Source organism: Furipterus horrens, unplaced genomic scaffold, assembly GCF_987537825.1.
Source record: "Furipterus horrens unplaced genomic scaffold, mFurHor1.1.pri manual_scaffold_5, whole genome shotgun sequence".
Lineage (NCBI taxonomy): Eukaryota > Metazoa > Chordata > Mammalia > Chiroptera > Furipteridae > Furipterus > Furipterus horrens.
Window position 1 is genome coordinate 83,358,685 of NW_028327175.1, and position 232,576 is coordinate 83,591,260.

At 35.8% G+C, this 232,576-nt stretch overlaps 1 protein-coding gene and 1 pseudogene across 3 annotated transcripts; one reads left to right on the forward strand and one right to left on the reverse strand.

The window, feature by feature from the left end:
* Window positions 1–63,285: 63,285 nt before the first annotated feature.
* Window positions 63,286–63,675, reverse strand: LOC150008866 (prefoldin subunit 4 pseudogene; annotated as a pseudogene).
* A 7,525-nt stretch (window positions 63,676–71,200) lies between these two features.
* DMXL1 (Dmx like 1) lies at window positions 71,201–232,086 on the forward strand. Of its 3 annotated transcripts, XM_090276612.1 has the most exons (45): window positions 71,201–71,752; window positions 85,360–85,485; window positions 89,191–89,262; window positions 92,008–92,086; window positions 98,298–98,430; window positions 102,199–102,265; window positions 103,515–103,693; window positions 109,967–110,156; window positions 111,326–111,494; window positions 114,116–114,328; window positions 117,063–117,316; window positions 117,422–118,100; window positions 118,187–118,308; window positions 120,740–120,829; window positions 120,910–121,012; window positions 123,154–123,273; window positions 123,560–123,778; window positions 127,635–129,320; window positions 130,561–130,668; window positions 142,756–142,929; window positions 143,387–143,480; window positions 144,432–144,597; window positions 145,745–146,006; window positions 147,870–148,963; window positions 149,431–149,622; window positions 152,893–152,969; window positions 155,337–155,464; window positions 155,922–156,170; window positions 156,519–156,632; window positions 167,907–168,082; window positions 176,026–176,156; window positions 178,518–178,603; window positions 179,935–180,136; window positions 181,121–181,238; window positions 184,612–184,674; window positions 193,507–193,593; window positions 196,791–196,912; window positions 197,523–197,664; window positions 201,234–201,294; window positions 204,105–204,232; window positions 212,277–212,369; window positions 213,977–214,068; window positions 217,690–217,742; window positions 227,804–228,021; window positions 229,775–232,086. In XM_090276612.1, exons 1-45 carry the CDS (start codon window positions 71,666–71,668, stop codon window positions 229,997–229,999), a joined length of 9,243 nt encoding a protein of 3,080 aa, XP_090132738.1. In that variant the 5' UTR covers window positions 71,201–71,665; the 3' UTR covers window positions 230,000–232,086. The 3 variants fall into 3 exon arrangements, with proteins under 3 accessions (XP_090132738.1, XP_090132740.1, XP_090132741.1); XM_090276614.1 differs by lacking the exon at window positions 156,519–156,632; XM_090276615.1 differs by lacking the exons at window positions 156,519–156,632; window positions 184,612–184,674.
* The last annotated feature ends 490 nt before the right edge of the window (window positions 232,087–232,576 follow it).

Genomic DNA, 232,576 nt, shown 5'->3' on the forward strand with positions numbered 1-232,576 from the left:
CTGTTACACAGTAGACACCAGATATTGGTTAAGTGAGGTTTTAAATTTCCCGAGGCCGCTAAGATTAGGAGGGCTGAGATTTTATGGATTTTAAGAAAAAAAGTCATAGAAAGAAAACTACCTTTCCCAAGTTTTTATAGATCCTGGATAACAGCAGTATAGCCCGGGTTTTTTTTTGTTTTTTTTTTGTTTTTTAAGCCAGAAGGAAGTCCACCTTAGAGTGAAAGCAGAAATTATACTTTCCCAAAGTTGCTTCTTTTCAGTTATTAATACTTTATGTCACTGATACCAATAAAGTAGATTTACCACTAACTGTAACAGAGCAGTACTGTATTTCTTAAAGTGTTTGTTTCACAATTAGGTTTGCGGTTATCTTAAAATCAAGCCTGTGAATAGAATACAGAGCTACTGTTTTCAACTATCTTGCATTCATTTCCCTTGCAAAAGCACCCACCATTTCTTTTGGACTACTGTAACAGAGGGATAGGAAAAGGCTGAACATCCACAGGTGATGGATGTAGGATGGGAGAAAGAATTGGCATTTATGCCAGCTGGAAAAAAACAGAGATTGTAGAAAGGGAGATGAATCAGAAGATAAAGAAATCTTGGCTGCAGATTTAGGTTGAAGAACCAACTCTAACCACCAGAATTTAATTCTCATGTGACAACTTTTATACTCTTGTTTCTGGTTTCAAGATGTGAAATGTTCTCTTGTGTCATTTATGGTCCCTCTGGACTCCCAACTAAGCCCCCTTATATTTGACTTGAACACCCCATGTCAGATCACTGGCTCTACCCTTGAAAGTATTCAAAATCCAACCATTTACCACTTCTACTACTTCCCTGGTTCAAGCCCCATCATCTCTTGCGTAGGATTTTACCACAGGCACATAAGTGGTCTCCTGCTCCATCCTTGTTTCTGTATATCCCATTTTCCCAGAGGTTGACCAGAATCAAAGGAAACTCCCATGCAGGAGGGATACAGCTAAGATTGGGGAGGGGGGCATTTTCTTGTGGAAAGCAACAAATTCGCTCAATGTCTAGGTTTATCAACCCTGATCTTAAAAGCCTGAAATGTATTCCCCATCCAGCCAGCTGCTACTTTATGTGAGGTTACCAGCCTGAGACAGAGCATGATATAAGAATAAAGACCCATCAGTGACCTAACCTCTGGGAAGTGCCAAGAAGTGGGCAAAAGATCCTGGAAGGGATACAACCAACTTATCAGTGCAGAAATGTTGCAAAACAGTCTATTGAGATGTTGATCTATGTTTTGTTTATCTCCCAAACCCTAGGAGGTAACCAAATCATTATGATTCTTTATCTCAGGAGAGTTTGAGTGATAAAAACTGATTAGAATATTAAGCTTGTGTGTGTTGAGGGGTGGGGAGCACTGGTTGTTAGGGGAAGAGATGGTCAAGAGGGCAGTGCAGACAAATGCAATACTTGCATCCTCCCACAACCACATCAAAATTACACATAAACTACAAAACAACCATCATTCAGAACCACATAACTAAACAGAAGCCCTACAACTAAGGATACAAAGAGGAAGTCACATTAAGACTGGTAGGAGGGGCAGATACTGGAAATGAGCTGATGTGATGGATAAAAATCTGGAGGGATATCTCACCTGCAGAGGTCCCCCCTGAGGAGTGAGAGGTCAAAGCCACGCCCAGCCCAGGGCTCCAGAGCCAGGAACAGAAGACCCCATAAATTACGGCTGTAAAAACTAGTAGGGATTGAGGCTGAGTGGCAAGAAGGGCTTCTGGTGTCCCAGACATTCTTCTTAAAGGACCCATGCATGGATTTCCTTTAACTTGCTCCCTCTGAGTTCCAGCGTTGGGGCAGAAGCTGGAAAGGCACCAAGGATATTTGGGGATCTGCTGAATTACCTGGTGTCAGGGAGAGAGCTAGAGGGACAGCTTTCTCCCAGGCAGAAGTGCTGGCAGAGGCCATGTTCCTCTTCTGGGTGACATGTTTGAGCCTCCATCAACCTGGCTATTATTGTTTGCCCCACCATGGTGACTCCCTGAGACCCCAGCCCACCCAACTTGAGGGCCTACCCAATCAGTTTCCGATTGCTTATCCAGATAAATGATCTGACTTGCCTCAGGCTTCAGACTTACATAAAATCTCTCAAACAAGAAGCATCTGGCCTTAGTGTGCCCTGTACCTCTTGTTAAGTGGGCCCAGTCCCAGCTTTAGCAACAGCTGGCCTTGGTTTGTAGCTTGGCCTCTCCTGGACACATCCAAGTCCAGCACTAGTAGTAGCCATCTGAAGATCACTTTGTAGCTATGTTGGGTAGCCCCAGGCAGAATACAGGCAGTGGCTGACCTTGGCCTATAGTACCCAGGAGGCCCCAGAGACAGCACAGCCAGTGAACTGCCTCTGACCAGCTCAAAGCCCCATCCAACCACCTCCAGAAGCAACACACTCAATAGGTAGACTCAGCGAGAATCAGAGTCCTGATGAAGTAAGTCATGCTCCATGGGGTGGGCCCCTGAACAGCCAAGCTTCCATGGTGGTTGCAGCCAAACATTGCAGCTGATCAGACCGGAAATAAGTCCCTCCAACTGACATGCCAACAGCAATGAAAGTTCAACTACCACAAGACGGTATACAGGGCCCACACAGGGAAAGAGGGGGCATACCTGGAGTGCCCAGCTTGGGTGAAAGGGAAGATTGTGACAGTGGACGATATAGGACACCTACTACACTAGGCCACACTACCAAGGCTGGGAAATTTAATAGTTCTGCCTAATACATAGAAACAAAAAGTGGGGGCTGCCAAAATGAGGAGACAGAGAAACATGTCCCAAGTGAAAGGACAGAACAAAACTCCAGGAAAAAAGAAAAAATGGATACGAGAAATATACTAGATGTAGAGTTTAAAACACTTATTATAAGGATGTTCAATAAACTTAGAGTGTCAACAGCATGAAAAAGGATATGTAAACCATAAAAAATAACTAGTTAGAAATAAAGAATACACTAACTGAAATGAAGAATAATTTACAGGGAATCAACAGTAAGGTAAATGCAGCTGAATATCAAATTATCAATTTGGAAAAGAAAAAGAGACCTTTGGGAACAGCAAAAATAAAAAAAATAAAAAAAATGAGTATAGTGTAAGGAGCCTCTGGGACTTGAAGCATATCAATAGTCACATAATGAAGGAGCCAGAGGAAGAAGAAAGAGAGCAAGACCTTGAAAATCTATTTGAAAAAAGAATAACAAAAAACTTCCCTAACCTGGTGAAGGAAAAGACACACAAGTCCAGAAAACACAGAGTCCCAAACAAAACGAACTTAGAGAGGTTCACACCAAGATACAACATAATTAAAATAGCAACAGTTAAAGACAAAGAAATAACCTTAAAAACAGCAAGAGAAGAGCAATTAGTTATGTACAATGGAACTCCCACAAGACTGTCAGCTGATTTCTTAGCAGAAACTTTGCAGGCCAGAAGGGATTGGCAAGAACTATTCAAAGTGATGAAAATGAAGGAACAACAACAAAGATTCTGCCACACAGCAAAGTTATCATTTAGAATGAGATCAATAAAAATTTTCCAAGGCAAAAAAAAAGCTAAAGGAGTTCATCACCACAAAACTAGTACTATATGATATGTTAAAGGGTCTTCTTTAGGAAGAAGAGAAACTAAAAATATAACAATAAAATGGCAGTAAATACATATCTAACAGCTCTGGCTGGCATGGCTCAGTGGATTCAGTGCTGGCCTGCAAACCAATTCCAAGTCAGGGCACATGCCTGGTCTGCAGGCTAGGTCCCCAATTGGGGATGTGCAAGAGGTAACCATATATTGATGTTTTTCTCCCTCTCTTTTTCCCTCCCTTCCTCTCTAAAAATAAATAAAATCTTTTTTAAAAATACATATTTAACAATTGAATCTAAAAATCAAAATAAGCAAGCAGAACAGAAAGAGACTCATAGACACAGAGAAAATTTTGACCATTGCCAGTGGGAGTGAAGTTTGGAGGATGGGTGAAAAAGGTGAAGGGATTAAGTACAAATTGGTTGTTACAGAATAGTCATGTGGATGTACAGTATAGCATAGGAAATATAGTCAATAATATTATATCTGTATATGATGTCTGATGGGTACTAAATTTATCAGAATGATCAATTTGTAAGTATTATAATGTCATTACTGGGGTGTACAACTTAAACTAATATAATATACATCAACTGTAATTGAAAAACAAAAATTATTTAAAAAAATAAAGTGCCATTGAGACATAAGGAGCAAAGAGAGGCAGTTTGAGGAAAGTAGGATTGTGGGACGGGAAAACATTAAGATTTGCTATGGAGCAGTGTTGGCAGACTTTTTCTTAAATGAATCTTTAGTAGGTATTTTAGGCTGGCAAGCAATAAATTCTTTGTATTCTTGAACTCTGCTATTATAATGGAAAAGTCATCATAGTAAACAAGAAATGAATGGAGTAGCTGTGTTCGAATACCACTTTATTTATAAAACAGGTGTCTAGGCTATAATTTGTCAATGCCCTATTCTGGAACAGTGTTTCTCAAAACTTTAATGTGTGTACATATCATCAGAATATTTGGTTAAAATACAGATGGTGATTCAGTAGGTCTGAACTAGAGTCAATAATCTGCATTTCTAAGAAGTTCCAAGATGGTTCTTGCTATCTGGCAGTTGACAATACTTTGAGTAGTTTCCAGAGGATAAACAAAGTGTTTAATCAAATATGTGCAATATAAGGCGGTCCTATCATCATTTGGCCCCTAACTATCATTTAAGTGAACTTTAATACACTTATATGCAATGTCTTTTTATAAGGAAGCAAACCAATTTAAGTGTTCTTGGAGAGTAGTTTTTAAAAAATGTATATAGATTAATGCTTTACCATTAGCTCAATGAGCTGTTCTCTTCACAAATTCAAACTTGTACTATTTATAAACCTCCAATATCATCAAACCAGTTTGTTATTTGCATTTTTATATACAACCTTATTTCCCTGGTAGTTAAGTCTTATTATTGTAACTTTTAAAAATATTTTTTATTTATCAATTTTAGGGAGAGAAAGAGAGGAAGAGAGACATTGCTTTGTTGTTCCACTTATTTATACATTCTTTGGCTATTTCTTGTATGTGCCTTGAATGAAAAGCTAACTTGCAACTTTGACTAACTGAGCTCCCCAGCCAGGGCATTCTTGTAACTCTTGAATTGCTTCCAGATGGAAAGCAGGTTATCTGTTGAGAATGGCCCCATTCAAGTATTCTGACACTTCCAGCTTGAACTCCTGTCACATATGCATTATAAGAGGGAAAAATTTGCATATGTATTTCAGGAATCTTAGTAAAATTATTTTTTAATCTAATATGAAAATCTTTATTAAAAAAACACCCAAGAAATGAATCATAGTCAATGTGTGTGAATTTACCTTTGTATGCAATTTCACTTGAAAAATCTTACTCTTAAAATCAGGTAGTTATATGGACTTCTAACCAAGATGAAGGCATAGGTAGACACACTTCGCCTCCTCGCACAACCATAAGAAGAATCATAACTAATATCAGAACAAAAGACAACCAGAACTGCTGGAAAACCAAACTGTGTGAAAGTCCGACAACCAAGGATTTAAAGAAGAAATATTCATCTAGACAAATAGGAGGGGAGGTCATGAGGAGCTGGGGAGGAGAGGACACGTGCTGTGGAGGAAGCAAAGCAGTGGCAGCAAGGCAGCAGTGGTGGCTGGCAGAACAGATGGTCCCACATTCACCTGTGGCAGATAAAAGCCACGAAGGACACCTGGGGAATGATCCCAGCTCCAGGCCACACCATGCAGTCCAGGATTCCAGTGCTGGGAAAATAAAACCTTATAGCTTCTGGTTGTGAAGATCAGTAGGGTTTGAGGTGGCAGAAGAACTGCCCATCTCTCAGTAAAGTTCATTTAGAGGGCTCCCATGGTCCTAAAACATACTCAAGCCCACCCACTCTGGGAAACATGATCAGGGCAGCAGCCAAAGGAGTACACATAGCATGCAGGAAGTGCAGGAAATGACTGAAAAAAGGGCAAGTGCAAAGCAAGCAGCAGTATGCCCTCTCTGACCCCTCCCCTATATACAGCGCCATGAAGCAGTGAAATGGGTTGCCTGCACTGACAAATACCTAAGACTCCGCCCCTTCCAACATAACAGATGCACTCAGAAAGGGAGTCAAAGAAACTCTAGTTAATAGATAGAAACAAATGAAAACAGGGAGGCTGTCAAATTGAGGAAACAAAGAAATATGGTCCAAATGAAAGAACAGACCAAAACTCCAGAAAAAGAACTAAGGGAAACAGAGATAGCCAAACTATCAAGTGCAGAGTTCAAAACATTGGTGTTAAAGATGCTGAGAGAAATGATTGAGTGTGGGAAATGCATAAGGGAAATTAAGGCTACAATGAGTGAAATAAAAAATCCACAGGGAACCAATAGTGAAGGGAAGGAAGTCAGGGTTCAAATCAATGAGTTGGAAAATAAGGAAGAAATTAACAGTCAACCAATACAGAATGAAGAAACAAGAATTCAAAAAAAAATGAGGAGGGAATAAGGAGACTCTGGGTCATATCTAAAAGTGCCAATATCTGAATCATAAGGATGTCAGAAGGAGAAGAGAAAGAGCAAGAAATTGAAAAAAATATATCCCTCAGGTATATTTAAGGATGAAGAGCAAAATATAGATGCTAGATTCTTTCAAGCAAACTTCATATTTTCCCTTATGTAGTACTTAAATTCAAAATACAGAACAATTTAAAAGGAGAGTCAGAGTGAGAGCATATGACTTTCTGTTGTTAACTCAAATGAGGAATTGCCAATAGATGTCATGTTAGACCAGCAATTTTCAACCAGTGTGCTGCAAGAATTTTTAAAACATGCAATACCTGACTACTTAGGGGCACTGACCTCTTTTCCATTAGATTGCCAAATAAAAAATTTTAAAAATGACAATAGCCAACACAATAGCTGTCCAGTGTGAATGAGTCAAAATCATGGCTATTTTTTTGTCAGATCTACAAAAATATATTTTTGATGTGCCCCAGAATTTTAGTTATTAGTTTATGTGTACCCTGAAATGAAAAAGATTGAAAACTGCTGTGTTAGACCAAAATGCTCCCTAGGGCTCGAAGCTGTCATGTGGGAGGTGTTTAGTCCTCAAAGAATTTCAAGGCTGAGATTTTTATCCCCTTAGATAGTTTATCATATAAAATGAAATCCATAAGCCTACACCATAGTCACCCAGTTCTATGTCCATATCAAATAAATGTTCACTTCTGTATTCCATGTGGCATATTAGAAATTTTTGAGATTTGGAAAAGCATTTCATATCAATTTGGGGAATAATTGGAGGTGACACAAACCAGGATAGGAGAAACAAAGAAGAAGTCAGGAGGAAGGCCTAAGAAGCAAGCAAAGAAGCATGAGTGGGAATAAGGAGGAAGAAAGAGAGGCAGGAAGCAAGAAGGCAAATTAACAATGTATTGAATGTGTTAGGTTCCAAGCATGTACTCAATCCTTTTATAGACATCATCTCATGTAATATCCACACCCTGTACTCAAGGTCACAGGGGCACAAAGCAACAAAGTTGAAATCTAAAGTCAAATCTGTGGCTCAGAAGTCCATGAACTTTTTAGGACACCACACTTTTCAAAGGTGATTTTTATTCTGTGCAGCAAATGTGCACATGAGAGCTGACTCAATAGTCTTTCCTCCATGCATTGAATGAATAGATAAATTTAACTTTCAAAACAATCCTGTGAGATAAGTATTGTTTTTTCCTTTTTCACAGATAAGGGAACAAAAGGTCAAAAAAGTTAAATATCACACTGAAAGCCAAGGGCTTTTGCAAACATTAGTATTGTGTCTTGGTGTATGCCACAAGCAAAAGGGTTCTTCATTTTCTAGGCGTCTTACAAAGAGGTGAGCTTGTAGAACCAGGGTGCACCTGGATGCATAAGAGGGCTGTGCTTCAAGAGAGGGATCCAATGCCCTCTTGCTCTCTCTTTTATCGGGAAAGATGAGAGTGGGCTTGTAAATAAGGGACATAAAGTCTTGGCTTGAGCAGTGAATGCTCTGAGTTTAGGAGCCAGTTATCTGTAAACAATAGTCATTAGTTCCTGTGGGAGGTTGGTTTGGGGTACAACTCTTCCCATTGGGGATAAAGAAAACCATTGGTGCCACATGTTGTTTTATATACAGCCCTTCCACTGGTGAGGGGAGAGTGGTCCCCTGCAGCTAGTTCATCCAGACAACCCAGAGAGAACTTCTAGTATCATTTATTAGACAACCCAGCTTCTCTTTACTCATTCACTAAAAATAGGGGCCATCGAGAACTTGAATCAACATCTTTTGATTTCAAAACTCAGAAGTTGGAAAGCTAGCTCCTGTGAGTGGAGACAACAGCCAAATTCAATGGCTATGGTAAATTCAGGTTTGTTTCACATGACTCAGTTGGGATTTCAGGTGTTTAAATGGCAGGTTATAGTCAAATATGTAAAATGCCAGCATCCTGGTTCCGGGTGATGAATCTACTCATAGCATCTCAGACACAGCTAAGGACTTGAGGAGGGAGTTGTCTTCAACTAGGAGTGGAAGGGTACCTCAGAAATTGACAAAGAGGTTCACAGGAAGCCTTTTCCATTAAACTCTTTAGTTAAATTAAAGGACAACCCCATAAATAACTCTACTCTTTGTTCTTCACCAAAAAGTCTCTTTGTGAAGACATCATCTGCACAAACAAATACAGAAAGACAAAGGGAATTTCTACTTTAAGATGTTTGTATCTTTCTTACTAATTAACAATATCATTTTTTTGTTTCTAAAATGAAGTAGACTATACGTAAGGCATCCTACTGTGAATACTTTTGTGAAGAAATACCTCAGGATCTCAAAACTTTTCCAGTTAACTTTTTAGCTGTAACTATTTTACAATATATGTAAATACATGTTTCCTTATACTAAGTTTACAATTTTCTCTACTATTTTTTTCTTACCTCTATAGCAGATTTAAAGTAAAGACTTGCATTTTTCTTTATTCTTTAAAAGCTTGAAAGATGTTTCATCATGTCCTGTGAAAAACTGTTATTATTAAAATGGTCCTGATCTAAGAATGCTACTGTTTTTATTTCTTTCTATCCTGCAACTGAACCAGAGATGACAAATGAACAATAACAGGCTTCTTTTCCTAAACCAAACATCAAACAACTCCTCCTCCTCCTCCTCCTCCTCCTCCTCCTCCTCCTCCTCCTCCTCTTCTTCCACTTCTTCTTTTACAAATACCTCATTTGATGAACTAATACTATCTCCTTTTGGACTGAAATCAAAGTGAGGACTGCAGTGTTTATTCTTACATTTGATCCTTTGAAGCATGGATCTGTGGGTCAAATGACACTTTGATGATGTACATGATTCACAAAGATCATCTGTATCTAGAACATTTACCTGTAAATAGATTTATTTTTTTCTATGTTTTCCTGTTTTATTTCCTTCCACCTTCCTTCTTTATTTTCCCTCCCTTTCCCCCTTCTTCCCTTTAGCTGTACAGCCTATAATTTAACTCATAAATAAACCTAATGTTAATAGCAAGCTTCTATTTTATGATAAAAGTGGGAGAACTGAATGTTAAAATATAAATATGAGAAAGTAAATTTTTACTGAATTCGTACTATGTTTTACATTCTACATACAGCTTACTATACTGTTAATATAATGTGATTTGAGCCTGTATACAGCTAGTTTTCACAAACCAGCTCTTGGTATGTGGAATCAATGGATAGGTAGGTGGAGTGTGTCTTAGATTGGGTTCCCCCAGAAGCATATCCTGAGATAGGAATTTGAGTGCAGATAGTTTACTTGGAAGGTGAATCTCAGCAGAGGAATGGGGAAGTAAGACAAGAAAGAAAAGTAGAATATAGGTGCGAGCAATGGAGACAATACCTGCTGAATAACCCTAGCAGATTGGTAGAATTTGCTTTTGAGTCATCCCACTGAGAACCAGGGTTCTCCCTGAGGGAGAAGGGAGACATAAATAAAAAGCAAATATACATCTGTGTTTATGCATATGAGGGGGACTCAAGAAAACCCAGAATTACCTTCTGGAGGGTGGGTCCCTTGTGGTACAGGCATCCCCATCTAGCGAGTGTTCTAGGAACACATCTGTACCAGTATACCAGCTGCTCTTGTTGTGAGAGCCTGGGTTTGGCTTCAGTAAAGTTTTTTTTGAAGACTCTTTCCATGTGTTTGCCCACTTCATGATGGGCGATTTGTGAGCACACCTGCCCATACCATACTGAATGTCCAGCAGTTTTTGAAGAGTCTTACATGACCCCTATGTGCCATCCTCCCTATTCACCCATCTCACCCGTGGTAACTTTTTTTTTTGTTTGTTTCCCCAAAGGAGAAAAATCCTCAAAGGGCAATATTTTGCCAATGTGTAAGAGGTGAAACAAAAAACAGCAGGAGCACTAAAAGTCATCAAAATCGATGAGTTCAAAAGCTGTTTTGAGCAATGGAAACAACGTCTTGATAGGTGTATTGCATCAAATGGAGAATATGTTCAAGGTGACTGAAGTTTAAACATATAAGAATAAGTACACAGTTTTTTACAAATAAGTTCCGTTTGGGGGGGTTCTTCCCTCATATGCATGTATGTATATACACACACAGGGTGACAGCATATCTAGTGGGAAGTTGGGGCTTTTTGTACATTGGGTGGAATAAACTTTCTAAAAGCAAGAGTCTATATCTAAGAGGGCTAAGATAGGTGGTAGTGGTCCAAAACAATATGAAAATTTTTCCCAAGAGAAAAAGAGTTTCTTCTTCCTTTTTGGATAATATCCTTTTAGAGCTATTAACTGCCTAACCTTAACATATTTCACATTTTTATTTAACAAAGAGGTTGCCTGACAAGTTACTTTTCCCTTAATCAGTTCAAGAAAGCAAGATAAAATAGCACTTTCTTCATTTATATAAAATAAACATGAGACTAAGTATGAAAACTCAATATTGAACAAAAAAGAGGGCTGTGGTAGTAATAGAAGCAGTAAGTAAAAAAATTTAATTTCTTGTTTACAAAGCTGAGTGAGGTCATCTGTCAAATAGTGGCAGATAATTCAAATGGGCATTTTCACTGAGGACAACTACAACTCTGCAAGAAATATAAAATATCTGGTCATGAGCATCAGCAAACTACAAGTTAATGAAGAAGCACTTGGTCAAGATGTAGGCTAAGACAGAACTCCAGAAAATGAACCTCAAATTTGGGAACACTTCTGTTCTGGGTATATTTAACTGTTCCTGAAGAGGTAGCAGAGAGGCTGGTTGTTTTGATATTCATAAATATATACTTACTATCATTTCTATAGCTTCTTTAAAGGTATAAAATTAAATAACATAATAATTATAGCACTGTGTCATTGCATTTATAACATCTGTAGATGTTCTAGATATAATATGTATAGCAATAATACCACAAAGGAGGGGGAATAAATCTATATCTCGCTGAAATTTGGTTATAGTAAATTAACTTAATTTAGTAAGTTAACAGAGTAAATCTAAAGCTGATGCTAATAACTTAAGATATATATGGTAGGCCATAGAAAAAAACAATGAAATAGTAGAAATCAGTATTAGTAAAAAATAAATGATACACAAGAAAATATTTACTTAATGAAATAAAAGGAGTAAGGAAAATAGAGATATATAGAAAACAAAAATAAAATGGCATATATAAACCCAGTTATATCAATAATGACATTAAATGTGAAAGGATTGCAGATGACAGGATACTATATACAGACAACCCTAAAGATTCCATTAAAAACCTACTAGAACTGATAAATAACTTCAATAAAGTAGCAGGATATAAAATAAATATCCAGAAATCATCTGCATCTTTATACAGATAATACATTTCTGATAATGAACTACCAGAAAGGGAAACAAATAAAACAACCCAATTTAAATTCATCAGAAAAATACCTAGGAATAAATTTAACTGAGGATGTAAAAGACTTGTACTCAAAAATTATAGAACACTGCAGAAAGAAAATGAAGAAATTACAAATAAGTGGAAGCTTATACCCTGTTCATGAAGGAATAATTAACATAATTAAAATGCCTGTACTACCCAAAGCAATCTATAGATTCAATGCAATTCTTGTGAAGGTTCTAACAGTGTGTTTTACAGAACTAAAACAAATATTTCAAAAATTGATGTGGAACCACAAAACAGCCCAAATTAACACAGTATCCTTGAGAAAAAAGAACAAAATTGGAGAAATCACACTAACTTACATCAAACTATATTACAATGCCAGGAGAGGGGCCCATACAGGAAAGCTGCAGCGGAACTGCAGACTCAATAGGGACCCCAGGCAGGCAAGAGGCACATGCAAGTGCACAGGCAGGGATGCAGGCCAGTGCTACAGCTTGGAGGCAACACAGAGACTTTTTTTGAGAAAAAGAGATAGGACTTGAGGCTGGGCAGAGAATACTGGCCTGCACACCCCGGCCCATCAGCAGAACAGTGTTGCTAGACAAGCCTGAGGAGGGCTGAGGGTGCCGCAGGACCAGGGGGAAGGGGACTCAACTAAGTGCGGCTCACAGCAGAGTGGCGGCAGGCCCACAAGTGAGAGACTAGCAACCCCAGAATCAAGCTGGATCTCCTCACAGTCAGCAAGCCAGAAAGATTTGAAACCCATCAAATTTTGACCAGAGGCGGATCCAGAAAAAGAAGACAGTGCACAAAGGTTGGGAAAACTCTTCCTTTAATCTGCTTCATACCTTCTCTCCCTCCTATATTTCTTCTTTAATTTTTTTTGTTTGTCTGTTTTGTTTATCTTCCCTCTCACACTAAACATAGCATATAACTGCTATATAAACCTAATACTATACACTTTCACTTTCTCACTTCATTCTGCATTCTCCCCTCCCTTTTTCAACATACAATGTAAATATTACTTACTGTCTCACATAGCCTTGACCCTACTTGCTACTATTATTATTCTATCATATTTCCTCTCAAAAATCATCTTTTTTTCTTTAAAACAACTCTTATCTGTTTCTCCTATAGTATAATAGTCTTAACCTCTTTACGTTTATATTAATACTGGCTCATTTGCTGCTGATAGTGTGATTGTGGGTGGGGGATATTTTGGTGGGTGTGGGTTTCTAGCCTGGGTTGTGTGTTTATGTTTAAACAGCATCTCCACAAAAGAACTCAAGACAAGGTGGGCAGAGTGACTCTCAATCAAATAGCCAGAGGGAAGGATCCACCAAAGAGTAACTGAAATACATCCAGACAGTTTAAACAAAGGGCATAAAGGGCAGTCCAAGAGCATCAGGCTCAAGAGATCAAAGAGAGTGCACCACTGACTTCCCCAGGTCTCCTATACAGAATCTCATACCATGAAGGCGGGAAATCAAAGCAGACAAATCTAAGAGACAAAAACAAACAAGAAACATCCACCATGGGGAGACAAAGAAGCAACCTTGCAATAAAAGGAAAAGAGGAATCCCCAGAAAGAGAGATAGATGGAACAGATGAAAGCCAACTATCAGACATGGAATTCAAAAGAATGGTTATAAGGAAGCTCAATGAACTTGACAAACTCAAAGTAAACTACAACAAACTCCAGGGGAATTACAAAGAACTTCAGGGAAACTACAAAGAACTTCAGGGAAGCTACAAGGAACTTACAGAGAACTACACCAGCATAATAAAGGAGATAGAAACTATCAATAAGAACCAGGAATAAATGAAGATTACAATTTCTGAACTGAAGAACACAGTAGAATCAATCAAAAGCAGGCTTAACGAAGCAGAGGATTGGATCAGTGAGATAGAGGACAACATAGAAAAAAATTCCCAGACAATACAACAAAATGAAAAAAAAACACTTAAAAAGAATGAAGAGGGTGTAAGAGAACTGCAGGACAGCATGAAATGAAAAAATATTCGAATCATAGGGATACAAGAAGGTGAAGAAGAGGAGCATGGAATAGAAAACCTGATTGAAAAAGTAATGATAGAATATTTTCCTAACTTGATAAGAGAAAAAGTCATAGAAGTCCAGGAAGCACAGAGGGTCCCAATAAAGATGAATCCAGAAAGGCCCACTCCAAGGCACATCATAATTAAAATGGCAACATTCAAAAACAAAGAGAGAGTCCAAAAGCAGCAAGAAAAAAACAGCAAATAAAATACAAAGGAGCTCTGATAGGGCTATCAACTGATTTCTCAACAGAAACACTACAAGCCAGAGGGAATGGCAAAAAATACTTCAAGCAATGAAAAACAAATGCCTACAACCAAGACTACTCTACCTAGCAAGGCTCTCTTTCTAAATGGAAGGTGAAATAAGGAGTTTCCCAGACAAAGCAAGATTAAAGGAATACATCTCCACCAAACCAGCACTGCAAGAGATGCTAAAGGGAATGCTCTAAGAAAAAGAAGAAGAAAAGAGAAGGATAGGAACTCAAGCAAAAAGGGAAATGAATAATTACCTGTCAATAATAATCTTAAATGTAAATGGATTAAATTCACCAATCAAAAGACATAGGGTAGTGGAATGCATATGAAAACAGGACCCACATATATTCTGTCTACAAGAGACACACCTGGAAACAAAAGATTTACACAGACTGAAAGTGAAGAGATGGAAAAAAGTATTCCAAGCAAGCGGACATGGAACAAAAGCTGAGGTAATAATACTTATATCAGACAAAAAGGATTTCACAGTAAAGGCCATAAAAAGAGACAAAGAAAGGCATTTCATAATACTGAAGGACACAATCCATCAAGAAGATATAACCCTGGTAAACTTATATGCACCTAACATAGGAGCACCCAAATATATAAGGAAAATACTAGAAGGCTACAAGAAGTACATCAACAGCAACACACTCATAATAGGGGACTTTAACACCCTATTATCAACAATAGACAGATCTTGGAAGCAAAGAGACACCAAGGATATTGAGGCATTGAACAACACACTAGACCAAAAGGACTTAACTGATATATATATATAGAACTTTTCACCCCAAAGAAGCAAAATATACATTCTTTTCAAATGCACATGGGACATTTTCAAAGATAGACCACATAGTAGGACACAAAACAAGCCTCAACAAATTTAAGAAAATTGAAATTATACCAAGCATCTTCTCAGACCACAATGTCTTCAAACTAAAAATCAACTTCAAGGAATAAAAACAAAGTCATTCAAACTCATGGAGAATGAATAACATGATATTAAATAATGAATGGGTTAACAATGACATCAAGGAAGAAATCAAGAATTTTCTGGAAACTAATTATTATGAACACACAACAGCCCAGAACTATGGGACACAGTGAAAGTAGTCTTGAGAGAAAAGTTCACAGCAATACAGCATTACCTGAAAAGGATAGAAGAATCTCTAATAAAAAAATCTAACCCTACAGCTACAAGAACTAGAAAAAAACAAACAAACGAAGCCCAGGGCAAGTAGAAGAAAGAAAATCATCAAGATCAGAGCAGAATTAAATGACATAGAGACTAAACAAACAATTCAAAAGATCAACAAAAGTAGTAGCTGCTTCTTTGAAAAGATAAACAAAATTGACAAGCCTTTAGCTAGGTTCATAAAAAAAAAAAAAAAAAAAAAAAAGAGAGGACCCAAATAAACAAAATCAGAAAAAAAAAAGAGGAGAAATCACGACCGATATCACAGAAATACAAAAAATTGTAAGAAATTACTACAAACAACAGTATGGCAAGATACTTGACAACGTAAATAAAATGAAAAAATTTCTAGAAACATATAGTCTTCCAAAACTAAATCAAAAAAAAGTAGAAAGCCTGAACAGACCAATAACAAAGAGTGAAATTGAAACACTAATAAAAAAAAACTCACAGCACACAAAAGCCCTAGACCACATGACCTCACATGTGAATTATACAAAACATTTAGGGAAGAACAAACACCTACACTTCTCAAACTAATCCAAAAAATCCAAGAAGAGGGAAGACTCCCAAACTCCTTCTATGAAGCCAGTATTAGCCTAATTCCAAATCCAGGTCAAGACACAACAAAGAAAGAAATCTACAGGCCAATATTGCTGATGAACATGGATGCTAAAATCCTCAATAAAATTTTGGCAAACAGGATCCAGCAACACATTAAAAAGATTATACACCACGATCAAGTGGGATTCATCTCAGGGATGCAAGGATGGTTTAATATCTGCAAATCAATAAATATAATACACCACCTAAACAAAATGAAAGACAAAAATCACATGATCATATCAATATGATATGCTTTTTCTGCAAAAAGCATTTGATAAAGTACAACATCCCTTTATGATGAAAATACTAAGCAAAATGGGAATAGAAGGGGCATACCTCAACAAAATTAAAGCTATATATGAGAAACCTGAAGCCAACATCTTACTCAATGGACAAAACCTAAAAGAATTCCCCCTGAAATTAGGAACAAGACAAGGATGCCCACTCTCTCCAGTTCTATTCAACATTGTGTTAGAAGTTCTAGCCACAGCTAGAAAAAAGAAATAAAAGGCATCCAAATTGGAAAGAGGAAGTAAAACTATCATTGCTTGCAGACAACATGATAGTGTACATAGAAAACCCTATAGACTCACTCCACTAAACAAATACTTGATGTAATAAGTAATTTGGCAAAATAGCAGGGTACAAAGTCAATAGACAAAAATCGAAGGCATTTCTGTACACCAGCAATAAAATATCAGTGATAGAAACAAAAAAAATCCCATTTACTGTAGCAACAAGAAAAATAAAGTACTTAGGAATAAACTTAACCAAAGAGATAAAAGACTGTACTTGGAAAACTACATAACACTGAGGAAAGAAAATAAGGAAGATACAAATAAATATAAGCATATACCATGTTCATGGATGGAAAGAATCAACATCATCAAAATGTCCATACTACCCAAAGCAATTTACAGATTCAACCCAATCCCTATTAAAATACCAATGACATATTTCACAGACCTAGAACAAATACTTAAAAAATTTATATGGAACCAAAAAAGACCCAGAATAGCCAAAGCAATCTTGAGGCAGGAGAACACAGCAGGAGGAATCACAATACCAAACATCAAACTATAATACAAATCCACTGTGATAATAACAGTCTGGTACTAGCATAAGAACAGAAATATAGATCAATGGAACAGAATAGAGAGCCCAGAAATAAACCCATGTCTCTATGGTCAACTAATATTTGACAAAGGAGGAAGGAACATAAAATGGAGTGAGAAGAGCCTCTTAAACAAGTGGTGCTGGGAGAACTGGACGGGGATGTGCAAAAAAATGAAACTAGACCACCAACTTACACCACACACCAGAATAAACTCAAAATGGATCAAAGACTTAAATGTAACTCGTGACACCAGAAAAGTCCTAGAGGAAAACATAGGCAGGAAAATTTCAGATATCCCATGTAGCAATATTTTCACCAATACATCCCCTAAGGCAAGGGAAATAAAGGAAAGAATAAACAAATGGGACTACATCAAACTAAAGAGTTTCTGCTCAGCAAAAGAAAACATTAGCAAGATGAAAAGGAAACCAACTACATGCTAAAACATTTGCCAATGATACCTCAGACAAGGGATTGATCTCCAAAATATATAAAGAACTTACCCATCTCAACACCAAGAAGACAGGCAGCCCAATTAAAAAATAGGCAAAAGACCTGAACAAACACTTCTCCAAGGAGGATACACAGAGGGTCCATAGACACATGAAAGAATGCTCAACATCACTAACCATCAGAGAGGTGCAAATAAAAACCACAATGAGATACCATTTTACACCAGTAAGAATGGCCATCATCAACAAATCAACAAACAAGTGCTAGTGAGGATGTGGAGAAATGGGAACCCTACTGCACTGTTGATGGGAATGCAGACTGGTGCAGCCACTATGGAAAACAGTATGGAATTACCTCAAAAAAAAAACTAAAAATAAAACTGCCTTTTGAACCAGTGATTACACTGCTAGGATTATACCCAAAGAATCCTGAAACCCCAATTCAACAGAACTTATGCACCCCTGTGTTCATAGCAGCACTGTTTACAATAGCTAAGTACTGGGAACAGCCTAAGTGCCCATCTGTAGATGAGTGGATTAAAAAACTTTCGTACATTTACACAATGGAGTACTAAGCTGCAGAAAGAAAGAAGGAACTCCTGCCATTTGCGACAACATGGATGGAACTAGAGAGAATTATGCTTAGTGAAATAAGCCAGGAAATGAAAGAAAAATACCATATGATATCACCTGATACAGGAGACTAATGAACAACACAAACAAATTAATAAAATTGAACAAGGAACAGAGTAACAGTTATCAGGGGGGAGGGGAGAAGGAGAGAAGGGGAATAAGTAGGGGAAGGGTCTAGTCTAAGAACATGTATAAATGACAGGTGAACATGGTCAATGGGGTGGGGAATAACTGTGGGAGTAGGGGTGGACTGGATTGGGGGGAGCAATGGGAGAAAAATGGAACAAATGTAATTGAAAAACAATAAAAAAGAAAAAAGGAAAAAACATATTAAGGGAGTGAATTAATATAGGGAAAAAAGTTGTAGTAATTTACAAATGGAATACCATGCAGCTGTAAAAAAGGAACTCTTACATTTTGCAACAGCATGGATGGTTGGAGAGTATTATGCTAAGTGAAATAAGCCAATCAGGTAAGGACAATTACCATATGATTTCATTTATATATGGAATGCTATTAACAAAATAAAGAAGCAAACAAAATAGAAAGAGACTCACAGCTGTCTGAGGGGAAAGAGGTTAGGGCACTGGATGAATTAGGTGAAGGTATTAAGTAAAAAAAGCCTCCCAACACTCAAAGACAACAGTATACAGACAACAGTATTGTGATTATCAGAGGGGGGTGGAGGTAAGTAGAACAGGATTGGGGGGATAAATGGTGATGAAATTAGACTGGACTCTTAGATGTAAATACACAAAGAGGATTGAAAGTTAAGAGGTAGAAAAAGCTGTATCATACAAACCCACCACAGGAATCTTGAGTGCCTATACTAATATCAGACAAAATAGACCTTAAAACAAACAAAAATGCAATAAAATGTACCTAGATTATTAAAACAGTTTCACCTATGTTTAAACTGACTCTCAAAACCCACCCCCATTCCCTAAAAAAAAAGGAAAAAAAAGAATAAATTCCTGTTGTCTATAGAAATTCTGGCCATTTTTCAAAGTTTAGTTTAAGTTGAATGTCCTCTGTAAAGACTTCCCTGATCATTCCCAAAACTTTCTCCCTTGCTTCTGAGTATCTTCAACCAACATTGTGAATAATATTTTTAGTAAAAAGACCATTTCCAATCCATAAATTAGGTTCTAAAAACAAAAAAAATTAACTTCCTTTTATTATTCTGGTGCTCTTCTCAGGTCTCCTCTGATCATACTTCACTTTTTCTATGCATCAGCCCCCTTTCCCATTCCATAATGCCTTCTGCAGCAACTTTACATCAATTTCTAATGTTGTGCCTTAAGTGACTTCTTTTTGTACAGGAACTGAAAAAGTATTTCCTCTGGAACACATAACAGATCTACTAAACTTTATAAATACCATAGTAGGTTATTCTCAGAATAGTTCACTACCTGAATTTATTTTATTTTATTTTTTCCCCAACTTTTCTTTATTGATTATATTGTTACAATAGTTCCAGTTTTCTCCCCTTTACTCCCCTCCACCCAGCATCTCCCTACCCCAGCAATCCCCATATCCATGGTTTGTAAAAAATAACTATCCCTCCCTCTCAGATATTAAGACCTTTTGTAATCTTGTAAAGGACAATGGGCGAAGGTCTCAAGCTCCTCTAGCTGCTTCAAGCTGAACATGGTCGTCGTCCTACCTACCCTTGGGTCCAGAAATCCCTAATAAGAGTGGGGGTGTGGAGGGGAGGGTGGCCTTCCCACATGGGGAAGGATTGTGCTGACTCCAGGTCGGTTGGCTGTCCCCGGACAACGGCGTGCTTGGTTTAACAGGCTGGCATCATTGTTGTGTTCTGGGGGCAACAGATTTGGCGAAAAGGGTTAAGAGATCATTCAATCCATAACTACTAGATGACAAAAGGCAGGGATTAATTTTTCAATGTTCCACATAAGGGGAGAAAAAAAAAAAGGGGGCTTCTTTGGAGGAAGGTGTGCTAGGCACATCTCGCCTGTCCAAAACCCTTTTGCCCATTATATTTAGTTTGGGCTGAGGGAAATAGTTTATGTTTCCCCCCTCTCAGACCTCTGGGCCCTTTCTGTCCAAGCCATTAGGATAGAAAATAGAAATCAGTTTTAAAGTGAAGCCCACAGACCACGCCATTCTTCCCCAACCCAGCCATTTAGTTCAGCCAAACCATTGAGTCTCAGGAGGCAGCGCTGCAGAGAGGATTAAGTGAGGCTTATGCGTACAGACAATCACTCAGGTAATGCGGTCATAGGCTTATGCCCTTTGAAAACAGAAAACACATGTTAATTTATGTAACTACCTGAATTTATTTTAAATAGTTAAGGTAAACTTAGTAATAATTTTATGATTATGTATATGTGGCTTGAGATTATTTTACTTTGGCAAGAAAAAAATGATCAAATAATGCAATAGATGCATTCTGGCTTTCAGGGACTCATCCCCTCCAACTGCCAGGTGTGTGAGCTACTGATGGCTCACAGCTGACATTGTCCTCTGCTGAAGAGTTTTTCCTTGCCTGAGATTAGATATCCTTCCCAGAGATAATAGCTTCCAATGACCAGTCCATGTGGGTATGCAAATGCCCAACCCCTAACCTCAATTTAGTACAACTCAGAAGAACCAGAGCAGACCCTGTCTTCCATAAATTCTGTAGGAGACCTCTGTTGTAAGTATGTTGAAGTTCACCTTTTCCCATTGACCGGTTCTGTTCCTCATACTCTTACCAATGTTCCCAAGAGCATTTCTGATAAAAATTTATATAAAACATATAAGCTTATTCTCATCAGCCTGGAACTAAAAGAGTTGTAGTTGAACAACCATATTTATCTGATTTTGGCTCTGATAGCTTTGCAATAACTCCAGTTCCTCAAGGTGTTCCCAGATTGTTTTGGGGGTCCTCAAGGGGTGACTCTTTTGCACTCTATGAACTACTCTTGATATGTTGTATTCACAATAGTGTCCATCAGTTTTTCATACTGCTGCTTCATCTGACTGAGACAATGTAATCTGCCCTGGCTGAAACCAAAGCCCCTACCCCTTCTCCTCAAAGTTTTATCACTGCTAGTGAATTCATTTCTTTTATTCTCTCTCTCTCTCTCTCTCTTTTTCACCATTAGGCAATTGCAGCATAGTTCCCATATATTGCTATTGTGTTCCAGTGTTATATTTATTTATCCAATTCTACATGATCTCAATAAATATAGCTGTATAATAAGTCTTATATGATCGGACAAGTGCTTCCACTACCACCTACTTTCTTTTCACCCTTCTCTCTCAGGAATGTCTTGGCTTATCCTGAACCTTTGCTCTTCTACATTATATACTTGTTAGAATCAGCTTGTCAGTTACAAGAGATAGATTGTATTGGGGTTCTGATTGAAATGTCATTGAATCCATTAACTTTTTCATAAATTGAATCTTCCTGCCATGTGAGAAATTACCTTGATCAATGGTAGCGTCTAGTACCAGGAAAGTTATTCCAGACATTGTGGAACAGAAAAACTGAAGGTTAAGTTAAGATGTTCAAGTCACTTTTAGAAACACAGTGAAAACAACAGGACTAAGAGAGGAGTAAATTGACACACTTGAAATAGGATCCAAGTGGGGTTAGCTTTCCTCACTGATGGTGTGGTTATGAGGACCAGATTTGAGTTCTGACAAAAGAGCCCAGACATCAGGTGCCCTAGACCAATGATACATAATTGCCCAGCTGTAGCTTTTCAATTAACCTGTTGAACATTTTTGAGTTTTATTTGTATTTATTGGGTAGAGATCATGTGAGGCCAGTATAGATGTCAAAAATGAGTGATTGAATTAAGGTCTCGTGAATATTGAATGCTTTCATATACTATATATAATAGTGTATCATGAATATTAAGTGTATCTTGCATACTTAGTATGCTATGAATATTTCTGTGTTTACTGCCTCATGAATATTAAGTATCTCCATTCTCCTTCCCAAATTTTTTTCTTTTTTTAAGTATATTTTATTATGTTGTTACAGTAGGTTCAATTTTTCCCCCTTTGTGCCCCTCTGTACATCACCCCCCTTCACTCCAGCAATCCCACCCCACTTAGTTTATGTCCATAGGTCATTCATGTAAGTTTTTTGGCTTCACCCTTTCCTATATTATTCTTAACTTTCTTTTGTACTAACCAATTATGCTTCTTAGTCCCTGCACCATTTCCCCATTTCTCCCCCTCCCCACTCCCAGCTGATAACCCTCCAAATGATCCCCATAGCTATGATTCTGTTCCTATTCTGGTTTGCTTAGTTGGATTTTGTTTTTATTTTTTAGATTCAGTTGTTGATAGTTGTGAGTTTGTTGTCATTTTAGTGTTCATGGTTTTGATCTTTTTTTTCTTAAGTAAGTCCCTTTGACGTTTCATATAGTAATAGCTTGGCAATGATGAACTCTTTTAGCTTTACCTTGTCTAGGAAGCACTTCATTTGCCCTTCCATTCCAAATGATAGGTTTGCTGGATAGAGTAATCTTGGTTGTAGGTCCTTGCTTTTCCTCACATTAAATACTGCTTGCCAGTCCCTTCTTGCTTGCAAAGCAACTCTCTGCTTCTCTTTTGCTGCTTTTAGGATTCTCTCTTTATCTTTCACCTTGGCATTTTAATCATGATGTGTCTTGGTGTGATCTCCTCTGGGTCAAGCTCTCCTGGGACTCTCTGTGCTTCCTGGACTTGTATGGCTATTTCCTTCGCAAAATTTGGGAAGTTTTCCTTTATTATTTTTTCACATAAGTTTTTAATTTTTTGCTCTTCTTCTTCTCCTTCTGACACACCCATGATTTGAATGATGGCACATTTAAAGTTGTTCCTGAGGTTCCTAAGCCTCTCCTCAATTTTTTCAATCCTTGTTTCCTCATTCTATACTGGTTGACTGTTTTTTTCTTCCTTATGTTTCATATCATTGATTTGAACCTCAGTTTTCTTCCCTTCACCATTTATTTTGTGTGGATTTTCCTTTGTTTCACTTACCATAGCCTTCACATCTTTTCTTATGCATTTGCCATACTCATGCATATTTGTCAAGCCTCTGAACATCTTTATCACCAGTGTTTGGAATTCTGCATCTGTTAGGTTGGCTATCTCCTTATCACTTAGTTCTCCCACTGGAACATTGATCTGTTCCCTCTTTTGGGCCATACTTCTCTGTCTCCTCATCTTGACAGGCTCCTGTGTTTGTTAGGTAGAGCTGTCACCCCTGTTACCTTGTAAGGGGCAGAGCCTTAGTTATTCATCTGTACTGGGTGACCTATTTCACCACGTTGTGGCACTGTATGTGGGGGAGGGGTCTGAGAGGGAACAATGCTGCTTGCCTAGAACTCGCCCCTTTTCCAGGTACTTCTCCCACTTCCGTATGAGACTGGCAGCCCTCTAGCTGTTGCCCTGGCCATCGTTCCCAGAGTGGGTGAGTCTGTGGATGTTCTAGGACTGTGGGGGACCTTTAAACAGGTAAACTCTGCTGAGAGACTGGCAGTTTCTTCCTTTGCCCAGTCCCCACTGGTTTTCACACTCAGAAGCAATGAGGCTTGAATTTCCCTGGCGCTTGTACCGTGAGTTGCGCGGTCTGGTCTGGTGCTGGGAACGCTCCTTAGGTGTCCCTCCTGACTTTTTAAAACATGTAACTGTGCTTTCCACTGGCCTGCCACTGCCGCCACCGCTGCCACAACCACACCGCATCCTCTCCACCCTGGCTCCACCCCTCATACCTGTCTGATGAGTATTTCTTCTTTATATCCTTTTTTGCTGGACTTCCATGCAGTTTGATTTTCTGGAACTTCTGGTTGTTTCTAGTTTTGAGGTAGTTGTTTTCCTCCTTAGTTGTGGAGGGAAATGCAGCATGTCTGTCTACACCTCCATCATGTCCGGAAGTCTCAACTCAGATCACTTTCTATTTAGCACACACATGTGTTATATACTAACTCTTTATCTGTACTTAACACACTTAAAGAGTTTCATTGATCTCATTTTTTTATAGAAGCATCAAGTATTCTCAATCAATACATTATACTAACTATCCAAGAACATTATATATTTCATTTGGTTTAATTTATTTAAATCTCCTCTAATATCTACCAATAGTTTTCTCTTTTCTTAAAGAACTGACACAACATTTTAAAAAGACATTCCCAACTACCTTATACAAAGTAAATTTACAGTTGTTTGTATGGAAAATAATCTGATAATTATAATACAAGAATAAACTTTGTTTCACATACTCATAACTGTAAACCTATTTTACCTCACCCTGTGTCTTTTTTAGATATTGTAAATGGATTTTATAAATCTTTAGTAATACTTTTACTGACATACTCTCAGGCAATGAAATACAGTTGAAAGAGCAGGATCTTTTAAATCAGATAAATTAGGTACCCTACTTACTAACTATGTGACCTTGGTCTTCTAAACCTCTTAGGAGGTCAATATTCTTATTTATAAAATAAGGGTAATAATACCAACCCATAGCATTATTGTAAAATGTGAGATAGTTTGTTGTGTGGAGCTGTGCTGTACATTGCAGCATGTTTAGCAACATCCCTAACATTTATCTGCTGATACTAGCAGCACACTCCCACTCCCAGTTTAAAAAAGTGCATGAGAAAATGTATATAATGTACATAGAATAGTAAGTTCTCAAATATTGGCAGTTATTATTGTTAATGAGCCATTCTGGGTATCTAAATAACTAAGTTTTTCTATTTTTATGAACCTAGAATCTCTTAAATTCATCAGATTTAATGCATATTAAATGTTTTAATGCATATTAAATATCTGCTTCTAAACAGAAAATACAGAATAAAATTTAACATTTTATTGATGACTTGGAATCATCATTATGAAAATTGTTAAGTTCAACAAATGGGAAAAGAAATATACACTCAATTACCTGTAGTGTTGTACACAATTTATGTACATCATAGGAGTTAATCCTCACATAGCTCTTAGAAGTAGGCACTGTTATCCATATCCTATAAAAGAAACTGAATTGCAGAGAACTTAATTTTTCTAATGTTAAGTCACTGCTAAGTGACAAGGCCTATCTGATTTGAAAGTCCCTGTTCTACTTCTCACATCAGGCAGTTACATGATAAATCTCTCAGAATGAATCATATATGTGGGGCTATTTGCCCTTACATTACATGGCTCAGACCACTGTACTTCTTATGTTTGTGAGTTTTGTTTTGCTCTCCTGTAAACTTGTGCAACAGACACTATTGAGTCCCTAGCCTACTTTTTCTATAGCCATCTTTCTCTACAACCCATCCTCCAGATTTCTTCCTTACTAAGAAAACCCCTGCTTGCTCAGGTCTAGGGTAGCCCTGTGATTTAAGGGAGATTACCCCAGTGATCTTGATTGGTGCCAATTACTGCCATTTCATTCCCCACGTCAATGACTGGTTTAGCATGGGTGTGTGAAGCTGTTTTAGCCAGACTACAAGGGATTTTCCAGCAGAAATTTCTCCTGGCTGATAATAATACACCCATGGAAGAAAATGACTCCTCTGCTTCAACTTGATGACATACCATCTTTTGTCATCTTGTGGTCATAAAGAACAGGCCTCAGAACAAGAACCAACATGTCAAAGATGACAGAGTGAAAAATAGAAAAACCTCAAAATCAATACATTGTACATTTTTAGAGGGTATAGACTGGTCACACAGCTGGTGTTCTTGCTTTGAGTCTTTTGATCTCCTGTATGCTATGCAATGTGCTGAACATGTAACTGGTGAAAAACATCTGAAAAATAAAATCAAAGTTAAGGTAACAAAATGTTTAGAAGAACTCTCCTTTTCTTTGTTTTTGTTGTGTAGCCCTATCTCAGACTATTCTATGCTTTAAACAAAAATGTTAGGGCTGACTGCTCAATTACTGTAAAAAAAAAAGCATCAAGGAATAAGATAAGATGCCAAGCATGTGTTCATTCTTGTGCCAATATTGTAGAACACTGAGAAATCATTCCTTGTTCATGGAAGGGTGTCACACAGGTGGCAGGTGGTAGAAATTTTCATCATAGCTCTGAATCTCCCCTGCAGGTCTGCCTGTGTGGTACACCAGAGATACCACTATGGTCAAATCTGGTTGGCCAAGCTATCTTAAGCATTTTAGGTGCAGGATAACTCTTTACCACTTCTGGTTATATTATTTTTGCTTTTTCCTCTTTTTCCACTCTTCTTGGAGGTTTAAAATGTTTGTTGTTGTTGTTGTTAAAAGTATATTCATATGAAACATCGTGAGAGCTTTTTCCCTAGCTATAATATTTTGGGATGTACCCATGGGTGAAGTAGAAGGACCTAACCACTCTTATAATCTATTTACCTGTGCCTCTCTTACAAATTGGCATAGTACTCAATAAATTATGGTATGAGTGAATAAATGTAAATAAGTTTGACTAATGTATTCATTCATTCATTCTCCTCACTGTTGAAAAGCTTATTATATAGTCATGACAAAGTAAATAGGTAATTACAATAAGGAATTATAGGTATTATGCTAGAAGTATACACAGGGTATTGTGGGAGAACAGAAGAGTGACTTTTTAAAGCCATGTATTTCAAGCAAAGGGAACAACATGTTCAAAGGGACAGGGAATGGTACATTTTCTATTGTGACTGGAGTGAAGACCTAATTAAGAGCTAATCTTCACACCTATCCTCTCATTCCAACATTATGCCCAGAACCACTGTCCTGGTTATGTCAATCTTTGTGCCTTTCAGTTTAGCTCTGGGAGCAAAATCAGAAAGATCATAAGGTAGAAAGAGGACAGGCAGGCAAATAATGAGCCATGAATAAGATGAAATGTTGACTTAATACATGGTGTAAAGAAAATATGGGGGCATAAAAGAGTAAAGAGTATGTGAACCAGTTGGCAATTGTAGGAGAAGCAATTAGAAACCCTGAAACAGTTGCAAAGAAAGTAAGGAGTATTATGAGAGAGCCCATAATAGTTCTAAACTTGAATTCCTATGGCATCACAATTTCCCCTCTTGATAATTACCATCTTAAGAAAGTTGTTTTGAGTGACTTTCTGTTCTTTACAATTCCAAGACCCTAAATAAAACCATACCTCCACTTTGCAGTCTCTCTATTCTTGTTGTATAAGATTCTTCTTTATTTTCCCACAAACATGTCATTTTCATTTCTGTCTGTCTTTCATCTTTTATGTCATTTACCTTAGATGAAATTCCTTCTCTTCTCTCCAGTTAATTACTCAGCAGACATCTTGAGCCTGACAAAGGTGTCCAACACTTTGCTAGATGCTGGTGCTGCAGAGATCACTCACACATGATCCTTCCCTTCAAAGTTGGAAGCATCCTAAATGTACAAAGAGACATGATTAAGGTAATTACGGTGTTCTGGACAAAACAGACAACTTTACATTTCTTAAAATCATTTTTTGAAGAGTATTTAATGATATGGAGAAATTCACATGTTCTAATGGCAAATGGCAAAAGCAGGCCAGGGTAATGGCAGAGTTTGTAGGCCTTAGTCTTTGTAGTCAGATCAGCCTACATTCTAGAGTTGGCTCAAACACTTTCTAAATGTATAACCTTGAGCAAGTTACTAAACCTTTCTGAGCCTCTGTCTCTGTATACATAAAACGGTAATAATAATAGCACCTACTTTTATAAAGTCCTGGTGATGATTAAATTAAGTAATGTACGTAAAGTACTTAATGTGGTGCCAGCTCATAATAAGTGGTCAATAAATGCCATGTATTATTAATATATCCTAGTATACTGACAAAATTAAAATATACATTAAATGTATGCATGAAAACTAAAGGGAAATATTGTGAAGTGTAAATAGTGATAATATATCTGAGTGATATAAATACAGGTGATTTTTATTTTCTTTTTACTTTCATGAGTTTTCTATATTTTCTACAATGGCAATATTTTACCTTATAATAAGAGAAAAAGTTATTTGAAACAATAATTAAAGCTCTTTAAAACAAGCTAAATATTTTTCAATTTGATATTTCTTAAAACAAGCCAAATATCACAAATTTTTAATTAGTGATATTAGAATTAAGTTGTGTTGTAGTTTAAATTGTGATAATTTTCTAAACAACATGCTTAAGTACTTTAATTTTATTTCACAATTTAACAAATACTAGAAGATTATGAAGGACACTGAACTTTCATTAGAAAATAAAGTATACCAATTTCAGCCCAATAAATTTAATTTAAAAAAGAAAGAGAGATAAAATAAAATATACCAGTTGTGTGCTTAGAAAGCCCTGCTTTAAATAAACAGTTTTAGATTGCAAAGATACGGTGGGTGGGTATTTATCACCACAGCAGCAGAATCTGACTTAGCACAAAATAAAATCAATATTGTGAAGACTGTATTTCAGGAGTAAAGCACTACTAAGGCTCTTGGGCAGAATACCTTTACTGAGGAATCATATTCTACCTATCCAAAATTGAAGCTAGACTCAAAGATAAAAAGATACTGCCTCATAAAAATTTAGAATTCTCAAAATGTTCATGAATCTGAAGGCATCACATTTTCTGATTTCAAGCTATAGTAATCAAAACAGTATGGTACTGGCATAAAAACACACATAGACCAAGAATACAATAAGTGGTATTGGGAAAACTGGACAGCCACAAGCAGAAAAATAAAATTGGACCCCTATGTTACACCATATACAAAAATCAACTCAAAATGAATTAAAGACTTGAATGTAAGACCAGAAACCATAAAACTCCTAGGAGAAGACATAAGTGATAATCTCCTTTACATCAGTCTTGGCAATGATATTTTGCATTTGACACCAAAAACAAGGGCAACAAAAAATAAAATAAATGAATGGGACTATGACTACATCAAAATAAAAAGCTTCTGCACAGCAAAGAAAACCATCAGCATAAAGAAAAGGGAACCTACAGAATAGAAGCAAATATTTGCAAATTATATATATGATCAGGGATTAATATCCAAAAAATATATGTATGTTTTTAATATTTACTGAATTTATTGCGGTTACTTTGGTTGATAAAATTATATAGGGTTTAAGTGTATATCTCTATAATACAGCATCTGTATATTGTATTGTGTGTTCACCAACCAAAGTCAAGTCACCTTCTGTCATCATTTATCCCTTTAGCCTTTTCTAACCTCCCCCACTTTCCCTCTGCTGATCACCATACTGTTGTCTGTGTCCATGAGTTGTGGGGTTTTTTCACTCAATCCCTTCACCTTTTTCACCCAGCCTCCCAGCCCCCTACCATTCTGACAGTTGTCATTCTGTTCTCTGTATCTGAGTCTGTTTCTATTTTGTTTGTTTATTTTGTTCATTAGATTCCACATGTGAGTGAAATCATGTGGTATTTTTCTTTCTCTGACTGGCTTATTCCACTTAACATAATCCTCTCCAGGTCCATCCATGCTGTTGCATAAGGTAAGATTTCCTTCTTTTTTATGGCTAAGTATCATTCCATTGTGTAACTGTACCACAACTTTCTTATTTACTCATTTACTGATGGGCACTTGGGCTGCTTCCAAATCTTGGTTATCATAAATAGTGCTGCAATAAACATAAGGGTGCATATCTTCTTTCAAATCAATGTTTTGGGTTTCCTTTGGTTATATTCCCATAAGTGGAATCACTGGGTCATAAGGCAATTCCATTTTCAATTTTTTAAGAAAACTCCAGAGAGAAATGGGGGGAAAATGGGACAACTGTAATTGAAAAACCAAAAAAAAAAGAAAGAAAGAAAAGAAAACTTCATATTGTTTTCTAAAGTGGCTGCACCAATTTGCATTTTCACTAATAGCGCATGAGGGTTCCCTCTTCTCCCCATCCTTGCCAACATTTGTTGTTTGTTAATTTATTGATAATAGCCATTCTGACAAGTGTGAGGTGATATCTCATTGTGGTTGTAATTTGCTTTTCTCTGATGATTAGTGACATTGAACACTCTTTCATTTGTCTATTGGCCATCTGTATGTCCTCTGTAGAGAAGTGTCTTTTCAGGTTCTTTACTCACTTTTTAATGGGATTATTTGTTTTTTTGGTGTTCAGTTATATAAGTATTTTTTATAAATGTTGGATATTAACACCTATCAGATGTATCATTAGCAAATATATTCTATTTAATGAGTTGTCTTTTCATTTTGTTAAATATTTTTTGCTATGCAAAATATTTTTAGTTTTATACAGTCCCATTTGTTTCTATTTTCTTGTATTTTCCTTGCCCAAGGAAATATATCAGAAAAGATTATGCTATAAGAATTGCTTGAGAATTTTACTGCCTATGTTTTCTTCTTGGATCTTTATGGTTTCAAGTCTTACATTTAAGGCTTTATCCCATTTTGAGTTCATTTTCTTATATTGTGTAATAAGGTGGACTAGTTTCATTTATTTGTATATGTATGTCCAATTTTTCTAACACCATTTATTGAATAAACTATCTTTACTCCATTGTATGTTTTTGCCTCCTTTGTCAAATACTGACCAACCATAAAGCCATGGGTTTTTTATGGGCTCTCTACTCTGTTCCAATGATCTATATGTCTGTTTTTATGCCAGTACCATGCTGTTTTTATTACTATGGCATTATAGTATAGTTTGATATCAGGTCATGTGATTTCTCCAACTTTGTCTTCTTTTTTCTCAATAATGCTGTGGCTATTCTTTTGTGGTTCCTATACATTTTTGGAATATTTATTCTAGTTATGTGAAATATGTCATTGTATTTTAATGGAATTGCATTGAATCTATAAATTATTTTGGGTAGTGTGGACATTTTAATTATGTTAATTCTTTCTTTCCATGAATATGATATATGCTTCCATTTATTTGTAACTTCTTCATTTTCTTTCTGCTGTGTCTTATAATTTTTTTAATACAAGTCTTTTACATCCTTGGTTAAATTTATTCATAGGTATTTTTCTAATGCATTTATATGAGGTTGTTTTCTTTGTTTCCCATTTCTGGTAGTTCATTATCAGAAGTGGATTATCTGTATGAAAATGCAGAAGACTTCTGGATATTTATTTTGTATCTTGCTACTTACTGAACTCCTTTATTAGTTCTAGCAGGGTTTTTTGGTGGAATCTTTAGAATTCTCTATATACAGTATCATATCACCTGCAAAGAATGACAGTTTTACTTCTTTCTTTCCAATCTGGATGCCTTTTATTTCTTCTTCTTTCTGATTGTTATGGCTAGGATTTCAATACTTTGTTGAATAAGATTACTGGATATCCTATTTTGTCCCTGATTTTAAAGGAAATACTTTCAGTTTTTTTCCACTGAGTATGATGCTAGTTGTGGGTTTGTCATATATGGCCTTAATTATGTTGAAGTATGTTCTCTCTATTTTCACTTTGCTGAGAGTTTTTATCATAAATGGATGCTGGGTTTTATCAAATACTTTTTCTACATCTATTTATATGATCATGTGATTTTTATTTTTCACTTTTATGTGGTGTATCACATTTATTGATTTGTGGATACTGTACCAACTTTGCATCCCCAGAATAAATCCCTCTTAATCATGGAGTATAACCCTTTTAATGTATTAAAAATATTTTTTAAACCCTCAAACAACTCAACAACAACAAAAATTTTTTTAAATGGGGAGAGGAACTGGATAGACATCTTTCCAAAGAGGACATACAAATGGCCATTAGGTACATTAAAAGGTGCTCAACATTACTAATCATCAGGGAATACAAGTCAAACACTGAAATATCACCTCGTTCCTGGTAGAATGACTATCATCAAAAAGACAAGAAGTAAGAGGTATTGAGGAGGATGTAGAGAAAAGGGAAACCTCTCTGACCTCTTGGCAGGAATGTAATTGGTACAGCCACTATGGAAACACTATGGAGCCATTTCTGGGGATATACCCAGAGGAAATAAAAACAGGATATTGAAGAGATATCTGCAGTCCATGTTCACTGGAGCATTATTCACAATAGCCAAGATATAGAAACAATCTAAGTGCACATCAATGAATAAATGAAAAGATAAAAATATGTGATATATCGTCGTCGTCGGCAGCCGTCCGTCTCGAGAGACGATGGCGTAGCTTCCTGAGAGTCTATCTGCACCGCCGAGAATGACTGTGCAGTCCGATTCGGGAGTGACAATCCCTGCCGCACTTGGTACAGGTGAAGGCAGATGGCCGTTGTTGCTGCTGTTGACGCTGCTTCCGCCTCGATCTTTTCTGGACCGCCTCCTCGTTGCGCGCAGCCTCCGCGCGTGACGTACCTTGCCTGACCGCGAGCCTCCAGGCTAGGCGGTCGTCTGCTTGAACTTCCCATGTGTTGAGATTGATGGAGCATTGTGTCATGTCCTTTTTGCAGATGTCTTTGAACCGCAGTTTTGGGCGCCCTGTCATCCTCTTGCCTTCTGCTAGCTCGCCGTAGAGGAGGTCTTTGGGGATACGGCCTGCATCCATTCTTTTGACATGGCCGAGCCACCTGAGGCGTCTCTCGCTAAGAACTGCATGCAAACTGCTCATATTGGCTCGCTTCAGCACCTCGGTGTTGGGGACCTTATCCTGCCAGGCGACATGCAGGACACGTCGCAGGCACCTCATGTGGAAGCTGTTGAGTTTCCTTTCGTGCCTTGCGTAGGTGGTCCACGTCTCGCTGCCATAGAGGAGAGTGCTGAGTACGCAGGCTTGGTAGATGCGCAGTCTGGTTTTCTCAGTGAGGCTGGAATTGTTCCACGCTCGCCGGTTCAGTCTGGCCATAACTGTGGCTGCCCTGGCGATTCTCCGGTTGACCTCCAAGTCGACTGACAGAGAGCTCGAGATGGTGGACCCGAGGTAAGTGAAGTCGTTGACAACCTCCAGGGTGTACGCGTCGATGGTGATGCATGGGGGAGTCCCCGTGCCTTGAGCCATAACATTCGTCTTCGTCAGGCTGATGGCTAGTCCGAACTCCTTGCATGCATGGGAAATGCAAGTGACTAGCTGCTGGAGTCCCTCTTCGGAGTGTGATGTCAAAGCTGCGTCGTCGGTGAAGAGCATCTCACGGATGAGCACCTCTTTGACTTTGGTCTTGGCTCGTAGACGGGCCAGGTTGTAGAGCTTGCCATCGGATCTGGTGTGAATGAAGACACCCTCGCTGCAGTCCTTAAAGGCGTATTGGAGGAGCATGGAGAAGAAGATTCCGAACAGCGTAGGCGCGAGGACGCAGCCCTGCTTTACTCCGCTGCTGACTGGGAAGGCCTCAGAGGTTGCGCCGTTGTAGGACACCGTGCTGTGCATGTTGTCGTGAAAGGACATGACCACAGCAAGCAGATGTGGTGGACAGCCAATCTTCCGTAGCAAGCTGAAGAGTCCGCTTCGACTGACCAGATCAAACGCCTTCGTGAGGTCAATAAAGGCGAGGTAGAGTGGTTTATGCTGCTCGTGACACTTCTCCTGCAGCTGGCGTAGGGAGAAGATCATGTCCACTGTTGATCGGCCAGCTCTGAAGCCACACTGGGACTCTGGGTAGACGCGGGAAGCAAGGGTCTGCAGGCGGGCAAGATCGACCCGGGCGAATACTTTGCCGACGACGCTGAGGAGAGAGATGCCCCGGTAGTTGTTGCAGTCGCTGCGGTCTCCTTTGTTCTTGTACATGGTGATAATGTTGGCATCTCTCATATCCTGGGGGATGTAACCCTCCTTCCAGCAGAGACAGAGTAGATGGTGGAGCGGCTGTAGCAGGACTGGTTTCCCACTCTTTAGGATTTCTGGAGGGATTCCGTCGCTTCCTGGTGCTTTCCCGCAAGCGAGGCGGTTGATGGCTTTGCCGAGCTCTGCAGCAGTAGGTGGGGTGTCTAGCTCCTCCATGACTGGTAGGTCTGGGATGGCTTTAAGAGCAGTGTCTGTTACTGTGTTCTTCGTTGCGTACAGCTCGAGGTAGTGCTCGGTCCACCGCCGCATATGTTTATATGTGATATATAAACATATATATATATATAATATTCTCATGTGCGTGCATATATATGTTATCCAGCCACGTTGAAAAGGGATATCCTGCCATTTGGAACAACATTGATGAAACTGGAGGGCATTATGCTAAGTGGAATAAGCCAGACAAATACAGCATGATATCATTTCTTCATGGAATCAAAAAAATAATAATAAAAAAATAAGTCAAATGGTAGATATGGTAATTAACAAGATGGGGAATTACTTTCAGAATGTATATGTATATCAAGCCACCACAATATATACCTTAAATAAGATATTAAATATGAATTTTAAAATTCACTGACTTTTCCTATTATTATGACATAATAAAGGAGGCTTCCTTAAATATATATGTGTATATACATATATGACCTCCGCTGCCTTGCGGCATACTTCTTCAGGGGAAAGGCTAAGGGAGTAAACCCCAACAGAAAATCTGGAGCCGGAGTCCCTAAGGCGGTTTGACGTTGTAGTCAACACCGGCAACTCCTGCGGCGCACCTGAAGCCAAGCTGTATTGACTCCGTCTTTCCCTTGGACCCTTCAGCTGCGAAGAGAGGGGGGGTCTGCTGCATGGGCAACAGCAGACCCTCCATATCACCCTGCCCAGGCTCTGTAGCTTCAGCTCCACTGGAGAGGACACTCCAGCGTCATCGCAAGATGTCGATTCAACACGGGAGGAGACAGATACCGTGTCACTCCCGAGTCGGACTGCACAGCCATTCTCGGCGGTGCAGATAGACTCTTAAGAAGCTACACCATCGTCTCTCGAGACGGACGGCTGCCGACGATACATATATGACATATATAACTATTATGTGCTATTTTTTCAGTAAAGCAATTGTTATAGGAAATGGATTATAAAAAAATAAGAAACAGAAAGTGGGGGTGGTATTTGTCATGGGTTCAGTTTTACTTGACACAGACAGAAACACCTGCAGACAGCTTGAAAAATTATACATGTGCTAACGATTCTCAACGTAACCACCTCTGAAAAATTCTCTTCTCTTCATTCCAAACCTCTTCTTGCTTGTTCCTCAGATCTCAGCCTAAATGTCTATTCCCAGAGTTGCTTTTCATGGGACCCATGACTGGATCAGTTTCCTCTAAGAGAGAAAATCAGTCCACACTAGCTTATGATATGAAACATGTTTTCATATCATAATTTGTTGCACATATAGGTAAATATTCATTTTTGAATAAGTAATGATTTCTATGAGTCAGTCACTGTTATAAAACTGTAGGGATACAAAGTCAGAAACAATGAAAAACTCTTGCCCTGATGGAGCTTATGCTCTGGTGTTCCTGCTTCTGCCTTTTCCTCTCTGAAAACTATTCTCAATCAGGCAGCCAGTGTGATCCTACTAAAACACAAGTCAAATCATGTTACTCAGCTGGTCAACACTGTCCAATGGCTTCCCATCTCACTCACAGTCAAAACAAAAGTTCCTACTAAAAACCAAAAGGTCTTACATGATAAAGAACCTACCTTGGCCCTCTTTTCTCACTTGCTGCTATACTTCCCATTCACTCCTCTCCAGTCACATCGGCCTTGCTTTCCTTCAAACTCATACAGACCAGGCACACTTAGAGCCCTTGATTTGGCTATTCCTCTTCCTGAAATGTTCCACCAAATATTTGTATGGCTCACTCCCTCTGTTCATTGAGATCTTTACCCAAAAGGCACCTACTGTCTCTAAAATGTCAACCCCTACCTCTGACATTTTATATACTCCTCCTTGCTTTTTGTTTTTTCAGTTCCATCACCTTCTAATATATTCTCTAGTTCACTAATTTTTCTTGTTTATTATCTATTTTTCTTCTAAGAGCTGGATGTTTATCTGTTTATTCACTGATAATATAAACTGAAATAAATGTTTCATGAAACAATGCTTTCCCTTACTAAGTGTGCTTTGCTCTGATATTTTCTGTTGTTATTGAAAATACTGGTCTTAAGCCATTACACTGATTTCATGACTTACTTACTCATGAGTCATGATCCAGTTTATATTACACTGACTTAATGTATGTTCTCATCGTATCTTGTATGTTTCACAGCATATTCTCTCTCCCTCCCTTTCTCTCTTCTCCTCCTCCTCCCTCTCCTTCTACTTCTCCTCCTTCTTTTCTCTCTCTCTCTCTCTCTCTCCCTCTCTCTCTGTCTGTCTCTTTCTCCCCCTGTCTCTCTCCTGTCATGCAACAAGTTCTGTGAGGAATCAGGGCCATTTTGTTCACTGCTATATTTCCAGCACCTAGATTAATAGCAAAACAGGTGCAAGTCATGTGCAAGCAGAAGTAAAAGGGGAGCAGAAACTGTAAGCAGAAGTTAGCCACCAGGCAGGCAAAGGGAAGTAGAAACTATGACCCATGATAGTTCATAAGTATCTTTTTTAAAAGATCATATCTATTTATTTCTAGAGAGAGGGGAAGGGAGGGAGAAAGAGAAGAAGAGGGACATTGATCAGTTGCCTCTTCAATGTTCCCTGACCAGGGACCAAACACACATCCCAGGCATGTGCCCTGATTGGGAATTGAAATAGTGACCTTTCGCTTTGAAGGATAATGCCCAACCAACTGAGCTGCATGGGTCAGAGCAGTTTATAAGTATCTTTATAGTAATCTTCTTTACCCTTTCTCTTAATTAGGGTGAGGGGGGTTTTTTTGTTTGTTTTTTTAAAATTAATGTTACATAAATAGCAGATGAATGAAATACCTTGATCAATCAGAGCAATAATTCAAATACTATAGTAAAAAAATATTAATAGTTTCTAAATTTAAGATGGGTTTTATGCACAAATTGAAGAATTACTTTAATACCTGGATATGGGGAAATCAGGAGAGTATATTTCCTCCAGTCAGCCCTCATGTCCTTTTACCACCTGGCCAACTTCCTTCTTCATTCTGCTGCATGGCTCTGCCACATAGGAAGGGCTCCTGAGTGACCCCTTGCCCAGTAAAAGGAAAGACCTAGATTGTATTAGGAAGATTTTTTTAAAGCTATATAGAATTTGTGGGAGTAATCTCTCTTTGTGTCCTCTCTTCCAGGACGTTTAGGTGAAACAAGCATGGTCCTCACCAAGGAAAGTTTTTAGGTTGGTAGTTCAGGCCTGCTTCAAATGTAGGTATTGTGGAGAGCAGGACCAATAAAACAGCATTGGTCCAATCAAGATAGCTTAAAGTATATAAAACAAAGCAGAGTCACTCATGTCAACTAAAATGGCTTTAGTAAGCCATGACACTTTGGGTCAAGAGGAAAACTGATTAAGCTACTCTAAGACACATCTGACAAGAAAACAAAGCTAAGATACCTGTCCATGTGATCAGAATGGCCATGTCTGCAGAGCAGGACGACCCACAGATAGGCTCCTGGGGAAATTCCACTCTTGCTAGCAGGGGTGTCAAGCAAAACAGCCATGTACCACCCATTGGTGCTGGGACAAATTCCAAACTTGTCATCAGGGGTGCCAAGATATTTATGAAAAGGACCCAGAAGGGTGGTGTACACCTGAGGCAGGTTTCAGACCACTGCAGAGACAGCCGAGCTCCACATACCAGAGTGCTGCTCCATGTCACACTGATCTCCTTTGGCATCAGCCACTGGAGGCTCTGCCCTGCTGGACTGAAGACTTCACCTACCCTGCTGCCCACCTGGCTCTCGATGTCCTTCCTTGCAAGATGCTGACAATTCCTCTGCCCACTGTGCTGTCTCCCAGCCCTGCAGACTGGGACTCTGGGACTTGGGTTTGTTACCCCCCATTGATTGCTGTGTGTTTGTGTGTTACCAATCTCTTAGACTGTTAGAGTGTGAGTAGGATATTAATGCATGTTGATGTTCTTCTTTGAGTGAACCTGCATTCAATAAAAGCTGAGTGAACAGACTAGTTACTGTGTATGACTCTTGTCTGTTCCTTGGTGCTGGGCTGCTCAGCAGGCAGCTAGCCGAGCAGCTGCCCTGCTGACTTATAGGAAAGACTGTATCACAAACTGATGACAGTACTCTACTTTGTTCTTTTGCATTCTGTCACATTTCAATGCCTCAGACCTCATTTTATGTAAATGCTATGCAATCTGAGATTTAAGTTTGACCATTTAGATGGTCCAATCTAACTCACTAGATTCTAGATTGGACAGAGCAGACAAAATCCCAGATAGAAATTAAGTATTCTCATGCTGCTCTTGGTCTTAAACACACACACACACACACACACACACACACACACACACACAGAGTTGATTAAGGGTAGAGTTGTGTGTTTCAGGAACTCAGATCTGCCTAGTAGCCCTGGCTTTCAGGAATCCTGACAGTTGTGTTGCAAGCCGAGGAGCCGAGGAAATGCTGCTAGGACAAGTATTGGTTTCTTCCTAGCCACCGAGGTGGATAAACCAGAGCTCGCAGAAAAGAATAAAGGGAGCTGAGGGACTATGGCTTAGCAAATGAGTATAGAAGGAAGTGCCAATAAATAGTCCAACTAAATTCTGAATAAAAAATATATTTTATATCTTTATTTGACTGGTAATTCATACAGGTCTTTAGTGAAGCTTGGATAGAAATATTAGGGATAAACTGGAGATCTGAACTGAAAGATATAAGATAATACTGGATATTCACAGTTTCCAAGATCATTGTTATTAAAGATAACATAAAAAACATTTTCTCAAACAAAGGTGAATCTGGAAAGAGCAGGAAAATATCTGTCATAACTTTTTCCCTTTTAACCATGAGGTAAAGGGAATATCCCCAATGGATTTGAGGCCTACATAAGAGAATTGCTGAAGAAAGGGCCCATTCTAATATGCCCTCATGAATCAAATATGACTGACACTTGAAATTCATTATTTTTGAAAACTGCTTTATAAGATGGAAAATTGATTAAAATGAACTTTTGACTCAGAGAATTATAACTAAAAGGACTCTTAGAAACCTTAATCCTTTTTATTACATAAAGATTTTTTTTAAAAAAGGTCATTTGCCTCAAGTCACATAGCTAGGTAGTCACAAAACTAAACTAACCCCCAAGAGAGTAAATCCTTGACCCACTGCATTTTGTGGGGCATTTTTTTCCTTCTCTATTTCAGAAAATCAAAACCCATGTCTATTAATTCTACATGCCTGAAGCTTTTTACTTCCCAAATTAGAAATCAACTTCCCTTGCCTGAGGGAAAACATATCTTACTTCTTATTAGAAGTGTTAAATTTGGCTAGTTGATGCTTTTATATTACATCTGATTTAGTTATAATAAAAATGTAAAGAAAAATATAAATTATTACTACATATAAAATTACCAAAAATTCCACAAGAGAGATAAAATATTTTAAAATCTTTAGCACATACATAAACATTTTTACAATTATTATATAACACATCCAATTTATGTGGTCAAGCAAATACAAACTACCATGTTTCTTCAAATCATTATAAAAGTTAACCTGCTTTCTTTTTTTTTGGTGTTTTGTTTTGTTTTTAGTGTCTGGCTTGATTTCTTTTAGGGATGACCCAATCACTTTTAGGACTTAGGCAGAATATAGTTTAGTTATTCACACTCATGATTTCTTCCATATTCACATATCACGCATTTCAGTACTCAGTTGATACTTTTATTTATATTGACTCACTTTCATATTCAATACCTAGTTTACTCTCATCCTAAAATAATATATCCATGATATCACAAACCTAATGTGCTAATTATATTTTTCATATTTAACTATTCATAAAATGCAAATCTGTTTACTAACTAAAATTACCTTAGTGTGGAAACCACTGGTATAGTTTACAGAGAGCACTGAATGTAGAACAAAAAACAGGGTTTCAAAGTCCAGTTATGACATTTTCCTCTGTGAAAATTATTACCAGTCTGAGCCTCTCTGGCTTTTTTTCTGTAAAATGAAAGAAGGTACCCATTCTGCTTCCCTTCATGGTATATTGTGAAGTTTAAATTGCATAATGTCTATAATATTTCATAACTGTAGAAAAGATGTGGGGGGGAGAATATTATACAAGATAGAAAATAATAATAATAATAATAATAGACAATAATAAGAAGTCTACTAATTTCATGCTTCCTATATTTAAATATATAGCCAGCTTTTTATCTAAAAGACTGTATTTATGAAAGTGAAAATTGGATATAATATAGGATTCCTATTTATTGCATGAACAGGAAATACTTGGAGGGACCAAAGAAAATCCTTGCCATTCTCAGAAACAGAACCATTCTTTTCATTAGTCACTTCAACCCAGTAGCTTTCGAATGCCATCTGCAGGGAGCAGCCCAGAAGGCTGAGTGAGCAGTGGGTGAGACTCCAGCCACAGGTGTAAATTGACTTGAATGATAATTACAGAGTCATTAAAAGCTTTGGGGTTTTTGCTTTTTTTGCCAGTCTTTAAAGCTTAAGCATTGAATCCTCACATTCTCTTGCTACCAGGGTACAGCAGGAGAATTGCTCTCAGCTTCATCCAGAGTCACCCTGGAACCCAGCAGTCTCATGTAATCATTCACATCAGAACAACAAAGGGAACTTTCTAGTCTATACTCAGTCTTCAAATACATCTAGGCTAGCATGTGTCACAAGGATTTATCTATCTCTGGCCCTCTTTAGCCTGAATATTAAAGTTCAAACAAATGTGTCAGGTACTTTGCTGTATATTTTTGCTTATATTAATACATTTAATATCGATCTTGCCATTTGTGAAAACCCTAATGTTATCTGGTTCTAAGTTATGAATGTGCCTTATATCCAAACAAACCTTCAAATTTACCCACATTCAATTAAATCATTCAATTTCCTCTGGTAAAATTCCAATTATCTCTGATGGTAGGACATTCGAGTGCTTTATATATGACATTTGAATTGCTAATTTTATAAAAAAGTAGAATATGTACAGTATTAAAATTATACTCAATGGTTAAATCTTTATTTGATTTAGAAAACCCTTTAAGTTCTTACCCTGTTAACCATCACTATAAATTCTAATTGCAATATATTGCAGCTATAAAAATTAGAAAAAACAAAATAGAATTCTTACTAATCTCATGATTATCACTTATAATAGCAAATTCAGGGGGGGAAAAAGTTAGATTCTTTAACAGTTTGCCTGAGAGATAAATAAAAGTTTATTATAACTGTCAATTCTTATAGCTAGCAAGAAATTATAATTTTTAAAAAGTTGTCAGCTGTGCCTTGATGACCCTGAAGCATCTTGTAGTGCCAAAAACTAAGGAAATGCTATAACAAACAAACAAATAAAAAACAATGGTGTGGCATATTAAAGTAACATAGGAGTCAACTGAAAGAACTCCCAATGGCCATAGCTAGAACAATTTAAGCCACAAAATAAATTGGTATAAGATTATAAACCAACATATAAAGTAAAAATTCATGAGTCCATACTGATATAAACAAATGATTGAGTAAGTAAATAAGTGAGGGAGAAGAGACAAATCTCCCATGCAAAAGAATTAACAAATAACTTTTATAGATACTCTGCCCCCGAGGAGAGGAAGCATAATTCCCGACTTCAGGAGTCATGGGAACTCTTGAAGTGTGGCCTATGCATAGTGACTTACCTCCCATGACTACAATATGGGAAAGGAGTAAAAATAACTTTCCAGTAGAGAAACCTGACAAATACTACATCAGCCAGAAGATCAAGGTCAACATTAATATATCAAGTAGATGTAAGTAGCCTTAATATGATGTGATGAAAATGGCACTTTAGCTCTGTGTTCTTGTCCCAAAAACCCACAAACTCAGTCTAATCATGAAAAAAAAATCATACAAAGTCCCGCAGAGCAACATCTTACAAACTACTTGACTAGGAGGACTCACCAAAACTGTCAAAGTCATCAAAAATAATGAAATGTCTCAGAAAAGTGTCAGAGCCAAGAGGACATATAATAACTAAATGTAATATGGTATTTTAATGGGATTCCAGAACAGAAACAAGACAGTCAGTAAAACTAAGAAGTCTGAGTAAACCATGGGCTTTAGTTAATAATAAGTTATCACAATTAGTAATAATGTATCCATATTGGTTAAATAATTTCAACAAATGCACTATAACAATGTGAGATATTAATAATAGGGGAAAATAGACGTGGGGTAATGAAAACTCTGAGTTATTGTCTCAATTTTTCTGAAAATCAAAAACTGTTCTACTTCCAGCCAAGATGGAGGTGTAGAAAGACACACTCCATCTCCCTCCACAAGTAAGAAGGAATACAACTACCTCAAAACTAGAAACAACCAGAAGTTCCAGAAAATCAAACTACATGGAAGTCCAGCAAACAAAGATATAAAGAAGAAATACTCACCCAGACAGGTAGGAGGAGCAGAGCCAGGATGGAGAGGACATGGTGTAGTGGCAGTAGCAGCAGCAGCCGCAGCAGCAGCAGTGGCAGGTCAGCGGAAAGCATAGTCACATGTTTTAAAAAGTCAGGAGGGACACCTGCTCCTCAATGGACATCCCATCTCAGGGTCCCAGCACCAGGGAAAATCAAGGATCATTGCTTCTGACTGTGCAGACCAGTGGGGGTTGAGGTGGAGGCAGAAACTGCCAGTCTCACCAGAGTCCGCTTGTTTGAAGGGCCCCCATGGTCCTAGAACATCCACAGACCCACCCACTCTGGGAATGACGGGAAGGGCAGCAGCTAGAGGGGCGCCAGTCCAGTGTGGAAGTGGGAGAGCTGCCTGGAAAAGGGGCGAGTGCTGGGCAGGTGGAATTGTTCCCTTTAAGACCCCTCTCCCACATACAGCACCACAACGTGGTGAAACAGGCCGCCCTGTACTGACAAGTCCCTAAGGCTCTGCCCCTTACAACATAACAGGAGCGACAGCTTTACCTGGGACACAGAGGCAAACAAACACAGGAGCCTGTTAGAATGAGGAGACAGAGAAGTATGGCCCAAAAGAGGGAACGGATCAAGATTCCAGTGAGAGAACTAAGCAATGAGGAGATAGCCAACCTAACAGATGCAGAATTCAAAACACTGGTGATAAACATGCTCACAGACTTGACAGATATGCTTGAGTATGGCAAACGCATAAGAGAAGAAATGAAGCCTATGCCAAGTGAAATGAAGGAAAATCCACACAAAACCAATGGTGAAGGGAAGGAAACAAGAGTTCAAATCAATGGTTTGGAACATAAGGAAGAAAAAAACAGTCAACCAGTGCAGAATAAGGAAGCAAGAATTGGAAAAAATGAGGAAAACTTCCCAAATTTTGTGAAGGACATGGATATACAGGTCTGGGAAGCACGGAGGGTCCTGGGCAAGCTGGACCCAGAGGGGACCACACCAGGACGCATCATGATTGAAATGCCAAAGGTGAAAGATAAAGACAGAGTCCTGGGGGCAGCAAGAGAGAGGCAGAGAGTTGCCTACAGGGTGGTGCCTATAGGACTATCAGCTGATTTCTCAGAGGACATTTTGTAAGCAGGAAGGGCTGGCAGGCAGTATTCAGTGTGATGAAAAGCAACCTACAACCAAGATTATTCTATCCAGCAAACTATCATTTGGAATGGAAGGGCAGATGAAGTGCTTTCCAGACAAGGTGAAGCTAAAGGAGTTCATCATCACCAAGCCATTATTATATGAAATGTCAAAGGGACTTACTTAAGAAAAAGAAGATCAAAACTATGAACACTAAAATGACAACAAACTCACAACTATCAACAACTGAATCTAAAAATAAAAACAAAATCCAACTAAGCAAACCAGAATAAGAGCAGAATCATAGGTATGGGGATCATTTGGAGGGTTATCAGCTGGGAGGGAGGAGGGGAAGAAATGGGGAAATAGTGCAGGGACTAAGAAGCATAATCGATTGGTACAAAATAAACAGGGGAGTGTTAAGAATAATATAGGAAAGGGTGAAGCCAAAGAACTTATATGCACAGCCCATGGACATGAACTAAGGGATGTGGGATTGCTGGAGTGAAAGGCTGTACTGGGCAGAGGGGAGCAAAGGGAAAAAATTGGACCTACTGTAACAACATAATCAATAAAATATACTTAAAAACTGTTCTAAAAAACAAAGTCTACTATTTAAAGAGTTGTCAGTTATTCTAATAAAAGCATATTATTTACATAACACATCGTACTTCCTGTTTAATAGAAGTAATTTTAGAAGACTGATGCTTGTTAATCTTAAAAATATTATGCTGCAGACAGATTTAATTCTACTTAACCAAAGTGGAATAAGCAACTAATTTAATTAATTTAATTTATAGTAGGATCTGGATATTGTGTGGATTTTTAAACTTAATTAGGAAAAATTTTTAAATTAAATCCAGGACTGAATGTTTGTTTCATTTGATTATTTTATGTATCCTAATGACCAGAAGCATACGGAAGCTATAAAACTTTTTAATGAGATATTTCACTTGGAGAGGAGACAGGTTTCCCCCACAGACACATAAATTGGTTATCCCAAATTGATCTACTAGTGAAACTAAAATATCTGCTTGAAGTTTTATAAAACTTATTTTAAAATAAGACTTTCTAACTGTGTAATTTTCTAGCACCTTTTATATGAACATTCAAACATTTCACAAGCACCTTATGGTACATTCATAATGACATTTCCTAAATCAGAGAACCAGATTCTCCATGAGTCAGAGGTGGAACTGTTCCATTGACTCATCAGCTGTCAGTCCTAAAGTAATTTTCAGAATAATTATTTAAACAAAGATCATTTGAAATCATAATAAGAAAATACAAGAACCATTTTCTTATTTGTTTTCAACACTAGATTATTTGAGATGAAATTTGGGCGGAATTCAAATACCAAAATACACTGCTAAACTGAATACAAAGATTTTTTTCCTCATTTAAAAAAATATATATATTAATATATGTTTCATGTATCCTAATCTTAGGGACAAATAGTAGCCTAAGCTACTTAGAGCTTAAATCCTATTCCAAGGCTCTTTCTTTCTATTATTGTGCCTATACAGGAAGTATATTAAACAAGTCATAGCTCTCTATTAATTCTGTCATTATTATCTCATCCTAGCTTCTAACATAAGCACCTTTTAAGTAATGTAACAAATAACATTATAGCACAAAGCATAATTATGAAATTTTTGAATGTCATGAACTAAGAATTTCTGACTACAGAGTTTTCACTATCCTTTCCTATAGTAATAAAATGTCTTACAAAAATAGATGTCAAAAATAAAACACCAATATTTTTTATACATTTCTGAATTTTTATTAAAATTAGTTCTCATTTATACCCAAAGATAGGTTGGGCCCAGATAAGCTTGTTTTCAACCTACAATGTACAAGCCTGTGCTAGTAAAAGACTGTATTTCAGGTAACCCATTTAAAACAATATGGTTTTTAAAAATGAATAATAAGTAAAAAATACTTGATCTGAGGCACACTGGGAAAAATATATTAGCACAGATGATCCAGTAATTCTTGAACTACTTGACATTGTCACAGGACTCTCTAACCTTGTTGGTGAAGGCCTGAGGGTAACGAGAATTGTTGTGTCAAGCAAACAGCAGATTCTAATCAAATTCCTTGTTGCCTGGTTACATACAGTACTTGATAATGAAAATATAAAAACACCATTTTTATGAGTTAGTACATGTTTTGTTAGTCTAAATTTATAAAACTATTAAAATAAACTAATATACTAATAAAACCCTGTGACCTTGTCCTAAGTGTGTAATGTAGTTCAGCATAAGGTAAGAACTTATAGAATCCCAAAATAGGGGTAATGCTAAGAAATATCCAAGAGCCCTCATTAGAAAGTCATATTATCATGGGCCCATAGCATGTTCTCTGAAGAGACTATCTTCATTATAACACCCTTCACAGGACCCTAAATAGAGGACTCCTTAGCAGTGGGACCACACACCTTCCTTCATGATCACCTCATAAATAATTTTTTCTAGAGAAGACTAACACAGTCTTGCATCATCAAGGAAAGTCTAATTTCACTAAATACTTGTTTAACTTAAGTTTCTGTTTAATGAACCAATTCTCATAGCCAAGCGAATGACCCATTAAAATAGTAAGGCAGGTAATCTAATTCAATAACTTGCATTGAGTGGAAAGCCCCACAGAGAAATGCTGTTCCCAAGTGTGGGTATATCCAACCATGACAATTTTAGAATTGATTCTGTATGTTGTAACTGTGCTTATATGCTGGGCTGCAGACCAGAGAAGGACAGGAAGTGAGGCAAACATGGATAGACCCAGTGGGCAGCTCAAGTGTTGGCAGGAGAGAGGAGCTGGGCTCAGGACAAGGTCAAAATCCTTAGAGATTGAGACATGAGGGTCACAGAGGAAAGGAAAATTTTCAATGTACTCACATAGGCATTCATCTAACAGTATTTATATAAGTGCCTACTACGGCCCAGGCATAGGATTGTTTTAGATTATTTATGTGTATCTAAGTCTACAATGGGAAGCCCCAATTTTGACCACACTTATATTGTGATAATGATAGTTAAAACTAGGAATATGAGAGGGGCTTATTTGCCTTGTTATTTTATTTAAAATAGCGATAATAAATACTAACATTTATTATTAATAACATAATATTCTACTTGTCAGAAACTTGCTATTCACTTTACTTGCATTATCTCATCTAAACCCCACAACAATTCAGAAGAAAGTACTATTTTTAACCATTTTACAGAAGGGGAAACCACAGCAAAGACATACAGCAACTGTCATGACTGACATAAAAGCCCATCTACTTATCCTCTGTGCTATAATAACTTTTGGAATTTTAGCAGCAAGAAGAGAACTGGTGTTATTTGCGTGACTATGACATGATTCACTTAGGTATCTTGATGGTGACAGTTCATATAAACTACTTCAATTTAAGCCAACTTCATCTTCCAATTTTACCCTTCAGGTGAACCACATTCAATTAGGCATACAGTTTTAGCTATAGAACTAATAGTTAATATTAATTTAGCCTTTAGTATGGTCCAAGTACTGGTCTAATTCATGAGGTAGGTGCTATTTTGGTCATCCCTAATAAAACCCTGAGGGGTTCAGTTTCCACTGCTAGAGAGCACCAGGGCCAGGATTCCATCCTAGAGACACACAGTATTAACTCCCACTGAAGATCTGGTCATTAGCACCACCCACTTTCTAATGGAGAAGTTAGTTGTTCACTAAGGGCTTACTATTTGCTGTTTAGGAATAAACATAAAATTCTTCAGAGAAGATAAATTTCTTCTTTAATTCCCTGTCAGTTATAGAATACCTGTTCATCCTGTCTTACTGAATCTATAACCTTGCATAGGTTCAATGCTCTATTTTTGTTCATCTTTGAAATATCTTATTAATGCCTGAATGGAAAGCACATTATTCATGCAAAATATTAATTATGCTTATCTTCGGGATTATAAATGTAGCTACAGATTTTAATAAATGACATAGATTAACATTTATTTAGTGCTCTAAAATCTTATTTACAAACAATTGCAATGTCATTTTCATTCCTTAGTTACAGAAACAGAGTAAAAATTTGACTAAGTGACTTACTTAAAGTTATGTAGCATTTTGATAGTAGGTATTCCAAGCTTGGATCAGTCTTTGTCAAAATTCAAAGCTCTTATACCATTGATAGTCTAATAATAGCAGCAAAAGTGTATTGAGCACACACCATGTACCAGACTCTGTGCTAAGCACTCTAGGTGCATAATCCAATTCCCTCAACAAACCTGTGAGGCAATTATTATTCCCATTTTACAGGTGAGAAAATGGAGTCTCATAGAGGTTAAATCATTTACCCAGACTGTATGCTCATTAAATGGCAAAAAATTAGGATCCAAACCCTGATCTCTATTACTTCTAGAACTTTGTTTTAATCTAAACTCTGGGGGATGAGAGTATACATATAAAATAATCAACTTACCTAAAAGTTTTAAAAGCGAGGGGATGTGGGAAAAGGGTGCACAAATGATGGTAATGTGCCATGAACAAGGACATGTGATTATTTGCTTAACTCTCTAAACCTGAGGTCACAAAAAAGAAAAACAAAACAAAGTTACGACATGTTTCTGTGTCTATCATTAGGGTCTACACTGCTTATGTTTTAAATAAAAACCTCCTGGGTAAGGGCACTGAATTGTGCTTCAGCTGGTTTACTGTATTACTTCTCTCCATGAACAAAGTTTACTAACAACAATGTTGCTTAACAATAATAATTGGAAAACCAATAGGTGAAAGCATGAAATGTTGGGTTTAGGTTATAAATGGATCCTACAAAAATAGGTATGATACTTGTGGATACACATATACAGATATATAAATGTACATTTGTTATTCAGGTATAAGAATATTGTCCATGCCCTGCCCTGGCCACATGGCTCGGTTGGTAGGAGCATTGTTCCATGCACTGAAAGGTTGCCAGTTCTATGCCTGGTCAGGGCACATGCCTAGGCTGCAGGTCCACCCTCACTTGGGTCAGCTTCTGGAGGCAGCCCATTGATGTTATTCTCTCACATCAATGTTTCTCTTTCTCTCTCCTCTTCTTTCTTTCTCTCTAAAAATCAATGGAAACATGTCCTCGGGTAAGGATTTTTAAAAATATTGTCCATGTCCATAAATTGCTTTGTGTGCTTGAATATCAGAACATAACTGCCTTACCAATCAAATAACATCTGGTTAAAAGTAGATGCAGTTGCGGAAATTTATGCTTATCCTGAATGAGATTTCAAAAATTTGTGGCAATTGGATTATGGTGGGAGAAAGTATATCAGTACGATTGAACATGTGGCATAATTCTTTTCTTAAAGCTAAGTCTCACGGCAGTTAAAAAAAAAAGTAAGACTATTGAACAGAATCAAGAATTTTATAATAGTAAAAATAGAAGATTTTCAGGTACAATATTCAATTAAACAAGAATTATACTTTTAGCAAATTACCTTCTTTCCTCTAACTTGCTTTATTTGAGGCAGTGAACAAGGTACACACATTTCTACAACAGATGTATCATTTCTCATTTATCACCCACTGCTCTAGCGACCCAAAATGTTTGCAAGTCCCTGGACTGGCCAAGCTCTTTCATAACCTTTGCTTGGGCTTCTCACTTTGTTTGGGAAACACTCCCTTTTCTCTTCTCACCCTCATTTTCCAAAGAAGGGGTACCTTCTTCCAAGAAACTGTTCCGTATACATCACTACTCTCCACCCCTGTTTAAACTGACCGTTTCCTGCATGTTGTGCCTCTCTAAGCAATGCCCCATAGGCAACTTCTGTCACAGTGCTTAGACCCCATATTGTCAGTTACTAACTGACAGGCTTCTCTCACCTGGCTAGATTGTAATCTCTGTTGAATGCTGGCATTCTGTAAGAGACTCTTAGAAGTTCTTCAAAGGTGTATTTTTTGAGGTATTGTGAAGGCTAGGATCTTAGTTGACTACCAGAGCATTTCCTTTGCCTTTTGTTATGAGCTCCTACCTTGATGATAGCTACCCGCCTTAGAAAACAAAACATTCAGATTTTTTAATTTGCTGACCATTCTTATTTGGGTTCCTCCTGAGGTCAAGAACGCTTTTTGTCTCCAGAGCATTTCAACTTCATGGACTATTACAAAGGCACCGCTACTATCCCTATAAATGTTAATGCTGTTATCTGGTAATGAACTCTAGTGAGCACAGTGAACAGATTTTTCCTTCTGGCAAAGGGTTATACTCTAGGGGTAAAATGAGTGCTTGTTATTGTTTTCCAGTGTTATTTTACCTGGCATTTTTCTGTTTTGGTTTTAAAATATGACCCATCAAAAGCAAGGTTAAGGGTGCTCTTCCTGCTGGGAGCGTACCCACACTCCCCCCCCACACTTTCCTCTGCCTTACCCCCAAATTATCTTTGCCTTTCTCTCTTCTAAGCTCCAAGGGTCCCTTCTTTTGCATCTGTAGCTTGTTTCCTGAGCCCATTTCTTCTACTGATCACTTCTACCTCTATGACTTTCTAAATAAACTTCCTCCTAACTAAACAAAGAGAGAGAAAGAGTGCATTTTCTAAAGGAATTTATAATAAATTTACCCAGAACATAGATTCAAAAACAGAGGTTAGACAATTATAAGTTTCCTCTTCTTTAGGTAATAGAAGGATAGTAGCAGGATTTAAAGTATAACAATAATCAGAAATATGTAACAGAGAAGGTGATAAGATTTCATAGGAATTAAGCTTATTTACAGTGAAATGTGTGTGTGTTCAGTGAAAATCAAAGATTGTACAGCATGAAGGAACTATTTTTTTTTTAATGATCACCTGAGGACTATTTTTTTCCACTGTATTTAGAGAGAGAAAGGAACGTTGACTAGTTGCCTCCCATACATATCGAGACTGGGGATCATTTCCACCTGGACTAGGGATCAAACCAAAACTTAGGTATGAGCCCTGGCTGGGAATTGAACCCACAGCCTTTTGATTATGAGAAAATGCTGCAACCAATGGAGCTAAACTGGCCACTCAGAAACATCAGATTTAAAGGGGGCTCCCAAAACAAGTTGCTGATGTCTCTGCTGGGTTAGCAACTATGACTACTGTTGTCAGACAAACCACAGTGAGAGGTTGTTAAAGAGTTCATTTTAACTTTCAAAAGGCCTGTTCATGGTTAGGTTTCCAAAGAAGAGGTTTCATTACCAAGGCCTTAGTTCAGTCACATGGCTGCTTCTCATAAACACTGTTCAAAGACACTGTTATTTCAAAAGAGTTGGCAATTCATGGCCTGAAAAAGCCAGTGACACCAGGAATCTTAACTGTGTTTTAGTTTCTGGCCTGGCAAAATTTTGAATAGCCTATAAGCCTGTAGTCTGTTAGAAGTAAAGGATTTATAAAACCTGTCCTAACTAATGAACTTTCCTTTGATAAAATTATAAATTCTTTTGGGAAACTTATAACCTATCTAGACTAAAACAGTAAATAGAAAGATAGAATCAGTCTTTGAAGTTAGGTCATCTTCCAAACACAACAAAATGTGTGCTTCACTGAACTTCTGGGCATAACTGTCCAGGATAACTGTTGATTTTCCCAGGACAAGACAACCATGAATTAACTGTTTTGATCTAAAGGAAAATGTCAAACAGTGGAATTTCCTGGGAGAACTATCAACTCTTCAATAGAAGGTATCAAACAGCAGTTTACATCCTAGAACTTGCCACAAATTCTCACCTTACTGTGTCCACCAGTTCTAAACTATAACATCCATGGAATCCATATAATGATCCATACTCAATTCTATTTAACATCACATCTCTCCTCCAGAGTTAAAAGATTTTCTTTAAATCAAACTTCAAAATCTCAATAAATACCCCAGCTTTTCCCTTCCCTGTCTGAGACACTGTTACCACTGCTGTCACAGTGCTCTCTCTTACTGTAGTAAACTCAGCTTTGTCTTACCAACAGGTTTAGGTGATTTGAGGGAGCCAGCATTCAACATTACCTGGAGATCAGGGATTATGTCTTACTTAGTTTGGTGATTTACAACATCTAGTTAAGCATAAGATACTTACTAAACACTTTAAATATTACAAATCAGTATTTTCCGAATGAATAAATGACTGCCATATTTTGAACTCAAGAACGTTCAGCTAGTTGGCAATGCTCTTTCTGAGAAGAGGTAGTTCCCACGAGGGGTGGGGTGGTATCTCCTCTTTAGGGAGCTTTTGGGTTGGGGTTGCCAGATTTCGCATATAAGGCTGGAGCACAGAGGGTTTTTAGGACAATGAAACTACTCTGTATGATACTGTAATAGTTGATGCATATCACTACATATTTGTCTAAACCCATAAAATGCACAACACCAAGAGTGAACCCAATGTAAACTCTGGTCTTGGAGTGATAAATATGTGTCAGTGTAGATGTATCAATTGCACCCTGGCTGGTTTAGCTCAGTGGATTGAGCGTCGGCCTGCGAGCTAAGTGTCGCTGGTTCGATCTTCCAGTCAGGGTACATCAGAGAAGGAAAACTCTGACTCCAAAAAACCTCCGCTGCCTTGCGGCATACCTCTTCAGGGGAAAGGCTAAGGGAGTAAACCCCGACAGAAAATCCTGAGCCGGAGTCCCTAAGGCGGTTTGACGTTGTAGTCAACACCGGCAACTCCTGCGGCGCACCTGAAGCCAAGCTGTATTGACTCCGTCTTTCCCTTGGATCCTTCAGCTGCGAAGAGAGGGGGGGTCTGCTGCATGGGCAACAGCAGACCCTCCATATCACCCTGCCCAGGCTCTGTAGCTTCAGCATCATCGCAAGATGTCGATTCAACACGGGAGGAGACAGATACCATGTCACTCCCGAGTCGGACTGCACAGCCATTCTCGGCGGTGCAGATAGACTCTTAAGAAGCTACACCATCGTCTCTCGAGACGGACGGCTGCCGACGACGAGATGTATCAATTGCAAGGAATGTACCTTTCTAGTAAGGGATATTGATAAAGGTGGAAGCTATGTCTGTGTGGCAGAAGGAAGTATATGGGAAATCTCTACCTTCCTCTTAATTTTGTTGCCATCTAAAATTACTCAAAAAGAATAAAGTCCATTAAAAATAAGGAAGCCCTGTTAAATCTGAATTTCAGATAAACAACAAATAATTTATTAGTATAAGTATGTCCCATGTAATATTTGGAACATACTTATAAAAATTATTCTGAAATAATCTGAAGTATTAATTGAACTGGTCTTTCTGTATCTGACAACCTTATGCAGGATACATGTAGGATATTTTCGATTAACACATTGCCAAATGGCATGAGAGTGGGATCTGTGAGCACTACTGGCTGGGGCCAGGGACACTTACTGTCCTGAAATTATGAGATAGTCTGATCCAATGAAAATCTGTCCCCCACAAAATGCCAATAGCAACACTTGTGGAAACTGGCAGACTTGTGGGGAAGGAAAAGACTTTTTCTTTACCCTCTTGTCTATAGCAATTGGAAGCCTGCAAATTAAATTGACAAAAGACAGATTAAAAGATGAAAAATGGTTTATTTGTATGCATAAGGAAATTAACAAAAGAAGTAGGTAGCTCATTACACAGTTAAAGTTAGAGGTTTATATACCTAACTTAGCAAGAGAAAAGGAGAGGGGAGAAAAGTTTTCTATGGGAAGAATAAATTATTTTTTCTGTTTTATTTTTTTAATTTTTAAGTATATTTTATTCATTATATTGTCACAATAGTTTCATTTTTTCTCCTTTGCTCCCCTCTGCCCAACACTCCACTCCCCCAGCAGTCCACCCCCAGTCCTAAATATATTTTTTTAAGAGAGACAAATGTGTTTTAGAAGAACAAAGGGGAGAGAAAATGTTTGTGATGTTTGTCTGTGCAGGTACTGGTGGTCTTTCTTCTTCAAGGCGATAAAACTCCCCAGACAAGGGGGATTTATGGTAGTTTTACTCTTGGCTTCCTTTCTGGGAGTAAGAGCTGCCAGAAGAGGAAATTTATGTAAATTTCTTTTCCCCAAAGTTTCTGCTTTTAATAAGGAAAGTTCCAAGGCAGCTGCTTTCTGCATCTGTTGAATCTCAAATGTCCTCAGCTTAAAATAATATTCATACCAACCCTGAGGTTAAGTGGGTCCCTATAGACTCTTAATCATGAATCTGCTTTCTTCTTTAATGTCTTTTGTGTATAATCTTTGGAAAGAATGTTCTTAATTATAAGCAAAATTTGGTAATAATTTTTCTGTTTATCCTTAGAGAGAGCCAACCAATATACAATGGAAGGAACACAGAAATTGAAGTCTAAATTTTGATTGTGTCTAATAATTTGTTTCTATACTATAGACTCTCCTCATAGTGCATAAAGTGCTCTTTTTAATCAGTTCTAGTTACCTTCTTTAAAAATAAAAACCTAAAGGTCAAAGTTATTAAAACTAGAATATATGAACAACATTTTCATTTATTAATGACATTGAAAAATAAACCAGTGTAGTGTGAGCCCTGGCCAGGTGGCTCAGTTAGTTGGTGTGTCATTTCACAAACCAAAGGGTCACGGGTTCAATTCCAGGTCCAGGCACATACCTAGGTTGCCACCCAACTCCCAGTGTGGGCACATGAAAGAAGCAACCAATTGATGTTTCTCTCTCACATTAATATTTCCCTCCATCCCTTGCCCTCTCTCTAAAATCAATAAGCATGTTCTCTGGTGAGGATTAAACAAAAGAAATTTAAAAAATAAACCAGTGTGGTTCCTTTTATCATTTTGTACAATTTTAAAAAATGCAAAAGATATTCTTTAAGTTTAGAAGCTACTAATTATGAGTACATCTTCAAAATGTGACTTGGTCGCAGTGTGAATGAAAGATAGTTGTTTTGACATTATGATGATTCCCCGAGGGAAGGAGGTGTGGGGGGAGGCATAAGAAGATACAGGGGGCATAAATGGTGATGGAAAGAGACTTGACTTGGTGTGGTGAGCACATAATACAATATACAGATGATGTATTGCAGAACTGTATACCTGAAACCTTGTATAATTTTATTAACCAATCTTACCCCGATAAATTTGATAGAAAATAAAGGCAAACAAAAAAAACAGTTTTGGTTTTCTGAGATTTTTGTTTTGTTTTGTTTTACTTTTATAGGGATCCAAGGTCTAAGAACTAGGTAACATTTCTCCAAATAGCAGCACTTTTCTTCATCCTCTAGTATCATATTTAGGATCTGTAATGTTTTACTTAAAACTTCTTTGAGAAATATACAGATGATAAATGTGACCCATTTAAAATTCAGATGGAAAGAAAAATAAATACTAATATTATGAGTGGTTGTTAAAAACACTCACTTAACTTGTTTGAGATGGAAACATCCAGGCTTTTGGCTGCTAGGTGTTCGCTCTGGAGGTGATACAGGAGAATTCCAGAAACAGCTAGTACTACAAGAAATCTATAGTCCTCCCAAACTCAGTGGAATTCAAAACACAATGCTATCTTAATCAGATTTATTTTCACAACATATTTTCATATGCTTATGTTTTGGCTTTTGAAGTTTTGTATGCCATTCAAGTATGCTATATTTTTTCTCAAATTTTACTCCTCAGTTTTTAAGCCTTACCTTAGTTTAAATGAAATCTGCTCATATCAGAAGTTCCTCAAGTAAATATTTTTTGGTTTTATTATCCTTTTCCACAGAGAATTATGTATCAAACAGTTACATAATTTCCAGTTCCCTCTTTTCTTGTCCTTGTTTCTCTAAGGCTTTGTAAAGCCAGTTATTCATTTCCCCAGCCTCCCATGAAGCTGGGGGTCTGAGATGGGATGCATTTTTGGCCACTAAAATATAATAGGGAGTTGTTTGGTATCATCCTAGAAAGACTTCCCTCCTTGGTTAAAAAAGAAAAGTAGAAAGTGAGGAGAACTACTTTTCCTTCCTTACCCTTCCTGTATGTTTTCTGGTGAGGAAAATAGGGGGCTATTATGTGTGTGCACATGGGTGCCTATCAGGAGCAAGTCCATATTCTGTTGCTGCACCATTCTGAAACTAACTTTGGTGTATGACAAAATTATATGTCTCCATTATTTAAACCACCGTTGGTTGTATAGTTTGTATATACAGAGAGCATAAAATCTTATATAAATATTATTTATGCATTAAAATATTTTGTATGTACATCATGTTTGCATTTATTGATTTGGAAACATGATTATGTTCCATTTGCTTCTTCCCTGGAAGGACCACTAGAGAGTTGAACAGGTTCTGTGGAAAGTTTGGAGAAATCTAACATTCCAATGAAAAAGGAAGAGAATAACAGACAATTGCAATCACCTAATATAGAAATATCATTAAAAGGACCCATAACCAGGAACTGCTATGCTAATATAAATGTAACCTTTAAAGTCAGTACTTTTCCAATTTTATCCCATCTCCTATATTAGCCCCCTTTTAAAAACTGCTTTTTTGAAACATAACTCACATACTATAAAATTTACACTGTTTCTCTGAAAAGGATTTATAACCTACTTTTAAGAAAGGATAGACTATCAAGTTTACCTCTTCTTATTTCACCTACACCCTCTCTTTATTTCCAAGTTTAAACCCTCCACTTTTGATTCTTTATTCTTTGGTCTTTACTCCATCAAGAATCTTCCATGTCTTTCCATTTAGGTAGGGAGCCAGCTCTTAGATAGGCCCTTCCAAAGGAGGAATAAGTAATAGGGTGTGACACAGATGGGGTTAGCAAAGCAGTGTGGTCAGACGGCAAGAGGTGTGACGGCAGGGCAAGATTGCTGACTAGACCGAGAAAGCAGGGCTTGGCAGGTTTAGGAGACAAGAAGCTTTAAAGTCTCTTTTAAAGGTAGCAATCAAGGTCAGAGAAGCAAACTAATTAGACTCTTCGGGCAGGTGGTCCAGAGACAGTGCTAGAAAGAACTTGTTCTTTGATGCCTAGGGAAACATTGTCCTTTTTAACTATTGTAGCCTATGTTTTCTCTTGTCGGCCCCTCTTCTTGTCAGACCCTTATAGATATCAGGGAAATTTTAAAACTTCTTAATCCTTAAAACACAAACAAACAAGCAAACAAAAATTTTATTTAAATCATGGAAGTCAGTGGCTGGGTAGCTCATTTGGTTAAAGCATCCTCTCAATACCCCAAAATTATGGGTTCAATCCTAGGTCAGGGCCCATAAAAAAAATCAACCAATGAATGCATAAATAAGTGGAACAAATCAATGTTTCTCTCTTTTTCTCTCTGCCTTTCTCTCTCTTTCTCTAAAATCAATAAATAAAAATTAAAAACAGAGTTATGGAAGGAAAGAAAGGACAGTAAGAAAAAGGAAGCAGTCTGTTTTTATTTTTATTCAAAACTCTCAGTATCTAAGTCACATTCAAGGTTTGGCTGGAGAACTGAATCCCTCATGATGGGGCTAAGTCTCCAGAGCCTTGTATTTTTCTTCATAGTTTTTTTTTTTTTCAGGACCTGGCTTGAGAAAATGGTGATGAATAAGTACAAAGGCAAAGACATTGCCTTCTAATGCCTCCTTGTGTCATTCTCATACATTTGAGAAGGTCACCAATGACCTCCTGAACCCTTCTTGGACTCAAATTCTTTTTATATGTTGAGTAGCATAGTTTTTTTTTTTCTTTTTTTCCCAAGAAACTTACTTTTTGAAGCTTCTCTATGGTTCCCCTTTTAATCAGCAGCCTGTCTCCATTCCTACTTTTCATGAGAAACTTTGAAAATTATCCCTATCTTTTACAGGATAAAAACTTTCTAGAAAAAAATATTAAGCAAACAAGCACACCATGTTAGACACCAAAACCTCATTACCTGTAATAAAAAGTTAGAAACATGTAAAAATATTAGCCTATACATTTTAATTTCATTTTTGAAAAACACAAATGGAAATAAGATTTATTTTTTTCAGAAATGCATACAACAGAAGTGACTTTTTCATATGCAACAAAAAAAGATTTTTTTGGTATTGCTTTTTAAAACTACCTCTAGTTCTGATGATTCAGAAAGTAAAATACCCTGTTTATTGAAAATCCATTACTGGTTCAGTTAGATGGGCTTTAATAAAAGCACTGTTTATAATCTGGAGTTCTCTCTACGGATGCTTTTGATGCAGGAACTACAATCAAAAGCTTCTGAACTGAGAGACTATGGCAGTGTTCTTCCAGAACACAGAGAAAGGTATTGTGGCTATTTGAATTTCTAGCAATTTCAGCTACAGAAATAAGTGGTTTTAGAAAGCTGCTTACTGAATTTCCTTCTTTAAAATCTTCTCCTTTTCTTTCCTCTGCTATGTAGAAAATGAAAAATCAGCAGCTGAAACCAGATTCATCCATTCCTCAACTCTGCTCTCTTCTCTTTGTTCAGACCCCTGTTAGATGTTTTTCTGTGAAATTAGTTTTCTACTCGATGTCTCTACTTTTATTTTTTTAATAATCCTACTGGCAGCAATTGAGCCTAGTTATGTCAAGTTATGCATAAAGTATTTGTCTTGCTTTTCTCCCATATCTGATGCTTTTCTTTCTGTTAATTCCTGTGTTTATATTTTCCAGAGACAGAAAAATTGGAACTCTCATGCTGGTTGGAGTGTAAGTTATCATGTATTAATCTTATGATCCAGTATCAGAAAAAAAAAACTCAAACCAAATTTAGCAAAAAAGAAGGAGAAAGAAAAAGAGGAGGAGAAGAAGGAGAAGAAGGGAGGAATGCAAAACAAAATAAAAGCAGATGGGGAAGGTTTGGGCTCACATAATTGGGCATGATGGGCATTACACAGAACTGGACCAAGGGTTCAAGTGAGGTTGTCACGGTGTCCTCCCACGCCCTATCAAAAATAAACTTAGCTCTACTTGACTCTTCATTCTTCCCTAAAATACTCGGGCATCATCTGTATTCAGAGATGATGGCCCTTTCTTTTAAAAATGCAAACGTTCTCTGCTAGCTGCAGCAGAAAAATCCCAGAGAAGAATTCTGATTGACTCAGCCGGAATTCACCCCTGAATCAACTGCTATGACTAAGGAACCTAAAGTGAGGCACTGAGGTCTAGCGGTCAAGGGTCTGGTGGGATTTTGTAAATTTATGTCATCTAAGAGTAGACTAGCCAGGCTGGTAATTCCATTCTCATGGGAACTACCACCGTCATTGCCCCAATTCAGGGGATAGCCCTGGAGCCTGAAAATTTTCTAGTGACGGCAGCCCAGGTTATCGCTGTTCATCTCTCTTTCATCTACCATTCTCTAGCAGCCACTTCCATTTTTCTAAGCAAAGAGAAAAACATAAGGATATATTCTCAATCTACTTCTTCCTAAATCTGGGACTATTGTGAGAATTCTTATGGTTTGTTTTTAACTTTCAAGGATTGCTTCTGGGAAAGGCCAGTAGAGCCACAGTAAGCCTCAGCAGAACCTTCTACTTGTGTAGTTGGCCATTACTTCCTCTGGTTTACCTAACAAGGTTGTGTGTCTTTCCTAATGGGGTTGTTACTGACAAAATTTGCTGTTTTTTGAATATATATCTATTTTGTTATTTAGTTATATGGTGAACAGAATGTGTGACCCATTTCATTCTCCCATCTTTATGCCAAAATAGCCTCAGCTTATATTGCATAATTAAAGGAGCCATTGAAGCAACTCTTACATAGACACAGATTGCTTCAAGGACACTTGATATGGTGTTTTAGGCAAGAAAAGGAGTCCAGCAGTTTCTTCCTCATCAGCTTATGAGAGAGTGCAACAATAATTTTTGATAATCTTTGTTTAAAATCTAATTAGGTAAAAAATGTTTTTCCATGCACATACCTTTTGTTTTATTTGCTTTTAGAATATATCAGCCTTTTAAAATTATTCCCCATGCTTGAGAAACACTCCCAGAATTTCTGTAAATTAATTTACCTATCTTTTCTCACCTTTTCACTAGAGCAGTGATTTACAACCAGTGTGCCTGGCAAGTTTTTAAAACATGCAATACCTATTTAGTCAGGGACACTGACCTCTTTTCCCTTAGATTGTCAAATTTTAAAAAAATGACAATAGCCAACACAACAATAGTTTTCTGGTGTGAATAAATCAAAATCATACCTTTTTTTGTCAGATCAACAAAAAAAAATTTTTTTGTTGTGTCACAGAATTTTAGTAATTAGTTTATGTCTCATGAAATGGAAAAGGTTGAAAATTGCTGAGCTAGAGGGAAGTGGTAGGTTCTGATGATTTCCCAAATCATACTTCCCTCCCACTTTTTTAAGACTTCATTTTTTTGAAAAATTTTAGGTTCACAACAAAATTAAGAGGAAGGAACACAGATTACCCAAATACCTCTGCCCTGACACATGCGTAGGCTCCGCATTATCAACATTCCCCACCAAAATGATACATTGGTTACAATAGATGAACCTATTGGGTTAGCCAAAAAGTTCGTTTAGTTTTTTTCTAAAAAACCATTTTTCTAAAAGACACATTTTTTATTTTCACCAATTTGGATATTTTGAGTATTGGCTATCTCTTGCTATTGGCTTATAGTACATAGAGGACAGGGGCATTGCTAAACATCCAATGCATAAGACAACCCCACAGCAAAGAATTGTTTGGCCATAATGTCAGGAGTACCAAGAAACTTTGCAAACCACTTTTGACACGTGCGATCAGTCACAGCACCATACACTGCACAAATCTTTTTTTTTGCATTTTAGTTGTGTTTTTAGCTTTCTTGAAGTAATAAAGCATAATGTGCTAAAAATGTTGCATATTTTCTTCCATCTTCAATATTAAAATAACTGCACAAAAATTCACCAATTTTGATTTTTTTAAAATGTATGTTACTATGAGAGTTGTCACAATACAATCTCACAAAATAGTTTCAAATGAAGCTAAAGGCAACTAAGCACTACGAGATCCATCTTTCCAAAAAAGAAATGTAATTGACTTTTTGGCCAACCTGATAGATACATTGACACACCCCAATCACCCAAAGTCTACAGTTTATCTTAGGGTTTACTCTTAGTGTTTTACATTCTATAGGTTTGGACAAGTGTATGATAACAGGTATCCATTTTGGTAGTATCACACAGAGTATATTCATTGCCCTCTTAACTAGGCACTCTGCTACACCTATTTATCTGCCACCCCGAATCCCTGACAATCAGTGATCTTTTTTTCTGTCTCCATAATTTTGTTTTCTGAATATCATATAGTTAAAATCATACCATGTGTAGCCTTTTAAGATTGGTTTCTTTCACTTAGTAATATGCATTTAAGTCTTCCATGACTCATCATGGCTTAATAGCTCATTTCTTTTTAGCCTTGAATAATATTTCATTGTCTGGGTGTATCAGTTTATTTACCAATTCTCCCATTAAAGGACATCTTGGTTGTTTCCAAGTTTTGGCAATTATAATAAAGCTGTTGTAAACACCCATGTGCAAGTTTTTGTGTGGATATAAGTTTTCAACTCCTCTAGGTCAATATTGAGGAACATGATTGCTAGATCATATGATAAAAGTAAGTTTAGTGTTGTAAGAAATTGCCCAAATGTCTTCAAATGTGACTGTACCATTTTGCATTTTCACCAGCAATAAATGAGATTTCCTGTTGCTCCTCACTCTCATCAGCATTTGGTATTGTCAGTGTTCCAGATTTTGGCCATTCTGATAAATGTGTGGTGGTATCTTATCGTTGTTTTAATTTGCATTTCCTGGATAACATATGATGTGGAGCATCTTCTCATATGCTTATTTGCCATCTGTATATCTTCTTTGGTAATGTATCTATTAAAGTCTTTAGCCCATTTCCTAACCAGTTGGTTGTTTTCATATTGTTTTAAGAGTTACTTGTATATTTTGTATAACAGTCCTTTATCAGATGTGACTTTTACAAATATTTTCTCCTAGTCTGTGGTTTGTCTTCTCATTCCCTTGACATTGTTTTTCACAGAGCAGAAGTTTTTTATTTAAACGAAGTCCAGCTTATCCATTTTTTTTTCATGAATCATGTCGTTGGTGTTATATTTCAGAAGTCATCTTTAAACCCAATGTCACCTAATTTCTCCTCCATTATCCTTTAGGAGTGTTATAGTTTTGTATTTTATTTAGGTCTGTGTTTTATTTTGAGATAGTTTTGTGAAGGATGTAAAGTCTGTGTCTAGATTATTTTTTGATCTGTGGTTGCCCAGTTTTTCCAGCACCGTTTGTTAAAAAGACTATCTTAGCTCCACTGTATTGCCTTTGCTTCCTTTGTCTAGTATCAGTTGACTGTATTTATGTCGGTTTACTTCTAGGCTCTGTATTCTGTTCCATTGATCTATCTGCCTATTCTTTCACCAATATCATACTGTCTGATAACTGTGTCCTTATAATAAGTCTTGAAATTGGGTAGTGTCAGTCCTCCAACTTTGTTCTCCTTAAATATTGTGTTGGCTATTTTGGGTCTTTTGCCTTCTTCATAAAACTTTAGAATCAAGTTGTCAACAACCACAAAACAACTCTTTGGGATATTGATCAAGATATTCTCTCTTCTTCATTCCCATCCCAGAGTCCATTGATCACAAGTTGCAGCTGACTAAACAAAACTCCCTACTGTTGTCTTCCATGTGACCTCAACTTTCCCTTTCAAAATTACTTCTTTTTTGCAAATGAAAGTTCTCACATATTTATTACTAAACCAACCTACTGGTGCAGAAGCGTAGAAACAGAGAGAAACATCACTTTCCCAATTAAACAAGTTCAACTATCCAGATAGTAGTAATATTTTTAGAGTGATATGGTAAGATGCAGGTGACCTTGAAACAGCATATACATATCTGTCCCATCTCATGTGTAAGATTCCTTATAGACCCAGCTTGTTCTCCAATGTCTCCGTTTGGAACTGCATCTTATTTTATTATTGGATTTCATCTGAATCCACTTGGGAATGGGAAGATTCTGCTTTTGCTTCTTGGACAGTAGTTACTTTTTTTTCTTAACTGATATTAATAACATGACTTAAAACCCTACACTTGATATAATTGTTATGCAAAACACATGAGTGAATATTGTCTTCTTTTTTAAAAATATTTTTTAACTTATTTTTAAAGAGGGAAGGGAAGGAGAAAGAGAGGGAGAGAAATATTGATGTGCAAGAGAGAACTCGATCAGTTGGGGTTGCCTCTCAAATGTTCCCAACTGGGGACCTGGCCTGAAACCCAGGCATGTGCCCTGACTGGAAATTGAACCTCAACCTTTCAGTTCACAGGCTGATACTCAATACCCTGAGCCACACCAGCCAGAGCAAAACAGTCTTCTTTTAAAATATAAGTTTCCATTAAACAAAGAAAACTTTTTAAAAAGAAATTTTTGCTTTCTGTATAATTTTTAAATTTTTAAAAATATTTTATTTATTATTAGAGAGTGGAGAAGGAGGGAGAAAAAGAAGAAGAGAAACATCAATGTGTGGTTGCCTCTCACGCCCCCAACTGGGGACCTGACCTGCAACCCAGACATGTGCCCTGGCTGGGAATTGAACCAGCAACCTTTTGATTTGCAGGCTGACACTCAATCCACTAAGCCACAGCAGCCAGGGGTCTATATCATTTGAAGACAAAAAAATTATCATTTAAAAAATATTCAAGTTTATAAAACACATTTTTTAAGTATTATAACATGTTTAACTTTCATCAGCATTGAGGTTTATATTGCTCCCAAATTTTGCATGTACCTGAAATTTTAAATCTGCTAAATTGATTCCAATCTGGATTCAAAGGTGTCAACTTATTTCTGCAAATTTTTCTTTTCTTATCCTACCCTTTCTTATGTTTCTTCTTGATAATGGCTAATGAAAACATCACCAATTTGATAAGGTATCGTTAGAGAGTCAAAATTTGTAATCATGATATCATCACAAGCATCTTCTAAATTTTGGAGTTGTTTCTTCTTTATATTCTATATCTTCCTTCAGCTCTGTGATTCTACTTGTATTCCATGGAAACTTGTTTATTATTTATTGATCTTCAAAAGTAACATTGACATCTTCTGCAGCTGCCTTCTTCATGGTGGCTGCCAATTTCATGGCCAGTAATTACTTGATTCTGATATTTTGAAAGGAACAGAGTCACCTGCACACACCACAATGGTGCAGAAAAGGAGAAAGAGTAAAATTACATCTCTTGACTTCTGCTTCCTCCTAATTAAAACTCCAATAGACACAAAAAGAGCCACATCTGTTAAAAGACAAAACTGATTGGCGTGACTTACTGGTAGTTCAAAACTTTCCTAGAAGTATTTGCCTTTAACGAAATGAATATTTACCTAATTAGCTAAGTCTCAGGGAGCTTTTTGGTTGGAGATGTTTACTTCTCCTTTGAAAAAAAAGGCTGGCCCATATAGGCTTAGAGTGGCTCAAAGTAAGTAGGTGAACTTTCCTTCCATTGTGAAGAAGGAGAAAAGTGCTGTAAAGATAGTTTTGTTTTTTTCTCTACCAGAGAATCACTGAAGACTCAATTTTTTTAATTTAAAAATATTTTAAGTATATTTTATTGATTTTGTTGTTACAGTAGTTCCAATTTTTTGCCCTTTGCTCCCCTCCACCCAGTACCCCCCTTCCCTCCAGTAATCCCACCTCCCTTAGTTCATGTCCATGGGTCGTGCATATAAGTTCTTTGGCTTCACCCTTTCCTATATTATTCTGAACTTCCCTCTGTCTATTTTGTACCAATCAATTATGCTTCTTAATCCCTGAACCATATTCCCATTTCTCCCCCTCCCTCCTCCCAGCTGATAACCCTCCAAATGATCCCCATACCTATGATTCTGTTCCTATTCTGGTTTGCTTAGTTGGATTTTGTTTTTATTTTTAAGATTCAGTTGTTGATAGTTGTGAGTTTGTTGTCATTTTAGTGTTCATAGTTTTGATCTTCTTTTTCTTAAGTAAGTCTCTTTAACATTTCATATAATAATGGCTTGGTGATGATGAACTCCTTTAGCTTCACCTTGTCTGGGAAGCACTTCATGTGCCCTTTCTTTCTAAATGATAGTCTTGCTGGATAGAGTATTCCTGGTTGCAGGTTGCCTTTCATCACATTGAATACTGCTTGCCAGTCCCTTCCTGCCTGCAAAGTGTCCTTTGAGAAATCAGCTGATAGTCCTATAGGCACCACCCTGTAGGCAACTCTCTGCCTATCTCTTGCTGCCCCCAGGACTCTGTCTTTACCTTTCACCTTTGGTATATCAGTCATGATGCATCCTGGTGTGGTCCCCTCTGGGTCCAGCTTGCCACGGACCCTCTGTGCTTCCCAGACCTGTATGTCCAACTCCTTCGCAAAATTTGGGAAGTTTTCCTCATTTTTTCCAATTCTTGCTTCCTCATTCTGCACTGGTTGACTGTTTTTTTCTTCCTTATGTTCCAAATCATTGATTTGAACCCTGATTTCCTTCCCTTCACCATTGCTTTTGTGTGGATTTTCCTTTGTTTCAAGTAGCATAGACTTCACTTTTTCTCTTATGTGTTTGCCATACTAAGCATACTATCAAGCCTATGAGCATGTTTATCACCAGTGTTTTGAATTCTGCATCTGTTAGGTTGGCTATCTCCTCTTCGCTTAGTTCTCCCACTGGAACCTTGATCTGTACCCCCTTTTGGGCCATACTTCTTTGTCTCCTCATTCTGATAGGCTCCAGTGTTTGTTTGCCTCTGTGTCCCAGGTAGAGTTGTCTCTTCTGTTATGTTGTAAGGTGCGGAGACTTGGGGATTCATCAGTACAGGGCCACCTGTTTCACCATGCTGTGGTGCTGTCTGTGGGGGAGGGGTCTGAGAGGGAACAATGCCACCTGCCCAGCACTCACCACTTTTCCAGGCACCTCTCCCAGTTCTGTATGGGACTGGCACCCCTCTAGCTGCTGCCCTGGCTGTCGTTCCCAGAGTGGATGGGTCTGGGACCATGAGGGGCCTTCAAACAAGTGGACTCTGCTGAGAGACTGGAAGTTTTTGCCTCCGCCCCAACCCCCACTGGTCTGCACAGTTAGAAGCAATGAGGCTTGATTTTCCCCAGTGCTGGGACTGTGAGCTGCGATGTCCAGTGAGGAGCTGGGAATGCTCCCCAGGTGTCCCTCCTGACTTTTTAAAACATGTGACTGCGCTTTCTGCTGGCCTGCCACTGCCACCGCTGCCGCCACCACCACACTGCATCCTCTTTTCCCTGGCTCTGTCTCTCCTACCTGTCTGGATGAGTATTTCTTCTTTATATCTTTGTTTGCTGGACTTCCATGCAGTTTGATTTTCTAGAACTTCTGTTTGTTTCTAGTTTTGAGGTAGTTGTATTCCTTCTTAGTTGTGGAGGGAGATGCAGCGCATCTGTCTAACCCTCCATCTTGACCAGAAGTCTGAAGACTCAATTTTAAGAAGTCAACTCACCTTTCCTTTCACCTCTTATCTTGCCAGGTAGAGGATAAGTGGTTGGCTCTGGTTGTAGTCACCTTGGGTTTCAGGGGGTTTTGGAGAACACTTAGAGCAGTGGGTCTCAACGTGTGGGTCGCGACCCCTTTGTGGGTCAAACGACCCTTTCACAGGGGTCGCCTAAGTTCATAAGAAAACACATGTAATTATATATTGTTTTTGTGATTAATCACTATGCTTTAGTTATGGTTGGGGGTCACCACAACATGAGAAACTGTATTAAAGTGTCACATTAGGGAGGTTGAGAACCACTGACTTAGAAGGTCTATGCAGCCCAAAGATTTACTATATTCTTTTTTAAAAAAAAATTTGTTTGTTTGTTTATTTTATTTTTAGAGAGAGGGCAAAGGAGAAAGAGAGGGAGAGAAACACCACTGTGTGGTTGCCTCTCACTCACGCCCCCAACTGGGACCTGATGTGAAATCTAGTAATGTGCCCTGACTGGGAATCGAACCAGCAACACTAGCTCACAGGCCGATGCTATGCAGCTCAAGAGATTTGAGTTCAAATCCTTGAATGGTTATTTGACACAAATCTAATGTGACCCTGGGCAAGTTATTTGATCTCTTTGAGTTTAGGTTTCTGTATTTGTAAAACAGAGATATTGCCCTTATAGGGTTTTGATAGTTTAATAAGATAAAGAAATACCTATTACACTGTAGAGTTGGTGATTAAGAAACAGTAGCTTTTATAAATAACTGCCCTTTACATGCTTAAGGGTGGAGAACCTTCTAGCTGAGCAAGTGAATGTGAGTGAAGAGTATTTAATGGCAATCTCCAAATTTTAGAGGTATCTGAATTAATTTTTCTATAGTAACATTATGAATGATGGCTAGGGTCCTGTATTATTGCTCAAACACCTATATGACCTATAATATTCCTGATTAATGTTACTATAGCAAGATTGCTGTTGGCAGAATAGGCGGGGTCCTGGGGCAGTCAATGCCTTAGTTGCAGAGAGACCCTCTTGTTTTTATGGGATAGTTTGAAATGTTTATGTGAAATTCAGCAGCACAGCTCCTCTGATTCAGCCTTAGTTATGGGATTAGAAACTCCCTTTATTTCTAACCTCCATCATTTATTGGTTGTTGACCACGGGGACTGAAGCTTCTATTGGTGGCTCCAGTGGCAGGGCCCTGGGAGAATACGAATTTATAACTGATGAGTTCATGGTGACGGGGGCAGAGAAGTGGGTAATACAAAGAAACTGGAGAACGAGAAAGAGGTATGATTACTTCTCAATCTCAGCCGGCTTCCTATATGCTTCCTTTTCCCCACAAGAATCTCAGAGTTTAGCCTGTTGGCTTTCTTTACACTGTCACCACCGTTATCTTTAATAAAAGTCTCCCTTCCCCTTTAAGACTAGCACTGAAGAAAGCCTAATTTCTCTTTGGCCTGCCAGTCCCAGAAACTGCAGTACTTTGTTTTCTAAGAGACTTTGCTGCTAGGAATAATGGAAAATATTCAGAAGCTTACTTTTTAAAAAAGACTTCCTTTTTTACAGTCACCCTTCCTCTTTTATTTCTCAGAAATAAAGCTAAAGAAACTAAAAAAAAAAAAAAAAAAAAAAAAAAGCCTAAAGAAAAGAAACAAAAACACACAACCCTTGAGCATTCAAAGGAAATAATGATAAATTCAATTACAGTTCAGGAATAGATTCAATAATTCCTTGAGATTATGCACGCGTACGCGTATGTACATGTGTACGTGTGTGTGTGTGTGTGTGTGTGTGTGTGTGTTAGGAGTTAGATTTCTGTTGCTAGGCAGGTTACAGAGAGAGGATGATGAAAAGCAGGGACCTGTATAATTTACCTTCTCCTCCATTTTTTTTTCTTACTAATTTTGCTACAAGGTTAGAATGACACTCAAGTTGCAAAAGAAGTCAGGACTGGATTTAGAATTGGGTAGACACTTGTTAAGAAGAGGTTAGTGACATTAGGAGGTTGAGGAGCAGCAGCTTAAAGCAGAGATTATCTATGGTCACCTCTCTCAGATCTTTCAAGGAAACTTTTATATATATGTGAGTCAGGTCCTGTCTATATCCATCTTTGCATTCAGCTATTAGTAAGTACCTACTCTGTACTATAATAAATATTGGGGAATCAGGGATACATACATTAGATATATTAAAGATGCTTATATAATCATTAATATTAAATCTTTTGCTAATTAAGCTGCCATACAGTACAATAGCAGTTCTGCATAGCAAAAACTACTTCATAGCTCATAGAGCAGTAGAGGATTTTCCAATAGGACAGGAGTTAGCAAACTTTTTCTCTCAAGGGCCAAACAGTAAATGCTTCTGACTCTGCAGGCTATATGATCTCTATTGAAACTACTCAGTCATGCAATTGTAGTGTGAAAGCCGCCACAGATGCTATGCCTGTGTTCCAATAAAATTATATTAACATATGAATTTTATATAGTTTTCATGTATCATTAAATATTATTCTTCTATTGATTTTTCAGCCATTTAAAAATGTAACCCCTGGCCAGTGTGGCTCAGCTGGCTGGAGCACAAAAATGTGCAGGTTCCATTCCGGCCAGCGTGCATACAGGAGGCAACCAATCAATGTTTTTCTCTCACATCGATGCTTCTCTCTCTCTTTCTTTCTCTCTCTCTCTCTCTCAAAGCAATGAAAAAATATCCTTGGGTGAGGATAAAAAAATTTTTTTAAGGTAAAAACCAGTCTCATCTCAAAGGCTGTATAAAACCATACAGCAGGCCAGAGTTTCAGTGGAAGTAATAAATTACAAGTATTTAGTTGTTTCGTTGAAATAGTTCATTCTGCTGTATATCAAAGATAGATGCATTAATGGGCAATTTAATAAGTAAAGTATTCCTCATAAGTAAGAGGTGTCAATTTATGACAGACACCTTAAGCAAGACAGGAATCAGGAAGGCTGGTGGGAAGAGTTTTCACAGCCTTCATCCCTATGGAAAGCCCTGTGGGAAGAACTCAATTTTTACAAGAAAGCTCTATGGTCGCAACACCCCCCTCTCCTAAACTTCCTTTATCCCTTTAATAAGAACTTCCTTCTTGCTCTCCGTATGTCCGATCACCATGGCTGTATGCATTGGATTGCAATCCTTTCTTTTACCTGAATTTTTTTTTTTTTTTTTGCTGATGAAATACTGTTAACTATTTGTTGACAGTAGACAGAGGCAAAAGAATGTTTTTGCTTTTCATTAGCTTTTGTAGTCCCGTAGTTTTGGATACAGACTTAGATGACCTCAAGAGCATCTGAGGCAATCTTAAACATCCCTGGAAAGTCTGATTTGGACTGAAATTTGACACTATTTGGAAAACCTTAGAAAGAGGAAGTACATGTCAAAACATTTGGTTTATTTAAGGATAATAAGATACCTAACATCCACTGAATTCTGATAATGTTTTCATTTATTCCTCATAAGAATTATGAAAAAAATCTACTCTCCTCACTTTATAGACGAGAAAAGTAAAGCACAAGAGATTAAGTGATTTGTCTGGCCAGGACTCAAACTCAGGGAGTCTATTTCAAGGCTAAAGGAATTAAATAAAAGTTAACAGATGTACAGAGTTGCAGGAATGACAAAGCCAAGCAAACTTGTTGATAATCCGGTTAAATTTGCTAATTTTACAGATAAGGAAAATGAGTGCTAAATTAACAAGACTTTCCAAGGTCATACAGCAAGATCAGAAGTAGATCTCAGATTTCCTAATTAGTAGGTCATGTAGTTTTATTTTTTTAATTTTGCTATACTGTATGCCCTTCGAAATAAAAAACTGGGCAGAATGGAATGAGTAAACATGTTAAGCTTTAGAGCCAGACATAAAATTTATATAAGACATAGAAAAATCTTGATTTAGGGTCTAAAATGTAAAATTTACTTAAAGCCACTTTAAATAAAATTTAAATTAATACTTAAAATACAAATTAAACTGTAAGTATATTAGAACCCAATAAAATAGTTTTTTAATGACAAATTAAGTTTTAAGTCCCTCATTTTTTATAGACTGGAATTAACAATGACATTCATTTACACCTTTCAAATTAGAAAAAGGGAGATGGCTCTTGTTTTTTACTAAGTTTTTTCTTCAAAACAAAGTAAATGTATATTGCAAAGAACTTAAGGAAAGCAAAATAAAATAAAATAACTAGTACTCCTTCCATCCAGTATTAATATGTAGGTATTCTTTTTATTTATTTATTTATTTTAACACAACAAAAGTATATAAAGTAAATTGAGTAAATTTCAAAAACTACTTTTTTTGTTTTTCTTTTTGGTGGAGAGTTCCTGTTTACGTTCGTTCATTTAACATTTACTGAACTGAAATTTATAAATTGGAACTGGCACTGTGCTGGATACTTGGGGATACGGAGATGAGTAGGGTACAGTCTGTCCCTAAGAGACTTACAGTATATAGGAGGAGACATATAAACAAATTTTATCAATAATAATACAAAACTTGTGTCAAAATACAAGGAGAGTTGGAATCTCAGTTGTAACTGTGACGCTAATCATTTTCAAATCTTTTGGTTTTCCAAAACACTCAATGCAGTGCTGAGGCAGGATTATTACAGCATGACTTCACAACGCATGTTTACGGTAAACTAGGTGAAAATATTTTAGTACTTGTCAAATGTTTCAACCTTTCAAAATTATCCTGTTTAGCGAGTTGGAAACGCAGATACTATTACGCCAGGAGAGATACGCTGCCAGAGTCGCCTTTACTTGGAGTACTCCTGAGCCGCCCAGGAGAGCGGAGCTTCTTGGGACTTGTAGTTTCTATTAGGACCAAGGACACCAAAATTCTATTTCTAATATACTTCAGCCTTTTAAATATTCTGGCGTTAACAGTCAGACTAAGCCCTAACCTAAAGTATGACTTGAAAACTGTGAACTTATTCTAGGATCGCTATGTTTCTACTAGGCTCCTTAAGTTCCACAACCAAATATAGTCACTCTCAAGTCTCCAAGACGGCAGCCCGTCCTCAGTATGGGCGGAGCCCCAGGTGGAATAGAGCTCGGGATTGGCCAGTATCTGACTAGAAGAGGCGTTTTAGTATCCACTTGCTGAACGGTATGCTGTGTTCCACTTTGCCACAGGAAATCTCGCGATATTTTGGCCGAAAGGCCCTAGCGAAGAGTAGTGAGCAGCCAAGGCCTGTAGGGGTGGCGACCGCCGAGCTGGGAAGGAACAGGTTAGGCGAGGAGGGCGAGTGGGTGCTGCCTAGATACACGGCCTTGGTCAGAGTCAGCCACCTAGACCCGAGAAGTGTGTGGACAGCGCGGCCTTCAGACTTCAGTCGACCCGGGTCGTGGTTTCAGAGTCGACCCCCAAGCTTCACCTGAGCCTGCGCGGGTTGTGACAGGTGCGCAGAGGAGCACGGCGCTCCGCCCGCTCGCGGGTCCGCCCCCTCCAGGCCTCGCCTGCCAGGGCTCGGGATGAGCTGGGGGCCCTAGCAGAGGCGCTCTGCTTCTTGGAGCTGGTCGCTGTCGCGGTTGCCGACCCAGAGCGGCCGCCACCCCTGAGGGAAGGAGGGTGGGAAGCCGCCGCTGATCTGGAGCATGAGCCGGCCTCCGTGTCCGTTGCTGGACTAAGGCGCCAACATGAACCTGCACCAGGTGCTGACCGGGGCTGTGAACCCCGGCGACCACTGCTTCTCTGTGGGCAGCGTCGGAGACCAGCACTTCACGGTGAGTAAGGAAGGTTCTCGCGTCGCTTGTGGTGTGTCCGCGTTCCTGAATCAGCTAGGCTCGGCCCAGAATGACGGGCCGAAGCCAAGCACTCGTCGTCACCACCTCGGGGGTCCCCAGGTCCTCCCAGAGGTCCCCGTCCCCAAGGGCTGGGCGCTCCTGGCCTTTGAGACGGAAGGAGGCAAAAACCTTTTGGTCTTTCAGGTATTTACTGAACAGAGCCTGAACTCGGAAGTTAGAATGCTTTGTGGGCTATTTGTAGTGCTTAGTCTGCCGTCCTTGGGCTGGGATGGCTTACGGAAGTCGTTTATACGAAAATAGTTGTTGTTTAGTGTGTGTGTGTGTGTGTGTGTGTGTGTGTGTGTTTTGGCGGGGATGGGGGTACCTTTTATTACCCCACTGCATAGGCTAAGATAGTTAAGTTTAGAAATAGTTGGGATTGATTTCATTTCTTATTCTAAATTAAGGTCTGGTATCCTTGTAGTTGGAAAGTGGGTGTCTTCAGTTACTGCTAACAACTAGTGCTGGTTTAAAATATAGTGAAACAGAACTTTTCATTTATTTTTCTTCAAATTTGCTGAGGAATAACTTTAGAAAGAAAAACTATTTTTCATAAATAATTTACTCCTGCCGCCCATTGACTTCCACATGTAAGTTTAGTATCCTGGGAAACTTACTTGTTTTAGATTGCTTACATTAATTACTAAAAGTTGTATTAGTGTTTTGAGCAAAATTCCTTTTTACTGTGTAGTGGTAATTCAAGGTTAAGGTTTACTGAAAGTGATTTGCTTTTTCATTAGTTTTACCCAGATATTGGAAGGAAGGAAGAAAGCCCCAAATTTCTGCCGACTTACTACTCTAGTGGAAATGTCTGCCTTAATTATAGTTTTTATAATAACTTTAAACTATAAGTTAGTACTCACGATACCCTATATCTAAACAATATATTTATAATGCTGATGCTACAACTTGTGTAGCTATCACTTAGTTGTGATTAAAAGTAAAACAAAAGTTTATATAAATAAGTGAAACAAAGTAAACTGACAGATATCCTGATTTTCTTTTTTGCCTACTTTTGACTTTTGTGTGTGTCGTCTTTGTCAGTCAGAATAAATAATAGTTATTATTTAACATGGTGCAGGCATTTAATTCCTGAATTGTGCTTTTAAATCTATGCCAACCAAATACTGTTTTAAAATTGTCTATACCTCCCCTGTAGAGTAACACATGCACACCTTAGCTCACACTTGACCCTCGCAGTTTTAGCGATTCTAATTCTAAATGTTAACCTAGCAGAATACTCAAGAGGAGTGAACTCAGAGGGTTTCAGTGAGCAACTGCACCTGGCACTCACCATTTAGAGGGAAAGAATAGACAGCATTTACTCAAGGAGGTTTTCCTAGTGGAGATAATAAGGTGGTAAAATCTCTAAAGTTCTATGAGTGCTTTCTCCTATGTAAATTCTAAGAACTTGAAGGATCTGTGTAAGCAGTGGTGTGAACTTCAAAGCATATGCTGTCCTATTTATATATGTAGATGACCCATCTAAAGTGTATATAAAACCTTGATGCATGCCTCCATGTTATTTTAAAGGAGAGGTGAGTTAATGTGCCAAAGTATATATAGTCTTCTACACCATCACGCAGCTTGTTGCTCACTCCTGCTGAATTTTAAAGTCCATTTCCATAGACCAGACTTTAATCTTCTCACACCAAGCCTGCTGAAGATTTCTTCCAGATCTCCAGAAGCATTCCAGTGCATAGAGCAAAAATAATTTTTGGTTGCTGTTGTTTAGTGTAAAGAGATCCAGTTCTCTGTAGTTTTGGTGGTAGTTTAAGGATTAAGAATCATCTTTTTCCTTTGCAGCCGATTCATCCCTGACATTAGTTGATAGTGCTGTTATGAACTACATTTTTTGCCCTCAGTTTCCTGGACTCTCTCTATATATCTTAAATTTACCTCTTGAAATTGCCCATTTTTCTTTCATGTTAAAAGCAGAACCTATTGTTTATGCCTTGAATTTTATTTTTTAACCTTTGATTTTGAATTATTTTTCTTTGGTAGAAAAATAGTACACATCAGTGGTACATGGTAAGTGCAGACTAAAAAAATATCTAAGTTCCAGTTTTACTTGAGGTAAAGGACATGAGATCTTCGCACAGCCCCCCATGAAGAATTCTTTTATTCCTCCTGGTACCTTATACCTTCTTTGAAGACAGTCCTGTGTTTGTAATTCCTCCCTTTGCATGTTGCAGATAACTTGCCTGTTTTTGTTTTGAAAGATTACAAGAGGTGAAATCCTGTTTTCCCAATAAAGTATGACAAGTTTTAAGTTAAAATGAAATTGGATGCCAGTTTTCCTGTAGTCTGGAGTTTAAAACATGGAATTACTAATATAGTTAGTATATTCAAGAATTAGATACTTTTTTACTATCTAAACTGGCATCAAACTATTTTGACTTTGCTCTAACTATGAAAGCTTCTAGTAGGCAGTGACCGGATCTCATACTTTCAGAGCACTTTATTTGCACTTTCATTATATCATTAACCAGTCTTGCCTTGTGTACGTCTTGCACAGTTTCATTGTGAGCATCTAGAACAGCGATTGACGTACTGATGAGACCTAATACTGAAGTCACTACCCGGATTTGATTTCCAGCCTAGTCCCTTATAGTTAGTTGTAAATCCCGGGCACGTAAAAGTGTAAACTTTTTGAATTTCTTTTTTTCCTTTTTATTTTGTAGTTTATCCATACTTAGTGTGAAACTGTTTAGAATGAAATGGAAAGGGAGGTAATTTCTAAGAAACAAATAGATTGTTTTACTCTTTCCCTTCCTGGGTCTAATATGGGATTTAAAACATCTTTGCTATAGGAGGGAAAGTAAACATGTTATAAATCCAGTTTCCCTTTTGGATTAGAAAACCCAGAGTTCCCAGCCAAAGGAACCCAGATTAGAAGTGGAGACTGGCAGCAGCATCTGGCTGTTTTTAGAAAACTGAGGCTTAATTATTAATTAGCATTCTCCTTCCTCTACTTTCTGTCTTACTAAGCATCCTTTAGTTTAACGTTTTCTTTTGTTCACTTTAGAGCAGTGATTTTCAATATTTTTCATCTCATGGCACAAATAAACTAATTACTAAAATTTGATGGCACACCAAAAAGCATATTTTTTTTTGCACAAGCTGACAAAAAATAGGTGTAATTTTGATTGATTTACAGTAATAGTAGTAGTAATAATAGTAGTGATTTCCTACCCTTTTTGCTCCAAAGTGACTTTTTAAAAAATAAGGTGTCTATGCTTGTATATAAGGATTTCTGGTACCAAAAATTAAGTAATCAGATGCAACCTTATGCGACGTGACCAATAAGATGCAGCTCTATTATATGACCGATATATTTATGGTTCAAGACAGAGCATTCACACTGGATGGCTGTTGTGTGGGCTGTTGTCATTTCTTTATTTGATAATCTAAAGGAAAAGAGGTCAGTGCCCCTGACTAAATAGTCAGGTATTGCATGTTTTAAAAAATTATTGCGGCACACTGGTTGAAAATCGCTGCTCTAGAGAATCCTTTCTAGGTGGGAGGATGGTAAGGTTCTCTTTTTTGCGGGGGGAATGTGGATCTTTGTGTGTGATGAGAATACAGGAGGGTGAAGTTTAATAATGTTCGCACCTGGAGAAGGAGATTTTTGGGGTATTCATATGCCATTATGAGTATTAAATTAGGCTTTGTTTTAAACATTTGGCCTGTTTTAAAAATACTATGTTTAAAATAAAATTAAATTCCCTTAAAATTATTGAAGTAATACTAATTCTTAACATTGATTTTTAAATCGAGAATAATCTTAATTACGACGTACCAAATATAAGTCATTTAACAGGAAATATACCAGGAAGAAATTCTTAGGTATATTTACCTGGCATGGTTGGTACAAACAGGAAATCTAAGTGTTTTACAGAAATCTCAGGACTTCCAAATTAGAATACTGACTGTTCCAGTCTTGGATAATTTTTGAAATTTAGAATATTTCAGATAGTTGTCTTCCAAAATTTAAAGTTAAAAATCATGTTTTTATTATATGCTTGATAGCACACATAGGAACTGAGTTCTTCTTGTGCATCTCATTTAGTCTCCAAGTTGGTAAACATAATGTTACATGTGCCTAATAGTAAAATTTTTATTTATCAATTTACTTTCCATTGGTTAGTCATAGATTGTTCTGATTACAAACAGCTAGTGTACCAATTGTAATATATGCATATTAATTTTGAAGAGGAAGTAGCATGACAGATTATTTGATAAAGCAGTGCTGCTCTTATGGTTTTGATAACCTTCCACAATATAGCCAAGGCACCTTGAAATGCGTTTTTGAGAATAATTTATTTTAGAAAAATCTGTAAAACTAGTTTTAGATTTTGTTCTAGAAATTGTATTTATTATGTTACATCTTAGGTTTTTATTTAAAATCAGGTAGATGGATTATTTTTATTAAAGAATTTAGTGGCAAATTATTTTAAATTTATGTGCAGCCCATTTTAAATTAAAGGTAGTTTTTCCTTTTTTTTCCTTTTCTTTGTGTGTGCATGTGTGAGTGTGTACTTCCTTATTACCTCATCATGTTGTAAAACTGTAGGGACATGAATTAATTTTGATAATTATTAGAGCTATCTGTAACAAAATATGTCTATTTCAAGTGATTTTGGATGATACCCAGTTTGGATCATCTGTACAGATTTATCTTTTTTCCCAGTTTTATTGATATATAATTAACATAAATCATTGTATAAGTTTAAAATATACAATGTGATGATTATATATATATATGTAGTGAAATGTTTACCACAGTAAGGTTACTTAACACATCCTTTACCTCACACAATTACCATTGTATTGTTGCGGTGAAAATATTAAAGCTTTACTCTTGCAGCAACTTTCAAGTATACAATACAGTATTACTAACTATAGTCACCATGTTCTATATAAGATCCCTGGAACTTACTCATCTTATAACTGAAAGTTTGTACCCTTTGACCAGCATGTCCTATTTCCCCACCCCTCACCCCCTGGCAACCACCATTCTGCTCTCTATTCCTAACAGTACAATGTGTTTAGATTCTACATGTAAGTGGAATGTATACATACAGCATTAGTCTTTCTCTATCTGACTTACTTCGCTTAGCGCAGTGACCTCAAGATAGTCACAAATGACAGGATTTCCTTTTTATGGCTGAATAATATTTCATTGTATATATCCATTCATCTGCTGAAGGACAGTCAGATTGTTTCTATGTCTTGGCTATTGGCAGTAATTATGCAATTAATATGGGAGTGCAGATATCTCTTCTAAATAGTGATTTCATCATCTTTGGATATATACCCAGAAGCAGGATTGCTGGATCATATGATAATTTTATTTTTTATTTTTTGAAGAACTGTGTTCCATATTGGCTATTCCAATTTGTATTTCCACCAGGAGGGCACTGGAGTTCCCTTTTCTCTACATTTTCACCAAAACTTGTTTTCTCGTGTCTTTTTGATGATAATCATTTGAACAGGTATGAGGTCAGCTCTTTGTGGTTTTGATTTATGTTTCCCTTATAATTAGTGATGCTTATATACCTATTGGCCATTTGTATGTCTTCTTTGGAACAATTTCTATTGAAGTCCTTAGCCCATTTTTAAATTGGATTGTTTGTTTTTGTTTTTTGCCGTTGAGTTGTATGAATTCCATAGCTATTTTGGATATTAACTCTTTTTCAGGTATGATCATTTCTTTTGCTATGTGGAAGATTTTTAGTTTGATGTAGTCCTACTTGTTTGTTTTTACTTTTGCTTTCCTTTTGATATCAAATAGAAAAAAAAATCATCCCTAAGACAAATGTCAGGGAACTTGTTCTCATGTTTTCTTCTAGTTTTATGGTTATAGTTATTACATTCATGTATTTTTTTTCAGTTGATTTTTATGTATGATGAAAGATAAAGGTCCAATTTCATTCTTTTGGATGTGGCTACCCAGTTTTCCCAACACCATTTATTGAAGAAACTCCTTTCTCCATTATGCATTCTTGGTGACTTTGTTAAAGATTAGTTGGTCATATATGCTTGGGTTTATGTATGGGCTCATGATTCTGTTTCTTTATTCTTTGTGTCTGTTTTTATGCCAGTACTGTACTGTTTTGATTATTATAGTTTTATAATATATAATAATTTGAAATCAACTAGTGTGATGACCCCAACTTAGTTCTTCTTGCTCAAGATTGTTCTGGCTGTTTGGGATCTTTTGTGGTTCGAGATGAATTTTAGGATTTTCCTTTTTTGAAAAATGCCATTGGAAATTTGCTAGGGATTGCATTCAATCTAGATTGCTTCGGGTAACAAACATTTTAACAATATTCTTCCAATCCGTCAGCACAAAATACCTTTCCATTTATTTGTGTCATCTTTAATTTCTGTAATCAATGTCTTATAGTTTTCAGTGTATAAGATCTTTTACCTTAGTTAAATGTATTAAGTATTTTATTCCTTTGATGCTGTAACGAACTGGATTGTTTGAAAAACTTTTTTGAATAGTTTGTTGTTAGTGTATTTGTATTTTGCAACTTTGCTGAATTCACTTAATTCTAACAGTTTTTTGGTGGAGTCTAGAGTTTTGTTTATATAATAGCTTGTTATCTGCATACAGGCACAATTTTACATCTTTTCAATTTGAATGTCTTATTTCTTTTTCTTGCCTAATTTCTTTGAACTAGGATTTCTAGTAACATGTTGAATAGAAGTGGTGAGAGCAGGCACACGTGTCTTGCTTCTGATCTTTGAAGAAAAGTTTCACAGTCTTAATTGTGAAAGCTTGTTATATATGGTCTGTCATTTATAGCCTTTATTAAACCATCCTTGTATTCCAGGGATTAATCCCACTTGATTTTGGGATGTGATATTTTTAATATGCTGTTGAAATCAGTTTGTTAGTATCTGGAAGATTTTTGTTTCTTTGTTCATCAGGATTATTGGTCTGTAATTTTCTTGTATTATCCTTGTCTAGCTTTGGTATCAGGATAATGTTGACCTTGTAAAACAAACTTGGAAGTATTCCCCCTTCTTCAATATTTGGGAAGAGTTTGAAGAAGGTTGGCATTAATTCTTTAAATGTTTAGTAGAATTCACTGATGAAGTCATTTAGTTCTGGGCTTTTCTTTGTTGGGAGCTTTAGATTAGCTTATGTTTTCTTTTTAATTTCTAAAAGAGTAAATATTAATAGTGATAACCCACATAAACTAAAGCTTTTAGGTAGGGGAAAGGGAGCATTGTTATCCTCAATACCTTCTTAAGAGTGCAAAGGATTCCTGAAACAAGAAAATTTGAGAACCATTGCTAGTATTCCATTGTATAATTATACTACAATTTATTTATACATTGTAGGCCCTGGCTGGTTTGGCTCAGTGGATTGAGCGTCGGCCTGCGAGCTAAGTGTCGCTTGTTCGATCTTCCAGTCAGGGCACATCAGAGAAGGAAAACTCTGACTCCAAAAAACCTCCGCTGCCTTGCGGCATACCTCTTCAGGGGAAAGGCTAAGGGAGTAAACCCCGACAGAAAATCCGGAGCCGGAGTCCCTAAGGCGGTTTGACGTTGTAGTCAACACCGGCAACTCCTGCGGCGCACCTGAAGCCAAGCTGTATTGACTCCGTCTTTCCCTTGGATCCTTCAGCTGCGAAGAGAGGGGGGGTCTGCTGCTTGGGCAACAGCAGACCCTCCATATCACCCTGCCCAGGCTCTGTAGCTTCAGCTTCACTGGAGAGGACACTCCAGCGTCATCGCAAGATGTCGATTCAACACGGGAGGAGACAGATATCATGTCACTCCCGAGTCGGACTGCACAGCCATTCTCGGTGGTGCAGATAGACTCTTGGGAAGCTACACCATCGTCTCTCGAGACGGACGGCTGCCGACGACGACGACGATTTATACATTGCATAATTTATGGATATTTGAGCTGGTTTTACTTTGGGGCTTTTATGAATAGGTATGAACATTCTTGTACATGTCTCTTAGTGTGCACTTGGATACATTTCTGTTGAGTATAAACTTAGGATCTGTTGTGAGGGTTAAATGAGAACGAGTGAAAAGCATTGGTCTTGAAGCATAATGCCAAAGAGAAAAAAATAGGTTCAAATGACTGTGGTTTGTGGAAGATAGAAGTATGTATTAATTTTTTTGGAAATAATTATTTAGGTTTTAGATGTTTCCATTACTACATGGAAAATAACTATTTTGAAATAATTTCTTACCTAGAAATAAAATTAAATTAAAATAGTACAAAGGATACCATGTTCTCAATACCTAGATTGTCTATTGATAATAATTTAACTCTTATTTTCTTCATAATTTGTGGACATTGTAAGTGTGTTTGTTCCTACAAAAACATTTTTATGAATCATTTGTGGGTAAGTTACATATGTCATGACTCTTTCCCCTAAATAATTTAGTTTGTATTTCATAATAACAGGTATTATTCTGTATAACCACAGTACAGTTATCAACTTCATAAATTTATTGTGATATACTACTTTTATTTAATATATTATTCATGTTCTAGTTTTGTTAGTTGATATAACTGTTCTCTACAGCATTTTTACCTCTTCCAGTTCAGGATGTAGTCCATGGGCAGGTATTACATTTAGTTATCATGTCTCTTTAGCATCGTTTTTCTATTCCTTTTTAAAAATTCACTTTGACATTGACATTTGAAGAATATTGTACATGTGTTTCCCTTTTAAAAAACAAACCTTTTCTCATTTTGCATTTGTGTGATGTTTCCTCTTAATTAGAATGAGATTGTGCATTTTTACCCAAAATTATGTGTAAATGGTGTTGTGTCCTTCTCTAGGTATCATATTTGGAGGCAGATGATATCTATCAGTAGTGATATTAATTTTGATGACCCATCAAGGTGTTGCCTAATGTTTCCACTGTAAAGCTGGTTTAGTTTCTGCCCACTAATAATAAGCAGTATGTGAAAGATACTTTATGACCATACAGAAGGTAACCTCATCCTCATCAAAATTTTCCCCTGGATTGAGCATCCATTGATGGTGATTTTTGCCTGGTCTTTTTTTTTTTTTCTTTAACACTTACTATATTTCTGGCATAACAAGGGGTGTTCTGGGCTCTCATTATAGCTTCCCTATCCCACCTCTGTAATTAGCCTTTTTTCTTTTTTTTTGAGAATCCCTGGTTTCTTTTAGTGGGAATGATATTAGAAACCAAGATCAAGACGCTTGATCTCATTGCTCTTGGAATGTCTGCTTCTTGGGCCTTTCATTGGACAAAACTAACAAATATATACATGTATATGCATACAGCATACACATATAATATATACATGTATAAACATATATTTACATGTGTACATGAAGATACAGCAGGTCCTTGAATAACATCATTTCATTCAATGTCATTTATTTATGATGTTGATGAAATGCCATTGGACTATAACTCTTGTTCATGTTAATTAACCTGTGACAAAATTGGTTTTGTTTTATGTAGTTTCATGTAAAGTCGCAGAGCCTATCAGTGACATTAAGTAAGAACTTACTGTGCGTACATTTTGGAAACCATCATTTTGTATCAATATTTCCAGTCCTACTCCTGCCTTACATGGGTGTATTGTTTATTCTCCCATTTCATATCTTAGTTCTTATACAGTGAGAATTGTGGCTCATTTTTATAACACATCTAAAAAAGTTTTAAAATTACATAGTCTGTACCACTACAATTAAACTCACAAAAGGAGTTCGGAATTTATATTTTTTCACCCCACCCTGCCTGAGAGATCATAGAAAATGTATTTATCGGGTCTCTGTGCCACTGCCACCCTGTCTCCCTCCTGTTCCTGGCACAGAGCTTCTGAAGCCCTTATAAATTAGGTGATAAGAACACTGAAATATCTCTTGTTCTAATGAGGCAACTGGGTGGGATCCTGGATGGTTCCTGGATGGCGGTTGGTCATCAGAAGGACCAAACCATGATTAGAGGCTTGCAATTTTCAACCCCATCCCCCACTTTCCAGACTAGAGAGAGGGGCTGGAAATGGAGTTAATAATTGATCATGCCTACATGAGGAAACCTCCATAAAATTCCAGCAGTATGGGGTTCAGGGAACTTTCAGTTTGGTGAACACATTTATGTACCAGGAGGCTGACATACCCCAACTCCACAGGGATTGAGGAACTCCTATGCTAGGGACCCTCCCAGACCATGCCCTATTTATCTCTTCATTTGGCTGTTTATCTGTATCTTTTATTGTTGAATGTACCAGTTAGTGTAACTGTTTCTCTGAGTTCTGTGAACTGTTTTAACAAATAGTTGAGTCCAAGAAGGAGAAGGTCATAAGAACCTCTGATTTATAGCCAAGTTGGACAGAAATGTGGATAATCTGGGGTCCTAGTACTCGTGATAAGCATCTGAAGTGGAGGGCATTCTCTGTTAAGACAGAGTTCTTCTTAACCTGTGGGATCTGACACTACTTCTAGGTAATGTCAGAATTGAGTTCAATTGTTGGACACCCAGTTGGTGTCAGAGAATTGCTTGATGTGGTTAAAACCTTGACACAACTCTCAGAAGTTTGTGAATTTGGTAGTAGTGTTAAGTAAGAGTAAAGAAAAAACACAGGAGGAAGACTAGTTTTTTCCTTCTGGCTACCCAAGACAAAATATATGGTCAAGTTCTGTTGTTCATAAGTTACTTTGATTGTTCCTGCCTTCTTTCTTTAGGTGTGGCTATGGTATTCATTTGAATGTAGTTAGTTCATTGTTTCACTTGCCCCCTCATTCCGATTGATTTAATTTAATTTTTTGAATATGTATGATGGTATGTTTTTGAAAGTCATAACTATATTCAGAAATGTTGTTCTTTCCTATATCCCTTCCACTCCCTCCTTCCCCACTTATCTTTGTTGGTAACAATTGTTTCCTAGTTTCCTAGTTTTATCCTTCCTGTGTTTCTTTTTGTAATAATCAGAAACATGTACTCAAATGTTTTCTTATTTAACTTGTTCTTCACACACAAAAATAAATACTGTATATGCCCTTTTGTACTTTCTGGTTCTTTTCCCCATTTATTATCTCCTAGAAAACACCATTGTCACTTCATAGATCCCTTCCTTGTTCTTTTTACAACTGTATAATATTGCATTGTGGTTCTATACCATAGTTTATTCAACCGGTATTAGTTGCACAGCAGGATTTTTTAGAAGACAGTTACAAATTTTTGACAGTGATTAAGAGATGGAACAAAATGCAAATATGGTTTGAGTTTTTCATGCATCCCACATCTACTTAAACAATCAACTTTCCAAATGTTTAATACTTGCTGTATTAAACAGTAATTTTGTGAGGTACTTCAGGATCAATGTAGACGTAATTCTGGAAAATTTGGGGTTGTGACTGTTGACAAAAATAATTACAACACAATACTGAAAGTAGGTAGCTAATTTCAGGTATAACGAAAAGGAAGCAAAATTATGAAGACTTAATATATAATGAGGAGGAAATCTAAGTTGTAAACATTCAAAGTTTAAAACAATATTTTGGGAAAACAGTGACATTCAGTATGTTATCAAAATTTAATATTGAAAAAATCAGTTTCTAAAATATTAAGGTATTTAGAGTATCATGAATGAAAAACCTTCTTGAAATAAATTAGTTTTTTGGAGCTTATTCTTGCTAATAGTCTTGTGACAAGCCTTATGATCCTATGTGGACATTTGTATAGGTGAGCAAGCCATCATGAGATTTTTTTGTTTGTTTGTTTACTGAGCCAGATTTTTCCACTATGTGACACTATTGGAACCAGACTTGATTATCCCTAATTTCTTTTAGGAACATTCCAGGCAAGCATGATTAACTATGGAAGTCTTCGTGGTATCATGGAAATAACACTGGCTCAGGAATCAAGAGATCAGGATTTTCAAGCTTACTCTGCCACTAAGAAATTATGGCAACTTATTCAGGCATCATTTTTTCTTTTTATAAATATGATTTTAAGATTATATATTTATTTTTAGAGAGAGGGAAAGGGAGGGAGAAAAACATCAGTGTGTGGTTGAATCTTGCGTTCCCTCAACTGGGTACCTGGCCTGCAACCCAGGTGTGTGCTCTGACTGGGAATCAAACTGGCAACCCTTTGATTTGCAGGCTGGCGCTCAATCCACTGAGCCACATCAGCCAGGGCTAGGCATCAGTTTCTTGTCTGTAATGTGAACAGATTTATTTTATGCTCTCCCAAGTCCCTTTTCTAATATTTTTTGGTAGCTTACGTTCAGGATCGTTTTGGGTTTGGTATGAGTTAAAGTCAGTGTGTATATATTAAGTATAATATTTTTTACATTAAGTAAGGTATATGTGCGTGTGCAAAAATGACAAGAAAATAAAAAATTAATGGAACTTAAGAAGTTATGAGAATGGAAAATAGTTTGTGATAGATATTTTATCATCAGTGTTACCCTGTATGCTGGCCTATAGTATGTGAATTTTAGGACAGCCTTGTTCCCTGTAATGGAAGAAATTCCTGTGATCTAGGAACTTGTGGAAAAGAACACAAAAACAATTGGAAGAATTATGCTCATTGTAAAATTAAAAAAGAGCTATAAAATACTTGGCAACAGACCTTGAACTATATATCCTTTTACTTTGTTGGTTATGGTGGCTGTCTTTGTAAAATTAAATACTTCATTTATTCCATAGGTATTTATAAAGCAGGCCCTTAAGTTAGAATTGGGTGCTAGAGCAAAGAACAATATAAACTCAAACCCTACCTTTTTGTCTAGGAACTTAATGTCTAGTAATAAAACTGGACAATAAGAAATATATTTACAAATTATGATATATGCTACAAAGAAAAATAAATAGTAATGTGATGAAAAGGAATGAGAGAGAGAGAAAGAGAGAGGGGTGGGTGAAAGAGGTCGTGAGGGGGAGGTAGGTCAAGAGCTGAGACCTGAATATGGGAAAGAAACTAGCTAGACAAAGATCAGGCAGATAAAAGGTAGATAAACCACCTTAAGGTGGAAAATATTGATAGACCTAAGGAACAGAAAAAGGGGCAATATAGGGCCAGGAGCCACCTGAGGGAAGGAAAGAACCTTGAGATGGTTTTGGAGAACTAGGACAGTAACCATGGTGTGGAGCTGGGATTTCAATCCAAGAAACTATTGAAGAGGTTTGAGCAGGAAAAATCATTTGATGTAATAAACATTTTTAAAAGATCACTTTTGTCTTTGCATGGAAAAAAAATTAGAGGAAAGCAAGAATGGAAGCAGACTATTAACAGTAGTGCAGGAAAGCGATGAGCTTCGACAGGGGCAGTGGCATTCAGTGGAGAAGGAAGAGGTGAACAGAATTGACATATTTTTTGCAGATAGGATTGGTTGAATTTGCTGATGGGACTGTATATGAAGGGTAAAGGAAATATTCTCAAATAATACACGTTTTTAAAAAGAATTCAAAATTAATCTTTTAAAATGTAATATTTAATGCCAGTATTTTACATGGTAAATATTTTCTTGACAATTGTATCATTTTTATTTTATTTTGTTCCTTTTTTTTTTTCAGGCTTATGCATCTGGATGTGACATTGTTATACTGGGAAGTGATTTTGAAAGATTACAAATAATCCCAGGAGCTAAACATGGAAATATTCAAGTAGGATGTGTAGACTGTTCAATGCAACAGGGCAAGGTTTGTAATCTTACGATGAGATTTGTTTTGAATATGGTTTATGCCAGGATGGTCTCTGAAGTATATTTCTATTGAATTAGAGACTTGCTTTGTTTCAAGGACAATGTGGATACAAATTTCTTTAGCTCCCTGTGATGCACCATAGAGAACAAAATCCCTGATTCTCTCAAATGCATCTTTGAGATTTTTAGGAATTCTATTCTTACATAATTTTGAAATAAAGTATAATACTCCTTATGAGTTGACAAAAAACTTTAATACTCATTATCTGTATAACAAGTATAAAGCTTACCTATTTAAAAATTGACTGGATCAAAGAACAGGAATAACAATAGTCTTTCATCTATTTACAAATAACCTACTGTTACCCAGCAAAAGGGGGACTCATTCACTTGGCATCTTGGTGTAAGACCCAACAAATAGTGTTGAGAAAAACAGGTCTTTATTTACAATATTCCTGCTCAGAGCCCTGTTTTCCCCCTAGATCCAGCACTTACCTTGCTCCCCAAAAGGCTATAAGCCAAAGCCAGTAGTTCCCCATTTCTCTCCTTCAGGATCTGGGGTATGATGTCATCAGCCTCCATATAATAGTCCATAAAAGCATGTGCCATGTTATACTGGATCATGGTGGAGTCCAGGAAAGGCACAAGTCCTAAGAGAATGTCCTCTCCATCAGTGTTCCAGGTAGCTCCCAACCATCTGTGCCTGGTTGGTGAGGTACTGCCCAAGTTGCAGTGTTCTCCATGCTCTTAATCCAGAATCACATGGCACCTCCTTAACGCCTGATCTCATGGCTGGCTGGTGGGGGACTTCTGCAGTCCTTCAAACCATGTGGCCCAGAGCACCAAATAGCATCTGCCATTCCTTTAAATCCTAACCACGACCTGTAACACAGTCCTGGCTACCTGCAGAAATCTCTTGCAGGCCCTGTGAGTTCTCCGGCCCCACTCTATGGTCAAAGCTCCTCCCATCTCCCTGACACCAGGCAGTGGCCACAACTATCTACATAACTAAGAAACTAGGTACCAGCCATAAATATGCAAAGTACCTTAAAAGTTTTATTATCTCCTTCCCCCATTCCCAGACCATGGGCTGTGGGCTGTGGGGACTTTGTGGACCCCAGTCTGTAACACCACTGAAGAGAAGTAATTTGTTAGAGTCATTTATTTTCTGCAAGCAGGTAGTTATCTCCTTATAACTTCTGGATAAACTTTGTACTAAATGAAGATTAACTCTTCATTATTTGTTAATTTATTGCAAATCTATAAGAAAAATGAAAATGTTTATCTGGACTTCTATTTGCATATGAAAAGTAATCTTGAAAGCAAAACAGCAACAATGAAAGAAATGGCATGTGATGCTATATCAGGTTAAATCCAATTCTGTATAGTACCAGAATTGGGAGAGTCATAACTAATAGGCAGCATACTATATAGCTTACAATAGGTGGCCAGACCTAGGTATGGTTCTATAGGGACTAAACTGGGATGAACTTTACAAATCTATTTAATTTTTTGCTAGATACTTCAGTACTTAGTTTGACTATATGATTCCACCAGAACATTTTGTGTGAGGAACCAGAGTAGACCCAATGCTTTTTTAAAAATCTAATAATTTCTAATAGACCTGCCAGTCTGAGAAGTTTCTTCTTGGGACCTGATTTAAGGATACTCGTGGTAAAATGAGTTTTGACTCTGCAATATTTACCTATTTGTTGACCACTCTTTGTTATTCCTGTGTCCCCTTTCCTTTAATACAGTCACAAGTGTCTCTCATCTGTCTTTCTTTCGTTCACTCCTTTCCTTCTCACTGTACTACAAACACGATCTTTATTATGGAATGGTAAAAATTATTGACATGTTTTTTTCTTCAAGTTTGTCTGATCTACTCTGTAGTTCTGTAATCTTCATTACTGTATAAAAACTCACTTGTATTAATACCATCTAGACATACATAGGGCTGGGTTAATACTGGAAATCTAATTTTATTCATTTCCAATATGAGTTAGCTTTTTGTGCCTAGATTATATGATAGTTCAAGTTAGAATGAAGAAGTCATTTGGTTTTATAATCATTCTAATAAAAGACAGTTTTTTTTTTTACTAGTATCAGTATACTCAAATAATTCCTAAGGTATCAGGAAGAAAATTTTATAGGTTTGAATACATGGGGACTTCTGTTTGCCTTTAAGAAGGAAATGCTGCTTGATACCATAGGCATCAGTATGTTATCATTATTGTTTTTCTTTGTAGTACTACCAGATTAATTTTCCTGAGAAAGTTCATCTGAATTTATCTTGTATTCATCTGCTTAAAAAACATCTTAGCTTACCATTACCTTGGGAAAGTTCTAACTGTTCACCTTGGTCATGGGGCCACGTACGACCAGCTCAAACCGGCCTTTTGGGCTCATATTCTTTATTCTATTGTAAAGAACATTCTCCTCTAGCTTGGTTGGTGGTCAGTCACCTCCAGACATAAAATGCATCTTTTAGTCTTCACACTTGTGTTCGTATTATACCTTATTTCTAAAATCAAATATTTACTGTCCTTTGAAGAAATACTACCTACACTTTAAAGACCCAAACTAAATGCTCCCTCCCAGACCCACTCAGTGCAGATGATCTTATATCGTAAGAACTCCTCAGAACACTGAAAGGTTTTTTCCATTGAAAGGTTTTTCTATATGTATGTTACATCTTCATTCTTTATCCCTCTTCTTATTTTTATCCCTGATTCATTCATTCATTCATTTTATGTCTTCTGATATTTCAATGTTTTTCATTTGTGACACACTCAAACTTTAGTAATAGTTACCTTATAAAACAGACCCAGAAAGGGTTGTGCTCCATTGATTTAAAGAGTAAATTTTAAACATACTCAAATAAAATGGAATATTAAACACACTCCTTAGAGAGTTCACAAAGGAACATATCTAAGTTTTATTTTTTAAAAGTTAAGTATGTACTCACAGAATTGTAAACTTTGAGGACTAATAACCTAAAAGGTGATATATTTTTAATCCTCTCCCTAGGACAGGTGTATTGATTTTAGAGAGGGAGGAAGGAGGTGTGTGTGGGGTGGGGAACAGAGAGAGAGAGAGAGAGAGAGAGAGAGAGAGAGAGAGAGAGAGAGAGAGAGAGAAACAGCAATTGGTTGCTTCCTGTATGTGCCCTGACCTGGTATCAAACCTGCATCTGAGGTATGTTCCCTGACTAGGGATCTAACATGCAGCCTTTTGGTGCATGGGACGATGCTCCAACTGAGTCACTCCTCCAGGGCCTAAACCTGATTTTTAAGTCAGGTCAAATATTACACTTGACAAGGAATACATCAATACATATTCTTTTGTGAGGATGGGAATTAACATTTACTATCCATCTTAAATAATATACTAGATGTTTTACAAATGTTATTTCAATCTTCAAAATAATTCTATTAGGAAGATAGTATATACATATTATAAATATAGATAGAGAAACTAAGGTTCAGAAAGATTAGCTTGCTAGTTGCACAGTTAGTGAGTGACAGTATGTACTGGGATTCTGATCCAGATATGGTGGTCTGTAAACTGACATTCTCAAGTATTGGTGCATGAAATTTCACATGTGGGTATATTTTAAGTGATACTGTTCATTTTTTATTTTTTTGCTCTTTAGATTCATAAATATGTTAACATCCATAATTTTTCTTTTCTTTTTTTAAAGATTGCAGCATCCTATGGAAATATTGTCTCTGTTTTTGAGCCAATTAAACTACTGAAGCAAAAGAAAAATTTGGTCAGTAATTTATTATTTTCTTTTTAGGAACTGAAATGTGTTGAGTATTAAAAGATGGGTTTTCTTTTTTCAGTACAAAAATCAGAGTGATCATTAAATAAATCAGTATAAATTATATACTATAATTAAAATAAACGTTAAATGCCACTTTCATGCTAAAAATATGTTTAAATCTTTCATTGAAATTGAATTAAACTGAATTGTGCCAATGAACTATCTGGAAATTATTTTTTTCTGACATTTTTTCTTTTGTATTTGAAGAGTCAACAACTTTAAGTTTGGCAGTTATATTAAAGTCATTGCTAGTGCAAACACCATTGTCTGGTCATATGTGGCACTTCATTCTTTACTTTTATGATCTACTTTTATATAGTTTTTCTGCCTTCTGTATTTGGTTCTGAAAGTTACATGTTTTAATTGCAGAGTCTTAACATACCTCCAGGACTTATTTTCTTGTACTTATTATATCATGTAATATAATTGTTAACAGGCCAGTGAATTATTTAAAATAGACATTTTATTCAGAAATAGTTCTGAAAGCTGGTAAAACAGTAGTTTATAAACATTGAGGTTATGGAGTAGATTTCTCAGGTGCTTTAATGCTTTTAAATATGACAGACAAGCCAGGTTATTTTATGCATCTCCACTGAGGATTAAATTAGGGATTTAAACCATATGAAAGATCGTATAGTGTGGTCTGAAGAGCATTTATTAGGAGTCAGAGGACTGGGGTTGCTCCTATGCATTTTAGCTAGTTAATTCTAAGCAAGGAGCTTTTATGAGACTGCTCAATTCTGAATTTGGTTACTATTCATTCATTCATCATGGGCTATTGCAAGGATAACATGATGTTGGAGATTATGTAGAAATCTGTTAAATGTAAAGAATTAAACAGTGTTTTAATAATAGACATGCCTTTAAATATCCTTTAATAGTTTTCAGTTTTCACTTCACTCATTAACATCTTACATACTTCATCTGACTTAGTTTTGTAGCTGTTATTTCTTTCTTTATGGATAAGTCAGTAGAGGCCCAAAAAGAAATGTGACTGGACCAACAAAACAACTATTGAGCCATAGAACTAAGAGTAAAACCAGTTTTATTGATTCCTAGGTATGAGCATTCTTTCTTCTGCCTTGTGTTAATAAAAAATAGTTTCTCTGGATTTATATTCATTTTTAAATTTTATGGAAGGAGAGTCCACAAATCTCCCCTGATTTTTGTGTTTATACATTACTTAATGAATCTATTATTAGAAGCTCTTGTAGCCTTATGAATTAGTAACTGACAGTACTAAAAATAAATTTTACGGGCAATTGCTCCACTCAGAACAATATATTTAAAATAATACACAATATATTTGTTAAATGAAATAACTAAATTTTAACAAGCCTGCATGTTTTGTTAAAATGCCTATTTTAGTAAGGGTAGAATTGATATTTTTTTTAGACGTTGCCTATTTCCTCTTGTTATATGATTTTTTGATATAACAGTGTTAGAAACTCAATAAGAAGCTTATTTATTGGTAGGTAGACTTTGGAGAGAGGGTAAAAAAGAGCTTGATAAATAAGGGGAAAACTGGATTAGATGGCAAAATAGTAGACTTGGAAGGCACCTAAAATCTGTTATTCCAGGAGATAGCCTTAGAGAATCTTGAGATCCTCATATAAAAGATACTATTTTCATTTTTTTTTTGTACATTCTGGATTATTCTTTTTTAAGATAGTGGTTCTTCATAAGAGGTACTGTTCACAATCAGTAATCGATACATGTACCCAGTTCCTGCCCTGGGGATTTCTAAATCTGTAGGTGTATGGTTGTGTCTAGGCACTTGTATGTCTCCTTCTAGAGAGGGTTCTTATGTGCACTGTGATGAGAGCCATTCCTGCAAGGCAGTGATTTATAAAAGCATATTCTGCATGCCATCTGTGTCAAAATCATCCAGGGTGTTGATTTAAAGCAGAGCTTTCTCTGCCCCTCTTGGCCTTTTGAGGCTGAATCTTTGGACATGGGTCTTGAAGATTTGAATTTTTAATACATATCCAGGCTATTCTTATACTAAGGTATGAGAATCACTACATTAAGAGAGTATTTATGGGTCTCAGTCTATTAGAGGTTAGTGAAATCAGATTAGTAGCCAACAACCTGAATGTAAAAGAAAATGAAATAGAATAGAAAATGTTAAGAGTACATTATAATAAAGGTAGAATACTTATAATTGCATTTATGTGTATGTTATATGTATTCTGGGTCATAGTGCAACATACTTTTCTTACTGGTTTGCAAGTAAAATTGAAAACTATTCCTTTAAGGAATGAAAAAACTTAAATTACACATTATAACAGAAGTGTTACATCTCTTACTCTGATTTTTCACACATACCATATCATTTCAGGTGAGGATAAAGCATGAAAAGAGAAGAAAGCCTCAAGTAGCAGAGACACAGACATGCTTAAAATTAAATCTTTGTAACAATAACAATATTGTCCAAGGCGGCATATACTTATTGGTTGTTTAAATATACCAGGACCTCGAGGAATGGATATTCTCCATCACATATTCCTTTTTTTATGGACAGAGTTGAATGTTTTCTCCTTAAAAATGACTGCATGCTCAATTATACCTAAAAAAAAAAAAAATGACTGCATGTATTATTAACAGTAATAATAATGCATATATACATTTGTCAGAGAAAAGATACCAATGATAATTTGAATAAAGGCCTTTTTTTTTTTTTAATTTTAGGACTTATACAGTCAATGGCAGAAAAGTGGTCAGTTTTTTCTGGAATCAATAGCACACAATATAACTTGGGATCCCGCAGGTAAGAACACAAGCAGGATTGACTGAAATGAAATATCCCTTGCCTAGGCTATTGTTTTTATTACTTTTATGTATTTCAGTCCAGCATTGTGAGAGATTGTGGGGAACACAAAAGTCATAAAACAGATTGTACTCTTTTGGAGTGTATGATGAAATGAAGATGCATGTAATAGCATCCAGCTGTAGGAGGAATACCTGTTGTTTCGGGAAGGTGACATTAATTCCCTCTGGGGAATCAGAAGTTTGATCAAAGAGGAGCCCTTTGACTTGAGAGTAGACAGATTTAACAATGAGGGTGGGGATAGATGCAGGAGGGAAAAAGAAGGGTATTCTAAGAAATTGTTAATGGGTGTATGTACTAGTTACCTACTTCTGCATTTAAAAACCATCTCAAAGCCATTTTTATCAATCTACCACAATGAGGAAAAGCACAAAGAAAGTATAGGTATTTCCCATATAACATGATACTTCTATAACATGGTTTCACTCTAACATGATATGACTGTAGAAGATATCCAAGAATTGCTGGTAGAAGAAGAAACTGATGGAGCAATTTTGGTGGAAATGAGATCTGGAATGTGCTAACATAACTTAGGGGATGAAAGCACTGATGAAAACAAAGTTAAATAGTTTACTCTAAGAAAGCCTAAAGAAAGGCCTAAACTTAGCCGAACAGTTTGAGTCATATTTCTTAAATGAAGATGCTTGTACTGAAAGGAGCACAAGTTTGAGAGAGAACTTCAAAAGTGCTTAGCACCGTATAACGAAATTTATAAAGATCTCTCAGCTAAAAGCAAGCAATGTAAGATAACAGATTTTTTGCAAAAAGTAGAGCCTAGAAATCAAGATAATGCTGAAGAAAGTTCAGAGGATGAGGATATCTTGTCAAAAAGAAAACGCATTCGGTTAATGGAGTTTAGTAGCGATGACGAAGAAAACATTACTTAATTCATGTTAATATGTAATGATAAAAATTGCTTTAATAAAGGTATTTCTCTTAATTATAAAAATATAATAGTATGTCTTTAATTTTTGGAACCTAACCCCCCTTTTTGTACTAGCTCTTTGTTTCGTATAACATGGATTTGCATAACATGGCATTTGTTAGGAACCTAACAACTGTATTATGTGGGGCTTACCTGTATAAGATAGATTCTAATAGTAGTTAGTACTTCATTGAGGCTGGAGTGAATCTGGTGATGAGTAAATAATATTTCAGCATGTTATAGAAGGCCTTTAAAGTTATGGTGAGGGATTTGAACTTAATTATTTTTAATTGTCTAAAAAATACAGGCTTTTGAAAGTGGCTTGTGACAAGTGGTTTGCAAGATTGTTCTGGTAGCAGAGATTTAGAAGGATTAGAGACAAGAAGAACAAGATGATAAATATTATATTATTTATAAATATACTTATTTTCAGAAAGTATGCCTTTGCAAGTAGTCTAAATGAGAAATAACTTGTCTTGGTGCCTTTAACATATAATAGGTATTAATTAATATTGAATGAGTAATGAAAGGAGTACATATTGAAATGCATTAAGGCAATAAAATTTACATTACTTGACAACCAGATTTCACATGACTTTGCATGTATCTATGACCACAAGAAGAAGAGTAATATGCAAGAGTTAGAGTAGAACATAGGTTTTGTTTGGATGTGTGGAATCTAAGATGCTTGCATATCACATAGTAATATCCAGTAAATAGTTAGAAATATGAATCTAGAACCCTGATTTTCAACCTCTTTCATTTCATGGCACACATAAACTAATTATTAAATTTCTGTGGCCCACCAAAAAAATACTATATATTTTGACTATCTGACCAAAAAAAAAAAAAAAAAATAGGTATAATTTTGATTCATTCACACTGGACAGCCGTTGTCTTGGCTGTTGTCATTCTTTAATTTGATAATCTAAGGAAAAGAGGTCAGTGCCCCTGACTAAATTGTCAGACATTGCATGTTTTAAAAATCTTGTGGCACACCAGTTGAAAATTGCTGATCTAAAATGTAAGAAGTTATCTTTGGAACATTGAACCAGAAGTCTATCAGTTTAGTTAGATAAAATAGTTTAAATTTTAATATACTAGATGAAATGGTTAGAAAAAAAAACGTTATTTTAGAAAACAAATTACAGAACCATTGGAAATTATGTTATAAGAGATTATCTTGGAGATGTTTTTTCAAGCAAACAAGTTCATTTTATTTATTTACTTTTTAATAAGTTTAAATCCTTGAGGGGTACAGCATTACACAGATTCTGTCCCCACTGGTCTTAGCAGGATGGTTGCTTTGGAAGCTTGCACTAACCATGCCACCATTTCCCTGAGCATGAGTTACCTTCCCCCAGATTACTCTGGTGGTGTTCAGTTTGCTACGAGAAGTCACTGTGTTGTTCTTTGCTTTGTACACACAAAAGCATACCCCTTGCCTAGACTTAGTTGTCTTTAACTTCATTTGAAACATATTTGTTACATTGTATTGTGACAACTGTCCTATCAGCATGCATTTAAAAAAAGACTTGTCAATATTGGTGAATTTTTGTGTAGCCATTTTAATATTGAAGATGGAAGAAAATAAGCAATGTTTTTGGAATATGCTTTATTATTTCAAGAAATGTAAAAATGGAACTGAAATGCAAAAAAGGATTTGTACAGTATATGAAGAAGGTGCTGTGACTGATCCAATGTGTCAAAATGGTTTGTCAAGTTTTGTGCTGGAGATTTCTTGTTGGACGATGCTCCCTGGTCAGGTAGACAGGTTGAAGTTGATAGTGATCAAATTGAGACATTTATTGAGAACAGTCAAGAGACTTTCTGGCCAAGATGGAAGCATAGGTAGACATGGTTACCTCCTTCCACAACCATAAGAAGGATTACATCTACCTCAAAACAAAAACAACCAGAACTACCAGAAAATCAAATTGCATGGAAGTCCAACAGACAAAGATATAAAGAAGTAATACTCATCCAGATGGGAAGTAGGGGTGACGATGGGGAGCCAGGGCTGAGAGGATGTGCTGTGGCAGCAGTGACAACAGAAAGAGCAGTCACACGATATAAAAGCCGAGAGGGACACCTGGGGTGCAATCCCAGTTCCAGACTAGACTGCGCAGCTCATGGTTCCAGTGCCAGAAAAATAAAGCTTCATTATTTCTGGCTTTGAAAACCAGTGGAGGTTGGGGTGGTGGAAGAAACTGCTGCTGGTCTTTCATCAGAGTCCGTATATTTAGAGGCCCCCTACAGTTCAAGAATGTACGCAAACCCACCTACTCTGGGAAACATCACCAGGACAACAACTAGAGAGGTGCCAGTCACATTCAGGAAGTGGGTGAAGTGACTGGAAAAGGGATGAGTGCCAAACAAGCAGCATTGTTCCCTCTCTGACCCTTCCCCACATACAGCACCACAAGGCAGTGAAACCAGTCACCCAGCACTGACAAATACATAAGGCTCCACCCCTTGCACCATAACAGGTGCAACAGTTCTATCTAAGACACAGGTAAACACAGGAGGTCGTCAAGTTGAGAAGAGAAGTATGGCCCAAAAGAAGGAGCAGATCAAAGCTCAGGGGGAGAACTAAGCGTTGAGGAGATAGCCAACCTAACAGATGCAGAGTTCAAAACACTAGTGATAATGATGCTCACAGAAGTGACTGAGTACAGCAAACACATAAGGAAAGAAGTGAAGGCTATACGAAGTGGAATGAAGAAAAATCCACACAAAATCAATGGTGAAAGGAAGGAAGTCAGGTTCAAATCAATGGTTTGGAACATAAGGAAGAAATAAAGAGTCAACCAGTACAGAATGAAGAAACAATTGAAAAAAGCGAGGAGAAGCTTAAGAACCTCTGGGACAACTTTAAACATACCAACATCTGGATCATTGGGGTGCCAGAAGGAGAAGGAGAAGAGCAAGAAATTCAAAACTTATGTGAAAAAATAATGAAGGAAAGCTTTCCTAATTTGGCAAAGGAAATAGACAAACAAATCCAGGAAGCAGAGTCCCAAACAAGATGGACCCAAAGAGGACCACACCGAGACACATCATAATTAAAATGCTAATGGTTAAAGATAAATAGACTCTTAAGCAGCAAGAGAAAAGAAGAAATTTACCTGCAAAGGAGTTCCCAGAAGACTATTAGCTGATTTCTCAAAAGAAATTTTGCAGGCAAGAAGTAATCGAAGTGATGAAAAGCAAGAACCTACAACTGAGATTACTCTATCCAGCAAAGCTATCATTTAGAATGGAAGGGCAGGTAAAGTGCTTCCCAGACAAGGTAAAGCTAAAGGAGTTTATCATCACCCCGCTATTAGTATATGAAATGTTAAAGACACATTTAAGAAAAAGAAGACCAAAACTATGAACATTAAAATTACAACAAACTCACAACTATCCACAAATGAATCTAAAAAAGCAAACAAACAAACTAAGCAAACAACTAGAACAGGAACAGAACCACAGATTTGGAGATCACATGGAGAGTTATCAGTGGGGAGGTGGGAGGGGGAGAATGGGGGGAAAGGTGCAGGGATCAAGAAGCATAATGGGTAGGTACAAAATAAACAATGGGATGTTAAACATCATAAAGTAATTGGAGAATCCAAAGAACTTACATGCATGACCCATGGACATGAACTAAGGGGGGGAGGTGTGGAGGGAAGGGAGTTACCCGGCAGAGGGTGGTAAAGGGGGAAAAAATTGGGACAATTGATTAATAGCATACTCAATAAAATTTTTAAAAACTAATTGAGAACCACCAATGTTGTACTTCACGAGAGATAGCCAACATACTTAGAATATCCAAATCATTGATGTTATTGGTGAAAATGAAAAATGTGTCTTTTATTTTTGGAAAAAGCCATATGGACTTTGTGGCCAACACAATATATTATACATAGTATAGGTAATCCTTACCACAACTCTGTATAAATTTTTAATTTTATAGATGAGAAAATTGAGGCTCAAAAACTGCCCAAATAGATCAAATTCACATGGCTAATTAGGTGACTTACTTGGGAATTAAATACAGGGATTTCTTATCTGAAGTCTATATTTTGCCTCAGACCCCCTTTCCTTTGAAATAAAAGGATGTTTTCAGAAAGACACCAGTCCATACTCTTTAATTGCCAAGGTGAGTGCTTTATTGGCCAAAATTGCATCTCCTCTTTTATCTTCTTTGTTTGGATGATAGCACAATCTTCTTCTATTCAGTTACTCAAGTCATAAAGTTGAAAAATCTATCATGAAACCTATGGTATGTTTCTGTTTTCTAGTTGGTGTTAAGCCGTGAAAATTTTGCTTTTCAAATGGCTTTCAAATCATTGCTTCTTTAATATTTGATTCAGATCCTCATGATTTCCCATCAGTATTATTACAGTCAGTTAACCAAGTTTCACTGTCTTGTGTTTTTTCTAATTTTCTCCATCGATGGAGTTATTTTCTAGAATGGATCTTTACCTTTCTTTGACTACTGGACTCTTTGAAAGTACTCGTCATACGGTGAAAATTATGGATTATCTCTCTAGAAAAATGCACATACTATACATACAACTTTTGCATATCTCAGTGAATGGAGTTTCACAGGGCAGGTCAAGACTCTCTACTGATACTCCTCCCCCAAGTTGAGACCCCTTGTTCTAAAATACATATCCACTTATGTAAACTCTCTTGCCTCACTTAAAAACCTTTACCTCCCAAGTACCTATTATAAACTCCAAACTCCTTATGAACATCAAAAATGTTTCATAACCTGACCTCAGATTTTTTTCCAATGTTATTTATTTTTCCAGGTCTGCTTGGCACCTTATTTCTTATCCATCCCAGATTACAAGCCATTCTTGGGAGTAATTTGAACTCACATGTCTTCATGCCTCTGTTCATAATCTTTCTCCACTGGAATATAAACTCATTATGAAAAAGGACAATGTTATAGTTTTCATTGTATCCTCCATGCCTAGCACAGAGTCTTTTACAAAGAAGATGCTTATTAAATGTTTGCTGAATGAGAGATTTTAAGACCTCTTTTCTTTTCTCCCAAACTGCTTCAACAAAATTAAAATACAACCTCACTCCCTCTCCCCCCAATCATTTTGCTGTTTGACTTTTTTAGAGGCTGTTTTATTTTTATAGTATATGAAATTATTGAGTGTGTAACTTAATTTGCTAGTTAAATACCTAAATAATAAATGGTGAATAATATATATTTTTTAGGCAATCGTCTTTTAACTGGTTCTAGCTGTTTGCAACTCTGGTCCCATGCTAACTTGGAAAAGCCGACTGAAGATGAAAATCCAGATAAAGCAAATCTTAACTTTGGGGATTGGAAATGCATTTGGCATTGCAAGTAAGAGGATTAAATTGACAAACCTATTCCATGTGGTTCATTTTAAAGTATTGATTTTTTGAATTCTGTTACATGCATTTTCCTATATACAAAGGATTCACCATTTTCCATGTTTTACATATTCATTTTTTTAACTTGTTGAATAAAACAACTACAAAGAAACCTAAGAAATGTGTAAGGCCTACATGAAGATCATTAAGTAGAACTTGCTAAAATTGTCCAAAAGGAAAAAGACAGAAACACCTTTCACACTTTTGAATGAAAGCTTTTCTGTTGTGAAGAGGTGTATTTTTTCCAAACTAACCTATATTTTGAACATAATTATTTTAAAAATCCCATTGGAATTTCTACTTTAGAGCATAGTTCTAAACTTCATTTAACAGAATAAATGTGGGAAAATTCTGAAAGGAAAAAAGAACAAAGACATCTAGTATAGTGAAATGAATTCTAAAGCTACAGCTGATCAAGCAATTTGTTGTTGATATAAGAACAGACCAATTAGGGTTCAGGAGTAGGCCTAATTATACATGGAGATTCAATATATAAGGTGACATTTTCATCAGTGGGGCAAACTTGCTGGCTCTGGGGGAGAAAATGAAGTCAGAGTCTGTTCCATACTGGCACCAGAATGAATGTCAAAGGGAGAAAAAATTGAATTTCTATACAATGAAACAAATATTAGAAGGAAATGAAGGTGGATTTTCATATTTTAGAGCTACAATGTCCAGTATGGTAGCAACTAGCCACATATCACTGTTGAGCACTTCATAGGCAGCTAGTCCGAATTGAGATGTGCTGTAAGCATGAAATACACACTGGATTTCAGAAACTTAGCACAAAGAAAAGAATGTAAAATATCCTATATTTTTTATTGTTTACATATTGAAATAATAGTATTTTGAATATTAGTTTAAATATAATTAATTTCACCTGTTTCTTTTTATTTTTTTAAATGTAGCTACTGGGAAATTTAAAATTACATAAATATGGATAACATTTGTCACTTATATTCAATTGCTATAGAGTCAGGGAAAGACTTTCTAAAGTATGACACCAAAACTAGAAACTGAAAGGAAAGGAAAAAATGGCTATCTTTAAAACAATTTTTCTGTAAATCAAGAAGATCATAAGGAAAAGAAACAAAAACTTGAGAGGAAATATTTGCAATTTTGGGTTCATGTCTTTTTAAAAACAAGGTATTAAAAATTAAAAAGAACAAGTATCTTAATAGTGAACAAAAATGGACAATGTAGAGAAAAAATTTAAACAGCAGTACATATGAATAAGTATATTGAGTTGATTGACCTCTCTTGAAATCAAGAAATATGAAGTGTCTAGAAAGAGGGTGAATAACACCTATTCCTAGTGAATATTTGGAGAAATAGCTGCTTTTATATACTGTGTAATTGGTATTATCTTTCTAGCAAACAATTTATAAGTATTAATTAGCAGGCTTAATTTTTTCATACCCTTTAATAGCAATTTTAAGTTTTATTCACTAATTCAACAAATTTTTTTTTTTTGAGTGCTTATCATATTCCAGGCAGTGGTAAAAGTTCTTGGAACATAGCAGTGAACAGATTGGGGGGTAAAGACAAAGACAATAACTGGTAAACTGGTATGACAGGATGTTAAATGCCATTCTTCCTAAGTCAGTTTTATATGAAGCAATAATAAGATACATGTCAGATACCAAAATGAGAGTAATGCAGACCTGCTACATGTAGAATTTATGAAGGAGATTACAAAGGAGCTGGTTCCATGTATTTTACACCCCTCAGCTAGGTTAACATGGGAAAAGGGGATAGGGTTTTGCAAAGATAATTCTTTGGAAAGAGGGGTATGGCTTTGTTTTGGAGTCTTTCATAGAAAATTGGGAAGAAGGGAGCAATAAAGTATTATATTGCCTTCACTGCACATCTAATAAGGAGCTTTTATGGCTTACACTGAATTTGAAATGTATTTCATTTATTTGGGAGAGGGGAAGAATTTTAAGTTAAATCAGGATCAGAGTATATAGTAGTAACTTGGACTAGACATACTCTTTTATTTGAGCTGGTGTGTTATTTAAGTAAGCAGAAAAGCCAAGTTTTATTTTAGGATTAGCTGAAGATTATACTAACTATAATTAAGTAATAGGTTTTTATAACTTATTAAATATAGGCAAAAATTTTAACCTCTGGCTACACATGTAGATGAAGATCAATAAGTACAACAGAGAAAGTGTAAGTAGGATAAAGAGAAGAAGAGTAGGAGTGACACTGATTATAGACCTGGAGGAAGTGAGGCAGTAAGCCATGTGTGCATGTCTCTGGGAGAAGAATGTTTCAGGCAGAGGAAATATTAAGTGCTAAGACTGTTACCTTGTGACTGAAGTAAAGTGAACAAGGGGAAGAGTGATAGGGAAAATTATCGAAGTCAGCACTCAGTTTAGATTTTTGTGAAGCTTTTTATTTTTCTTCTAAGTGAATTGGGAGTCAGTCAACGTTTTTAGCAGATGGAGTGTTGATATCTGATCCCCTTTGTAAAAACTGTTTTAATTGCTCTTCTGAGAAAAGACTATAGAGGGGACAAGGTCACGATTGTGGAGACCAGACATGTTTAATAATTTGTCTTAAGGACAGATATCCTTAGAACTAACCAGATACATAAAAATGCATGTACAAGAATATTCATTGCATCATTTTTTAAAGCAGAAAAATGAGAAAACAGCAGTGAATTATTAAATGATGTTAAATAATTGCATATATGTATAATAGAACATCATAAGGCAATAATATAATGCAAATCTACACATATTGATAGGCAAACTGTTCATAACATATTTTTAAATGTTACAAAGCAAATTGTCAATATGACCTTGTTTTCCATCCCCTTCTCCCCTACACCCTCCCATATGAAGTAGATAGAGAGGGAGAGTGGACAAAAGCATCTGGAAGTCTGTGTATTAAAACATTGTGTGATTTTGCCTGGGAATTTGTGTCATGGTATTCATGAAACTGTAGATAATATCATTTTCTTCTTTGCCATCTGCATCAATATTTTCTATGATGTATTTATTACATTTAAAGTCAAGACAGAGGTTATTGGTATTTGGAATGAATTGTGACAGACTTCATCTTTGGCCTGCTTTACAGATAATTTTAGGATGAAGCTATCTAAGCATGAACTTAGGAAAGAAAAGGAAATCAAAGATAGTGAGAGGTGTCTTGAGATCATCATATATGGGTAGCCAGAAGGGAAGACAGTGAAGGGAAATGAGTCAAAGTTCTTTGGAAAAGAAAAGCAAGTACTTACCAAGCATACAGGTGAAGCTGGCAGGCTGAGTCCATGATGGCCATTAACCCAAATATAACCTTTAATTAGTTAAATGCCACCTTAAGAAAGAATTCATTTAAAAATGAAGAGGAGCAACATGATTTGTTCATGAAAGTGTATTTTGGAATACAGATTATCTATGGCTCTTGAAATTAGATTTCCAGATTCTGAGGGAATGAGAACTATGACTCTTGTCTTAAGTTTTAAAGATTGAAAAGTTGTCCCTTGCATGATTCTTATGCCTAGATATTTTTACATTGAAAAATTACTATATTTCAAGTTTTATAGTTTTAAATTTATTTTACATGTGCTTAAAAGTGAGTGTGAAACTTCTGTTATCAGAAGTTTTATTATTTGAAGAAATTGCTGAATATAGTTTAGTGGAGTAATTTTGTATTATCTCTTATTTAATTTTCCTTAAATATTATTCCTTATCTGTTTAACTTACAGAACTGCTTCCCAAATTCATTTAATGAAATTTTCACCAGATGGAGAATTTTTTGCCACTGCTGGGAAGGTATTTATGAAAATGCTATTGCCAAATTGTGTTTATGGCTTATTTTGAAATTTCAAAAACATTAATTGACTTTATTTTATTTAAGTTGAAAATATTTTTTTGTTTAAAAAGTTAAATAGCAAAAATTGGCACAATATTGTGGTGTGAAAAGGCAGTATGGTGTAATTGAAATAGCATAGACTTAAAGGTAATCTGATTATAAATCTGTCACCAACTTTTTACATTGGGTAAATTGTTAATCTCTTTGAGCCTTGGTTTTCTCATGTATAAACATAGGATAATAATATCTCCTTCAGGTCATTTATCATAGGATTAATTTAGATAGTGTATATAAAGTGACTGGCATTAGTGTCTTGCTAATAGTGTCTTATACTGTCAATAAACTATTGCTACTATTGTATTTGAGCTGACAGATTGTATTAAGTATATTTAAGATATAAGAATTTACAGACTTTCTAGAAGACACTGTTACCTCTTGATTTCAACACAGTGTATTTCTTTGAAATAGTTTTATTTTTAATTATCGGTACACGGAGCATTAATGTACAGCTGAAGTTATTCTCATTGCTCAAAGCCTTCCATGGATTAAGAATGTGAGATATGCTAAATCCTCAGTGAGGTGGTTTTTTTTTTTTTTTAGGAGAGAAGTGAAACTGTTTATTCTGATTGATTTTACAGGTGGGACTGCAATTATAGCTTAAAAGTAAAACCTGGTACATTTTATTTTTCCTTATTCTTCCCAAATTAGGAAATACGATTTTGTTTTTACTTAGACTATTTTATATAGTAGTTGTTGTTAACTACTTATTATCATCTTCAGCATTTTCTTTGAACATAAATATGATAATTCATGAAAAATGTTCTTTGTTTTCAGAAATTATCAGTCTTTTTAAGTCTGCTAGTGGTAATGCTTTCTTATTAGATACTCATATAAGGGGAAGAGGAACCCTTAACTTCATCTTTCAGTCTTTCCTGAATGACTGCATTTTCCACACTACATGGTAACTAGAATTTTTTTTGAACCAATCCTTGCAAAATACACATAGTCACACACATTAATTTTCAGAGCACAATTAAGGAATGCTAATAGAAAAGTATCAGAATCAGAGATTTTCTTCTCAGTTTCTCCATGCCAACCCCTTCTCTCATATTTATGTTTCTGTGACTGGGGAGAGAAATCTTATATTTGCTGTTTAGTTTAATCTTTAATTCTCATGTGGCTGTTTTTCTGCTTTTTTACCCCTCCTAGGATGACTGTCTTTTAAAGGTATGGTATAATGTAGAAAACTGGCGGACAACTGTTACCTCTCCAGATAAAAGTTCAGAAAAACAATCCCAAGGAGAAATTGACTTTTCTTTTGTATATCTGGCCCATCCTCGAGCTGTAAATGGATTTTCCTGGCGTAAAACAAGCAAATATATGCCTAGGTCAGTGGATTAGTAATTTTTCCCATGTATTAATAGAAGGTCATGTTTGTGACTTTGACTACTTTTTCTACATTGGACTTTTGCCTGTGAAGATTCAACTAATATTAGATGGTCCCTGGCTTGCAAACCTCTGGACACAAGTCATTTGTGATTGACATTTAAAAGGAGAGCCATGTGAAAGGATATTTACTTCCATATCAGATATTTTTAAGTGACAGGGTTGTGCACCTTTTTCTTTTCTGCATTATGTATCCAGTTCTTCTATGCCTTAATCATTCTCCATATTGTTGCTTGCATGGACTTTTTCACATTTCACTCCCTCATCTTGTACTTTCTATGTGTATCACCTCTGGTTAAAAAATCAAAAAAAACCCTAGCTTTACTGAGAGGAATCACCTCTGGTTAGAAAAATCAAAAAAAACCCTAGCTTTTCTGAGAGGAGATACCATGAGGCCTCAAACATTTCTTTAATTACATCCAACATCTTTGAGGAAAAGTGTGGGTTAAATAGTATGATGCCCTGAACGAGGAATTAGTTTAACCTATACATACATGTAAAAATCCACCTAAACATGTTAGCATTTCCTTCCTTTCCTGTAGTACTTCTAAGGCTTGATATCCCATTGAATTTTTGCCTATACAAAGTTATAGAGACCTACTACTTAAGTATAGGTAGAAATCCCTTTTTGTTCCACATGGCCATTTTAAGTTTGGCCACACCATGGAGCAGTACAGTTTTTCTTTTGTCTTTTTGTCTTCTGAGATGTCCTAAGCTGATCTTTGGTAGTGTATCTCGATCATTTGTTGACTTCAGTTTTGTTCTATTGAGCCAGCAGGGTATATCTAGATTTTAAAAATATATATATATATTAAGACTTTTATTAAAGCACTTTAAGGTTCACAGCAAAATCGAAGGGAAGGTACAAAGATTTCCCATATACTATTTGCTCCCACACATGCATAGCCTCCCTTGATGTCAACATCCTCCACATTTGTTAGAATTTATGAACCTATATTATTATGACCTAAAGTCCATATTTATATTGCAGTTCATTCTTGGTGTTGTGCATTCTGTGGATTTGGACAAATGTGTAATAGCATGTATTCATTATTGTTATACCTAGATTTTTGAGTTATTTTCTAGTGTAATAGTTATCATTCTTCTTACCTCAGCCCCTCGATATAGGAAAGCATAGGAGTAGGACAGTCTAGGAACAGTAATAGTTCTGTTGTTATGAAGATGTATCAGTCTTTGGACTAAGAAAAGTGCTATACACATCTTCTGTTGTTCGCAAAAGCACCCTCACCCTAGCTTCACTCAGAACTATTGCTTTAGTACCTCTGAGAGCATTGCCCACTTATATAAAAATGTGTTTAAAATAGAGTGAGCTATGGCATATGTTAACTCTCCTTTTAAAAGTTGTAAATGACCCCAATAAAAATAGCTGTCATCACAAACTGTGAACCTTTTAGAAGTATCTGAAGATTACATCATTTCAGAGGCTGATTTCTTCTGACATATCCAGATGTTTTCACTGATGGAAAAACTACCAGCATATTAAAAAAAAAAAAAAAAGCCGACTTTCTGCCAAGATGGAGGCGTAGACAGACACGCTATGTCTCCCTCCACAACTAAGAAGGAATACAACTACCTCAAAACTAGAAACAACCAGAAGTTCCAGAAAATCAAACTGCATGGAAGTCCAGCAAACAAAGATATAAAGAAGAAATACTCATCCAGACAGGTAGGAGGGGGGGCGGAGCCGGGGCGGAGAGAATGCAGTGTGGTGGTGGCGGCAGCAGCAGCAGCAGCGGCAGGCCAGCAGAAAGTGCAGTCACATGTTTTAAAAAGTCAGGAGGGACACCTGGGGAGCATTCCCAGCTCCTCACTGGACATCGCAGCTCACAGTCCCAACACTGGGGAAAATCAAGCCTCATTGCTTCTAACTGTGCAGACCAGTGGGGGTTGGGGTGGAGGCAGAAACTGCTGGTCTCATCGGAGTCCGCTTGTTTGAAGGGCCCTCATGGTCCTAGAATGTCCGTTCCCACTCTGGGAATGACAGCCAGGGCAGCAGCTAGAGGGGCACCAGTAGAGTGCGCAAGTGGGAGAGGTGCCTGGAAAAGGGGCAAGTGCTGGGCAGGCCACAGTGTTCCCTCTCGGACCCGTCCCGCACATACAGCGCCACAACATGGTGAAACAGGTTGCCCTGTGCTGACAAATCCCTAAGGCTCCGCCCCTTACAACATAACAGGTGTGACAGCTCTACCTGGCACACGGAGGCAAACAAACACAGGAACCTGTCAGAATGAGGAGACACAGAAGTTCAGCCCAAAAGGGGGAACAGATCAAGGTTCCAGTGGGAGAACTAAGCAAAGAAGAGATAGCCAACCTAACAGACGCAGAATTCAAAACACTGGTGATAAAGATGCTCACAGGCTTGACAGATATGCTTGAGTATGGCAAATGCATAAGAGAAGAAGTGAAGGCTATGCTAAGTGAATCGAAGGAAAATCCACACAAAACCAATGATGGAGGGAAGGAAATCGGGGTTCAAATCAATGATTTGGAACAAAAGGAAGAAAAAAACAGTCAACCAGTGCAGATTGAGGAAGCAAGAATTGAAAAAAATGAGAAAAACTTCCCAAATTTTGCGAAGGAGATGGACATACAGGTCTGGAAAGCACAGATGGTCCCTGGCAAGCTGGACCCAGAGGGGACCACACCAGGCCGCATCATGACTGAGATGCGAAAGGTGAAAGATAAAGACAGAGTCCTGGGGACAGCAGGAGAGAGGCGGAGAGTTGCCTACAGGGGAGTGCCTATAGGACTATCAGCTGATTTCTCAGAGGACATTTTGTAGGCAGGAATAGACTGGCAGGCAGTATTCAGTGTGATGAAAAGCAACCTACAACCAAGATTATTCTATCCAGCAAAGCTATCATTTGGAATGGAAGGGCAGATGAAGTGCTTTCCAGACAAGGTGAAGCTAAAGGAGTTCATCATCACCAAGCCATTATTATATGAAATGTCAAAGGGACTTACTTAAGAAAAAGAAGATCAAAACTATGACACTAAAACAACAAACTCACAACTATCAACAACTGAATCTTAAAAAAAAAAAAGAAAGAAAAAAAGCCAACTAAGCAAACAAGAATAAGAACAGAATCATAGGTATGGGTATCATTTGGAGGGTTATCAGCTGGGAGGGGGAAGGGAGAGAAATGGGGAAATAGTGCAGGGACTAACAAGCATAATCGGTTGGTACAAAATAGACAGGGGTATGTTAAGAATAATATAGGGAAGGGTGAAGTCAAAGAACTTATATGCTCGACCCATGGACATGAACTAAGGGGGTTGGGATTGCTGGAGGGAAGGGGGATACTGGGCAGAGGGGAGCAAAGGGAGAAATATTGGAACTACTGTAACAACATAATCAATAAAGTATACTTTAAAAAAAAGCATCATATGAAGTATTGTGTCTTTTAAGAGAAGAGAATCACATCATTTGTTCCTGACCACGTTCATGCAGTGTTGGCAAAAATGGTCACAGGCAGATGTCTTAAACTGGGCTATTACCAATGTGTGATAACAGCAATGAAGCATACTTGATTGTTTATTTTACTACCTGTGTTCATTTGATCTACCAACTAAATTTTGTAGCATAGGGAAGTAGAACTAGAGTTTCTGTTAGTTATGGCATCTTTTAGAGGTCTTCAGAACTTTACTTTTGGACCCATGTTATTTAAGAAACAGCTAATCTCTCTGAGCTCTCAAAGTTTTCACTTTTGTTTTAACAACTGCCTACTGCCTGCAGGTATATAGTAAGATGGCTGACCCTTTCTCATGAGAATGAGAGAAATCCCATCAAAGAGCATTACTCTTTTTGATATGACATCTTCACTGGGTATTATAGGTAGTTTGTTTTTCACATAAAATTAAGATGCTCAGCGAAATGATAATAACATTATGCAATGGACTGCTGGCTTGAGAGAGAATAATGGAGAAGTGTTTGTAATAAGCATATACTTCTTTACTAAATAAAAACTGATTAATGTAGGACAGGTTGGGAGATTTGGTTATATCCTCCAGAATCCTCCAAAGTTGGTTTTAGATAACTAGTTTCAAAATGCCTTAGCCTGCTGTTAAATCAGAATAGGATGGGTGTTGCAGACACTTACCCATCACATGGTTGCCTTTTATAAGGTTATACATTTTTCTTTTTTCTTTTTCTTTCTTTTTGCTATACCTGAGTATGATATACCATTGAAAAAAGAATAAGGTACTCTGATGAAGAAGTGAAGAAGAAAGGTATTGCCAGAAAAATGACAGATCAGAGTACTTCTTACATATTCTGCTTATGTATTACCTGCCAGTGGTTTACACTTACTGTCTGTAAGGCCTAGTATCCTGATGAAAAGTCACCAGGGACCACTCACATTCAGGGTCAGAGCCCTCTCCATGCTTGAGTTGTGCACTTTTCTTGCTTATTTCATTGCCCTTGTTTCTAAGTTCTTATGCCTCTTCTGGTTGCTTGCTGTCTATTCAGCCCTTTAGTCTCCTACTTCTGTCCTTCCTTGGTAAGCCTTTCCATTCTGCTAGTTACTAATTGGTGCTATGAGCCTTGAACTTTCCATATTTCCTTTTGATGCATGAGTGTTTTCTATTTACTTACATTTAATCTCATTGCCACTACCTCGTCGGCAGCCGTCCGTCTCGAGAGACGATGGTGTAGCTTCTTAAGAGTCTATCTGCACCGCCGAGAATGGCTGTGCAGTCCGACTCGGGAGTGACATGGTATCTGTCTCCTCCCGTGTTGAATCGACATCTTGTGATGACGCTGAAGCTACAGAGCCTGGGCAGGGCTCTCTTGCCACTACCTGTGTATGTGAATATACTAGAGAGAAACAGAGGGAAGGGGGATAGGAAAAGAGCATAGGGGACTGGAGAAAAAAGAGGGAGAAAACATGAAAAAGGAGGGAAAGGCATGAGGATGGGGAAAGGAGAAACGACATGGAAAGGAAAGGAGGAGGCACTTTAGGAAGGGGCGAGAGGTGAGGAAGAGAGGTGGTAAGGGAGGGTAGCCTGGAGAGGCGGATAAGCTGAGAATTGAGGGAGAGAAGTGCAGGAATTGGGTGGCAAGGAGATAAAGGAGAGTCGACAGAGAAAGAAGGGAAAGAAGGAGGAGGAAGGGCAAGAGGTGAGACAGTACAAGGGAAAAGCTGAAGGGAAGAGCAGCCGAGACAAAACATGCCATTCTCCCTTTTCTTCCGTTTGTTCTTGTTCTTTTTAATCAGATAGCTATGTTTAATAAAGTGACCACCACAGAATATTTTGATTTCTTTTAAAAAAAATTAACTTACTGAATTACTTGGTAGAAGCCTTCTGCCATTTGTTCATTTTTAATCACATTTGTTTGAGTAAGTGTCTACTACAGGATATTGTGACTTATTTTTTTCTAAATTTGCTGAGTGCCCTGATAGGAGGTAGCCTTTGTTGATAAGAGTTTCAACCTTTGAACTCTTGATGCTTATGGAGCTTCTTAATATATGTGCAATTGGTTTTGCTTTTATTTTGTGGGTTGCAAGACAGTAAATTCACTGAAAATCAAGAATGACTAAGGAAGGATGTGACTGTACTTATTTTATCATGAATTTTCTATTCTTGCACTTTGCTGCTTTTGGCATATGTGTTAGGCACGGAGAGGATAAGTGTACTAGGTAATGTAGCCTGCCAGTGACCAGTGTGCATGTGCCTGTATAGGAAGTAAAACTTAAACATTATGAAGTAATTCAAATAACCATCCACTGAATCGATCAGATTTTTAAATAGATGTGGCTTTCTTTTGCTTATTAACTGAGGGATTTATGTCATGATCTTAGTCTTTATTGTTTAGTAGTAAGAAGAATCTTAGATTATTGAAACAAGAACTACTGAATTCTAGGCAGAAAAGAAACAGGTTAACAAGCATTTGATGCAATGAAATCAAATACCCACTCAGTTGCAATGGTTTTGACTAAATACATTGCATAAATGTATAGCCATTTTACCTATGTTTGTAACCCAATGATTATTCTCAACAAGCACAAGGATATCGGCACCCTTTATTTATTATTTGGAGTCTGAGCAGGTATAGTGGGCACCACCCTTAGCCTTATTATACCAGTGATATTTTCTTCATTGGTAATTTAGATGTGTATATTATAGAAACATTATAGAATGTGACACTGTATGAAATTTCTATTTTTTGCTTCTAAAATTTTTTTATTTCTTAGGGCTTCTGTATGTAATGTCCTGTTGACTTACTGCAAAGATAATGTGTGTCGTCTTTGGGTAGAGACATTTTTACCAAATGATTGTTTACTATATGGAGGTGACAGCAACCATTTGACCGATCTACCCAATTTAACAAACAACTTGGAGAGAAATGCTTCCAGTAAAGAACGAGTTCAAAACACTTTAGATGTGAGTGTTTTTATTAGATGTTATTCCTACAAGTTTTAAAGCCTTTCGTATATTGCCATTTTTTTGTAACATTGATTGTAATTAATATACAAAGACATATAGATAGTTATAAAAAATATATGTCTTAGGAAAATCTCAGAAAATTTTTTGTTTTATTTGTTTTAAAAAGTGTTCTTAAGGACTTTGTCTAGAGAAAAAACTACTTAAAATTATTAAGTTAATTTTAGTTTAATGATAACAAAAGGATGCTTACCCTTGTCTTAGCTAAAATAACATAAAGTAAATTAAAATCTGAGAAAGCAAAGGTGTGACTATAAAAATTAATTATTTATTTTCTTTAGAGCTTGGGGTATTTTGTCCTGTCTTAATTACAGGAATGATTAATTTGTCAGATTCTGTTCTACAGTTGTTATCTTTAAAGCCCCTTTGAACTTGAAGTACTTATTTTACTAAGTAGTGTAGAAAGAAAAAGTCAGTTTTTATTGTTTGTACTAATTGAACATAGACTAGTAATACAGATTCTTTTTATTATTTCTCTTAATATTGAAAACAGGAAGTGATCTAAAAATGATTTATCTTTACCTTTGAATATTTTGTATGGTTAGGAACTTTTTCAAATTAATATAGTATTGTAATGGCTCAGAATATTACTAAATATATAATGCATGGAGACTCAGCAACTAGGAATCTGATGATTCTTGTCTACTATCAGAATAACAATATTTGCAATGTCTACCTTATGGGTCAAATGAGATGATCTCTGAAAGTGCTTTCTAAATTATGAAATAGCACCCTAATTTATTATGGTAATATTATCCAATGCTTTGTGGTCATAAGGAGTAAGTTTTGGATACAAAGAAAACAGCTTACATCGGGACATCACTATCCACAGATACATTATTATAACTTTGCCTTAAGTTCAGAAAATTAATTACCAGAAAACAAATCAAATAAAAATTGCAGTGTATTGCGTGATAGTTATGGGTTAGGCAGTATAAGTTCTAAGCTTCTTTAGAGTTTAAATTTGCTGTACAAAACTACTGAGAAATATTTGTACATATAAATTCATCTGAAATAAAGTATCTGTAATGTCTAACAACCATTATGTAACCTATACGTATGTCTTTATGACAATTTAGGCATTAGTTTTACTTTGTTTATTCACACAGGTAAATCTGAGACATTTCCGTAGAGGTCGAAGGAGATCTCTTGCACTTGTAGCACATACTGGGTACCTGCCACATCAGCAGGATCCTCATCATGTCCACAGGAACACTCCATTGCATGCCAATGCACTTTGCCACTTTCATATTGCAGCCAGTATCAACCCAGCCACAGGTAATAAAGCACTATTCAAAAAATGTTTTTGGAATTGAATAGATTGACTTTATAACAAATAAATTATCCTGTAGTTATAAATAAGAAAAATATTAGAGATTACTTTCTTAGTTAATTTTTCATTATAGCCAGCTCACTGATTACACAGAGTGAGGATTTTGCTTATTTGCTCCTTAAGGCTATGGTTTGGTTTATGATTTAAGATCTTGATAAGCCATTTAGATTCTTTATTAGTTATTCTAAAGTTGAGATTTGAGCTAATATTTAACGCAGGTTAACATCACAGAGTGGTGCTTTAATAATTATTATATAGTTGTTAAATAAAACCAGTGTATTTAGTGCTTGATCTTTGGAGCCATTTCAGAAATAGAGCAGAAATATAGAGAACTTACAACTGGAAGAATTAAGAAACTTATTTCTCTAGTCAAATATGTGCTATTTTATTGACAGATCTAGAATATCTGGATGGAAGAATTTAAGTACTCATCATTTTAATAAATATTTTCTGTGAGTTTAAAAACCAACTGATCACAGTTGGGGCATTTAAAGTAGAACCATAAAATATTACTGGGAAAAAAATAGAAAATGGTATTTGCCTATGATTAATGCCATCTGTACAGAAAGTGAAAAGTTAAAGCCTTTTTTCACCTCTATCCCATCCTAGTCCTTCTCCCCAGAAGATAAGCACTATTGATGAGTTTTATGTATTTGGAGGTATTCTTAAGCATAAATTTAGCATATTTTCATATAGCACTCTGGATTTTGCTCTATTGCATTCTTCAAAGAAATATAGTGATAAACATGGTTCATTAGTTACTTGAATAAACGTGAGAAGTGCTCTGATAAGTTAAAGTGTAGAGACTTGTGGTAGGAATGAAGGGTATTTGATGGTTCTTTTAGCTTTTATTTGGTAGACAACAGTGTCAGCTCTAAAAGAATCCATGAGCCAAGAAAATGTGAAGGGGAAAATATTGATTATTTTTACTAATAAATTATATAGGCTTGGAAAATGCCATTACCTTTATCAAAATATATACATTGACAGAGATTAATACCCAGTGGCAACTCTTAAGGTCAGTATAATAACTTTGAGGGTCTGCTGAGTAAAAGACAATATTCTGAGAATATAGAAAGCTTGAATTCTCACTTTAATGGAAGAGGCTAAGGGATTACAGAAAAGGAAACCCTTAGTTTCAATACAGCATTTCCTTGAGTACCTTCCAATAAGGAAAGTTCTAAAAACCTTTCTTAGGTCGTAAGTCCCTAAGGAAAATCCCTACATGTAAAGCAAATCAAAGCAAAATAATATTATTAGCACTTAGAATAGACCCTATTCCTTTCCCAAAATTACATCTATTGGAATGACCTTCTGGATGCTCTATATCTTATTTAAGGACAACCTCTCAGACTTGGCTTCTCTTATTTGTCCATTAATAGAAACAGAAACAGGAGAGGAGCTCGTAAGAGATGTTCTCTTAGTTCTAGTTTTTTATCCTTTCCATGAAGATTCCTCATTTTTAAAAAAATGACTTTAATCAAATTCTTTAGGTGAGGTCAGGACACAGAAGAAATGTGAGGTGTTTTTCTTTTTTTTTTCTCCCCAGAATGCTTATGCTAAAAACCTGCATTAGCTCCTTTTTCTTGTGTACTTACTTAATAACTAGGCCTGTGGTCCACTAGAGGCATTGTTGATCTCTTTTGGGTTGATTGTAAATCAAAAATCAGAAAATCCTACCCAATAGAATCTTGGGGGCACTCTCTTAATCTGTGACACTGGTGTGTATTCACCTAAGAACAGTGGAATTGGCAGTTTAGTTCCTCAAGCTTTTATTGAGTTTTTAGTCTATGCCAGTATAGGAACTGAAGATAGTGGTAGGAACTGGAGATACAGGAGTGATCAAAACAGGTGTGATCCTTGCTCTCACAGAGCAGAATATCAGTTCACATTCCCTCAATCCACTTATGCCTTTACTTTTCAGCATATACCAGCATGAGCTAAATTTAGATGTGATTTAATATGATAAACAAATTTTTCTTTACCTTTATTAGTTAGGTATTGTCATTTGTCATAACTTACTTTGCATTCATACTTCAATATGCTTCATTTAGCAATTATGTCAAAAATAATTAGATGGGTGGGTCATTAAAAAAGTGAATATGTCAGTCTATGAAGTAAGAAAGTAAGTTGTTATTCAGACAAATCACTAGTTCTTTGACATCATATTGATGGCATTTGCATTATAGGTCAGGATGAAATAGGTTTCTTATCAAAGTGTTTATATAAATTAAGAAGACTTATTGAATCTGAAAATTATAGACATTTCTTACAAGAATAGTTTTTAGAATTAAAGAAAATATGTATATAAAAATAAATTAGGTTATATGACTTAGAATATATAATTTTATCTCCTTTATAGGTATGTTAAATTTACCATTTATGTCTGCAATCTTTAATAATAATTGTGGCAAACATTTTATTTAGAGTCTTATTTATAGGTTAAAATATATGTAGAAGTTTAAAGATAAATGTAACAATTAATAAAAATATAAAACCAGGATGTTTTGTATGCTAGAATGATAGAAATTTTAACTGTGTTTTTTATTGTTGTTATTCTTTACAGACATTCCACTGCTTCCTTCTATTACATCTCTAAGTCTAAGTGAAAATGAGGAGAAGAGTGGACCATTTGTGGTACACTGGCTAAATAATAAAGAGTTACATTTTACTTTGTCCATGGAAGTCTTTTTACAGCAACTTACAAAAAGTTTTGAACAACGGTCTTCTGAGGCCAGTGTAGAAGACTCTAATCAGGCAGATGTAAAATCTGATGAAGGTAAAGTTTTAAGGATACAAAACGTAAAGTTTTGTTGAAAATAGCAAAGATTTTTGTATTAGGGCAGCAGTTCTCAGCCTTTGGGTCGCGACCCCTTTGGGGGTTGAACAACCCTTTCACGGGGGTCACCTAAGGCCATCGGAAAACACATATATAACTAGATATTGTTTTTGTGATTAATCACTATGCTTTAATTATATTCAATTTGTAACAATGAAAATACATCCTGTATATCAGATATTTACATTACGATTCATAACAGTAGCAAAATTACAATTATGAAGTAGCAACGAAAATAATTTTATGGTTGGGGGGTCACCACAACACAAGGAACTGTATTAAAGGGTCACGGCATTAGGAAGGTTGAGAACCACTGTATTAGAGTAACAGTAGCTACTGTCAGAAATAAACTTCAAAATTAGAATGGCATAATACAAATTTGGACTAGCTAATTGACTAATTTACTGTAGATGTTCCTTTTCTAGGTAGCTTTCTTCTACATGGTGATTTAGGGACTCAGGATTCTCCATACTTAGGCCTCAGTCAGCCCCTTGGGCCTTGCCACTTAAAAGATTATCTGTGAACTACCAGCATTGACATTACCTGGGAGCTTGTTAGATATGCACAATTCAGGTTCTACCCAGAGCTATTAAACAAGAAGCCGTAGTTTAACAAAATCCCCAAGTGATTTGTATATGTATTAAAGTTTGAGAAGCATTATACTAGGTCCTAAACTCTTCTGCCTTTAGCCTTAGTCATGGAGGGGGAGAAAGGAGAAGGTATAGCTGTTTCTTAACTTTGACTGAGAGTTGGCACATACCACTTTCTCATTTCATTATAAAGCACTAGTCACAGAGTCCTTGTAGTCCTTGACTGGATAGCCAGCCATTCTATATTAAGGACTAGGAAGCACAAATTTGGATGGCCAACTAACCATCTCTGCTACAGTTTATGGTTCTTAAATGCTTTTGTTTTACAAAAAGTTTTATTTTAAATAGAAGATTATACATGCTTATTAGCAAAAAATAATCAGATTGTATAAACAGGTGCAAAGTTTCCATATTTTTAAGTGAGTGTCCTACATTTACTTTTTCTCTACCTTCCTACAAACATATTTTTACAGATAGTTTTTGTTTTTGTTTTATCATAAGTTGGGAGTTCAGTTTTAAACAAAACTTGCTTTTTAAATTCAGTATGAGAACTTTTCCATATCGTTTTTTAAAGTTTCTGAGTATACTGTGTCAAAATAAAACTTTTTCATTTCCTTTACTGATGGACATTTAAATTGATTTAAATTGTGTTTCACTATACTGATAATGGTACAGTGACATATCTTTTCATCTTTGTGTGAATTTTTCTATAACATAGATTCCTAAATTGGAATTGCCAGAGTGTAAACTTATAAAATTTTAATAAGTTCTGCCAGTTTTTTTAAATTTAACTTTTTAAATGTTATTTTGTAGTAGTTTCAAGTATACAGCATAGTAACTTCTGCCAAGTTGACCCCCAGAAATGTTTTACCAGTTTTTGTTTGTTTTTTTTCACAGCCTTGCCATCACTGTATCTTTTCATTATATTACTCTTGCCAAAAAATATGGAGAGAATGCCATCTTGTTTTACTTGGTGTTTTCTTGAAGTATATTGAACAGAATTATTGATATTTTAACCTTCCTGTGGTTTGCCTTTTCATGCCCTTTGCCTGATATTCTGTTGAAATTTTTTTTTCCCTTCTTAATGATTTGTATGTCTTGACCGATTTTTAAAATCTGGTCAACAATCTCACATTTTTTGAGAGTCTCTTAAGAAAGTGTCTCTATTCCTAAATAGGAATCGAGGCCAGGGTTTTTGAAATAGAGATTAGAATATACATATTTATCTGTATTAAGTTGGTATATCAGTTTATTTCATTTTTATTTACTTATTTATTATTTTAATCCCCACCTGAGGATATGTTCACTGATTTTATGAAGAGAGGAAGGGAGTGAGAGAGAAAGAAACATTGATGTGAAAGGGAAACCTTGATCAGTTGCCTCCCATACCTGCTCTGACTGGGATCAAACCCACAACCTAGGTGTGTGCCCTGACCAGGAATCAAACTCACAACCTTTCGGTGCATGCCACAATGCTCCAACCAATTGAGCCACCTTGCCAGTGCGGTACCGGTTTATTTCTAATTGCCTATGTGTTGAAGAAAATATGAAAATTGGGCAATGTGAATGTATTCCTTTAAATGGTTTCTTTAAAATGTCATATCAAGTATAAGTGAATACACTTAGAGGATAGTATAGCATACTCAGGTTTTGGTAAATCTGATATTATGAAAAAAGTGCAAATTATATTTCAGTAATATATTTAGAAGAATTCAACCCATCATTATAGCCCCAGTTTCAGCTCCCTCATTTTACCATGAGCAAAACTAAGATCCAGAGAAGTAGTGTATCTCACTTTTGAGTAGTTAATTATGGTACTGGGTTTAGAAACCATTTTACCTATTTTCCAGTCCAATAATAGCCCTTCTACCAGTAATTCAGTGTGTCAGTCCTGTAGGCCTTCTGATTACTGTGTTAACTCCAGTGGTCTTATATTCCTGGAGCAAACATTTTAAATGAGAGCTCATTTCTTGTTTATGAAAGCTATTATGTTTTTCATCTTGAATGCATTTTTAAAGATATTTCTTAATTTATAGTAATACCTTGATTGTATTTACTTGGTTCTTGAACCCTTTTGCTTATAGAAACTGATGATGGTGTTGATGATCTGAAAATAAATCATGAAAAGAAGGAATTGGGTGGTGATAAAATCGTACCAAACTCAAGTTTTGTACCATTACCATCAGCTGCCATTGATCATCAGATTGAAGTACTTCTGTCTGAATGGAGTAAAAATGCAGACATGCTATTCAGTATTCATCCCATGGATGGCTCTTTGCTGGTTTGGCATGTGGATTGGCTGGATGAATACCAGCCTGGTATGTTTCGTCAAGTACAGGTACTTGATCCTCTGGAGAGCTACTTCTTGTTAAATGTGGGTACAGTTTTATAATACTTCTTTATGTAAGTTCATGCATTCTAATGCTCACTTTCTTAATTCTAGGTGTCCTTTGTTTCCAGAATTCCTGTAGCTTTCCCCACAGGTGATGCAAACTCTCTCTGTAAAAGCATAGTGATGTATGCCTGTACCAAGAATGTTGACTTGGCTATTCAGCAAGGGAAACAAAAGCCTTCTAGCCTCACACGTTCCACATCAATGCTTATCTCTGCTGGTCACAGTAAATCAACTAATAGCTTAAAATTAAGTATTTTTACCCCTAATGTTATGATGATTTCAAAGCACGCTGATGGCTCTCTGAATCAGTGGCTAGTCAGTTTTGCCGAGGAATCTGCTTTTTCTACAGTTCTCAGTATTTCCCACAAATCCAGATATTGTGGTCATCGCTTTCATCTTAATGATTTAGCTTGCCATTCAGTATTACCGTTATTGTTGACAACATCACACCATAATGCACTAAGGACACCAGATGTTGATAGTCAAAAACAACCTTATGATGCTTTAAATACTGAAGATTCGTCACAACAGAATAAAAGCACCATTGATGTGGCATTTCAGGATCCCAATGCAGTTTATAGTGAGCTGATTCTTTGGAGGGTCGATCCAGTTGGGCCATTGTCTTTTTCTGGAGGTGTTTCTGAGCTTGCCCGGATTAATTCTCTTCATGTTTCCGCATTTTCCAATGTGGCATGGCTGCCCACTCTTATACCCAGTTACTGTCTAGGTAAGCATTCTGATTTTTATTTAATAATTTAAGGTTTTTCTGACATTTTTGCTTAAGGATTTAAATGTTTGGAAATACTTCCGTAGGTACATACTGCAACTCTCCTAGTGCATGCTTTGTAGCAAGTGATGGACAATATCTGAGATTATATGAAGCAGTTATTGATGCTAAAAAACTTCTGTGTGAGCTTTCCAATCCTGAAATTTCTGTAAGTAAATGGCTTTTAACATAAGCATATTATATGATTTTTAGGTACTTAATTTATACTTATTAGGCATGTTCTAATATTGTGACATAATTTATAATACATATATGTTTTTTAGTTATTTTATTTTTTCATAATTGCATTGTATCATTATAGTGATATTCTAAGTTCCTTTAAAAATAAACCATTTCTCTTATTTATTCAGAAGTAAAGTCTAGGTGTCTTACAATATGTGCTTCTCTAATACTTTTTCCTCAGAGATAAATGAGGACTGTTGGCAGTATAATATGAAATTTATGTTGGTTCATTTGCAGGCTTTTTTTAGGTGAAGGAAACTGGAATAACAGGAGTGGAATTTTAATCTTAACCAGGAAAGAAAAAAGCTCTCAGCTTTGTTGTATTACAGGCAGGAGTCCTGTCAACATTATTGCAAAACTTTTGTCCTATGACAGGCAGTACATCTTCCTGTGCCCAACTAATAGCAACCCACCATCTGTATTGTTTCAGCAGCTCCTGCAAGCCAGTATTTTCACATTTTTGCTTTTGGTATTTTAAAATACTCACTGAGTTAACCTTCAGCTATACTGAGATTCCTGTTTAGGAGATTCAAACTGTCTCCTCACCTACTAATTCATAGTTTTATTAATGCACTGGTTACAAAATTGCATTGGTGTCAGTGGTCTGTTCCAATCATGTTTTTATTCCTAAGTTTTTAAAACAATTTTAATGCATGGTTTTGCAGAACAGAAGTTTTTGCAAACCACATATATATAGCATTTTAGTAGAAACAGTGTATTTATTGAGAGCCTTCTATTTTTCAGGAATTGTTTTAAGTGCTGGAAATTTTGACGTAACCAAAACAGACAAAAGTCTGAGCTTATATTCTAGTGAAGGGATATAGGGGAAAAGGTAAAACTGTATTAACAAATACCATGGAGAACAACAGTGTTTATAAAGTAGTAGGGAGTGCCAAGTAAGGTGCTGGTCAGAGAAAGCCTCACAAAAAAGGTACTATTTGAGTAAAAACCTGAAGGAGATGATGGAAGTAGCAATGTGGATATTTAGAGAAAGAGTATTAAAGGAGAGGAAGAGCCTAGGCAAAGATCCTGAGTCCAGAACACGGTTGGTATTTAAAGGAGCAGCAAGGAGACTGTTGTGGCTGGAGCAAAGTGAGGTGTCAGGAGACTAGTCCAGGATGAGTCAGAAAGTTAGCCTGGCCATACTATCTATATAAGGCCTCATTGGTAATTGTGTTAACTTTGGCTTTTACTCTGAATAATACAGAACTGTTGAAGAAAATGTCAGTGGTATTATGATCTCACTTAGGTTTTAAAAGGATTGCTCTGATAGCTATATAGGTTAGACAAGGGAAGCAGAAGTGGAATCAGACGAATTCAGGAAGCTATTACAGTAATCCAAGAAAGTCAAAGGGGCTTAGAATGGTAGCAAGTGGTAGTGATAGAGACAATAAGAATTCGTGCAATCTAGATGTTTTGAACATCGAATAGTTAGGATTGAACTAGAGATGGGGTTTGTGTGAGAAAGAGAGGATGACTTCCAAGGTTTGTGACTGAGCTCTAGGATGACTAGAATTGCCTCAAGTTTAGACAAGAAGAATGTATAAGAATCAGATTTTGTGGAGCAGGTTGTATTCAAGAGCTTGCTTTGGACATGTTAATTTTGAGATACCTATTTGACAACTGAGGGATCCAGTAGGCTAGTCTCTGGAATTTGGAGAGAGGCTGGTCTGAAGAGATAAAATAAGGAGTTTTCAGAATCTAAATTTAAATTTGTGGAGTTAGATGAGATCACTGAGGGAGAGAATATAGTTGGAAATTAGAGTGATAGAAGGGTTGAATCCAGGGGCATTCCATTGTTAAAAGTGGGATGAGTGTGGTGTATAATGGAAGGCAAGTGGAGAAAATTTTTTCAAGGAAGAGAGATTGATCACCAGGATCAAATGTTGCTAAAAAATTAAGTATGAAGATTGAATTTAACAATATGACCTTGACTATAGCAATCAAGACTTAAGTGACTAAAGAAATCAGCATACATACATAAACAGTATATCAGCTTGTGTCTTTAGCTCCATCCTTCTCACCTCAAAATGAATGCTTAAAAAGTATCGATCCTTAACCATTAAATTGAAGTCAGTCTTTCACATTCATGAATATAAAATACCTTTTTCCCCTTTCAATTAACAAGAATTGCTTTTGTCTTTTTATGCTCCAACTGAACGGTAATTCTTATTCTTTCCTATGTAATTAGTTAGTAAGGTAAAAGCCCTAGAATGTTAATAATGGAAGAGACTTGAAAACTTATTTGGCCACACTCGAATTTATTATTGACTTATTATGCCTGAAATTTCACATACTTGTTATTTTTTAATTTACTTGTTTAATAAAGGAGATATCCTTTTTTTTTTTTTAAACAGAAATATGTTGGTGAAGTGTTTAACATCGTAAGTCAACAGTCAACAGCCAGACCAGGATGTATTATCGCATTAGATCCCATTACAAAACTTGTAAGTATTATTTTTCTGGCCACTTAGCATTAGGTAAATAACATATATGTAAACTTACGTTGTTATTTATTTACATTCAGCAAAGCCGAAAAACCCAGCTGCTTCATGTTTTTCAAGAAGACTTCATTTTGAATAACTTTAAGAAGAAAAGTATGGCAAAAGACAGACTATTATCTGATGAAGGTAAAGACAAATTTTTAATGTAATGAGAACCAGTCTGTGGAGTGTGTTAGGCAGTTAATAAAAATAAATTGATAGAATGTTTTATATCATCTGTTTGAAGTTGAAATCTTCCTGTGTTGGTTTGTGGCATCTTTTTATCGTAAGTACCAGTGTCTTTTTATTCTTGATCAGGAAATATGAAGAAATTGAAGGAGATTTATCAATTATTTTTTTAAAAAGTATAATATAAATGTTTTTTGTCATTAATGCATGAGTGCTCTTTAATGGGTGTAGTCCTGCCCTAACAACCTGGATAATGTGGACACCTATAATTTTAAGCTTTAAGTTATAATTTAGAAACTAAGTATCTTAGTTAATACTTTTATAATTAAGCGGTCTTAAAAATTATTTAAAATGCTTCCACTCAATATTTACTGTTTATTTTGAATAAAGGAAAACAGAGCAAAATAAAGCTAAAATCTCTTGGTCATCAGTTTTAATTACAGAGCCATACAAAACACAACAATGACTTGCCTTATAAAGCAACCATATAGTGTGTATCTGTTGTTTTAAAAGTCAGTTATAAGCTTTAAGTAATATTAATAATTACATTTTTATTTGTTCCAGATTATAATTTTTACTTCCCTTGTACATTGTTTTTCTCTGTTTTCCTTTTTCTTTGCTAAGTACTTCTTTGAATCCTGCACTTTAATTTCTTACTGCTTTCACTTAGTTTTCTGTCATTTCCCTTGAGTATTCATGACCTGTGCAAATACACTTCTAGAGTTTTTGTAACCTCTAAATATAATGATGGAAAGATGCTAAAAAATGGGAAATAAAGATGTCAGGTACAGGATAAAGGGTTATTTATATCAACAAAATGTTCTTTATTTTCCTTTCTTATATTAAGGTATTAATGTTACTACTGTTAACAATCCAGCTCTCTGTAAGACTTTTTAGAGAAATTACTCTTCTATGCTTAAGGTCAAATTTTGCTATGATCTTCATCTGTTCTAACATTTTCTTTTCTATGAATCTTTAATTTTTAACTTCTTTTATTTTTCTGGTTTTTCTTCAAATATTCAGGGAGTTCTTTTACCCAAAAATGATTATCTTTATTTTCAGAATTTTCCAGCATACACCCAAGGAGTTATTTTGCTTTAATGCCAAGAAGAAAAGAAATGGTTTACAGATGTTTTTATTATTGGGGCATTCTTTCTTGTTAGAAAAATTATTAGAAATAGATTTATTTCTGTTATTTTTCTTTTGTTATAATTCTTTATCTCCCCCTTTCTCTTAATTCTTGTAATTTGCATGCCTAACTCACCCAGAGCACATAACTGAAGTTACCTTTTCATTTAGTCTCTTAAGAAATGTATGGTTATCTTTCCTTTCTAGTGTTCCTTTGAAAACTTCTTTTCTATGCAATTTTAAAAGGACAAAATGATTGCACTCTAATAATAGTTGCTCTCTGATTTTTTAATATGTTCTTTGATTTATATAGTTTCTTTAATGTAATATTCTTTACATAATTTTGTGCATAATGAAAATAAGAATAACTTGGATTGAAATCTGTCATTTTTAATTTTTTCAGGCAATAATGAACTGGTTTTATGATATATCTTAGGTGCATTTTTTTAGTTTATTTTGAGCAACCTACATGCTGCTTAAATTACAGTTTTGACTAAAAATTTTTCCTGAATAATATGTCAGATAATGAATACTTAATAATTGGTCCTTAGGTAAACATTGTTAATAGGTCATTTCGTTACAGGTCTTATTTCAAAATATGTTTTGCCACATAATTTTCATCATGATATGTTGACTTAAAGAACCTATCACATAGTTCCTGCCTGTTCAGAAATTTCCTACTTAGTATTGTCTATTCTATCTGAGCATTGTATTCGTGATGACTGTAATATATGATTTTTAAGCCTATCAAATCAAAATTAAATTTAAGCATAGCATACTTGTTAAAATTTTAAGTTAATACAAATTCATGTGGTAAAGAAGTTGATTCCATTCTATAATTCCCATTTGTATTTGGAACTGTAGATGAGAGTTTTGATTTGTTTTTTTAATTTAGTTATTTTAACTTGGTATATTTGATAAGTTGTCTCACTTATTCTTGTTGATAGTGAAAAATATTATTAATCCAACAGGCAGATCACCTAATGGATTTTATGAAAAATTCTACCTAATTGTAGTAGAGTGCACTCAAGATAACCGTTCATTGTTACACATGTGGAATTTACATTTAAAGTCCACTCCAGTCTTATTGGGTGAGTCTTTTTTTAACTTAAAGTAGGCTTACATTAACAGATTATATATGATTAGACAGTTCAGTGTATATTTTTAAAACTATGCTTACTGAGTGATGATAATATAGTTTATTCAGTTAATTAAAAAAGCAAAATGATTTTCTAATTTTTTTGTTATAAAAAAATCATCAATATGTTTACTTTTAAATCTTATAAGGCAGTTTTGGATTATGAAATGTATCAATTATAATATTCATAAGATTCTGCCCACTCCCTCCAGTTTTTGGTTTTTTCTTATGTTTTATAGATGAAAAAGTAGATACAAAAATATCTGAAGCAGTTTGGCAAGCCAAAGAACATTATTCTTCTCCAGAGAAGATCCTGTCTCCTTTTGCACAGAAGTATCAGGCTTGTAGAGCAAATCTTCAGAGTACCAGCAAGTTGACTCTGTCTTCAGAAATGGTTTATAGCCAAGACTTGCATTTGCCAGAAGGAGTTGAGATAATAAGTGTTAAGCCATCAGCAGGTTTGTAAATTTTGTGAAAAAAGACTGAGCAAACTTTGTAATCCATGACTGTTTACTAGATATTTAAAAAGAGGTGCAACTACCTCTTTTTAAATACACATAGAAGCAGAAGTGGAGACTTACTTTAAGTACCCTACATCGAAAGCTTACATTTCTCATTTTCAGATAACTTTGACATTTGTCAGCCAGTTGTAGTCTTAAATATTGATTTCTAAAACAAATTCTCATGATTCTTTTGTGAAAACAAACAGGAAGTTTCTAGGGCAGAGATGGTAATGTAGTTGCACCTTGTTTGCCAACTTTGATAACAAAAACAATAGTTCTTAAATATCTCGGTTCTCAAACAAGTTTTGTTCTCAACCAAGTTGTTTATCAATAAAATGTCTGAGTTGTCAAACAAAACTTGGGCTTTCAATTTTTGACCTGACATTTTTTCATTCTGATACCTGTATAATCAGTCACACGTGTCTCAGGTGACAAACAAAGGCAATTCAATTTTTGAACCAATTGCTTCTTGAAGAGTTTTCCGGAATAAATTAAGTTCAAGAATCGAGGTTCCATTGTATTGGTAGGGCTGCCTGGAGCTGTGTGCTGTGAAGGATTATGAATGTGTGGTTCCTAATATATATTTATTATCTTTATCTAGGGCAGCCTTTCTCAAAATGTGGTCCCGACTAGCTTAAGCATTACCTGGGAACTTGTTGGAAATAAAAATTCTTGGGCTGCACCCTAGACTTACTGAATCACAAACTCTGGGGTTTGCTTTACCAAGCTTTCCAGGTGATTCTAATGCACACAAAAGAAAAGGAACCACTGTTTCAGGATATCAAGAAAATCAAGACAAAAATCTATCTTTATCATTCAATTCTTTCATTTTCCTAGTCAAAATGTGGGTTTTGGTTTTTTCTACTTCTCTCTAATTTTCTTTTTTTTTTTTTTGACTGATTATTTTGAAGGCTTTTCTAATTGAAGTTAACAGAGCAGGCTATTAACAGTGCTCTGATAACATTTGCATTCTTCTTTGTATATTTTAATAAAAGAGGCATCAGTGCAAGGAAATTTAAAGTTTAAAGAAGAATGACTCTTGCATTAACACACTTTTAAGAGCTGTCATCTTTAGCCAGACAGTATGATCTTCACTATCTAATTCCAATTAAAGTAACATGGCAAATGTAAGAGAAACTAAAGATATTTCTAAAAACAATCCTCTTGCTTAACTTTGGCCCCAGTTGAGTTTGGAAGAAAAAAGTTCTGGGGGAAAAAGGAGAAATTTGTTTTGGTTCAGTAGTTTCCCCTTATCCTGAAGAATAAGTTCCAAATCACCCAGTAGTACCAAACCTACATATACTATGTTTGTTCCTATACATACATACTTTTTCACTGAAAGGAAGCACTTTATGGCTTCTCTCTGAATTATCCAAATTGCCAATATCACTACTCTTATGCTTTAGGGCCATTAAGTAAAATGAGGTTTACTTGAACACCAGCACTGCGATACCATACCAACAATCGATCTGATAACTGGAATGGGTACTAAGTGACCAACAACGTGGTAGTACCTATAATGTAGATACACTGGACAAAGGGATGATTCATGTTCTAGGCAGGATAAAGCTGGAACCGTGAGATTTTTATCACACTACTCAGAACGGCATGCAATTTAAAATTTATAAATTGTTTGTTCTTGGAGTTTTTAATTTATTGTTTTCAGATCTCCTTTGACTGGTAATTCAAAATTATGGAAAGCAAACTGCAGATGAGGGGCGACTACTGTAAATGTTTTTTCCTAGTCTTAAGAATTTTTTTTTAGTCAAGACTGTTGGGAAGGATAAGCTCTTTATTCTCTGTATAGCTAAGAGAATCCATTGGGCAATGCTAACTGTGCTCTACTGCAATATTGCTACAGGTAACTCCTGTATAACACGGTTGTTAGATTCCTAACAAATGCCATGTTACGCGAATCCATGTTATATGAAATAAAGAATTAGTACAAAAAGGGGGGTTACGTTCCAAAAAAAAAAAAACAATTATATTTTTTTAATTAAGAGACATACCTTTATTAAAGCAATTTTCATCAAAAGTATTACATATTAACATGAATTAAGTAATGTTTTCTTTGTCATCACTACTAAGCTCCATTAACTGAATGCATTTTCTTTTTGATAAGATAGCCTCGTCCTCTTAACTTTCTTCAGCATTATCTTGATTTCTAGGCTCTACTTTTTGCAAAAAATCTGTTATCTTACATTGCTTGCTTTTCGCTGAGAGATCTTATAAATTTCGTTATACGGTGCTAAGCACTCTTGAAGTTCTCTCTCAAACTTGTGCTCCTTTCAGTGCAAGGATCTTCATTTAAGAAATATGACTCAAACTGTTTGGCTAACTCTAGGCCTTTCTTTACACTTTTTAGAGTAAACTGTTTAACTTCTTCATTTTCATCAGTGCTATCGTCCACTAAGTTATCTTGGCACGTTCCAGATGTCGTTTCTACCAAAATTGCTTCATCAGTTTCTTCTTCTACCAGCAATTCTTGGATATCTTCTACAGTCATATCATCAAAACCTTCCCCCCTACAGACTTAGCAAATTCTGCTATTGCATCTATCCTGTTTTCTGCTGGCTCAATTTGATTTTCACTTTGAATTGGCTCCAGCCATATATTTTTCCAACAAGCATTTAATGTTGTCGGTTTTATTTCTTTGATGGGTGAATTTATTAGATTAATACAGTCCAAAATTTTATCACATTCAGTATTGTACAGAGATTTCCCTAATTTCCTGTTATACAGGAGTTTTTCCCCAATTCTCTAACCGTGTTAGAGCAAAACCATGTTATAGAAGTACCATGTTATATGGGAAATACCTGTATATTCCTTGAGGATTTTTTTAGGAAAAACAATTATAATTATGTTGAAATTGGCTTTTAAAATATGATAAAATATTCCACATGTTGAAATTGGCTTTTAAAATATGATAAAATATTCCACATAACGTTTCTTATAATTAATAGTCTATGCTGAATACCTTCAGACAGGGGTTGGCAAACTGTGAACCACCTACCTGTGTTGTAAATAAGTTTGAGTGGAGCATAGCTACATCAATTTGTTTACCTTTGTGTATGGCTGCTTTTGTTCTACAGCGGCAGAGTTAAGTAGTTGCAACAGAGACCTATGGCTAGCAAAGCCCAAAATAGTTATTACTATATGGCCCTTTAAGAAAGTTTACTAACCCTTGGTTTAAGAAATTAAGATTATATGATTACATTAAGCCCAAGAAAATAGTGTCCCACTTAAGAATCTTCTCAACATCAGTCATATCAAATACCCCTCACTTACTGCGGGCCCATTTAGTATTTAGGTAAACATGGCCCATTCACAAAATAATATTGAAAAATATTAAAGAGAAGGAACCAATGAATGATGATAAGCTTTTAAAACTGTGTTGATATCTTTAATATGAGGTCTATAATAATATATAAAACTAGCAATGAGTTGTGAAAAGAATATTGGGTTGAGAAGCAGGACTAGAATTCAGGTTTTTTTAATTCTGCCTTAGCCTAGCTGTTTGATTTAGGCATAAGGTACTTAAAACATTTGACTAAGGGTCTTTACCTATAAAATGCAGGAATTGAACTAGTCTCCCAGAGTTCTTTTCAGCTTTAAGTTTTGGTAATACTGTCCTCTTTATATACATTTTGATGTCATCAAAAGCTTTTTACCTATCTTACTGACCTTTGAACTATATATAGACTGTTGTGTTGTTAACAATAATTCATACAAAAGAGCAAAACCTTTAGTACATAAAAATAGAAATATTTAACCAAATTTGATATTTTGTTAATGTATTATTTCATTTTAGGTCATCTGAGTTCTTCTTCCATATATCCCATATGCAGTGCTCCCTATTTATTGGCGACTTCATGCTCAGATGAGAAAGTAAGATTCTGGAGATGCAGAGTAACTGATGGAGAGTCGGCCACATCAAATAATGGAAGAACGGATCTTGTATACATTTGGGAGGAATGGCCATTACTTATCGAAGATGGACTTAAGAATAATAGTAGTATAACTGTCCCTGGTAGGCCTGTGGAAGTTAGCTGTGCACACACTAATCGTTTAGCAGTAGCATATAAGCAGCCTGCATCTAATAGTAGATCTTCTCAGGACTTTGTGATGCATGTAGATATTTTTGAATGTGAGTCTACAGGAGGTTCATGTTGGGTCCTTGAACAGACAATTCATTTAGATGAGTTAAATACAATGTTGGATTCTGGCATTAGTATTGATAGCAATTTAGTGGCCTATAATAAACAAGAGGTATATTTATCCAGTAAAGAGAGTATAACATCAAACATAAAGCATTTAGTTCACTTAGACTGGATGTCTAGAGAAGATGGTTCTCATATCTTGACTATAGGAATTGGATCAAAACTTTTTATGTATGGACCCCTAGCCGGCAAGGTACAAGAACAGACTGGTAAGGAAAACCTTGCATTTCCTTTCTGGGAGAGTACTAAAATTGTGCCACTTTCTAAATTTGTACTGTTACGAAGTGTGGATTTGGTTTCTTCTGTAGAAGGCTTTCCACCTTTTCCTGTTTCTTTATCATGGGTCCGGGATGGCATCCTGGTGGTAGGAATGGATTGTGAGATGCGTGTATATTCCCAGTGGCAGCCATCTTGTAAACAAGAACCTGTTATAACAGAGTCATACAATGGGAGCACTCCATCTATAATAAGTTTAATGAAACAGAGTAACTCATCAAGTTCTGGATTACAGCCTCCAAAGAAAACTCTGACTCGATCCATGACCAGTCTTGCACAGAAAATCTGTGGAAAGAGAACTGCATTTGATTTGTCTGTGGACATGGAAGATTCAGGTCTTTTTGAAGCAGCTCATGTTCTTTCCCCAACTTTACCTCAGTACCATCCTTTGCAGCTTTTGGAACTCATGGATCTAGGCAAAGTTCGAAGAGCAAAGGCCATCCTGTCACATCTTGTCAAGTGCATTGCTGGAGAAGTTGTGGCTCTGAATGAAGCTGAATCTAATCATGAGCGCCGACTTAGGTCTCTCACCATTAGTGCCAGTGGAAGCACCACCAGAGACCCCCAGGCTTTCAACAAGAGTGAAAATACAGATTACACAGAAATAGATTCTGTTCCTCCACTTCCTTTATATGCCTTACTTGCGGCAGATGATGATAACTATTACTCATCTTTGGAGAAATCTATTAATCAGACTACTTTAACTAATTCAAACCAGTTATCAAAAGAAAGTTATGATGAGCTTTTTCAGACTTCAACTTTAATGACTGATAGTAATGTGTTAGAAATAGATGAAGAAAATACAAAGCCCAGGATTATTGACCTTTCACAATACAGTCCAACTTACTTTGGTCCTGAACATGCTCAGGTTCTTTCTGGCCACTTACTTCATTCTAGTTTACCAGGACTCAGCAGGATGGAGCAGATGTCTTTGATGGCCTTAGCAGATACAATTGCAACTACCAGCACTGATATTGGAGAAAGCAGAGACAGAAGCCAAGGTAAAACTAAATAGAGTACAGAATCAGAGGAAAAACTAACGATATTTTAATTTATTTTCACAGGAAATCTAAAATACTTTTTATAAAAATTATGCTCTTGAAAGTTTTTAATCATCATTGCTGACTTTACAGTAGTTTTAACTTGAGTATTTACTATTTATCCCATAAATCATAGTACTCTGAAATAGAAATTGAAATAAAAATTGTAAAAAAAATTGTCATATTTAATTTTTACCTAATTATCTGCTTAATGATGTTAAAGATCCAACTAAATCCTTTGAGTTTAGCAAAAGTTAATATTCTTATTAAATAATTACTTTAGATACCTGAAAATGTGCTTTCTGCTTTTATTTTCTCTCATGTTATAATAATTCATTTTTTTAAAATTTGGGTTCCTTTTAAAAATTAGCATTAATGTATACTCCTACCTAGAGTAACAAAAATAAGTGTAATGAAATTAGGTCTTTTCCTCACCCAGAGAGCATTTTGCCTTCTTAATTTCCTAAGTTACAAATCAATTTGAGTGTATTATTTCTATCATATCTCAAATCATATATGAAATTAATAAATCCAGCCAGAAGCATCAGATAGAGATCAGCAGGCTACACTCCTTGAACTGTGCTTAAAAGGAAAATATGGGTTAAATTTAAGAAAATAATAATAAAACTTAAAATTTTAAGAAAAAAGTTGGTCATGAATCATTGTGACACTTTAAGAATTATTACTAGGAGATACTATTTTTAATGTAAATATATCATAGGTGTTCTTAATTGAGAGTAAAACGCAAGCCTTCCCACTGTATAACTATTTTTTTCAGTGTTATCAGCAGATTATAGGAATGGGCATATGACTTGGGTCAAAATGTGAAATATTATAACATACACCACAGAGAAAGTTAAAATATTTTAAAATTTAGTCACATTTCAATTTAAGTATTTTTCAGATCAGAGGAGATCCAGTTATAAAAACTGTTACAGACCCTGAGTCAATTCATTCTCTTTATTATTTTTCAAAATATTTTACTATAATACTTATTTCTGTAATGTATAATTGTATGGAATTGCATGTTAGAAATATTTAGACTGGTTACTTTTTTCAGTTTCAGAATGTTTTGTCTAAGTATTTGGTGCTGTGGCATATGTTACTTTCCAGAATTATTAGTATTTACTTATATTTGATTAATGAAATGTTATTTTACAAATGAAAATAAGTAACTACCTTTTTTCCCCCTTTTTTATAGGTGGAGAAACTCTTGATGAATGTGGGTTAAAATTTCTTTTGGCTGTTCGACTTCATACTTTTCTTACAACTTCCCTTCCAGCTTGTCGAGCTCAACTCCTTCACCAAGGTGATTTTGGTAGTCATCTATTAAAAAGAAGTAAGACTAGAAGAAAAGAAGAAAGGCTTGAGAACTTATAACTTTGCTTTTGCTCAGTTATGATAATCATGACAAATTGACACATTCTAAGATTCCCTAATTTATTTTTTTAAATGTTTATTTCCACTTAATTTTCTTTAATTAAGATATTGGAATATTTTTGGTGGGTGGAAAGAGTTAATGAAGACATAGAAATATGAAGCAATTAGGCAATTGGATATTCTGTTATGTGTCAAGTACATCATACATTAAAGGGCAATGAGTGCCATTTTGTTCCCTTTCTTTCTTAGATTTTCTTTTTCTTTTTCTTTTAGACATTTATCTAAATTCAAAATTTTCTCCAAAATTTGAATAACATTTTGTTATAGAAAAGGATACATATTCAATTTTTAATTTTTACCAAAAAATGAGCATCCTCAAAACTACTGTTAATATTAATGTGTATTTTAGATATTAGCTTACTAACGTCTTAGTTACTATTATACAAGGTCTGTTCAGAAAAAGTCCAACCATTGTTAATATAACAAGAACGGTTTGCATGACAGCAATGTAACCTGGCAACCATGGAGAGTGAACAGTAATGCACATGAATGAACAATGATGACTTCACTGTACTGGTCAGTGGAGGCAGTAGATGCCATTGAGTGAGCATGTATACTGTGTGGCTTTCGCATTCAAAATGACTGAGTGAGTAGAGCAGTGAATCTGCATCAAACTTTGGGTTAAGCTTGAACATTCCTCCGTGGAAACTATTCAGATGATTCAGAAGGCCATACTTATGGGCAACTGGAGATTGGCAGCTTTATCACAATGATGTGCCCACTCATGCATCACACCTCATGCAGTTTTTTTGGTGAGACATCAGATCACCCAGGTGACTCAGCTCCCCTACAGCCCAGATTTGGCATCCTGGGACTTCTGGCTTTTCCCAAAGCTAAAATCCTCTGTGAAAGGGAAGAGATTTCAGACCATCAGTGAGATTCAGGAAAATACAATGGGGTAGCTGAGGCATCATTGCCTTATGTACAATGTTTCTTGTATCATCTTCAATAAATATTGAAGATATTTTTCATATTACATGGCTGGATACTTCCTGGACAGACCTTAATACTGAGAGGACTTTCAAAGTAATAGAAATACTTTACTTAAGTTTAAGGTAGCTTAAACAAACAGGATATTTATTGGCTCAGTGCCCAGGAAATACAAGAGAGAGCTAGCTTCCAGCATATTTGGCTCTACAGGTTTAAATGTTATTAGGACTGTAGGTTAACCTCTTAATTGGTTTAGAGATAATAAGAATCTAGAAGTAATTTAGAATAACAGTCCATTCACAGCATATCATTTTTTTTTATTTTAATTTTTTTATTTCTATAGACTTGGGTATAGTGAGAATTTCAAATTCTTTGGCACTGGATATTAGGTTAAAAATTTCAATCTATATATGTCAAAGCCACATTTTATAATTAATCATTTACTTCACCCATAGTAATACTAAAAAAAATGTACTGTCAAGAGTAAAATGGAAATTGAACAATAAACACTCCATGTGGTGCCAGTAAGTTGAATTGATGATGTAAATGGTGCTGCATAAATATTAAAAATACCTTCCTAATATGGTGATATGGGGTAATAATAGTTATTATGTGCCAGGTATTATTCTAAATGCTCTAACAATATTATTTCTTTTAATCCTTACAACAATGTAATAAGGTAGGTTTCATGATTATTCACATTTTGTAAATGAAAAAATTGGGGAATCAAGAGACTAAGAAACTTGCCCAAAGTTATGTAGTTAATTAGGGATGGAGCTGGAATTTAATATATGCATTCTGATTCCAGAGTCCTCACAGTCTTATTTTAATGTCAAATAAAGTTTATTATCTATATTATATGAGGAACTACTAAAAATTGGAAGGATCAGTACTCTTTTATGGACAGATAAATAGCCAAAAGATATAAGTAATGAAAAAGTACACGAGGTAAGGGAACACTAAAGAACATTCTCTGTCTCACCAATGATTAACGAAACTGAATTTGAAACAATAATGAGGTAACAGTTCACTCTACTATCAAAAGTAAAAGTGAGAAAAATCCAAAATAAACTTAATAATGGGTAAAGAGGTACTTGAACATTGGTTATAGTACTGAAAATTTGGAACACCTTTTTAAAAAGCAACATGGGAATATATTTGTTAATCTCACTTTGGGGAAGAAAAAAAAAAGATTTTTAAAACTATTTTTTATATCTCTACTATGTATTGTGAAAAACTAGACATAAGTCAAATGCCTTTGATAGAGGGAATGAGTCATTATGAAAACAGTGATGTATTCATATGGTGGCATATTGAATTATGAAGAAAAAATAATGAATTTACGAACAATGTATATTAATAGAAAAATTAATTAAAATAGTATGAAAAGTTTTTGATATGAATTTTATAGTCTTAAGTTCTGTTCACCAAGCTATAATGTCTACCTGATGCTTTTTTTAATTTCATGGAATTAAATCCACAATACCAATGTTGCTCAAAGAAAGATGAGAATCAGTTTGAAAAAAAATTGTACATACCAGTATAGAATAGTTTTGGGTCCGCCAAAAAGTCTGTTTAGTTTTTTTTTTCATAAAATAGAAGACACTTTGTATTTCCACCAATAATTTTATTGATTTGGATATTTTAAGTAAGTTGGCTGTATGCTGCTATTGACTTCTAGTGGGTAGACCAGGGTTGCTGCTAAACATCTTCCAATGCATAAGACAGCCCCCACAGCAAAGAATTATTTGGCCAAAATGTCAGTAGTACCAAGAAACTTTGCAAACCACTTTTGACATGTGCAATCAGTCATACACTCCACTGCAGAAATCTCTATACACTACACAAATCTTTTTTTTTTACATTTTAGTTCTGTTTTTACCTTTCTTGAAATAATAAAGCATAATATGCTGGAAATGTTGCATATCTTCCTCCGTCTTCTGTATTAAAATGGCTGCACAAAAATTCACCAATTTTGATAAAATCTTTTAAATTTTTTTAGTTGTTTTTCAATTACAGTTGTCTCATTTTTCCCCCATTGCTCCCCCACACACAGCCCACCCCTTCTCCCACAGTCATTCCCCTCCCCGTTGTCCTTGTCCATGTGTCATGTATGCATGTTCTTTGACTAGACCCTTCCCCTACTTTCCCCCTTCTCTCCCTCCCCCATCCCCCCTAATAACTGTTAATCTGTTCCTTGTTCAATTTTCTTCTCTTGTTTGTGTTCATTAGTCTCCTGTATCAGGTGATATCATATGGCATTTTTCTTTCATTTCCTGGCTTATTTCACTAAGCATAATTCTCTCCAGTTCCATCCGTGTTGTCGCAAATGGCAGGAGTTCCTTCTTTCTTTCTGCAGCTTAGTACTCTATTGTGTAAATGTACCAAAGTTTTTTAATCCTCTCATCTACAGATGGGCACTTAGGTTGTTTCCAGCACTCAGCTATTGTAAACAGTGCTGCTACGAATATAAGAGGGCATAAGTTCTGTTGAATTGGGGTTTCAGGATTCTTCGGGTATAATCCTAGCAGTGGAATTGCTGGTTGAAAAGGCAGTTCCATTTTTAGTTTTTTGAGATAATTCCATACTGTTTTCCATAGTGGCTGCACCAGTCTGCATTCCCACGAACAGTGCACTAGGGTTCCCATTTCTCCACATCCTCGCCAGCACTTGTTGTTTGTTGATTTGTTGATGATGGCCATTCTGACAGGTGTAAGGTGGTATCTCATTGTGGTTTTTATTTGCATCTCTCTGATGGCTAGTGATGTTGAGCATTCTTTCATGTGCCTATGGACCCTCTGTGTATCCTCCTTGGAGAAGTGTTCGTTCAGGTCCTTTGCCTTTTTTTTTTTAAATATGTTTTATTGATTATGCTGTTACAGTTGTCCCAATTTCTTTTCCCTTTCTTTCCCTCCACCCAGTAATCCCACTTGCCTCCAGTTGTATCCCCCCCCCCAAGTCCATGCCCATTGGTTGTGCATACAGTTCTTCTCAACATCTTCCTGTCTTCTCCTACTATGCTTCTTAATTCATGCATCATCTCCCTCCATTTTCCCCCTTCACCCTCCCCACTGACCTCCCCCCAATATGTTCCCCATACCTATAATTCTTTTTCTGCTCTTCTTGCCTACTTTGTTTGCCTTTGTTTTGATTCCCTAGCTTCTGTTGTTGGTTATTGTGATACAGTTTTCATTTTAATGTTCCTAGTTTTGATCCTCCTAAACAAGTCCCTTTAACATCTCATATAAAACTGGTTTGGATCTAATGAACTCCTTCAGTTTTACTTTTTCCTGGAGGCACTTTCTCTGCCCTTCTATTCTGAATGACAACTTCGCCGGATAGAGTAATTGTGGCTATAGGTTTTTGCTTTTCATTACTTTGAATATTTCTTGCCAGTCCCTTCTTGCCTGCAGAGTCTCCTTTGAGAAATCAGCTGATAGTCTAATTGGGACCCCTTCGTACAAGATTCTTTTCTTATCTCTTGCTGCTTTTAAGATTCTCTCTTTATCTTTAATTTTTGACAATTTGATTATAATGTGTCTTGGAGTGGTTGAAGTTCTGCTTCATTATTTTTTCACATAATTTTTCAATATCTAGTTCTTCACCTTCTGGCAACCCTATGATTCGGATGTTGGCCCGCTTATAGCTGTCCCAGAGGTTTCTGAGCCTCTCGTCATATTCCTCACTTTTTGTTTCCTCTCTCTGCACTGGTTGACTGTTCCTTTCCTGTGCTCCAATTTGTTGATTTGATTCCTGGTTTTCCTTTCCTCACCACTTGTCTCGTATGTGTTTTTGTTCATTTCAGCAGGACTAGCCTTCATTCCATCCCTGTCTTGTTCAAGATCTTTTATTAGTTCTGTAAGCTGCCTTATGACCGTAGTTCTGAACTGAGCCTCAGAAAGATTTGTCCATCAGTTAATTCATGTATTTGCTTTCTGGTCAGCTGCATCACCAGCATCTCAGTCATGATTCCTGCCATCCTGACAGTTTTTGTATATCTTTCCTTTTTGGGCAGAGTTGTCACACCTCCTACACTATAGGGGTGGAGCCCCATGCACTCTTCACTACCGGGCGACCCTTCTCACCACACTGTGGTGCATTGTGTGGAGGCGGGGGTCCAAGATAGATTCCTGCTGTTCTCTCTCCGCTGAGAAACTGGGAGCCTCCTCCTCCGTCCCCGCACCTTCTGGGCCTCACAGTCCAAGGCAATGGGAGTCTGCCTTCCCCAGCATTGGAATCACGAGCTGACGGGTTTAGTCTGCAGCAAGGGGTGGTCCCCGGGAGCTTCCCTCCACCCCTTAAATATAGGTGTCTGTGCTTACCACGTCCTGCCTTTCTTTGCTACAGCTGCCACTGCCGGTACAGCTTGACTTCTCCACCCCGGCTTCGCCACTCCTATACATCTGGACAAGCACCACTTGTTTATAACTTCATATCTTGGATTTCATGTAGCTTCATTTTCTGGAACTTCTGGTTATTTCTGGTTTTGCAGTAGTTGTAGTCCTTCTTAGTTGTGGAGAGAGATGGAGCGTGTCAGTCTAGGCCTCCATCTTGGCCTCAAGTCTGCCCATTTTTTAATTGGGCTGTCTTCTTGGTGTTGAGATGTGTAAGTTCTTTATATATTTTGGAGATCAATCCCTTATCTGATGTATCATTGGCAAATATATTTTCCCATATGGTTGGTTTCCTTTTCATCTTGTTGATGTTTTCTTTTGCTGAGTAGAAAGTCTTTTGTTTGATGTAGTACCATTTCTTTATTCTTTCCTTTATTTCCCTTGCCTTAGGAGATGTATCGGTGAAAATATTGCTACGTGGGTGTCTGAAATTTTCCTGTCTGTGTTTTCCTCTCAGACTTTTATAGTATCACAGCTTGCATTTAAGTTTTTTTTCCATTTTGAGTTTATTCTGGTGTGTGGCGTAAGTTGGTGGTCTAGTTTCATTCTTTTGTATGTCCCTGTCCAGTTCTCCCAGCACCATTTGATGAAGAGGCTCTTCTCACTCTGTTTTATGGTCCTTCCCTCTTTTTCTAATATTAGTTGACCATATAGACATGGGTTTATTTCTGGACTCTCTATTCTGTTCCATTGATCTATATATCTGTTCTTATACCACTACCAGACTGTTTTGATCACAGTGGCTTTGTAGAATTGTTTGATGTCTGGTATTGTGATTCCTCCTGCTGTGTTTTTCTGTCTCAAGATTGCTTTGGCTATTTGGGGTCTTTTTGATTCCATATAAATTTTTTAAGTATTTGTTCTAGGTCTGTGAAATATGTCATTGGTATTTTAATAGACATTGGGTTGAATCTGTAAATTGCTTTGGGTAGTATGGACATTTTAATGATATTGATTCTTCCCATCCATGAATGTGTTGTATGCTTAAATTTATTTGTATCTTCCTTAATTTCTTTCTTCAGTGTTATGTAGTTTTCTGAGTACAGGTCTTTTATCTCTTTTGTTAAATTTACTTTTAGGTACTTTATTTTTCTTGTTTCTATAGTAAGTGGGATTTTTTTTTTTTTTTTTTTTAGTTTCTATCTGATATTATATTATTGGTGTACAGAAATGCCTTCCATTTTTGTATATTGACTTTGTACCCTGCTATTTTGCCGAATTCGCTTATTACATCAAGTAGTTGTTTAAGTAGAGTCTATAGGGTTTTCTGTGTACACTATCATATCATCTCCAAGTAATGACAGTTTTACTTCCTCTTTTCCAATTTGGATGCCTTCTATTTCTTCTTCTTGTCTGATTCCTGTGGCTAGAGCTTCTAATACTATGTTGAATAGGAGTGGAGAGAGTGGACATCCTTGTCTTGTTCCTGATCTCAGGGGGAATGCTTTCAGTTTTTGTCCATTGAGTATAATGTTGGCTTCAGGTTTCTCATATATGACATTTATTATGTTGAGGTATGCTCCCTCATATTCCCATTTTGCTGACTGTTTTCATCCTATATGGATGTTGTACTTTACCAAATGCTTTTTCTGCATATATTGATATGATCATGTGATTTTTGTCTTTCATTTTGTTTAGGTGATGTATTATGTTTATTGATTTGTGAATATTAAACCATCCTTGCATCCCTGGGATGAATCCCATGTGATCATGGTATATGATCTTTTTAATGTGTTGCTGTATCCCGTTTGCCAATATTTTGTTGAGGATTTTAGCATCTATGTTCATGAGCGATATTGGCCTGTAGTTTTCTTTCTTTGTTGTGACTTAACCTGGTTTTGGAATTAGGGTAATGCTGACTTCATAGAAAGAGTTTGGGAGTTTTCCCTCTTCTTGGATTTTTTGGAGTAGTTTGAGAAGGGTAGAAGTTAGTACTTCCCTAATTGTTTTGTAAAATTCACCTTTGAAGCCATGCAGTCCAGGGTTTTTATGTGCTAGGAGTTTTTTGATTACTGTTTCAATTTCACTCTTTGTTATTGATTTGTTCTGGCATTCTACTTCTTTTCGATTCACTTTTGGAAGATTATATGTTTCTAGAAATGTGTCCATTTCACCTAGGTTGTTAAGTTTCTTGCCATACGGTTGTTTGTAGTAATTTCTTACAATCCTTTGTATTTCTGTGATATTGGTCGTGATTTCTCCTCTTTTGTTTCCGATTTTGTTTATTTGGGTCCTCTCTCTTTTTTTCTTGAGGAGCCTGGTTAAAGGCTTGTTGATTTTTTTCCTTTTTAAAGAACCTGTGCCTACTTTTGTTGATCTTTTGAATTGTTTGTTTAGTCTCTAAGTCATTTAATTCTGCTCTGATCTTGATGATTTTCTTCCTTCTACTTAGCTGGGCTTTGTTTGTTGTTGTTGTTGTTCTACTTTTTGTAGCTGAAGGTTTGGATTTTTTATTACGAGATTCTTTTATCCTTTTTAGGTAGGCTTGTATTGCTATGAACTTTCCTCTCAGGACTGCCTTTGCTGTGTCCCATAGGTTTTGGGTGTTGTGTGTTCATAATCATTAGTTTCCAGAAACTTTTTGATTTCTTCCTTGATGTCATTGTTAACCCATTCATTATTTAATATCATGTTATTCATTCTCCATGACTTTGAATGTCTTTGATTATTTTCCTTGAGGTTGATTTCTAGTTTCAAGGCATTGTGGTCTGAAAAGATGCTTGATATAATTTCAATTTTCTTGAATTTGTTGAGGCTTGTTTTGTGTCCTACCATGTGGTCTGTTTTTGAAAATGTCCCATGTGCATTTGAAAAGAATGTTTATTTTGCTTCTTTGGGGTGAAAAGTTCTATATATATCAGTTAAATCTATTTGATCTAGAGTGTTGTTCAATGTCTCAATATCCTTGGTGTTTCTTTCCTTCGAAGAGCTGTCTATTGTTGATAATAGGGTGTTAGAGTCCCCTACTCTGAGTGTGTTGCTGTTGATATACTTCCTGTAGTCTTCTAGTATTTTCCTTATATATTTAGGTGCTTCTATGTTGGGTGCATATATGTTTACCAGGGTTGTATCTTCTTGATGAATTGTGTCTTTCAGTATTATGCAATGCCCTTCTTTGTCTCTTTTTATGGCCTTTGCTGTGAAATCCTTTTTGTCTGATATAAGTATTGCTACCTCAACTTTTTTTCCATGTCCATTTGCTTGGAATACTTTTTTCCATCCATTCACTTTCAGTCTGTGTAAATCTTTTGTTTTGAGGTGTCTGTTGTAGACAGCATATATGTAGGTCATGTTTTCGTATCCATTCCACTACCCTATGTCTTTTGATTGGTGCATTTAATCCACTTACATTTAAGATTATTATTGACAGGTATTTATTCATTTCCCTTTGACCTGTGTTCCTCTCCCTCTCTTTTTTTCTTCTTTATCTTAAAGCATTCCCTTTAGCATCTCTTGCAGTGCTGGTTTGGTGGAGATGTATTCTTTTAGTCTTCCTTTGTCTGGGAAACTCCTTATTTCACCTTCCATTTAGAAAGAGAGTATTTTTGGTTGTAGGCCTTTGTTTTTCACTGCTTGAAATATTTTTTGCCATTCCTTTGGCTTGTAGTGTTTCTATTGAGAAATCAAGTGATGGCCTTATTGGAGCTCCCTTGTATGTTATTAGCTGTTTTTCTTTTGCTGCTTTTAGGATTCTCTCTTTGTGAATTTTGCCATTTTAATTATGATGTGCCTTGAAGTGGGCTTTTTTGGGTTCATCTTCATTGGGACCCTCTGTGCTTCCTGGACTTGCATGACTTTTTTTCTTATCAAGTTAGGAAGAATTTCTGTCATTACTTTTTCAATCAGGTTTTCTATCGCATGCTCCTCTTCTTCACCTTCTTGTATCCCTATGATTCGAATATTTTTTCATTTCATGTTGTCCACCAGTTCTCTCACGCTGTCTTCATTCTTTTTTAGTCTTTTTCATTTTGTTGTATTGTCCGCAAATTTTTTTCTACATTGTCTTCTAACTCACTGATCCAATCCTCTGCTTCATTTAGCCTGCTTTTGATTGATTCTGCTGTGTTCTTCAGTTCAGAAATTGTATTCATTTCTTCCTGGTTCTTATTGATAGTTCCTATGCACTTTTTTATGTTGGTATTGTTCTCTGTACGTTCCTTATAGTTTCCCTGGAGTTCTTTGTAATTTCCCTGGAGTTCGTTGTAGTTTTCTTTGAGTTTGTCAAGTTCATTGAGCTTCCTTTTAACCATTCTTTTGAATTCCATGTCTGGTAGTTGGCTTTCATCTGTTCCATTTATCTCTCTGGGGATTCCTCTTTTCCTTTCATTGGGAGGTTGTTTCTTTGTCTCCCCATGTTGGATGTTTCTTTCATTTGTTTCTTAGATTTTTCTGCTTTGATCTCCCACCTTTGTGGTATGGGATTCTGTATAGGAGACCTGGGGGATTTGATGGTGCAGTCTCTTTGATCTCCTGAGCCTGATGCTCTTGGGATGCCCTTTATACCGTTGTGTAAGCTGTCTGGTTGTATTTCAGTTACTCTTTGGTGGATCCTTCCCTCTGGCTATTTGATTGAAAGTCACTCTGCCCACCTTGTCTTGAGTTCTTTTGTGGAGATGCTGTTTAAACATAAACACACAACCCAGGCTAGAAACCCACACCCTCTAAAATATCCCCCACCCACAATCACACTATCAGCAGCAAATGAGCCAGTATTAATATAAATGTAAAGAGGTTAAGATTATCATACCATAGGAGAAACAGATAAGAGTTGTTTTAAATGAAAGAAAGATGATTTTTGAAAGGGAAGATGATAGAATAATAATAGTAGCAAGTAGGGTCAAGGCTATGTGAACAGTAAGTAATATTTACACTGTATGTTGAAAAAGGGAGGGAAGAATGCAGAATGAAGTGAGCAAGTGGAAGTGGATAGTATTAGGTTTATATAGCAGCTATATGCTATATATTTAGTGCAAGAGGGAAGATAAAACAGACAAACAAAAAAAAAATTAAAGAATAGGAAGGAGAGAAGGTAGGAAGCAGACTAAAGAAAGAGTTTTTACCCAGTACAACCTTTGGGCACTGTCTTTTTCTGGATCTGCGCCTGGTCAAAATTTGATGGTTTCAAATCTTTTTTGTCTAGCTGGCTGTGAGGAGGTCTAGCTTGATTCTGGGGTTGCTAGTCTCTCACTCGTGGGCCTGTCGCCGCTCTGCTGTGAGCCACACTTAGTTGAGTCCCCTCCCCTCTGGTCCTGCGGTGCCCTCAGCCCTCCTCAGGCTTGTCTAGCAACACTGTTCTGCTGGTGGGCCGGTGTGTGCATGCCAGTATTCTCTGCCCAGCCTCAAGTCCTATCTCTGCTTCTCCAAAAAAGTCTCTGTTTTGCCTCCAAGCTGCAGCAGCAGCCTGTGTCCCTACCTGTATGCCTGTGTGTGCCACTTGCCTGCCTGGGGTCCCTACCACGTCTGCAGTTTCACTGTAGCTTTTCCATATGGCCCCCTCTCCTGGCTCAGTTCAGCTTTTTTGTTTGGTGGAGTCTTGGTGCAAGCACCCCAGGTGCAGAGTTGTCAGCCCAGGGTTGCCAGCCCAGGGAGTCCCCACCTAGACTCAGTTCATACAGTTCTCACAGTCCGGGCTGTTCACTGTCTTCCCACGCCTCCGGCTGTTTCAACCAAACCTTCTCGCTGACTTTCTCCGGGACTTTGCTAGTCGGTGCACCCTTGGCAGGGGGAAGCTTCCAAGCAGATCCCGGCTAATGAGCTGGTCAGCCGCTGCCCCTTTCAGATGTGGTGCAACAGAGGCACTGGGCTGGGAGGCCCAGGGACTCCACTTAGAGAACGCGGGCTGAGCTTCCTGCCCTCTTTCACACCGCTCCCACACTCCCTTCCCTGTTCACACTATCTAAAATCCACACTCCCTCAGTCCTCTTAGTGTTTGTACTCTTAAGTCCGTCCGCAATGGGAACAAGCAGACAACACTGCTACCTACTCCACCGCCATCTTTTCTGATCCTGTATTTTGTGAACCGCTTCTGCCCCACCGTGTCCCAGAGCTGCAGCTTGATCCTGTTGCCCGACTCAATCTCCAGTAGGCAGGAGAAGTCCACACCTACGGTGGGGTCGCAGGCCGGGAGCACAGTCCCATAAAGTCGATACATTTTTTTGTAATGCATGCTGATATGAGAGCAATCACAATACAATCTAACAAAATTGTTTCAGATGAAGTTTAAGAAAACTTAGCACTACTAGAGCGATCACATGGAAAAAACTGAATAAACTGGTCAACCTAATACTTCATGTGTTTCTCATTTTCTAAAAAAAAAAAGCCATGGGTAATAGCTAGAGAACAAAAATACTCAACACAGAGGCATTTGCCATAAGCATTTTTTCTTTTTAAGAATGCATATTTTAATTCTAGAAAATATATGCTTATTGTAGAAAATATTGACTTGATAGAATTGTTTAGAGTGCCAGAAAAAATATCTATATCCCACATTGCCCTAAACACTTAATTATAAATTTTTGATTCTCATATAAAGTTTAGATATTCTTATTGTAGATATGGAACCCACATTTCTGATAGTCATTGTATAGTCATGTTTATATTTCTTACCAACATTATATTTTATATTTCTTCAGGTCTGTCTACCAGTCATTTTGCCTGGGCATTTCACTCAGTAGCACAAGAAGAACTGTTGAACATGTTGCCAACAATGCAGAAAGATAGTCCCACTTGGTCTGAACTGAGAGCTATGGGTGTGGGATGGTGGGTCCGGAATACCCTCATCTTACGCAAATGCATAGAAAAGGGAAGTATTTTGTGTTGGTGTAAAAAGTGCATTATATTTTTAAATGACATTCCATATTTCCTTTCCTTTTACCCCTTTTTTATGCAGCAGTGTGATTTTGATAGTCTTTATATTTGAAAATGTTAATTAATATTTTAAAATATATATTCTAATTTTTATTGCTAGTTGATATATTTGCTCTTTTCAGGAAAAATAAAATAGTACAGAAGAGCTTGTAATGAAAAGTATACTCCTGTTCTCACCTCTCTCTATCATTGGAGGCCACTACCATAAAATACTTTTGTAATTGTTAAATATATATGTGTGTGTGTGTGTGTGTATGGTAACATACATATTTTTAAATTCATTGAGTGTTTAAACAGATAATGTATGCCCATCTTCTATACAAGGGAGGGAAATTATTTGTTTACTTTAAAATGATTTCTGTGAAATTTTGATGAATATTTTCTAATTATAGGTAGCCAAAGCAGCCTTTCATAGAAAGAATGATCCTTTAGATGCTGCCATTTTTTACCTTGCAATGAAAAAGAAAGCTGTGATTTGGGGATTATATAGGTAAGTGAGAAAACTGTGCTTTAAAGTGGAAAACTTTTCATAAGGAGTTAATGTATGAAGTAAAGATTTGTTGTTCTGGTTAGTATGATTCATGTAGATTCTTAGTTATTTTTGTGTTTGAGGAGAAATTTCATAGGAAGAAACCCAGATGTTTTCCAGAGCAGAAGATCTTGATGAGGTCATTTTAGTTTGTTTTCAGGTTTTATCAGTCCAGAAAAATACCATTTTGCTTATTTTAAGAACGTCTTGTGATACTCCTATAGAACAAAGAACTAAACCAGAAATTTGCATTTGGAGCCTGCAAGATGAATTGGTGGAATCTGGAACAGGCATCTACTCTGTGTCCTATAAGAGACTGTGGACCAGGCTATCCCTCTAAATGTCTCTTCCCCTGTGGGTCCAAACACCACAATTGAGCTTGAGTCACTTAGTAATTTTTCTCTTTCATTTGTCTTTAGGAAGATTTGGTTAAGTCTTTTGTTTTAGGTTTCATTTCACATCAATTTATTGGAACAGCAGTCTTTGGGGGAAAATTATGTTACTAGTCAGTTTTGTAAGAGACTAGATCTTTTAGGATTGTTTTGAATCAGGACAGATTCTTTAGATTTGAATCATCTAAGGGTCATCTTTAGGTGGCCAGTGGAGATAAAGGTGATTGATGTTTAAATGGAGAACTAGCACAGACGTTAATTTTAAGGTAATTTCTCATAGTGCCGCCTATTATAGTTTTCTTATTGGTTTGAAAGAATTTTTTCATTTATTTCCAAAGTATATATGAAAAACTAAATGTTTATCATTAACGTTCTTTGCCCAGAATAGAAGATGTTATAATAACTTGTGAACTTTGAAATGCTTCTTTCAAGTTTTTAACTTTTAAATGGCTAACTTTATAAAATTGGTTCTGCTATAGAAACATTGTGTTCCAAAAATTTTAAACTTTTTTCCTTATAGATCCCAAAAAGACACCAAGATGACACAGTTTTTTGGACACAATTTTGAAGATGAGAGATGGCGTAAAGCAGCTTTAAAGAATGCCTTTTCTTTGTTAGGCAAACAGAGATTTGAACATTCTGCAGCATTTTTTCTTTTAGCTGGTTGCCTCAGAGATGCAATTGAGGTAATAAAACCTTTTTAAAAATAATTTCGTCTTCCTCAAGCTCTTTATCTAGGGCTTAAATTTTTATTTTTTTATTTCAACTTAAGTCTGGTGAAAATAACACAAGATTAAATAGCTAAAGTAATTGATAATATGTAATAATGACTTTTAAGATTTTGTTGGTAGAGATCTGACTGTTAAGAATATTCATGAACAGGTTAAAAAAAAAGTTTGTCCTGTCAATTTAAACATATTTGAATCTATATGTATTTTGCTCTTAGTTGAAGGACCTTAGCAAATTTTTAACAGATTATTTCTCAGTAAACCTTAAAAAAATTATGAACATTTAAGATACAACATTTCTGTCTGAAATTGCCCTTTTTCTCAGAGTTTCATACAAATAAACAACTTTTTAAAATTTGGAAGCACTTATAGTCTGCTGAGGTGTATGGGGAAGAGTAGAAGTTCAAGAATAAAACATACCATTTAAACTGATGGTATTAAGAATTATATCACAATTTCTTCAGCTGACCCAAAGGCTCTGTAGCTTCAGCTTCACTGGAGAGGACACTCGAGCGTCATCACAAGATGTCGATTCAACACGGGAGGAGACAGATACCGTGTCACTCCCGAGTTGGACTGCACAGCCATTCTCGGCTGTGCAGATAGACTCTTAAGAAGCTACACCATCGTCTCTCGAGACGGACGGCTGCCGACGACGATTAAGAATTATTAATATTTCCTCATTAGGCCAATTCCTTTGATTTTTTTAACTTTTCATTTACTTATTTTTTAGAGAGAAAGGAGAAGTTAGGGAGAGAGAGGAAGGAAAGGGAGAGAGATTTGTTGTTCCACCTGTTCATGCATTCATCAATTGATTCTTGTATGTGCCCTGACCAGGGATTGAACCTGCAACCTTGACACATCAGGATGACACTCCAACCAACTAAACTATCCAGCCAGGGCCTAGGCCCATTCTTTTTGCAAACATATTTAGCACTGGCAGGTAGATTTGTAAGTTATTAATATAAATGCTGTCAAGTCGATTTGCTAAAGTGAGCAGTATGTTTTAATATAGTTATTAGTGAGTCAGCTGAATTTCTTTTAAGTGAAAGATACTCCTGCTTATTTATGAATAATATTTCTGTCTTTTGCTTTTTTTCTGAAGGTATGTCTTGAGAAACTGAATGACATTCAGTTGGCTCTTGTAATAGCAAGACTCTATGAGTCTGAATTTGATAAATCTGCAACATATAAATCTATTTTACGTAAAAAAGTTTTAGGAATTGTTTCTCCTGTTAATGAACTCAATTCATTGAACATCAATATGCATTATGATCCTTTTCTTCGGAGTATGGCATATTGGATTTTGGAAGATTATAGTAGTGCTCTGGAAACATTAATAAAGCAACCTATCAGAGAGGATGATGGTAAGCTGTACTTTTAAGATGTTAATGATTAGGAGTTTTATTAGTATTTGCTGGATTCGGAACATACTTTTTGGGTACTAAGGGTAATACAAAGCAAGTTGAAGACATAGTCTAAGACTTTATGGTTTAGTTGGGGACAAAGAATTATGTATATCATTTTTTGTTTTGGGGAGTGTTTTTTGTTTTAAGAAAAATAAATTCTTTGAATATCAAGGACTTTTGGATTTTTTTGTTTTATGAAATTGATGTATTCAACATAAATATATAAACATTTAAATATAAATGTTTTGAAGAAAATACTAATACAATATGAGTTTATCTTGGAAGTTAGCATATTAATAAATTTTATAATTTTTATAGTAAAAATGTACTTATTGTAAAGAAAATTGACATGTGGCATGATTAAAGATCTTAAGCTAGGGACAACTGTAATAGAATAACAATAAAAAATAAAAATAAAAGTGATATAGTTTAACAAAAAAAACCTAAAGCTAACTAAATTCTTGATTGTCATGAGATGAGTGATATAGAGAATTTTTTTAATGTTCCCTTTGAATCTACTTCTGCCTTTTGTTTTAGAAATCATTTCTGCTAAAGCTTTTCTAGAGGTTAGTATAAAATGGAATTCTTTATATAAAAATGATAGGATATACTTTTCAATTATTTTTCCATAGGTAGAATCAAATTGTATATGATAGCTGATATAGTAGGTGTCATATTTTGAGTACTAGTTGGAAAAGGCTCTAGTTCATAGCTTTTTGCTCAGCATCATTTAATTAGGAAGTATCATATGTCTTATTATGAGAAAACCATTACTCAGTTGTTCTAGTCTCCTAGCCATCTGATCTGTAGATTTGCAGACTGGCCTCTATATAATTAAGAGGGAAAATAAAAGGCCTTTTCTACTCAGTTATTTTATACCTAAACATATTTATGTCAAGAATGTATTTTGATTTGAGGTTAATACATGATCATTTACTTTGAGAGCCAATTAAACCTTTATTCTAGAAGAAAAATATAAAGAATATGAGTGGCTTGGACCAGGATGGTAGGAGTAGAGGCAGAGAGTAGTGGTTGGATTTGGAATATAATGTTACAGTAGGCTAGATAGGATAGGATTGGGTATGGAATATAAAGGGAATAAGAATTAAGGATAATTCCTAGGTTTTTAACTTGAGCAATGAATAATTGATATGGGGAAGACTGGGAGCAGATTTGTGGGGGTGTTGGTTTAGATAGAGAAGATTTCTCTGATAAGGTCACCTTTGAGCAGAGACCTAATTTAAATGAGCAAGTAGTCGTTATAGATAGCTAGGTAAAGAGTGGTTTAGGCCAAAGACTTACTAAATAAAAAGGCCCTGAGGGTAGAGTATATGCATATAAATGGAAATGTAATGTAGGCCTTTGGATATAGTGGTCTAGATGTACGGGGTGAACTTGAGACAAGTGGTAGAGATATGTACTTTACTACCATATAGATGAGATTTAAAGCCACGGGTTCACACAATGAGTGTCCATAGAAAAGAAGTCAAGCATTGAACTCTAGGATACACTGTATTCAAAGGTAGAGAAAATGAGGAAGATCTAGCAAAGCAGACTGGACAGGAGTGTCCTGGAAAGTAGGAGAGAAAGAACTAAGTGTGTAAGTGGATGTTTTAAATTATCTTAGATTCTTACCTGAAAATATGTAAAATCAGCATAACCTTTCTTTTCCTACTGTGTTAGAACACTTTGCTTACAAGTGTGTTTTTGTCTGTTCAGTGCTATGTATTAGTGTGGTCTGTTAATAAAGTTTTGTCAAAAGACCAGGTAGATAAATCTTAAAGAATTTTTTTTTGGCTCATAAAATGAATTTACTTTCAGATCACGTCATGTTGTCAGCCTGTAATCCTGCAGTTTTTAATTTCTACAATTATCTAAGAACACATCCTCTTTTGCTGAGACGTCATTTTGGATCATCTGATGCGTTTTCCACACATGTGAGTTTAACAGGAAAAAGTGGACTGCCAGGAACAATTAATTTAAGTGAAAGAAGATTATTTTTTACTACTGCCACTGCTCATTTAAAAGCTGGCTGCCCCATGTTGGCTTTGGAAGTATTATCAAAGATACCAAAAGTTATCAAGAAAACAAAACCTTTTTGTAAAACATCTAGTTTTCTGGACACTAGTAAAGACTGTTCTCCTACTTCTCCATTCAAAGTGGATGCAAGGGAAGATAAGTCTTCTGCTATTGATTGGTCACAGTCACTCACGAATGGTTTAGCATCTTCTTCAGAGGGTTCCTCAGAGAAGCAATCAAACTCCACTCTTTCTTTTGACTGGAGCCAGCCAAGTGTTATATTTCAGGATGATTCTTTAGAATTAAAATGGGACAGTGATAATGATGAAGAAAATGAGGATCTCCCTATTTCATTGAAAGAGCTAAAACCTTTAAAGAAAAATATAGGAGAAAAATTAGATGAAACAAGTTCTAATTACACAGACTCTCTCAGTACACTAGATGAAAATGACATTTTAAGTCCATCAGAAGATATAATTGCAATTCAATTAAAATTTAGAGCATGTTTAAAGATTCTCACAGGAGAACTTCGTACTTTATCTACTGGATATGAAATAGATGGTGGAAAATTGCGTTATCAACTGTATCACTGGCTTGAAAAAGAGGTGATAGCTCTTCAGAAGATTTGTGACTATTGTTCAGATACTGAAGAATTACAGTCTGTGTTTCATGCAAATAGAGATGAATTGGGAATAAATGAAGATATTGAAGATTTGCTTCACCAAACAGAGGTGGAACAACTGAGAGAAAATTTTCAGGAAAAAAGACAGTGGCCTTTGAAATATCAATCACTCTTAAGAATGTTTCTTAGTTACTGCATACTTCATGGATCCCATGGTGGGGGTCTTGCATCTGTGAGAATGGAATTGATTTTGCTTTTACAAGAATCTCAGCAGGTATGTAATTTATATGATAGCCAGTCAAAATAGTATATGTGTGAAAAAGTTTTTGTAATTGCTTTTTTGTTTTTAAATATTAAAATTGTTGATTTTAATGGTAGCTTTGCTTTAAGGAATACTCCTTTTTTTGTGGTGCTTCATACTGTGAATTTGTAGAGTGTACATGTATTGCAGCTTAAGGACAATTTGATATTAGACCCTATGATATGCTGAATTCATATTTCACATTCTTATATGAATGCCTTATAAGGTGATGAGCTTCTTATGATAAGAGTGTATTGTCCCATTATTTTTCAATATAATTGCTGAAATGTTGACCTCTAAATTCCCTTCTGACTATAAAAAGTCTGTTAGGCTTTTAATTTTTAGTTGCTTTGAAGTTTTTCAAAGAAACCCCTGAATTACGTAAGTAATGGATTGTAATTGTAAATGGTTGGTTAACCTTTTTTTCCTTTGTTTTTAAGGAAACATCAGAACCAGTCTTTCCTAGCCCTCTGTCAGAGCAAGTCTCAGTGCCTCTCCTCTTTGCTTGTACAGCCAGTGCCAAAACAGTAGTTGCCAATCCATTACTGCACCTCAGTAATCTAACACAGGATATTCTACATGCCATAATAAACTTTGATTCACCACCTCATCCTGATATCCAAAGCAATAAAGTAAGTATGCTTGGTTTCAGTCTTTTAATTTACCTCGTCGTCGACAGCCGTCCGTCTCGAGAGACGATGGTGTAGCTTCTTAAGAGTCTATCTGCACCGCCGAGAATGGCTGTGCAGTCCGACTCGGGAGTGACACGGTATCTGTCTCCTCCCATGTTAAATCGACATCTTGCGATGACGCTCGAGTGTCCTCTCCAGTGAAGCTGAAGCTACAGAGCCTGGGCAGGGTGATATGGAGGGTCTGCTGTTGCCCATGCAGCAGACCCCCCCTCTCTTCGCAGCTGAAGGGTCCAAGGGAAAGACGGAGTCAATACAGCTTGGCTTCAGGTGCGCCGCAGGAGTTGCCGGTGTTGACTACAACGTCAAACCGCCTTAGGGACTCCGGCTCCGGATTTTCTGTCGGGGTTTACTCCCTTAGCCTTTCCCCTGAAGAAGTATGCCGCAAGGCAGCGGAGGTTTTTTGGAATCCGAGTTTTCCTTCTCTGATTCCTACATGTATGTAGTACCTACATACTACAATAAAACTAAAACCTAAGTGCTTAAAAAAAATTTAAACATGTGATTATACATAGTGATTGATACATTTCCAAGTTCATATTTATTTGATCAAAGAAAACTTCTGGTTTTAGGCCAGGCTCATCTTGTGTTACTTGTACCTAATAGGGTACTTCAATTTTTAATCCAATGCTAGTTATTGTCTTATTTAGCAGTTTTATTAAGGTAAGAGTAATTAATTGGTGTATATGCAGATATATGAGTAATTTCTTTAGCAGTACAGTTAGCCAAAAAGCTTATTGTTTTTTAGAGATTGAAGCTATTTTGATGTAAACTTACTAATATGTATTCAAAGTTTTCTATGTTAATATGAAAAATTGCATATTTTCAGGATAATGTGAAGTGTTTTGCCCCAATCATTCCTTTAGGCGAAGCAATGATTCATGATTCCAGCTACAGCAGAGTCACATAAAGTACTTGTTAAGTGTTTGGATTGTTTAATTCACTTCAAATTTACTGGATCAGTATGAGAGTGAATCTCAAACATGTATTTTTAAGAATTTCCTCAAGTGACCGATGCAAAACTGATCATATAGTTATCTAAATTAGCCGTGTCCCCTTCCCACCCATCACCACTCCACTTTATCTGCCATTAACATCACATTTCATAGTTCATCTTTACTCTCCAAACATAATGAAATCCTTTAAAGAGTGACCAAGTTTGACTGTTTTTGTATCTCTTTTTTTCCCTCATAGTCTGTCATCTGTTTCTCTCCCACCTCACAGACTGTGCCGTCACACGCGTTCAGCTTTCTGCTTTGCCTAAAGGTGGCCTCTCCTACAGTTTTATCCTCTTGGCTAACCTCAACCCTTGTGATTTAATTTTATCACTTCTCATTCTGTACTGCTCTGTAGTATAAATGTCCACATTGCGTATTTTACATTTAGGAATTTATTTCCTTCAGATTGTGCTCACTTTGACTAAACTCTGTTCCACATTTAACTTTAATAATAAGCATGCCTCTGATGTATCAGTTAGCTTTTGATGCTTAAGAACCATGCTGAAATATTAGCAGCCTAAAATGCCATCATTTATATTGCTCATGATTCTGTGGGTTGGCTCATCAGTTCTTCTGGTTTGGGCCAACTGGGCTGATATTTGGATACTTTCATTTGTCTTTGGTCAGCTGGAAGATTGACTGGATTCTGAATGATCTAGGGTGACCTCACTTACATTTCTGATGGTCGGTAGACTGTTCGCAGGGCTGACAGAGATCTGTATCATATGTGTCTCATCTTCCAACAGGCAAGCCTAGAGCAAAGTTGGGGTTCTCTAGAGAAACAGAACGAATAAGGTGTGTGTGCGTGTGCGTGTTTTGTGTGTGTGTGTGTGTGTGTGTGTGTGTGTTTAAAGAGCTTTATTATAAGCAATTGGCTAACATGATTATGGAGGCTGAAAAGTACCAAGATCTGCAGTTGGCAAGCTGGAGACCCAGGAGAGCTGAGAACCAGGATTGCTGATAGTGTAAATTCCAGTTGAAAACCATCAGACTTGGGACCCAAAAAGAGAGCCAGTTCTAATTCAAAGACAAGAAAGACCCATGTCACAGCTCAGTGCATGTTCCTTCATACACAACCTGTTTCTTCTATTCAGGTTTCAGTTAGTTAAATGAGGCTTACTCACATCTATTAGTGTTCCAGTTTAACGTTAATCTCATCCAAAATCCCCCTAACAGATGCACCCAGAATAATGTTTGACCACATGTCTGGGCACATCAAGGGCCAGTCAAGTTGACACATGGAATTAACAATCACAGCTAGGTTATTTCACATCATGATACCAGAGTTTAAAAAGCAGCAAGAGTGGGATTTGCAAGGCCATTTGCGGACTAGGTTCATATTTACATATGACTTCTGTTGTAGCCTCTTGGTCAAAGCAGGCTATTACAAGGCCAGCCCAGATTCAATCAATAACTGGGGAAGTTATTTGATTAGAGAAGCTGAAAAATATTATGATCATTTTTGCAATCTTCCATACATGGTCTTTGCTGTTCTCATTTTACATGATGATATTCTTGATTTTAATTCATACTACATGTCTATTAATGATAGAAGTAGAAATAGTAATGAGATTTTAATCTATCATTCCTCATTTTTATATAAAAGAATGCGATACTTCATAATTAGATCAAGAACCTAGTTTTTTAATAGTCTAGTCTACTTTCTTACCTAGGTTACATTTCTCCATCCTCAGATCTACTTCTGTTATTTAGACCCTCTTCTCCAATACAAGTATTTACCTTTATTGCTGTCTTTCATACCTTCTTCTTTCTCTAAAGTTTTACTCTCTTTAAATTGTTTGTTTTCTGTAGTAACTAGAGCATGTGGTAGCATATTCTTCAATTATCCATAGGTGAACTGTCTTTTATCAGGTTGTGCTTTTTTGTATTTTGGTTGAGGAGGAAGCAGTTTGAAATAAAAGGTTTGTTTTTTAATATATGGTTCATGCACTACTGAATAGCTAACATGTGTTCCCATTTGCTCTTGAAATAGAAATTAGGTAACAGGTATGTGCTTTATAATTTCTACCAAAGGTCTCAATATCTTTTTGTCTGTAGTGAAACCTCAGAAGATGGTAGAAAGGAGTTTTAAGGAAAAAAAGGAAATAGCTTAGAAGGTTAAAATTGTTTTTTCATCTTTTTAAAAATGCTTATATTAGGTATTGAAAAAAGGTTACATTACATACTTAAAGTAATTTTGTTTTTTTTTTTTCAGGTACATGTTATGCATACTTTAGCAGCCTCACTTTCTGCTTGTATATATCAGTGCCTTTGTGGTAGTCATAACTACAGGTAAATATCTTTGTGAAATTTAAGAATGCTTGCAATAAACTGGTGAGGTTTCAGAATATGTATGCTCTTACGTTGGGAAAACTGTATACAGCAGTGCACTTTAAATGATGCAGAAAAGCATATGGCTGCAGTGTTGAGTACTTTTTTTCATCTTTGAAATTTTAACTATGCCTCTGTGGCAAATGAATCTCAAATAAACCCTCGACAGTATGACTTATTTGCAGCCTTTTATTGATCAGTGCCTAGTGCACTGAGATAAGTTCTCCTAGTGCACTAAAGTCAACCTAGTTAGAAACAAATGTGAACTGATCAATGATATATAACATGCCATAGTACTTAAATGATAAGTACTATAATGTGATGGATAATAAAAGGCTTAGAGAGCACAGAGGAGGGAGTGACTGACTTGGAACTGAAAAGAATTTACAGAGAAGTTGATTTTTTTCTTTCTTTGTTAAGGTTTCACTGTAAATCATCGAGGCTTTTTAAAAATATTATTTAATGCTCTGGCGTCTTCCTATGTCTTTCTTTAGTTCTTTGAAATTCTCGGATTTTATTTCTTAAAATATTTGTACTCTTCTATTTCCTTTCCTATTAGACAGATATTAGAACTTGTGGGCTCCTCTTATTTTTGTTTTAGCTTTCCTCTCATATGTTCCTTATCTTTCTTTTTGCTTCATTTCAAGAGAAGTCATAGCTTCATTTTCCTGACACTAATTCATTCTTCAGCAATTTCCTATCTTTTATGAAGCCTAGCTAAGTTTGTTCCAGAAATTCTATTTTTAATTTTTAAGATCTCTGTTGATTTTAATAGCCCAATTTTTATATAACCTATTGTCTTTATTTTTTGATTTTTTTAAACCTTTTTGAATATAAAGCAATTTTCTTTTTTTTTAATAATTTATTATTTATTTATTTATTTTTAGAGAGAGGGCAAAGGAGAAAGAGAGGGAGAGAAACATCACTGTGTGGTTGCTTCTCACTTGCGCCCCCAGCTGGGGACCTGACGTGCAACCTAGTCATGTGCCCTGACTGGGAATTGAACCAGCGACACTTGGCTCGCAGGCCGACGCTAAGTCCACTGAGCCACAGCAGCCAGGGGCTAAAGCACTTTTCTTAATGTTCTGCTAAATCTGCTTCCTCAGATGCAGGTCTTTCACTGAGTTTGTTGTCTCTTCCATGTAAGCCTTCCTTGGCATTAATTTTTACTGTCTGCCTGTCTTATGTGTTTGCATTTTCCAATGGGTAACCTAAGCTTAATACTTTAGTTGTGTATTCTTAAGTTTGCTTCAACTTGATTTTTTTGACCCTGGTCCTTCAAGAGTTCATTTTCATATTATTTATTGAGTGTGACTTTACTTTCATCAATGTATTTTTATCTTTCTTATCATATCCATTTACTGTAATGGGATTTGTTGTTGTTACTCTCCTGTCTTGAAACTAGAACGCAAAGCAAGAGAAACTATTTACAAATGCATCAAAATGCTATCACTAATAAAACTTGCCAATCAGAACAGGTCTAACCATTAAATGTGCTATATTTAAACATTATATTCCTTTATGTAATGTATGATATAGAAATTTCTGACAGGTTAAAAAATCTTATGGACCATTTTCTCTTACATTTCATAGTTTCAATGTCAATTTGCAAATTATTTGTTCAGTTATCTATTTAGTTTTAGATTAAAGTGACATTTTCTTAGAGAAGCTAATTCTGAATTCCCACATTATATGAAATGCTCCTGTCTTTTGCATTCATGGCACTGTATATATAGGTTTTGTCTTTAAAAACATTGTAAAAAATTATTTGTGTCTCATTTCCCCAGCAGGCTGTAAATTTCATGGGAGACATAAACCATGTTTTTTATCATTTGCCTGGAACCTGGTATATATACCTGATGTAACTTACTCTCATATAGGCTAGTCTTGCCATTAAATATCAGATTACAGTAAACCTAAAATGACTTTGTTTTCAACCAGATAACCTTGCTTTAAAGTGTGATATATAAGGTTGCTACTTGTGCTCAATAGTAATTCAGTTGTGTCATATGTACATATTCTATGTCTTTCACTAAATAAATATATTTAAAACCTATTACATGTGTTTTAATTTAGAAAATGTATATGTTTACAATTAAAGGACACTTGGTTTTAATATAGCATTAGACTATAGAGTATAATGTAGATGTAATAGCAGTATAACTAATAAACAAAATTTGTATTTAAGGTACCCTAGAAGTTAGATCTAAAACATGGAGCATTATATGTGAAATTCTTTTTAGATCATTGTATATATTATTATTTATTATATTGTTATTATTGTGGGCCATTGTAGATTATTATTTATTTAAATATTTTCTCCCTTAGTTCATTTCAAACGAACCAGTTTACCGGAATGGTGTATCAGACAGTACTGCTTCCTCATCGGCATTCTTTGAAAACAGGAAGCTTAGATGAAGCAATAACTCCCAATACATCACCAGCTCAGTGGCCAGGTATAAATGATTTATATATGTATGACTTTTTCCTAGCTTGAATTTAATCAGATGAGGAAAAAATAGGCTTGGTTGGGTTTTGCTGTATGATAATCATTGTTAAGTATTGTTAGAATTAATACCAGTTCAGTATTCCCCACTCATTACAAATTATGCATCTAATTAACTTTAATATTTCCTTCATCATTATATTAAAATAACGCAAATGTTCTGTTACATCACTTTTTTTTATCTGTCACATTTGAATTAGATTACAGATTTTCAGTGTTTCTCTAAATTGAACAAATAGCTTAGAATTCATGTATTAACTATAATAACCTCTACTAGCCTATGAATCTATAGAAGAAAATATTTTAATCCTGATACAATAAAGTTTTTTAAAAAATTAGAAAATGTAGTCAATTTCATATTTGTTAAGTTTATTGTCAATTGTATCTATGTTTGTTGTTTGTTCTAGGAATAACTTCTCTAATTCGACTTTTGAATTCTTCTGGTGAGGAAGCCCAGTCAGGGCTTACAATTTTGCTCTGTGAGATTCTCACCGCAGTGTATCTCAGTCTCTTCATCCATGGCTTGGCAACACATTCTAGTAATGAACTATTTCGGATTGTGGCACATCCTCTAAATGAAAAGATGTGGTCTGCGGTGTTTGGTGGAGGTGCACATGTTTCCAGCAAAGAACAGACACACTCAAAGTCATTACCTGGTTAGTTTTTAAATCTGTTTAATCTTTTCTTTTCTTTTTTTAAGATTGAGGCTTCATTTATTCATCTGAATGGTAACTTTGTCATGTGTAATTACATTTTAATTTATTCTCAGAAAGATCTTGATACAGACCATTTTCTTGAATCCCAAACAAATAGTTTTGTGGTGAAAATGCAGTATAAAGTTTCTGGTGCAATTTCAAACTTTTAAGGTACTGATGTACCAGTAATTAGAACTATCAAATGTAGTTTTCTTTAATCTTGCACTATTGAGATTTTTATTTGTTAAATATACCGTAACATTGGTTTTTCTTCTATCCCAAATACAGACTCTCTTCTTTCTTTGGCAGGAAGGCACTTTGCTATGCCTACCCCCCACCAAGTAGTGGTATTCTCCATGGAATGTGTGGGCTTTTCCAAAGCTCTTTCAACCATCAGTTCTTATAGCCCTCCCAGTCATTCAGGCAAGATACGAGCTTTAAAAATAGGCTTTTACAGTTCAGCTTGCTTGTGCTATTTTGAAGGGGTTGGGGTACAGTGGGCCAGTTTTGTTTTGTTTGGCACTTGTTATAGAAATTTGATAATTTATTTTAAGCAAGCCATAGTTTTGATTTAAAATAATGATTAGCATTTTAGAAAATAATCTCTGCATTTTTATTCTTCTTCTAAATTCTTTATTTTGATGTTTTCTGTCCCTTAGATTTTAACATGTTTTTAAATGTATAGAAATAAAGAAATGTCACTGCTAATCAGAGCAAATCAAACTATGGCTTGAAATGACTGAAAAAAACATTTCAAGTGAGGCTGCTTTATATTTTGCATATTATGATTCTGGCCATTGGGGTTTTGGATTTCTAAGTGTTCATAATACCATGAAAAGTAAATATTTGAAACAATTTTATCCCCTTCTTTAAACACTCTAATAGTAAAACTATATGTGTTTATTTAAAGATTAAAACACTGAGCTTTCTTGTCCTGAAAAGAATCTTCATGATGTTTTCTGCCTTTCTTTAAGCTTTCTTTTTGTAATTTATTAGCCCATATGTGATAATCTCGCTTTTAAAATTATTAAAAATATTCTGATTTCTATAACATCTCTTTTCTAATTTTTAATGAGTAATTTTCTGTGCTTTATTTTTAAATAACTTCAAAGTCTAACAATTAAACTTATAGCTCTATTAAGATTAGTCTTAAATAATCAGTAAATTAATTTTTTCCCTGTTTGTAGTGTGTTCTAAGAGAAAAGCATTTGTTAAGACTGACTGATCTTATTAATGTGGAATGTTAAAAAGGGATAAATTCTTGTTATGGAATATTCACATACCTGTAAAAATTAAAAATACATTCTTAATGGCTAGTTAGTAGGTCTCAGTTCCAGCCAGTTTTGCTGAACACAGATATATAAAGAACCAGACTCAAGGTCCAGGGTGTTCTTTGTTTAACCACTCAGATTTAGTTGTTTCTAGACAGAAATACCGTTACATAAATTATTTTTCAAGTATGCCCTATCATGAGTACTGTCATAAACCTTATCTCCCCACTTTTTGAATCCTAAATAAAGTGATCATAAATTACCTGCACCTATATGTTTTAACCTTTTGGATTGGGACATGGTAGCCAAATAATACAGAATATTTAATATGTGGTTCACTTAGTGGTTGAGCTAGTTGTAGCCACATCTGGGTTATGTGATGCTCATCTGTTTTTGAGAACCCAGAAACTATTCTGAATACAAACAATAACCAGAGGTTTACAGAAGACATGAATTATATGATTCATCAGTTTGCTAACCAGAAAATAAGGGTACATTCACTGAATGGTGAAGCCAAAGGTCTGATAGTTACAAAGTTGATCTAGTTTGAGAAAGAGCAGAGAGAGAGAGAGAGAGAGAAGAAGGAAAAGGAGAAGAGAGGGGAAAGGGAGGGGAGAAGGGAGAGAGAAACTGAGAAAAAGAAAGAGAAACAGGAAAAAAAAGAAGTGAAGACAGTAGATAGTGAAGGCAGCAATAGTAATTACAAGCAGCAGTCCAGAAGCAGATCAGCTGACAGTTGGAGAGAGAAAATCTGAGAACAGAAAGTCAGCTGAGACAAAAAACAAGTAAGAGTGACTTTCAATATCAGACAGAGTTCTGAAATCTCAGTTTTTGAACGCAGTATAATGTTATTCTGAAAGCTCACCAACTAAAGCAGCATAGCAGCCTGATAAATTTTAGGTTGTAAATAAGCAGCCCTGCATGTTTGTATTACTGCTAATCGTAACTATAATGTCCCAAGAATGTAATTGCACATATATTTAGCATACATTGTTGACCAAGGGTATAAAATAATGTTTTAGAAAGGTTGATCTGAATATAGTCAACATTAACACACATTTTTTAGGTTTTACTATTTAAATTTGGCCAAAGGAAAACTGACAAGTCTAGAGTATTTCATTTTTATGACAACCTAATCAATGTCAAAGTATTGTAAATTGAAGATGAAATACATGCGTGGAACCCCTAAAAAGCTGTCTTTTAGAAAGTGTTGTCATCAGTATAGTACTCTGAGAAGAACTTAAAGTCACCGTTTCTTTGTTCTGGTAAAAATTCTCATTTTAATTTTCTTTGAAATAATGGTCTCATGAACTAAATTATGCTTCTCTATTATGTAGTCAATGTGCTAATTCTTTTAATGACATAAACTTTAACTATAACTTAAGCTTTGCAATATAAGAAAATGATAGATGATTTTTATTAGATGTTAGTTTGGCAGGTTAATGTACATAAATCAATACTTTATTTTTAAATTAAAGTTAATTTGCATTGTGAACTCTCCATTAAATGTAAATGAAGGATTTGTTATTTTCTAATTAATTAAAACTATAGTGTAGGTAAATGTTCATGGAATTCTGAATTATTTTATTATTATGATTAATTTTTAAAGACCATCAACTAAACAATAGGAATTTTCAGAAAAATAACCTCTTTTCTGGTAACAGTTAGAAATCCATACTTTTGCTTTTAGTTGCATATTACATAGCAAATTAAAATATTTCAAGAGTTTTTATTGTATCTTGTGTTAATATTTACAGTTATAAGAACTGTGAATTTTTTATCTTGCTAAACTTACAGTAATGATTTTTTATGTCTCCAAATTGAGAATGAAATATAAAATGAATATTTGCGGTAAGCATGTCATTTTTTTTATTATGTTAATTCTAATGATGTTCTAGACATTTTAAAGTATATTTTTGACATTTGATGATTTATGTTAAATACAGGTCAGAAAATTCAGATGTTTTTCTTTTTCCCAAAAACTTGTATAAAATAAAAGTTCTGTATTCAGTAGTTAATGATTATACATATTGTTGCTATTTTTCCTTAGCAAATTAGCAACCTTCCTTAACCAGAAAAAGACATCAACATATTTAAATATAAAACAAAATCAACTATTTAAAATACAGTGATTCCTCAGTCATCACAGGTATTACATTCTAGACATCCCGTGATAATGAAAATCCGCGAAGTAGGAACCTTACATTCATTTTAGTATTTACTGTACAGTACTGCAAATTCCTGCGATATAGCAAAAAATCCACAATGAATAATTAAATATATTTTTTAAATCCCGCGATACAATGAGGCCACAATAAGTAAACTGCAATATAGAGAGGGACTACTGTATAGTTGAATATGCCAAACACTTAATTGTCTGCTCTTCTGCAAAATAACTAGTTTACTGGAAAAGGGAATACATTTTTTTGTTAGAATCCTTGGACATACTTTTCATTGAGGACCATATCAAATAAATTTTAATGTTAAAAAGCACTATATTCATTTTATAACTACTGGGGAAGGCAAATTCTTAGATAATCAGGGCAGAGAAAGCATAGAAGATAAAAGAAACGCTAAGAAATGCACATGTGTAAAAGTTACAGATAAATACCCTTTTACAAAACACCTCAGCTCTTGCCTAGACTCCATCACTGCTACTGAGCCTAAGCATGTGATCTCTATGTCCAACGCCATTTTCTAATATATCTGGCAGTGCTAAATGCTGCAACAAAATAGCTTTAATCCATTTTCTTTATTATAAATATTTTGTGGTCAAAAACACATAAATATACTATCTTAACCGTTTGTATATATTACAGTAGTGATAAGTACATTCACATTGCTGTGAAACAAATCTCTAGAACTTCTGTTATTTTACAAATTTGAAACTTATCCCCATTATGCAACTTCCCCTTTCCCCTTCCCCCATCCCCTGGTCACCACCGTTCTACTTTCTGTTTCCATGAATTTGACTACTTTAGATACCTTGTATAAGGGAGTCTTAAGTATTTTTTTGTGACTGCCTTTCACCTCACATAATGTCCTCAAGGTTGTAACATGTGACAGGATTTCCTTCCTTTTTACACCTGAATAATATTTCATTGTGTGTGTGGGTATGTATGTATGTGTATGTGTATATATCTGTATATCTATATAGATATAGATAAATAAATATATCAAGTTTTTAGTAAGTCTGTTGAGCTTGAGCTGAAATTTTATATGCTATGGCCAGTAGGGTGATTGCAAAGTAGTACTCTAGGGCAGTTACCTATCCATGAAACCTGTTTGAGCAAAACACCAATATGTGTATCTTTTTTAAAATAAATAATGTGGAACTTCGGGCCATGATGGAGGTGTAAATACACACACTGTGTCTCGTCAAAACTAAGAAGAAATTTACAACCACGTCAAAACTAAAAAAAAAAACAAAAAACAAAAAAAACAGAAAATCCAAAACACCAAAACTATAGCGAAGTTCAGCAAAGAAATAAAGAAGAAATAATCAACCAAAAAGGTAGGAGGGATGGAACCTGGATGGAGAGAAAGAGGAGCGGATCAGCAGCTACAGGGGTGATGCTTGGCGGCAGCGTGGCTAGAGGCTGCCCAGCTCACGGGAGAGCAGCGGGCGGGCATGGCAAGCAGCAGCGCTGATGAAAAACACAGTCATACCATTTAAACCAGAGAAACGATCCCAGCCCCAAACTAGACCACGTAGCTTGCAGTTCCAGAGCCTGGGAAAATAGAGCCGAATTGCTTCTGACTGTGAAAGCAATTGGGGGCTGGGGAGGAGGAAGAAGCTACTGGTCTCGAAAAGGAGTCAGCTTGCTTTGTACAGGAAGGGGAAGAAGTGCCTGGAAAAGCAGCGGCAGCCGGCACTGTTCCCTCAGACCCCTCCCCGACATACAGTGCCAAAATGCGGTGAAACGGTCGCCAGCACTAAGGAATACCTAAGGCTCTGCCGCCTATAATGTAAGAGATGTGACAGCCCCATCCAAATCACAGAGGCAAACACTGAAAATTGCCATGATGAAGTGACAGAGAACGGGGCATATCAAGGTCCCAGTGACACAAGTAAGCAACCAGCAGTTAGCACACCTAACAGACCAGGAGATAGACAACTTAACAAATGCACAGTTTAAGACATTCATGATTAAGATGCTCATAGATTTGACAGCAAAGATTAAACAGGGTGGGGAAGAAATGAAGGCTATCCTGGCTGAAATGAAGGAAAATCCATACAAAACAAGTGGTGAAGGAAAGGAAACCAGGGTTCAAATCAGCAAATTGGAACATAAGGAAGAAACAGCCAACCAGAACAGAAGGAGGAAATGAGAATTTTAAAAAATGAGGAGAGGCTTAGACACCTCTGGGACAGCTATAAACGTGCCAATTTCCAAATCATAGGTGTGCCAGAAGGAGAAGAGAGAGCAAGGAATTGAAAAATTATATGAAAAAATAATGAAAACTTCCCTAATTTGGGGAAGGAAATGGATATACGGGTCCAGGATGCACAGAGAGTCCCCAAACAAACTAGGCCCAGGGAGGACCAAACCAAGACACATCATAATCAGAATGCCAAAGGTTAAGGCTAAAGAGAGAATCTTAAAAGCAGCAAGAGAGAAGAGGAGAAATACCTACAAAGGGATACCTATGAGACTGTCAGCTGATTTCTCAAAAGAAACTTTGCAGGCAAGAAGGGACTGGCAAGAAATATTCAAAGTGATGAGAAGCAAGGACCTACAACCAAGATTACTGTATCCAGTAAAGCTGTCGTTCAGAATAGAAGGGTAGATAAAATGCTTCCCAGAAAAGATAAAGCTGAAGGAATTCATTATCACCAGGCCATTCTTATATGAAATGTTAAAGGGACTTATTTAAGAAAAAGATAAAAACTATGAACATTAAAATGAAAACAGTATCACAGCTATCAACAACAGGAGCTAGGGAATGGAAACAAAGGCAAACTAAGCAGGCAACTGGAGTGGGAATAGAATCATAGGTATGGGGAGCATATGGGGGGAGGTCAGCTGGGAGGAGGAAGTGGGGAGAGGGAGGGAAATGGTGCAGGAATTAAGAAGCATAGGAGGAGAGTGGGGAATGGACAGTGGGATGTTGAGAAGAGCTTTATGCATGACCCATGGACGTGCACTGGGGAGGGGGACTACTAGAGGGAGGGGGTTTGCTGGGTGGAGGAGAGCAAAGGGGTAAGGAATTGGGACAACTTTAACAGCATAATCAATAAAACATAACTAAAAAATAAATAAATAATGTGTACCATTGATGGTGCAGGTATTAAACATTGACAGTTTTTCTTTTCTTCCCTTTTCCCTACCCTTTTCTCTCTCCCTGCCCTTTTCCCTCTTCCTTCCCCTTGTGCCTTCCCCTTTCCCTCCACCCCTTTCCCTTTCTTCTCTATTGCTCCTCTGTTCTTTTCTCTCTCCCCTTCTCACCCCTTTTCTCCTCTTCTTTTCCTCCTTACCCCTTCTATTTATTAAAAAATAAGTCTAAATAGAAATTGTAATATTTTCCTTCCATATTTCAATGAGTCATTTTGAACACCATTGGAGACTACCTTGCTCTGATTTGGAGACAGATCACTACTTCCTATTAAGATTTCCATCAGTTCATTTGTATAGGTATTTGTGAAGTAAGTGCAAGGTACTGTGTGAAGTAATGATCCTAGGCAGACCTTGAGAGTCAAACAGTCTTTGTAAAATCTGGATAATGTCATCTGCCAGAGTTTATTTTATTATCTTTTTTCTTTGAGAATTAAGAAATACCTTAAATTCACTGCTTATTTAATCTCTTGATTTTATCTTTTCCTTTTAAGAATCTTTGAAGTTTACTTGTAATATCATGTTTTACATATAATTTTGAGAATTTGTTTTATACTTATTTTGTGTTCACATACATTTGTAGTTCTCACACCCCTAATGAAAAGATGTTTGAGAATGAATACATTCTTCTTAGGAGACCTCTTAGACTGAATTACCTTGCTGAAGGAAAGAAGTAGATTTGAAATCTATTTTATCTTAAGCTTACATGACTTTTATCTTCTCCATCTGTTGCTTTCATTATAAAATGTTTTAAATAATCAGTTATTTACCTACACACCCCCCAAAAAGAATAAAATTTGGAGCTAAAATTGAAGGCCCAGGACATATGCCTCCTGAAGTTTTGTGCACAGTCTGGCATACTCATGACTAGCTCAGTGGATAAGGGTGCCTTAGATTGAGAAGTGGAGAATGAGATGGTTCTGCTTGTTACTTTGTGGTCATTTTTTTTTTTTTTCTTAATTCTCACCTGAGGATATGTTGATTAATTTGAGAGAGCGAGGAAGGAAGAGAGAGAGACATGGTTATAAGAGAGAACTATTGATCGATTGCCTCTTATACGTATGTTATGTGCCTTGATGGGGTATTGAACAGCAACCTAGGTATGTGCCCTGACAGGGATCTAATGCACAGCCTTTTGTTGTACAAGACGATGCTCCATCCAACTGAGCCACCTGGCCAGGGCTGTTGTGTCTGGTTTAAAATAGTTCAGAATATAAATTTTTTGTTTTAATCATTTTTTTAATCCTCATCTTAGGATATATTTATTGATTTGAGAAAGAGAGAGAGAGGAACATCGATGTGAGAAACATCAATCAGTTGCCTCCTGTATGCAACCCTCTCGTCGTCGGCAGCCGTCCGTCTCGAGAGACGATGGTGTAGCTTCTTAAGAGTCTATCTGCACCGCCGAGAATGGCTGTGCAGTCCGACTCGGGAGTGACACGGTATCTGTCTCCTCCCATGTTGAATCGACATCTTGCGATGACGCTGAAGCTACAGAGCCTGGACAGGGTGATATGGAGGGTCTGCTGTTGCCCATGCAGCAGACCCCCCCTCTCTTCGCAGCTGAAGGGTCCAAGGGAAAGACGGAGTCAATACAGCTTGGCTTCAGGTGCGCCGCAGGAGTTGCCGGTGTTGACTACAACGTCAAACCGCCTTAGGGACTCCGGCTCCGGATTTTCTGTCAGGGTTTACTCCCTTAGCCTTTCCCCTGAAGAGGTATGCCGCAAGGCAGCGGAGGTTTTTTGGAGTCAGAGTTTTCCTTCTCTGATGTGCCCTGACTGGAAGATCGAACCAGCGACACTTAGCTCGCAGGCCGACGCTCAATCCACTGAGCTAAACCAGCCAGGGCCTGTATGCAACCCTATGGGGGAGCAAACTCACAATCTAGGTTATGTGCCCTGATCTGAGATTGAACAAGCAACTTTTTGGTTTAAGGGACCATGCTTCAACCACCTGAGCCACCTGGCCAGGGCTGTTGTGCCTGATTTAAAACGATAAACCTAAAATAATAAGTGTTAGCCCTGGCTTCTATGGCTCAGTGGATTGAGCGTCGGCCTGTGAGCCAAGTGTTGCTGGTTCGATTCCCAGTCAGGGCACATGACTAGGTTGCACGTCAGGTCCCCAGTTGGGGGCGCGAGTGAGAGGCAACCACACAGTGATGTTTCTCTCCCTCTCTTTCTCCTTTCCCCTCTCTCTAAAAATAAATAAATAAACAATTTTTAAAAAACCATGTTAACTAGCCTTTCTATTCTTATGTTTTAATTTTAATGAAAGCAATCTAAGTGTGTGGTAACAAATCCAGCAATACAGAAGAACTTAATGATAAAAACAGCATTGTCTTTCTCACTCCTTTGTTACTCCTATGTCCTTTCCTTATATGTAGCCTCAACAAGTCTCTGTTTCCATTTTGAATTCTTTGGGGTGTTAGTTCCTTAATTCTAAGAATACCACTTCAGAATATGCTGGGAATGGGGACATGGCTTCTCACAGGGGAACGAAGGTATATCTGTATGCTCAGTCTACAATCTTGACATGAAAGCCCACTTTTAAAAAATACATTCTATGAATCCCAAGCAGCTAAGAAATTTATTTTTAATTCATGTCAATGTATAATTCTGTCCTTTTCCCATATATACCTCACTTTTTTTACCTACTTTCTTACCTATTCATGCTCCTTATAATTCATAAGTTCTATATCTCAAGTTCTTTTTCATTTCTCCCTAATTCTGATTTTTTTCTTCTATTACTAGTAGACATTTACCCTCATTAATAATGGAACAATAAAATCAGTTTTTACCCAAGGAGTGGCAGAAGTTTCTGATGTTTAATTATTAGCATTTCCAAAAACAAGCAGTGAGTACCCAATGACTAAACAGTCTCTATTGCTGCCCCTAAGCTTCATGACCACTCTAACTCAACGTGATGTAAGCATAAAATTATCTTAGGTCTTGTGGCAATTTAAGGGAGAAGAGGCAGCATCAACCCTAATGACAAGTTACATATCGTTTGTTAGCTGGGAGGCATCACTCAGGTCCTTTGATTTATAGCATTCCAAGTAATATAGCAGTAAGTACTGGGCACCTGTTTGCCATTTTTTCCCTGTTGTCCTTGTTTATCCATAGTGTTTTTATAAGTAAGTTTACACTCCTGGCATTGGGTCTGTAATTTTAAATATTTCCAAGTGTGGTTAATCTCTTATTTTCATGTCATGTATCTGGGTTCACAGACTATACTTTCAGATGATTTCTTACTTTAAAAACCCTCTGATGTTTTGCTTTTAAAAACTACATTTTTAGGATACAGCAATATTGACAAATTATTAATTTAGCATTGTTTGCAAGTTTTATTTTTCAGAGATCCCCAGGCTTTTATGAAACCTAATACAGTGATCGCTCACTTATGGCAGGTATTACGTTCTAGACCCCACACCTCCGCGATAGGTGAAATTCTGCAAAGTAGGAACTTTACATTCATTTTAGTATTTACTGTACAGTACGGCAAAATCCCATGATTAAGTGAAAAATCTACGATAAATAATTTAAATATAATATTTTTAAAAATCCCGCAATACAGTGAGGCCACGATTAGTTAACCGCGATATAGAGAGGGACTACTGTAATCTAAAAGCAAAGGCAAAATAATAGTGTTGAAGTAAAATGATAAATTTATCTTAAACCATAGCATTAATTATTAGAAAGGTAAAAAAATAAAAGCCTTTATATTATGAATATTCCACCTGATGAGAATTTGGAAAAACCACTGTTTAAGTTTTCAAATATATGTGAGTGTCTTCAGCAGATATATTGGAAACATGATTGTTGATTATCAATTACTAATAACAGAAAAAAATTAACACATTTGATTTGATGGTTCCTTTTAAAGTCTTTTGAAAGATTATGTAATAATCATACCACTTTTTAGCAATTCTTAGAATACTAATTCTCTTCACTTTGATTTCCTTTTTCTGAAATAACTAAATTATTCTGTTAAGCTCAGCTTTGCTATTGCTTGATATGATGCATGAGCATGTTGTTGATGCAAGCTGGGTAGCTTGAAACAATAAATCAAAACTTGTTACAGCACAATTATTGCATTCATTTGGAGGTAAGTAAATTCTCACTGAAACCACTGAAGAATATTGATGTGCCTTAATGTGGAATTGTTTACCTGTCAGACTATGCCAATGTCTAGGATCCTTGATTCTCTACTGGTGATTTGTATCCTGTGATATAGTGTTACTTAAAGATTTGTATAACTTGTATTTATATGCTAATACCCTGAATAGTTTAAGGTAAAATACTAAAAGAATATTGTTAAATGTTTAGAAGTTAAAACAATGAAGATTGTATTTTCTAAGCCTTTGTTATTCCATTGACTAGAAAATTCCATATTCAAACTATTTCTAAAAGTCTGAGTCAGGCTAATTAAATAGTTATGTGTTTGAATTTTTATGTGTTTTCATTGAAAAGGTAGTTTTATATTTGGCTAAAAGGCCAGTGGTTACTGAAGAGTTTCATGAGTTGTTGTCTTTAATTAACATTGACAACCCATGATGTTCTTTTCTATTAAAGATTTTATTTATTTATTACCAGAGAGAGGGAAAGGGGGCATAGGGAGAAAGAGAGGGAGAGAAACATTGATTTAAGAGAGAAACATCCATCCGTTGCCCCACACACATGTCCCCACTGAGACTAGACCCACAACCCAGGCATGTGCGGTGACCCTTTACTTTGCCAGACAACGCCCAAACATCTGAGTCACACTGGTCAGGGCTTCACCAAGATATTCTTAAAAAACAAAATAGAACAATGTAGATAATCTTCTAACATGGTCTTAGCTAAATTGTGGGCTCATTTATAAGCAGATACTATATTCCATAAGTCAGCATTCAGAGAATGAGATAAATTCAGACAAATTGAGATAAAAGCAGATATTGCTATATAAGGTAATTTTTGTCTCACTTCCTCTACCTATTTTCTTACCTTACCATCATAAGATTCTCACTTTTATGTGTGTACTTATTTGTCGTTAACTTTAGACTTTATACAATGAAAACAGTACTTAATAATACTTTATTTTGTTCTTATTAGTTTCGTCACTAGTGGAAGAAGGAGAGAAACAGATCAAACGATTTAGGCCGTCAAAAATGTCTGGCAGAGAACTTGCCCCACCATCCTCTTCACCACCAGTAATCCAGGAGTCACTAACAGTCAAAGAGAAGTTCATTCCACCTGAGCTTAGTATCTGGGACTATTTCATAGCCAAGGTAATAAAAGTGCTATGCAGATCAGTATTTATGCAGTTAAATGGAAATGAAAGTGTTTAAAATAAGTGTAATTGTCGGTGCTTCCAAATACTGTCCCACCCTGGTTTGGAAAATTTTCTTTTTTCAGGCTACATTACCAAAAAACATGTCCTAAAATATTTTGGCTATATTTCCAACCAGCTTTTAAGGCAGTTCTTTTGTTACAGAACCCCTAGGCTCTTTGATTGAAACAGAACCCACGAGCTGTTTAGTTAGGGGCCCGATTGCTCACCACCAGAATTATAACTTTTAATACCAGAGTTTAGTGAAAAGAAAAAGAATTGTTTATTTAATAGTTATATAGATTTAGATTATTTGCGGATTTCTGCTGTTAAGTCTTATGTTCCTTAAAGCACCCACACACACATATTTCTGCCTCCCCCTACCAAACCAGGCTAGTTTTAGAAAAGTTAGAGATACCGTTTCCCTACTTCCTAGACACAGTTCAGCTTTACCAGTAGCTGCCAATCATTCAATTTTGATTGGGGGAGGTCTTGTCTGTGTTAAGGTGCTCGCCAGCTTTTAATCCAGAACCTCGTGGATTCTCAGCTTCCTTGTAAACTGCATGGAGTTCTCCCTTCTCAAAGCCTCATAGTCAGTCCCCTCCTCAAAACTGCACGGTCAGACCCCTTTTCAAAGCAGTAAATATTCAGTAAATATTTAAGGAGCATGTCTGTGTTTTTGGCACTATTCTACGTACCATGGGTAGAGCAATGAATGGAATAGATGAAGTCCCAGCCTTCAAAGTGTATATGTTTTAATGGGGAAGAAGTAACAAGTTATATACTTTGTCTTACAGTGGTAATTGCTATGACAAAATTAATATAGTATGTTGGGTGGGGTCAGTTGCTATTTCATATTGTGTTGCCAGGAAAGGATTTATGATAATTTGACATTTGAGAAGATAACTGAAGAAAATAAGGAAGCAAGCCTCAGATATTTGGAGGAAATTGAGAGAACAGCAAGAACAAATGCCATGAAGTGGTAGCATGTTTGGAGACAGGTCAGAGGAACAGTAGGAGAGAAAGCAAAGAAGTGGGAAGGTTCCAGATCATGTGTGACTTTGTAGACTGTGGTAAAGACTTGCTTTGGCCCTTAAAGTGACATTAAAAACAATGGAGAGTTTTTATTGGAGTCACATGGTTTTTAAACATTTACTCTGACTGTGGCTACATATTCTTGACCATGTTCTAATCCTTTGAGTGCCAACGTCGCTGTGAGCAATGCTGACAAATTTTCCCAAAAGTGCCACCATCGCTCCCAGCGTTTCTTTTTTCGATGGCTATAAACGTAAATAACAATGGAATAATTCGTATTTTATGTTTTGTTCCCTTTTTTTGTACCTCAGGTTACATATTAATACAACTTTTTCTCGTGTTGATCCAAATTTCGAATTTTTATACTTGTTCAAATACTGACATTAATTCTGTTATAATTTTTACTTACATTTTAAACAGTCCTTTTAATTTCATTTATCTTTGCAATAATCATCAAAACTGTATGTAGTGTGCATAATAAGGAAGTTTTTGCTAATGACGTTTTCATTGCTTCAAGATAATAGCGTTAGCATTTTGTTTATAAACTGTTTTTCACTATTGATATCTATATGTCTCTAGTGTGAATGCCGTTTGTGTTCACTTTTTTTTGTACGTTATGATTTTTTTTTCAAAAATTTATGCAATATTTGGCATACTTCTTGCTTGTTTTCCATGTTGCTATGTGTTTTTTTCAAATTATAATCATAGGTTTTATATTTTGCCATATATTATACTGCATGGGCAACAGCAGACCCTCCGTATCACCCTGCCCAGGCTCTGTAGCTTCAGCTTCACTGGAGAGGACACTCCAGCGTCATAACAAGATGTCGATTCAACACGGGAGGAGACAGATACCGTGTCACTCCCGAGTTGGACTGCACAACCATTCTCGGCGGTGCAGATAGACTCTTAAGAAGCTACACCATCGTCTCTCGAGACGGACGGCTGCCGACGATTATACTTCAAAAACCATATTGAAGGAAAGAATTTATTTTTTCTAAAATAATTGTTATAATAAAATAATTTTAATGCAATTTTTTTTGCTGATTTGTGTCAAAGAACACTGCTTACAAAAGAAGAGTGTATTAACTTTGTCGTGAAATTTTCAGCAAATTATGAATAATGTTTTTGTAGACATTTTTCATAAACTCTACATTTCTCAGAAAAAATAGCCTGGCATTTCTCACACAAATTTTAGCAATTACGCATGGCACTCAAAGGGCTAAGTTCTGTTTATTCTTTTTCTGTTGTTTGTAGACTTTTATTTGTAATTGTTTTATTTTTATTTTTCTTTCCTGACCTCTGCCAGTTCTCAACTCTTTACATTGTCTTACCTCTTTCTTGGAACTCTTCTTTGAGGTTTCTCCTCAGAGCTTAGTTTCTCTGAAGTTGTGCATAGTGTAGTTTACAAGTTCATTCTCCCCTTTCCCAGGATAATTTCTTTTAAATATAACTATTAACTGTATTTTGTTCAGTTTACTTTTCTCCCTTTAGCCCTGGCTGGTTTGGCTCAGTGGATTGAGCGTTGGCCTGTGAGCTAAGTGTCGCTGGTTCGATCTTCCAGTCAGGGCACATCAGAGAAGGAAAACTCTGATTCCAAAAAACCTCCGCTGCCTTGCGGCATACCTCTTCAGGGGAAAGGCTAAGGGAGTAAACCCCGACAGAAAATCCGGAGCCGGAGTCCCTAAGGCGGTTTGACATTGTAGTCAACACCGGCAACTCCTGTGGCGCACCTGAAGCCAAGCTGTATTGACTCCGTCTTTCCCTTGGATCCTTCAGCTGCGAAGAGAGGGGGGGTCTGCTGCATGGGCAACAGCAGACCCTCCATATCACCCTGCCCAGGCTCTGTAGCTTCAGCTTCACTGGAGAGGACACTCCAGCGTCATCGCAAGATGTCGATTCAACACGGGAGGAGACATATACCGTGTCACTCCCGAGTCGGACTGCACAACCATTCTCGGCGGTGCAGATAGACTCTTAAGAAGCTACACCATCGTCTCTCGAGACGAACGGCTGCCGACGACGATAGTGTGAGTAGTTAAAATGTCTGCCACTTATTTTTAAATCCCTGACTGCATCCTATGACGCAGAGAGCATGGAACCCAGTTTAAGCATTCACAGAATCTCATGCAGGCTCTGTGTGCTCTTTCCATACCATCCCCTGGCCCAAGACCCTGCCCATCTTCCCGGGCCTTGGATGTGTCAAGTTCATTTGCATAACAAAGACACTGGCCACTAGCCTCAGGCATGTGAAGGCATCTTGAAAGCTGCTTCCTTTTCCCCATCCCCCAGCCACAAGCTCTGGGGGTTTTGGACACCCCCTTTCTGTAACACTTTGATAAATTATGATTTTTAAATTTTAAATAAAACAAAGTTCTTATTAAGATAAAAAGATAAATTGGTTAACACCTTAATACCAATGTACAATACTTGTTAGTAATTAAGGAATCAAGTCTGTCAGAAGTTCATGTGCATTCCGTATTCTCATTCCATTTCTATACTACAGGCAGTACTACATTGTTCTGATACACATAAATTTCATTACCACTTTTAATTAAATAACATCAGTCTCTCAACAAAATGGTTCAAGTTTAAATTTACCACCATATATTAAATGTGAGTAATTGCATGAAGTACAAAGTCCCCTGCTAGTTTTTCAGTTCAAAAATTAAAATGAAAATAACAGATGAACTTCATGATCAGTGTCTAATCACAGCAGTTCTTTCAGAGTCTGTCAGTGATTGGTCATTTAGAGCCTATTATTCAGTTCATAATAGTCAGGAAAAGGGGTGGTGTCCTGCCTCCTTGTCTCCCATGATAAACCCAAGTGACATTTTATAAAATTGGGTAATTATAAGAGGGAATTAGCTAACACTACTGAAAGTGCAACAAAAAACAATGAAAAGTGATAGTACTGGAAGTGAAGTCCAAATAAAATGTAAAGTTATAGAAAAATTAGCTAGTTTGGGATTATTGACATTGCTGTCATTTAAGAGACTCTAGATGTGCAGCCAGAGAAACCTAGTGAAGGCCAGCTTATCAACATAAATGCGGAAAGTGTGACAAAAGGGTGAAGATGTTCCAGAGATAGTGAAATTGGCAAACAAAAACAAAAAAAACTTCCCATTAAAGGAACTGTTGGTCATATTTCACAATATTGAAAGCACACAGCATGTTATGTTGGAAGCTGATACAGACTTGCCAATTTGCCAAGGATTAGAAAAGATGCTTATTTTGTGTCCTAAACTATAAGTTAGAAGGCAGCAAGACCAAAGTACTTGATGAATTTTTTACACACACACACAAGAAACACAGTTTAATTCTCAGTGTTTCTAATATTTTAAGTACAGTACAAAATAAATATTATTTTTACTATTTTTTAATTTTCCTAGCCAACTGTAAGAGTTTTTAGTGTCTTACCAAATATTTTTAACAGTCACAGAACATTTGTAATTTCCCACTGATTGTTAAGATTGCTTTGCATGGCTTCAGCTTGCATAGTCATTTTTACATTCCTACACTACATGCAACGCAAGAACTGCCTATGTATATCTCCTTCTTCTCCTGTGACCAGCCAAGTTCTGTACATACTCAGCTTCTGGATGTTCTCCTTCCTTGTATTAATTGACACCTCACTATTTTCTCTTGACATCCATCTCCCTGGCCTCTTAAGCATTGGCTTTTATTTTTCTTGTATCTTATATGCTTCAGTGAGAAGAAGGGCATTAGTATTTCCTCTTTCCTCGTTGCCTTTTGCAGAATCATTTATTCATTGAACAAATGTTTACTAGCACTTTATTTATATAGGGATATATTTTTTCCTCATTTTTGAAGCACAGGTATACTGGATATAAGATTCCTGATTAGTGAGATTTTCTTGTTCCTGGATCTTGTTAAATTTCTGATTGGTCTGCTCTTGCCCCAGTCCAAATCACAGCATCAGGATAGTTGAGATGTTAGCTTTCCCTAATTGTTTACTACTGAGATATCCATTGTTTTTGATAGTGTCACTGGCATGGAATTTTTATTAAAGTCAGCCCACTCTGGCTAAGAAGCAGAGTCTAAGTCCTCACAGACTTCCCTTCTGGCCGTGGTAGAACAATTACATCACAGAATGGCAGGGATGGGGATGACGGAAAAATACCAGATTCTTACTTTTTTTTTTTTTTGGTACCAGAAATTTAGTAGATTTTTCCTGAATAGTGCTTTAAGTGTTAGATGCATTTGGTGAATTCCCAATATATTTAAATTGTTTTTTACAATTTTGTGCGGTTTTATTACTGCTTTTTGGAGAGAGGACTTAGCAACCTCCTCACTCAGCTATTCCAGAAGTTCTATCCTGCCTGCTATGTTTCTTTATTAGGCTTCCTTAGACACAAGATTTTATAACTTTTCAAACTTCCCACATCTCTTCCATCCTCATTCTTAACAGATGACCTCATCTCTTAAGTCATTAAAAAATAAAATCAGACAAAACTTTTTTATCATCCTATTAATGAAGCTATAAATATATTTTCTCCCATCTTATTCTTTCTTCCTGTTATTATGAAGAGTCCTTCCTATCAAAGACACTCCACTTCTATTCTGAATCCCACCCTTGCTTTTCTTCTCTGTTCTTTGCTTTGTCTTCAGTTTTCTCCTCTCTATTGGCTCCTTCCATCAGGACAGATATATGCTTTCCTGTCTCCCATTCCAAATCCTGCTTTGGCTCCCAAAACTTTATAGCTGTTATCCCATTTTTCTGCTTTCTATGCTTTTTCAGCTTTTTTAAACTATATGCAGTGGACTACCTTATCTGCAGAGGATATGTTCTGAGCACCCCTTCACCCTGAACACACACACATACATAATTGAAAATTCATGTACAACTGAAGTCATTCTGCATACACAGATTTCCAACCATGGATTGAAAACATAGATAACTCTTGAACAACACAGGTTTGAACTATGTGGGTCTACTAAAGATCTGATGTAAGTGAACCCACACAGCTCAAACCCATGTTTTCAAGGGGCAATTGCATATACTGTAATTTTTCCTATATATACATGCCTATGATAAAGTTTAGTTTATAAATTAGGCACAGTAAGAGAGTAACAAAAATCATAATAAAATAGAACAATTATAATGACAATAAGCTGTAATAGTTATGTGAATGTGGTATCTCTCTCTCAAAATATCTTAACTGTACTGTACTCACCCTTCTGATGATGTGAGATAATACAGTGCTTATGTGATGAGATGAAGTGAAATGAAAAACGTAGGCATTGTGACATAGTGTTAAGCCACTGTGGGGTTTCTTGAACATAAACATTGCAATACTACAACTGTCTATCTGATAACCAAGATGTTCCCTGTGTTTACAGCATAGACACAACTGGACAAAGGGATGATACACATCCTGGGTGGGATGGAATGGGACAATGCAAGATTTTGCCATTCCACTCAGAACAGTATGCATTTTAAAATTTAGGAATTGTTTATTTTTGTAATTTTTCATTTGGTATTTTCAAACTGCAGTTGGATCACAGGTAATTGAAACCACAGGGAGCAAAATCATGGATTTGGGGGGTACTGCATTTTCTTTCTGTTATTGTAGATCCCTTTTATAATTACCTATTGTATGATATCTGACATAGCTACTCTGCTGAAACTTCTCTTGTTGAGATTCAGGTGGCTCCCATGTTGTCAAAATAACTGAAACTTCTTGATCATCATCTTATTTGACCTCTTACCAATATTCAATACATGTGACCATTTCCTTCTTTTTGAAATACTTAAACTCTTATTGTCTGATGCCAATCTTTTCTAGTGTTTTCCCTAACCTTCTCTTTATTCCTTCATCTCTTCTCCTCATCCTTTTTCTACTTGACCTGTGAATGTTGATATTAAAGATTTTGGTTTTGGCATTTATTTCCTCCATTACTTCCCTTCTCACAACCAGAGTCCTCTCGTTTTAGTAAATTTCATCTTTATATTTATAGTTGGTCAAGCCAGAAACCCTGAAGTCATCTTTTTCCTCTATTTCCCTTGCTTTCCAGATTTATCAGCAAATCTGTCAATGCTTTTCCCAAAATATACTGTCAGTGTGTTATTTCTATTCATCTATGTCACTAACACCTGTATGTAAACTGACAGTTCTTGCCTTAGTTGCCAGTGTCTACATTTCTACTCTTGCCATTTGACTTTTCTATCATACGTGAGTAATATGCTTAAGCTATAAATCTCACTTCCTGTCCTCTACTTTAAAGCTCATTCCATTACACTCTATATACTGTGACATATAAAAGCCCTGCCAGATCTGTCACCTTCCATTCTCTTTCCACCTTTATCCCAACACTTAATCCTGTTACTTTTTTATGCCAAATTCTTCCCCATATTAAAGCTTTTCTTCATACTATTTGCATCGCCCAAAATGCTTTTCTTTGCTTTTGTTGTCTTATTTCTTCCCTGTTTTTCTTGTCCTTTAGGTCTCACTTAAATGCCACTTTTCAAAGAGGCCTTTCATGCTCTTGATCCCAATGTCTTTTTTTTCTTTGTAGCACAAAATGCCTATTTTTCCATTAAAATGTAAGCTCTATGGAGGCAATGACTGTGTGTATATCTTAAACTTTTTTATATCAAGTATGCTTTGTAACAAAATAGATACTCATTAAATTTGTTCAATGGATGAATAAGTAAGGAATTTGTGTTAAGTGATGTCAAAGGCATAAAATGTTATTAAAAAAATAATAAAAGGAATCCAAATGCTGGTTTTACTTCCTATAATGAAGTATCCAAAAAATGGGATAAATTGCTAATATTCGACTCTGTAATTAAATGTATTAAATCAAAAAGTTAAATGCTAAGTTCTGTAACTTTCATTTTAGCCTTTTCTACCCCCTTCCCTGAGTAGAGGAGAATATGATTCAGAGGGAAGTCTGGACAGTGATGACGATGATGATGATGTTTTAGCTTCAGATTTCCATCTCCAAGAGCATTCTAATTCAAATTCATACAGGTATGGAACACTTGACTTTAAGGGTTTTTTTTTTAATCATGTCATATATAGTGTTTTTAAAAATAATACATGTGAAGTTAGAGGCTTGGGACTTAAAACACATTATAACTCAGATTTCTGTAGTTGAAATTGGAAAGTTTCTTTCCTTAACAAAAATTCCAGTTAAATTTTTTTTATTTTCCATGAATGAACAATCTATACTTTTTATCAGTCCCCACAAATACTGCTGTCATATTATTCCTTGTTTTTTGCTCCCTGATATAAATAAACCACACTGTTTAGCCCAGAAAATGTTTTATTTCCCAGTATAACACTAGTACTCTAACATGTCAATGATTAATGTTTTAAAAATGACTTCCACATATGATAAAAATCGTAAATGTGAAAAATGCTCGCCCTCAGTGAGCATTATTCTTACATGTAGGAGTGATGGTATGTTTGTTATCTTGCTTTTATTAATATGTTGCTTATATCTGAAAAGTATATGTGAGATAAAACAAAAATGTTAAGACATGGTCTGTTAGTGATGTGATAGAAGAATATATTATTTTCCAAAAGAAACAAATTATGTTAGAGAAAGTGAAGTACAGTACTTTTTTATTGAAAAGGAAAATTACAGGGGGAGGGTAGTTGAGACTGAAGAGGGTATAAGGGGGATAAATGGTAATAGAAAAAATACAATAAAAAATCAACTATTAAACCAAAAAAAATTTTTAATAAAGAAAAATTATTATGAGATTTCTACTTACTGGTATACTTATGTGTTTTTGTTTTTTTGTTTTTTGTGTATAAAAAATATGTACTTGGCTCAAAAGTCAAACTGTGTAACTTAACAACAATAGAACTCAAATAACCCAATTAAAAATCAGCAAATTATTTGAATAGACATTTTTTTAAAGAAGTTATATGAGTGACCAATGAAATACTCCTTTATTGAAAAGCACATGAAAAAATGCTCACTATTGCTAATCAGTAGAAAAATGCAAATTGAAACCACTGAGAGATCATCACCTCACACCCATTGAGATTGCTACTATTAAAAAACAAAACAAAGAAAAAAAAAACAGTGTTGGTAAGTCTATGGAAAAATTGGAACCCTTTGTAGTGTTGGTGGGAATATAAAGTGGTGCAGCCATCATGAAAAACAGTATGATAGTTCCTCAAAAATTAAAAAATAATTACCATATGATCCAGCAAAATTGACTTCTGGGTATATACCCAAAGAATGCAAAGCAGGGTATTGAACAGGTAATTGTACACCCATGTTCATAACAGCATTATTAATAACAGCCAATTGGTAGAAACAGCCTGAGTGCCTGTTGACAGATGAATGCATAAACAAAATGTGGTACATATATACAATGGAATATCATTCATTCTTTAAAACTATGGGAATTCTGATACATGCTGCAACATTGATGTACCTTGAGGACATTATGCTGAATAAAATAAACCAGTCACAAAAAGACATACTGTATAGTTCCACTTCTATGAGATACCTAGAGTAATCAAATTCATAGACAGAAAATAGAATGGTGGTTGCTAGGGGCTATGAGATGGTGGAAATGGGGAATAATTGCGTAATGGGTATAGCATTTCAGTTTTGCAAGACGAAAATAAGTTTGGAAATAGATGGTGATGATGGTTGCACAACAATATGAATATATACTTTATGTCACTGGTAAAATTTATGATACATGTATTTTACTGCAGTTTACAGTAATAAAACACCTGTATTTGAAGAAATAAATGTGTGTAACTTGAAATAAAAGATAAGCTGAAATATTATTTTAAAATCTAAAACTGCAGAAATGTGAAATGAGAAGTCTCACATTTCTCTCTTCCAGCCAATTTCTCCTCTATACCCTCTACAGACACCCATTTTTATTAGTTTTTGATTTATCCTTCTGTTTGTAAAAATAAGCATGTGTGTATATGTGTAAAATCTTCTATTTCTCCTGAAATGGAAGCATATTATATGCTTCTATACTTCTATAGTATCCTGGTAGCATACTATATGTAGTGTTCTATAACTATTTATCAATATATATGGGAGTTCACATCATATAACACTTAAAGATCCTTCAGCAATCTTTAAAAATGACAACACTAATATTATATGGTTCAAAACTATAGTTATTCTACCAGTACTCTCCTAATGGATAATTTGGTTGTTTCTAGTCTTTTGCTATTGCAGATAATGCAGACAAGAGTTGCTGCATACATATTTTTCATTTGTTTTTGTGGATGTATATCTTCAGGATAAATTACTAGTAGTGAAATTGTTGGGTCAGAGAATGGTGGTACTCTTCTAAATCCCTAAATAAATATTTAACAGATCTACTGTTGCTTTATTTTTAGTTGGTCATTGATGCGCTTGGCAATGGTGCAATTGGTACTCAACAATTTGAAGACTTTCTATCCCTTTGCAGGTCATGATCTTGCAGGTAATTTAACATGAATTAATAGTCATCACTTTTAATTTACTATTTTGTATTTTTCTTCAAATAGGGAAGAAAAAGTTTAGTAACTTATTATAGAAGATAGGTTTCTATTAACCAAACCACCTGTATATATGTCTTTTTTTAAATTATTTATTTGTTTGTTTGTTTGTTTATTTATTTATTTTTAGAGAGAGTGGAAAAGAGAAATGAGAGGGAGTGAAACATCACTGTGTGGTTGCCTCTCACTCGCGCCCCCAACTGGGGACCTGACGTGCAACCTAGTCATGTGTCCTGACTGGGAATCGAACCAGCAACACTTGGCTCACAGGCCGACGCTCAATCCACTGAGCCACAGCAGGCAGGGCTTAAATATGTCTATCTTACTGTTAAGTGCTCTTAAGAGGACAATATCCAAGAAAGCAGGGGATTTGAACCTGAAGTGATGACTGTATTGAGACTGTATTTATAGCTATAGTCAAAGTATTGGGAGATTTATTAGTGGCAGACACATAGAAAACTAAGTAAATGCAAAAACTTAGTGATTACTAACTCTAAGTGAGGAAAAGGTTGTACAGGAAAGAAAGGTACATGATAGTACACCAGGTGGTACAGCTGTGATTTATATTTAAATATACATATTAAGAAGTAAAGACTGAAGACCAATTTAACAAAAAATTATGTGATTATATTGGAATGATGGAGAGAGGAACTATTCTCATATTTCATAGTAGTATATCAGATCAATTCTAAAATTGAGAATTCACAGTGTAAGCATGTTTATATTTTTGTGGGTAAATAAGAATAGCTGAAAGTTTGAGGGTCTGATTAGGATTCTAGAATATGGAAGTGTAGGACTGGAAAATATTGAATTTCATAGTATTATCTAACTATTTTTAACTTTTGCATATTATTTAATTTTCTAAGCAAACCTTAAAATGCCATACAGAAATTGGACTGATACAAAGATGTAAAGCAATTAATTTTCTTCCCAGGCATACTTTTATAAAATTCAGGTACATTTATTCATGTTAAATTAAAGTCGAAAGCAGTGATTGACGTAGTAGTAATTTAAATCATGCGATAAATATTATTCCAAATGCTAGTAGTAAAGCTCTGATATAACTTCAAATTAAATTACCCCTTTTTTCTTTTGTCCTTGGCCACCTAATTATATTGAAATGTTACACAAACCTATGACTTTTTCTTTTTAATTTTCTAATTTCTGTGCCTGCCTCTCCTTCACATCTCCTGTGCCAAAATGTGTCAATATCTCAGTCATTCTTACAGTTTACTGCAGAAGATAAATGCAGGTCAATTTTATTTTCTTGTTTTAGAGCTTCCTGTTTGTTCACCACTTTGTCACGCAGTTCTAAAAACTCTTCAATGTTGGGAGCAAGTTCTTCTCCGACGACTTGAAATCCATGGTGGGCCACCTCAAAACTATATTGCAAGTCACATTTCTGAAGAGAGTTCGTCTGCAGGCCCTGCAATTCTCCGCCACAAAGCTTTGCTGGAACCTACAAATACTCCTTTCAAGTAGGTTTTCCTGTGGCTACTGTTTTCTAAATAAATCAGAGTGTTTCCAATAGTATTTAAAGAAAAAAAAATCAAGTCCGTTTTTGTAGCTTTGTGTGATGCATATTGTAGTCCAGAGGTATACAAACATTTCCTGCAAAGGTCCAAATAAGTAAATGTTTTAAGCTTTGGGGACCTTATTAAATCTTGTGGCAACTATTCAGTCTTGCCATTGTAGAGTGAAAGCAGCTGTAGACAATAAGTAGTAAATGAATGGGCATGGCTGTAATCCGATAAACTTTGTTTTCGAAAATGAAAGGCAGAGACTGGTAAATTACTGTTGCCCACTCTCAAGCAGTGCTATTCGAAAGAGCCAATTAGCAAATGGGTTTGCTGTTTGAGGAGTAAAGTGTTTGCAACAAAAAGTAAAACAGTGCAGTGCATGCTTCATCAAAAGTCTTGCTATAAAAAGTATTAATTGAACTAAACAGTGTATTTAGTGACTTAATGACATAGTTCATTTACATTTTTTTCACCAGCTGTTACCTCATTGTACATTATTAACAGACTTCATGGACTGGTGTGTGTTCATAGAGAACACTTGAAATAGCTCTGCTTGTAGATCTCTTCTAGGAAGCACAATTATTATAATCCCACGTTAAGGGTCAGCAAACTGCAGCCTCTGGGGCCAAATTCACCCCTCTCCCTACATTGTAAATACAGTTTTATTGAATTCCAGTTACAACCTTTCATTTTAATATCATCTCTGGCTCCTTTCTCACTTCATTGACAGAGTTGAGTAATTCTATTAATGACCATCTGGCCTACAAAGCCTATAATATTTACTATGCGGCCCTTTAAGAAAAAATGTGCCGACTGGGGACTTAGATGATTTGGTCTGATTCTAGTTAATTATTATTATAAACATTTATATAACACCAAGAAAATGTGGTCAAGTTAATCAGAAATCTCTGAAGTGTATAATTAAATATACTGTCTCTGCAGATCCAAACACCACGTGGCACTGTCTGTGAAGAGACTTTGGCAGTACTTGGTGAAGCAAGAAGAAATTCAGGAAACCTTTATCAGAAATATATTCACAAAGAAAAGGTGTCTAAATGAGGTTCGTATAAGTTAAATCCTTCTTACTATTTTATTATTGAAATTTTTATATTATATAACTAAAAAAATAAGTTGCCTTTAATAGACTCATTTTTATGTCATAAGCATATTTTATGCAGTTAATGTATAGGAAAGTAATTGAAAAGGAAAGAGAGGGTCAGTATTTTCTTAAATCCATTTTATTTAAAGTAACTAATTCAGATGTATTTGGGACTTTTTTTCCCCCCAAAAGGTATTGTTTAAGATACTCTATCTTTGTTTCTGTTTTGACCTGTCATGATCACCAATCTAAGAAAAAAAAGTAGAAAGTTCCCTTGATTTTTATGTACGTTAAAGAAGTTTATCTTAGAGGTTAAATTGAAATTAGGTTTATACACTGAAAGCATTTCAATTATGTACATTTTCTTTTTATTCTATTGATTATGCTTCTTAATGAAATTTTGCAAACTCTTAATTTATAATAATATAGTAACTGGTTGATTATACCTTGATATTATCATTATAATGATTATTTCTCTCCAGTCAGTGCTACTAAAAAGTTTCAGTTCGATGACATGGGGAACTTGCACCTGAATGTAAATTAGCATTTCGTTTCCTTCATTGAGACAATTCTGCTATTAAAAAATATCGGGTAATCTAAACAGTGGATTAAGTGATATAGTTAATTCCTTATCTTCTCATGAACCAGTAACAAAGAGTTCAAAACTGGTTACTGGCCTGTGGATCACATTTTGATATGCACTGAACTAGTTTGAAAGTTAACTTCATACAGTTTTTGAATTGGAAAGAAAAAAGGAAAATATTTCAGTTGGGTAAATTAGGACATAGAATGGCTTCTTAGTAGACAAGTTAGCACAAAGCAAGGTAACATCTAAACTCATTTAAAAAAGGATTATTATGTATATTTTATTATCTCTCAGTTTAAGCACTAATTTACAAGAGGCAATTGCTTATGCTAATAAATACAATAGATACAATACAAATGAAAGTATTTCTGTATAACCTTAAATAAGATTTGTCTTAAATATTTTGTGTATGAAAAATTTGCTCAAGCAAATTTTTAGAAAAATAAAATTATAAAAATGAATAAGACTTTCAGACTAATTAGCATATGTTTCTTGGTGAGGTAATATTATTTATTTTAAACATCTCTTTGCCTAAAATAATTTATTACAAGTTAAAGTATTCTGATAATAATGTACAAAGCACCGCTGCATTGCTCTATATCAAAAGCATGTGAGCCCTGACCAACATTGCTCAGTTGCTTGAGTAGCATCCTGCAAAGCAAAAGGTTTCTGGTTCAATTCCAGGTCAGGGCACATGTTTGGGTTGCAGGTCCAGTCCCTGGTTGAGGCACGTGCAAGAGGCAACCAGGCAACCAATTGATGTTTCTGTCACACATTGATGTTAAAAAAGAAAATGTTTATTGTGCTTGTTGCTTCTTTGGTTCCTCTAATATACCTTGTTATATGAATATGAAAATTCGGCAAAATAACTTAAAGTACTCATTTTTTTAAAAAAACGTTGTCATGTTTGATTAATATAGTTGTAAAAATTAAAACATTTCTCTACCTCTGATACATTTAGCGTATTTAGGAAATGAAGTAGTTCTTAAAACAAGGAAAACAAAAAACTGTTGCAGCACTAGATTTTTTTAGTTAGAATCTGGGAGTAGAATCATTCAGGGAGTAGAATGATATAATGAATCCAGAATGAGTAAGGCAGAATAACAGATAAATAAAGTTATTTTTGTATTATAATTATTTTAATCAAAAGCAGTAATATGAATGCTAGACTAAAAGGTTTATAGTAAACTAAATATTTTCTCTGTATTGGATTTTTTTTAATCTGCAAAATGAGTTAATAACTTTTATTTTGCAGTGTTTTAATCGGTACATTTAACTTATTTAAAAGCCTGACATGATTAATGGTAGCTATTAGATATTTACTGTTACTGTTTTGTTGTTTTATTTTGATGGTGATACTCTTAAAGATAGGGACATTTTGATAAAGGGAATATGAAAAATTTTCTGTAGTAAAACATAGATTGGATGGAACAAAATAAAATATAAACTTTATAGAGTTGGTATAAAATTATTTAATCTGTGCTGGAAAATAGACTAGCCTATTTTTCTTAACAATATTACCTGCATTCCCTTTTTAAAAAAATAAAATGATAATTATACTTAAATAATTCAGTTCAAATCGCTCTGATTTTTTTTTTTTTTTCGGTTAGGAAATAGATACATGACAAATCCTGTATTGTGGATGGGAGCTGATGGAGAATATTTTGAAAGTGTTACTATTTTCTTTATTCCTTTATAAAATATTTGAAAATGGAATTTTCTTCATCTGATGTAAAATTCTGGTGTATCCTCAGATCTTTCTTTTCCTGTGTAATGTAGTTTAGTAACATATGCATTTTTAAAATAGAAGGTCTTCCCTATTTGTATTTCTTTAGAAATTAAGTGAAGATAGCTGCAAATAGATTACATCTGGATCATTCCTGACCAAAACAAAAACAAAAAACTGCTTGGCAGCTGTCATCTTTGTTCCCAATTTCTTTTACTGTTTTCTTTAAGTTTCTGAGAAAAACTAAAGGTCTTAAACCAGCTCTTTCTTTAACTAGTGCTGATATCCCCTTTTAAGAAGCATGTGTGCCTGAAACACAATTTTTTTAACCAATGTCACCCCAATAAATTCAATTTAAGAAGAGAAAGAGAGAGACTCTACATCTTTAAATCACAACTTCATGGGATAGTATTAATATGTTGATGGATACACATAGACTAAATTAATTTTTTTTAAAGAATATTTTACTATTCACAAAGAAGGAGAAGTAGCAGCAGCAGCAACATGTGTGCCTCCAAACAGTTTATTGAGTATTTCTGGCTAAATCAAGACATGGAGAGAATTAAAAACCTAGAAGTCAAATTTTCTTAATCAGGAAATTTCCATGAGGAGTGAGATATCATAATTTAGACAAGACATAGTACTGTGTTAATTTTCAGTTGATAGTACTCTGGTCCCAGTAGCTCTGAAATTCGGAATATAAAGTGCTGAAGGTGCAATCCTGCTTTAATGTCAATATTTCAAAATAAGTTCAGTGAGTAAAAATTTCTTAGAAGGTAGAATAAAATTTAGAGTTGGTTGTTAATGAATTCTGAGGGATTAAGTTTTCCCTGACATCTTACCCCTATGTACCCCCACACATTCTTCTTTTAAGGTATATGAAATTTTAAAAATAATAACTCAATCCAGTGTTGCTTTCTAGTAAATTTGGTTAAAAATAGAATTTTAAAAAAATCCCCAGTGTTTTGCAAATTACATCTCATCTTTACTCTTTGCCATGTGATTATTCTTTCTTGATGAAGTCATTAGAGGACAACTGTGAAACCATCAAAAATTCTGTGATGGAGAAGCCAAACATCAATAAGGTACAAAAAGTCATTCAACTGAAATTAGAAATTGCATTCTTTCACAAGAAGAACAGAGTGTTTTCATTTCATTTTGGACCTGGCTTTGTTTCCAATACAATTAAATTACTATTCCCTCAATTTATTCTTCTTTTATTTTAACAAATTAAAATTTCAGTAATAACATTGTTTCTGTTTTATTAATAAGAGAATGCAGTTTTAAAGGGAGTTGAATGTATCCTGTTTTGGCTACATATTTTTCTGAGTAAATACAACTAAAGTTCTTAATAAAATATAATTTCAATAGCCATTATAGAAGTATAGCAGTATTGTTCTGTTTTTGCAAGTATCATTTTTGAAGATAAAATCTTTCATATTAATTTCTTACGATATATCAAATACTATTATATAGCATTTATTTTACTGGTAAAAATAGAACACAGCACAATGCCTATTGTATAGTAAGTACTCATAGCACTAGAGAATAATGGCACAAAGAATGAAAATTTGTACAGCCTTGAAATAATTACCAAATGTTCTGTGATTGTACATTCAAATATGACTTTTATTAAATTGATATATGATTCATGTGTTTCACATTTTGATTTTTAAGACCATCTCACTAGAGTAACTTTTAGGGAAAAATATTCTCAAAAGGTGAAGAGATTAGTCAAAGTACATAATGAAGGATTGACTCTGGAAGTTGGGAGTAGGCTGGATGGAAGGGGGCAAAGGGGGAAAAGTGGGACATCTGTAATAGCACCAATAATAAAACATAAAAAACTTTAAAAAAAAATTTAAAGCTGTGAATTCCCACCTTATTCTTTTCCAAATCTTTTGGTAAAATAGGAGAATTCTATAAAACGAATAAAAAAGACTCATTTGATGTCAAGTGTTTATTATAACCCAAACATTGTCAAAGTAAATATATACAGCCTATACTTAACTTTGGAAATTTCTAATGGCCTTTGGGAGTTTTTTTGAGAGAATGTAAGTCAAACTTTTAATTAGTTAACAATATTCCTTGCCTTATAGCAATCTAATTACTAAAAGTCTCTACATTATCATGAATCCTTATCATAAGATTTTTCTTTTGACTCTGTTTATAAAAATGTTACTTAGAATGTTGTATTATAATACTCATCACACCACATTGAAAGTCAATCATTGAGCCCTGGCTGCTGTGGCTCAGTGGACTGAGCGTCGGCCTGTGAGCCAAGTGTTGCTGGTTCGATTCCCAGTCAGGGCACATGACTAGGTTGCACGTCAGGTCCCCAGTTGGGGGCTCGAGTGAGAGGCAACCACACAGTGATGTTTCTCTCCCTCTTTTTCCTTTCCCCTCTCTCTAAAAATAAAACAAACAAACAAAAAAGAAAGTCAGTCATTGTGTTTTGTTAACATTATAACCTTTTTTTGGCCAGAGCTTTTCAAGCCATGAGTGACAATTTTATTTTAAACAGTTTTATTATCTATACCTGACTTACAATAACTGCATGTATTTATTAGAGTTTGATTAACTTTCTCATGTGTACATGGGTGAAGCCATCAGCACAATCAAGATAATTAATATATCCGCCTTGGCCGGGTAGCTCAGTTGTTTGGAACGTCGTTCTGATATACCAGGTTGTGGGTTCCATCCCTAGTCAGGACACATAGGAGCAACCAAGGAATGAAAGCATGATGGGCAGAGTGACAAGTCACTCGCTCGTGTTCTTTCTCTCTCTTTCTCTCAATCAATACAAATTTATTTAAAAAGATAATATATGCATTACCCCCAAAACTTTAATTTCTCCCTTGTCCCCCCCCCCCCACCTCTGTCCTCTTTCTCTCCAGGCAACAACCAATTTGCTTGCTGATGTTATAGATTAGTTTGCATTTTCTGGAATTTTTGTAAATGAAATGATACAATATGTCTTTTTTTTCTATGTATAGTGATCCCTCAGTTATTGTGGGTATTACATTCTAGTCCCCCTTGCAATAGGTGAAAATCCACGAAGTAGGAATCTTTCATTTATTTTAGTATTTATTGTACAGTACCGCAAAATCCCACGATATAGCAAAAAATCCGCAATAACTAATTAAATATAATATTTTTTAAAATCCTGCGATACAGTGAGGCTGCGATAAGTGAACCATGATATAGGGAGGGACTACTGTACTTTCTCAACATCATTATTTTTAGATTCTTCCATATTGTATATTTCAGTATTTTATTTCTTTTTATTGCTGATGTGTATTCATTATATGACTATACCAAAATTTGTTGGTCCATTGACCTGATGATGACCACTTAAACTATTTCCATTATGGAGCTATTTCAAATAAGACTGCTTAGAATATTCATGCACAAGCCTCTTTCATTTCTTTTGTGTAAATGCCTAGGAGTGGGATGGTTAGATTATATTGTAGGTGTGTGGTTAATTTTTTAAGAAACTGCTGAAGTATTTTCCAAGGTAGAAACATTTTGCATTCCCAGAAGCAGTGTATGAAATCCCAGTTGCTTCACATCCTCACCAACACTTGGTATGGCCAGCCTTTTATTTTAGCCATTCTAATAGGTGTGTAGAGGTAGCTCACTGTGGTTTTAATTAGTATGGAGAATCTGATCATGTGCTTATTTGCCATTTGTATAACTTTTTGGTTGAAGTATCTTTTCAAATTTGTATATATATTTTTATTAGGTTGTATGTTTTCTTAAAGTTGAGTTTTAACAGTTTTTTATATATTCTTAATACAAATTTTTCATACATGATAAGCAATTTGCATATATTTTCTCCTACTCAATTGCTTGTCTTTCATCCTCTTCATTTTTTTTAACTACAGAAGTTTTATTTTTAAGTATATTTTATTGATTATGTTGTTTGTTACAGTAGTTTCAATTATCTCCCCTTTGCTCCCCTCTGCCCAGTACCCACTTCACTCCAGCAATCCCAACCCCTCCTTAGTTTATGTCCTTGGGTCATGCATATATGTTCTTTGGCTTCACCCTTTCCTATTTTATTCTTAACTTCCCCTGTCTATTTTGTATTAACCAATCATGCTTAATCCCTGCACCTTTTCCCCATTTTTCCCCCTTCCTACTCCCAGCTGATAACCCTGCAAATGATCCCCATGCCTACTATTCTGTTCCTATTCTGGTTTTCTTAGTTGGATTTTGTTCTTATTTTTTAGATTCAGTTGTTGATAGTTGTGAGTTTGTTGTCATTTTAATGTTCATAGTTTTGATCTTCTTTTCCTTAAGTAACTCCCTTTGACATTTCATATAATAATAGCTTGGTGATGATGAACTCCTTTAGCTTTACCTTGTCTGGGAAGCATTTTATCTTCCCTTCCATTCTAAATGATAGCTTTGCTAGATAGAGTAACCTTGGTTGTAAGTCCTTGCTTTTCTTCACCTTGAATACTTCTTGCCAGTCCCTTCTTGCCTACAAAGTTTCTTTTGAGAAATCAGCTGATAGTCTTACAGGCACGCCTTTGTAGGTAACTCTGCTTTTCTCTTGCTGCTTTTAAGATTCTCTCTTTATCTTTTACCTTTGGCATTTTAATGATGATGTATCTTGGTTTGGTCCTTTTTGGGTCTAGCTTGTTTGGAACTCTCTGTGCCTCCTGGACTTGTATGTCTATTTCTCCTTCTGGCACCCCTATGCTTTGGATGTTAGCACGTTTAAAGTTGTCCCAGAGGTTCCTAAGCCTGTCCTCATTTTCTGCAATTCTTGTTTCATCATTCTGTACTGGTTGACTGTTGTTTTCTTCTTTATGTTCCAAATCATTTATTTGAACCCCAGTTTTCTTCCCTTCAACATTTGTTTTGTGTGGATTTTCCTTCGTTTCATTTAGCATAGCCTTCACGTCCTCCCTTATGCATTTGCCATACTTAAGCATATCTGTCAAGCCTGTGAGCATCTTTATCACCAGTGTTTTGAACTCTGCATCTGTTCGGTTGGTTATCTCCTCATTTGTTAGGTTGGCTATCTCCTCATCACTTAGTCCTCCCACTGGAGCCTTTATCCGTTCCCCACTTTGGGCCATAGTTCTCTGTCTCCTCGTCTTGACAGGCTCCTGTGTTTGTTTGCCTCTGTGTCTTAGGTAGAGCTGTCGCACCTTTTATGTTGTAAGGGGCGGAGCCTTAGGTATTCATCAGTACAGGACGACCTGTTTCACCACGTTTTGGTGCTGTATGTAGAGGAGGGGTCTGAGAGGGAACAATGTTGCTTGCTCAGCACTTGCCTCCTTTCCAGGCACTTCTCCCACTCTGTATGGGACTGGCACCTCTCTAGTTGTTGCCCTGGCCGCCGTTCCCAGAGTGGGGGGGGGGGGTCTGTGGATGATCTAGGACCGTGGGGACCCTTTAAATAAGTGGACTCTGCTGAGAGACTGGCAGTTTCTTCCTCCGCCCCAACCTCCACTGGTTTGTACAGTCAGAAGCAATGAGGCTTGACTTTCCCCAGTGCTGGGACCGTGAGCTGTGAGGTCCGGTGAGGAGCTGGGAATGCTCCCCAGGTGTCCCTCCTTACTTTTTAAAACGTGTGACTGCACTTTCCACTGGCTTGTTGCTCCCACAGGTGCTGCCACCACCACACAATCTCCTCTCCACCATGGCTCTGCCCCTCCTACCTGTCTGGATGAGTATTTCTTCTTTATATCTTTGTTTCTTGGACTTCCATGCAGCTTGATTTTCTGAAACTTCTGGCTGTCTCTAGTTTTGAGGTAGTTTTGTTTCTTCTTAGTTGTGGAGGAAGATGCAGCATGTCTGTCTAGACCTCCATCTTGGCCGGAAGTCTAACTACTGAAGTTCTTAATTGAAACATTGGTCCTAATCAAAATTCGTTCCGTATATGGATGTTCTTTTTGGTGTCGTATCTAAGAAATCTTTGCCAAACCTAATGTCACAAGGATTTTCTTCTACTTTGCTGTAATATTTTATAGTTTTAGTTTTACAGTTAGGTCTATTGCCCATTTTGAGTTAATTTTTCTTTATGATGCAAAGCATGGATCACATTTACTTTGTAAATTATCTGTGTATCAGTTGTTCTGACACTATTTGTTGAAAAGATTATTTTTCACTGAATTGCCTTTTCCTTTTTAAAGAAAATTAATTGAGATATAGTGTAAATTGATTGCTGGGCCCTATTTTGGACCATTGTTCTTTGTTTATCTTTATGCTAATAACTCATTGTCTTGTTGAACTGGCTGGATCTTCTAGTCTGATATTAAATAAAAATGGTAAAAGCAGACATTCTTATCTTGGGAAAAAGCATTCAGTTTTTTGTCATTAAGAAACATGTCATCTATAGGGTTGTTATTGAATATCCTTTATAAGGTTAAGGAAGTTTCTCTCTATTCCTAACTCATTTTTAATCAGGAAAGGATGCTGGGTTTTGTCAAGTACTTTTTTTTGCTACTACAGTCACACACAGCTTAACAACGGGTACAGTCTGAGAAATGCATTATTATGTAATTTCATCATTGTACAATCATAGAGTACTGAGCACAAACCTAGAAAATATAGCCAACTACATACACAGGCTATATGATATAGCCTATTGCTCTGTAGGGGAAGAGAAATTACTTTCCCTCTACACTTCTGGCTTCTTGGCTGACACATCCATATAATAAAAGACAGATTAACAGGAGAAAAACAAACAAAAGTTTAATAACTTGTATGCTTCCTGTTTACATGGGAGAGACTGGGGAAAACTGAAAAACTTGCCAAGATAGCTGAAGCCATCACCTTAACACTTTGTTGACCAGGCATGAAAAAACTTATGTTTTCAAGCCCAAACATTGTTGACCGATGAGTTAACTTGTGTTTGAACTTGCATTAGCTTATACAGTTCTTAAAACTGAGAGTAATATAGGGCTTTGCAAAAACTTATTTAGATTGTTTCATTTTCATATTCAATTAAGAAAAAATAGCCAGTGATGTGGAATAGCTTTTGTATAAAATTACCAGTCAACAGTGTTAAATATCATTCAGCTGAAGACAAAAGATATTGGGGGTGGGGTGAGTCAGTTATTGAAGGTTACCAGGAAAAGCACAGTAAACAAGGATAAGGATATTATACAAATTTAAGTCTTTGTTTTCTGCATTGATGAGTTTCTAGAGACAAAATCATCACCCTCTTTCTGATACAGCTAGGAAGAAGCCCTTACTAATAGAGGTTTCTTTTACAAATGTAAATATCTTTCAAAAAGGATAATTTCTACTTGGTTCTTAGAGCTCCTCCTGCATCTGCTATTTCTTAAAATTAATCAGCCTAAAATAATTTTATGCCAAAAAGACATATTTTGGGGTGGCAGATTCTGTTCCTCTACAACTTCTAGGCTATAAATTTGTGTAGCATGTTACTTTCTATTTGGGTTATCTCATGGCTTAAATCTCAGTAGCTCCATTTATTTCCTGAACTCCAGACTTGCATATATAATCTGATAGTTACCTCCCCTGAATGTCAAAACAAAATTTTCTGTCTTCTCCTAATCCCAGCACAAACCCACTGGTTCCTTCACTTTTGTCTCAGTAAATGGTATCTTCACTCATCTAGTTGTCATATCTGAAAACAAGGTGTCATCCTTGCTTTTATCCTTTTTATTCATACTGCAGTCTCAGTCCATTAAGAAAAATTCACCCTAATTCCTACCACTTATCATACCATCATTCCTGCTACCCAAATCAAATCCACCATTGCCTCTTACTTCAGTCCCTGTAGCAGCCTCATAAGTGGTTTCCTGGGGACCACTCACACATGCTTTGTGTTTTGCCTCACAACAACTAGAACTATTAAAACTATCCAATGGCTTTCTAGCCTTAAAATAAAATCTGAACTCGTTATTATGGATTCTAAGACCCTGTCCAAACTGAACCCTGCCTGCTTCTCCAATCTCATCTCCTAACACTTACGATTGTTCTCAAAGTTAAATATGCATAAGCTCCTGAGATGCTAAACTATTCCTGCCCCCCACCCCACCCACCAGTTGACTCTTATGCAGGTCCTCTTGGGCCCAGACTATTACGAAAAAATGTTTTAGCAAATCTAGATAATGAGACAACAGGAGTATATTCCCACATTGAAGAAGCTTTTTTGGATTTCTTGCCTGCAAGGTCTTTCGCCTCTATAAGTTTGAAGAAACTTTGAAGGTAAAACTGTTATGTCCACCCCACCCATGTACACATTATAAGCGTATCCCTCTATTTCATGGAAATATAATTTTCTATATTTTTATTGTCTTCAGAACCCAGTGGTGGACAGTTAGATACCAGGCAACAAGGTGGCTAAGCTGGAATTTTGTCATAAAATTAAAGTATCTTATTCTTTATGTTCTTATTGGTTGAAGACCTCATAGCAGAACTAAGACTTTACTTAGAAAAGTTAGCCCTCGCCCTGACTGATGTGGTTCAGTGGACTGTGTGCTGACCTGCAAACCAAAGGGTCTCTAGTTTGATTCCCAGTCAGGTCACACGCTTGGATTGCGGGCCAGGTCCCCAGTTGGGGGCACATAAGAGGCAACCACGCATTGATGTTTCTCTCCCTCTCTTTCCCGTCCCTCCTCCTCTCTAAAAATAAATAAATAAAATACTTTTAAAATAGAAAAGAAAATTTAGCCTTCAAATAAACCAGTGTTTAGCAAACACTGAAATTCCTTTATGTTTGTAATCAAATTGCATTTTAGATCAGAATATATTGGACATCTTTACGTCCAGTAACTATGAGTTGTTTGCATAGGGCTCTTTTGGTTTGGTTATTTATAAATCTTGTTCAACTTTGCAATTCTATGGTCATCTCAGTTGCTGTTTTTAAAAATACTGCTAACCATACTCAGCTCTGAGGTCAAACAATGTATGGGCATTGGTGACATTTTATCTTAATGTTGCAGGAAGTAAATTTGTTGTATTCTAATTTCAAATTAATAACTTATGTACTTCACAGTAAGTTGTGAAACATTTTATAATAATTCATTTTAAAAACTGAAGGTTAGGGAAATAAAATGAAATTATCCTACATTAAGCAACATTCATAACTTTTAATAATTTCCTCCTCTTTTCCCCAGAGGTAATAACAAATGTATGTAAATATTTTAGTAAATACTGATTTTTATACAGTATACTCTCTTTGAGTTCAGAAGTGTCATATATACTTCTGGGGTAAGCATAAAGTCAAATATACTTCTCTCATCTAAAGTACATTGAATTATGGGTTACTCAGCTACTAAAATGATTACTTACATGGGAAAAATACTCTGCCTTTCAGGGTTTCAGGTTTTTCTCCTGTAAATTAAATGTTATTTTAGATCAGGAGCCAGTAAACTATATTCAGCAGGCCATATCCAACCAGTTCTTGTGTAGGCTCTGAGCTAAGAATTGTCTTTATATTGTTACAAAGGTGGTTTTAAAAAAGAATACACAGTAGTGACACATGGTTCACAAAAACTAAGATAATTACCATCTAATCTTTTAATATTTATAAAATATTATCAAAGGATTATAATACTAAGAAATGTGGTAAACAAATCTTACCTTAATAGGTAAACTGTCTTGATCCTTTAAAGTTAATTCATTAGAGCTTGTGAACATAAGCAATTAATGAAGTTGTACTCTTATATGTATCAATTATCATATGTGAAAAGGCGAGTTTGAAAAAATTAACTTCCCCTTGTAAAATAAATTTTGCTTTGAGGATAATGACTTGGGCAAATTACTCTGTAACAAACTGCCATATAACGTAGTACCTTTGGATTTTGAAATATCTGAAGAGTTTCTGAAAGTAATTTATGCAAGTATTAAATGACAGATTGCATATAATATTCTTTCTATCACTAAAATCACTGTATTTATATTTTTATATTTTCTCCACTTAGATAGAAGCAGATCTGGGGTATCCTGGAGGTAAAGCAAGAATAATTCATAAGGAATCTGATATCATTACTGCCTTTGCTGTTAATAAAGTAAGTACAGACACTTTTCTTCAAATATTGGGTATTTATAGTTGGAGAGTGTTTCCTGTTCTCTCAGTTTTATTTAGCATCAGTATTTCTTTTCCCCAAAGCTACTTCCTACTCCTAAAATTGCAACCTGAATAAATTTTTTATTTTATAAAATGATTGTATTGTTTGATAATTTAATTTTTTATTTTAAATATATAGCAGATAAAATAATATTTTATTACTATACAGAGAGAAATATCAAACATTTCTATATGCTATAGCCGTTAGAATTTATACAATATATTTTAAGGGTTGCCCAAATAAAAGGTTTTCTATTTTCCTTATTTGAACATGTCGAATGTGGGTCTTAATATAAGATCAAATGTCAATTTATGTGACTCAGAGAAATTCTCCCTCTGACTTACAGCTGTAAGAGCTGCCCAACAAGTTTTCTTTGTATTCCTTAGCAGATTCTGCTCAACATCTTCCTTAGAGCTACTCACAGAAGAGGTAGCCTTATGTACAGTGGTCCAAGGTTGACATTTGTCTTAATAATTTTCTTCTTCTACTTTCCTATTTGCTTTACTATAGAGTTTATATGATTTCTAGAAATTCTTGTTTCCTTTTATTTTCATTAAAGATATTTATGAGGTCTGTCTAGAAAGTATCCAGCCAAACAATATGAAAAATAGAGACATTTATTGAAGAAGATACAAGAAACATTGTACATAAGACAATGATGCCTCAGCTCACTTCAAAGTTATGACCTTCCTGAGGAGATCTGGTTCATTGGTAGCAGTTTGAATCAAAGTCATTAGCAACTACAGCACAATGTTCCTTCTGCTCTGGTAGCAGAAGCCTCGTAACAAATTTTGCCAGGACACGTTTCATGCCAAAATGTGCATCAAAATCTCGGACACAGTAGTTTTTGGAATCCCCAGATCAGCTTCTAGTTCTCGCACTGTCAGTCACCAATCTTTGTTGATTGCAGCCCATAACGTTCAACATTCTCAGGTGTTCTGCTTGTTGCAGGACTTGCAGAACATGGATCACTTTCAACAGATTCTCGACCATCTTTGGAATGTTTCTGCCTCACTTTTATTTACAGTGCACTCATTGCATTATCTCCAGAAGGCTTCTGAATTATCCAAATACTTTCCACAGAGTAATGTTCAAGCTTAACACAAAATCTGATGCAGTTTCGTTGCTCTACTCTGTCAGTCATTTTGAATACTACAGCCACACAGAACACATGCTCACTCTACGTCTACCACCCCCACTGACTAATACAGTGAAGTCGTCATTATTCACACATGAACGTTCCAGTCCACTCTCCTTGGTTGCCAGGTTACACTGATGTTGTGCGAACAGTTTTCATTATATTAACAATGGCTGGACTTTTTCTGGACAGAACTCTTACATTCCTTCTCATGTATTTTTAATTTAAAAACAAGTTTTAAATATCATTCAGATGTATATACTATGGCATCCATTCAATAATCTTTTCAGCAATAGCTTCTCTATCTTTCTATGCTATGTGTCTCTTTTCTTTGATTTCTCCTAGATAATTCCTTTATCATTGTGTCCTCGTCTTTTTATGTACCCTTTGTCTCATTTCCGTCATAGACATCTTCCCCTGAACAATGACTAGTTCTGTCAAGACAGGCAGGTTTGGAAGAGGCCTTAACTAGGCAGTTCTCATGTTGAAATATGGAGTATACGTGTCAAATACGAATACAAAATCGTTGTCTGCACCCAATAAGTACCTTCCTTCCCATGAAGGAAATATAATTTTAAATGTTCTGTGCTGCAAAACAAACTAGTGTTTTGCTTTTTATGGGGAGAGATGTATATGAGCAACTAGTAATGAACAATCATCCACGTAAACAAAGTCTGCCATTTAATGTGTAATAGTGTACCAGTTTAGTTTTTATTTCTTCAGATTTGTTATATTTGTAGCTGAGAAATAACACCTTTTCCTTTACATTGCATTATTTAAAAATGCCAAAGAGATTGAACTTTCCCCTTTTGTTTTGTTGTGAATTATGTGTCAAAAACTGTGAAGGATCTGAGATATTCCCCTGCATATAAGCTAACAAGTTAGCTTTCACAGTTTAATGGATGTTGTTAAAAGACCCGAGACTCCTGGATCAGAAATAAAGGATAGTTTATTTCCAGTAGCAAAAGCATAGCCAGAGCATCAGTATTTTTACACTGGTTCCTGAGCTATCATTCCAAAGGACTAGACGAGGGCCAGAAGGTACCTGCACAGAAAGTGGTTTGCATTACAGGGGAGGAACAAACACTGAGTTTAGGGAACCCAAGGCTTTTTCTAATGGTAGTGAGCATACCTGCCTTTTGTTCTGGAGGGAGAAGTTATAGTTATATCAAAATCCTAGAGATAATGGTGTGAAACAAAGGGCTGCCAATGACTCACAAGATACACAGAAGAGACCCAGAGTAAATTATCTTCCAGCAGTCTCAATTATATTTTTTCCATTTATCTCTGGGGTCTCAGTATTTTTTCTAATTAGTTTGCATTAGCATTTTACATAACGACAGAAATACAAATCCTCTTTCTCTCTGTGGTCAATATTTTTCCATTTTCTGGTTTAGAGATATACACAGATGTTTAATCTGACCAACTTTTCATTTATGATCTCTTTTGGCATACTTCCCCCATCCTTTCCCTACCCCTACACTTTTACTTTACAATTCTTTCCTAAATTCTGCTTTTCTTACCTAAGTTTGAAAGGCTTCCCGTGAAAGTGATATTATCTTATTTGAATAATTCACCACTCTTTAATTACTTGGGTGTTCCTTATCTCCCTCATCTTTCTCAGCCTTCCAGGGCTCCTGTCTTCAACAAGAGCTTCCTCCCATTTCTAAACTATGTAAACCTTGGAGAGAGTGTACCGTTCTAGTAAACTAGAGAGGCAGTTCTGGAAAAAATAAAGTACAACAGCTGTTATCACTTATAGCTAGCTTTCTGTTGGATGCTCTTGAATTCTTAAAACATAAGCATATCTCCAAACTCAAGCTGATGATTAATTATTAAAATTAAAATTAAGTTAAAAATTTATTTGTGAGAATGCTGTATATTATGTACCTTAAAGTTACTGTTTCTTGAGTCTATTTTGTAGTTTTAATTTTCAAAAGTAGCTCATATAAACCTTGTGCTTTATTATTGAAAAATTACCATATAGTTTATTTTTTAGGCAAATAGAAACTGCATAGCAATTGCTTCGAGTCATGATGTCCAAGAACTGGATGTTTCTGGAATTCTGGCTACACAGATCTATACTTGGTTAGATGATGATATAGAAATGGAAACCAAAGGGTAACCTTATACTTTGTTTTTACTTATTAACATTGCAATTTCAATGATGATTCCACAGAACTATAACTTTAAAAAGATTGTTTTAATGGAATAGTTTTAGATTATAGTGGAAGCTGACATGCTAAAGAGTAAAGAGGGAGTGTCAGGTGCTTTAAAGAAGGTAATTGAGGGTTAAAAGAGAATAAGTGAAGGGATATGAAATTATTCACCGATGAAGTTATTGAGTTAGGAGATAAGAGCTGGAAACAATTTCATTTTATTTTACTTTATTTATTTTTTAATCCTCACCCAAGGACTTTTTTTTTCCATTGCTTTTAGAGAGAAAGTAAGGGACAGAGAGAAAAACATCAATGTGAGAGAGAAATGTGGATTGGTCGCTGTCTCTAACATCCCCAACCAGGGATCGAACCTGCAACCTGGGTATGTGCCCTGACCAGGAATGGAACCCAGGACCTTTCAGTCCACGGGACAATGCTCCAACCAACTGAGCCACCGGCCAGGGCAATAAACAATTAATTTTAAAGGAAAACAAAGTCATATGTTAGAGCTTTCAGGTATAATAGAAGGGAAAAAATGGGCTGCTTTCATTCTGGTTGACATTCCTTTGTAGGTCAGAAGATTTCTTGGTTATACATGCTCACGATGACTTAACAGCTGTGCAAGGTACAACCCCCTATACACATAGCAGTCCTGGTACGCCAATCAACATGCCATGGCTTGGTAGTACGCAGACTGGCAGAGGAGCCTCTGTGGTATGTAAAGTTAAATAAATTTGTGTATAAATATCCTATGTTTTCTTCTAGTTTAATAGATGAGGTATGATTTAATCAATGATATCTAAATAGTCTTAACTTCTTAGCATGTCACACTGCAAATTTTGAATATGAAGAATAATATGTCTTAATTTTAAAAAGATAAAAAATATTTTAAATAAATAATTTAAGAGTCAAAGAGCTATATTTTAAGTAATAATTATTTGGAAGTTATTGGTCCAAATCAGGAAGCTATGGTGTATGGATTAAATTCTACCCATACCTTTTTTTGTATAGACAACATAGTAAGAATAGTGTTTACATTTTTCAGTGGCTGAATAACAATCAGAAGAAGAATGGTATTTCATGACACATAAAAATTATATGCAATTCAAATTTAAGTACCTATAAATAAAGTTTTATTGGAATATAGCCATAGTCATTACTTTATGTTTTGCCTGTGAATGCTTTCATGCTACAGTGGCAGAACTGAGTATCCGAAACAGAGACCATATGCCCTAAAGCCCAAAATGTTTATTATCTTGTCCTCTACAAAAAACTTTGCTAACCCCTAATCTGGATAATATTTTTTAATAGATATCAACTAACAACTATGCCCATATTAAGTCTGACTTTTTTATTGCTGAGACAAATATGTTATTCTTTTATTAACAAATGAAAACAACATAATTGTTTTACACTTAAGCGAAGTATAAAATGCAGATGAGCTGAAACAATTTTTCTGTAGTAATGGAAGGTCTTCTTGAGCCCTGATTGCCAAAGATGTGATCCAAGTTAAACCTCCATGAGATTCCTTTACTGATACTTAGGGCATAGGAATTGATACATAGAATTGAAGAAACCCAGCATCTTAGCTCTCTCAATGGCTTTCTAGGTGGTAGAGTATTTTGTTGTTGTTGTTTGTTTTGTTTTGTTTTGCTTAGTTTTCAGTTTCCTATGATCTGTAGAATTCTTTGACCAAAAAGTAAAAATTTCTTTCACTAGTTAGTAAGGGTAGTTATTTAAATAAAGGCTTAATCATCTTTAATAATATCTGATAAAATTTTATATTGAATACAGTTCCTTTATTGCTTTTATCACCTTATTCTTTGAGGTGTCTGTTATAGCTGTTATAATTACTCTTACTTATCATTCTTCAGATGAAGCTTGAGATCCACAAAGGTCAAGTGATTTAATTCAGATTACTCTCTCCAGTTTGTGGTAGAGCTTGTACTAGAACCCTCCATTCCCCTTAGCTCATTGATTTCAGATAGAAATGTTTTAAAATTAAAGGAAGAATTTTTTATCCTCATCCGAGGACATTTTTTATTGCTTTGAAAGAGAAAGAGAGAAACATCAGTGCAAGAGAGAAACATTGATCAGCTGTCTTCTCATACACACCCTGACCAGGAATTGAACCCATGACCATTTGATCTACATACAGGACAGCACTCCAACCAACTGTGCCACACTGGCCAGAGCAGTTGAAGAATTTGAAAAGCCATCCAGGAATTATTCGACTGAGTGACTTGGTCATCAATACTTTTTTTCAATTGACAGATATATTAAAATCCATTTATAAAACCTACTGACATTATCTTTTACAAAGAAACTTAGAGATAATATACAAAATATATGAAAAGAAATAATAGGCATTTTTTTCCAACTCCAGTTTTAGAAAATACAATACAGTTCTTCCTGTAACAGCTTTGCTGCTCTTTCTGCTTCCACACTTGCTCCCTCTGTTTTGTACACAGCTACCAGAGTTGATGTTTTTTAAAGCATCACTCATGTTGTCATTCCCCTGCTTAACACTTTCAGATTTCCCAGTACAACTTGAAAAAAAAACTTATTAACATGGCTTCTAAGGCCCTATGTGATTTGCCTCTGGCAACCTCATCTCCCTGATTCTCCCTCATCTCCCTCATTCTACACCTGATTCTCTTTGCTCTAGTTATAGTGGCCTTTTTTTTTTGTCACTGAAACACATCAAGCCCATTGCCATGTCAGAATCTGTGCCTTGCATTCTGCTTAAAATGCTTTTTCTGTTTTACCATTGAGATCTTAACTGAAGTTCCCATAGGTTTCCCTTGCTTGCCTAGTGAAAACATCTGCCCCTCCCTACTCTGCCTGCAGTCACCCTGTGTCATCTATTTTGTCATCTTTGTAGGTTTTATCAGTTTTGAAATTATCTATTTTTTGGATGCCTTTTTTTTATACACTCTATCTAGAAGGTTAGCTCTTTGAGAGGTTACTTTATGCCTGCCTCATACACTGATGATCTCTAACTAAAATGGCATTTAGCATATAGTAGGTGCTCAGAAAGTATTTTATACTCCAAAGCATTATAATATAGAAACTACCATTGTCATTCCTCTTGGGACTGAATTTTCTTCCTATTTAAAGAAGGACATATTTTTAGTCAAGGTCATTGTGATTTACAAACATAAGTATTTATATTTCCTCACTCCCTATTCAAAAAGACACTGATATAATGTGTTCTTTCTTAAATTGAGCTTCTAAAATAATTAATGACTTTTTTCCCTTGTAATGTTTTACATCTGCTTTCAGAAACTTTTTAAAAAGTTGTGTCTGTATTTTTACTCATCATTTTCCTTTGATACTTTAGTCAGAAAATGTCATTTAATTCAAAAAAAAGTAAAAGAATAGGAATCTTGAGGCATTTCTCTATTTAAGAGGGATATGAGATTTAAACATGAAATTTACTAAATAAAAGTAACATTCAGCAGGTTTTCATTTTTTGTGGAGAATCGATAAAGTACTTTCTTAATACCATTATTTTATTGTATAATGAATACTAACAAAAAAAACAATACTTATAAACAACTTCTGCTTTATTGACATATTATCTATATCTCTATACCTTTCAGTTTTTCTATCCCTCAGAAGTTCTGCTGGATAATCTCTTCCTTCCCTATCAAATCCCCACTTTCCTTACTATTTTAGGCTAATTGAACAATTTAAAATGAAAAACAAATACAGCAACAAGTCTACATAAGACTGATGCTACAAACGGTAAAATATAATAATAGTTATGGTGCTATATAAATTAAAATTATCTTTATTTTCACATATATTTTCACTCTTATTGGCAGGCTTTGTAAATCATTCAAAACATGATTTACAAATGGGTAGATAAACAGTTCTTAACTATCAATCAAAAATTCATACAATTTTCTGTTTACCTCTTTTTTTTTTTTCACATGCTTCTGCCTGTCTTTATTACCTTATACTGTTCAGGATTATTCCAATAAATTTAATGGGATCAGAAAAGAATTGGCAAGAAAGGAGGTAAGACTAAGTACTCAAGGTGAATTTGTTCCTAGAAGCTAGTCAGTGATGCAGAAAATGTTTGTACACCTACATGTAAGAGAGCTGAGCCATTAAACTTAATTTCTGTTACCATGTTTAGTGTTTTTACCACTTATAATGGAAATTATGGAATTACACATAAATAAATGAATGTTATTTGAATTTCCTGTCACAAGTAAAATATTTTATGCTACTGTTGTAACTAAAAGAATGGGTTTTTTTGTTGTTGTTAACAGATGATTAAGAAAGCCATTAATAATGTCAGAAGAATGACTTCTCATCCCACTCTTCCTTACTGTAAGTTGATCATTATTAACCGTTATTCTAATGAATTTAAAGGAAGCTTTTAGTTTAAATCAAAAGATAGTCAACATTTATTTTACTTTTTTTGTTGCGAAGTGTTTGCTAGCAAATAAGATCTTCATTTCAAAATAGGATAAAAAAAGAAAAAAGAAATTTTCCTGTATTAATGGAGAAGCCTAACATAATATAATAACTTCTTAGCATTTTGACTACATATTTTTAAGTTAGCACATTTTATTTTTGAGCATTTCTGGACTCTACACAATGTTAAGTTGAAGTTGATAATATTTTTTTAATGGAATCACTTCCATCTTTTATTACAAAAACCAGATCCATATTTGCATTATTACTTCATCATAAACAGTTTTTCCTATTTTATTAAAATTTTGTCAGTTTGTCATTTATCAGACATACTAATACTAAATATAGGAAATGGTTAAGATCTTCTAAGTCAGGATATATTTATTTTGAGCTAATCTTTCTAAGAATCTCAAAAGTTTTTCTTCCTTTAACAAAGAATTTAATTAATGGGGAATTTATTGGAAGTATTGAAAGAGAAAAAAATATTAGAGAATTTAAAAATTAACTGGTGGGATGAAATCAATATTCTTATTGGCATGTGAATATTCCAAGTTTTTTATAACACAATTTTTAAATTGTCCTACCACATAGTAACAAGAATAGAGCATGTTCATTAAGAGGTATTCATATCCCTCCAATTTAATAACCTATAAAAATTTTACTACCTTTCTTTGAGAAATATACTGATAAAATATGATTAACAAAACCAATATTCTTTTCAGTCTAATTATCATAAGCATCTATTATCAAAATTGTATGCCAGTGTCCAATGAAAGGGTTCTAGAGACCCATATATTTAAAATGAAGAAAGTAATTTCTGTTATCTATATTAGAGAAATAACATATAAAAACTTAGTCTGTTTTTACTATTTTGAATTTATTCAACACTAGAAGTATGTTTTCTATCCACAAGTCTAATATGAAGTGAAAACTAAGAATCATCATGAAGCATAGAACAAGGAGTCAAATGTGTTTTATATACAAAGCTTAAATAATGTTCCTCCCACAGCAAGAAACATTTGGCATTGCTTAAAATCTATCTTAACTCTATGCAGTGGGGTTTGCAAATGTCCTTCGATATTGAAAGGACTTCATTTTTTCTCATCCCCATAGTATGTGTCCTGACAGGTTTATAGGAAATACTCTCTACCTCAATTCCATAAATTATAGAGATCCCTAGTTCAAAGGTAATTAATGGACATATTTTCAAAGTGATTAAGTAACATCAAATCACTTCTGTCTTGGGATGACTACTTTCTTCAGAGTACTGTAACTGTCAGGTAAGGGAGTTGAAAAGTTAAAAGCCAATTAATCATTGGATTTTATTTCAGTATATCTTTTCATGTCATGAGCAAGTTCCACAGATAGTGATTTAGTTCAACATCAAACACTTTTTTATGTGGGAATACTATGAGATAGAATGTTTTAAATATTTTACTCTGAATTTCAGATTCTTCATAATAGTTTCTTCCTTTGTACTAAGTAAATCTTTAAGACTTAGTCACAAGAAACCACTACTTTTTGACTTCTGCTCTAGGGAAATTTTCAGAAGTTAGGCAAATGGGTTGGATTAAAATGGAAATGGAAATTTTAAAAGGACTTCCTTTTTAAAATTATGAACTTATTAAGGTTTTTTATCTTTGTAGTTAACTCATTTCTTACTGCTTTGATACAACACTCTTCAGTTGCTAATGAGGGATATTTGCTCAGACAACCTAGTCATAGGAGCCTGTGTCTTATTCTTTAAAATCTTAGTTTATAAAGGCTTTAAGAGACTACTTCATTTTATATGCCAGATACTAATAATTAGGGATTTTTCTCAAATAAATAAAACCAGAAATAATTAGAAAAATTTGAGTGGTTTTTAATCACAACTAGCCCAATTTAATTTTTTTGAGTAAGCTCAGCTAGACTAGCTTAGAGCTAACATCGCAATCTCAAGGATTCTACCCACCAGTGTTAAAACACTTCAGAACAATTGAAGTCCATTTATTTTAAATACTTGGTAAGGAATAAGGAACTTGACTCATATATAACTAGCAATATGTTAGATCTTTATGTAATAAAATTTCTCATGACCTCTATACCTCATTAATACTGATAATTATACTAACATAAATTAAGTCCTAAGGTATCATTATTCTCCTGGTAAGAAAATAGGTTCAAGGAGATTAGTAAATGGTGAAGTGAAGAATTAGTAATTATTTAGCTTGTTCATATTTCTCAGTGAAACAAATAACATATTTGAGATATCAAGTCAATTAAAATAACTGTTAGAAATTTTTTAATCATGACATTCAAGGCTTTCTACAGTCTTCTTTCTCCAGAAAAAATGTTTAAATTTAAATTAGTAGTAGTATGACTGATAAGAATTAACTCTTTAGTAATTCCAAGAACTTAAGTGGTTATCATAAAAGCTATTTATCAAAGACTATTAAAACATTACTGTGGTAATTTCAAAAGAAAATAAAATGTATAGAGGTCTGATTTAATTGCTTCTGTTTTGTGTGAACATATGTTCTGAATCACATAAAAGTGCATCATATAACTATCTTTTTAAGATTAATAGTATTCAAGTGAAGCTTCATACAAAGGTAAATTCATGTAAATTGATTGTGATTCATTTCTTAGGTGTTTCTTCCATGAAGACTTTCACATTGGATTAAAAAATAAATTTTACAAAGATTCCTGGCTTTTACTATATTTTCCCTCTTATAATGCAGATCTGACAGGTGCTCAAGATGGAAGTGTCAGAATGTTTGAATGGGGCCATTCTCAACAGATAACCTGCTTTCGATCTGGTGGCAATTCAAGAGTTACAAGAATGAGATTTAACTACCAGGGAAATAAGGTAGTATATAAAATGCCAAAGGGAAAATGGATTGATTATGCTGGAGGTTTATATATAGGGCAGGTTTGGATTTCTGAAGACAACAGCTCAATGAGCTAATGGTAAAGCATTCATCTATATGAATTATTTTTTTTAATTTCTCTCCAAGAATGCTTAAATTCATTTGGTTCTTCCTAAAAAGACATTGTATATATATGAATATATCTATTAAAAGTCACTTAAGTAATACTTAATGACCAAATGATGATAGGACCACCTTATATTACACACTTTTTGTATTAAACACTTTGTTTATCCTCTGGAACCTACTCAGAGTGTGGTCGAGTACCAGGTAGCAAGGAGCATCTCAGAACTTCTTAGAAATGTATGTTATTGACTCTATTTCAGACCTACTGAATCACCATCTGCATTTTAACCAGATACTCTGATGATATAGATATACATTAAAATTTTGAGAAGCACTGTTCCAGAACAGGGTCACCTGTTTTGTAAATAAAGTTTTATTGGAACACAGCTACTCCTTTAATTATTTGCTTTCCGTGATTACTTTCACACTATAACAGCACAGTTCAAGAAAACAAAGAATATAGTTGGCAAGCCTCGAATATTTAAAATACGGTTCTCAAAGAAAAAGTTTGCCAGCTCTACTCTAAAACATATCTTAATGTTTGCACTTCCCATGATCCTACTTCCCTCAAGCTGTCTCTCTCTGCTCTTGATAGCACTTTATTTTTTAAGTCTTTTTTATTTTTCAGCTACAGTTGACATACAATGTTATATTAGTTTCAGGTGTAAAACCCTGTGATTAGGCATTATATAACTTACTAACTGATCATCCTGATAAATCTCGTACCCATGTGAAACAAACATAGATATTAGAATATTATTGACTATTCCCTGTACTGTACATTACATCCCATAACTATTCTCTAACAACCAATTGTACTTCTTAGTCCCTTCACCTTTCTCACCCAACCCTCCAATACCCCTCCCATCTGGCAACCATCATCAACACATTCTCTGTATCTATGAGTCTGTTTCTGTTCTGCTTGTTTGTTTATTTTGTTTTTTAGGTTCAGTTGTTGATATGTATTTATTGACATTTTGTTGTTCACATTTTTGGTCTTTTATTTTCTTCTTCTCTTAAAGAAGACCCTAAACATTTTATGTAATATTGGTTTGGTGATGATGAACTCCTTTGGCTTTTTCTTGTCTGGGAAGTTCTTTATCTTTCCTTGGATTCTAAGTCATAGCTTTGCTAGATAGAGTAATCTTGGTTGTAGGTGCTTGCTTTTCATCACTTTGAATATTTCTTGTCACTCCCTTCTGGCCTTTGGAGTTTCTGCTGAAAAATCAGCTAAAAGTCTTAGGGGAGAACTCTTGTAGTTAAGCAACTGCTTTTCTCTGACTGCTTTTAAGATTCTCTCTTATAGTCTTTAACCTTTGACGTTTTCATTATGATGTGTCTTGCTGTGGTCCTCTTTGCAGTTCATCTTGTTTGGGACTCTGCACTTTCTGGACTTGTGTGTCTATTTTCTTCACCCTGTTAGGGAAATTTTCTGTCATTCTTTTTCAAATAGGTTTCTAATTTTTTATTCTCTTAATTCTCATTCTGGTACCCTGATGATACAAATTTTGGTGTGCTTATAGTTGTCCCAGAGGTTCCTTACTCTGTCCTCAATCTTTTTTAAAAATCCTTATTTCTTTTTGCTGATCTGATTGGGTGCTTTTGCTTCCTTATATTCTAAATTGCTCACTTGATTTTCAGCTTCATCTACTCTATTGTTGATTTCTTGTAAATTATTCTCCATTTCAGTTACTGTATCCTTCATTTATGACTGGTTCTTTTTTATGCTTTCCATGTTTTTCCTGTGCTGTTGAAGTTCTCACTAAGTTCATCTCTTCCCGTAAGTTCCTTGAGCATCCTTATAACCAGTGTGTTGAACTCTGCATCTAAAAGATTGCTTGTCTCCATTTTGTTTACTACTTTTTCTGGAGTTTTGTTCTGCTCTTTCATTTGGGACATGTTTATCTCCTCATTTTTGTAGCCTCCCTGTGTCTTTTTCAGTGTATTAGGTAGAGCTGCTATGTCCCAGGACTTGGTAGAGAGATCTAATAGAGTAGGTGTCCTGTAGGATCTAGTAGCACAGCCTTCTCGTTCTCCTGAGCTGGCACTTCAGGTGTGCCTCACTGGGTGGGCTGTGTATACCCCACTGTTGTAGAGCTTTAATTGATCTTGACTTATCAATGGGAGGTAGTTGCCCCCAGGGCAAATTGGTTACAAGAACTGGCTTTGACTACTGTGGAGTATGAGCTTTGCAGGGGTCTACACTATGGAGCAGGACTTACTTAATTGGGACTCTAGTGCTTGCGGAGTTCACCCAAGTCTATGACCATGCACTGGCTCCTTAAGAGAAATACTTAAGACTCCAGCAGCCCTCGGTCTCATTGAGTCCCAATCTCTGCTGCTATCTACAGCCAGAAGTTATGGGGACTTCTCTTCTTGGCACAGAAACCCTGATATGAAGCTTGGACCCCTCGCTCATTGAGGAGACCTCCAAGTTGAGATAGCCTCCAAAATTTTATCCGCTACAGATGGATGTGGGACCAGATCAACCTATGTCTCCACCCCTTCTGCCCATCTTAAAGTAGCTTCTTCTTTATATCCTTTGTTTTAGGACTTTCATTCAGCTAGATTTCAGGTAGTTCCAAATGATGGTTGTTATGTGGTTTAGTTGTATTTCTTTTTCTTGAGAGACAGAGAGAAAAAAATAATCAATTTGTTCCACTTATTTATGCATTCATTGGATACTTCTTCTATGTGCCATGATCAGGGATCAAACCCACAACCTTGGCAAATGGGGACAATCCTCTTAACCAACTGAGCTACTCAGCCAGGGCTTTAGTTGTCATTTTGATGTAGTTATGTGAGGATGCACGTACCACATTTACCTACACCAATATCTTGATCAGAAGCTCACTAGCACTTTAAAAAACTATTAAAGAGTAAATCAGCCTGCTCTTTCAGGCTTTCAAGGCCATAGTTCATCAAAAACACTCACACAGCTCCCCAGCTAATGATACAGCTTGCCTTTCCTTTTCCTTCACTCTGCAGACCTTCAACCCCTTCTCCTGTGTTACTTGTATCATGGTGAGCTGCAACCTTTTTGGCTACATTTATCACATGGCTTTGTTGCCATTTCACGAAAGTCAATGGTAATATTTGCGTGTAATAAACAAAATTTTGAGAACATATAATTTTTTAATACCAGTTAGCAACATTCTTTGCTCTTTGATGAAATATTAGGGATTTAATCTAGAAGCCTTTAGAATTCTACTATACTTTCAGTTGTATAATCCATCTCTATCCATTATGTGCTCATGCATTTACACTTTGGTTGAAAATATTATATTGTTCCAAAATAATTCTATACCTAAACTGTTATCTCTCTGATGCATCCTTCATGTTGCCAACAAAGTTATATAACAAATAATATAGTTATATAAATATACTGTAGGTGAGATCATATTATTGTTTTTTAGAACTCTTCAATGCTCATTGTATTTATCTAGAATCCCAAATTCTTTTTTTTCTTTTTCTTTTATTTTATTGATTATGCTGTTACAGTTGTCCCAATTTCTTTTCCCCCTGCTCCCCTCAACCCTGTGACCCCTCCTCCCTGCTCCCCTCAACCCTGTGACCCCTCCTCCCTCCAGTTGTCCCCCCACTTAGTCCATGCCCAATGGTTGTGCATATAGTTCTTCTCAACATCTTCTTGTCTACTCCACTCCCTCCTACTATGCTTCTTAATACCTGCATCATCTCTCTCCCTTTTCCTCCTTCCCCCTCCCTGCTGACCTCCCCCCAATATGTTCCCCGTACCTATAATTCTTTTTCCCCTCTTGTTGCCTACTTAGTTTGCCTTTGTTTCTATTCCCTAGCTTCTGCTGTTGGATATTGTGATACAGTTTTCATTTTAATGTTCATAGTTTTGATCCTCCTTCTTCTAAATAAGTCCCTTTAACATCTCATATAACAGTGGTTTGGATCTAACAAACTCCTTCAGTTTTACTTTGTCCTGGAAACACTTACTCTGCCCTTCTATCCTGAATGACAGCTTCGCTAGATAGAGTAATCATGGTTATAGGTTTTTGCTTTTCATTACTTTGAATATTTCTTGCCAGTCCCTTCTTGCCTACAGAATCTCCTTTGAGAAATCAGCTGATAGTCTAATTGGGACCCCTTTGTACATGATTCTTTTCTTCTCTCTTGCTGCTTTTAAGATTCTCTCTTTATCTTTAATTTTTGACATTTTGATGATAATGTGTCTTGGTGTGGTCCTCCCTGGGTCCAGCCTATCCGGAACTCTCTGTGCTTCCTGGACCTTTAAGTTTATTTCCTTCCCCAAGTTAGGGAGGTTCTGCTTCATTATTTTTTCACATAATTTTTCAATTTCTAGTTCTTCTTCTTCACCGTCTGGCAATCCTGTAATTTGAATGTTCGTTGTCTTATAGCTGTCCCAGAGGTTTCTGAGCCTCTCGTCGTATTCCTCACTTTTTGTTTCCTCTTTCTGCACTGGTTGACTGTTTGTTCCCTTCCTATGTTCCGATTTGTTGATTTGATCCATGGCTTTCCCTTCCTCACCACTTGTATGTATTTTTGTTCATTTCAGCAGGACTAGCCTTCATTCTTTCCCTGTCTTGATTCATCCCCGCTGTTAGATCTGTAAGTTGCCTTCTGACTATAGCTCTGAACTGAGCCTCAGAAAGATTCGCTATTTGTTCATCGGTCAAGTCTTTTCTTTGTTTTTTCATTAGCTGTGTGATTGGTATTTCAATCATTAATTCTGCTGTTTTGACCATTTTGTTTATCTTTCCTTCTTGGGCGGGGCACTATCACACCTCCTACAGTATATTGGGCAGAGCCCCACTTGCTCGTCACAACCTGGAGACCTTTCTCACCACACTGTGGCACTTTGCATGGGGGCAGGGGTCCAAGATGAATTCCTGCTGATACTCTCCGCTGAGGAATGGGAGCCTCCTCCTCCGGGAGTCTCCTCCTCCAGGCTTCACAGTCTGAGACAGTGGGATCTGCCTTCCCCATTGTTGGAATTGTGAGCCAACAGGTCTGGTCTGCAGCCAAGGCCAGCTCCCAGGCCCTTCTCTCCTCCCCCCAAATATGGGTGTCTGCTCATCGGGTCCCGCTGTTCGTTGCTGCAGCTGCTGCCTCTAGCACAGTTCAATCTTTCAGCCGCGGTTTTCTTCCTACTCGTCCGGACGAGCACCACATGTTTATGACTTCATACGTTGGACTTCCATGTAGCTTATTTTCTGGAACTTCTGGTATTTTTGGTTTTGTGGTAGTTGTAGTCCTTCTTAGTTGTGGAGGGAGACAGAGTGTGTCAGTCTATGCCTCCATCTTCTTTAGCCCAAATTCTTTAGCCTAGCATTTAAGACCTTCTACAATCTAAATTATTTTACAGATTTAACACTCATTATAACCTCCTGCATAGGCCATTTTAAGGCACAATGAATTATTTATTACTTGCCCATGTGTCTTCGACAGGCAGTCAACTTACTGTTGATTCACCTTAGCCATGATGGAGTAAAATACCACAACACCTAAGCATGTTACCTTTTTTAGTATCAAAGCCAGTACAATAAATGGAACAGATGACCCATACCATGTCACAGTTAATGCTGATCTGTTTGTCAATTATGACTAAAAATGGGCTGCCAAGGTCATTGAACATTGCAAAAAAACTTAGAACCTAAAAAGGTACATTAGGCAAAATAAATGACCTGTGAAGAATAATTTTTCAGATCCAGGGACATTTTACATTCTAAAACAAGACCAATCTACTATCAAATAAAGTCAGTAGAAGAAAAAAGGAATTCCTGGAAATTAAAAACATACGATTCTCCAAAATTGGGTTATTGAGGCAACTACTCATTGCAGGGGCTGAATGGAAGTAGTTGAAAACCAAGTTTGTGAAGTACAAATGAGGAAATTATCCCATGATAAAAAACCCAAAAATAAAAGACTAAATTCAGCAAAATTAATAAAAGACCCTTAAAAGATATTTCAGAAGACAAAAAAATGATGGAAGAGAAACATTATATTCAAAAGAATAATAAAATAAAGATTTTCCCAAAGCAAAAAAAAACTAGAATTTTATAGAAAGAAAATACTAGATGTATTGAGAAACAACATATGCATACCTAGATACATCCTGATTACTTAATTTTTGTTTTGCTTTTAATTCAAGGATAAAGAGAGCTTTTAGGATGGAGTAGGGGTAACAATGGTTACTTAAACCTCCCCACTACTCTCTCCAAAATTAATGGCATTGGCTCTTTCCAAGAAAGAGGTTATAAATAGACAGTTGTTCAATATTTACAGAATTCTGATGGACAAGGAATAAGAACTATGAGTCAATGTAAGTATGGAGAGACTTAACAGATTCCATATACCCTTTCTGAAAAATGAAACAGGTTAAACCAGGAAAAGGATAGATCCTAGAAAAATATCTGTAACAAACATAGTAAACAGTTGGTTAATATTCCTAATATTACCCCTATCAATGGAATTTTTAAGACAACTTAGTAGAGAAGTACACAAAGAGTCTGAATAATCAATTATTAAATTATGCATGGCCAATAACCCTTACTAATAATTGAAGGAATGCAAATTACAGTGAGCCTTTTTTTACCCTGGCTGGTGTGGCTCAGTGGATTGAGCCCCAGCTTACAAACCATAGGGTTGCCTGTTCAATTTCCATTCAGGGCACATGCCTGGGTTGCAGACCAGGTCCCCAGTAAGGGGCACGCAAGAGGCAACCACACATTGGTGTTTCTCTTCCTCTATTTCTCCCTCCCTTCTCTCTTTCTAAAAATAAATAAATAAAACCTGCAAAAAATAAAATGAGCCTTTTTCTATAAATCAACAAATATTGAAAATTTTAGTAATATGCTATGTTGACTAATGTGTAAGAAAAGTGGGTGTGTAAATTAATATTACCTCTTAGGATCTAATTTTATCTTCATCTAACAGTTTTTAGTGATGCCCTTTTGACAATGCTTTCCCATTTCTAGATATATATGTTACATAAATATTCAAAGGTGTATGCACAAGAATGTTCAAAGCAGTACTTTTTATAGTAGGGAAAATTGGAAATTGTCTAAAAGGGAAAAATATCAAAAAATTATAATAGAACTATATAGTATAATACTACACAGTACAAAAATGAAGTAGATTTATATGTACCAATGTGGAAAGATGGCCAGAAGTCAAAAATGTAATTGTGGAACTGTATTTATAATGATCCTAAATTCAAAAAAAATTATATATGAATGTTTGAATATTCATAGAACAAATCTCAAAGGGAACCCATCAAATTGTTGGTTATTGTTAGTTCTGGAAATGGGAGAGGACAAGAATCCAAATTACACATTTGTTTTATATACTTTATATACATATGCATTATTTTTATAATCTAAAGAAAAAAATTATTAGCAGTCTCACTCATACTTTAAGATCTGTATTATATAATCCCTTACTGGAGTTTTTGACATTTTCCCAAATTGCCCTAAGTTCCCATAGTGGAATTCTTTTACTCTGATAACCTTTGTTTCATTTTACTCTTTACTGTTGTTTACATGTTTTTCTTATTGTATATTTCTGGTAGTTCTCATTTTGTCTTTTTCAAAATGAACAGTTTTCTATCTTATACATGCTAAAACTTAGTCACATAGCTTAAGTATAAATCTAGTATCCTATTTTTAGAGTACTTATAGAGAATATACAGACTACACTATTGGTTTGTATAGTAAAATGGGTGTTTGGTGCTTATTTTCTTTATGTCTACCCTTCTAATTTTTTAAGCAGTAGCTAAATTTTTTCTGGATAATGTAGGTGAAGTGAAAAGTTAAACAATTTATTAATCAAATGTTTAAGAATCAAAATATGGGATTCAAAGTAAGTGTAAGGATAAATATGTGCTTTCATATTTGTATTAAACACTTCAATATTTTTTCTCTTAAGTTTGGAATAGTAGATGCTGATGGATATTTAAGTTTGTATCAAACAAACTGGAAATGTTGTCCAGTTACTGGAAGCATGCCTAAGCCATACATGGTAAGCCAAGAATTCCTAACTTTAAAATTTTACGAATTTTTATTATAAAGGCACCAAGAATACATATTTGAGGCAAGAAATATTAAAGCCAAAAAATAAAATCCATCTAGTCCTATATATTCAATCAGTTTACTATAAACTCCTATCCTTTTATTATGTGAAAATTACGCTGTGGAGTATAAAAATTTCTGTAACTTGTAAATTTAGCCTGTTTAGAACCAGAATGGTAACTCCAGAGACCCATACAACCTGTGGGTTACTCAAGCCCTTTTCCAGCCTCACTGCAGTGGATATTATACCTAAAAAGAATAATCAACAGACCAGTTCATCTGGTTGCTTTTTTGCTGTTATCCCTCATGAACAAAGTAGAAAGCATATTCTATAGCTAGTACTATTTTTTCTTGCTCATCTCTTAAAAAGAAATGGTTACACCTCTATTCAGGATTGCACAGGCTTAATGAACATGATACAGCTTCACAGAGCACTGAATTTATATATAACACATTCTTAATGAAGCCCTTTATAGGACTAAGCTATATCTATCCAGAAAAAATAAAGGATATGGGTTAAGATTCTGGTAATCAATCCAAGGTTAAATGCTGGAATATAATACTAATGTAAGTGGAAGCAAGCAAGGGGGGGTTGATGAGGTACCTTGAAAGAATATTTATTTTTCCTCATATTTTTTATTAAGCAAACAGGTTGAAATATACAAGTTTATGTTCCCTAAGGAACTGTCCCTTCTTTTAATTTCTGAAGAGATATATTGGATTAAAATGCACTTTATTGACTTTGGGGGATTAAAGTAGATTTTGTTTGTTTTAAGGACATATTATTTAGCTGTACTCCAACAGGGATGGGGATGTGTGGAATAGAGACATGACTCAGAGGAAAAAAATTCTCATATGATTTTGACATCTTTAAAAACTCATTTTTATTGAAGAGAAACATCTGAACAAAGATAACTTATAATTGAGTAACCCTCTCATAATAATTTATGATTTGATGAAATATTGAAAAATGTAAATTGTAAAATTTTGTTGACTATTAGTAATGTTTTTCTTCACATATATTAAAAATTACTTAAAAGTTTAAATCTTTCTGAAAATAAATAATTTTGTCTGAGAATCTAGAAATTATAGTTTCTGTCTCCTAAGACAAAAAATTCACAAATATATTCCAAGGGAAATATTTAGTTTAACCACCTTTTGTTTCTCTTCAAACTTTTGGTTGAAAAAAATGAAGAACCTCCTAAACGGTCATGATGTAGACAGCTTATTTAAATGGTTCAGAAAAAAGTGTATGTGAGTGTGTGTGTGTGTGAATGTGTGTGTGAGAAAGAGAGGGAGAGTGTGTGTGTATGAATGAAGGAGAGGCAAAGCAAATGTGACTAATGTTAAAAACTGGTGAATCTGGGTAAAGGGTGTGTGAGAGTTCTCTGTATTATCCCTGAGAGTTCTCTGTATTACCCCTGAAACTCTTCTAAAGTTCAGGAGAAAAAAGACACAAAGTAAGCCACAGATTACATGATCACTTTTTGATTAATGCATCTACCTGGTTATAAAATTGTTAGAAGCATTAACATTTGTTGTCTATAACCATTGCAGACCTGGCAGTGTCATAACAAAACAGCCAATGATTTTGTCTTCATTAGTTCCTCCTCTCTAATAGCTACAGCTGGTCTTTCAACTGACAATAGGTAAGAGATTATAACTGAAATTAAAGTGTGTATATGTATAGCTGATCTTTACTTTTAATTGCTTTGTCTTTATGTCTCAAGAATGTTTTCATAATCATGCTTCTAAATACTTTTGTTTTAAAAAGTGTTTCTTTGGGCATTTTTAGTGTTCAAATTACAACTTTAAGGATATTCAAGTGCCATTAAAAATGAAAACCAAGTAGAACAGGGTAAAAGGAGGCAAATACATGGAGATAAAAGGAGACTTCACTTTGGGTGGTGAATATACACTGCAGCATACAGGCGACCTATTATAGAAATGTATCCCTGAAATTTATGTAATTTATTAAGTAATGTCACTCCAGTAAATTTAATGAAATTCAAAAATTTTGTGATAAAAATCCATTTCTTTTGTAATTTTAACATTCTAATATTAAGTCATCAGTGTAGGAAATAAGATTTAATTGTAAGTAGAATTAATTTTTTTCCATATTATTCCTTATGTTAATAAAACTTTAGGCAAAAAAAATTATTAATTATTGGCCATGTTATTTAGTTAATCCTCACTATGGCTCTGTTAGATAGATCAGCGATTTTCAACCTTTTTCATCTCATGGCACATATAATCTAATTAATAAAATTCTGTAGCACACTAAAAATTTTTTTGACTACCTGACAAAAGGTAAAATTTTGATTGATTTAAAAAATAATAATAGTAATTACCTACCCTTCTTGCCACAAAGTGACTTAAAAAAAACGTCAGTACCTCTTCTTGTACATAAGGATTTCTCTTACCAAGAATTAACCAAGCACAACCTTATTATGCGATGTGACCAATATGAGACAACTCTATTATATGACATGTATATTTAAGGTTCAAGACATGGCATACACAGTGATGGCTATTTTTGTGTTTGCTGTTGTCATATTTTTATTTGACAAGCTAAGGGAAAAGAAGTCAGTGCCCCTGACTAAATAGTCAGGTGTTGCATTTTTTAAAAATTCTTGAGACTTCCAGCCAAGATGGAAACGTAGACAGACACGCTGCGTCTCCCTCCACAACATAGAAGGAATACAACTACCTCAAAACTAGAAACAACCAGAAGTTCCAGAAATTCAAACTACATGGAAGTCCAGAAAACAAAGATATAAGAAGAAATATTCATCCAGACAGGTAGGAGGGGCGGAGCCAGGGTGGACAGGACACGGTGTGGTGGCAGCAACAACAGCGGCAGCAGTGGCAGTCTGGCAGAAAGTGCAGTCACACGTTTTAAAGTCAGAAGGGACACCTGGGGAGCATTCCCAGCTCCTCGCCAAACCTAGAAGCTCACAGTCCCAGCACCAGGGAAAATCAAGCCTCATTGCTTCTGACTGTGCAGACCAGTGGGGGTTGGGGTGGAGGCAGAAACTGCTGGTCTCTCAGCAGAGTCTGTTTGTTTAAAGGGCCCCCAGGGTCCTAAAACGACCGCAGACTCACCCACTCTGGGAATGATGGCCAGGGCAGCAGCTAGAGGGGCACCAGTCCGGTGCAGAAGTGGGAGAGGTGCCTGGAAAAGGGTCGAGTGCTGGGCAGGCAGCATTGTTCCCTCTCAGACCCCTCCCCCACATACAGCGCCACAACTTGGTGAAACAGGTTGCCCTGTACTGACAGATACCTAAGGCTCTGCCCCTTACAACATAACACGAGCAACCGCTCTACCTGGGATGTGGAGGCAACCAAACACGGGAGCCTGTCGGAATGAGGAGACAGAGAAGTAAGGCCCAAAAGGGGGAACGGATCAAGGTTCCAGTGAGAGAACTAAGTGTCGAGGAGATAGCCAACTTCACAGATGAGGAGATAGACAACCTAACAGACGCAGAATTCAAAACACTGGTGATAAACATACTCACAGGCTTGACAGATATGCTTGTGTATGGCCAATGCATAAGAGAAGAAGTGAAAGCTATGCTAAGTGACATGAAGGAAAATCCACACAAAACCAATGGTGAAGGGAAGGAAACCGGGGTTCAAATCAATGATTTGGAACATAAGGAAGAAAAAAAACAGTCAACCAGTACAGAATGAGGAAGCAAGAATTGAAAAAAATGAGGAAAGCTTCCCAAATTTTGTGAGAGAGATGGACATACAGGTCCGGGAAGCACGGAGGATCCCGGGAGAGCTGGACCCAGAGGGGACCACACCAGGACACATCATGACTGAGATGCCAAAGGTGAAAGGTAAAGACAGAGTCCTGGGGGCAGCAAGAGAGAGGCGGGGAATTGCCTACATGGGGGTGCCTATAGGACTATCAGCTGATTTCTCAGAGGACACTTTGCAGGCAGGAAGGGACTGGCAAGCAGTATTCAATGTGATGAAAGGCAACCTGCAACCAGGATTACTCTATCCAGCAAAGCTATCATTTGGAATGGAAGGGCAGATGAAGTGCTTTCCAGACAAGGTGAAGCTAAAGGAGTTCATCACCAAGCCATTATTATATGAAATGTCAAAGGGACTTAAGAAAAAGAAGATCAAAACTGTGAACACTAAAATGACAACAAACTCACAACAATCAACAACTGAATCTAAAAAATAAGAACAAAATCCAACTAAGCAAACCAGAATAGGAACAGAATCATAGGTATGGGGATCATTTGGAGGGTTATCAGCTGGGAGGGGGGAAAGGGGAGAAATGAGGAAGTGATGCAGGGATTAAGAAGCATAATCGATTGGTACAAAATAGACAGGGGGGAGTTAAGAATAATATAGGAAAGGGTGAAGCCAAAGAATTTATATGCTCGACCCATGGACATGAACTAAGGGATGTGGGATTGCTGGAGGGAAAGGGGGTACTGGTCAGAAGGGAGCAAAGGGGAAATAATTGAAACTACTGTAACAACATAATAAAATATACTTTAAAAAAATTTTTTTTGGTGCACACTAGTGTGCTGCTCCACATGGGTTGAAATCACTGTTTCAGAAAAAGAAATCCAGAAAGACTTGTTAGTTGTACAATAGCTAATAAGCAGTAGCTTGTTGTCTCTATCCTCTCAAAAAATCTTAAATATGCAAGAAAATGTCTTCTCCTGCCTCCATCTCCACACCCCCACTTTTGATTTCCCTCATATAGCTGAGTTATGAGATCAAGGCCAACTGAGGTTACTGAGCTTTTATATTTATCTGTAAGACATCACTTTGCCCTAGAAATGGGATTTTTAGAATATGGAGTTTTCAATCCATCTTCCATAGAGATTGTTGTATATACTGGTGCCCCCTTTGCAATTCATAGAAAGGAGTAAAAGCTGCTCCCATTCATAGTAGAAATAGGTTTTTCTTACTCCCGAAAATTCAGTGTATCCTGCTATTTGTGTATAGACAGTCTGTTAGAGAATCAATGATTATAAAAAGTAGCTTCCATATTCAGGCTTCATATAGTATCATCTAAATACATGTTAATCTGAAGTTATGCAATTATTTGAGTCAGTAGTTTTTAAATTTTGTTTAAAATTTATTATACATAAATATATTGGTTATGTGTACTTGGTGTTTTTATAAATTTAAGAACTTTCTGTGAGAGCAAGGTTCAAATGTTATGTAACTATATGAGATATACTTTTTATTCTGATAACTTTATATACTCAGGAATAATCTTTTTTTTTTTCCAGAAACATATGTTTGTGGGATACTCTTGTAGCACCTGCAAATAGTTTAGTTCATGGTAAGTTTTGAAAGCATTTTATAATTTTGAAGATCAAAAAATTTATAAACTAAAAATTATTTTTAAATAAATCCATTTTAATGACATTTATTAGCCCATGAGGTTTATTTTGCCCATGGTGGCATAGTTTGAAAACAAAAAAATGCAATATTCCTAATTAACTCTTCACTATACCTTCATGGGAGACAGTAGGATATAAATAATATGAAAATTATTTGTCTTTACTTTGGATCTGATAGTTATAAGTCATCATTGTGAACATCAATATCACATAATATTATGTCCCCACTTGCCACTTTTATTTAATTAACTTTGTACTGTAAGTTTTAACTGATACAGTAAGACCAAAGGAAATAAAAAGTGTACATATTGAAAGAGTAAAATTAAAAATGTCTTTAATTCTACACAATTATCTATGTAGAAAATCCTTAAGAATCTACAAAAAAACACTTGCTGGAACTAGTATACAAGTATAGCAGAGTCACAGGATACATGATCAATATACTAAAGTCAGTTGCTTTCCTATATACCAGCAGTGAACAACTGGAATTTGAAATTTTAAAAAATACTACCATTTATAATAGCCTCCAAAATAATGAAATACTGAAGCATAGATCTAACAACATATGTATAGCATCTTCTGGGGAAAACTACGTAAAAGACAAAAGAAATCAAAGATCTACATAAATGGACAGTTATTCCACATCCATAGATTGGAAGACTTGATATTATTAAGTTATCAGTTCGTCCCAACTTCTTAGATTCAATACAATCCAAATCAAAATTTTCTAGCAAGCCATTTTGCAGATATCAACATACTGGTTCTAAAGTTTATAGAAAGAAACAACAGATCTAGAATACCGAATACTGAAGAAAAACAGACTTGGAGGACTCACACTACCTGATCTCGGGACTTACTGTAAAGCTACCGTAATTAAGACATTGTGGTATTGGCTTAAGAAAGACACAGATTATGGAATAGGATACAGGCATACCTGGGCGATATTGCAGGTTTGGTTTTAGACCACCACAGTAAATTGAATATTGCAATACAGGCATAGATTATTTTATTGCACTTCTCAGATGTTGCAGTTTTTACAAATTGAAGGTAAGATCCTCCACCAGCACAAAGATTACTACTCCCTTTATTGCAATATTATTCACTTTATTACAGTTGTCTTGAATTGAACTGCAGTATCTGAGTTGCACAGACTTTTTGGTTTTCCGTTGCCTATAAAAGTTATGGTTATGCTACGTTGTAATCTTTTTACAAATACTCTGTGGCATTTTATACACAGTAGAACTGCTTTCAAAATTGGAAACAGTCCTCTTAAACCCTGCTTCTCCTTTGTCAACTAAGATTATATAATACTCTAAATCCTTTATCTCATTTCAACAATCTTCCCAACATTCTCAGCAGGAGTAGCTTCCATCTCAAGTGACATCTTTCATTGCTCATCCATAAGAAGCAACTCATTTGTCCAAGTTTTATTGTGAGGTTACAGCAATTCAGTCATATCTCCAGGCTTCACTTTTAATTCTAGGTCTGTCCCAATTACCTTTTCCACTGAACTCACAAGGCCCTCAAAGTCAACCAGGAGAGTTGGAATGAGCATCTTCCAAATTCATATTAACGTTGTTATTTTGATCTCTTCCCATGAATCACAAATGTTCTTAGTGGCATCTAAAATGGTGAATCCTTTCCAGAAGGTTTTCAATTTACTTTGCCCAGATTCATCAGAGGAATCACTATCTATGACATCTGTAGCCTTATCAAATGTATTTTTTAAATAAGACTTGAAAGTCAAAATTACTTCCTAATCCATGGGTTTCAGAATGAATGTTGTGTTAGCAGGCATGAAAATATTAATCTTGTACATCTCCATCAGAGCTCTTGGGTGACCACATGCATTGTTAATGAGCAGTAATTTGAAAAAAGTGCTTTTTTCTGTTCAGTAGGTCTCAACAGTGCACTTAAAATGGTAAATCGTGTTGTAAATGGATATGCTGTCATCCAGGCTCTGTTGTTCCTTTTACAGAGCATAGGCACAGGCGATTTACCCTAATTCTTAAGGGCTGTAGGTTTTTTGCAGTGGTGAGCATTAACTTCAGCTTAAAGTCACCAGCTGCATTACCTCCATCCCCAAAAGAGAGTCAGCCTGTCCTTTAAATATCTGAAGTCAGGCATTTACTTCTTCCTAGCTATGAAAATCGTAGATGGCATCTTCTTCCAATATAAGGCTGTTTTGTTTACATTGAAGATCTGTCATTTAGTGTAACGACCTTCCTTAATTATCTTAGCTAGGTCATCTGGATAACTTGCTGTAACTTCTCCATCAGTACTTGCTCCTTTACCTCCTACTTCTGAGTTATGGAGATGGTATCTTTCCTTATACCTCACAAACCAACCTCTACTAACTTTCAACTTTTCTTCTGAAGCTTCCTCAACTCTCTGAGCCTTCATAGAATTGGAAAGAGTTAAAAGAGCCTTGCTCTGGATTAGTCTTTGACTTAAGTGGATTTTGTGAATGGTTTGATCTGTCTTATCTAGACCACTAACACTTTCTCCATATCAATATTAAACCTGTTTTACTTTCTTATTATTCATTAGTTCTTCACTGGAGTAGCACTTTTCATTTTCTTCAATAAATTTTCCTTTGCATTCACAACTCAGCTAACTAGTGCAAGAAGCCTAGCTTTCGGCCTTTCTCAGCTTTTGACATACCTTCCTCACTACGTTAAATCATTTCTAGCTTTTGATTTAAACTGAAAGAGTGAAGCTTTTCCTTTCACTTGAATTCTTAGAGGCCATTGTACGGTTATTAATTAGCCTAATTTCAATGTTAGTATGTCCCAGGGAGTAGGAAGGCCAAAGGAGAGGGAAAGAGATGGGGAAACAGAATACATACAGCATTTATTAAGTTCACCATTATATGGGTACAATTTGTGACACCCCCAAAACAGTTATAATGGTAACATCAAAAATCACTGGTCACAGATTACCACAACAGATATAATAAGAATGAAAGAGCTTGAAATATTGAAATAATTATCAATTCTCTCACTTTGTGACACAGATACAAAGTGAGCAAATGCTGTTGAAAAAATGGCACCAACAAACTTGCTCAATACAGGGTTGCCACAAACCTTCAATTTGTTTAAAAAGAAAATGCAATAAAGCAAGATATTCCTGTAGAGAACCCAGCAATAGACCCACACATAAATAGTAGACTGTTAATGAAGACACAAAGATAATTCAGTGGAGACAGTTGTTTTCAACAAATAGTGTTATAATAATTGGATGTTAATATGTAGAAAAATTAACTTAGGTACAAACCTCACTCCTTCATGAAAATTAACCCAAAATGGGTTATAGAACTATGCATAAAATATAAAACTACAAAACTTCTACAGCAGAATGTAGGAGAAAATCTAGTTGACCTTGGCTTTGGTGATGAGTTTTTAGATACAACACCAAAAACATAACTGATGAAAGACAAAATATATTCAAGATGTTAAAAATTACTCACTTATTAATATTTGAATGACAAATAAACATGTGAAATGCTGTTTGACATCAATAGTCATCAGGGAAATGCAAACTAAATTCACCATCAGGTACTACTTTATACACTGAAATGGCCAAAATTAAAGTCTAGGGTACCAAGTGTTGGTGAGGATGTGGAAAAACTGGAACACTCATGATTTGTTGATGTATAAAATGGCACAATCACTTTAGAAAACTGGTAGCTTCTAACATAGTTAAATATATACCTAGTATGGCCCAGCAATATATATTCTTACATATATACCCAAGAGAAATGAAAACACATGTCCACAAAAAGACTTGTATGGGAATGTTGTTAGCAGCTGTATTTATGATAACCAAATCTGGAAACAATACAAATTTCCAACAGGAAATTGTGCTATATATATGTAGTAGAATACAGTTCAATTTTTAAAAAATGGCCTACCTGATACATGCGACAATATGGATTAACTTCTAAAACATGTTGAAGGAAAAGCCGGGCACAAGAGTATATACTGCAAAATCCCACTTACAAAAAGTTTGAAAACAGGCAAAACTAATCAGATAAAGATCAGAGTAATGATTGCCTTTGTGGGGGAGGAAGACTGACTCCAAAGGGGCATGAAGGAACTTTCTAGGGTAATGAAAACATTTTGTGTCTTAATATGAGTATCCATTTGTCAAAGTTCATCAAGGATGGATACTTAGTTTCTACATTTTATTCTATGTGAGTTATATCTCAAAATGCTGGTAAAATTTTTAAAAATCTACCCATATAATTAGATTTATTTAGATTTTTACAATAATAATTATTAAATTTTATTGAGTACTTATTATATACCAGGTGCTATACATGCTGTGAATATGTTAACTAATTTAATCTTCACACAAACCTATTAAGAAGGTGGTACTTCTTTTTTGTAAATGATGAAACTGGGACTTAAGTTAAATAATTTGCCTAAGATATACATTTTTTAAAATATTTTTTTATTTTTTCATTACAGTTGACATACAATATTATATTAGTTTTAGGTCTATAACCCAGTGATTTTACATTATACAACTTAGTAAGTGATCACCCCAATAAATCTAGTACCCATCTGATACCATACATAGTTATTGCAATGTTATTGACAATACTTCCTGTGTTGTACTTTACATCCCGATGACTATTCTGTACCTACCAATTTGTACTCCTTAATCTCTTTACCTTTTTCATCCAATATCCCCATCATCCCTCCCCTCTGGCAAACACCAGTACTCTCTTTGTATCTATGAGTCTTTCAATTTTGGGTGTTCATTTATAGATTCCACATATTAGTGGTATTTGTCTTTCTCTGACTGACTTATTTCACTGAGCATAATAGCCTCAGGTTAATTCATACTGTCACAAATGGTAAGGTTTCATTTTTTATGGTCAAGTAATATTCTTGTGTGTGTGTGTGTGTGTGTGTGTGTCCACTTTTTTATCCACTCATCTGTAGATGGGCATTTAGACACTTGGATTGCTTGCAAATCTTGGCTATTGTTTACAACACTGCAATGAGCATAGAGGTTCATATATTCTTTTGAATTAGTGTTTCAGGGACCTGTAGATATATTCCCAGAAGTGGAATTGCTGAATCATGAGGCAATTCCATTTTTAATTTTTTGAAGTAACTTCATACTAGTTTCCATAATGGCTGCACCAATCTGCATCCCCATCAACAGTGTACAAGGGTTTCCTTTTCTCTGCATCCTTGCCAGCATTTGTTGTTTGTTGATTTATTGATGATGGCCATTCTAATAGGTACAAGTGATATATCATTATGGTTTTTATTTGCATTTCTCTGAAAATAAGTGACATTGAGCATTTTCCATATGTCTATTGACTTTCTTTATGTTCTCTCTGGAAAAGTGTCTATTCAGATCCTCTGCCCATTTTTAAATTGGACTGTTTGTTTTGGGTTTTTGTTGGTTTTTTTTTTTTAGATTTTGAGTTATGTAAGTCCTTTGTAAATTTTGGTAGTAACCCCTTATCAGATGTATTATTGGCAAATATGTTCTCCATTCAGTGAGGTGGGTTTTTTTTTTAATTCTGTTGATGGTTTTTCTTGTATTAAAACTTTTTAGTTTAATATAATCTCATTTGTTTATATTTTGTTTCTCTTGCCTGAGGAGATATATCAGAAAAAATGCTGCTACGAGAAATTTCCAAGATTTCACTGCCTATGTTTTCTTGCAGGATTTTTATGGTTTCCAGCCTAACATTTAAGTCTTTAATCTGTTTTGAGTTTATTCTTGCATATGGTAAGAAAGTGGTCTAGTTTCATATTTTTGCACATTATCTGTCCAATTTTTTCAACACCACTTACTGAATAAACTCTCTATATCTTATTGTATATGCTTGCCTTCTTTGTCAAGTATTAATAGCCAAAAAAGGTGTGGGTTTATTTCTGGGCTCTATTCTCTTCCATTAACCTATATGTATGTTTTTATGCCAGTACCATGCTGTTTTGATTACTGTGGCCTTGTACTATAGTTTGATATCAGGTAGTGTGATTCCTCCAGCTTTGTTCTTCTTTTTCAAGATTGGTGTGGCCATTCAGGGTCTTTTGTGGTTCCATATAAATTTTTGGAATATTTTTTCTGTGAAATACACCATTGTTATCTTGATAGGAATTGCATTGAGTCTATGGATTGCTTTGGGTAGAATGGACATTTTAATGATGTTAATTCTTCCTATCCATGAACATGGAATAGGCTTCCACTTATTTGCTCCCTTGTAAATAACTGTTTTTCTCTTGCTGCTTTTAAGATTCTTTCTTTGTGTTTAACCTTTGCCATTTTAATTGTGATGTGCCTTGGTGTGGGCCTCTTTGGGTTCATCTTGATTGGGACTCTGTGCTTCCTGGACTTGTGTGTCTTTTTCTTTCACCAGGTTAGGGAAGTTTTCAGCCATTATTTCTTCAAATAGGTTCTCGATTCCTTGATCACTCTCTTCTCCTTCTGGTACTACCATGATGTAGATGTTGTTGTACTCCATATTATCGCAGAGATTCCTTAGAGTGTCTTCATTTTTTTAAATTTTTTTTCTTTTTTGTTGCTCTGATTCGGTGTTTTCTGCTACCTGGTCTTCCAAATTGCTGATTGACCCTAATGTTGATTCCTTCTAATGTGTTCTTCATTTCTGATATTCTATTTTTCATTTCTGATTGGTTCTTTTTCATGCTAATAAAGTTCTCTCTAAGTTCTTTGAGCATCCTCATAACTGTCGTTTTAAACTCTGTATCTGGTAGCTTGTTTGCCCTCATTTTATTTAGTTCTTTTTCTGGGGATTTCTTCTGTCCTTCATTTGGGGCCTGTTTCTTTGTCTCCCCATTTTTGCCGCCTCTCTGTATTTGTTTCTGTGTATTACATAGATTTGCTATGCCTTGGTATGGTGGTCTTATGTAGTAGGTGTCTTGTGGGGCTCAGAGGCACAGTCTCCCTTTTTGTCTGAGGTAGGTGGCCCAGGAATATCCCTTGTTGTTATGTGAGCTCTCCTGTTGAGCCTTGATTACTGTTGGTTCTTCCATAGGTGGGATTGCCCTGCTATATGGCTATGAGAATTGAAGCCCCCCACCCCACCCCAGTACACTGTATGAGCTGCTTTGTAGGGCTGGTACCACAAAGCCGAATTTGCCCAAACAGGGTCTGGTGTCTGCCAAGATCTCCCCTTGTGTGTGTGCCACTGCGGAGCTACTTGGCTCATGCTGTGATGTGGTCTGAACCACTGGTTGTGTTGGTTCTAGGGCCCCTTAGGTAGGGATCTAGTGCCAGTCAATGTCAGTCACTGCTAGCGCCAAGCCCTGAGCTACCTGTATGGAGTTATAAAGCGATCCACAGTTTGGCTGCCTCTGTTTAGCCTGGGTGTGCATGGTAGAAGCCTAGCAGTACACCAAGGCCAGTTTTCACCAGCTCCAAGCCCAGATGGCAGGTAGCAAAAGGCCCAAGGCTCTCCGAGATCTGCCTTCTCCTGTAAGCTACCTGTTAGGCTCAGTTACTGAAAGAGCATATGGCAGTACCTGAGTTCCTTCAGGGAGTATCTCAATGAGTCAGCAGGTAGAGGTGAGTGGTGTTTTACATATTGATACAGATTTAAACTCAGCACCCTTGCTGCATTTGGGGCCACTCAGCAATAATCTCAGGATACACCAAAGTCAGCCACTACCTGCCATGTGCTCGTGGATCTCTGTGGTGGGGTCAGGTCTCAGATTCATCAGGATGAGGCCAGCAGTGTTCATCAGGCCCATACAGACCAAGGTTTGGCCTTAGGCAGGGAGGGCTCTGCACAGGGCCACTCGTCTGGTGTGTGCATGAAAAATGGCCCAGCCCAAGAGCTACAGAACTTAGTTTTTCCCAGAGTCTGTCTGGACCTAATGGAGAGTCATCTGAACAGGGAACCAGGCTGGCCATGGCCAGTTCATAATACTACAAAGCACAAACTCAACAGGGCAGGAACACTAGGAGTCCAGAGGGTGGAGCTAACACATCTCCCCTGATAGGGCTAGTAGATTTCCCATGGGGTTTGTGGTGCTGCCACTTTGGAAGTGGACAGGGGGAGCAACAGACGGGGAGGCTCCAGGCTGGCACTTGAAGGGACTGCTATGGCTGCTCCAGTGGGGCATTCTGGCTGGCTCTCAGAAGAGCTACTATAGCCACCAGGGGTGGGGCAGTCTGGGTGGGGTGTGACTGGCCCCCAGTAGGCAGGGAGGAGAAATGGTCTCTGCCTCATAGCCACACAACTCTATCTCTGATTATCATGAGTTTGCCCTTACGATCCCTCCTAGAAAGTCTACCACAGGCTCAAGCAGCAGACTCCTCCCCAGGGCTTGAGCTTAGTTGGGATGACAGGGGGGTCAGTGGGGTGTGATTGAGCATTCCCTGTAGGCCGATGCAGATTGTAGGGACTTATTTGCTCTGAGAAAGATGGTTTCTATGAGCAGTGTGGGAGAGGAGCTCAGCACAGGGATGCTGGTGGCTGACCTATCAGCTCTCTTCCCAAAGCCATACAGCCCAGTGTGCCCTAGCAAGACTCTAGTATGCTCTCAGCCACCCTCCCTCTGCTAGAACCTGGGGTAGATGGCTGCAAAGGAGATTCTGAGCCTTGGCCCTTTAAGGGGACATCTGGGTCTCTAGAAGATCCATGTCTCTCCCTGGTGGACAGAATCTCTGCAGAGTTTTACAGACAGATGTAAGGTGGGCACCTCTTCTGGGCTCTGTTGCTCTGGGCTGGAGAACCTATTGTGGGGTTCAGATGCCATGGCCCTTAGGTGAGGGACCTCAGCAGAGCTGAGATGTCCCGCCTGATTCTGAGCCACCCCACGTGGGAGCAGGGCCAGCCCGTTTTGCTTCCCTACCCTTCTTACCAATCTTGATGTGGCTTCTATAAATCCTTGGTTGTAAGACCTCTGTTCATCTGGTCTTCAGTTTGTTATTCAGGTTAATTGTTCTTTAATTTAGTTATTTAATTCCAGTTCATGGCTGGGAGGCGGTGAGTGTAACTTCTATCTACTCTCCCACCATCTTCTACCTAAGGTGTACATTTAAACCCTGGCATTCTAACTTCTGAATCTTTACTCTTCATCACTATGCCAGGTTGTGTTTGAGCTATATACAGTTCTTTCCACTAAGGTTTGTTAGGTTAGATTTTTTAAAGAAAAACATTAATTGTAATTTTACATTTCTGATATTTATAGGTTTACTAATCTTTTGCAATATTTAACCTGTTTGTAATCCCATCCATTTTATTTTTTATTTAAACATTGTAGTTTTTAATCTGTAGACTTTTAATTAAGGTCTTTTTTAATATCTTCCATTTCTCTATTTAATATGCTCACTCTTCAACCAGCTTTTTGAACATACAGAATACAGTTAAATAATGACTTTTAATTTCCTGATTTGACCATCTGTGTCATTTCTGGGTTAGTTTCAATTGATGTGATGAATTTTCTTCTATGGATTGTATTGTCCTGCTTCTTTATATGCCTCGTAATTTTTTATTAGATGCCAGGCATATTTTACTTTGTTGGGTGCTAATTATTTTTGTATTCTATAAATATTTTTGTGCTTTGTTCAGGAACTAATTTACCTGAAAACATTTAGGTTTGGGGCTCTTTTGTTAAATAGGACCAAAGCAGCATTTGGTATAGCGCTAATTTTGCCCTACTAATGAGATAAAACCCTTCTGAGTATTTGTCTTGTGCTTGGTGAATTGAGGTTTTCCGCTGTAGCTGGTGGGAACAGGAACCCAGTTCAGTTTGGTTCCCCTTCCTTGTGCCCTGACTAGAAAACACTCTACGAGCAGTAAGCTGGGCTCTTAAGTGGCTCACACAGTTTGTTTTAAATCTCGTAGAGATCATTCTTCATTGCCAGTGTCTCAAACCATTGTTTCTTATGTATCGCTTGTTTTATTTTTTTGTTTCAGGAAGAAGGGTAAATCTGCTTTAACATTCCAGACGTCTGTTTCTTATACTATTATATGATTTTTACTTTTCTTTTTAACTTTCAGCTTTTATGTGCCATGATAGTGGAGCCACTGTTTTAGCATATGCTCCAAAACATCAGTTACTAATATCATGTGGCAGAAAAGGTTTTACATGTGTATTTGACCTTCATCAACGACAACAGAGGCAGCTTTTCCAGAGCCACGATTCTCCTGTTAAAGCCATTGCTATTGATCCAACCGAAGAGTACTTTGTTACAGGATCAGCTGAAGGCAACATAAAGGTAAACACAGTAGTGCCGCACTATATACAAAATGAAAAGAAATCTTCAGAAACCCTAGGTCTTTAATCATATTAATGACATCAGTATTTAAATAATAGAAATATTAACAATGCCTTTGTAGTCAACCATGTTAATTAAAAAGATTTAATAAATCTTTTAATGAATGAAATAATAATTAACTTGACAATTGTCTGTTTTTCAGTTTTTTTTCAAATATGTTTAATTAATGCATGCAAAAGAACTAGATTTTCCATGGATATAAACATATTTCAAATGTTAGAATTAGTCTTGACTACATGTTAAGAGTTACTGAATTCAAGTGCTGTGAGATATACTGATATATCTTTATGCCAGTTTTTATTTTTTTTTAATTTATAGCAATGTCATGCAATCTCTCAGTGCCTGATTCAAGAATTCTAAATGTACCTGGATGAGCCCTCCCTGTAACAGTCCTTCTTAAACTCCACTGTTTTTAAAACTAAGAGGTTGTTTAAAATGTTAAGCAGCTTATTAAAAGTGTTCCCCACTCCAAAAATACTGTCGCCAGGTCCCACCCCCAAAATAGTAAGTCCAGGGTTTAGGAATGTGCATTTTTATAACACATACCTAGTGATTTTGATGGAGAATCCTCGGCCACATTTGGAAAGATCTACAGAAATAAGCCAGTTTAGACTAGTCCCTAAATTATTCTAACAGTCAGCAGTCTAATTTCTTAGAATTCATTAACTTAAGTACTGGAGAGACTATTTAGTGCAAATAAATTGAACTACTTTGTTAGAATGGCACATTGTTTTCATAATTTTCAGCCAGAAAAAATTAACTATAATTGTAGGATTTTAAAAGGCTTTTCTTAAAATCAAATATGTATACCAACTTCTATACAGAATTATTTTCCTTCAGATTGAAGCTAATTTCTTATTTGAACTGCCCTCAGTTTAGGCAGTTCATACCGTGTTTTAGATGAGTTCTTTGGTTTGCATTTTAGTTTTATTTAATCGAGTAAAATAATATTTGAAAGTACACAATGTAGTATTTACAAGTCACAGTTTAACAATGATGATTAGAATACTAGGAATTAATTTATTTCTTGGATAAAAGAAATATTTTTAATGTGAAAACCAAGAAATAAATTGGTTTTCCTAAGTGAAGGTGCTTATAAATTACTTTAGGAACAGTCCTTTGTTAAGGACTAAAAATAGAATATTTCTATTTAGTAAATTAATTATACTGAAGTTATAGTAATTAACTTTATTTTGCACTTGGAACATAATTTTGCCTTGTTTGTAGGCCTATAGGTGTCTGGTACTTCCCTCTTCCAGTCATTCTGATCCCCTGGTGGACATTTTATATTATAGAGACAAGATTACTTCATTATAGAACTACACAGCAAAAATTTTGGTGAGAGATAGGAAATCTTGATTGTAGTCCTCATAGTATTTCAAGTCTTCGTAGTATTGTACATTTAACGTCCTTATTCCTAAGTTTTCTCATCTCCAATGCAGGCTTTATAATACTGTTCTCTCTCTCTTACTGGATGGATTTTGAAAAATGTAATAATTTTAAAGTGAGTTAAAAAATTACAACACCCTATACAGAATCAAGATGTTCGGACCTTAAAACTACACAGGTTTTTCTCCATCTTTGTTTTAGAAATCCCTTATTTGCACAGGAAGACAGGCCTAAATATTACATTTGGACTTTTTAGGTAATCATTAACCCCAATTTTATTTTTGTTTGTTTTAATGTCTTTTAGATTTGGAGTCTCTCTACCTTTAGTCTCCTTCACACTTTTATCAGTGAACATGCTCGGCAATCCATTTTCAGAAATATTGGAACTGGAGTGATGCAAATTGAGACGGGGCCAGCAAATCACATTTTTTCCTGTGGAGCTGATGGAACGATGAAAATGAGAATACTGCCGGATCAGTTTAGTCCATTAAATGAAATGTTGAAAAATGATGTGAAATTTATGCTGTAACATTTTGACAATAAGATCTATATTTATCACCTATTCCATAGAGTGCCCAACAGATATAATGTACATTAATTGTTCTCTATGCCACAAATAAGCTAATGCTTTCTTGTTTTCAAATTTATTTTATGGAGCTTTGCCCTTGATGCACTGATGCCTTAAAAATTAACAAGGTCATTCAGAATTAGATTATATTGCCCAAAGTAGAACGTATAGGTAATACTATAATATTACATATTTATACTGTTAAAGTGAGTATATCATAGTGTCAAAGTAGTTTCGTTTTCTTATGGTTGATAAACTTTTCTGCAGATAACTCTGCATGAATTTCTTTCACAGTAAAAATACCTTTTACATAAAAGCAGTTGTATATCCATCATCACTTAATCCACCACAATCTCAGTTCCTTTTTCAAATTTACACATCTCAAACTCTTCTCTTAACTAATGATAGATTGATACTTGGTTAAGAAATAAAAAACATAATGAGTATCTTCATTAAAACTGTCATTGGGACTTCATTGATAAATGAGCCAAGTGGCTTATTATGTAAGTTTTCAAGTTTCCCTCCCAGATCCCAAATGTAGGTATGTATATATGTATGGCTGTGTATATATATGTAATATATCTAACACATCTTATTTGAACTTACTTTGTGTATATATGAGAAAACTGTAAGTTTTTTCATTTGTTTTTGTGCCATAATAATTATTGCCACCATAATAACAACATTTTTTGCAGCTGTTGTTTTTCATGTTCTTTATTATTATTATTATTATTATTATCGATTGGGGGTGATAAGAAAGAGAGAGACAGAAACATCAATTTGTTGTTCCATGCATTTATGCATTCATCAGTTGATTATTGTGTATGCCCTGACCTGGGGGGCGACCCCCCAACACTAATCAACTGAGCACCTGGCCAGGGCTTATGTTCTTCTTTTTTTTTTAACTTTTAAAAATATTTCCATCTTAATTTTCACATAAATTTTGGGAAGACTTCCAAGATTATTATTTTAAAGATTACATTGAGTCAGCTAACTCATAGAAGACAATAACAATTCTATGTTGGTATATATGAGACACTTAAAAGTAATTTGAATTTGTGGAAGGATTTTTTGAGCATCAAACTGACATTTTACGTAAACTGTATTGTATTTTTGTAGGTACTTTTAGTCTCAAAGTATCGAAAACCTAATAGCAGTGTTTTTAAAAACAATTGTGAAGACAGTCAAAATAAATAGGTAGTATTTACAAATGTAAAATACCTGCCAGATCTACCATTAACAGAAAATAAACAACTTTATATTTTATTATTTTTGCCAAAACATATTATTTTATTATAAAATATGACCAAAATATTAAAAATGCACAGTGCTTTTATCTTAAATGCGCTTACCCTATTTCTCTCTGTGTTTTGCTGTACCTTTTCTGATTCAGAACTACAGGAAACTTGATAAATACTGATTTTAACCAAGGAGTAGGGCATATGGAACTAGTGTTAAAGGGACAATTATATACTATTTAGCTTAAATATATTTTATTAATAGGAACTTAAGAACATTTTTATGGAACAAAATATGAACAACTGTTATCTTGAAAATTAAAGAGTTAAAGCAAAGAAATGAAGGGCTGGTAAAATGAATTTTGTAATATCCTCAGGATACTTTTTAAAGTATATTGTTAAAGATTTTGTAAATTGCATTCATAATTTTAAATGTATTGAGCAAGTTTCAGTGAAAACACTGTCATTATGTAGAGAGTTTATGTGCACATAATAACCTGTACCTATAAATTGTGCAATAACAACATGTGACAATTTGGCCATGAAGAAATCTGTGACAGCCTTGCAAACAATACCATTGTTTGATGTAGTTAAGCTTAAGTTATTTTTCAGTAAGTTTTTTACAAATCAAGATCCAAAGGCTTTAAATACTTTTAATGCGATAGAAATTTATTATTATGCTTATTAGGAAAAAAGCATTGTGGATGAATGATTATGCATTTTAATTGAGGGTTTGTATGAATAATAAATTATGAAGCTCAAATGTAATTACATCCAAAGTAATATTTTAAATAAACAATCATACATTGACTTTTTTTAGCATGCCATTGTTTTAAGTAATATTTATGCCACTTTAGGTGACTTAAAAGTATATGTCACGTATTAAAATAGAAAATTTCTATATTTGAATTTAATGTAGGATGGGTTAAATAATGTTCCCAGATACCCTGTTCTTCCTTTTCTATATCTTTTTAACTTAATAGGTAAGCATTACTCAAAAAAGGTTGAGAATAAAAATAGTACAAATATATATTTAAGTATAAAATTATGTACATATATGTAAAATTTTATTCACATTAATGGAGTGAAAACATCAAAATACATTTTTTAAGTTGTGCATTTTATGAGAATGTTGCTTTGTAATGATTGAACAAATCACATTTCAAGTCTCATTTTCTGACATGTAGGTATTTTCTTCTGTAGAATAATGAGACAGTCAACTCCAACCTCTTTTCACTTAAAAAGATACTCACTTAAAAATTCTTACACAACTCTAGGGTGTGATCTTTTATCAGGCATA

Coding starts and splice junctions, on each gene's coding strand:
- DMXL1 (XM_090276612.1), top strand. CDS start 71,666: ATGAACCTGCACCAGGTGCTGACCGGGGCTGTGAACCCCGGCGACCAC. Junction 118,309..120,739: donor TTTCCAATCCTGAAATTTCT/GTAAGTAAATGG, acceptor TTTTTTAAACAG/AAATATGTTGGTGAAGTGTT. Junction 156,171..156,518: donor ACACTCAAAGTCATTACCTG/GTTAGTTTTTAA, acceptor TTTCTTTGGCAG/GAAGGCACTTTGCTATGCCT.